At 37.6% G+C, this 288,358-nt stretch overlaps 13 protein-coding genes and 2 long non-coding RNA genes across 37 annotated transcripts in view; 8 read left to right on the plus strand and 7 right to left on the minus strand.

Moving 5' to 3' along the window:
* The first annotated feature begins 53,954 nt into the window (after positions 1 to 53,954).
* On the plus strand, positions 53,955 to 64,765 carry LOC311093492 (uncharacterized protein). Of its 2 annotated transcripts, XM_084130941.1 has the most exons (14): positions 53,955 to 54,156; positions 54,309 to 54,377; positions 54,516 to 54,584; positions 57,069 to 57,093; positions 59,702 to 59,788; positions 60,210 to 60,358; positions 60,445 to 60,561; positions 60,661 to 60,694; positions 60,793 to 61,573; positions 61,736 to 61,805; positions 63,142 to 63,219; positions 63,309 to 63,410; positions 63,493 to 64,090; positions 64,287 to 64,765. In XM_084130941.1, exons 2-14 carry the CDS (start codon positions 54,318 to 54,320, stop codon positions 64,511 to 64,513), a joined length of 2,397 nt encoding a protein of 798 aa, XP_083987067.1. In that variant the 5' UTR covers positions 53,955 to 54,156; positions 54,309 to 54,317; the 3' UTR covers positions 64,514 to 64,765. The 2 variants fall into 2 exon arrangements, with proteins under 2 accessions (XP_083987067.1, XP_083987068.1); XM_084130942.1 differs by lacking the exon at positions 57,069 to 57,093.
* A 576-nt stretch (positions 64,766 to 65,341) lies between these two features.
* On the plus strand, positions 65,342 to 90,005 carry nfyc (nuclear transcription factor Y, gamma). Of its 14 annotated transcripts, none has more exons than XM_084130949.1 (12): positions 67,637 to 67,873; positions 68,219 to 68,569; positions 73,711 to 73,820; positions 74,038 to 74,109; positions 76,453 to 76,566; positions 78,743 to 78,838; positions 80,334 to 80,510; positions 82,913 to 82,984; positions 85,487 to 85,648; positions 85,793 to 85,900; positions 86,106 to 86,165; positions 88,815 to 90,005. In XM_084130949.1, the coding sequence occupies exons 3-12, from the start codon at positions 73,722 to 73,724 to the stop codon at positions 88,935 to 88,937; spliced, it is 1,083 nt and encodes a 360-aa protein (XP_083987075.1). In that variant the 5' UTR covers positions 67,637 to 67,873; positions 68,219 to 68,569; positions 73,711 to 73,721; the 3' UTR covers positions 88,938 to 90,005. The 14 variants fall into 14 exon arrangements, with proteins under 14 accessions (XP_083987069.1, XP_083987079.1, XP_083987070.1 ...); XM_084130950.1 differs by having other exon boundaries at positions 68,497 to 68,569; XM_084130954.1 differs by having other exon boundaries at positions 68,497 to 68,569; positions 74,041 to 74,109.
* A 9,946-nt stretch (positions 90,006 to 99,951) lies between these two features.
* kcnq4 (potassium voltage-gated channel subfamily Q member 4) lies at positions 99,952 to 155,052 on the plus strand. Of its 4 annotated transcripts, XM_084131285.1 has the most exons (15): positions 100,125 to 100,740; positions 101,190 to 101,480; positions 130,216 to 130,306; positions 133,865 to 133,991; positions 134,907 to 135,082; positions 135,624 to 135,749; positions 136,800 to 136,910; positions 136,998 to 137,093; positions 137,219 to 137,307; positions 139,226 to 139,351; positions 145,045 to 145,271; positions 146,521 to 146,620; positions 150,692 to 150,823; positions 150,910 to 151,048; positions 152,151 to 155,052. In XM_084131285.1, exons 2-15 carry the CDS (start codon positions 101,215 to 101,217, stop codon positions 152,352 to 152,354), a joined length of 2,010 nt encoding a protein of 669 aa, XP_083987411.1. In that variant the 5' UTR covers positions 100,125 to 100,740; positions 101,190 to 101,214; the 3' UTR covers positions 152,355 to 155,052. The 4 variants fall into 4 exon arrangements, with proteins under 4 accessions (XP_083987410.1, XP_083987411.1, XP_083987412.1 ...); XM_084131284.1 differs by having other exon boundaries at positions 99,952 to 101,480; XM_084131287.1 differs by lacking the exons at positions 100,125 to 100,740; positions 101,190 to 101,480 and adding an exon at positions 129,400 to 129,609.
* Positions 155,053 to 157,260: 2,208 nt separating this feature from the next.
* On the plus strand, positions 157,261 to 162,980 carry jtb (jumping translocation breakpoint). Of its 3 annotated transcripts, none has more exons than XM_084131565.1 (6): positions 157,261 to 157,463; positions 158,374 to 158,564; positions 158,649 to 158,689; positions 158,794 to 158,885; positions 160,543 to 160,622; positions 161,572 to 162,980. In XM_084131565.1, the coding sequence occupies exons 2-6, from the start codon at positions 158,461 to 158,463 to the stop codon at positions 161,726 to 161,728; spliced, it is 474 nt and encodes a 157-aa protein (XP_083987691.1). In that variant the 5' UTR covers positions 157,261 to 157,463; positions 158,374 to 158,460; the 3' UTR covers positions 161,729 to 162,980. The 3 variants fall into 3 exon arrangements, with proteins under 3 accessions (XP_083987691.1, XP_083987692.1, XP_083987693.1); XM_084131566.1 differs by having other exon boundaries at positions 160,546 to 160,622; XM_084131567.1 differs by lacking the exon at positions 157,261 to 157,463 and adding an exon at positions 157,466 to 157,728.
* Positions 162,981 to 163,614: 634 nt separating this feature from the next.
* Positions 163,615 to 166,110, minus strand: LOC311093914. The gene is made up of 3 exons (XR_014608501.1): positions 165,846 to 166,110; positions 163,753 to 163,819; positions 163,615 to 163,678 (listed from the first exon to the last, which is right to left on the minus strand). It is a non-coding gene; the product is annotated as an uncharacterized lncRNA (long non-coding RNA).
* On the plus strand, positions 163,738 to 172,994 carry LOC311093915. Of its 2 annotated transcripts, XR_014608502.1 has the most exons (4): positions 163,738 to 163,871; positions 167,857 to 167,952; positions 171,280 to 171,813; positions 172,759 to 172,994. It is a non-coding gene; the product is annotated as an uncharacterized lncRNA (long non-coding RNA). The 2 variants fall into 2 exon arrangements; XR_014608503.1 differs by lacking the exons at positions 171,280 to 171,813; positions 172,759 to 172,994 and adding an exon at positions 170,715 to 170,845.
* On the minus strand, positions 166,801 to 168,116 carry cart4 (cocaine- and amphetamine-regulated transcript 4). Its single transcript, XM_084131569.1, has 3 exons — positions 167,854 to 168,116; positions 167,325 to 167,405; positions 166,801 to 167,205 (listed from the first exon to the last, which is right to left on the minus strand). The coding sequence occupies exons 1-3, from the start codon at positions 167,965 to 167,967 to the stop codon at positions 167,098 to 167,100; spliced, it is 303 nt and encodes a 100-aa protein (XP_083987695.1). The 5' UTR covers positions 167,968 to 168,116; the 3' UTR covers positions 166,801 to 167,097.
* A 6,931-nt stretch (positions 172,995 to 179,925) lies between the features above and the next one.
* Positions 179,926 to 192,438, minus strand: LOC311093916 (uncharacterized protein). The gene is made up of 5 exons (XM_084131570.1): positions 192,286 to 192,438; positions 186,307 to 186,396; positions 184,420 to 184,580; positions 182,695 to 182,796; positions 179,926 to 180,828 (listed from the first exon to the last, which is right to left on the minus strand). Exons 1-4 carry the CDS (start codon positions 192,362 to 192,364, stop codon positions 182,725 to 182,727), a joined length of 402 nt encoding a protein of 133 aa, XP_083987696.1. The 5' UTR covers positions 192,365 to 192,438; the 3' UTR covers positions 179,926 to 180,828; positions 182,695 to 182,724.
* A 13,914-nt stretch (positions 192,439 to 206,352) lies between these two features.
* On the plus strand, positions 206,353 to 211,584 carry anp32e (acidic (leucine-rich) nuclear phosphoprotein 32 family, member E). The gene is made up of 7 exons (XM_084130520.1): positions 206,353 to 206,527; positions 209,288 to 209,437; positions 209,846 to 209,968; positions 210,132 to 210,294; positions 210,427 to 210,557; positions 210,645 to 210,693; positions 210,783 to 211,584. The coding sequence occupies exons 1-7, from the start codon at positions 206,474 to 206,476 to the stop codon at positions 210,863 to 210,865; spliced, it is 753 nt and encodes a 250-aa protein (XP_083986646.1). The 5' UTR covers positions 206,353 to 206,473; the 3' UTR covers positions 210,866 to 211,584.
* A 21,492-nt stretch (positions 211,585 to 233,076) lies between these two features.
* plekho1a (pleckstrin homology domain containing, family O member 1a) lies at positions 233,077 to 246,317 on the minus strand. The gene is made up of 6 exons (XM_084131160.1): positions 246,030 to 246,317; positions 244,450 to 244,596; positions 237,844 to 237,984; positions 237,033 to 237,137; positions 235,634 to 235,735; positions 233,077 to 234,450 (listed from the first exon to the last, which is right to left on the minus strand). Exons 1-6 carry the CDS (start codon positions 246,054 to 246,056, stop codon positions 233,341 to 233,343), a joined length of 1,632 nt encoding a protein of 543 aa, XP_083987286.1. The 5' UTR covers positions 246,057 to 246,317; the 3' UTR covers positions 233,077 to 233,340.
* Positions 246,318 to 248,206: 1,889 nt separating this feature from the next.
* Positions 248,207 to 256,655, minus strand: vps45 (vacuolar protein sorting 45 homolog). The gene is made up of 15 exons (XM_084130792.1): positions 256,361 to 256,655; positions 255,754 to 255,888; positions 255,610 to 255,670; positions 255,411 to 255,490; positions 255,230 to 255,298; positions 254,372 to 254,509; positions 254,131 to 254,241; positions 253,681 to 253,815; positions 253,214 to 253,327; positions 252,916 to 253,083; positions 252,505 to 252,663; positions 252,275 to 252,382; positions 251,554 to 251,675; positions 250,524 to 250,655; positions 248,207 to 249,463 (listed from the first exon to the last, which is right to left on the minus strand). The coding sequence occupies exons 1-15, from the start codon at positions 256,451 to 256,453 to the stop codon at positions 249,382 to 249,384; spliced, it is 1,707 nt and encodes a 568-aa protein (XP_083986918.1). The 5' UTR covers positions 256,454 to 256,655; the 3' UTR covers positions 248,207 to 249,381.
* A 933-nt stretch (positions 256,656 to 257,588) lies between these two features.
* Positions 257,589 to 262,001, minus strand: LOC311093174 (retinol dehydrogenase 12). The gene is made up of 7 exons (XM_084130353.1): positions 261,770 to 262,001; positions 260,960 to 261,094; positions 260,494 to 260,685; positions 260,238 to 260,399; positions 259,775 to 259,894; positions 259,439 to 259,643; positions 257,589 to 258,238 (listed from the first exon to the last, which is right to left on the minus strand). Exons 1-7 carry the CDS (start codon positions 261,858 to 261,860, stop codon positions 258,133 to 258,135), a joined length of 1,011 nt encoding a protein of 336 aa, XP_083986479.1. The 5' UTR covers positions 261,861 to 262,001; the 3' UTR covers positions 257,589 to 258,132.
* Positions 262,002 to 263,995: 1,994 nt separating this feature from the next.
* On the plus strand, positions 263,996 to 280,164 carry pogza (pogo transposable element derived with ZNF domain a). Of its 2 annotated transcripts, none has more exons than XM_084131305.1 (19): positions 263,996 to 264,136; positions 265,177 to 265,274; positions 265,417 to 265,482; positions 265,636 to 265,718; positions 265,817 to 265,919; positions 266,592 to 266,798; positions 266,893 to 267,096; positions 268,347 to 268,435; positions 268,576 to 268,922; positions 269,004 to 269,158; positions 270,521 to 270,621; positions 270,715 to 270,861; positions 271,359 to 271,493; positions 271,570 to 271,757; positions 273,130 to 273,270; positions 275,605 to 275,664; positions 275,752 to 275,864; positions 275,974 to 275,995; positions 278,129 to 280,164. In XM_084131305.1, the coding sequence occupies exons 1-19, from the start codon at positions 264,132 to 264,134 to the stop codon at positions 279,753 to 279,755; spliced, it is 3,891 nt and encodes a 1,296-aa protein (XP_083987431.1). In that variant the 5' UTR covers positions 263,996 to 264,131; the 3' UTR covers positions 279,756 to 280,164. The 2 variants fall into 2 exon arrangements, with proteins under 2 accessions (XP_083987431.1, XP_083987430.1); XM_084131304.1 differs by having other exon boundaries at positions 263,997 to 264,136; positions 275,971 to 275,995.
* A 1,384-nt stretch (positions 280,165 to 281,548) lies between these two features.
* Positions 281,549 to 285,624, minus strand: psmb4 (proteasome 20S subunit beta 4). The gene is made up of 7 exons (XM_084131306.1): positions 285,468 to 285,624; positions 284,254 to 284,460; positions 284,010 to 284,156; positions 282,660 to 282,741; positions 282,452 to 282,568; positions 282,241 to 282,329; positions 281,549 to 281,701 (listed from the first exon to the last, which is right to left on the minus strand). The coding sequence occupies exons 1-7, from the start codon at positions 285,584 to 285,586 to the stop codon at positions 281,689 to 281,691; spliced, it is 774 nt and encodes a 257-aa protein (XP_083987432.1). The 5' UTR covers positions 285,587 to 285,624; the 3' UTR covers positions 281,549 to 281,688.
* A 2,308-nt stretch (positions 285,625 to 287,932) lies between these two features.
* The window catches only part of LOC311093422 (solute carrier family 22 member 13), a 12,938-nt gene continuing 12,512 nt past the window's right edge, over positions 287,933 to 288,358 (plus strand). For both annotated transcript variants that reach the window (XM_084130794.1, XM_084130795.1), the window contains exon 1: positions 287,933 to 288,358. This exon is cut by the window's right edge and continues 270 nt beyond it. In XM_084130794.1, coding sequence (XP_083986920.1) covers positions 288,287 to 288,358 — 72 coding nt within the window. In that variant the 5' untranslated portion in view covers positions 287,933 to 288,286.

Here is a 288,358-nt window from a genome sequence, read left to right on the forward strand (position 1 = left end):
TTTTTTTTAGATTATGTCTCTCACAGTGGACATGCACCTACGATGACAATTTCAGACCCCTCCATGATTTCCAAGTGGGAGAACTTGCAAAATAGCAGGGTGTTCAAATACTTATTTTCCTCACTGTATATATATATATTTTAGTGCTGTCAAACGATTCAAATATTTAATCGCGATTAATCGCATTAATGTCATAGTTAACTTGCAATTAATCGCACATTTTTATCTATTCTAAATGTCCCTTGATTTCTTTTTGTCCCATTATTTTTTTCTCATTTTAATGCTCTTATCAACATGGAAAAGTGGATCGGCTTGCTTTGTGCAAATGATTTTTTTACTGAAAACAACATTGGCATATACTGTAGTGTACAATTTCACACTAACATTCACACTTGGAGCAAATAATCGCATCAGAGAATTCGCATCAGCTGTGTGTTTGGCCGTCAAGTGGTATTTCAGACTGGACGTGCTGCGATGATAGCTCAGTTCACAACGACAAAACACACAGATCACTTTAGTCTTGTCAATGGAACAATTTGGCAACTTTTTAAAAGTAAACTTTCCATTCAGAATCTTATTGGCATCCATTTCGGCGTCTCGCGCTCGCCATCCAAAACGTAACGTTAGCCTTCTACTCTTTGGCCGGCTAGCAAGCCCAAACAAGTGTGTGCGGCGTGCCTGTTATTTTGTTTCCAGTCTAGCTAGATCCGATGTGGTGTTGTAGTTTTTCTAACATTACTAGTTGTTGCAAAAGCATGTGAAAAAAACTACAAAGTTTGCTAGGCCAAAAAGAACGTTAATCTCGCGATAAAAAAATTGACACCGTTAAAATGGGTTTGCGTTAACGGCGTTAATAACACGTTTAAGTGACAGCACTAATATATATATATTATATATATATATATATATATATATATATATATATATATATATATATATATATATATATATATATATATATATATATATAAAAATAAATAAAAGCTAATTAAAAAAAAAATACTATAAAAGTATATGCAGCCGATTGGAGTCAGATCCAGTTCAGAACATTTCCCGATTCTATGGAAGCCTGTTTTTGTCTCAGAAAATAAATAAAAAATTAGTGAATAAATAAGATGACAGTTACACCTTTATATCTCAAATTGCAATTTTATCTTCTTTATTTTTTACACAGATGAAAACAGGCTTCCAGATTCTCCTGTTAGAATATATGTAATGAGTATTTGTTTAGATTTAACTAGGATGTATGATTTTTCTTGCTTATCCTCCACTAGAAGTATTGAAGATGCACGCTCTTGTTGATCGTATGTGCAGAACATCTTTCTGAAAAAGTGTGTTATAACCACTAAACGATATAAAAAGACATTTCTGAATGAAAACACATAGTTATAGCAATATAACAGCACTCAAATCATCAACACACCTGACAAGAAGGCCACTTTTTCTTTTAGGATGGGCAACACTTCCATCGCCTTCATCTCTTCATTCCTGCGAAATCCTGAAAAACAAAACAACAGATCTCAGTTTAGAGTCCCTGCAAGAATATCATCATCAGAACTGTGGCCTGACAGTTTTAATACTGTCCTGCTCTGATACGTCGAGTTATAGTGCTCAAAAGGGAATTAAGAGTTCGAGTCTGGTCCATTAAAGTGTCTTGAATATATATTTTACATTCTGAATGTAAAGACAGTCCATACAGATATCTGTTGCTCTCCTGTTCTAGGCTTAAGCAGAAACCGCCTAGAGCGCTGGACATCATTCAAGCGCTTTGCATGAGATCAGCAGCAACCTGGATAAAGCATCACTTCTGTTCGCTTGTTTTTATGATTCACAGGTTTGAGTTGACTAGGTTTGCTGAAGCTTTGCCAAAGTGGAGTTAGTCATGCATAGCCAGCAGACTGACTTGAGTCTTTCAGAGTGCCTAGCCTCACAATCACGAAAACGTATTAAACGAAAACGTAAAATCGGATATATACTATCGGTCAAAAGTTTGGAAACATTAAGGTTTTTTAATGTTTTTAAAAGTAGTCTCTTAATGTCGCCAAGGCTGCATTTATTTGATCAAAAATACAGTAAAAACAGTAATACTGTGAAAAATTACAATTTCAATTCTGTTGTAATATATTTGAAATATCTTATTGTAATATATTTTTAATTATTGAAAATAAATATTGTTGAAATAAAATAGGAAGTAAAATTACTAAACCGAAAAAAAAAGGTAAATTATACCTTTAAATTATATATATATATATATATATATATATAAAAACGTATTCAAAAAATACGAACTAAAACTGAAATAAATATAAATTTAGGCTAAATAAATGGTTAAATAATGTCGAAGTACTAAATTTGAAGTACTAAAATGACAAACTAAAATAAATAAAAAGGTAAATAGAAATATTAAAAAAAAACAAAAGCACAAAAAATTAGAAACTAAAATTTAAATGAAAACTGAAAATATAAAAAAATAACGAATTAAAAAATTGTACAAATACTAAAACAGTATACTATAACAGTATAAAATAAGTACTAAAATGACTAAAACTGGAAAAAAAATCACAGTAAATAAAAAAAACAAAAAAAAAACATGGTAAATAACTTAAGAAATACTGGCTAGGTTGCTAACTGAAATAAGATTAATTAAAGCGAAATAGAAAAAACATGACAAAAAAAAAAAATCACATAACAAACTGACTAAAACTTAAGCAAAAATTAAAACAAAAACTGTATATGATGTCAATACAAAATATGGTATTAGTTCATGATCTTCTAGGATGCATTTCAGAGCAGGACGGATGCGAGACCCGAGTACGGCACAATACTCGCGAGTAAAGCATCATGGATACGGATGGTTGAGTTGAGACACGCTGTCTTTAATTCCACTCCTACTATCCCTCCATCCCAGGGCTGCTAATTGAGCATGAAATGTGGTTGAAGGAGCCGATCCCTCCTACACACACACACACACACAGAGCTGAGATAGAGGGATGATGTCATTTATCCATTTTCCTGCGATGTTTCCCTGTGGTGTCTCAGCGCCACTCTCTGCACAAAAGAACACCTTTCTCTCTGTCACTCTGCCTCATTCCCTCCCTCTCTCTTTTCTTCTATACATCCCACTGAAGGTTTGTTTTTCCACCACTGCTACTGAGACCATGTGATCTAAAGAAAACATGGAACGTTCCGCACACTACTTACTGTACAGTTGTGAAGTATTTCTTTAAATCGCTGTGTGTTATCAATTATTCATACGGTAGGAGTTATTTATAGCAGAATTTCCGAGCTGCTCACAGTTGTGAATGTACAACCATCTTTTGTAAAGTCTGGTCATAACACAAAACTATCATATGGTTTCAGAAGTATTGCAATATAAAGCATGAGTTGCAATGCAATGCACAGTTAAGGAGTGTTTTGTCCTGTGAATCTCACTGTATGGAAGAAAGCAGCTCCGACTCCGACATTCCTCTTCTGTTCCAAAGCCATATTATATATTACAGTTACTCTTTATATTATTCATGATATTACAAATTATATATATGAAATGGTATGTAATTTCTTATAATTAGATATAGAATGTAACCGATGATATCCTGAGTAATAAATACAACATAAAATACATCTAATATAATTGTGTATTTATGTAATAATACAAATATATTAATATATTTTTATTAAAAAAGAATAAAGATTATTAGACTTTTAATGTTTTATTCATATTATTCATGATAATACAAATTATTTATAGAAAATCTGTAATTGATTAATATTTATATTATTCATGATATTACAAATTATGTATGTATGTATGTATGTATGTATATATATATATATGTGTATATATATATATATATATATGTGTATATATATATATATATATATATATATATATAAAATGTTATATAATTTGTTGTAATTAGATATCTAATTTAACAAATGGTATCTTGAGTAATAAATACAACATGATAATTAAAAAAATAATAATAATATAAATATGTATTTGTAATAATAATAAAATTTATTTTAATACATTTTTATTGAAAAAATTATAAAGAATATTAAACAATGTTGTATTTATATAATTCATGATAATAAAAAGTTTTTATATATGAAATGTTAAAAAACGAAATTATAATATTAATATGTAATAATTATATTAAAATAATAATAATTTTAATATATGTTCTATTTAAAAAAATATATAATAGACTTTTAATTATAATTTTTAAATGCTCCAAGACTGGAATTGGAAAAATTGCGATATATTTGAGGGAAACACAAGGCGATTCTGATGTGTGTTTTCCAGTTCTGAACAGCATGTGTGTGTAATGGTTAAATGTGGAGGCTGGGACAGTTTCCAGACAGTGCTGCTGGTCAGACGGGCTCAGATTCAGCAACAGCTCGACTTTAGAGAAAGAGACGAGGGTTTCGGTTCTCCGTATCCCTGTGTGTGTTTATATGCATGAGTGTGTGAGGAAGAGATCCCACACTCTTCCCTCAGGCTCTGAGAGAGACGGGCCGCGGTGTGCTGGGGCATATGAGGTTCTCACTTCTGCAGCTGGATGATGTGCGTGTGTGTGTGTGTGTGTGTGTGTGTGTGTGTCTGCAGTCGAACAGGAGAGGGTGAAGCACATTTAATAACGGCTCACAATATGAATCCAATGACTCTCTGAAGTGAGAGTCAACTCGAAAACACAGATGCGCTTCCGTAATAGAAAGACATAAACGCACATGTACTTAGTTTGATAAATGAAAACACATCAAATTTGTCATATGTTCATACTATAATCCAAGTCAAAAACCCTGGCCTATATCTTTTGTATTTTTAGAATAAAGATATGATTTCATTTAATGATAACGCTAAGGATTTTTTCTGGATTTTTTACTTATTTATTTATAAATAAATTAAAGAAAATAAAAAAGTTATTGTTTTAGTTGTTTTTGATCCATGTAACCTTAATAAGGTTATGACACAAAAAACAACTAGCCTAACTTATTACAAATAGTACATTGTGCAAAAATGGGTTAAAAATCACATTACATTCTAACATTGTAACATTATAATCTAAAAACAAAAATAATGATTTTATTTTTAAATTCACTAAACTAAAAATTCAAATAAATGAATGAAAAAATTGAAAACAAAAGTCCCATTACAATAGTCACTTTACAGTTACTGCTATCATAAAAATACACTTACGTGTAGGTTTAAAATTCTACATATGGCACATTTATTGTTCAACAAAAAAATATTTTAGCAATATGTATATTTTAGTCCGAATTATTGCACTCCTTTTCTATTGCGCTCCTCCTGTTTTTCGCACGTGCGAAAGATTGACACCATTTTATATCACTTTACAGATGATATACAATATAATAATATAATAATAGTTATTACGCAAATTCTAAAACCCTATAGATTTTGATTTTAAAATATAAAATAATTAATTTAACAGTAAAAATATTAATAACATTGGCAATAATACATATTTTAACCTTAACCTACATTATAAAAACATACCTTTTTTATTTTTGAATAAAAATAGTTAATAACATTTTTGACTATAACAAATTCAAAACCCTATACCATTTGTATTGTTACAGTAAAAATATTTAATCTAGCTCTAATATTAATAACAATAATAATCATAACATCAAAAATTAATCAGAACCCAAATTCTAAAACCCTAAACATTTTGTTTTGTTTTTAATACAAATATTATTTTATTCAATAATAATAATATTAATAGTAATACAAACTTACTTTTTTTTATTTAAAATTATTCATTACTTTATTATCTGTTTTCTCAACTGAGGCCTCTCCTGGATGTCCGTCAGGTTTAGCTTCTAGCTGACACACTCAAGGTTACAACCCGTAATCTAATCATTCTGGCTTTAAATGGGAGTTTCTGCAGGCTAATAATTTCCTTTATCACATATAGATTTTACATTCATCTACTCGTTTCCTCACCAGTGACAGAAGACAAAGAAATGACCTCCATCTCACATCTGAAGGGGCTCGTAAGGAGATTCCCAACATATTCTCTCACCCGTTTCACAGCCGTGCCGCTGTCCTTCAAGCTTTTGCATGCTGGGTAACGGGATATTTCACTGACATCCAAAATACATCATTTCAGCATCCAGACCACAGAAATACAACAAACCACTTCAACAAATAGAGACATTACGCTTGGAGAAAATCAGACGGCTATTCTTTTCCCAGAGCTGGAAGAGCTCTGAATGTGGTTGGGAATTCACGGTCCGTGGAAAAAGAACTGAGGAAACTAGGGGGGGAAAAAGTGAACATGAGCAGATTTAGAAGGGAAACTTTGAAAGTGCACCGTTGTACCGAGAGACTGTTCTTTAGTGACATGAAGGTGAAACGTGGGTGAGTTTTAAACCAAACAATTAAAAAAGGAGGAAGAATGTGCCGTGAAATCAATCTGTATCAGTGCATCAGTCGGCTCCTCCGAGCCCAGCCTTAACGATTATTGTTCACGGCTTATCAGTGTATCAGAAAGAGAACAGACAGCAGAGAGTAGCCAATCTGTTTCCAGGTAATAGGTTGCTGATCTTCCCGATACTGAAGAAGTAATGGCTCGAGATAACAACAATAACTACAGACTTCAGACACTGGCATTGCTTCACATAAACCAGCAACTGTTTTCTCCACATCCAAACCGTAGAGCTCCAGATTTCTGGTAGATGGCAGCAGAGCGGACACACGGATCAACACTACTGTGATGAGAGGATGGAGAGAGAAGAAGGGAACAACAGAGACGATGTAATGGATGTAGAGCACACAGAGACAGAGTTATGAAATGAAAGCAAGAAGAAAGTATGAAAAAAGCAAGAAAGAGGATCATATATGATCACGTATTATTTATTGTACTGCTTTTTCTTTTTTATATATAAGGCTTGGGGTCAGCAAGATATATTTTTAATTATTAGTACTTTCATTTAGCATGGATGCATTAAACTGATCAAAAGTGACAAAGACGTTAAAAAAATCTATTTCAAATAAATGCTGCTCTTTTGAACTTTCTATTCATCAAAGAATCTTGAAAAAATTATCAGTTTCCATATTAGGGAAATATTAAGAAGTACAACTGTTTTCAACATTGATAATAATCAGAAATATTTCTTGAGCAGCAAATCATCATATTAAAATGATTTCTGAAGGATCATGTGACACTGAAGACTGGAGTTATGATGCTGAAAATAAAGCTTTGATCATAAGAATAAATTACATTTTAAAATATATTAAAATAGAAGACAATTGTTTTCAATTGTAATAATATTTTGCAATATTACTGGTTTTTTTACTGTATTTTGATTAAATAAATGCAGTCTTTGTGAGCATATAAGGCTTCTTTCAAAAAGATCACAATCTTACCAACCTCAAACTTTTCAATGGTAGCTGCAAAGTTTTAAAGATCAAAGTGAACGACAAATAAAGTTAGTGTCTCCTAAGTAAAGAATTGATTCCGAACAGCCGAAACATGTCGTAAGCAATTCCAGCCTGTTACAAACCTGCGTAAACAACGCAACAAATTTGCATAATTGCATGTAAACCTATTGTAGGAGACTCCAAAACAAAATAAGAAATAATAGGGGAACTTTATATGGCGACCAATACAACCGCATTCGCCACGACTTCTTTAAATGACACGACCCTGTTCAGAAAGTCAGTGCACAAAGATGGAGTTTCCCAGTGAACGTTTTAACATTGTGGTGTTCATGTGTCCTCATCTCATAAATACAATCAAACAAGACTGTGGACACAGACTGGTCTCAGCTTTCTCTTCCCTTCACACTTCCTTACTGTGGGTCAGACTGAAACACACGAGGGTCACGGGTTCAACGAGTGTGTGTGTGTGCGAAGTGTGTGTGGAAGCCGCTAATGACATGACCCATACTGCCGGCCACGTTACTGAGCACACTAATGAACCCGCCGTCCCACACCAGCCTCACACGACTAATGACTCCACTCATTCGTTCATTTCCAACTGGTCCTGATTCCTGATGAATGAACAGAAGACAAATGAATCGTAATGGACTGAGCTGATGTGAAACGGTCGGCCACAGATTCAATTCCAATTTTGATTCGATTCACTCAGGATACATTTGGGCCTGCTATAGTACATCACTGAACAAATTTTAAAGGGGACCTATAATTTCTTTTTACAAAGTCTATTCAAATGTTTTCATGACTGAATGTAAAAAAAAAAAAATAAAAAAAAAATTACATTTGACATTGTTGCAGCTCCTCTCTTCCCAGTCTGTCAGTAACGCTCTGTTTAGTTCCTGTTTCTATGAAGCCCCTCCTTCTGAAAAGCACAATGTGCTCTGATTGGTCGGCTGGACCAGTGAGTTGTGATTGGTCGAGCACTTTGAGTGTGTTTGAGGAATGTCCTGCCCCCTTACCATAACTGAGTTTCAATCATAGACTGTAAAAAAATATGGACGTAGTGTCCGTGACGTCACCTGTAGGTTTCTGAAGACCGTTTTTGAAGCCTAAAGTGGGCGTGGCCGACCGTCGCCATCTTGGTAGCGCGTCACTCCCGAATTTATTTATTTTTACAGTCAGACAATGAACTGAGGTAATGTGACGGCTACAAACAGCAGACAAACGGCCAATGATGACTAATGACCACAGCAGCGGGAATCCACCTGTCACTCAAAAGTGGACACCCTTAATTATGCAGAAATTTAAGGCTTAATATAATTTAAATGGATGAGTTATAAAAAAATTCACCCCCCTCACAGTTGTCATGAAGGGAAAAATTTGCTGTATAGACCAAAGCCACTTTTTGCTCCAGGCTGTAAACATGTTTTTTCTGCTGTAAAGTTGGGCATTTTAACATGGCGGAGATGCAGATTTGACTCACTTCTGCACCCAGCCTCAAGCGGCCAGTTGATGAATTGCCGTTGAATTCACTTCCGTGTTGGTTTCAAGAGAGAGACAGGGAGGTTGCCGCTTGGTTTCAACACACTCCTAACTAACTCAACCAGGCCTCGCCCGTTTATTTTGCATATTCATTGGGCGGGAATTATTTAAATGAGAAATATTGTGACATGCCCCTTCCCAGAAGAAAACTCCAGACTACAATAGAGGCATTTCAATACTGGACTGAAATGAAGATTGCTATTAATCAGCAATGCTTTTATAAAACTGCAACTAGAAGAACTGCGTGACTGTAGTCCTGTTTAAAGCCATTTAAACATGGATATAATGGCATCTGTGTAGGTTTTACATTTCCACCCTGTGTAACCTCACATCAGTCAGGTCAGATTAAATCACTTCAGCGCCGCTGACCTGGCTTCTTACCGGCGTGTAGCTTGCGTCTGAATCTCAGCAATTAGCCTATTAACCTGAGGAGCTCCAGAGGATTGAGATATCAAGAAAACAACCCATATGACCTGACCCGTCACCCTGCGAACAGCTGAAGAACTGGGTTAACACTTGAGATGGTGAATATAACCTACAGCCCACCGGAGGAGCAATGGGAATGTTAGGGATTCAAGACACAGATGACCAGGAGACACTAGGGGTGACCACTGTGGAGCTTTACACCAAGTCCTTACTAGTTGAAACACAAAGCGTCAAACAGACAAAAAGAAGAAAAAACAATACAAATGGGGGAAAAAAAGCGTTAAATAAATGAACGAGTAAAATTGGACACAATGGGTCAAATGGGACAAATTGAAAAAGCTCATCTCTAGAAAAAAAAACTAAAAAATAACAATAAAATAAAATAAATGAATTAAATAAAAAATATACAAATTGTAGTCTTCTGCTTAATCGGGAGACATATTTTTAAGGTTTAGTTTCAGTCAGAAACCGTCATTTGCTACTTGTTATTGTAAGTCAGAAGTAGGCAGTATCATGGAAGGAGACACTTTTATTAGACCAATATTTTTGGTGCATTTTACTAGAAGGCCTGTATATTTTAAACATAATCCTGCTAAACAATTGTGTCAACTTCCAGGAGCACAATAGCATGTCTTCAAAGCGAAAAAAAAAAAAAAAAAGAACTAAAAAGAAACAAAACTCCGATTTTGATTTAATTATATGTATACATGTACACGCATTTAACTTTCATCCACAGCAGACCTCACAGTGCCCAAGGTCTTCTCATGTTGACACAGTTAACGTCATAAAGCACGTTACCAAACAGGGTAACATGAACTCTGCAGGACTGAAGTGTACTTACAGTTGACAAACTGAATGAAAAGGTCAACTCAGCTGGCTGCATTACAGACTATGATGTGCGTGAAGCGTGAAGGGAGAGTCTTTTAGCGTGAACACAAAGCCTGTTTTTCCTACTGTAATGTGATCAAGGGTGAGGAGCACTTTCAGCCTCTGTTCTCCAGGACAGTGAAGCACATCAGACTGGTAAGAGGGAAAAATGCCACGTTGCAGTATTTGGAGCGCAGGACTAGCTCAAAGTTCACAATACTGGCCGAAACACACTCAGATTGAACAGCAAATAATAACATAAAACGGCCCTTGAGAATGAAAAAGCAAACAAAACTCTCAGTATCTACACACAATCCTCTAAACGGGTTTGTTTTGACTGTTCCATGCCAATCATTGTCACAAAGAGGCAGATTTTTGACTATAGATTACCATAAATATAAGCAGAGCCTAAAATTAACACCCACCAAGCGCCAAATGAAAGTAAAAATTGGCACTGGAGAGTACAGTTGTAGTCGAAATTATTCAACCCCCATTGCAAATCAGATTTATTGGCAAAATTTACAGACTTTCAGCTGTTTGCAATAAACAAATAAAAACAAAAGTAATTGAATTAGCTCAACATAACAAACGTTTCAAGTGGTTTCCACTCACATCTGCAAAACAAGTGGTTCATTAGCTGCACCAGGTGTGCTTGAGCTTGAACACATGACATTTCTGAACTAGCTAGGTTTGTTGAGTGTCACGTTTGACTGCATGTTAGAAATAATCAAAAGAATGGTCCAAAAAGTTAAGAGAAGATATCATCGCCCTTCACATACAAGGAACAGGATACAAAAAGATAGCGAAGGCACTTAATGTTCCTAGAGACGCCGTTGGAAGCATAGTTTGCAAGTTCAAAGTGAAGTTCTATGCAATTGTGTTTATAGAATTTTTTAGTTTTAACTTAATTTGTTGTTCAGATATTCGTCTTTAAAAGAAAAAAGTATCAGCTGCATGCAAAGTGACCCACATTTGGTTTTCGACCACTGAAAATGTGTCCAATTTACCAGTGTTCTCATGGAGCCACATTGAGATCCCCACATCTGTGGGATTGAACCATATCGGGCCTTTAAAATTAATATACCAAAAGAAAAGTTAAGAACCAGAGTCTAAAAAGATATTAAGATATATTTAATACTTCTTGAGTTACATGCATGCAAACTTAAGGGGAAAAAACACAAGAAGTGCATTTTCCCATATTTGAACTTTCACTGTTGGCAAACAATGCAACAAAGATTGCTAAAGTCAACAGATTTGACTAATAGACCTACAAATCTCTGTGTGAAATTAAAATAATGATGCTTTCTTAAGTCATTTTTACTCCCCTGTAATTTGGCTCAAAATCTAATAGTATTACTCATAGTATAGTAGTATAGTAGTATTAAAAATAGTGCATTACTCAGTATATACATCCGTGACATTTAATATTCTGGCTTTCTTATTCATTTATGTATTTCTTTCACCAGAAAAAAATGATCAAAATTAAAAAAAATTAGCCGGGGACCTCTGGTTGAGTTGACACGGATATGACCCTGTTTTCATGGCTGGTAAAAAATATTTATGGCCGGTAATTTACTTAAGTCACAGCCGGCCATTAGCAGGTGTGGCAAAAAGTAAGTTTTAGGCCCTGGATATTTATAGAGAATGAGAAGAGTGAGTGAGAGAGGAGGCGGGTGTGTGTCAAACTGTCAATTCGCCATCTGAGAAAAGAAAGGGCAAGAACATGCAAGCTGGTATCGATTCTGCAGAAAATGAGTATTGGAGCATTTCAACACAGAAACAGAAACAGAGGGGCGTCGCACTCACAAGACGCAGACTATTTCTGTCCTCCCTCTCCATCAGTCTGTCCTTTTTTCTGTCACCCCCTCCTTTCCTATAGACTTGTCTGCACATCTTACACCTTTTTTATCTCGGCCTCTTTCACTCGTGATGTCTGAACTTTCTATTCTCTATCTATACAGTAATAATAAATGGCTGAGGCAAGCACCGGCTTTGTCCTGCACAGTCCTGTTGAGCTACAAACATAAAAAATACCTTAAAGCAACTTTTAGTTTTGCGATCCGATCACTGAAACCTCATTCAGAGGTCATCGGAAATGCATGTATAAGAACATCCAAACCCACTTCCTCCTGTCAGAAGCACAGCCACAAACACTGACACAATATATGCATATTTAAGAAGAAAACATCAGACAAAACTTCACTGATCCAGTAAAGACTGTTTGATTGGGGAGACATCCAAAATGTGGCCCGGAAAAAGGCTGGGAACCACTGGACTGGTTGGTTGTTTGATGACTAGTTGAAAAAGGAGATGACAACTTCTCTCCCACCATACTGAGACTAGAACAGTGAAAGGGGATATTTAGACAAGAGAGAGAAAGATGAGGATAAAAATAAAGCGAGAAGCAGCTAAAATCACAGTGGGAATACAGACAATTAACCTGCACAGACACATCAGGAGAGCAACCTCAATGTGGAGGAGTGAAGATGCAATTATTCTTCATCAATCAGTCATCTGTCCCTAAACGGTCCCTATACGCTTCATATATAATCACGACAGAAGCAGCATCTTCTCATAACTATTTATGGTGCAAAGCAGAAGTCCCTAAGAAAATATTGTTACTGACCAGCTCTGCATTGATGTCATCGTCCAGCCCAGTTCAGGTCTCATCCAATAGTGTCAGTGCATTTAAGTCAATAATATTGTTAACTTAACTAAGCAAGCCAGAGGCGACAGTGGCAAGGAACCCAAACTCCATCAGGTGACAGAAACAGAGAAAGAGAACAACCTTGGGAGAAACCAGGCTCAGTTGGGGGACCAGTCCTTCTTTGGCCAAACGAACCAACGTGATGTGGTTATGATTCAAGTTCCTTCTGCCTGAAGATTGGTATACATCATACCGGCATATTATATTATAATAGTCTGATTAAACCCACAAGCCTTCATTTTGTATTAAAGAAGACTTTTGACTATCTTTATTTACTTAACAAAATGTACAAAATGTGATTGAAATTTAAACTGCAAAATTATTGCAGCTATCTCCAATAATTGCAATAAGATCAAATATTGGTGATTAGACGATTAATAAAATCGCAACAGGCCTACTGATTTTACATTTTTCGTAACGTATACCTTGCAAACCAAGTTACAACCAATCCAGAACCCAAATAAATCTGCTAGTCATTCTGCTTGGCTAGTAGCATGAACGGTTTGAACTAAGACGCACCCCCTTATCGTTTCACCGATGAAGAGTGTTATCCACAGATGGTGATTGGTATCAAATGTGCCCATGCCCAGCGTCAAAGCTTTACCTGGCAGCTGAATCAGTGTGTTGCCCGTCTGTGCGTACTGCCACCTGTGGTTGTCCAAAAGTGACGCCACATTCCCGTTCCACCAGCTGGACAGTGAATCGGTGTCTTCAACAACACCACAGTGCAGGTACATGACTACAACTTCTGCCACTCCACTGAGAGGGAACGTCAAAGACTCGCTGGGATTCCTGAACGGCTCATGTGAACCATGACAAGTACCTTGAAAGTTTCGCCTCAACGTTCCTCAAGCTGTGGGAAGCGATAGTTTGGCTCTGCGTGAAGACTGTGCTCCTGCTATGCTAAACCCTGGCATATGTAAGCCCCTGCTAACAGTCGTCTCTGCTGGATTTAGAGGAGAGCAGGCTTTGTCCGGGACTGTTGCTAATCTTAATACTCCACAGAGTGAGTTTGACCTGAGAAGGGTGGGCCAACACATCCCGACAAGTTAATTTACCATTTCCCAACCACAGTAGGGTTTCCTGAAATCACATCAATATGCGCTCAAGTCACTCCAATGGTTTGAAGCATCGCTTTAAAGGCACACTATGCAGTTTCCGTTTTTCTCAAACAGCGACCCCTAGAGTCACTGTGGAGTACTTGTGTTTAATTTTACTGTCGTAAATACCACTCACGCAGAGCCGTCTCTGCACTCTTCCGACCGTGCTTTCTTCGTCGACTCTGCCATGATTCACGTCTGAAATGCGTGATAGTGTCTTCCATAGAGGCTGCTTCATATGTTGTTGATGTATGTGACGTCGTGCCGTAAAGCAAGTCGTGATTCTCACGAGACTTGGCAGGGCGCAACCTCTCAAACTTGCATTGCTGGGATGATTCGCCCTACTACGAGTTCGTTTACCATCGAAATGATTTCGAAGCTGTTATATTAAGGTACAAATCTTGCATAGTGTGCCTTTAAAAGACACATGCTCTCTTTCTGATTTACAAACTACCAAATGGTTTAGAGGGAAAACAAAAAGGAGAAACTTAAGTATGTTCAAGATAAATCCTACATTTATCAGGAAACGACTTCTCAACTCAAACTAGTGGATTACACAGAAGCTGCTTAGAAAGTGATTAGCTCAGGCGTCCTCTCTCAAGCCTGCCCACAACAGACAACAGAAGGCCTTTAGAAATGAAGAGACCTACACTACTGGACAGTGAAAACAGTCTTCATGTGTGACATTCAGCTAATAAAACTGAGCTAAAGTATAACAAGCCATTTGTTGCACAAACAAAAAGGTACAGGATTCAAATAGTAACACACAAATTAATCTGGCCAATACACCTGATAACTTTTTTTGTTGTTGTTATTAATCAGGCAATATTAAAGTTCTATTTTTGTCTAAATAAATTAAAATACAAAAACATTAATAAACATAAAACAGAAAAATATGAAGTCAAGTACTTTTAAAAGAGGTTTTTAAAGTTTATCTTTGATCAAAATTCTATAACTAAATCTGATCTCACTTCATTAAAAATAAGGGTGCTATGATTAATCGTTATTGGCTGATAATAACTTTATAAAGTTTGATCAGTGGTCTCTATAAAGGTCAGAAGCCTGGCAAACACAGCAACCCTACAGCAATGACAGCAAGAAACTAGAACTGTGCGATTTTAGTGCATTTCTTTCCTTCACAGCCCAAACTTAACATCCAAATCAGCTAAATCAGTGATTTATCATAAAATACAGTCTACGGTCGCTAAACTGCAGGACGTGCTTGATAATAAAAAAAGTTAAAAATTAAAAATGCATTAAGCCGAGAAAGTGATCCTGTTCCCTCTGTGCGCACGTTCTGTGAACAACGGACAAGCAAACAGTTAAAAGCAAGCACCTTGTTGTTAGGAATAGTTGGCTTATTATTTATTTCGGTGATCGGTATCAGTGATCGTATCGAGTCCTCAAGACATCACAGTCCATCAGAAAACGCTAAAATAGCGATAAAGGGCAAGACGGGCATAGAGGAGGATCTTCACCTATCAACAAAAACTTATGGGTTAGTCTTGAGTGGCCTATTTCAATCAATTGTTTTAAATGTTAGACATCACAACACTATAATATACAGTAATGCATGTGTGATGAATGAATCATTGGTGTTGATTCCACATTGTGATGGGTGTTGTCTAGCCCTGAAATTAAATAGAGGAAATGGAGAAAGCAAGTCTGCAAATCAAGAACAGAATCTTCCTCTTTCGATATAAATGCAAAAACACGCACACATACTTGAACAACCCTGCTAAACAAAAGACTCAAGGTGTCTATTACAAAAAAAGAGTTCCAATTGTTTAAAGCCATTTCTATTTAATTTAAAGAAATGAAGTAGGTCCGTTTGCATGGCGTGTTGTACGGCTTGTATAAGGAAGCTCATTGTGTTCATCTTTTGTGGATTGTAAAGGGAAACCTGAACAGGTTACTGGAATAATCCAATTTGAAGAAACAAAACAGAGGAACAAAATGGCTTTTATTACATGCATGTAATAACTTGCATTTTTCTTCCGTGTTAAAAAACACATGTTTTTCCATGTCTACTTGTACTTAATTAACACAGCCAACAAGCTCTTGCAACACAATCAAATCTCCGAGACCTTTTTCTACTAAAAAGAGTCGGTGTTGAGTTAGACCTCCAGAGGGGTGTGCGTGTGTGTGTGTGTGTGTATGTGTGTCAGGGAGTAGCATGACTCATGGCACCCTGGTCTCCAGTCATGCTTTATCCAGACATTAACTTTGAATTTGAGAGCAAACTGGTGACTTTTAACCACAGTCCTCTTCTGCTCCAACAGATGGTCTGGAGCGGTTCAGAGCTCGCACACGTGCATTAAGAGGTCAAACGTCACCTGGTGTGTGGCTGCGTTTTATCTCAGTGAAATCACTCATCCAGACCTAACACTGGCTGAAAGTTTCAGAGTCAAACAAACATGAGCCGCTTATATCTGCCAAATGCATCATGTTTGCACAGTGACCTATATCTCTGTCCTGCCTGAGAGGAAAAAATTAAAATGAGGGAATGCATTTGGAAAAGAATGTATGTCAAAGCACTAATCGGACAGGATTAGTTTTCAAAAATAACATTTAAGTTATTAATATTAAATGAATTGTTAAAGCCCTGATACACTAAAGGCAAAGTTAATTTGCGTTCTTTGCTTAGGGGTAAAAATAAGTTGGAAATGCGTGTATATTGTAAGTGAACATCTCCACTCCGCCCACACTGCTGAGAGCCACATTTATATGAATATGTGAATATGATGCAGTGGTGAGAAAACAGCAGTTAAGAAAGCAGTTAGTATGATCAACATGCTAGTTGTAGTATGTAGCAACATGGATATGTTTGCACAAGCTCTGCAAGCTTCAGCACTCGAGTCAAGTCACATCACGTTTATTTACATACCACTTTATGCAATGTAATGCTTTAAAGCAAGCAGCTTTGATGTTTGTGTCAATGTTTCTTTCAATTAGAATTACAGCTTCATTTTCTACTGTAAAGCAGCTCTCCAGTGAGGTCATGTTTTTTACTTGTGGACGTTTGACCTCGAGAGACTGAACAGAAGAAATGAACCAGAGAAGATTTACACGTCAAAGAAGGCGGAGCCTCAAAGCCACGCCTACCTATTACATCATCGTACATTGATGATGTATCATCAATTAACCTGTTTTGAACACCCAGAACTAAACTTTGTTTTGGCCTGATTTTGTTGGATGTCACATCAGTTCAAATTCGCTTTAAGTATATCGGGGCCTTTACATATAGTTACGGTATTCAAGAAAGGTCAAAATAAATGAAAAATACAGTGAAAAAAATATTATATATTATTTATATTCAAATATACCGCAATTACAACATTCCTATCCAAATGGGTTTACATTTCTCAGAGGACACCTGATTAAGCCTGTTAAAAGTTCATTTCAACGAAGATTAAATCTCAAAATACGTCTTCCTCATCCGTAAAGACGTTCCCTCAGGTGAGATGAATGTTGTAATTTTGATAAAACTTTCCCCTCTTCCATCTCCTTTGTTTACATTCTGTTAACCACCACAAAACCACACGCAAAGAGCGGATAATATACAAAGAAAGGGGTCGTATTTGTTGGGACATGTCACTTCTTCTTGTAAACCGCATCTGTAAACATGTATCATCACCTCGTAAAACGACTTCAGCTGTATTCTGTCCCTGTGTTTAACCCTAGAGAATAAAATCACGACTCCCCCAAACGCTCATATGCTGTATTACCGTCCATCCTGACCACACACACACACACTCAGACTCCAATCGCTTCTGTTGCCATGGAGACAGGCCTGTACTGTACATTCCTGGGATATTTCAGGAAAAGGAAGTGTGAGAATTCTTCAGATTTTCTATGATGAATCACTTGCTCTAGGAAGCAGAGGTGAACACAGGCGTTCATCCATTCACTTGCCCTACAAAACAGCCCCAAGCTTCAGTTAAGCGTTATGAAATACAGCAACACCACCATCAAATAATATGGGATCTCCTATAAACAGTGCAATAAGAATATTTCTACCATTTTGATTCCTTTTATTTATTTATTTGCCCGATTTACTATCTCAACACAAGTTGGTAAGATTTTTTTAAATGTTTTTAATGTCTCTATTGCTCACCAAAGCTGCATTTATTACATCAAAAATAGAGTAAAGACAGAGTGAAATATTACAATTTACTACTGAACAAAATATTCCAAATGTAATTTATTCCTGTGATGCAAAGCTGAATTTTCAGCATCATCACTCTAGTCTTCAGTGTCACATGACCCTTCAGAAAGATCATCCATTGAAGTTTGAGTTCTTAGTGACTCTAATCTTTTGAATGTTAGTGTAATAACCTTCTCCGCCTTTGTTTTCGGTCACCAATCCATTATCTTTCAAGTGCTCCCCTTCAATCATCTGCCGTCATTCTTGTATATAACGACCACTTTTCATGAGCCAGTCAATCTTTTATTGACAAAATCATGTCCAATCCTTCCAAAATGTCCAAAATGTTTCACTCAGAAATACATCAGATAACGGAAGAAAAATGGCTTGCGATTCTTGCAAAACTATGAGAAGACCTTGTTTCAGAAGAAAATTAGAGGTAAGAGAGAAAATGAAGGAAACCAGACGTTGTAGAAAGACACAGTAATGGACAGGAAGAGCAAGAAAGAGAGTAGATGCGGTGACAGTGAGCTGACGGTGATGAATGCAGTTGTCACTGCTGCCCGTCACATTCGTGACACTGACAGACCTTCAGGCCTCAGTAAACTACCTGCAATCCTTCACTCTCACTCAGTGTGTCTGTTTCTTCCCACGCTTCAGTGTTCAGTTCTCAGGTTTACTTGTCATACCTGCTTCTCCTTACTGAGGAGCACTACCCCACACATCTTGTATATCTTGCTTCTCTCAAATTCCCTCATTTGATATGTTTGTTGTTCCACTCTCACATGCAAACTAACTTAAAACCACCATTTATCCATCAATCATCCATCCATCATTTATCAAATTTGAGAATAAACATTAACAGATCATTCAAAATGTGTTTTGTTTTTTTGACATTGTGATGGTAAAAAAACATGGTATCTGGTCTATTTCTTTACCTACTTCAGAAACATTTCTACATTTAAGTAAGGAATCACTGATGACGAATTATTAGAAAATAATGCTGGATAGTCAAAATAGTGCTAGAAAATGCTAATGCTCTTAATAAGAGTGAATTATTCCACTAATACTATGGTTATCACCTCAAAATATTGTTCAGATGTTGTATTTCAAGACATTTGTCAGGTTTTTGTCCTTAAAACTTGTGTATAGGTGTGAGAGAGAGAGAGAGAGAGAGAGAGAGAGAGAGAGAGAGAGAGAGAGAGAGAGAGAGAGAGAGAGAGAGAGAGAGAGAGAGAGAGAGAGAGAGAGAGAGAGAGAGAGAGTGAGTGAGTGAGTGAGTGAGTGAGTGAGTGAGTGAGAGAGAGAGAGAGAGAGAGAGAGAGAGAGAGAGAGAGAATGTGTGAATTACCTGAGTCTTCACTAATAGCGAAACTGTAAGTTTATCTGCTTCAAGAACAGAGCCGTTATTACATCACTAATGAGAAATGTCATGTAGCTTTTAATTTTTTCAACTATTTTACTGATAAAATCATCAGATCAGCGTGTTTCTGTGCGAGTGTGTGAGTGTGCGAGAGCAGGAGAAAGAGACTATGTGCTTTCCGTAGAGAAAACCTAATTTTGTGACAAAAAACAAGGAAATAATTTCGCATTTTTATCCTATTGTTTACAATATTTATTTGATTGGTCAGTGCCATTGTGGGTTGTGGGATGTTAATTGGGATTAAAAGTCGAGAAAAGATGAGATGATGACATTTTAAATTGCCACCAAAAAAAAACAGACCGAGAGAGACATGTCTTGGGGAGAGTAGCGAGAGATCCGTTACTTCAGTCAGTCCTGTGGAATAATTAATGTAATAATGTTCATTAAATTGAGTCATCAGATCACTAAACGAGTCTGTTGCCTTTTCCCCATTTCGAGAACAGAATAAAAGATGAAAATAAATTCCACTGACGGATAAAATTAGAGCATGACGGAACACAAAGCGAAGGATAATGGGTATTTGTAGCGCAAACTCTGCTTGAGACATATAACTGCAAAGATGTGCATATTAATATCTGTGGATTTCAGAGGGCAAACATCTTTACATTTCATATCCATCTGTTTTTCCATGTGCTTTCACACTGCCAACGAGCATTTGATGTTGCTCTCTCATCTGGCTGCTCCCTGCCAGCTTTTCTGAGGTCAGGCCCCCTAATAACAGGGTAGAGAAAACCAGAAGCTCACGCAACACACAGAGAACCTTCTCTGAGAGAGACTGAGAGAAAGCGAATAAAACAGACTAGAAATATAGTCATAATTCAAAACAAACGTCTCTAATAATGACACTCTGCATGCGAGTGTGGGGAAATAATACTAGACATCCCTTCCTCGACATTTCGTGAGCGTCGACAGACGTCCCCCAATTGACTAGATATTTTCTGACAGGTATCTGGAAGTTAAGTAATGGACGACTACTAGACTATGTTGGATGTGTAAAATGGATTAGATTGATGAGATTGATAAATATACAAATGACATTCCTGCAGTAGGGATTGAAATTTTGACACCATAACAAAAAACTGTGTGTGTGTGTGTGTGTGTGTGTGTGTGTGTGTGTGTGTGTGTGTGTGTGTGTGTGTGTGTGTGAGAGAGTGATATATATATATATATATATATATATATATATATATATATATATATATATATATATATATATATATATATATATATATATATATATATATATATATATATATATATATATATATATCTCACAGTATATTTAAGTTCGATAATTTCACTTAAATGACAATTAATAGGTAATCTTCATTGCCATTTAAGTGAAATTACTGAACTTAAATATACAAGCTTGATAAAAATTATCATTGTAGAAGAAAATTTCAGATGGCACTTAGAGGCTTTTGCATCTGAACTCTTCACACATATACACACACACACACACATATATATACATACATACATACATACATACATACATATATATATATATACACACACATATACATATCTATATATATATATACACAGGCAATATTCAGGCAATCCACAGGTTGATTTAACTAGACCGGTTGATTGGTTTTGCACATCTCTAACCACTGGAAAAGAAAAAAAGCTTAATATAATTCAAAGTAATGAAAGAGGAAAACGTCATCCTTTTCATATTCTTCACCCACCACTTCACTAGCAACAAGGTTTGTCTTTTTTCTGGCCCTCAGAGCAGCACTTTTTATTTCAGAAGCTCATCAGTCTCAATCACCGTTTCCCCGGCTGAGCAGTTTGAGTTTCTGACCTACAGCACAAGCTGATCGGGGTCTTCTCTCTCACTGCTCTACCACAGTCTTCTGAGTCATGTATTCCTCAAATTCTCTTCTTCTCATCCCCATACTCTACATAATAAATGCCTATCCCTCGCCCGCTCCTCCTCCCACCCAAATTCTGTCCATGTCCTCCTATAATCACATCCATGTGCTGTCCGACACCGAAACAACTGGAAATCCTTAAGTCTTACAGCTCATCTTGTCTCAGTGATGATTTGATGTCCATATAAGGCGATGGGAAGGAAACAAACCTTTTAAACATCTTTAGTTTGAAATAATAATGATAATGTAGCTAATGAGCTAAAATTATTACAGCTCGCCAAACCTTTTCCAAACCAATCATGAGGAGAACAAGCAGAGTGACTTAGCATCAGACTCTGATTGACTGAGTTTTCCGTTACTGAAATTCCTGAGCCTCCGTTATGACCGTTACGACTCATAAAAAAAAAAAGGAAGAGACTAAACACAGTTTAAAAAGTGCAACACGAGTGCCTACACTAAGCCCTAATCCACAGCGGCATATACTGTAATCCAGTGAGCCAAAACACTTAAGTACCTTATGTCGCACTATCCCACTCCTTTCCTTTAGTTTAAAAGAAGACAGATGACACACAACAACTATAAATCTGGTAATCGTAACAAAATACTCAATTAAACCATCTCAAAGCAGTTCCACTGCACATTTCACCTCAAGTGTGCTTTATTGTCCAATTTGTTTATTTATTTATTTATTTGGACAAGCTGGGTTTGTGCAAATGGTATAAAACTTAAATTATGTTTAGGACATGGACATCAATGTTACAAGGCACGCAGCTTAAGACAGGTGAACTATTACTTTTCTAAGCATTTAGACTAGTTTTCCACCCGGTGGATAATAAAAGAACTGTAAAATTAAGATAAAATTAAATTAAATATAAAATTAAATAAAAAAATAAATTAAATTAAAAATTAAATTAAATTAAAAAAATAAATTAAATAAATTAAATTAAAAATTAAATTAAATAATACAAATAAAATGAATAAATTAGAAACTAAAAAGTTTACATCTAGCCAAAATCCGAGACCAACAATAATGTCAATTATTTTTTAATCAATTGATTAATCAAAATGATTTAATAACTCAATACTCAAATAAAAACATAGTTTTATACAACCATTTAAATGAGACAGACACTGACACCATTTTTTTGGCAATTAAAAATGCACAATACAAATAAATTGCAAATATTTTACTATATTACTGTAGATATTTTACCAGTGCCCAGTTTGTTTCGGAAAGGACTCTTAAAAGTGTGAAATTTACCTCTATTTTGCCCTGTCTGCTGCTGCTCATGCCACAGCTCTTGGGACGGTGCAAAAATGTAAAAAAAAAAAAAGTCTGGTATTTTGGTGAAAGTTGTGGAGATTCAGGTCTGTGTTCAGACTCATCAGAGCACTTTAACACTCAGATCCAGGCCTATCTTGTTTGGACAGTGATCTCCTGTGACTGTGATGTCAGAACAGCCTCTGAGCACATGTTTGTGTATCTGTTGGTCATGTGCTTTGTGGGTACAGAGAGGGGCAAAAGAGTCTTTGATGGGGTGGGTCATGATGTCTATTGATAGAAAGCACAGCTGCACGACCCAAGCAACTTTTCAGTGTCAGGATGTTTGTGAGAGAATGTGTAGCCTGTATTGTACCATAAATACTCCATTTATAACCTGAACTGATATGGTCTTGTCTGAAAAATGTACTCTGTACTGCAGTAAAACAAGAGATGCAAGTGGCTCAGTCTCTTAATGGAAGCCATTTTGGATTGAATATTCAGAGACAGCAGTTATTCTTTGGCACAGAGTCATGAATGCTTCCTGCTGGGGGCTCATGTTCGGAAACTGGTTGACACAGAGAGGTGAGAATGTGAAAAATTACAGCAGCTGAGTCGTGCTGCTTCAGCCAATAATCAGACAGACAGGTGCTCCATCAGCCAATCAGCAGCAAGCACAGCTCAGCAGCAGCCAATCATCAAACATGGAACCTTCATTATTCAAAACAAGGGTGTCCAGTGTGTAAACAATTAGGCGATTCTCCATTCCATCAAAACAGCAGATATATTTGCCCACAAATCACTAAAACACAATGTTTATGTTCATATTACCATATGTAGTATGTATACTGTGTGCAAGTATGCCAATTTTCTGTATAAATGAAATACCGGTCATATTTTCAGTACAATGATTAAACATCTTTTTCTTAATTCAGTATTTGATTAAACATTTTTACACTCAATTAAAGAGCAAATTACCATATTTATCAGAGACAACGACTGGAAACCACTTCCAGAATGAAAGCAAGGTCATGTGACAATGAAGCTGACATATTTGTCCTGACATATTTGCAGCAATGAAGCTGACATATTTGTACTGACATTGCATACTGCTTCACATAACTTGGTGTTCAATTCCGAACACAGCCAAAGGCACAAACACAGGTGTTTTTTAGGTGCTATTTGCATGTTTGAGCTGAGAAACTATTCACGCATTACCCCCCAAAAGAGCACTTTATTATGAATGCAACAAAAAAAGAAATAAGCTGCTCAAAAATGTCTGCAGGAAATAATGCAACAGATGGTGGGTGAATTATGCATCACTTCACATTATATATTAAAGCTGCAATATGTAATTTTTTTCGCTGCTAGGGGTCGCTAACCTCTTACAATAACAAAGGCATATTGATGACGCGTAAGCATTAAGCGGAATTATGGATCTTGTCGTCAGGCTGATGGATCTAATAATGTTTATGGATGAGTGAATACATTGATGTTTTTAACATGACTGTGGTATGAAGCAGGACGCGATTGCTAATGAGAGACAGATATCAGCGCCACACGCGAGTCCCGCGGATATAAAGGAATAAGGACAATTAATCCTACCGAACTATACCCACAAGTGCTGAATAATACTCACACAGGTCAGTTTATTAGACGAATGAAACTTGTGAGGTAACGCAGCGCTGTTTCACTTGCTCTACACTATCACACTAAACTGCATTTGAGTGTGTTGAAAGTTATTCTGTGTGTTAGTTTGTCTGTATGAGACTAGCAGTAAGCTAGATCAACATTAGAATAACATACTTCTAACATTTCATCATGTTGAGCTTTATAACATTGATTAGTTTTATGTACATTTACTCACCGGTCTTATAAAGTACATGCAACACTCTTGACAGAGACGCCAAGACTCAGTCAAGTCGAAGTTTGTCACGGACGCTAGCTCTCGGCATCTCGAAAACACCACGCTGATATTGATCCTCGTTTTAGTTTGTCCTTTTGTCCCTAAGTCTGCTTGCTATGGTCCATAATGTTTGAACGAAACAACAACAGCGTGAGCGTGCCGCTAGACGTAACGCAGTTGTCCACGTCTGTCGCCATGGTTACTACGGCAGTACGAGCAGAAACCGAGGGTAATTGGCGCCATTGACTGGTTTGATTTGAAATGTGCTGCGGACAGAGATGCATTTGGAAGTGCATTTTCAGAAGTGCTGGGTACAATGAAGCATTCTTTTTTTTTTCTCTTTCGCGCAGGTCATGTTTTGAAAGACGATGTCCTGTAGCTTATTAATGTAAATAAATAAAAATGTATACAAAAATGTGATGATGTCCAACTCGTTTTATGAAGAAAGCCTTAAGTTTTCAAAAAGCATTAGACATATGACCCACTATTCTGCTTCATAAGTACCATGTTGACAATATGACATGACGTGGTTTAATGTACCTAAACAATGATCCCCAAATTTCTCTCTCATATTGCTCCTCATAACCACTGAAAACTGTCAAAAAATCTAACCCAAAGTCCAATTATTATGGACGTTAAGTTAAAAGTGGTGGGTACAAAATGACTGAAATCGAAACCGACGCATATGGGCGACTCCCTCACACCTGCTCACACGTCCCAGTTCAATGGTTAAAATCGCAATTTTCTAACAATTTACAAATAGTTGGAAACATTTGGGATATTGTAAGTAATCAACTAAACAAAATATAACACTGGCCTAGTGGTTTTTGGATATTTTACTGCAAAAATCTTACATAGTTCACCTTTAACGTTCACATCAAACTCTCAGCTGTGTTGTCACCAAAAGACACCGTCTAAAAAATATCCTGTTTTTATGATATCAATGGTTTCTTTAAAGCAACAGGTTCTTCAGTATTTTCCTAGCATTTTTCATAAATGCTCTTCAAAATAAATGCAACTCTTCCAGTAACAAGCTACTTGTGTTGTAGCGTGACAAAAACCCTAAATTGCGGATTTGTCATATTGCATTGTTCACGCAGAGTTAGAGATGCTCTGAGGCAGAGATAAAACATGCTCTCCTAAACTCTCCTTTATCTATTTCAACAGTCAATTTAAAAAGAACCGGTTCAAAAACAATTCACCACTTTATCTGAGCCCTTGTTATAGAGAAATATTTAGATAACCGCTGCTGTTCATCACAAAAAAAATAGGGTGTTTCTCATAGGCAGAGTGTGTGTAAGGCTAGACGCGGACTTGAGACTAGTGTGGACATTTCTCACTCAAACCACTGACTGATGCTGCTTCTGATTGCTTTTTTAAGAGGGAAAAACTGCCCTAACTGCTGGTCTAGGATCAGTTTTCTCCATAATAAAAGCACATTGGCGGAACAGATTTGTTGTTTGGGCTCTTGAGAGTGTCAAAGGTTTAGATTTACAACGTGTTTTGTAGTGTTTAGCAATGTAGCCAATCAAAAACATATCTGTTGATTTCTTGAACTCAATGGCCAATCAGATGTGTTTAAGGCCCTGATTACACCTGGTGTAAACAATCAACACTAATCTTAATACCAGGATCCACTTTTCTGGCATTTCTGACCTGTGCTGAGTTCTGCACGCTCACAAATCCTCTCGTTATAAGTTAACTTTATGACATTATGCAGGCTAAATAAGAGATTCACTGTACAGTCAGCTTCATTGATTATAGCAGAACTTTACAAGATGAACTGAGATGAGTGACCGCTTTTTAGTGATTATAAAGGGAGCTCTCTTTGTGCTCTTTTTAGGCGTTATATAATCAATTCAGAATTTAAATAAAACTTTTGTTTAACTGCATTAGGTGAGGCAATGGTTAGTCATTATTAAATCATGCATACAGTATGCTTGCTTTTCTGTACAAATTCTAGTGGTTTGAGAACGTAGATGCTTTAATAACACAGTTTATCAGGAGCGTTTATGCTGGGATGTGTAGATTGAAGCACATCTTGCCTTACCCTGGAGTCAGTTCACCCTCCGCCTTTGATGTTTCTGGTTTTATTAGCTGAATTTAGTGTAAAATAACATTTTAAAAGATTCAAGTTACTGGGATGAATCATTGTTTATGGTAATTATAGATCAGAAACACTGCTTTGATTGTAATAATACATTATTTCATCTGATAGTCATGCATTTAAAAAGATAAATAACATTCTATACGCCATTTACTAAAATCAACCAACTACTTCAAGAGTAACTTGACCAGCAGAGCTACTTCAAATTACGAGCAGCTTGCCAAGCTAGTGTTTCACTTCCCCAACGCTGGATACTATTACTTTTATAGTAGTATGGACTGGTTATTTGGAGAAGCATAGTTTAGGGTAGTAAAACCTCTCGTACAGCAAGCACAGGCCATAAAAGTGTTCATGACAGAACTGCTGGATGTCTCGCTCTGAAAACACTGGCAAATTCCTCCCTATTGCGCACATGTGGTTCATTTTAACCCCGCAAGTGTGAACTGTCAACATTTCTGTGGCTCTGGGAGCAGAGATTTCCTGACTCCATGTCACGTCAGAGATGTAAGGAATGTGTATCATACACAACACATGCTCCCGATCACGGCCGGAGAGCCGTTCTCACCGCACTGCACTACGGACAAGGACAAAAGTTTATACAAATGGACAAAATGCTGATCAGAGTCAGGGTTCAAGTCGAGGATATAACAACTGTTCTCCGTCCTCACACCATTCCACTCATCGGTAGTCTGTGTATACACAACGTCACACACTTTCTTTCTTTCTGTCTGTTTGATGTTTATCCAGCAGACATGATGTTTGCAGTGCTTCCTTTGCAGAAAGAGGCATCCAGTTAAAACAGCAAACAGAAACCAGTAACCTCAAACATGACAATGTACAGACAAAAAAAAAAAAAATATGCCAAAACGTGTCGAGCGGAAAAACACAGGTGAAAGTAAATGGCACAATGAGATGTTTCTTTAGGTTGTGAAACTTGAGGCCAATCAGATGTACATAAACTATCAACCACTTTTGAAGTTATGTACCTGTTTTCTGATTGGAGACGTCGCCTTTGGGCTCACATTTCGAAAGCGCACAATCTATGGAGGAAAAAACAGAAATAGATGAGTTAGTAAAATAGCAGCTTGACAGATCTCATAGTTATGATTTATTTGTATGTGTGTATCAATGTAATTGTATAAAACAATATAATAAAACAACATTATTAAATACAATTTCAAACAAGGTTTAGAAATCTAATTAAAATTTGAAAAATGATGGTCCTTGCAGCATCAGTGCTCTGGCTCTAATGAAACATACTTACAAAATGATTGCTTTACCCAATATTTGAGAGTGCTGTGCATTTGTTTGCTCATTATGTGATCGTTAGCTTAGCAACATGCTAAAAACAAACTCACTTCCACTTCCATGCAAAAATGATGCCTTAGCTGCCAATTCAATAACAGATACTTTGCTTTAAATTAAATACGATGTATATGCTGACATTGTCTTGCTGATAGATGTTCACGACTTTTAAGGGGATTACATTCCCAGCCCCCACAACCAGACATTAGAGAAGAAGAACATTTGACTGACTTCACTTCTGCTTTACTTGAAGATTTGACGCAGATTAAAAACCACACTCAAGCTCTGGAAACATGAAAAGTCTCTTAGCATCATGCTGACCTGCTCCAGTGACCCTAAAGCATGCTGATGTTGGCATGGAGGTTAAGCTTTGAGTCTGGGCAGCAGAGACACTGACCTCTATATCATCATGCAGAAACCGCCCGACAGAAGGGAATCATGGGAGCTTCTGTTTTATAAGGATTAATAAAGCAAAGCAGCACATATAGCATGTAGTCACATGCTTATGGGCCAAATACGGAGCATGTGAGGGCAGGATGAAAGAGGAGCGTGTGCAGAAAGTCTCACGAGCGAAGTGTGTACTTCCCTTCATGCCAGGCTTAGTTTTCATAGCAGTACCAGCTTGAAAGTGACGTCGCAATCTGAAATGTTCTGCTGGTGTTTCGTTTTCTTCTGCGAGTTATTTTAAGTCGTGATGTGACGCAAGTTGTGACAGATCATTTCTTCCCAATTGTGATATACATCTGAGTACGGGATTATTGGGGGGGAAATCATAGTGTGGGGACTCTGTTTTATCCATCAGTTGTAGGCAGATCCGAGCTTGACGTCAAATTTAAAGTCACCATGACCAATTCTTGTTTTATAATGGAATGTAACAACATTTATTATTAAGGATGCACCGATATGAAAATTTTGGCCGATACCGATAAACGATAATTCTTTATATTTGAAAGCCGGTAACCAATATATTGGCTGATACATCTAAATAATCTAAGTTTATATAATTTTTGAGAGCCTGATTTAAAAAAAAGTCTCAATTAAAAATCCATGTCCCAATTACACAATTATAATGATGTTCTCATTATAATTTTATGTAGCTGATATGACAGACTTGCACTTTACTCTATTTTCCTTTTTTGAAGTGATTCCAATCATATTTCAAGCAATTCAAAATCATCATGTGCATCTGAAGAGTCTCAGCTGAAGGAAATAATACATTATTTATCGGCTTTAATATATCAGCCAAATTATTTTTATTGGGCCGATAACGATAACATTAAAAATTAGCATATATCGGCCGATACCAATATGGTGGCCGATACATCGTGCCTCCCTATTTATTATAAATAATTTATAAAGAAAGAAACCTGCATGGATAAATCGTTTACAATAAGATCATTAAGATGCTTTTATAAAAACAGATTGAATGGATCTCCATTCTCCACTTCATTCCAACCTTAATGTAAAATATTAAAATTAGAGATGTCAAAAGTACTGGTGTCTTGCACGATCTCAGATCCCAAAGGATCCCGATTCTATTGACTAAAAGAACTTTAAAGAGCAAAAACCCTTGATGCACACATTTATGATATATCTCAACTATGTAAATTTGATAATTAAGGTCTTTTAAATTATACGCCGCATTTCATATTCTATAATCAGAAGCTATAACTGGTCCTATTAAATGCTTTTTTAGTTAGTTCACTTCACAAGCTAACCGGTTCGCCGAAAGGACATGCAAACCACAAGCTGATTTGCCTGCTAGCTTAACTACCACTGCTACGAAATGATAACTAAATGCTATTTTGATTATCTAGAAGATGATATACAGTATAATTATAACGTGATGCGTTTTGGAACAGTCATTACAAATGGCTACGTGACAAGTGCCTGCTTTTGAATGGTCACATTTATCATGTAATTAATGAATGTAAACGTCCCAAACACTAGATTTTTTATATAATATTATAGCATTAATATTTTGAATTAGCTTTCATTATACATGTTTAGGTCACATTTAAAATTGTCATTTTGTTATGTGCTTTTATTTTTTGAATCTTTTATATATTTTTTTACACTTCTATACAGCTATAAATTAATTTTTATTTCAGTTTTTGTAATTTTTGTACTTGTTGCTAAGGCAACATTTCTAATTTTCATTTTAAGTTTTTCATCAGTATTATTTACTAACTTTTTTAGTTTTATTTTAGTTGACAGCAACACAGGTTTCAAAATTTTTGGTTTGTGCATTAGACCTTTTATTTTACACAGATTTTTGTTTATTATTTTTATTTTTATTTCTGGATAAATTAAATACTTGATATAGCTGTAAGATACCCGATTTTCTTTTTTCTTCTTCAACACCACACCGAGAAAAGCTTAATCACACTGCAGTCAGGCCATGTCACGTGACGAACAACGTACCATAAAATAACACTGGCTGGCAATTACATGCAACGTTAGACAAAGGACACATGACTTTCCCAGTACATTTCTCAACAGGTATGTTAACAATGCTCTTCCTGGAAGAGTCTGTGTTTGTGTGAAGGTCTTCGGTGTAGGTGTGTGTGTTGGGCTGTCAGGTGGGGGAGGGAAACAGGAGACTTGCTGACAGAAAAGGGTCTCTCTTTAATCACACACTCGATCTGAGGCGCAATACGCCCCTCTCAGACACACAACACACACTTCTCCAACACACACACACACCAGAACATCTCATCTGCATCTCTCTGATGCCACAGACAGCGGCGCTGCGTGACAATGAGGTAAACTGGACATAAATGTGATGATATATTATATATATGTGCTTAGTCATGGTACCATATAATGGTACTAATATAATATACCATGAAATTACTGAACAATTAACACATTGGCATCTCCATGGAACACCATGGTATTGATAAACCAATTTTTGCTGCATCACTGTTGTATATTCAATGGCACAGAAAAATAAATTATGTGAGATTATATATAATAGAGATAAAGATAATAGTCTGTAATATGAAAAAATGAATATAAACACAACATATAATTAAAATAATATTCAGACCATAATTAGTTCATAAATTAAACACTCAAAAACATACAGCCCAGCCAGTGTAGTCTGATTCATGAACAAATGATTCTTATGAATCAGTTCTTTTACAGAATTAGTCAAAGACTTCATAGTTTGAAGAAAAAAAGAGGACTGTCTATTACTGGTTTGAATCAGTCTAATGAATTACTCACTGAATCAGAGCATCTGACTCACTCGCTGGATGTTTATATATGAGGACCTTTAGTTAAAGACAGACATTTACAAAAACATTTTAATAAAAAAATAAAAAAATTGAACATGTAACAAAAAGTAGTATATTGTTATTTGACTAAAATACCATAAAAACAGGAATATTGTGAAATATTATTACATTTTAAAATAACTTTCTACTATCTTAATATATCTTAAAATTTTATTTCAGTGAATTTTCAGCATCATTACTCCAGTCTTCAGTGTCACAAGATACTTGAGAAATCATTCTAATATGCTGATTTGGCACTCAATAATTATTTCTTATTACTACTATCCATGTTGGAAATGACATTTATTTGAAATAGAAATATTTTGTAATATTATAAATGTCTTTACTGTCACTTTTGATCAATTTAATGCATCCTCGAATAAAATAATGAATATTTCACACACAAAAAAATCGAATAAAATAAAACCACCACCATCAACAAGCTTCTGAACGGTAGAGTAGGTGCAAAAACAGACTTCTGTAGAAAACACTGATCAACTTTCCAGTACTTTTGTTAGCAAAAGACGGTAGAACTCATAACATTTTCAACAAATTCCATCTGCTGCATTTTCCCTCTGTAGGGTGAAACATCAAAGTGAGGTTGAATAGAGACCGGAGTCCAAATATAAACACATGGGACATAGCTGCAATGCCTGACACGGTTACTCACAACTGCAACACTTAATGTGTCCCGCGCTAACACAAGTACCCAGACCACACAACAGCCTTCAGTAAATCAAAACCGCTCTTCAATGGTACAGACGAGTCTGTTTACGCACAAGACGTCAAACGTAAAGCGGATTCGCTGAATGGGTGATTTATCACGAGGTGGCAAAAATGAATCGTCAGTTTCATTAATTCACTCGCATTCGAAAACACGGAAACTTGCCAAAAAACACACTAACATCCATAGCGCTGCGCCCAAAACTAAACCGTTGAAGGCAACCGATTACAAGATCAAGTGTACTATTCCAGTCCAAATAAGGAAACATAAGCTAAGCGGACAGTGGAAAAGGCCTGGTTCAAATCCACTCCCGGGGAGAAAAATCATTTTTGCGCTTTCGTTCCAAATCCCCAGCAAAGAACCGTTTACTCGCAGGAAGCAACCACAAACTATTCAGTAGCTCACAGAAAACAAAAGAGTGATTTTTAAGACTTAAGACTTTCACACAACCGCAAAACATACGCCAGGAATAAAACAATACACACAACCGGGTTGTTGTGAGGTCACTTCTTTCCTTTTGGTGTGGACCAGGCAGGAAATGAGCTAGTGACGTAAAGAGACTCACACAATACAAAAACACACACACACACATATACACAAGGTCAGATGTGTGTTTCTGAGCATGTCTATCACTTTAGTCAGACCCAAAAGCCCCTCGACTCACAGCCAAACACGAACAAAAGCAGCGGGCCGCAGTGATTCAAGCCCACGTGTCGACGGCCCTGCAACTTTACCACACAAGCCCACTCATTGTGATCGGACCCTCCTCTTGTAGAGCAGCGGGTGGAGAGTCATCGATCAGACTCATCCGTGAATCATGTGCTTGAGGAAAAGGGTCCGTTCATCAGTGCATGCTTGCAAACTGCCTCATCCCTGAAATTAACAAAACAACAAACTACCCTGAGCGGTCCGGGAAGCAGTTCAGAGCCAATGCCAACACAAGAGAGAACGTTCTGATCCCTATCACACAACAAAAGATGGATTTCCCCATGGTGCAATTAGATTAAACTCAACCGCCAAATCTGAGGTGCTTTCATGTGTTGATGTCTGATATTCTGCTAGGCCTGAACTCTTTGCTGGTGTTCGTCTTCAGCGGTTGCTTTATTCACGTTATTGTTACATTACATTACATACAAACGTGTCACTTTACAGGAACACTCCACTTTTTTTGGAAATAAAAATATCAAAACTCTTTTTTTTTTGAGACAGATGCTAACGGTCTAATCAGATTCAATGACCTATGCTAAGCTATGCTAAAAGTGCTATCGCCAGACCCAGAGATCGGCCGAATGGATTCGAAAACGAGAGCCTATTTCCAAAAAAAGTGGAGTGTTCCTTTAACAGGGTAATTCACCACTGGCAAAATGGGCTTTCAATAAAACAACAACTGTTCAATGTGACAACAATAGTTAAAATCATAACTTCTACTCAGCAATAATTTACAAAAATGGATTCATCATTCAACGAAACAAGTTAATAAGCAAACAAGAAGGAACTTGAACTTTCTCTAGAGTTTAACTCAGAGTTACACAGAGCAGTTTGCTTAATTTGGTTTTAAGTATGGTTCATTGAATAAACTGCTTCGGTTCACTCAGGTTAGTATAGCAAACAAAATCATACATGCAACAGCTGATGAAAGTGACATTTTATGAATGCATCTGCTGATGAGATGTTACATGAAAAACATGTGAAATGTAACGGACCATCTAAAGGAAAACTTGAAGCTACCAAACTAAAAAAAGTTCACAAAAAAAACACTCAAATGAGACAAACAATCAACAATCTGTACAAATAAAACCGGTCGGCTCCCCTTGAATAAGCTGTTCGTCACAGGCCTAATTCTGGAGGTCTCTGAGACACCCTGAAGTCTAGAGAGATGCAGTAAATATTCCCTGCTGGGAGACAGACGGCATGACGCATGCTGACGCTCATCATCACGAGCACGTTTACAGGCATGTTCTTACCCCGATTGTGCTTAAGTCAACAATGCATATGGTCATACTAATGCGTTAACCCGTTTTCCTTTATTGGAGTGAAGTCATAAATGTCTTAAAGGGTTAGTTCACCCAAAAATGAAAATTCTGTCAGTAATTACTGACCCTCATGTTGTTCCAACCCCGTAAAGCCTGGAACACACCAAGCCGACGCCGACGAACTAGAGAACTATAGCCGACTGTCAGCTAGCATGCGCGTTCTGCGCCTGCGTGTAAATGAGACAACTGTCTATTTCTGCAGATATATTCGTCTATATTCGTCATTCAAAAAGGGAAACCGACGCTGCAGGCTGCAAAACGAACATTTTTGGTCACTCCTTTGTTTACACAAACCGTAAACAAAGCAGTGCGTGCTTACCATTTTTAATATCAATCCTGCTAAACACTTTCTTTATTCCACTCCGCTCGTGTTAATATTGAAATATTCGCCAAGGAGCACTCAGGTAAGATGACGTAACATAAGAACAGCCTTCTATCTGTACCGTTTTGACTTCTTTGCTCGCTGTTTTGCTATTATTCTCGTGCACTGACTCGTTCACTAAGCTGAACAGCCAATCAGAGTTCCATCTTTCACGAACGGCCAGACGCCGATTCAACATGTTGAATTGGCCGACGGTGCGGAACACACTGAGAAAACTTAGTTGGCCGACGCACAAAAACTGGCCGACCGTCGCCATGGTGTGTTCCAGGCTTTAGACTTTCGTTCATCTTCGGAACACAAATTAACATATTTTTGATGAAATCTGAGAGCTGTCTCAATCCTTCATAGGCTTCTATGTAATCAATATCTGCCATCCCAGAAAAGTTAGTAAAGACATTGTTAAAATAGTCCAAGTGACTACAGTAGCTCAACCTTAAGTTTATCAAGCGACAAGAATACTTCAAAAATAATGACGTTATTCAACTATTCATTTTCTTTTCTTTATTCATTTCTCTAGGCTCACTATTGGCCAGCATCACACGCATCACACACATGACCAGCGTCGGCCAATAGTGAGCCTACGTTCTGACGTACAACCCAGAAGCGCTGCACTGTTACACTACGTAAACTCACTCAGAGGCCCACACAGAAGAAAATGAATAGTTGAATTTTTTGCGCACAGAAAGTATTCTCGTCGCTTGATAAACTTAAGTTTGAGCCACTGTAGTCACTTGGACTATTTTAAACATTGTCTTTACTAACTTTCAATTACAGAGAAGCCTATGGAGGAGTGAGACAGCTCTCAGATTTAATAAAAAATATCTTAATTTGAGTTCCGAAGATGAACGAAAGTCTTACGGGGTTGGAACAACATGAGGGTGAGTAATTACTGACAGAATTTTCATTTTTGGGTGAACTAACCCTTAAGCATTAACTTGATCGACACAGCTTGATTGTTGCCTCTTACCCCAATTTCTCCTGGCATGTAAACCCATTAACCTGCATTCGGTCGGCTTATTGAAGCGCGCATTTGTAATATGTGACAGGAACGCGTCCTTACTGTGGATTTAAACTGGTTATTGGTTTGCATGTAAACAGGGGCAATGGGTTATTTCAATAAGCTGATTTTTGTGAGTTATCAGCGTATTGGTGTGCAGTAAACATGCTCATTGTGTTGTAGTGAAAAGGCATGAAGGGTTAAAGTGCGTAATTTCTGCACCACTTTTGGCAACAAACAAAACTGCAAAAATATTGATAACATAATTTGGAAACAGGTTTCCCCACCCATTTCTCACAGTTCAGCCAAACAGATATTCCCACCCCACACTCACACCCATTGGTTGAGGCAATGTTGCTGTGCGGATCTGTTCAGACAAACAGAGCTTTCATGTAATTAAAGTGTTTACACTTCTCAGGAAATCAAATGACTTACACGTAGCCTAGGTGTCTCTGCAAAACTGAGAAATTTAAAGAATAGATAACACAGTTAAGCAATAATAAATTAATAATTAATTCTCAAGCATGAAACAGAAGTTGCGTTTGTCTTGTCTTCCCTATTGTCACGTAAAACTGAAAACAAGGCTGGGGAATTGATTGTGATTGTGGATGGTTGTGGTTTGCTATTGGTCGATCTCATGTGAGTGACAGGTTGCCCCGCCCTCACGCCAGTAAAAACATCATCAGAGAAGAGATGATGCAACAGGGAGGGGGAAGTTATCTTAATAAAAGATTATGAGGGCACATGAATAAAAATATGTATATATATGTGCACAGATAAATTATTTATAATAAATATTGCAACATTCCAATGTTCCAATTGATTTCATGGTGACTAAGTAAAAAAAGTTTTCTTACTTTCTTAAAATAATTATCCATGTTTTTTTTAAAACGGCAGTCCATATTTTATTACCATATGTGAATATTGCTGTATAGAATAACAAGTCGAGAAAGATTAAATCCAGAGGTGTGAATGAGAGAAAAGTAGATTAAAATAAGTTTGTAGAAAAATACAATGTATCATTCTGGACAAAGTTACACCTGTGACCATCAGCTCAATAGCTGGACAACTACTAACAGCAGCTACAAGTAAACCAGCATCTGCAAATCAGTTAAAGAACACAGAGGCATTATTCTAATAATCCATATCCATATTACACAAGTGTGAGTTGATATAGTGAAGCGTGATTGTGTCACAGGAGCAAAAAATAAATAAATAAAAAAAATAAGTGAGAAAGGCCAAGCTGTTTAAAGACTAAAACACGTAGGAATCAATCAAACAAAACCAGGACACAGACAGAGAGAGAGCAAGAAAGAAAGAGAGAGAGCGCGAAAGAAAGATCTCCCCATCCCCCTGCTCTCATTCCCTGATCTATTTTGACAGTCTCCATTACAGCCTTTCTCTCTCACTATTCTTCATCTTCTGTCTTATACCTGTTCCTTGACCTTAACAGCCATGAGGAAGGTGATGCTTCATGACATCTGAAAATCAAACCCCTACATAGATGAGCTTTAAATTCTAAAAGGATTGTTTTTCGGATGTCATGAAGCATCATCTTCCTCATCGCTGATCAAAAACCCAGATCAGAAATAATCAGGATTTATGATAACACAAATACTGCGGTCACTTCAGCTGACTTGTCTCTGGATTGTTCTTAAGTGATCTCTGCTACTGGGAGTATTGGTGAGCGACTGGTCGATCATCCTGACTAGTTCTTAAGGTGCGGCCATTGTTGTTTGGCGAATTCCTGTTGTTTCGCAATGGGTTCGTAGCTTTGCACATCCCTACTTTAAACACGAGTATATCTGAACATAGGAAATCACACTGCATTTAATGGCATTAGACGTCATGCTCTCAAAGACAGGAACCCACCTCATGTTTAAATGATGAGCACATACTCAAGTCTATGGATTTTATGAAGGCCTTCCACATGATTCATTCATGCCTCCAATCAGGCACTCACAAACATCCCCCAAATGAGGGTTGAGCTTTGAGATCAAGTGTCTGCTGTGACATTAGAGCTCATAATAGCATTGTTTTAAAACAAGCCCCAGGAGAACAGCACTGGAAGAAGAGGAAAGACTCACCGGTATTATTATTATGCAGGTCCACAAATAGTCAGTCCCCTAGTCTAAACAATCGTTCCTTTTTTAGATTACAAATTAATAACATGTTCAGCTGAACGGAGAAAGGTTTAACTTCATTATTTTAGTTTTCAGTTCATCTATAAATAACCCACAGCTTCTAATGTTGCCCATCATGATTATTTGCTCAGAAATGTCCTCACCTTGTAGCAACTTACACTTCTTAGGCCCTGTTACCACCTGGTATTAAGGTATTGATTGATTGGATCACAAATGGACGATGCTAAATACAGGTGTAAACGGGTCTAAAACGTTTTGAGCTTGCCCACTTTGGACCACTTCAAGATGTAGTCAGACTGGATTGCTTTCGTAGTGTAAACGCTCTGGTCAAATGTGTTCAAACAGCCACAAAAGACCGTCTTCTCTCCGTCTACTGACCTAATGCTTAAACATTATGGGAAGAGCTCTAGCCAGACGGGATTTTAAGTTTTTTGACTGGAGAACCAAGTTTGGTTTGAAGACGAATAACGTACCAAGCACAATATTCTCACCATTCCTGATTTCTAACACTCAGGGGCTGTTTACACCTGGTCACTTAGCTATCCGATCATAGCTATCCGATCGTGAAAAGACCAGGTGTAAAAGCCCTCCGAAACGCATTCGAGACGGATTTGAATCCGATCGCTCAAACCACTTCAGGAGGTGGTCTGGGCCGCATTAATCCAGAAGAAACTGGACAAGTGTAAATACATCTGGTGGTTGAAACCACATATCGTCGCTGTCTGGCGGAATCCTCGTATCTCCAAAACCATTATTTTTCAGGAAATTAAAAAAACTGCATTTTTTTAAATTATTAAACATTGTATCGTTAAAGTTGGTATTATAACTTATATTGCTATCATATACTGTTGTATACCAACATTAACACAACATTTCCGCAAAATCATGTTTAATCGGAGATACGAGATTTATGACTTGGGAGCAGGGAGATACGAGGTTACGCTGTCATTGATTAGAATGGTACGGACACAGACGTCGCTGCTGCCAGCAGTGTTCATCAAAGTCTGCGGTCACGATGAGCCTTTTGACAAGAGATAAGGCTTTAAGAGCTATTCATATCTAATGATTGTGGTTACATACATCTTCCTAAACTCTATTTTAAAGGTTTAAGAGCTATACGTGAAGCAGAACAAAAAACGATGAGGTAACTAGGCTGTCTAATAGGCGGAAATTTGCCTAATCTGCACGCAAATTTACCATGGCTCACAGGCTTCCTTCTGCACCAAAGCATTACAGCAATCGATTTTTAACAAAACAAGCCTACTCAAATGTATCTAACCTAACTATTTTCACTCGTTATTGTCTAAAAAAAAAGACAAAAAAAAAAGAGTTATGCAATGATAGGCTTACTGGCGCCAGTAACGTTAGACAGACCCTTTTTCTCCCATAAATAAAACCTGCTACTTGGGGTATTTTACATGCACAGTGCCAACTTCGAGTCAGTAAAATAATAATAAAAACAATAATTTAATGCTGGTATCCAAAACATTTATTTCAATTCAAGTATTATATTAGATACATTTTAAAACAATGCACACGTATAATAAGCCTAGTAATATTAAGCCTATAATACGTAGACATTTAAAATACATCAATAACTGATATCATAGTTTAACACAGATAAAATCAGAGTTAAGGCTTGCTTTACGTGTTGCTCGACGAGGATTTCTTATCGTTGCGACGTTCAATCCTGAGGAGACAAAATGCCGGATTATGCCGCGTAAGCTGAGTTACGAGGATTCTCAGACAGTTGAAGTGTCCAATGGAGTTACGAGATTTGCTCTCAAGCTATTTTCAACACTTTAGATTGGTTAAAAATTTGTACAAATAACAGAACCACGTGGGGACTGACCAATAGCATCGATTTGTGAAAAAATATGAAATTGACCAAATTTGGACATACAAGGTTTCCACCCGACAGCGACGATATGTAAATTTTACTCCTCCCAAAAATAATAAAAAATAAACGTGTGAGAGCTTGTTATAGGCTATATGTCATGTAGGGATGGGACGGTATGAAAATTTCATATCACGATTATAGTGACCAAAATTACCGTGATTATCAATATTATCACGGTTTTGTTAAAACGAGATGAAAGTGTTCAAAAAGAGTTGATGCTCACACTAAAAACAGTTTAATATTTGAAAATCAACAAACAACAAATAAAACAGCAGCTCTATGCACTTTTTTAAGCAAGATTATATTATTATATTATATTATATTCTGTGGCATTTCCTTTCTTATAATGACCGTCGTCAATAGCAACGCATTATAACGGCGCACATCCATGTATCGCAACGGACGCGCTCTCTTCGTTTCATTCAAATACAACTTGCCGTCTTGCGTCTCCGTTTTTGGACGATTGTTTTGTACGCTGTAAAAAATGGATTTATAAACAGGTAAGATTTAAAACATTAATCTCATTTCAATATGTCCCCGTAATTGTGTGATAAAAAAAATAAAATAAAAAAAATCGGTGTAATAAGTGTAGATAGTCTTGTTTGAACTTGAAAGTTTCCTCTTTGGCTCAAAGCCACTTGCTGCGAACTTTTCTTCGCGGACGCTTCACGTTTATTTCAAGTGATTGAGATAAAATATTTCAACTCAAAACAACATTTTGTGCCCAATTATTTCCCAGACGTAGTTTTGGTATTGAAGTCAAAGTTAACTTGCCTTGCGTTCGCTATAAATAGTGGGTGACGGTCACACAAGACGACTCGGCAGATTTGAAGTGTTTCTCCCTAGTGAGCATCCTCGATTAAGTTTCACTCAGGACTTTTGTAAATGCCAAAATATGACCACACCTCAGATTTGGTCCTCTTAAAAGGGAAAAATCTCCCGAGCACGGTCACTGCCTTCCGCCATTCCTTCTCGAATAAAAAAAAAAAACATTGCGCGCTGCGTCAGCCTGTTGCTGGCTGGACAGGATTTACAGTGAGTTATTAAAATCGCGATAATCAAACACGGTTTTAATGATAATTAAAATTTGAACGATAATACTAACCGTCAGTACATTTTATCGTGGTTTATAGTGAAACCGGTAATCGTCCCATCCCTAATGTCATGTTATAGCCAGATATGATGACGCTACTGGAACACGCATCGCCGCAGATGAGCAGCTGAGCATCTATTCATCAAGCCAACGTGCAAACTATCGCAAATCAAAGTGAAAGTAATTCGCAGACGCTTAACACACAATCATCATCTTTAAAAGTAAAGAAACGAAATGATCTTACCAGGGCTGTTGCCGCTCTCTCTTATTGTGGGCTTTGATTTTGAAATTTTAGCTGATGATCAATAAAATGCAGCTCAGATCTGTTGCTTTCGGTGACGTGCACTCCATTAAATCTGCATATAGCGCGGGAACTGAAGATCGGATTTAAATCCGTATTCTTTATTCACACATTATGTGACCAGGTGTAAATGGAATCGTTTTGATAAATCAGATAGCTATATGATCTGAGAAAACGCATGAAGTGGCCAGGTGTAAACAGCCCCTCAGTGTTCGGCTGGTCTTGCGGCTGTCAGAGCAGAAACGAAAGCTGCTGCTCTCTATATGTTTCTCTGTCGTCTTCAGGCACATTCATACGTAAATTGCGTGAACTTATTTTGACAATTGTATCGAAAGATCTGAAAAAAACAAACAAACATACATTTACCCAGCCATAGACCCTCCCCTCGAAGAAATCAGGACAGAAGTGTTTGAAAGTGGCCAAAAGAGACACCAGGTGTAAGCAGGAAAGTGTCTCCCTCCTCTACTTGTGATCCGATCGACCAAAACGCATCTTAATACCAGGTGTAAACAGGGCCTTAGAGCAATGCATCAACAAGTTTCCATGATTCACCACTTATAGCCCTTTTCCACCAAGGCAGTGCTGGTGCCGGTTCGGAGCCGGTGCCTACTCGTGAACCAGTTCTTTGTGTTTGGACGGCCAAAGAACCGGTTCTCGGCCAGGAAAATTGGTTCCAAAGCGGCACCAACTCTTTGCTGGACTAGAACCGTTCTTTTACCACGTCATGCTTACGTCGGGGGCTGGGGGCGGGGTTATTGTGACCAACAACTCGACGGGAAAGGTTGTGACCGCCATTGCTAAAAACACAGCGCTAGCTAGTACAAAGAATGATTGAAGAAAGATGGATTCTAAACGTCTTCTTCTGACCCCAATATAGGATCGCAAAGCCAGGAGAAACATTTGCAGAAAGACGATGTAGTCCGCCATTGTAATTGTTATGCTTGAAGTTGGCGCAAGCGTTTCTGGGAAAGCTAAGACGTATGGCAACGTACACAGTGACGTAACGACGTCGTTCGCTGGGCTCTCTAGTCAATGGAAAAACAAACAGGTTCTGAGAAGGTTCGCAAGTTGAACCAACTTTGAACCAGCACCAGTTTCGAACCAGTTCTTTTTTGGTGGAAAAGGGGTGTTAGTGACTGAATCGGTCTATCACTAGTATTATGTGGCGAATCATGAATATATATATGCATGGTCGATTAATCGATTAATGGGCCAGTTAGCTCTAGTTGGAAAAACAGATTTTTCAACCACATACTCAATGGGGGGGTGGGTCATGCATGCAAGCTTAGCAATCGGTATTGGGATTCATAGGAATGCTAAAGAATAGCTTTCTTCAGGTATTTCAAACCTCCTTGGAGAGAAGAGAACACACCTTAAAGGCCCTTGCACACTGAGTCCAAAAATCGCATCCGAAATTTTTGCACGTTAAAAAATAAATACGACCTCACGTTATGTCAATCGCGTTTGCACACTGCCTCCGAAACTTTCGTCCATCATAAAAAAAATTCGGATCAGGTTCGATTTTCTGCGTTTTTCGCATCCGTAGCAAGCATTTTGAATGGTGTTTTGACAATTCAGAGCCACCGAATCACGAATACGAAAAAAAAGAATGCAAAAATTTCGGACTCAGTGTGCAAGGACCTTAAATGGCAGACTGAGAGCAAGAGCAATGGATGGAGCACAATGTTCCATGACCCCCATCTCTAAGGAGCTGTGAGGAGATTAATGGAGTACACAATCTTCTCAAATTAAGTATCATGTCAGAGGGAAGAGCATCTCAACAAAACGAGAAGGAGAGAGGTGCAGATCGTTCCGTGATATGATACGCCAACCTAGCTGCAACAAGGGAATGTGTAGGCTTTATGGAGTAAAGAGAATGGGATGAGAGAAAACCTGAGCCCAGACACTGGGATGAATCCTCTGGGTCTTGACGCTGACTGACTGAGGAACTAGGACAACGTGACGAAAGCAAAAAAGCCCTTACAGAGGACCCAAAGTGATGCAGATGTGCTATCCCGAGTTCTCCGAGCACTGATGAACCACCAAATTCACAACAAACCTACAACCATTGACCATGACTCTATGATGTTTCTCCATCAAATAAAAAGACTTTACAAATGAAGCGTGTGGGTTTGGATGGTTTTTAACACTGAAGCAGTGTCACATAAAACTCCATGTAATCACCTAAATTGCATCTAAAGTCAGAAAAATTGAGCAGGGTATTTAGATTATGTCTTCTGTAAATTTATATCTATAGTTAAACATTAAATGCATTGCAAATCCAAGATACTTCTGCATCTGTTGACTTTATCTGAAACTCTGGTGTGAATCTCCAGTTTCAACTAGCCTGGTAATTAGGGGTGGGGAAAAAAATCGATTCTTAGATGAATCGCGATTCGGGACGTGGACAATTCTGAATCGATTCACAAATGTCAAAAATCGATTTTCAAAAAAAAAAAAAAAAAATCTAATAACGTAACATTGAAGGAACGCAAAAGGCGGAACTCTGAAGCGGACGTGCAGTGCGCGGACAGTCTGGGACGCGCACATAACAGACACGCATGATGGCTGAGCGCCAAATTCGAACGGCACCAGAGAATGTCTTCGTTAAAAGCTAACGAATGGAACATTGGCAATTTCATTGTGATCTATTTAGTATTTTTTTGTATGAGAGCTAATTTCTGTATTGTTTAGTTTTCACATCAATATGCTGTGTAAACCGATCTGATCTGTATGCAATATGTGCAATGCCAGTCACAAAAAGTTACATTTTGACTAAGTTACTCTCTGCAGAATGTTCATTCACTTTCTTTGCTATTTTTGATTGTGGTATACAGCAAACATTTCAAGTCATAACTCTTTATTATTTAGTTGTGTATAAGTCAAGAGCGACTTTGTATGTTACTAATTATTCAGAATATGCATAAGTCCACAAGCATTATACGTTATGATAGCTTCTGGTACATAATTCTATATTTTTGAACGAAAACTGTTTGTGATTTTGCTACAGCAAAATGTTTTTTTTTGTCTGAAGGATTATATTGCTCATTGGAAATAACAAGAGGATGTTGGTTAGAAGTCTATTATTAAATGCTAGAGATTCAGAATATGCTGAAGTTTGTATTAATTTACTACAAGTATGCTGCTAGTACAGGCACACATTTATTTTCCTGTTGGTTCTCAGCAATGTTGGGACATATGCTGGCAAATGTAACCTTACAGTTGACTTGCCAAATCACTTCCATTTGTTTTATTAATACAATTAATATAGGAAGCATTGGAAGTAAGTTCGTTATGGGTCATCATAAATACTTTGCTTTAAAAGTACCAAGTAAAAATATTTTTTCAATGTTTTTGATAAAAGGCACTTCCCTGAGAATTGAACTTAATAAATGTGAAAAAGACACTTTAATGTCTCCGTTTGTCATTCTGTATTGCAAAGCAGATGAGAGTAGATTATGATCAGAAACCTGATTAGAAATCATTATGAATAAAATCGAATTGTTTTGAATCGAAAATCTTTTTGAATCGAAAATCGATTTTGAATCGAATCGTGGCCTCAAGAATCGGAATCGAATCGAATCGTGAGATGGTAAAAGATTCCCACCCCTACTGGTAATACCAAACTCTGCTACTTCGCTTTGCTTCGTAGACAGAGTCTGGCATGGCATAATTGAAAAGCGTTTTCTTTCTCGCGGGGGGGGGCGCTTGTCTGAAGTTTAAAATCATTGGTTACCCGTAAGCCAATCACATAACGTTTGGTTATGGCGTGTGTTATGCGCATGCTCAGCCGCATCTAACTTCCACTGTAAACACATGTATGATGCGAAAACAAAACCATCGAGCGAAATACCGGAGTGAACATGGCTGTGAATGACTTTTGCAGATTATGTGAAGTAAATCTACGCATCCACAGTACAATCAGCGTCTACGTCACGGCTCTCAGCCCGCCCTCTGTTCGTTGATTGGCCGGCTGTTTTCAGGCCGGAGGAAAACGGAAAGCTATGACGCTGTCTCAGACTGAGTACAGAAGCGAACTGAAATTGAGCGTAAGTACGAAGTCTGACATAGTCAGGCTAAGTTTCAACAGCTCTAATAAGTAATAATTAATGTGGGTAACACTTTAGTTTAGGATACAATTCTCACTTTTAAATAGTTGCTTATTAGCACACATATTACTAGGATATTGGATGTTTATTAGTACTTATGGAGCACATATCAATGCCTTATTCTGCATGACCATATTCTACATTCCTCAATCCTTCACAATACCTAAACTTAACAACCTTACTAACTATTAATAAGCAGTAATTAGGAGTTTATTGAGGCAAAAGTCATAGTTAATAGATAGTTAATAGTGAGAATTGGACCCTAATCTGCATCTGCATCTGCAAAGGGTCAATTACACATTTTTTCTCTGTGTTTATGTCAATGTTCAAGACATGTCAACTGTCCGACTTCTTGACACTTGGGTACATTTCCCTTAGCATTTCACTACATATGTAGAATTTTCTCTCGTCATCTACCGTTATATTTAGTGTTTCGACATAGCCAGATAAAAAAAAGGTTGTGCTTTATGATTTTTTGCAATGATAAACTGCATTTGAAGTAATTTACTCTAAAATCATCAGGTACATCATTCGCTTTGCTTCGTAGACAGAGTCTGGCATGGCATAATTGAAAAGCGTTTTCTTTCTCGCGGGGGGGCGCTTGTCTGAAGTCGATTCTCGCCGAAGAACATTTGAGTGCCCACCACTGAAAAGTGGAGGGTGTGGTTAAGTAATCACTGTCATAAGGTCAAATAATATTCAAAACAAGGAAAGGATATGGATCATTCTGAGGATGAATGGCATCGACTCAGGCCTCCAAGCGTTTAATGTCTAAGATGGTTCAGGCAATGCCCATACGTATTGTAATGAAAGAACTGGGCCGTGTGTCAGGGGGCTTTTTGAACAGAAATAGGATTCAGGTGTGCTTTTTTAGGGACCGGTTAATACACAAACATGTCTTCGCCACAGTTGTTTTCAAAAAGGGAAGTTGGACTTCTATACTATTGTATTCAAACAACAATGCTTTCCTTTTGTACATGATTCCTGACGCTTACAGGGAATGGTGGTCGCAGCAGCCATGTGCTCTCATATCAATGGCCAAACAGCTGTAATGAAACCCATGGCATGATATAACTACTTATTGCACTGCTCTGTGGAATACTTGATTCTGATTGGTCAATCGGTAGGCTATGTTATTCCCCGGTAAAAACTGATAACACAGGCTCATCCGAGTAACTGAAGTCAGCGATATATGCTTGGAAAGTTTTTTCTTCGTGGAGGTTTTGCGTTTGGTGAGCTAATAAAATATTAAAACTCAAATCAAAATTGTGTACAATTATTTAATTATGTCATTCGGTATCGCGGATTCGCTCTTTCTTTTTCACACAAATGCAGCTGCTGCCATTTTTCGATGATTGTTTTGTACACTGTAATGAATTTTAAGATAACAAATAGGTACGATTTTAAAACCGTTTCATCTCAAATCAATTTCTTTATCCCCATAATTATTTATGTGTCAAAATCAAGTCAATATTTCGTCTAATTATTTACTTATGTGGCAAGTAGCTGTGTAATAAGCGGGATAAGATACATCCGGCCGGGATAATGTACATCACCCTTCAGGGTGATAGAAAGACTTGGAGCTATCGATGCACAACCATTAGAAAATTAATAACAAATATATTGGTTGTATTGACACCGCTCTAGACATTAAAATATGCACATGATTTAAATTAAACTATGTGGGAAATTAATTTCCTGGGACAACTAAATATTAAACAGTTTAGCAATCATTAAAAAAAAAATGATGACAGAATGCAGTAACTGACCAATCAGAATGGCTGATTACTCCATTACTCCAGTCTTCAGTGTCACATGATCCTTCAGAAATCAATCTAATATGCTGATTTGCTGCTCAAGAAATTATTATTATCAATGTTGAAAACAGTTGTCCATTTTTGTGGGAACCAACCATGATACATTTTTGAGACTCTCTGATGAATAGAAACTATTCAAATCTTTTATAACATTAAATATAAAACTCATTCTATTCATAAAGAACAGTGTCCATGTTTTATTAACAGTTCAAGTTAGTATTGTGTAAATACCATGGTAACTGTAGTTTCTGTAACCTTAGCCTAAAATACCACCAATTCTATATTTCTTATGACTGTGGTGGCTCATACCAATTAGTTTGGGACTGCTATTTAAAAGCCTTGCCTTATAATACTGTTTATTCATCGTGTTACAATTCGTATGCAATTTATGTGTATGTTAAGTTAAGTGGGACGATACTTGTGTGCAAGTTAAACATTTGAGAAATAAATTAGCTTGTTTCAAATTCCTAAAAATGTGGGTCACAGCTTAATGACCATGGGAAAATGTGGGTCCCATCATGGCCAAACCAGAACTACTGCATTAACCAATGGTAACTAATCGAACCTCATTATAAAGTGTTACCAACAGAACTAATGTCAAAAGTCGACACACCGACATATTTTACCCCTCACCCTCATTTTGGCCCTTATTCTGTCTTTTTTGCTTCTCGTCTGCCCTCTCTTCCACTAACTATGTCCCTCATTTTCTGTCAGGATGATCCAGCATCGGCTTGGGTGATTTACTGCCGGAAGCTGTCTTGGCGTCTCTCTCTCTCTCTCTCTCTCTCCAGTTGAATAAGTAGGATCTTCTTGCGCTGTACCAGGAGACAGAGGGGGCAGCGAGTGCGCCATTCCTAACCCAGCTAATGTAGGTCAATACGACCTTTCCCTACCACACATGGAGACAGAGAGAAGAGCCGAACAAGAAACTGAAAAAAAGATGACGGAGAGGGAATAGATGGCCGTGACACAACAGAGACATAGAAGGAGAAAAGGAGAAAGAGAAAGAAAGAGAGAGAGAGAGCCTAGGGTGAACGGGCTGAACGCAGGGACGATCCAGCTGGGGTGGTAACAGTCAACGACAGAAAATGTAACTCCTCAATGCTAAACCACATGACGTCTGGGTGTCAGAAAAATTCATCTAACGCTAGAGAGAGAGAAAAAAAGAGCCACTGCCAGGACTCCAAAAACTACCAGGGGGCCTATTAGCCAAGGACAAAGGCACCATCAAAATCAACAGAAGAACAATTTAGCACACAATGCAAAGTTCAAAAAAAGTTAATCAGGAAAGAGAAAGAACATAAAACTATGACTTTAACAATAAGAGGGAATATTCTATGAACAAAAGACAGGGATTTTAAAAGGGTTTTCACAGTGATGCCGTAGCATAACCATTTTTGGTTCGCCAAATAACCTTTAAGTAAACAGTTCTGACCCTTTTATTTTCTTAGAGTGAACATTTCAAAATAATCTAAAGAACTTTTCTTCCTCTATAAAGAACCTTTTGTGCAATGGAAAGATTCCATGAATGTTAAAGGTACTTCGTGGAACCAGATGCCAATAAAGAACCTTTATTTTTAAGAGTGAAGGGACATTAAAGGTGACAACATCTGACGTGTCTTTTTTTTCTTCTTTACATTAAAATGTCTTATTTAAAGTACCCAGTTTAATATAGGGCAACTTTGATTTCCTCAATGCAGAAAACAAAGACGGAATCACAGAATACAGTTATAAAAATGGAATTTACAGTATAACGTGGAATGTCACAGAAATAGGCAAATTTTGGATGAATAAATCAAAAGAATTGGGGGGGGGATAATAAATATATATTTCCTTTTAGATTTAGAAACAACTGAAAACCAAAAATGCGCAAAAAATCTGTGTGCCCTTGTTGATGAAATTTTATACAGATATATTACATCTTAAAGACGCAGAGGTTTATACAGATATTAAAGGTGTTTATTAGGTTTGAACTGGTTATGAAGATGGTACACTTAGCTTTGATTGCTTGCTTGCTTGCAAAAATTACACACTTCACCTTTAGAGGCAGCTGTCAAAAACGTGCATTGGTCTAATGTATATTTCTTCATGACTTTCAAATAAATATGAGTCTAGAATGTTCTTTTTGTACTTGATGAGCAACACTCGCATATTAGACGACAAACCTTAAAGGTCCCGTTCTTCGTGATCCCATGTTTCAAACTTTAGTTAGTGTGTAATGTTGCTGTTAGAGCATAAATAATATCTGTAAAATGATAAAGCTCAAAGTTCAATGCCAAGCGAGATATTTTATTTAACAGAAGTCGCCTACATCGAACGGCCCGTTTGGACTACATCCCTCTACTTCCTTCTTTAATGACGTCACTAGAACCGTTTTTTGACTAACCTCCGCCCACAGGAATGCTCCCTCAACTCTACCGAAATAACTTACTGTGTTTACTCAGCTCTTATGGTGATTTTCTGAAGTAAAACTGACGCTTCATCTTTTGTGTGATGTACAATAAACTTTATTAAACTCATCAGTATATGTTTGATCATCATTCAGACAGCAGACTTGTAGGCTATTAATAAATAATGGATACATACAAGCAGATGACAAATACGTTATATTAACCGTAATTAAACTACTAAACTATACCTGTTTCATCTCTATACAGCACTCTGACTCTGTAGGCATTATTGTCCGACTCGAAATGAACACCGTTACTGAGAGTTTCTGATATTATCATCATTCCGTGAGGTGATATTGTCCTGAGAGACTGAGCGCGAGCTCATGAAGCTCCGCCCCCTGGGTCATCCAGCAGCAGCTTATTTGCATTTAAAGGGCACACACTAAAACAGCGCGTTTTTCTGTGACCCAAAAAATGACAATTTAAACATGCTGTAAAAAATGATCTGTAAGGTATTTTGAGCTGAAACTTCACATACACACTCTGGGGACATCAGAGACTTATTTTACATCTTGTGAAAAGGGGCATAATACGGGACCTTTAAGAACAACAAAAAGCCACTGATGAAGTCAATAGAATGTGTGGCACAACTTTTCCGAATCGTTAAATCTGCTCACAGAAAGAAAATAATTTCCAGCAGCCATTACTCCAGTCTTCAGTGTCACATGATCCTTCAGAAATCATTCTAACATGCTGATTTGGTGCTTATGACATTTCTTATTACTATCAATGACGAAAACATCATTATTGCTGTATCAGACAGCAGACAAGAAGATTAATTTATATGGCATGTAGACGGATGATGAACACCGGGTCAAGATGTTTAGTGTGTACAGGGGTGAGGAGGTGGAGTTAGAGTCTATGAGCTGATGCATGTTCAAACATGATGGAACACAGATATGTGCAAAAACTAAATAATACAGGACTAACTTACATAGGCAAACACAACAGAAATATCAAGAGGCTGTAAAGTGGGTATTAATATTTAACAGTAACTTAGTGGCCATGCTAAAAACAAGCAAAATGTTTAAAACCAAAAGCCTCTTGAGAGGTTACTGAAACAACCAAAGATTTCCGTTGTGAAATCTGCAAGATACAGTACTTCCCATTGTGGTTTCACTACCAAACCCAGAACAAAACCACTACACTCGTATCTCAAGTGGGTAATGTCATTTGTGTTGAAACTGGTGTAACTTATCATAATACTTTAAAAACAACTTCATAAATCATTTTAGACCCTTGTCTAGTGTCTTGAAGACTTAAGGTTACCCAACATGAAAAACTGTTATAACCAGTATAATAAGCTGGTCTCTCAGCCTGGCCAAGCTGGTGTTCATTTGGTTTAACCAGCAAATGAACTGGTCAAGCAGAACGACCAGCAAAAATGTGTCCAAAAACAGCTTGAAACCAGCTTAGGCTGGTTTGAGATGGTTGTTTTCAGTAGGACAGGACTTCGTGACCTAGTCTTGGACTGAATATTTCCTGAATACATTATGCAGAGGCATTAAAATGAGTCTTGTGAATGATTAACTGGGCTTGCAGATGAAAGTCCTGCTATCAGAATGAACAACAAGATGTGTCATATATCTGATATACAAGCCTGAATACATCATCATCAGATTATATGCAGATATATAGCTATCAATTAAATCCCTGTATAAAACACATTACATCATCATTAACATAAAAGCAATCTAATATTTGATTAAAATAAATATGATATTTCATAAGCTGGTCCAAGACAGAAGGTAATTGTGTCATCAATCTTTTTAGAATAGCTTTGCTAATTTAGCAACCAAATGCTACACGAGTCAATCAGGTTACAGATTAATCCCGTTTTCAAACTAAATCTGGCCCGAAATAACCGCTATCGCGTCTGTCATTATCTTTTACGTGAATAACGACATCATATCTCTAAGTGCTGAGGTATTAGTTATTTTTAACCTCTTTCACCGCCTCAATCTATCACACCATGCTAGCGAGTTAGCAGGGAGTTGGAGTGCCACGCCAGGTCATTGTTTACATTGCTGACTACCTTCGATTCTCAGATTCGTCGGATTGCTCATAAACTACTGATTGTCTGACTAACTGATAGTCTTGTGTTTATAAATAACGGTATTTTATGTATCCGTTCAGAAATGGGTCATTAAAAAGTAGCATAAAGGGACTGACACTTTGAATTTACTTAATTTCCTATGGCTGCCTCCAAATCAACATAAAAGAGTATGGAGATGATAATAGACTATAAGGGTTTTTGTGGGTAAAATCTGTGTATTTGGGAGTATAACTGAAATTATTTATTCATGTGGCCTGCACAACACTCCAGCTAACCTTAATATTTCCACCCACAAGCCCATATGTTGCACGACTGACCCACATAAATTGAACATAATGATCTTTTACTGACAAAGCAGTTAAAATCCATAGGATGTGATAGTGATTTCTGTAATTATTCTGCTAAAATCTTTAACCAACGGGCATAAATGACTCGAGCTAACGACACAACCAACTGATATTTCTCCAGCTAGGTTGTCATAAACCACATTTTCAACCTAACGCTGGTTGTCAAAACCAATATTATAGAGATGTTTGCACTTAATGCATTATATATGGTAGAAAAACGACTGCAAATGGCCAGTGCGACCCAACCTCCCCATCCGAACAATGTCCCGCAGCCTCGCGAGTTTCGGGCTTACCAGATTTGAAGAACGTCGCTATATCGGCCGCGTCCTTAGCCGCCTCCTCGGCCCCTTCCCCCGAGCTCATGGCTGTGGCGAAAAACACAAAAAACTAATATCCAAATCTAAAGTTGCTCTTTATTTTCCCCACAGGCAGAGGGATTTAGAAAAGATGTCCGCCCCTGTGTCTGAGGAATGATCTGACACGGACGGGAAAGGATCACTTCTGAGTGGGGAACATCACAAAACCTCCTCCATCTTGGATAACACAAATTACTAATAGCGCCGGCCGGCGGCTCTCCCGAGTGTAGCTGAGAGAGACTGGAGTCAGGGAAGACTGCCGGGGGCGGGAGTTTGCTTCAGAAAAAGCAGCCGTTTCCCTTTCCAGTGACCTTAACTGGGTCCTCAGGGGCCCCATAATGATTTTTTTGGTAGAATATGATGGAATTCGAAACATCCAATTTTCCTTGGCACTTCAAAGACTCTTCATGATAGATCATATACCGGTATTCATTAGAAATGTGTTTTGATGTGCAAAAATGTCTTCTTGGAATTGATTCTCTCAAACCTGAAATGAAAGTTGTTACTGTAACATTGAATGAACACCCAAAAATGAATGAACACCCAAATTTTACACTATAATATTTTACACTATATTGTATCTTTTGTGTGTGTGTGTGTGTGTGTGTGTGTGAGAGAGAGAGAGAGAGAGAGAGAGAGAGAGAGAGAGAGAGAGAGAGAGAGAGAGAGAGAGAGTGTGTGTGTGTTGTTGTATTTTGTTTATTTTATTTATTGTCTGTTTTTACATTTGGACCCTGTGTCTGTAATAAAGTTTGATGATGATGATTTTCCCTCATATTGTCTTCAGGTCATTTCTGGCTCATTTTCAATAAAGGCACATTTTAGGCCTATGTAATTTTCTCCTATAAGACCACATGGCAACAAAAACCACTATAGTACTTTCCTAAACACCTATAAACACCTAAATGGATTATTGAAACAGATGTGAAACGTCACAATGTAAATTTATGTTGAAATACACAATTTCTTTATTTATGAACTGAAACAATAACTTGTAATGAAATGTGACAGTGAAATGCCAAAAGTGACCGAAATCTGCTAACAATTTTTTACTGTAATTATCCCATCAACATTCAATTAATATATTTTTTTTTTTATCATGATACACATTGGGACCTGGATTTAGTAATAGGGGAGGTCTCTTAGAGGTTTTAGACCTTAAATCATTTTTTATGTGTTTTTATTGCAGGTCAAATCTAACTCAAAGATCACAGGTGGGTGGGCACAGTTTCCTGGATCATAGGAAGGTTACAAGGTTTCCCGAAATGCATATACATAAGTAGCCTAATTTTCAAGTTCCTCTGTTTTTCATAATTCTCCCAATCTTTTGGCTTTATTTTACATTAAATTGTAAAAGAGAGGGATATATTTCAGTTTGTCAGTGGATTTAATGTACTGTATTTTCACTATAGCCTCTGGCGAATGTCATAAAACCCAAACTTATTGAATCACACCGACCTCTGCTGGGTAAAACTCTACGTGCATTGGGTAGTATTCTTCAGCTAACCTGTTTTTTTGAGTTTCATCATAATACTGTTCCAAGCTCGGTTTTGTCCCAAACCTGTATGACTTTTGTTCTGTGGAACACACTAGAATATATAAGACAGAAGAGTCTCAGTCACCATTCACTTTCATTGTTTGCTTTTTACCAGAGAATGTCTAATTCTTTTTACTGTGAATGGTGACTGAGGCTGTCAGTTCCTAACTTACACTATACACAACTTAGTGTTAGTTAGACATAACATAATTTTATGTTCTACGGGAGAAGAAAAAAGGTCATACAGGTTGGGAACAACAAAATTATCTTAGTTTATTTTATTATTATTATTATTTATTTATTTTACGAACTATTCGCACCCATCCACTAGGTGGTACAAACGTTTTCGCAGAAAATATAATTTCACCACAGAAGAAGCAAAGGATGAAAGAAGTGGCCTAACGTAAAAATTGAATTTCACAAAATTTTGTTTGTAACATCACTTTAATATCACTGTTCAAGGAAATAGTTTTGTGTTGGGGGATTTAAAAGCGCAGATCGCTAATTCGCTAATCTATCGCTAATTCTTGCGGGCGAGGCGTTACAGTAGGTGCGTCGCAATTTTGATTACGTAAACGTGTATGAAATGTGTGATGCATCTAAATTGATTAATGTTTTCTGCACTGTATTAATCTCGCACGACTGTCTAAGAACATATTATGTGCATAGCTTCCTATAAAACAACATTGTGTCTTGTTTTAGTTTGCAGAAATGTCTGATTTGCTGACAGTGTACGACGATGACCAGGCCAACACCTTCATCGATTGCATGGTAAATTAAATCCGTCTTATTTTGACCGTAGTGCACAAAAACAGATAGTAATGTTCATCCTGTTTATTATAACTCTATGTAAATGCATTGATGTGACTTGATTATAGACAAGTAATATTGATAACTTTCTTTCCTCAGATCTGCGATAAAAGAATAAGGGGCGAAACACATTACAAAATCCACGTGACTACACTGCAACATTTGAAGGTAAGGAGAGAAAATATATTGTAGTGTCTGAAGTAATATCAATAATTGACCACCAAATTTAGAAAATTTAAAATGATTTCCGGAGGATCATGTGACACTGAAGAATGGAGTAATGGCTGCGTTTTTTTCTGTATTTTTGAATGTAAAATTTTGTGCTTAGGCTACATAGCACTAGTATTTCTGTTTTTATGTAAGTATTATTAATAATGTTTTTTAGTAGTTTTAGACAATAATACTTGATTGTTTTTTTGTTTTATTCACTTTTCTGCTTCATTCAACTTTAGGACTTCTAAGGATTAGAGATCAACCAGCGAACAACATTTTGCCTGTTCATTTCCTTTGTCTCGGACACTGTTTACTAGTCTGACAAGCCAGACCCACATCAAGATGTTGGGTCTGGGAACACACCATTGGCAGGGCTCAATCCAAGGGGCAGGATAAACGGATGTCTTTCAAATTCCCTTCACGCAATAGGATAGCGCTACAACCAACCAGAGAGTTTTCCCACCAGCGGAGCTAGTTGATAGATTAAACTTTTGCCGTATCCGGTCGGCAAAACTCCGACACATCTTCCTTTTTTAAGAATGACTTCAGTGCCGTTCTTTGTTCTTTTCTCAAAGAAATGCTTAACTCCAAGTCTTCCAGAGTCGCGGCCGAAGCCGATTCGAAAGACCACTGTTCGCCAGCAGCGGCAGCCATCTTCTTTGTTTTCAAGTAGCAGGGAATTCACGCGGAACCGTCACATCTCTGCCGTCGTTATGTTAAGCCCGCCCACCGACTCTATACACGATGTGATTGGCCTGACTAGAGTTTGGTTTTTCCAGCTCGCAAGCCAACGGAGAGATGCTAGACGACACTGGCTGCAAAATAAAATTTGCTGCCGCTAGGGTGCGTCTAGATTTCTAGGCTAAATGTTTACAGGTTATGACCTTGTATATGGGTTATTCTGCATTGCTTTACCAGTCCCAAAAACTACTCATTCTTCTTTAAAGCAGATTAGGATGAGTTGTGTGGACACTGGACTATTTTGGAGTCTGTTCGATGACATTTCTTTATCTTTACTATAAGCAACAGTATGACCACGAAGACGTCAGAGACCCCAGCGTCCTCTTTCAGGGACACTTTTCTTGGTCCACTTCAGGTTCTTTTAAAAAGGATTCAAGTGTGAAAACATCCTGAGACACTGAGATGCCAGTTACATGACATTTTGAAGACCAAATACACTCTACCATTTTATATGTTTATCTTTCTGCTTTATCACGTGGATCTTCAGTCTCCTGAATGGATGGTGCTGCTTGAAACAATATATTCTTGTACACTTCTGTATGTTTGAGAAGATTCAGGAGCACTATAACATTTGTTTATTCTTGTAGTCTGAGGGCATCCTCAAACTACTTCAAATAGTTGTCATCGGCACAAAATTGTGCTGTAGTTTGTCAGACGACAGCCAGTGCGGTTGTTGGTGATGATGTGCTTCTTTTCAAGACTGCTTAATGACCATTAGATGCATGTTGTATACTAAAATGGCAGGAGTTGTGAAAATCTGAGTTCCAGTCTGTTTGACTGGCCGCGATGCGAGAGTCAGACTGCACAGGTTGCAGCAAAGAATGTTCACAAGGAAGAACTTGTTGCTTTATTTTTCCAAAGTTTGTGACATTCATGACAAATTTTAAATCTTTGAAAGTTACTCAAAGGTTTTGTTTGAGGCAATTTGTAGCAACAAGCAATCTTCGAGCACAAATATATTTTATTTATGCCTGGGAGGTAGTTAGTACTTACTACTTTTGGTCAAATGGAAATTCTGACCATAATTTCTTTTCTGTATGTTATAACTTCCACATGCTTTCACTGTCGGTTCATTGGGTTCTGAACAGAAAGGATTTTACCTACTGGATTGTAGGTAATCCAAAAATGTACTGTTTTTTATAAAATAACACAGGTTCTACCTGAATAAATATGGCACTGAATCCTGCATAAATCGAAGGACACATTTTCATGTTTTTTTCTAGTCTTTGAATGACTTGTATTAAGTACATTCTCACTGGACTGTTCAGAACTCTTATGCTTTTACACTTTTGTGGCACATTACTCTTCAACTTTGTGAAATTCCTCATTATTTCATCTCATGAACAAGTGAAACCCAACCTTGTGGATTGCTTCTGGAAAATTTGGATTCCTTATTCCACACACATTATGATGTCCATACTTTTGGTTCTTCAACCTTTACCTTTTCTTCAGAGTGATGCACAATACTGGTCCCATAGATCTCCTGAGGTTAAGTGCCTTAATCGAGCCCAATGATGAAAGAAGGTCTCCCCCTTTTGGGGTTTGGACCATCAACTATCTCAACACTCTTTGTTGCTTTGTCATTATTAACTTTTGTTTACTTTATTTCAGTATTGCAAGTAACTCCTATGAAGTGATCATAAGTAAAACGTATAATCATCTGTCCCTGTTTTTCCTCCACTGTTTATCTCTTCAAAGAAAGAGGAGTCCTATGCTTCACAGGGTAAGTAGTAAAAATCACAACTTTGTGATACAATCTTTTTTTTCTTATAGTTTCCCTATTGTGTTCAGTAAAAAAAATCACGTTTTGTTCAAACAGAGTTGGAGTCAGTGTAATAAGATTATACTAAGGGTGTTTTCACACTTGGCAGGTTTGGTTTGATTACAACTAACTCTGTTAGTGCGGTTCATTTAAATAAATGTGAACGCTGCCATCTGAAACCTGGTGCCACCAAACAGGTGGACCTTGAACCACATTTTCAGGTGCAGTTCAACTGAAATATGAACACAACATGGACCAAACACATCTAAAAGATCCAAAAACTGGGTGTAATTTCACAAGATGCGACCCTAAAAAGGACAGAATGCTCAAGCATACCTGGTTCTTCTCGTTACAGTCGCGATGTTGTCCATTACAGTTCAGTACAGGCATTGGAACCGCGTCTTCTTGTCATAAAAGCTGTCCAATCCAATCAGACCTTATCCTTATGCCTTTTGTTTTATAGCTTTAGGTCTAGTGTTAAAAATGACAGTGTGAACGCTAATCGAACCAGGACTAAATATATAATTTTCTTTTTTGGAGGCAGCAGAAACTGAACTACAAGTGTGAGCACACCCAAAGTGTCGCAGAATTTAATTATTTAATTATTAGTTATTTTGACATTTTAATGTGCTTAGAAGCACAATTCTGTATCCTATCAGGAAATTCAACAGAAATCTCAAGGAATTTTGTAAGTATTCAAATTGTCACGTATCATTCCATAGGTCAGGTAGGGTTTCCATTGAGGAAGATGTCCTTCTGCCATCAAAACATATGGTCGTCAAACTCACAGGATTCACCACTGATGATAGGAATCATCACAAGAACTGTTTTTTCTTTTGTTTTGTTTTTTCTGAAATAATATGAAGACCTAGCTGATAGATTTGTTGGCAGTCAGCTGTGGATTTGAAGATTAAGAAGAAACAGAATCCTGTTGGAATCACACAGAACTGAGATGAGAAATGCATACGTGGATTTTTATGGATGTAGTGAAACCATGGGATTTTCAAGAAACAGGAATAGAATAAGATGTGACTCTATTTCAGGAATTTAGGGGGGACGCGGGTGACTTTATTTGGCTTTAGGTGTAAGGCATGAAACGGAATTTGCGATGTATATCCTAGTGAAACGGCTTCTCGAATGAGGAAAACAATGTAGGGCGGGACTTGAGTTTGTCTATCAGGAATTGATTGGACCGTTGTCGTTTGCTAATTGCAAACGTTTCATGCGAGTGACATGTTGCTGGAGGGGAAGGATTGAGACTCGTCTGGCTGTTGGACAGCCTTATTGGCCAGCCTTCTCTTCTCTGATGACAAGTACATCAGTGCAGTGTCACTGTGAGGGGGCCGGTTTTCTATTTAAAGATTACAAATGCACATTTAAAAAACAATTATGTGCACAGATACATCATTTTCAATAAACACTGCAACAATGCAATGGTGACATAAGAACTACATCTGAACAATGAATTCATCGGTTTGCCTCATTGTTCATGCCATCCAGTAATTTTTTTTCCACCATATTTATTTAAATGTGCAATGTGAGATGAATTTGTACGTTTCTCCACACCCCAAAATACAGTATACATGCTGTAAATAGCACAATGCTTCCAGTGTGCTCAGCAGATTTTATTACTTTTTTTATTTCACTTTCATAGTGTCCCCTTTATATCTGTGATTACCAAAGGAGGCATTGAGGACTAGAGAAGCAAGTATGCCATACATATTATGTGTATGGACAGATTCCCAGGTGCATAAGTTTGGATTTCTACAGCATCTTTCAGACTGATCTCAATCCTGGGATACTGTTTTACCATAGCGATGTGAGAAAGCTAGTGCAACGGTTGTACCAGCTCATCACCTGTGCAAAACCACCTGTTTCTTGCACTGCGCAAAGATGCATGACTTCTCTGTGAAGTTACTGGACTTTGGTGTTGAAGGATGTTGCCCAAAGCTTCTTAGATTCTAGAGATCTGAGATACCATATGAATCCTTGAGTGGATGGCACAATTTAGTAATGCTTCAGCATTACTTAACAATTTGAGACCAGTTTGTCTTTCACCAAATGATGTCTTTTTTGATTGCTGAACATTAGACGGCCTCCCCTGGATTTTCATGAAATGTGACGTTTCAGCAGAAATATATGGGAATGTCCTTTAAATATTGGTAAGAAGGATAACAAGAATTATTTTATTTGTTTACCTGAAAAGAGGCCTCGAGTCTAAATCAGCTTCTACTTAACCAGAAATGGTGTTCATGAAAATGAACTTTATCTTTTACTGTTTGATGATAGGTCAAATGGAAACAATTTTGAAGCAAACATCAACATTTCGGAGGGATCTTCATCAAATTTCATTCAAATTTGTGTTCCTCTGGTACAAACTGCTTATAAAAAAGCATAATGCTTGAAAATGCACCATTTTTGAACGGTGTGGGCATATTTCAGACATTTTGTGTTACTTAGAAGATTCTGTATATTTACAGATTATAAGATTTATAAGACTTATAAGATTTTTGTATATTTGTAACCTTTTGAAATGAACATGTTTTATGAGCTTATTCTGTCCTTATAGGAAAGATTCCGAGACAACCTCCACTGCCGGAATGGACAGATATCATAGAATATTTGAAATACCTGAAACTTGATGAGCCCATTATTGGTAAGATGACTTTAATGGTTAGGATACCATTGAAATCATGATGAGTGAAACGGTCTTAAAGGGATAGTTCACCCTATAATGAAAGTTTAGTCATCATTTACTCACCTCATGTCTTTACAAATCTTTTCTTTTGTAAAACACGAAAGAAGATATTTTGGAAAATGTTTTGGAACTGTTTTCGTCCATACAATGGAAGTGAATGGGGTCCAAAATAACACTGGAATTTGGTCCCCATTGACTTTCATTATATGGCCAAAAACAAATACTGAGACATTTTTCAAAATATCTTCTTTTATGTTCCGCAGAAGAAAACCAATCATATGAAATGGCATGAGGTGAGAGAAATGTTTATTATTAGGTGAACTATTCAGTATTTTACAATTTAATTAAACTGCTTACTCTTCCTTTTTTCTTTGTTCAGGTCTCGGCTCCCTGAGACAGATCCCAGATCATATCACTGATGATGGCAAAGCCGTGTTAAAATACAAGTGCCGATTGTGTAATGTTGATATGGACCTTTTTAGTATGGTGGCCCATGTCGTTGGACGCAAGCACCGGCAAAAATACTTGGTATGGTGGCATTTTTCCTCATTTTACTTTTACCCTTATTCTGTTCAGAGTAAAATAAAGTGGTTACATTAGATCTGTCTTATCAGGAACTGAAAAGGCCAGATTTGGTGACATGGCATGACAGCGCACAGAAACAACCAGGTCTCGTTGCCAGAGCAAAAGCTGCAGTAGTCGAAAAGCAGGAGGGATGGGGAACGCCAGTGGTATTAACATCTTTGTTGCTTATAAAATGAATTATTTTTAATAGTTTACATTAAACATCTAGAAATATGAATTACTATTCAGCTGTAATTTCATTTCAGGCACTCAGAAGAGACCATTTTCCAAATTTCCAAGGTGAAATTTTGACTTTTTAAACCACAGCTGCTTTTTAAAAAAATTTATACAGAATTCCAGTTTGTGTAAAATTGTAAACAAAATTTTGTACCTTACAGGAAGAGATTTACAGTCCAGTGTTCATGAACAACCCTACTATGGACGAGACTCTAGTAGGGAGCCACCTTTGGCAGAAGATAATATTCATAAACAGACGTACTTAGAAGAACAGGGAGGACCATATTATACTGGTGAAAAGTATGACCATTATGATAGACCTAATCCAGATGATGCAGTCCACCAGCAATCCTATCCAGAAGGAAACCGACATCAACAACCATATGAAGAAGCCGACATTCGAGGAAGAGGCTTACGAGGGGATAATTATCCTGAAAGAGCTGAAAGAGAAATGCATACTAGGCCCTATGCAGAACAGGGTCCAAGGAGACTTCGAGAAGACTATGAAGAAGTTCTTGGCCAAGGACAGTTCTCAAGAGGTGATAGACTTGTGTCTATAGATGTCCAAGAGAAAGTTTATAATGAAGGCATGCCAAGAAACCGATTTAATGACAAAGACCTCCGAATCCAGCGCCCTGGAGAATCTGAATATCAGGCTGAGCCAGTTGAATATAGGCGATACGCAACTTATGAAGAGGAAAAACTTGCCACGAATCCCATGCCAATGCATGGAAAAGGTTTTCATGACGAGGAGAGAAGAGGGACTGTCAGAGAATTGCACAGAGGGACTTGGGACAAAGCTAATGAGATGCAAGGTTACCCCCACATGCTTGAGCCCAGAGATCCAAGAGCATATTCACAGGAAGCTGTTCCAGCTAAAAAGAAAAAGAAGAGCAGATTCTCTGATGCAACCACAGAGGAAATAGCACTCGCACATATGAGGTAGCTTGTTGGATCATTTCATAGTCACATTCAGAAAATCATATCACTTTGTTGCACAATGTTATGAAATTTGATGCAATTATTAGTATTTTTACACCCATTTGCATTAGTCTGTTGTCTTTAATTGTATGTTGTTTTGTTTTTTTACAATTCTTATTTTAGACATTCCAAAAAAAACATCCAAAAAGAGAAGTCAAGAGGAGCACAGTTCAGAGCAAAACATCCACCTCCGGTAAAACTGCAAAGCCACTAAACCCTTGGGTTTACACACAAAAACAAGTATATTGAGAATTTAAGATAACTTGTTTTAAAGGGTAACTCTCGCCAAAATGCAACCTAGGGTCTTTTTTGTTAATCTACCCGAGGCAAACTTTCGTTTAAAAGCATAATTAGAATGGAAACGCCACTTTTAAGTTTGAGCGTATTTTCATTTTCGGTCAAATTGCCTTTTGAATGGGAGTGCTTGAGGCACTTCTATGATAGCATTAAAAATCACTATTTTTAAAACACTAAGAAGGCTCGACACAACATGAAACTTTGCTCAAAGTATCACCAGAGACTCTACACATGAACTCGAGCATTGAGAACATTATGTACACAGAGTTTACTAAAAAGAAAGATTTTGAACAACTCACTGTGTTTCCGTCCGCCGGCATTTTGACAGTCAAAAATAGTCTGAATGCGAATGAACTGACTCTGAATTTTAGTATTGCTTCTTATATGAGGATCCTTTTTCAAATACAAGGTCAATATTGATTTTACTCTCCTCCCTGTTACGGAGATCGACTATTTTTGACTGACAAAATGCCGGCGGACGGAAACACAGTGAGTTGTTCAAAATCTTTCTTTTTAGTAAACTCTGTGTACACAATGTTCTCAATGCTCGAGTTCATGTGTAGAGCCTCTGGTGATACTTCAAGCAAAGTTTCAAAGTGCATTTACATGCAGTTTAAGTTTGATTTCAGTTAGACTAAAGCAATAACTTAACTTAAAATATGTATACAAAGGTCTGTTTTTGTGAAGTCCGACTAATGGTGTGGTAATATTTACTGTTATTCAGTGAATTTTCACGGTCGAATTTCAGTCGTTTCAATAGGATCCATGTGATTGGGAATTTCGCCTAAGTGTGAAAAAATAATAATAATTCCCCACACAGGGTTCACGTAAATTTGTCAAGTTGACCAACAAAAAGATGCTCTGTTTGAAAGGGACTTCTGTGTGAACAGTGCTTCATACACCACTACACTATTGATAGCCAATGGATCTTTTTTGTTAGTGAAATTTCACTTTTTTTGCACCTTGACATAAATAGTGATTTGTAGCTTGTGTTTGTCCTTGTCCAGCATGTACTGTATACATATTAATCAGACTACAATTGGCTTCTACTGTCTTTGTACATGCAAACGTATTTAATATTTCAAATATTCAACCAAACATTGTCACACTGTATATCCTTTGACAGACTGTAGCTTGACTACGCAAAAAACTCGCTATAACTGTGTATGTAATTGTACTTGGTGCTCGTTGGCATGCTCATCTTGTTGTTTTTTGTGTTCCTCTCTATACAGTCATTCAATAACCAATTTGTGGACCCTGGAAGTGTATCCCATCTTGATCCAAAACATGAAAACGTTCTGGACATACTTGTGAGTGCAGAATATTTGACCAACATGAAAACAATTATTTACTTGATAGACTGGAGTTTTCATTTGAACATATTCTTTTCAAATTACAGAGTGACATCCAGATTGAAAATATGGATGACGCCAGATTTCTTAAAGAAAAGTTGTGCACAGTTTTGAAAGAGTTCCAAGCAAAAAAATCCGCAACAGCTGGGGTAAGCACAGTGTTATCTTTTAAGAATCATTCTCATTTAATTTGGTCTAAATAATTATCTTTTTGTTGTCTTTCATCTAAAGGGCCCATCTTCACAATCTGTCAGTGATCACAGAGGGGTAAAGCAGACGGAGCAACGCAGAGATGCATATAAAGACCCAAGGGATGATCCAGATGGCATGTATTCAGAAAACAGGGGTTTCCAAGAGATCAGACAATATGAAAACGATCCCAGAAGTTTCCAAGAATCCAGACAATATGGAGATGACCCTAGAGATTTTCGAGAGGTCCGACAAAGTGAGGATGACCCCAGAGGTCATAGAGAGACCAGATATTATGAAGATGATTACAAGGAGCCAAACCGATTTGACGGTTATCCCAGTGGTCTTCAAGAAGCAAGGCCGTACGCTGATGATCCCAGAGAATTTAAAAAGTCAAGGTTACAAGAGAATCCTAAAGGTCTTCCAGAGAGGAGACCATATGATGATGATCATAGGGAAAAGGAACAACATTACGAAGAATATTCAAGAACTTCCAGAGAAGAAGCTCCAAGAAGAACTCAAGAGACAAGATATTATGATGACGATTACAGAGGCTTTGGAAATTTGGATTCTGAAAGAAGCCGTTCATTTGAGCATTTTGAGGGCAGAGGCCCTGCAGGTGTTGAGAGAGGTTTTCAAGGTAAACTAACACCCAGCTGTCATAGGGCAAACTAGTCTTCCTGAGGAGCAGATGATATTATTTACAGTGTTTCTAAGAATATGTAAAAATATTCAAAAAAATCCCCCCACTTTTTGAGCTAGTATAATTTTTTTCCTGTATAGTGCCCTCATTCGTCATGATCTCCAGATTGATTCTTCCTGATTATTGTTTTCAGAGAGCTTTGGCAAGCCTCCTGGTAACTTCCCACCAACTTCTCTTCAAGAAGAAGCAAGGATGCATTTTGGGAGAGGACAGCACAGGTCCCATCAGAATGACAGTCAAGCAGGCGATGAACCGTACGACCCATTCCAGCCATCAGCCTCACCACCTCCAGAAGCGAGCACCTCCACCAGTCTTGACAAGATCGCCTCAACTCTTCTGGAGCTTGTGGCTCGTAGATAAATTGATGAGTCGGATACTTCATGATGTGATACGGTTTTAGCTTAACAATAGCCTACAGTGATTGATGTTCCAGTAAATTGAATACTGTTTTCTGCTATTTTTCAACTACTTTTCAGTTTGTCATGTAAAGATTTGTAGCCTAGTTTCTATTGTCTTTTCAATTTGGTTTGTCTATTGTGAAATTGTAATGAGTTTAGATCAAATGATTTGATAAGAAATATGTTGATTTAAAAAAATAAACCGTTCAACCCACTCTTTTTGAATTTTTTTAATCAATATTTTATTTTTTATTAAATAAACATTGGTTGTAAGATATAACAATGGTTTTAGTGTCCTGATTTCAAACAGTGCTGAAGTGCTAAAACTTTGTAAATTAAGGTAATTTTTGTGAATTATTTCTTCAGACATCACATAAGTCTTTGTGTGTGTGTGTGTGTGTGTGTGTGAACAGCTAAATACAAAACTGGATTCAGTTATAATATTGATTTATAATGAAGATCGTTTTTTAATTGTAAACTTTGTTCTTAGTACAAGGGTATTTTTACCCATAAATAGGGTTAGGGTGTGATCTTATATGCACTACACAAATTACATACACACATATATACACATTCTTTTCTGTTTCAAAATAATGAAATAGAGAAGAAGCTATTTTTTTTATTCCACGGAGACAATCGGGAGAAATGCTTACAATTAAATGGACAGTAGCTATAAAAGTTATATCCGAAGCAAACACATACATGGGATGTGCAGGTCAGATCAACCTCTCGCTGACGCTGAACTGAGGAACATTCACATTTAATGGCGCCAACGGCGAGTACGTCACAGCAAACGTAGCACTTCTTCCGGTTTTAAAAAAAAGTTGTCAAATCGTCGGCCATCTTGGTTGCTGTAAGAGCCTGAAATAAATTAAATATTACGACGAACCGGACTACACTACGATTTCATCGCCTAAAGTGAGTATAAAAATTAAACACTTTGCTGCGTTACTGTTCGCTTGCTATCTACCGCTCAGTTTCGATAAAGCGGGTGTCGTTTTGAGCTCGTGGTCCAATAAAAGTTTTCATCCAATGGACGATTGTTTTGGAGGATGAACATAGGCGCCATTTCCCTCCTCGCTCTCTGAAGCGCTTATTGGTGGCTAGTGGAAGGGAATGGAGGCGGTCAGGAAACTGTTGGACATTAGTCGCCATTTTGGCTCTCTAGTGTAAGTGACTTCTATTGGCTCACTGGTTCATTTTGAGCCTAAATGGTGGCAGTTTCTTAACTACCAGAACCCCTAGAAACCTTGATTGGTGGAATCTAGTCCGAGGTTTGATTGGTCTGAAGGACAGATCCAAACGTAGTCTTTATTGGTTAGACTGTCTTTACACCGCTTTACAAATATTTTAGGAAAACTCGCTCAAAGCCTTCGAAAACCATCATTATTTCACTTCTCCTAATTTGTCGAGAGTCACAGTCGATGCGGCCTGCTAACGTAGCGAGCAATGTCTCCTACATTTATGCCGCTCTTTTAATAATCATTAACTGTCCGTACAATCTTGTCGACTGTAACGTAGATATTTGGAGATGTAAATTATCCTCACAATAAAATGTAAATCGGTCACTATGTGTTTAATCCAGAACAATGTTATACACGCATATATACTGATTGTGTGTATGGTTTCGTTTAGCATGTCTCCCGGTAACGTTAGCCTGCAAATGCTTTGTCGACTTCGTTAACGGAATTTACAACTGTTATTATGGCCATGTACTGCATATTTCTATTTATCAGATGTGAAGGAAATGTAATTTTTTGTGTAACTTATATGATTTATTCGGGATGGAATTTATTCCGTTTATTTTCATTTTGTAGAATGTGCCTCTGGTGTCATCGTATAGTGCAGATATTAATACGCTTCTAATTGTTTTTCTACTGAATGAGAATAGAAAAATAAAGTAAAATACGAACTCACTAATTATGATATTTAGCAATGGCTGTAATTTAAGACGTAATTGACATGTTTTTAATGTACCAGGTTAAATGGAGGTCAATTTCTGACTGGCACATGAACTCACTATTTACATATCAAGTGATTCATCAGTGAGCCTTTCAAGGCATCTTTACAAGCAAATTTATTCCTCATTGACCTTGATTTTACAAGAATCATAATGGCATTCATGGCAACTGTTGCCATAATCTTTCAACACTGTTGCTGTAAATAATTGACCTGCCTTCTAGATGTAATTCAACAACAACAATGTAGAGGAAGGATTGTGCTGCTCCAGTTTGAGTTGTTGCATTGGTTTTCATCTATACAGTGTGAAGTTTTTCCCACATTCTGATTTTCATGTCTCACATAATTAAAAGAGGCGAGACTATGGTGAATTGGAGGTTGTGTAGGCCGATTTGCATGTGGGGGCATGAAGCTTCTGGAAATAAAGAGACCAGTCAGAATCAAGTGATGCTGTACAATGCAAAAGAACAGCAAGTTAAGGTGCGGTCACATTAGTAAAATTATTAAAAGTGTAGCGATGTGTGACGCACAGCCTACAAAACTTTCAAACCAAGCAGCTTTCAGTCGGTCAAAGTGGTGAATCATATATCATATTTGAAGCACAGAGATCTTTTGCTCTCATGTGACATTCAATATTATGTGGATTCATATTGAAATGACTGTTTCACATGCTAAAAAAACACCATAAATGTGAGCATTGTCTTGTTGTTCTTTACCATTAGTTATTATTCTTTACCATTGAAGGAATAACCAAAAGAAAAATGAACAAATAAGTTATTGTAATAGCATGATAGTTGCATAGCTTGCATTATTTTTGGTCACATGATGAGATTGTGCTGTATGGTTACACATAACCATTTAACATGACCCTTCAGGTCAACTTTATATTTCTTTATGACGCGACTAACGTCGAGTTTAGGTTGAATGTGCTGCACTGCATGCATGTCCCTGCACTCAAATGAGACTGCAAGTCTGACCTGAGTGACTTTCCACTTTAAATCATGCGGCTATAGCATGCGGCATCCTCTTTGAGCTCGCATTGGGCCAATCACTGTCCGTGGGCTCATTTGCATCATCGCACACCCAGCCACTGCTCTCCTCCGAGGGGCGGGCGTTAGAGACATTTAGTTTGACATTGTAAATAAGCAAGGGACAGTTGTTTGAGAAGTCAGTTGTTCAGTCCGGCTCCGTCCAGCCACAGTAGAGAAGACGATCTGCAGGGGACAGATTTTCCAAGGCTCACAAACCGAGGCGATCATCCGCTCTCCCCGCGTCCTTTATTCAACTTTCTGCTGCTTTTGTCTGGTGTTTTTTTTTTCTCTCTCGTTCTTTTCGTTGCCTGACCCCTATCCTGCTGCTCAAGGTAACTTAAAACAGGAAGTTGAGTGTCTGTGAAAGGGGGTGGAGTTGAGAGGGTCAGCAGGGAGGAGGGGAGTGACGGATGTGTCGGCCAATAGCGGCAGAGACCGACTCGGGCTCATTTGAAGAATCCACAGAGGGGGTGGGATCGTAGAGATAGGCAGGCTTAGAGTATCGTTTAGCAAGCTAGATTGATTACACTCGAGTGTTAAAGGGAAAGCAGTCAGGAGATTTTTGTTCCGACTTGTTCTACAGCTCTGCATTGCTCTCACACTTTTGTTTCTTTTCATCCTTCCCTTTTTCTCCACCTCTCCCTCACTTTCTCGCCTGTTTTTCCGGTCACTCGCAGAGCCAGGGGTCAGCTGAAAGACAAACAGTAGGGTTGCCAGGCAGAGGCCAACTCCAGGCTCCAGGCGGCTTCACGGGACTCGGACAGGGGAGGAATGGGAGGGGGTTGTGTGTTTAGGAAAGGGGGGAGGGGGGTGGCTGAAGAAGATGGGCTAGTTGAAGGGGGAGGGTTCGGAGGGGGGGGGGGGCAGTAGGTGATCGCGCTCCCCTCAGCTCGGGGCTTTGAACACAGCGGCGGATCGCCAATCCCACACAGCCTTTTGTCTCCTCTTGGGACAGAGCCTGTGGAATAAAGACACTTATGGAGACTTTCGAGATGTCCTTCTCCGGCACAGCATATGAAGGGCATGGGGTAAGTATGACTTGCGACTGCAATCAGACAGTAAAGCTCTCTCCCTCTCTCTCTCTCTCTCTCTCTCTCTCTCGCTGCAGTAATGGGATGCTTCCTCTGTCCTCCGCTGCGCTTTTCTCCTCCTCCTTTCGTCCTCTACTTTTCCCCTTGCTTGAAATCTGAGTGTACTTCTTTGTGTTTTCTCTCCTGTTCATTTTTAACTCCTTAACCTGACTACTAATGTCTGACATGATGTAAACAATAACTAGCTGGTAATTTCACTGGTTTTGCATATGTCATTTTAACTTTCCAGCGTTGAACTGCACGCCATACTTTTTGATCGCAGTTGACCTTTAAGTTCATCTTGTTCAGGTTTACTTCGGACTTTTTGAAGGTCCAGTGCTGTCGAGTATCTCCGCTATATTTGTGATGCTTAGAGATACAGATAGAGATGATGGCCATGGCTGTATAGGACCGCTAGTCCCAGTTTCACCTTTCAAGGCCCAGTTTCGCGGCTTGTTTACACTCCCATGACAGTGAGAAAGAGCAGAAGGCAGTATTGGATGTGGTCTCTACGTGATCAGCATGGATTGGGGTTTATGTGGGGACTCTTTGCCCCCTTAGTTCATAATGTACAGATGGTTGTCCTCACATGATTCCTTGTCACAGAATTCAGTCGGATTAAAGTCTCTTTCCCGCTTGTGCACTAGAAAGTTTCCATTAGTGATGGTATTATGCTCCTTTTGGGGAAAGGAGTTACTAAAAATAACTCTAGGTAGAGCCTTGACTGCTGTGTCTCAGCATGATGTGTTCGGTTAAGATTTGATCATTTTAGCTCCTTATCGCACCAGATTGCACAAATGTTCAAGGGTAAAATGTCACACCTGACTAACGTTTTTGCACATTCCCTCTCGTTCCCGGAGCTTTGCACTTTAGGTTGTTTTGAAATGTCAGTGCAGAACCTTTAAAGTTTACAGTTGGGTTTCTGGTGCTGGCGTCGGCACGTCGACGCACCTTGCCGTTGCGGGCCCATCGGTGGATGAAGGTCACAGGAATGTGAGAGCAGCTCCTGCATTCGATCTGTCAGCAGAGAGAGAGTGTGAGACCAAGAGGACAGTGCATCCCTCAGGGGCGCACAGACAAGAGGGGGCCATTCACCATCACGCTTCTCTAGGGACGCCATCATTGCACACACTAGGGTCGCCAAGTTGCTGCAGTGAAAGTTGAAAAACCAGTCTCCATTCTCTTTCTCTCTGTGCTATAGAATATCCCTCACTTTTTCTCTCTCCCTCCCCATTTTTGCTTACTGCCAAATGACCTTGAGAGTTCAGGGACGGCTTCCTGGAGTCGACGCGAGGCCGAACCAAGGGCAACTTTGGAATGATTGATCCGTGAGATCAGAGTGGCGTTATTGTCCAGCCCCTATGTTTTTTGCTCCGAACAAGAACAGCTATTTGTCGGTTAATTTGTAATTCATTGCCGGGTGCCTGGGTGCATTTTGTTGTGTCCGAGTCGATGATTAACCAGTAACCGAAGCAGGCTTTGTGTTTTTTTTTATATATATATATATATATATATTTATATATATACCAGCTGGCCTTTCTGAGTGAATGTTTGTGTAGTTAATAAATCCTTTAGAAATGTGACCTTTCTGTATAACAGAATGATCATAGAAAACATCTTGTCTGTGTGCTGTAATTTTAGTTAATGAGGCTGGTTTAGGTTCAGGGACTTAACAAGTAATACATAGTAAAAAGAGTTGTCAGTAAGTACGTTTACATGTTATATGCAGGGATTTTTTTTGGTGCATAGTTGAGCAAAGCCTATCCAAGTAAACATGGCACAAGGCGTAATGCATTTAAAAAGATGCTGTCAATAAGTTATACATGTGCAGTTATAATCAGGTTTTTTTACGTAGCTTGGCTTCTACATGACACAATATGTGATTGATAATTTTTAATAAGGATTAAATCCACATCACAGTAGTCCGAATAACACATGCTGGGAAATGCCACTAGGCAATGTTTTTACTTAGAAAGTTCTCTAATGGATTTTTTCAAAAACGTTTCACCAGGAATTATCTGAAATTTTTGATCAAATATTGAAATGAAAAACCTCATATAATGTTTGTTATAATGTGAGTTGGTTGTCAGTTGTTGTTTTTCATTACTACTGTGTTACTACTATTTATATTATTTTAAAAGATATTGATCTTGCCATGAAATTGCCATAGATGCTGGTATGGCATAAAAAACAAACAAATACATGCTGGGCGAAACGCAGACATTGTTGCATTATCAGTCGGAAATCTGACTGAAATTAGAGTTTAAAGTTCATTTAAATGTATTTAAAAGCTCTGAACTGTCATTCTAACACACAACTTTCTCTCTCTCTACATTATTTTCTTCACATGTTCATGTTATTTTTTGCCCTCTGGAATCCTCCGAAATCAGATAAGATTGTTCTGTGTGCATGCATTGTTTGGTATGCATTTAGTTTTGGTTTTCTTAACCCGTCTAGGGGAGGCATGCTTGAGATGAGGAATGTGAGCAAAAAATGAGATGAAAAATTATTCTCGGTTCACGGGTTAAGTTTGATTTGGGCTTGTCAAACAAAAAAGCAGACTCTGAAATAAGGTCTATTGTTTTGTAGCTTTTGAAGTCCTGGCTGTTAAAATTAGGCTCACTCTAGAGGTGAGCTTCAATGTCTGAAGGTAGCTTAGATCTCAAGTCAACACAACGACTGGCATCCGCAACCCTGGTATTGTCTTCTCCGCATAGCTGATCTGAATCTCTCCAGAACGAGGAAGAGATTATTCTACATTTTTATCTGCTTAAGATACAGCCCAAACTATAGTATAAAAGGTAATTGTCCTCACAGTGGTAACTGTATATGAAGTTATTCTGTTGTGTTTGTCACTACACTTTCTCCACTTATGACTCTCCTTCTTGGAGGTCTTAGGCCTCACTTTCTCCAACCTTTAAATATCTGCCACACAACCAGCTTAACTCATCCTCTCATCAAGGGGGTTATTTGTGAAATCGTCAACCGCTCATCCTTGATCACGTTGAAATGTTTGAGCGTTCCTTTGCTGCAGTCCTTCTGCACGACGAAAGCCAGGCTGGCAGTGATGCTCTTGCTGATTCAGCCTCTGTTAGCGGCATTGACTTTCTGAGACACAAAGCACCAGCGGTCATTGCCGTCGAGGCAACCGAACAGATCAGGAGAAATCCAACACCACCGTTGCGTTCTGACTTGAAGGACGATCGTGACTAAGAGTTGCACGTGCACTGCGCTTAACCTGGCTTTTTGTTTCCGCCTACAAGTCTGAAGTTTGAATGAATTATATTGTGATGTAGTTCCATTACGGTTGCAGTTGGGTCAATGACATGACACTTATTTATTTATTTTATTTGTATCTTTAATATATTTAAAAATACATTAAAAAAACAATTCATACATACAATTATTTGAATAGACATCTATGATTAGCATTTTTTTTTTTTTATTTCTGAATGAAAATTGTCAAAAATGTCAAAGTGATGCAAGTAATTGAAAAAAAACTCTAGAAATTAAAACCTTACTAAGGGCTTACTAAGTTTAACAATTGCTTCACTGTATCCAGCTTGTTAATATTTTAAAACCTGAAAGGTCCTAACACTTTAAAAAAATCTATTTCTTTTTTATGGACAGTTATTTGTCACCCAAGTCAATGGTAGTAGCCCCTTTTTTACTATTATTTTGCTGTAACGCATTACAAAACATTCTAACCTCAAAAGAACAAGCTTTCTACCCATGCTAAGTCAGAGGTTTCGCTCTTCCCATCTCAGGTTGTGTGTCTCAATCTGGTTAAAAGAGTCAAAAATAGCTCCCACTCAAGCAGCTGGTCGAGGCGAGCTTTGATTTAACCTATTTATGTCTCCTTTAATGGAGTGTTATCTCATTTAATTTGCCTCACAATTTCCCTGGTCCGTGACAGTAATTGCTGCTGTTATCGCCTGCTAATTAGCCAGCTAGTTTTCTTAATGGTCTTACTTGAGAAGTTAAATTATCATTTGTTATCAGTCCGCCGCTGGAACATCAACACTCACAGATGTACAGCAGAAGACCATCAAAAGATCGACACCTGATGCAGTTGCTTCCCAGCAGCAGAGCTGCCGCTGGTGGTTTCTCTTGTTAAATGTATGCTTAATAAATTTGATTGACAGTTGATGGCTTCAGTCAAGCCTGAAATGAGTCTGGAGCTTATTGACAGTGGAGTCACATGACTCATTGATTTGTATTATGCTTGTCTAATGCCACTGATTGTTTTGAAGGCAAATAAAGACACTAAACATGATTTTTGGCGATCTTAACAATCCTAATGCTTCGATATACGTAAGAGGAATAAGAGATAAAAGCAGGTCGCCGCTTATCGCCAGTGATCACGCACGTTTCACTGTGTTGCTCCTCCGTTTGACCTACATAGTGAGGCTGCTCAGCAGTCCGACTGCTCCCCCCTCCATTAAGCCCTTGGCAGTTTGTCTTGTTATTGGATTATGGCTGAACTGCACGAGTCCGAGTACTTTTTTACTGCCTCGCTCCTGCTTCTGTGGCACCCCACCCAGCTATTTCAGTCCCTGTGTTTTCTTCCAGAGAAAGAGAGAGATCCTTTGTAGCGTCCGTGGCAGCGCAAGCTCAGGCAGGCTGCCTGCAGAATTCCTCACATGCCATAGTAACCTGCCAGCTTTGCTCCTCTTGCATTTTTGGTTTGTGTTAGTTTGTGTTTGGATTGTCTCCGTTGCGTCAGTGCCGAGCAGTACTGTTAGATCGACACATTTGGTCCGGCTCCAAAGCTATTTGGGTATCCAGATGTGCACTACAGGCATCAGGTCACTGGCATGGAGGAGGACTTTGTTCTCCAGGTTTTTCACATATGGATTCCTGGCTTAGTTTACACACGCCTGAGTTGACCAATTGCCCCATCGTCAATTGCACCAGGCATTTTACTGTAGTGACGCACGGGCTATCACACAAAATTATTCTGACTTCTTCAACTCCAACTAAACAGTGTCTAATGTGGTTTATTATCTCAAAGCTCAAAATGATTACATCAGTTACGAGGCTTATATGTGAACATTAACCCTGACTTGTCTTGTTTTCTCTCTCTCTTTATCTCCTAGAAGATCTGGAGATGTCGGCAGACTCATTTGGAGCAGGCGGCAGCGATGCCCAGCAGAGCCTACAGACCTTTTGGCCCAGAGTGATGGAAGAGATCAGGAATCTTACCGTGGTATGGGTTTCTCCTAGCTTTTTTTATCTGCTTTATTCTCACTCAGATACAGTATAAACACTGCCTTTTCCAACAACAACAAAAAAGTCTTTATTGGAAAATTACAGGCAAGTTAGCCAACTATGTAGTACCTCAACAAGAGTCTGCCTCTGTTTATTAATAGGAATTATTAATGTTAATGCGAGTTCTCCTCTAACGCACTCTCGCACTGTTTCAGAAGGATTTCCGTGTGCAAGAGCTTCCTCTTGCTCGCATCAAGAAAATTATGAAACTGGATGAGGATGTGAAGGTAAGAGCAGGCGAGCTGAATCAACACTAAGCTAAGTCTAAGCTGATGTCAGCACACTTCCTGTCTTTCATTCTTGAGAAAGCAGCAGCCCAGCGTTTGTGGACTGTACATCAAGTGGCCAGTCGGGTCAGTAATTAGTGGAGTTTGCTATGGCAAGCTTTACTATTACTATTACTCCGGATTAGAGTTTTTCGGAGGTTTGTTCAAATTCTTGGCCGTAAGTATTGATGTTCTGCATGTTTGGCACTCTTTGTTTTACAGACATGAATGATACATCAAATCATGTAGCTTGAGGAGAGGTTTATTGTGTCTTAAGTAGGGGTTGCATTAGTTGACTAGTCGACTCTAATGCTTTAAGCTTGATGTTGACTAGTCGCTGGTCATGGCCTATAGAGGGCGCAACAGAATAAGAAATCTTTTACGCTCCGTTTCCAAACAGTTAAAGTGACAAATAAATGCATACTCCGAGAGTGCTCCACATGAAATGTTTAATTATACCATCTGAATGCTCAAAATTGGGTGAAGCTTATTGTACACATAAGTTAATCGCCGTTCTAAACTAATGCGTGCTGCATTGTAATCGCGTGCAGTAAAATATCAGTAAAATAGCTCAGAAACTGAAAGGTTCTAGCATATATTTCTTAGTAACTAAAACCCTCAGCTTCACTGTTAGTAGAGAGACGCTGCCAGGAAGAATTAATTCACATGCAATCGCTCTCTCACTAATGCATTCCTATAAATGTAATCCTTACGGTGCTACTTTATCTCTATCCGATTTAGAACGAGCAGAAATCTGTGAGAAATATAACGACCTAAAGACAAAAGAACTGATCAAAATAAGCAGTTATGTAGGATCAATAGCCTTGTGTGCAGCCATATTCCATATGTGAACAAGAAAACCTGCGGTCGCGTCTCAGCTCAAGGACGATTCAGGCTTATTTGTTCATCATCATCATTACATCATCAGCAACTAGTCGACGTCAACTCGACTTTCATCACATAAATGTTGACTTTAAAGTTTCTGAAGTCGTTCAACCCCTAGTCTTAAGCGATCTGACTTGCCTGCCAAAATGAGACAGCCAAAAAAATAATTCCCAGAGACTTTGATGGAGAGCTCCATTTCTAGGAACCCTTTGGGGTAGTTATAGAAATAAATATGAAATAGTTTTGGAGGGTCGTATTCATTGACAGAAACGGTTATCTTTTTGGTGCATCACTACTTTAGGGCTTTTTTTCCACCTAGAATGACCCAGCAGTCACCTAGAAACCATCAGAAGACACTAGCAACCATATATCAATATTCTAGCGACTTCTTAACAATGCTCTGGCAACTCCCACATCACCCTAGCAAAGATGGGTTACAAGTTTGGGTTTATTATTTGATTTTTGAGGCTTCAAATCATGAATGAATGTTTTTGTGGTCTTCTCCAAAAGCAAAGTTAATATTTTCAGTGGCTTCGGCTGCAGTGAGGCCCAATTTGAACTACTACAAAAACAATAATCTCTTATTTTCAGAGCACTTCATTGTGAGAAGAGAAATTATTTGATCCAACTGAGTCATTTGGCCATTTACTGTGAAACAGCCTGATATTGGGTATCATGTAAATACTGAATAGGAGTTTTCCAAGAACTAAAAAGAAAGAACTCCTCTCATAACAAGCTCAGTTCCATGTATCAGCAATATTTACTTTTCTTGCCAGATGCTTTAACAAAGCAACATGCAAATAAACTAATTTTCAAGTACAAATAATAATTGCATGGCATCAGTACCGTTGAAAGAGCCAGGTCATGTGGTGATGTGAGCCAAGTATTAAGTGGCTGTAAGACACACTCACTGATGCCCTTTTAGTTCAGTTTCATAGAACGAGAGACATAAGAACGATTAGACATAAAGGTTGGTGTACTTGCTAAATAGATTAACCCTCAGTGTTTGTAATTAGCTTGTTTAACCCTAAAGAAAACAAACATCTCTGTTTCTTTCTCAGTTGTTCAGTACAAAGATATTGTGAGTGATGTTGGTGAGGCCACAGGACATGATCTTCCCACATAGCCTTAGCCGCGTGGGAAGCAGGCATCAGGTCAGGGTGATGTCCAGATGCTTAAAATAACCTGCAGCTTAGACTGGGAAGAAAGAAAAGCCAAGGCAATTAAGAGCTCAGGAGCAGTGACATGGACAAGACCCTGGGTCAAGTCTTGACGTAGCCTCTTTGGACACTGTGTGTCCACCTGTCTTAGGCCAGGGCGAAACATGGAGGGCACGGGCGTAGTGAGTGTCTGGATAGGATTGTATGTGTCGTTCTTGTAATCTCCCCTCTGTTGATTTGCTTTGGTAACCTTCCGTAGATGATCAGTGCTGAGGCACCAGTGCTGTTTGCCAAAGCGGCACAGATCTTCATCACAGAGCTCACTCTCAGAGCCTGGATCCACACTGAGGACAACAAACGGCGTACACTACAGGTCAGTCATGTCAGATGAGATAAAGCAGTCTCCTCTAAGACAAAAATTACCTTTTTGTTTGTCTGTTTGTTCCTGTTTTGTTTTGTTTTTTGGAAACAATAGAGATCATGAAATGACCTTGAGCTTGCTTTGAACGGGTCACCTCTGCAAAAGTGCCACTCTGTATTTCAGAGCATAACCCATGTTTCCAATGACCGTAATCTATAGTAGTTAAATTTCAATTTAAAGAGGACCTATAATGCTTTTTTACATTTTTAAACTTCCTTTAGTGTGTAATTTTGCTGTTTTCTGCAAAGTTACAAAGCACAAAGTCACTCCAAAGGGAGTTATTCTTTATAGCAGTGCGCACCGTTTCTGAACTCCCTGAAACTCACAAACAAGGCCTGATTGAGTTGCATTAGTAACTAAACTAAAAACTAATTTTCTCCACCCTGTATCTAAGTGGGTTATGGTAAGGGGCGTGACATTTACGAAACACGCTCAAAGAGGTTGACCAATCACAACACGCATTGATTCAGCCAACCAGAGCATGTTGGCTTTTCAGAAGGAGGGGCTTCATAGAGACAGGAACTAAACAGAGCGTTACTGACAGACTGGGAAGAGAGGAGCTGCAACAATGTCAAATATGTGAAAAAAAATAATTTTTTGAGCAATCAAGCATGAAAACCTATTCTAGTAGAGCCCAAAAACAAAATTAAGAATTTGTAAAAGGGATAATAGGTCCTCTTTAAGACTAGCTCTGGTTATTTCCTGATCCCACCCGCCATTTCCCCCTATTGTTTCCTGTCTCCTTCACCATCTCTGTCCAAAAAAAAAAAAAATCTTATTTTCAGTGAATCTGATGTTAAAGAGTCAGTGACATTTGTCAATCACTTTTCTGATGTTTTCTTTCAAATGGAGTTAAATGTCAGTACTTGCAGTCATTAGAATGCATAAATAAATATATGAAGTGTAATGTTAGGGTGTGCTCACATTTACTGTTGTTCATTCAATTTTCAATGTCATTTCAATAGTGATCTGTTCCATCATGTGAGGGCAAAACATTTCCCCACTCAGATTTCGCTTGTTCAAGTTGGTCACGCAAATTCTCTGAAAGCTGCTTGGTGTGGAAGTGAGTTCTGTTTGAGCTGTGCTTTATACATCGCTACACTATTGACAATCGACCGTTTATTTATTTTTTTTGACCTGTGAAATCTCACTGAAATTTTGCTAATGCGATCGCACCTATAGCCAGCTCCTAGTATTTTCTTCACGTAAATAAGTCCAAACCATTACGGCAAAGAAAGAAAAAAAGTTCCTCCTAATGCTGCATGTGCTGGAGTCGTGACACAGCTTGTCCGTTTATGGGAAGAGCCCCCCACACAAGCACCCCAGGGCTTATCTCTGTTCCACTGTAGCGTAGAGTCTAAAAGTACATCTCCCATGACCCACTTACTTTTTATTAACTCATTTTGCCTTCCTTGGCTTTTAAATGGTGTCCTGTTGAACCCTTGGTTGGATTATTAATAATAATAATAATAACATCTATAAACCCAAATAAGTTCAAATGTGAAATCAACAGATTCAAATTAGCTATTAAACAGAATATGTTACACAGGAAATAAATGTGAATGGAATAATTTCCATTGAATAAAGTTAATAGTCTGCAATATAGCAACCTGTGTCAACATGGCCTTTTTCCGATGTGGTGTTCGGCAACACTTTTGTCACCGAACAAAGCTGTAATGAGTGTTAGAGCGTGTCTTTAATATGCAGATTGTATTAGCGCTCCGCCTGCGAGCTTGCAGCTGGCCCACAGTTCCATTGTGAAGGCATCACGCCAATCTGTGTCGCCACGACAACATTCGTCAATGGAACAACTGCATGGATGTGACCCTTCACCACCAGATATTAATCATGGGGCTAAAAATAGCTGCTGATCTGGGGGGTGACAATGGGTGGTCTTTGCAGCCAATATCCTGTGGAAAATACCACTAGTAGGCAGTCTGTGGGGTGAGATGGTGTCACTGTTCACATGAAGCCAGTCTGTTATACATTATGTTATATTCAAATCACGGATTTGAATATAAGGCCATCGCGTCATCCTTTTTGAGAATGCCTCCATTCCTGTGAGCATTTGTTACATGTGGTTTTAGTCTTTCGTTTTGACTCTCTGGTCTTATTTTCTGTTTTCCAGAGGAATGACATCGCCATGGCCATCACTAAGTTTGACCAGTTTGACTTCCTCATTGATATCGTACCCCGGGATGACCTCAAGCCTCCAAAACGACAGGTGCGGAAAAGAGAAGGAGCTTCAAGCTGTCAAAATTGACCGGCGTCTACAATTTTTTTTTATATTCTTCAGCGTCTATGAAGAGAAGAGTGTGCTGTGTTGTGTTTGGCAGCCTGGGGGCGCTGTAAACATCCTTGACTGGAAGCTGGGTGTAGGGTTTGTGAAGGCTTTCAGTCGGATGTTTGCAGCGCTCTGCTTCCCCTATCTCTGCACAACCAGATGTCTAAGTTATTCATTTCTTCTGTTTATTTTATGAATGTGGCCGTAGCACCATGTGCCTGATTCATAAAACACCATGTGTGGTTATGTGCCACAGCACTGGCAGTAAAACAACGATTGGCAGGGCGAGAAATTCATCTTTTTGCCCACCAGTCACTCAGAAGCTTTACCAACTATTCTTGTTAGTTGAAATAACTCACTACATAAAATTTAGGAAAAGTACATTAGTATTCTCTTTAAAGGAAATTGTACTTTTTATTGACAATGTAGATTATCTGCCAGTCACACCCTAAGCACTTCCCCAAATGCTTCTATTGACCGCATTAGCGACATAATGCCACTGAACTTCTGAAATGACTTTCAAGGTTTAGATATAAAATATAAATAAATGTATTTCTTCTAGTTAAAGCTAGTTTATAAATATAAAATAATACATTGTTTGTATGCATGTATATATTTGTATTTATTTATATTTATAATGTGTGTAACTCCTGAACATCATGGAAGTACACTGGTCAAAATGTGTTGGATTCCTGGATTCTCAAATAATTAGAGTGTCTTATCATCAAACAAAAGTTTTATTTATAAAGTCAACAAAACATTTTCAGAATCACGTACAAGTAACTCTAAATACCACAGTGAGAAGAAACGACTGACATTCAGCACACACAGAAGGAAGGAATTTAACCAATATATCCACGATCCAAGCCCTCCTAGCTCAGCTAAACCAGTCTTTGTTCGACCTGAGGGCCATAAAGGTCCTGCTGTGTTTGCGTGTGTGTGACCAGGTGTGTAAACATCCTACACTCTCAGCTGTGACATCACCAAGCTGGGAGAGGGATGTTTACTCTCTTTGTCACAAATAGATCTTCAGGAACGCATGGGGAGAAAATATAAAGATACTTAGTGCAAACGTTTGAGTATTTCTACTGTTTGTGTGTCAGAATAGCACAGCTGATAGCCTGCCATTACGCTGCGGTTGAGTGTGGGAGTTCATGCCTCAGACTGCAGCTAAAGGTCTCATTTCTGTCCAGCTAGAAGATTGCATTACTCGCTCTTGCTTTGCCTATAAGTTATTTATCCTTCTCCTGCCTCTAGTGTTACCGAGTTAAAATAATTTATGGAGATGTAACCGGCAGATAGACCTTATGAACTCTTGATTTCATGTGTGTGTGTTTATGGGATTGTGAATGTTCTCTTGCATTTATGTCGCTCTTGCTGAAGTGTTCTGCAATATGAGGTGTGTATTTCTCTATAAACGTGCCTGTGTGTGTAGGAGGAAGTGCGTCAGTCTGTCGCCCCGACTGAGCCGGTCCAGTATTACTTCACTCTGGCGCAGCAGCCCAGCGCAGTGCAGGTCCAAGGTCAGCAGCAAGGCCAGCAGGTGTCCGCTTCCACCGCCACCACACTACAGCCCGGGCAGATTATCATCGCTCAACCCCAGCAGGGCCAGGTAATCCCCGCTCGCTTTCCACAAACCCAAGGACGTAGTGCGTGTATGGATTCTAGCATCAGACAATGAGCTTTGAGACCCGTTCACACCAAGAAAGATAGCTATCAAGATAAATATAACAATAACTTTAATAGTGTCCACACCAATAGACGAAAACGTTCTGTTTATTATAAATATGTAGTTTAAGTATGACATGCCAAGTCCAAAAAAACAGAGCCAGTTATTCTACTTGAAATATGTATTCCGGGTTGGAAAGTTTTGTTTATGTTTTGGTCGATGTGATCCTGCCCACTGCCAATTTACCCAATAGTATTTCGACACCCCGGGTTGGCAGTTTGGCAGAAAACCTAGCTTATTTTAGTCATGGAAGCCAACAAATGAACTGGGTCAGAGATCACAGATTCTACCTGAAAAAAAAAAAAGCCTAAGCAATAAAAACATTGCAAATGGATTCATTAGCTGATCAACTTTAAGTGTAAGTCGCTTTTAAGGCGTCTGCTAAACGACTAAATGTAAATGAAATGTAAATGTAAGGCTCATCGCTTTGCATTGTCAATTGTGCTATTTTTGACTATTAAAAAAAAAAACAGACTATTCTCTCGCTATGTCCCACCCAAACTTCCTGTTTCAGAAGGAAATATTTCAACGGAGGAAAGAGAACTGGTATCTAGAGGCTTGGAGAACTTTGTTTGCCCTTGTAATTACCCTAGTGTAGATTATACTATGGTCTGGTGGACAAAAGCCTGAAACTTTATCGTACCTACACTCTCGCACTACACTTGAGCCTCGATTACTCTGATCGGCCCATTACAGGATCATTTGAAACATGATTGGTGAAGGTTGAAAGCCCAGAAGTGTCATTCACACGTTGCTATCAGGTGAACGCTAGAGAGTCCAGTCAGTCTCTCATTTATGTTAACTTTTACTAGTTTAATTTCAACGGTATGAAAGTGCTCTTTCTCACTTTCTTGCTCTTTTTTTTGTCTGGTGCACGGATCAGTGCTGCTTCAGCAAGCTGCGGTTTGCTGACCTGTCAGATTTGGCCAAAGTTGTGCTGCAGTCACCTTAGAGAGCGCTCCGGACAAATATATACAGTGGGGTTCAAAATGTCAGACCACACTGAAAATGAGATTCAAAATATAACCTGGAAATTTAGATTTTGAAAAAATTAAAACAGAAATGTCAAAATCAAGAAAAATACTTGCGTTTGTGGACAATTTGTAGGTCAGTGATCAAATAAGGACATTTGTGACATTGTTCATGTGAACTGCTTTGTACAGAATACATTAATACATTAAACTTTATAGTCATCAAATAATCCTGAAAAATGTATCACGGATTTTTGAAGGATGAGGATTCTGAAAATTCAGCTTTACATCACAGGAATAAATTACATTTTAAACTATATTCAAATAGAAAGCCGTTATTAAATGTATAATATTATATGTATATAAATATTAAATGTAATAATATTTCACAATATTAGTGTTCTAACTGTATTTTTGATCAAATAAATGCAGTCTTGGTGAGCAGAAGAAATTTCTTTGAAAAACATTCTATATCTTCATATACAGGTATATCTACATAGGAAAGAAAGAAAGATGTTGTAAATACAGTGGTGTAGAGAATTTATGCACATGAAAAAAGGCAACCACATGTTTATTGAAAAACTGACAAAACATTTGTCAGACTGTGACCTCTTGCACTCTGTTCAAGCTCACTTGTTTACCCTTAAAGTAAAACTGGTTGTCACTGGGGTTTTATCTTCATACCTGAGGACAGAGTCAGTTCAGCTTCATCTCACTGTCTGCTCCCTGCTTTGTGCTGCTATATGCTTCCATTTCCCCAAATGCAAAACTTCCATAAACTGAATTTTACCGCAGAGCTGTCACTCATCTGCTGTAACAGACGGCTTCATCTTCACTCTGCTTTAGTCAATGCCTGTTCACACAATTTTTCACACTTAAATTATTCACACTAAAACCAATGCATAATTTGTAAATAATAAATAGTTATTACAAAATTATAAATGGTAAATAATGCATATTATATTATTATTATTATTATTTTACTTTTTTTTTAAACTTTTTTTTTCTTTTTCTTTTTTTTTTAAAGTTGCCGTGTGACATTTCAGGGTTAGTGTGTTACCGGTAATTTTATTTTATTTAAAAAAGCCTTATGCATGTTTTTTTGTCATCCCAAAAATGTGGATATGCTGTGAACATGCCTTTTTAAAGTCTGTTCATACTACATGTCGCGCTTTCATTTCTCTACACTACTTGTGGCTTCTCAGTGCACTGCCTTTTTTGTTGCTTTTTTATGTGATGTTTGAGTATGCGCTTTGCATGTGCTTGCTTGTTGTTCACTCTCTCTTTCTGGCATTATTTCCTCCTCTTCCTCAGGTATTGCAGGGAACCACCATGCAGCAGCTACAGCAGGTGCAAGTTGCTCAATCACAGGCGACCCCTATCACGGTAAACACCTCCAACCCTTAAAAATGGCTCCTATTCTTCCCCCAAAAGTATTCACAAAGCACAAAGGAGCTTTTCTGGGCCTTTTTGTCATGACGATTGAATAAGAACTGCATTTTAAAGCACAATTCAATGGTAAAAATTGCCCAGTTGTGTACTATATCACGTACTATACATTAAACAATGCAGTAAATGGAAGCAGATGTATGGTAATACAGTGCTACTGCCTGACGGTTAGTTTATAGTTTATATCATCTGATAGAGTGGTGACGTCAAAACCCAGAAGACTAATTCTCCACTGGTTTCCTCAAGATTTTCCAATGGGGTTTTATAATGGGGGATTTTCAGTTTATGAGTAAAATAAGATCTGTGATAAACATAAATTGACATTACTTTAATGTTTTTTTTTTCTATAACGTAAAATGCACATACACCCCAAACGTAAAAAAAAATAAAATAATGAAAATAACTTCAAAATTTGCGTTTTCGATATGGGTGTAATTTATGTTCACTTAAATTAATTTATGTTCACAAGCTTCACTCTTGTGGTTACTGAAAGTGAAATTTCAAAAGGGGCCTTGTACCATTTTGCAATGAAAAAAAACGGTCCCACTTTATATTAAAGGGGTGATGAACTGAGAAATCAAATTTTCCTTCAGCTTTTGACATATAAGAGGTCATCATACTATAAGAATATCCTGTAAGTTTCAGAACTGAAAACGTCCTTGTTAGTCCAATAAGAGCTTTTATTGACACCAGGCACAGCGAACGACAGGTTTTTCAAAGTGGGGATCTATGACGTCAAAGGGTATCAAACACCGCCTCCGCAGAAGATCAACGCCTACTTCAACACTGCCTGTTTAGCCCCGCCCACCGATTCGCGCATTACATGAAACTCATTATAATATGCAAAACTGTTATCCAATCATAGCAGTGGGTGTTTACTTCCAAAGTCTTCAATGCGGCACGCCCATAAAAACCGAGCGTTTCAGGAGCTAGGCTCAAAACCAGGGTAGAAAATAGCCTATTACTTTTTCATTTTGATGTTTTTGAATGTAAAAACCAAGCGAACGTCATAAGTTGACCTCAGACATCAATATAAAAAAATTAAAAAAGCCAGTTCATGACCCCTTTAAGTGGCGTTAAGTACTATGTACTTACATCAAAAAAATAAGTACAATGTACTTATTATGTTCATGTTGCATTGTAAAACACTTTTGCTGCTATTGAGGTGTGATACGGGTAAGGTTAGGGACAGGTGAGGTGGATTGGGTAGGTTTAAGGTGTAAGGGAAGGGTCAACTGTGTAATTACAAATGTAATTACATAAATTAATTACAGCTGTAATTATATGCAGGAATTTTTAAAATGTAAGTACAATGTAAAAACATGTAGTTACACAATAAGTACATTGTATCAAATTATTAATTTCAATGTAAGTACATAGTACTTAAAGCCACTTAATATAAAGTGGGACCATATATAAAAACATTACGGACATTAATGTTCAATCTGTCAAATACAAATGCAGTGCAACAATGTCATCAAATGTTTTTTTTACACTCTGGCTTTGAAGCCAGTAAAACAACATTTTTAAAGCAATTAATACTTTTATTCAGCAAGGATGCGTTAAATTGATCAAAACTGTCAGAAAATACATTTAGAATGTTACAAAAGATTTCTGTTTAAAATAAATGCCGAAAAAAAAATTCTTTAAAAAAAGTGTTTCCACAAAAATATTAAGCAGCAAAAATAATAATATCTTGATAATAATCAGAAATGTTTCTTGAGCAGCAAATCATCATATTAGAATGATTTCTGAAGGATCATGTGACTGGAGTAATGGTGCTGAAAATTCACCTTTGCATCACAAGAATAAATTACATTTGATAATATATTAAAATGGAAATTAAATTGTATTAATACTTCACAGTATTAATGTTAATTCTGTTTTTGATCAAATAAGTGCCGCTTTGGTTTATTTCAAAACAAAAATGTAAACTCGAACTGTTGAACGGTAGTGTTTCTGATATAATAGATCTGCTAAGTGGATAATTAAAGGTAAAGTCGCCATGTTCTTCTAAAACAAAAAGAGAAGCAGATGTTATTCACACGGCCAAATCTGCAATTCATATGCCCTCTATTTGATGCTACATGAGTTCACTGCACGTCTCAGGCCAGATGAAGTTGTGCTGCTTAGTAAATTGCTCTGGCCTATCGGGTGTCAGTTCCTGAAGAGGATAGATCATCTGTCACACCTCAGCAGTCAGCGCACAGGTTTCTCCACTCGACGGTCACAGTCTTGCATCTCTCCCCTATCCTCAACACCTCTTCAATTTCACTTTCTTTTGGAGGCCTTCCAAGCCCACAGGGCAGTGTTAGGTGTGAGCTGTAATGCTAATGCTAGCTTACATGCTGAAAGAGACTTGTGCAGGATGAAACGCAGCTTGTATGTGAGTTTAAAGCCGCAGTCCCACCCTCATGGCTTTCCTCCTTCATCTTTCAGAGTGCTCCTGTGACCATGCAGGTGGGCGAGGGCCAGCAGGTGCAGATCGTGCAGGCGACCTCGCAGGGGCAGGCGCAGGCGCAGGCGGCGCAGTCGGCTGGGCAGACCATGCAGGTCATGCAGCAGATCATCACCAACACGGGAGAGATCCAGCAGATTCCAGTGAGAAATGACACCAACCTTTTTAGTTTGTGATTTAGAGTTTCTTTTAATGAGGATTATAGATTGGTAATGGGGAATGTAGCATAACCATTAGTTGGAGGAAATGACGTGTGCTCATCAGTGCCCCCTTGTGGTGTCCTGCAGGTGCAGCTCAACACCGGCCAGCTGCAGTATATTCGCTTGGCTCAGCCCGTCTCAGGAACACAGGTTGTTCAAGGACAAATACAGACACTTGCAACAAACGCTCAGCAGGTAAAGCATGCAACCTTTAAATAATCACATGCATACCTTAAAAATGGTTTACAATATCAACTGGAGTGTTCATAAAAGCTTCTTTTTTTTTTTTTTACTAGTGGCACAGAAGTTACACACTTCACCAGTTGTGTATTTCACATAAAACATATTTCCTTCATTTGATGAATGCAATGAAAATGATGACTGTGATCTTGTTCTTTAGATTACACAGACGGAAGTACAACAGGGTCAGCAACAGTTCAACCAGTTTACTGATGGGCAGGTAACGACTTTTTTGACGTTTTAAGGCTTTATATAATGCATTTATTTGATCGAAATACAGTAAAAACAGTAATAATGTGAAATATTATTACAATTTAAAATAACTTTTTTATTTTGAATATTAAAAAAAATGCAATTTATTCCTGTGATCAAAGCTGCACAAGAAACATTTCTGATTATTATCAATGTTGAAAGCTTTTTTTTTTGTGCAGGATTCTTTGATGAATAGAAAGTTGAATTGTAAACTGAATTAATTTTGAAATAGGAATATTTTGTAACATTATAAATGTCTTTACTCTCACTTTGATCAATTTAATGCATTTAATGCATAGAAGGAATTAATTTCTTTCAAAGGAAAAAAATATATATAATCTTAGCTATACCTATATATTATAAGAAATACATTTAGAATATTATTGTAATATAGGATGATTGATTATTTTTTTCAGAGCTTGACATTAATTCAGAGTTACTAGCCACTCAGCATTTTCACTGGCCACAATTTTGACATCGACACATGGATCCATTATACTGTTACACATGCGTTTTCTTTCTCAACTGTTTACGTTCACTTAAAACATAACTGACTGTGTTTACGTGAATACTAGCTAAGACTAGCCATTTTGACATTATTTTGAGTGTATTTGACTGTTTGAATGCGCAATAAGCAGCAAAAATGAACTTAAGGTGGCTTTATGTGTGAGCACTTTAGGTGTGAGTTTATTATTTCAGAAGCCTTTTTAAAAGACAACAAATGAAAAATGTATATATTATATATAATTTCAACCTGCCAAAATGGCTAGTAGGAATTGACTGCGTTACACGCCACTGCTGAAATACACACGCATTTGGTGGGTATTAATGTCAAGCCCTGTATATAATAAAAAAATACAATATTCTATTATTATAATATATTATTCTGTGATGTGTATATATATATTATATATATATTAGGGCTGGGAGAAAAAATCGATTAGATTTTTTTTTTTTTTTTTTTTTTTTGTATGATTCTAAAATCGATTTTTTTTTTTTTTTTATTCCATAATCAATATTAATTCAAATTCAATTGCTTTATTTTTGTCCTTGCTTGTAGATGAGGTTGACAGAAGTTAGCCACTTTCGTTCCAACAGAGGATGAAATGTGTTGTTATCTATGAGTGTTGAGTGAAGTAATATCCCAAGTGGACGCGTGAAAGAGACGTGAGACTGAACGCACTGAAAAGCCCTCGCGCTACTCAGATACTGAGAGAGAGAGAAGACAATAGAGCTGCACGATTCATCTTTAAAAGACTGTGATCTCCATTCAAACACCCATGCGATCTTTCAATTCGTCTGTCTATTAAACTTTGACAAAATCATATCGCAACATTCAAAGCTGTGTTGGCGCTGCCGCTGACCCGGAGAGATTGTCATGAAACTGCTTCACAAACAGTCTTTTCAACCTCATAGTTTCATTATTTCTGTGATGCAATACCGTATTTTCCGCACTATAAGGCGCACCGGATTATAAGGCGCACCTTCAATGAATGGCCTATTTTAGAACTGTTTTCATATATAGGGCGCACCGGATTATAAGGCGCATATAGAATAGAAGATACTGCAGTCAAATGTTTGACTGGGTTTGCGTTATGCAGTGGTCACCAACCTTTTCAAGCCTAAGATCACATCCAAAGTCCAAATGTAAACCAAGATACCTTGTTTATACTCGACGCGTCCGCATGAGCGCGAAGTTAATAAAAAAAATAATATCCGTCTGCTCAGGCAGATTCGGCTTAACAGCGCGCGCGCCTCTGAATCCGAAGATGCATGACTTTGAGCCGAATCTGCCCGAGCAGACGGATATTAGTAGTACATCTCATCACACCGGCACCCAGTTTGCGCGTCTAAATCAGTTGTATGGTCTGGTGTTCAGTCTAAAACAAAACAGTTGCGTCAAGTATAAATGCCTCGTCTGTTTGGGGAGTTGCGCGCGCAGTCAGCGGAGGCTCGCGCTCCGGTGTCAGGCGAAAGTATAAACAAGGTTTAAGTCAGCGGTTGTTTAACAGACGTTAACATAAGGCGCCAGATCCATATATAAGGCGCTCCGGATTATAAGGCGCACTGTCGTTTTTTGAAAAAAATAAAGGCTTTTAAGTGCGCCTTATAGTGCGGAAAATACGGTAGTTAAAATTATCATAGAAGAACTTGGATAAAAGTTTAAAGTTCAAATATGAACACTGATGTCTAAGATAGCGATCAAAATAAGCTTTTGATAGAAACTCGGTGCTTATAAAAACGCATTTATCGATTACATTGTTTCGCCACTAGGTGGCAACAAGTGACTGTTAAAAAAATTATTTATTGAATCGTTTATTCAAGAGAATGTAGTACTGTATGATGCTTCTGAAATAAAAGTCAGAAAGATGTGATGATTTGTTTTTGTAAATATGATCAGTCTGTATAAGTGTATGATTTAACTTGTCCCGATGGTCTAGTGTTAAAAATCGCAATACATATCGCATCGGCACCCAAGTATCGTGATAGAATTGCATCGGGAGATCGGTGTATCGTCCCAGCCCGAATATATATATATCCTTTATTTTGAGTTACCGCAGTTGTCAGAGTTCAGTAACATCGATCCCTCTGTGTGTGTGTGTGTGTGGCTCTACAGCAGCTGTATCAGATCCAGCAGGTGACGATGCCGGCGGGACAGGAGTTGACCCAGCCCATGTTCATTCAGTCCACCAGCCAGACGACCGACGGGCAGGTCAACACACAGGTCAGCGCAGACTGAGGCCGTTCTTCCCGACACCCCCGACCGGAGCATCCTTCCACTTCCCTTCATCTCATGCCATATTCTGATCAACTTCTCCGTTTAATTCAGCAGTCGAATAATAAACTTTAGATTTAAGCGTCATAACTTACCGTCCAAATGACATGTTTTGCTGTTTTGTCGAAGTGTGGGTCTCTTTAATACAGTACTGAGTAATGAAAGGATCAATGTGTAGTGGCAGAGATTTGCTTTCTGCCATATGAATTTCAACTATGTCTTCTGCAATATGGCGAAAGAATGAACCCACTGTCTTCCTTTCAGTATAGGTAGAATATGTCCTTGTTTCATAGTTCATGTGGATGTGGGTAGAGATTATGCTTTCAGATGTGTTCAGTGATAGTGACATTAGAGTGAAGCTCGTGAAACGGGAGCAGGAGGGCTCTTCTCAGCATGTACAGTGGAAAATATCAACCTTTTTTTGTTTGTGTTTTTAAGCCCTCATTCATTTTGACAGATCATGCCATCTCATGATGTGTAGAGTTTGAAACTTGATGATAAAAAGCCATAATCTACACATTCTGTATCTCTGTAGTTTAACTATAGTAATTGTATTAGTTCAGTTGTAGTATCTTGTATAGTTTTGAAATTTGATAACATTGTATTTGTTAAAGGGCTTCTTATTGTTGGGTTTTCTACATGCGAATGGTCCTCTTCGTGTGAGTGTGTGTGAATGTGTGCAGGTAATTGATGTGCTTTCCTTGCGTTTCTTTCCGAAACCGATTTAAAGAGATTTCTTCTGCCCCTTGCAATTGAACTGCTCCACTGTTACCTACTTGATAAAACAACAGCTTAAGGAAATAAACCTTTTATATAAACCGTTTTAATACCAACTCTTCTCTTTTTGTTTTTATTGCCCTCTTGTTTTTTCATATTATTATTGTTGGTCATGTTGTTTTGCATGCAGTTAGGACTCCCAGCATGATATGCAATACCTACAGTAGGTACAAATTTTATTTTTGTTGTTTTGTTTTTGTTTGTTTTGTACAGACCTTGGTTTGTGAGAAAATAAAAACTCCCAAAAAAATATTGCATTTTTGTGTGTTTTTTCCCCCCCCACAATATATCATAGTTTTATTACATTATAAATATAGTCTAAGTGCACTTGCTTCCTACACATGGTGTAGTTGTATGAGATGCAGGTTTGACTCTTGCCTGTCATGTCCGAGTTGCTAACCAAATAAAGGCCTTAACTATTTAAAAAAAAAAACACACATTTTATGACGTTGTTGACTTTTTGAGTACATTTATTTTTAACCGAGAACATTACAGTCACAGTTGAACGTTCTGTTCCTGAGCTCTGTGATGGAGAGTGGTAGTGTTTATTTTCACCACACGGTGGCGCCATTCCAACCTGACGAGCTCAATCAGTAAAGGAGTCATTTCCGTGATTCGAATCTTTCAAACGGTTCGTTTCAAAGAACAACTTCTAAACAGGTAAAGCCGATCTGGACACCCCAGCGTGGCATATTACATGCGCTAAAACGCTCCAACAAAGCCTTATATAGGCAATTTTCTTTGTTTATGTTTTAATAATAAAGGTTGTTATTGTCATTTGTCTCAGTTTGTTAATTGCAGCCATAAAAACAAGCAAATTACAGTTTAATTATACTTTGCAGGTGCATCAAACAATACATATTTCATGTGTGTTTTATTTGTAACAGTTCTGCGAGTCGGATACGAAAAGTTCTTATTTATATTATCAGATGCGACTATCAGCTCATTCTTCGGGTTTCGGCTCATTGGGAATCGGCTCATGTTCTGGAAAAGAATCAGTTAGCAGTAGAATCACTTCGAATTAAATTCGAATCATTCAGATCGGATTTGCTGATCAGCATTAAACGATTCGCTGATGAATCTTACATTGTTATATATATATCACGTGGATCTGTCATTAACGTGAGTGCTTGCATATGGCACAGCATGTCCTGCAAAATCAAATAAACAGACTTTATATTTTCCATATTTTTCGTTTATGGAAAAATGTAACGGTTGAGTCACGGGTTTGTCAATGAGCTCTAAGCTTTGTGAGGTCAGGCTCCATCCCTTATCCGGCCTGAATCTTGAAAGAAAGGCGTGATTAGGACGGAACAGGAAAAAAAAAAGGTAAAATGTTTTGAATGTTCAGTCCTCACATACTTTGAGCAATACCTAGAAACTCATCCTAAACGTTCAGCTCTTGGGAATGTGTTGTTTTCCCTGAGATATAACTGTTCTAAGGTAGGCCTTAATATTTGTATGAACACCCAGAACATTCAGATGGAAAAGGCTGGTGGTGGTTTTGTAATTCTTTAAGTTTATATTCTTTAAATTTATATCACACAAACAAGCCTACACTTCCTGTTAGATCTGTCAGGCCAGGGTTTCACTTCTGGACATGCCTAATCGGCTTATGCGGTGAACAATTACTGCATTAATGAGTGAGGATTGGTTCTTAATATTTGAGATATGGGGCCCGGTGAATATCTGTACCTAATCCTGGTATGACTTGGATTTATTAACTCTGTTTGTCTTGGCTGTTGAGTTTCTTCAGGTCAAGGAATCATCCAAAAGATTAGCAGAGACAGGTCATGAGAGACCATGAGAGATTTGTTAATCTAACACCACCACCAAAATCATGTACAATAACTCATCTGATGTAAGACATTGCAATGAGTATAACATGTTTTTTTTATTTTTTATTGTAGCCTGTGACCTTATGCCAGCCTATTGTTGTCATCAGGAAAGCACTTCCAGCTGTTTGCTTGGCACAGCCTTAGTGTTGAGTTTAGACACCTCATCATTTCAAAGGGGAAACCCCGCGGATCAGGCTTCAACTTTGGATGTGGTTCTAAATTCCATCACATGACCCTCGCTTACTGATCTCTTACACTGATTTATTACTGCTGGACCTTATGTAAAACATAAACTTTATTACATTTTTTTTTTTGTTCACTTATGTGTAACACTTTTCACAAAACAGCTTTACAACAAGAAAAACATTTTTTTTAAAGGCATATTTAAATGCATACATACGCAAAAGTTATGTGAACCATCCATGTGGTATTTCATATAATCTAGACTATATGTAACCAATAAATTATTGATTTAAAAATTCTATACAGTTTTGTTTATTAAATTCATCAAAAGTGACAGTGAAGACTTTTGCATCGTTACAAAACAAATAATTTAAAAATTAAAAGAACTAAAAGAATTTGTTTGAAGTGCTACAAATACATTTAGGCATTAAAACATATTTTACAGGGGACATTTTTAGATTGTCTAAAGATTACATTTAAAGGCACAGTATGGCATTTTTCGCCACTAGGGGTCGCTAACCTATTTACAATAACAAAGGCGTAGTTTGATGATGCAACATTTGCTAAGAATTATGGATCTTGTCGTCAACGTCAAGCCGACCGATCTAATAATGTTTATGGATGACTGAATACATCGATGTTTTTATCATGACTGTGATATGAAGCAGTTCGGGATTGCTAAGAGACAGCTATCAGCTCCACACGCGACGCGAGTCCCGCGGATATAAAAGGAATATGGACATTTCATTCTACCGAACTACACGCAGAATTACTACTCACAGGTCAGTTTATTAGACAAATTAAACTTGTGAGGTAACGCAGCGCTGTTTCACTTGGTCTAACATTACACTAGCACACTAAACTGCATTTAAATGTGTTGAAATGTATGTGTTAGTCTGTCTGTATGAGACTAGCAGTAAACTAGATCAACATTAGAATAACATACAGATCATATTCTGACATTTTATCATTGTTGAACTATAAAACATTGATTAGTTTTATGTAAATGTGCTCACCTGTTTAATAAAGTACATGTAGGAGCGGTCGAAGTCTCGGACGTGGAGCTCTCGTTTATATACTGTCTATGGGAGCTCTTGGCATCTCAAAAACACCGCGCTGATATTGATTCTCGTTTTAGTTCTCCTTTTTTTATCCAAAGTCTGCTTGCCATGGTCCATAATGTTTGAACGAAACAACAACAGCGTGCAAATAGACATTGCGAACTACAAAGTTGTCCGCGTCAGTTGCTTTGGTTACTATCAGACGGTTACTCTGGTTCATAGCTCTGGTTGCCATGGCAGCACGAGCGGAAACCAGGGACAACGCGGATATGACGACATTGACGGCGACAAAACGGAAATAAAGAAACGGGACGTTTCTCAAATTAAATTACAAATTTCTCCTGGTTTGAAAGTTGTTGGAAACAGTCGGGATAATGTAAGTACACAACTATAAAAAATATATAACGTAGATATAGTGATTTTTGCTATTTTTAAAGCAAAAAAGTTACATATTGTGCTTTTTTAATTATTGGCGTTTTTAAAAATTAACTCGAAGTGAGCGTTATGATGGCAAATGTAAAAATAAGGACATGAGCATGCATAATTAAATATCTAATATCAACCATACTGATAAAATCTTGAAAATCAGCTGATAACCAATATAATACTGATATATAAAATTGGTAAATAGTGGTTTTAGTGGTTGGTCGTCTGGATTAGTGTGTTGTGATTGGTCGACCGCTTTGATCGTGTTTGGGAAATGCCCCGCCCCTTACCATAGCCAGTTTCAACAAACTACTAACTAACTCAACCAGGCCCCGCCCCTTTATTCTGTATATGCCTTGGGCGGGATTTATTTAAATGAGGAATATTGTGTTTGTTCCCGGAAGAAAACTCAAGACTACAATGGAGGCGTTTCAGGGAGTTCAGAAACACTGACACTGGTATAGAGAAGAACTCCCACTCAGGCACGTGCACACATAGACATCAAAGGGGGCTTGAGCACCTGCCCTTTTTATTCCTGGAGAGAAAGTGCCCTTTTTTCTGGGGTGCTTTTTTTTATTTTTGAAAAATAATATATATTCCTGTTAATAATATATATCCCAAATAAATCTACCAAATAAATAATTAATTTGACACAAAAAAATAATTTAAAAGGGAGTTTATTGATTTAAACCCGATTGTATTGCTTCCGCTAAAGAAAATAGTACGCTCCGTCCAAAGAGTATAGAAGTACTTCTATACTCTTTGCTCCGTCTCTACGGTTAGAATCCTGTGAGTCCATAGCAACGCTCTGTTTTTCATGGCAACGGTCTGTTATACTCCGCACAGCGTTCTGTTATCAAGAAATAACCTTTACAGTCTATGGAAATAACAGACCGCATTCTACATTGGAATTCAACCAAGCCAAGTAATAAAATAAGCATATATCACCACCAGGTGACATGCTTTAGTTATTTTGTTTATCCTATTTACCTGCATTACCCTGTCAATTAGATGCAAATGTGCTCATTTTAACTAGTTGACGCCTAATTTGCATACAGAACGTCCACAGTAATGACTTACATCAAAAGTCTTTCCCCCTGAAATTTAGAAATCTAAATTGGTGAATTTAGAAGAAATCTACAGATGCAAACAGATGGAGGATACACTCTAAAAAATGTAGTAAATCTGAGTAACTGCATCTGGTACATTAATAAATAAAACTGAGTAGAAATAAGTTAACATTAAACATTAAAATAACAATATTTATAAATTAACTTTTTATTTATGAGTAATTAATAAATTAGCAGATTTTGCTATCTGTAACAAAATAGCAGCAACAGCCCTCTTCAGTTTAGAGTGAATATTTGTGTTGATTTTAAAGTGTTATGTATTCTGATAACACCAAAATAATTCAAATGATGTAGTGCCTTGTGCAAAAATAAACAAATTATTAGTAAAACACGCCCCTCTGCTTGATGCAGTTATGTAGGTTATTCTAAATATATACTTGAAACTAGTAGCATAGAAAATGTTTTCAAAACATGCACATTGTGGAATGGTTTCCTTTGCTGCTCTATAAACCTAGTGAATACTAAGTAGACCATGGTTTCTGTGTGAACTGATTAACTTTTTTAATAATTTTTTTTAAAAGGAAGTCAGAGTTGCGTTAATATATATACTTTTTTGTTTAAAAAAAAAAAAACGTAATTATGAGAAGTGCCCTTTATTTCACTTGAGCCCCTGCCCCTCAAAATTTCTGTGCACGTCCCTGCTCCCACTGGAGGGACTTTGTAACTTTGCAGATCTTTTTCATGCTCAAACAGCAACATTACACACTAAAGAAAGTTGAACATGTAAACAAGCATAATAGGTCCTCTTTAAAGTAGAAAGCTGTTGGATTAAGCGGTTGGACTCTGAACCGGAATCTCAGTAGTGCTGATTTATCTGGAGGATAATCCTGTGTTTTCCCTCCGTTCAGTTCTGGAATCTGTGAATGACTGACCTATTTGTTTTGAGACAAAGCTTTAGCAATCTGGCTCTTTACAGGTTGTACACATGTCTGGAGAGGCATAACCGGCCAGAGCAAAAGCTGGTGTCAGAGTCTGTACCTGCAGAATCTTGTGGACAGGCATTGAGGTTGAGATTGAGTGGCACAAAGTTACACAGGAGTTGCACATACGATCAATGTTTTAAACATGAGGATGGCACAAGGGTGTTTTATACTTTGGTAGGTTAAGGAGTTACAAAAGGCCTTGTATATGACTGAGGAAAAGGTGTCTCAGCCCTCACAGGTCTTTTAAAAGGTCTCTTTCATTCAAGGTCCTGGAAACACACCAGCAGAAGATACAACCCTGCTACTGTTCCAGCCTCTGGCCTGCGCTACAGTCATGACATCATTTTGGAAAAGTAATGGATTTGAAAGTTCGTTCAGGAGAGGCAGATTTACGTCTACTGCGTATGTGCTTGTCTGACCCATAGAGTATAATTCATATATAAACTAGTCACAGTCCAAATGATCTCAAGTTACACATACTTAATGGTTTTAGGTCTTTGTTACATTATATTGTATCCTTTTTCACGTCGTTAGCTGAATTAAGTATAGCATACTTCTCTTAATTTGAGTATGCTATTCCGAATTGTTGACGTCTCCTCTTTTCATTATTAGTCCTGTTGTGTCGTTGGTTGTTGTTCATTGTTCTTGTTTAGTCGGTGGTTGTGGTAGATCTGTCTTTTGAGCTTGTTTACCATGCGTTTGCATAAATTCTTCTCATGGATTACTCTTATCTTTTGTCTTCCTGTTTTAAAGTAGCATAGTTATTTTGTTTGTGAGTTGAACTTGTTTTTGTCTGGTCTTGGTTCATCTCTCTTTTTTTTTTACTTAGCCTAACTATCAATGGATTCAAGGTCTTGTCTTGAACTTCATGTGATTATTTTGGATTTGCATTGGGGTTCACTAGCTTGAAACGGATTTGATTTCATGTGATTTGTTTATTTATTTGCTAAATATAATTGGATCCCATTCAGACATGCACAAAATTCAGATTTGGACTGATATTCTGAACAAGGCTCTTCAACATATTCACAACTCACCTTAGAATTAACATTAACATGTTGACTGAGCTCCACTGTAAAAAAAAGCAAAAAAACATTGTAAAAACAAATCAAAAATGAAGTATTGGTGAACAAATATAAAAGAAAGAAGCAATTTAATAAGCCAAACTATATTTTTGGTGTGGGAAACATTGCTGAGCGTTGTGTTCTCCAGAGCGGAGCGGAAGTGAGGGCCTGAGGTCTTACCAGTCCTGCTGATGTGTGTGTATTTTTAAATTCTCCTAATGTCCCTCAGTGGGCGTTCAGTCTTGGATAACACAGAGCTTTTTGGGTCGTGAGTGAATGTGTCCTGTGAGTGTGTGTATTTATGTGTAAAGAGTTTTCCCATCTCGCCTCACCACATTTGTTGTCTATTTGCACCCATGCGCCAAAGCAAGGCGAGAAGGTGTTTATGTCTTTCAGAAGATTCGCCCCAGCAGTGACATTTGGCCCTCAAAGAAGCGTGTGTGTTTCTCCTGTGACCTTGCCCAGCTGCCGTGTGTCATCAGAATCCAGGGCTGGTGATTTGAGATGCTTATGTATCATCAGTCTGTTTTCGTGTTAATTGCTGGTGTTAGGAGGGGACTCTGTTTGTTCCCCTGAACGATAGATTCTCTCCTGTGAAACGTTTGAAGTTAATCCTGTGAGTTTGCTGTGAGTCACCTGCACTTACACAAGGACTAAACGGATTATAATTTAAGAAATTATATGTGATTAAGTAAAACCAAGCTTGGTCTTGTCATGTCACATGCAGGTGTCCATACTGGTTTCTTTCGGTGTGTTCACACTTGTAGTTCAGTTCGCTTGGTAAAAAAATAATAATTTAGTCCTGGTCCACTTACTGTATACATTGGCATTTTAACACAAAACCTTAAGGCATAGGGATATATTCACAACCTGATTGGTCGGCTTTTATTACGTATATTTCGCGACAGAACTTACCGAACATCCAGAGCAATGCTGTGTTCTGGGATAAATGCTCTCGTTGTATATGCGTAGCCTACGTATGATGGTATTTTGACCAGCTGAGAACTCGTGAAGAGCTTATAATATGTGTTAAGGAGTCAAAACAGCAGCAGGAATCCCTCCGTCACACACACAAACCAAGATCTGCTGCGAGGAGACGCGGTTCTGACGTCTGTACTGAACTGTGAAAAACAGATGTGCTTGAGCCTTCTGTGCTTTTTAGGGTCACATCTTGTGACATCATGTCCTGTTTTTGGTTAGTTTACATGTCTTTGGCCTGTTTTGCGTTCATATTTCAGTTGAGCCGCACCAGAGTTTGTTTGGAAACGGATAGAGACTCATCTTTTCAGTGTCTCGGTCCACTTGTTTGGTGTCACCAGGGTTCAGATGACAGCGTTCACACTTATTCAAATGAACTGCACTAACAGAGCAATCGCACCAGGGTTTGTTTTAATCGAACCAAACCTGCCAAATGTGAACACACCCTTTAAGAACCTGCCTCATATAATTAAGGGTGCATGTAGTTCAGTAGTCAGGGCACTGATCAGGGAGTCTGCGTTTTAAGAGCCCTCTCAATCGCAAAATCCTTCCAGGGCACTGAAACGTTTGCTCCCTAAAAAGTCCCACAATGCACCGTGAAAACCAAGGAGCATCGTAGTGAGCCAGCGTCCTTACCAGTGCCTGAATTCATGTACACGATATACTGATTCACAACATAGGAAGCTAGGGAGTTGACTGAGATGCACCCTAACTCTCCGCCAGCATCTTATTTTTATTATAGTTTTATTTTAGTTGCCAGTCAGCGCCAGTTTCTTATCATATTCACAAAACCTTCATGCCCCCTAGAATATTTTGTTCTATGAATATGTAAAGAGTCAGTATATCAAAAGAAAGAATGGAGCGTTTGCTTTTAAACATCAACAACAAAAACACGTTAGCTTAACTTGAGCGTAATATCCACTCCTTCTGCGCTGCATCTGAACCCAAATACTTCCCTACTATATAGTATGAGAAAAACAGTATGCCAACAGAGTAGTGTGTCTGAACACAGGATTCGAAAAACAGTAGGTGAAAAATACCCGGATGACCTACTACTTCTGGTGAGATTCTGAAGTGAACCTTTGATGGACACTTTACTATCCCATGAGGCCTCGGGAGAGGATTTGTGATTGACAGTGAAGCGACGCAACTGACGCTGGTAGATCACATGATAATAACAACATGGTGGATGTAGTACGTCCGGATTACTTTCATTCTGCACACATTCATACTAGAACATACTTTTTTAACGGTCACAAAGTAATTCAAATGTATCCTACTCATTTCGAACTCATAGTTGACTCAGATCTTCTTCTTTGGTTGTTTTTGGAGACTGAGATGTTGTACTATTTCGACAGATCCATAACATTGCCACCTACTGTATAACAATGAAAACACGAATTACCGGGGTAAACTTGTCCCTGGCGGGGAAAGAGTTAATCAGTATGGGCTTTAAAATGATCAAGGATTGCTTCTATTATAATTAATTTATTTAGGGTAATATGATTGCATTTGCATTAATGCATTTTGGCAGATGTGTAAATGTTGTCAGATCATGCATTTTCTGGAATCGAACCCTAGCGCCACTGTTTGAGCTACAGGAATGCTGTAAGTGTGTAGACTATCTGAGATTCTGAGAAATGTCTGAAGCCTAACTATCAGAGTAGACTTTTACTCAGCTTCTTTCCAGACAAAATGGATGGATAAGTTATTAATGACTTTAATTAATTTGTTTATATTCATGTTTTGGTTTGTTATCCTCGCTCATTTGCACACAACATTTTTGCTGTTCACCCCACAGCTTAGGAATGTGCATTGAAATGTCATTAAGTTTAAGATCAAAACATGCAAAAGAAATGTTGCACAGGAGTGCTTGCAGGGAATAAAGCCGGGCTTAAGAGGACTAATGCATTCCACGGTTGCTCTAAAGCATTGCATATAGCAGAAGCCGAAGCCATTAGGGCGGTCTGCAAAAAAATCACATAAACTAAATGCAAGGTATTGATTGTTGATGTCCCTCTTCTCTGCTCCATCATCAACCATCAACACCGCATAACTTAAGCATTAATTCTCAAACTTGTAAGCATAGTTTAGCGTTTAGTGATTCGAGACCACTATTCTTATTTTACCATTGTCCTTATGGGTAGGTGACACATGCAGACAATACTGGCATTTAGTGAGGCACATGTGCAGAGCTTATAATACTGTACAGCACATCCCCAGCACCTGTTCAAGAGGGTTAATCTTGGCCTTGACATCAACAAGATGGCCTTTTGATTGATTCTCTTGATATGACTGAGTGCATGTTTACACAGAAGTACATTGATCCAGTATGAAGTTGTATATAAATGTTTGATGATTCCACACAGTGCATGTGCGAATTATGCTAAAACTTCGGGTGGGTCCTATTTTTTTGTTTTAGGGGTGCAATAAAATTTGTTTAGGTTTGTTGAGGGAAAACAGAAAACTGAATCCGTTCAGCTAAATTTGGTGGCAGTGCCATCCATCCATCCCTCCCTCTCCTCGCGTGTGTCCTGCTCTCACTTTCTCATCCTCGCGCTCCGCGCAGCACGTGCAGGTTACGCACTCTCTCAGTCCACATCGATGAACGTCTTGGACTCTATAATATGTCACGGACTTTTGGGACAATCTTGAAATGACCGAACTACAGGCACGACTTTGAATTCATCTCACACGGACCCGCTCCGCTCCTCCCCAAAGAACCGAAATGAGCGTCGCGCGCCGGAGGGGGAAAACCGGGCATGTCGTTTACTTCTAAACATTTCTGCTTTGTGCTTAGACAGTATTTGTCAGGAAAACTTTGAGTTATGGAATGCGTTCGGATTTTTTGTGCTGCAGGGTGTGTTCCGAAACTTTTGAGTAGCCTAACTAATTAATGCGCACGTTAGTGTCTCACCATGAAGTGCTCATGTTACGATTTAAGATGATAATATGAAAATTCAATATTCTAAAATTCTGAAATATTCATATCAATGTGAAGTCATGGCTGTATGGACGTATCTTTGATTAGTAATAGCAACTTAAATTACCTAATAACATGCAGACGCGCTCTATGAGGCTTTTCAACTGTATCACCTGAACAAGCCACTTTTGTTCACTTGCCGGTTATTAGAACGAGCTTGCTGTCTTTTAAAGGGATACGATGTTTTTACGTTTAATTAGTAATAGTGTTACATGCCCTGATGCTAATTTTGTATTATTTTTCTGATTACAACAATCACTTTTGTTTAGAAAAATATTTGATAGAGTAAGTTTTGCTGTCTGCTTAATCAATTATCGGTTGTTTAACATCTGGTTTAGCGATAAATTTTAAAAATAGCGTCCAACAACGACATTACCGGGAACAGGAAACAAAAGTGTCTACAGGTAAATTAATATTTTTTTTATTGTTGTTTTCATAAATTATAAAAATTGTATGTAATAGACATTAATTCTTAAGTGCGATGTGTTGATTAATGTCAAGATTAGTAAAGAATTTAGAATTTAAAGAAGAATTAGAGAGAATGACGAGTTAACGATATTCTTTGCAACTAAACAGGCTATTTAAGAAACAACATTATTTATAAATTCACAGTATAGTATATTATTAATAATGCATTAATTTGGATTATATTCCCAATAATAAGCAAGTGTTTTTATTATTGTAGTATGATAATAATTTAGCTATTATTGTGTAAAACATCAAAATTGGTTCTGAATATCAGCTGTAGGACACTTAATACAAATAATCATTATCGGTTGTTAAACTGTATCGGTCGATCTCTGCTGTATATGGTGCACTAGTTTGCTTGTGTAAACACAATAATGTTGGGTAGTCCTTCCAATAACGGAGGCATTAGGATGCTGGCCCCCCCTTCACCCAACGATGACAGGCGGGTTGAGTTTGTGGCTCTCACGGCTGTTCATACGGAAAGAAGCGAGCCGTCCAGCCCAGAGCGAGGACACCCGTCTCACCGCATCGGCTTACTGGGCACGCCACTGCCAGCGCCACCGGGCCCGAGGGCGACCTCTTCTGCCTCCAGCAAACGCTACAGAAAGTTACAGAACTGCCTGTACAACGTGCTCGAGAGACCCAGAGGATGGGCGTTCATCTATCACGCCTTCATGTAAGTCACCCACAATCAAACTGTTGGTTTTGAGATGCACGTTTTTGTTTTACAAAGTCTTAAAGGGAGATTCTGTCTTTAATTACTCAACCTCATGTCGTTCCAAACCTGTAAGACTTCCGTTCATCAACAAAATTAAGATCTTTTTGATAAAATCGGAGAGCTTTCTGTCCCTCCATTGACAGCTACGCAACTACCACTTTGATGCTTCAAAAAGAGATTGTAAAACTAATCTATATGAATTGAGTGGTTTAGTCCAAATTTTCTGAAGAGACACGATCGCTTTTTATGATGAACAGATTTAATTTAGGCTTTTATTCACATATAAACATTCATCAACTCGCACATCAGTTGTGGAAAATGGAAGATCAAACATATTCGCTTTGACGTGCGAGAACCAATGAGGTTCATTCTAGTGTTACGCATCACATTTGAGCTTCGGCAAGAACCAATGATGTTCATTCTTGTGTTACGCATCACGTTTGAGCTTCGGCAAGAACCAATGAGGTTCATTCTTGTGTTACGCATCACGTTTGAGCTTCGGCAAGAACCAATGAGGTTTGTTCTCATGCATCAAGCAGGTTCGGTTGAGCATTTGTGTTGCGAAGATGAACGAAAGTCTTACGGGTTTGGAACGACATGAGAGTGAGTAATTAATGACAGCATTTTCATTTTTGTGTGAACTATCCCTTTAAGCTAAGCAAGAAGTATGTTGATAAATGACCTCAGAGAAACTGTTAATGACTGTAAAGTAATTTGCGCACACAAACGGCCCACCTGCCATGAGCTCACCTGGAGTCAGTGACGGTCTCTGATTCTGAACAAGCTGAGTCGGGATATTTTCCTATTAGGTGACCCTTCCAATAGACCATATCATTTCAACATCAGCCAAGATTGATTTTCATCTCTCACAATTGGATTAAATTCCCATGCTGCATTCTTTCAACAAATCAAGTTTGCTTCGTTTGACATTTACAGATGCGTTGTATCCTTGGTTGAAACCATAAAATGCCTTGGGATGCTCCAATACAGCACATTATTATTAAATGTTTTATTCATTGTTGCTGATTGTGTTGCCAACTGAAAGGGCCGAGTATATAGAGCAAGTGCTCAGCCATAACTGTGACATTTGTGTATTCAGAGTTAGTTATTAGCCCACTTCTCTTTGGTTGAGGGTCCCAGCTGGACCTATTCTGAAATAATCCACTATATCATTGTGTTTGACTGGTCAGAAGCTGTTTCCCGCGGGTAGGCACATCAGATAGGTTGTTAATGGATGTCTGTGACTATGACACTAATTTTAGGATGCCACAAAAACAAAGGTGCGTGATTTCTTTTAAATTAGTGTTGACCAGTGTGACATTCAGATGTATTTCTTTCCTGTAGTGTGCTTTCTTTTTAAGAAGGCGTTTTTGACCACTATAGTACATTGTTTTCATCCTCTCAATAAGTAATAAATCCATAGTGAGAGCCATTAAAGTGGAGAGATAGACATCAGCTCCACTGCCTTACAGTTTGAGAGCATAAGAGAGCTTATCAGAGTCTCTCATATCTCTGCCTGTCACTCATCTCCCTCACTCCAAAGCACAACACAGGCCAAATCACAGTTATTTCACTGATCTCCTAATGAGTGCTTTTTTTTATTCAAGCCCAATCCAATTACAAATTCCAAAATAACTCATAATCGCACAGTTTCAGGGAAAACAACTCAAGCTTGATTACATTTTTTTTTTAAAGGGATAGTTCACCCAAAAATGAAAATTCTGTCATCATTTACACACATAAGTTGATATTTTGAAGAATGTGGGTAACAAAACAGTTGACGGTAGCCATTGACTTCCATAGTATGGAAGAAAATACAATGGAAGTCAATGTTGGTAAATATTCTGTTACCCATATTCTTTAAAATATCGTCTTTTGTGAGTAAATGATGACAGAATATTTATTTTTGGGTGAACTATCCCTTTAAAGTAAACCTGATTTGCAAAAAAAAAAAAAAAAAAAAATCACATTTACTATTGAAACATGACGTATTTCCAGGTGAAACAGGATATTCAGTGAGGAAAAACTGTTGAGTGGGAGTTGATTTTGTCCACCGTGATTAGCATGTGTAAAGCGGGCGTTGAATATCAGAACCAGACAGAATGTGATTTTCCTAAAGCAATGCTTAAATGAGTAAAGTGTGGCCTAAGTGAGTTCAGGAGAAACATTTTAAAAGAACAAGTTATTACAGTACAGTTTAAGAGTAAAACATTTTTTGCAATGTCATACACTGTAAGACCAAAAAAAAAAAAAAAAAAGTAAAGTAAAGTGTGGTCTAAGTGAGTTCAGGAGAAAAGGAAACATTTTAAAAGAAGAAGTTATTACAGTACAGTTTAAGAGTAAACATTTTTTTGCAATGTCATACACTGTAAGACCACGAAAATCTTTTTAGAAAAAAGTGTAAAAGATAAATTGTGAGAAATCCGTAATAGTATTCCTAGGTGCAGTTCTTTAAAAAAAGTTCTTGAATATGTTCTCAAGAATTTTTTTTTCTTCGTAAATAAAATGAAAGGCTTCAAGATTTTGTGTGATTGTATATTATCCTACTCTAATAAAACAAAACTTTACACTGGTAAATCTCAACATAATTTTCACCCCCTTTTTTTCTTTTTTTTTTCTTTTTTGGAAGTAAGAAGAACCAGACAGTCATTTTTAAAAGTATGTATATGTATATAAGTATGTGATGTGTGATAGTGAAATTACATTAACTTTCATAGGAGAATATGCGTGCTAGGTGATAAAAGGAAAATCTTGTAGTAGTAATATGTCTTATGTAACTGACTACTATTCTTTTGTAAATCTTATAGGGTTTTAAGACTGGTCTTAAAGTCCTCCTGTGGTGAAGATTAAGTTTTTAATGTTGTTTATATGTCTATGTGGTGTTTTTAATATGCTTTAAGACAAACTTAAGACAAAATTCATAAGTCAACACCATTGCTGAGTATTTTCTCCTTAAAACTGCAGTGAACCAAAGACAGTCTCAAAAACACGCTTTGAAATCGCTGGTGTTTCTGACGTCACAAACTACCTTGCAGCCAATCAGGTCAATGTGTTATGGTCAACGAGTGGATCTCTGAGCTGAGTGAGTGGAGGCGGGGCTAATTTGCATATTCATAGAACTGGTATACTAAATGAGGCAAGGTTGTAGAGTTACATTCAAGATATTCTAAGGCATGAAGAATTTTTTTTTATTTTTTTCAGGGAAAAAACGTTTAAATGTGTCATTTTGATGATCAAAGAAGAGTTTTAAGGAAATTGTTGACAAGCTTTTTAAGATTTTTAATAAAATTTTTGCTGCTTTGTCTTAAGTATTTTTGTAAACACAAAATATGCTTAACTTTTTATTGAAGTTATCAATGTTATTTTTCTTCTGAATTATTTATTTATTAGCCGCTATAGGGAAATAAGAAGAATATATCAAAGTGCAGTAAACTGTAAAACTGTTTGCTACAAACCAGCGTTTTTATAATTAAGACATTATATTAAAATAATATGGTATAAGAAATACCAGTTTGCAATATCAAGCAGCATAACGAGCTGTTTTGTACAGCTAAAAATAACTGGAAGTGAATGATACCGGAAACCAGACACATATGTCTTTTACCTGAAAAATAAGGCAGATAAAATAAGAAGAAATAGCAGTTAATTATTTTATTCTTAAGAATGCTTTGTGAATCCGAACCCAGAAATGTTTTGAGTACATAAATATGGTCAATTCTGATTTAAAGATGAGTTTAATTGATTTTTTTGGTTTGAAAGTTTGAAGGTCACTAAAGTTCCCTTAGACTATTCTCAACAACTGCTTCTGTAAGAGTTACGTCAAGTACCATTATGCCTATTCATATCATAGCCTCTAAATGTGTTGAGTCTCAGCTTTGGTCAACCTGATAGAAGACCCTTTCTCCATGAAGAGAAGCTGTCTGGTCTGGCGTGTTTCACCCCAGTGTAATTTAAACAAGTATAGCCGTCTCTAAGCCACTGCCACCATTTGTTTACACCATCTATGCTGAGCACTCTCTCCCTCTTCCTCTCTCTCTTTCTCTCTCACACTCACACAGAGGACAAATACATAAGGTCATTTTTAAAGGGGTCCTATTATGCTTTTTCAAATATTCACCTTCCCTTAGTGTGTAATGTTGCAGTTTGAGCATGAAAAAGGTCTGCAATGTTGCACAGCACAGATGCCCTCCAAAGGGAGTTATTCTCTATATCAGTGTCACTGTTTCTGAACTCCCTGAAACGCCTCCATTGTAGTCTTGAGTTTCTTCCAGGAACAAACACGTCACAATATTCCTCATTTAAATAATTCCCGTCCAAGGCATATGCAAAATAAAGGGGCGGGGTCTGTTAGTTAGTAGTGTGTTGAAACTGGCGGTTATAAGCAGTTGACCAATCACAACACACTGGTCCAGGCGACCAATCAGAGCAGATTGTGCTTTTCATAGAGACAGGAACTAAACAGAGCGTTACTGACAGACTGGGAAGAGAGGAGCTGCAACAATGGAGAAAATGGGAAAAATAAAGTGTTTTTTAACCATTCAAGCATGAAAACCTATTCTAGTACAGCTTAAAGGTCCCATATTGTACACCTTTCTGAAGTTTTATTTTAGGTTTTGATGTCCTTAAGAATATATATTTGCGGTATAAGTACCAAAAACCATCTCAATATATATTTTTACAGCTCCTTTCTCAGGAGCTCTGCCAAGAACAGGTCGATTTTGGCCTGTCTACTTAATATTCATGAGCCTCTCTTCTGATTGGCCTGTTGTTTTCTGAGTGACCCACCATTGGTGGGGGTGATGACTGAAGGCAGTGACTGAGTAGTTGTGACATCGCATTTATACGGAAGTCACAACGGCTCGTGAAAAGGCACAGCTACTTTATGCAGGCTGTGTGCATTTGTCTGTGGATTGACTGTTTTGAAACTTATATAGTTTCACAGCCCCTAGACCTCTGTTATCATGAAAAAAGCCATGAAAATTCAGTTTTGACAATATGGGACCTTTAAAAACTAAATCAAGACTCTAATAGGTCTCCTTTAATATACAGTATAGGTAAATTTATCAAATTGGACATTTTTACCAGTTCATAATACCATCTCAATGGCCATATTTTTAGCTTTTCTTCTGGTTTATACATCAAATAGTACTCTTAATGGTGGGTATGTACTTTCTAGGTGTCAACCTAATGGAAAGTGAATATTTTCCAAAATTATATTTTACATTTACAATATTTTTCACTGTATAAATGGGCCTTTATACATGAAAATATATAGCAGCCTTTACATTTCAGGGAGACAGTTGGTGGTCCAAGGCATCAAAAAAAGATTGCAAAAAAACGTTCTTATACAATATCTATCCTGTGACACACAGGTTTGGCTCAACTACTTAAAGTCAGAGAAAATGGTGTGTGAAAATTTATAAATTCATACTTTTTTATCTAATTTTCGGTTTTGCCATAGTTACTGCATTTGTTTTTATGGGATTACCTAACAAACAAATGATTATTGTGTGATTTTATAGGTTTAGGAAAAGATTGTATTGCTCAGAGGTCATCAGCATATAAGATATCTTGGAAGCGGATGCTTTGGAGTGACACAGTAAAAACTTAGATAAGCATTCTTACAATAATTACATTGGCTCTCTTTCCAATGAGTGAAATACAGTGAGGAGTTATTAACAGTACCTGGCGTGTCAAGGTTACGACTCTCATGTTTCAGACACCCAGTGTCTGATTCTCTGAGCAGTTTCTATTAGAGCCTGGGCATGTGGGTGATGGAAATTCTGCCAATGTATAGCATTATTTTCTCGATTTAATCATCCGAGAACAGACATGCCATGGGCATCAATTTAACTAGATGTTGTCAGACCAGATGTGTGATCAACTAAATATTAAATGTCCTTCGATGCCTTTTAGACAAATCCGTCTATACAGTCTCATGACAAATTCAAGTAAATTGTTGGTAGTGGTTCTTTCAGCCGGAGTCTCTTAAATGTCTGAATTGTCCTGTGAATGTGTGTTAATGTGAAACTTGTACTGTAGATTAGGGAAATGAAGTGGCACATTGATCATTAAATTGAGACTGCAATTAAGCAAGGGGTGTAATGTCTTGATGGTTTAATTAGCTCTGCTCTGTGAGGCTGCTGGAGGAAATGTGTTTCTCTCATGGTACCTTGTTTTTGGCACAACTGTTGTGAAGAGTTCAACACTTTTTCTCTCTCTAAAGCACAGCAGTTCGATTTTTAAACACACCCTCTAAATGAAATACTAGGGAATGACGTGAGATGGTCAAGATTTCAACTAAAGCCTCAGCTGTGGAAAAGTTGTGTGTCTAAAGGATAATTGAGATGGGATGATTGGATTCGCTTTCTAACTGACGTTTGACACTTGGGAGTGTCTTTTATCTTAAAGTTGCCATTATGGAAAGTCGTACTCTTAACATGTGAAGAAAAATAGACAAGATATTATGTTAAAGTATATTATATTAAATTGTCACTGTGTTTTTTTTCTCGAATCATTACTATTGGTCACTCTTTAAGGCTGTATGTGGGTTTATCAAATATTTAGCCAATGGAAAGTAAGTTAGAGCTTGTGACTAAACCTCGTAACTCCATTGGATCCTCAAACTGTCTGTCAAACCTCATAACTCCACCCACCTCTATCATGAATGAAGTGCCAAACACATTTGGAGCGTCTCTGCTTGTTTGCAATGCAAGGATAAAAAAAATTATAAAACTTAAAACACTATATATACTGTATATATATATATATATATATATATATATATATATATATATATATATATATATATATATATATATATAGGCTTTATATATATAAAGGCTAATGCTTTATGTATTTGAGGAGCAAAGAAGAGTGTCTTAGTCTAGCACGAGTCATATTTCATATTTCATAAAAAACTGAGCGTCCACATAGCTACAATAAACCTTATAACCTGTAAGATGATAAATGTAATGCGATGCACTTACCGCCTCAGATGCGGGAGTTAATGACGGATAAAACACATGTCTGACATTCACTGGTCAAAAACATCATAACTCCATTTGAGCTTGATTTTGGTGAATGTTAATATTATAATGACACATGCAAGCGTCTGACCATATATAAAGCCACAAAAAAGCATTTTTTGGACAGTTTTCTGCCCGAGAGAGACTGTTATATTATATAATATTATTTTATTATATTATATTATTATTCAGAAATAATATAACATTATGAATATAACAACTACGACAGCATCTGTGAATTTATTTTTATTTTTTTGCTTGAACCACAAACTCTTTATTTTACACGGAAAGTTGAAGGTTCGCCAAGCGGCACAAGAAGAAGCATAGCTTCAAATACAGTAATTGACTTTACTGTATATGAAGCTCAAAATATTTAAGTTTTCTAACTATGGCCTGGTTTCACAGACAGGGCTTAGGCTTTAGTGAAATTAGGATATTTAAGTTTCTTTTTTACCTAGAAACCTAGAAAGTACCTAGAAAAAACATTACTGATGTGCATCAAACATGTATTTTAGTCTGGGACTAGACTTAAGCCTTGCCTGTGAAACCAGGCATAAATGTGCTATAATCACAAACATTTCTATCAAAAATGGGATTAGATTAGTTCGAAAAAAATATATGTAATTTGCTCTGTAACATTTACTGAGGTTGCCAGAGAAAAACAAAGATTCGGTCAAGACTAAAATCACACGTTACATCTGTGGAGAACAAGCTAACTTTCCTCAGGGAATACCGAGGGATAAAATGCATTGTTCTGTCCACTCAGTTTGGTGAAAATGGAGCCGTTACAAGCGAGTCAGACAGAGAGGACACCTGCTGCTGTTGCTGAAATTCCTCTGATGTGACAATGAGCCATTGCTTGGACACGAGAGGAACCTTTCACACTGTTAGCTCTACACAAATGTAAATGTAGCCTGTAAAACGTTTATGCATGGGACAGGCTTCTTTTTTTATCACTCTTGCACTCGCCCCCAAATTAAGATGTCTTGTCAGAGGGTAAACGTACAAGCTATCAGAGTGTTAGAGATGGGGGTCAGAGGTGAGCGTGTGTAATGCACATGGGCGGATGCCTAGGACGCAGCTGGAGTTTTAGCAGGCCGAAGCTGACCTTTGGTTGCATCCGTTTTCCATAGCACCACATATAGAACATCACATGCTGTTTTCAACAGGCCCCGAGCAAACACAAGGACAAAGGTTCTTGGACTGTAAATTGAGTTGTTAAACAGTCTTGAACTGAAGAGGTGAACAGCAGCGGTTAAGGACCTCTAACAGCCCCCGAGTCACACTTCAACTTCACCCTAGAAATGAGGAAATAATCCAGCTCTCGTTTTGACTTCCGTTTTATATCAATGGCTTTCTGTCTGAATTTGATTTTGTTTTGTATTTTTCATGTGGATTAATGCAAACAGCTTTGCAGCGTAATATAACAAAGATGCAATGGTGCAAAAAATGCACATAGCCAAAAGAGAAGGAAAACTCGATGCTGAGAGAACCACAGTCCAGAGGGAAAAGTGAACAGGCCTGCATTTTTATCTCCATTAGGATTCAGTTTTGCAGTTTTACCTATTCTTTAACTTCAAGTAGTCAGCCAGAAATAACAGCTTGTCCAGAATTGGTGTCCGGTCCCTCAAAGTGCTGTACGCTTGAGTTTGAATAAGTAAATATATAATAAAAAATTGCGCTCCCTCGGCACAAACGCAGAGCCTCGCACGGTAGAATTGCGTGTGTAAGAAATGCTTTTGTGCTCGTAGTGCTGTTACGCTGTTCAATAATGCATTTTTGTGCTTTTAAAGAAATTACGCAGCAATAATAAATCCAATGGGGATCAGACCCTCCTCTCCCGGGAAGGTCGTTGATTTTTTTTCTTTTCATGGTGGCCGTGACCTTGTCAAGTCTTGCTGCAGTCCAAAGGGGCCACCAAGAGTTTTGGGATACGCAGCTTTAAGGATGCCAGATTTGTAGTAAAGGGCCTCAGACAAACATATAGTTTGAGAAAGAAAGTTTGAGAAAGAAAGAAAGAAAGAAAGAAAGAAAGAAAGAAAAAGTTTGTTCCGTCCACCTCTGCATGACAAGGCAGAGATTTAATGCACTGGCTTTCAAACATGGCGTCAGACACTTTCCCAGTGAGCAGGGTGGTTATGATAAAGTGTGTAGACTTGAGTGATACCTTGAATTGTATTTTTAGTTTCTAAAAATAGAGTTTTTATTGTTTTCTTAGTGAGATGTTTTGTTTTTGATTTATTTTGTTTTGTTTTGGAAAATAAGATATGATCCGACTCAGTAGTCATGTCTACAGGACCTCAGTATTGACCTGTCAGACCCAACTTTGATCTTTTAATAGTTTTGTATTTTCCTCATCATGCATTTTTACAGTTTCTTTGTGTCCGGATTCCAGTAAATAAATACCAGACTTTTACAACATGAGCTTATGAGAGTATGCGTTCAAATCCTCATTATTTATAGATGAGGGATTGAGATGGATGCAACTTTCACACAGTTCCTTTGCACGAATCAGATGAACTACAATCTGGCTAAGATGGATGTTATCCAGACTGGAAGTTATGCTATTGGATTGAATGCTAGTATTGCTTCAGGACCAATATTTTATATTGTTAAATCATGTGGTGATCCATCACAGTGCCAGAATTGTTTATTGAATATAACTTTTTGCTCAGCATATTCATTTAACCTGCTGGTGACTGCAGTGTTGCTTGTTTCCCATTAGCCAGCTTTATTGGTTAGTGTCAGTGAAGTGTAAATTCTGCCCCATTAAAAACACCTAGTATTTATTTATCACTATCCGTTCCATAATATGCTCCAGCAGTGTATTATCTCTTTTTCTCACACCACCTTTAATTTACGCTCAAGCCCTCTCATGCTCATACTTCTCCATCGCAGTGCTTATATCCACTTATTTGACTAATAAGGTGAATTAGGTGGAAGAAGAGGAAATGACTTTTGAGTCTTTCTGCCGAGTGCTATTGTTGAAGGCACATTTATGATTGATTATTAAGTACTTGTGAGTGGACTATGGCCTTCAGGCCTTTGGCCTCAGTCTCAATACTTAGGATAGTCCAATCCTTCCAGGATGCATTTTAAAATTCCCAGTTTTGTGTTGCAATTTGTTCTGTGTGTTTAGTTGGGTGTATCACAGTGCCTGTTTGTTTGTTTGTTTGTTTGTTTGTTTGTTTGTTTTTGCTTTGTCATGCTTTGTCATGCTTTGTTGAATTGTTTTGATTTTGTTTTTGATTAGTTTCATTTTGTGTTTTGTTGTGTTTTGTTGAATTGTTTTGGTTTTGATTCATTTCATTTTGTGTTTTGTTTCATTTAATTTAATATTTGTTTTTAATTTGCTTCATTTAATTGCTTGTTTTGGTTTCTTTCACTTAGTTTTGTTTTATTTATTTGTTTTGACATGTTTCATCTAGCTTAAGTTTTTGTTTTGGTTTATTTCAATTAAGAGCATTTCATTTTTGTGTTTTGTTGAATCGTTTGTTTTGATTTGATTTCAGTTAGTTTAATTTTTGTCATGTTTCATCTAGTTAAATGTGTTTCAATGAGTTGCAAACATTTTTTGTCATGTTTTTTTTTCAATTGTTTCTTAAGTTTTATTTATTTTTATTTTTGTTTCATTTCATCCTCTTACGAAACATTTGACTCCAAGCAAGGCTCTTTACGATGGTGTCGTTATTTCCTCAGTCAAGGAGTGTAGGCTGTTGCTCAGCAGATTGAGTTAAATGAGGTGTGTGCTGGGAATGCTCTCTTTATCTGCATTAGTTCACACTGTTTATTAAGGCTTTGAGTGACTTCATTATGTCTCATGCTCAGAGGAACTAAGATTACTGCTCCAATGAAAGATGTGCTTATTTCTCAGTTTAATTTTTTTCCATGAAAAAATGAGATTATCATCACACTAATTAGATTTTATTAGAACAGAGGAGGTGATTATGCAGGAATCACTCTCACAGCCTTTAGATATCTGAGTGGTGTGCCACTGTAGTCCAGTACACACTCAGGAAATGTGAGAGGAAGTTTGCCATTTCCACTCAAAAACAAACGTGAATCCTCACAGTCACTCCTCACATCTTTGGGAGTGTTTGAATGATGAAGCGGGTGCTAAACGGATGTCTCATTCAGTACGCTGCCACATTCTGTACATGGCACTACCGGCTTTACTCGGGTTCCTGATAAATTTAAACCAGGCGAAGGTTCATTGCTAATGTTATGTATATGTGTGGAGAGAGAGATAGAGAATGTTTATTTTTATTTTGTGTATCCATGCTGTGGCAGCTGATAACACCCAGTTTTTAATGATTGACAAACAGACCAAAATAATTTGATCTCATAATCTTACAATTGCTAAGTTTGTATATGGTAACATGAAATAACAATGAACAATTACTTGTTTTCATAATAAAATATAATTATGTTAATTTATACAAATTTATACATTTTGAAAGTAGTCTCTTATACACACCAAGTCTGCATTTATTTTTATTTTAATAACTATAAGTAACTTTAAATGTCCACTAGCAGTCATTAGAGTATTAGTAGACTGTCTGCTTAATATCTGCTAACTCTTTATTTTGATGCTCCTCAAGACATTATACTGACTAGAAGTAACTTTGTTACATCTCAACCTATTCTACTATCCCAAACGGTCTACTAATACTCTAATGAGAGTTAGTGGACATGTAGTTGTAAATTTACATATAGTTAGTATGTCTGAAGTGGACTATCGAAATAAAGCATAACCAAATATGTAAAATAAATAATAGCAAAACAATATTATTAGAAATTAAAACAACTGTTTTCTATTTTAACATATTTTAAAATGTAATTTATTCCTGTGATGCAAAGCTGAATTTTCAGGATAATTGCTCCAGTTTTCAGTGTCAATTTTCTTTCTTCCATCAAACACAAGAGTGCACATCGCTTTTCACCTTTCAATGAAAAATAGCTCATGCACTACAACTCTCAAATCACATTAATGTTAATGCCTGTTCAAATACATGATGTCATGCCAGGTTTAACATCAGTGCTGGGAAACGTCATTGGTTTTCATGTCTTTCATGTATTGTGATTTAAAATTTAATGTGCATTTTAGTTGAATAGGCCGTTGCAGTAAAAGGTAGTGTGATGCGGTGGTTCGTCCTTGTGACAGAGCGCTGGAAAAGAAGTTCTGATGCGGTGTATTCATTTCTCCTTTCGGGGCAGAAATGTTTCCCATGGGACGACCTGTCTCTCCCAGGATGAGGCGCAGCGGGTTTTAAGTTTCCAGGATAATGACGAACAGGAGCTTGGACTGTTCTCCAGCTGATAGTCTAGTGTTCTCACTGTAAATTACAAACGCTTACTCAGAGTTAAGATAGTGTGCATTCTGCAATTTGTTAGTGTTCATTTTCCCAATGAATCATAGTGATTAATTGCCATGTTAATCCAGCAAGTGAATAAATGCCAGTCAAATCACTGCTTGCGCAAAGTCGGCCTTGCTTAACACAGATTTCCTGGAGCGAGTAAATAGTAAAGCAACCATGCGTGACCTCAAAACTCTTTATTTGTGCAACCTTCGTCATGTTTACCAAGTGAGGAATGCAATAACACTCGAGATTTATTGACGATATTCAGTATCCATTTGAATCTGTGATTCACAACATCCGTAGAGATCAGACGGTGATCAAAAAGTGCCCAAAAGTGCACAGCCGCCATAGCGTGTAACGTGATCCACACCAGTGTTGGTTCCACCCCCACCACAATCTGCTGTAATCTCTGTTTATGTAATGTTATTTTTGCCAGGCTAGACTCGGAGTCTGACGTTTCTGGTGCAGGCCTTTGACTGAGGATTATTTTAAGTGGACGTAACCATCTTGCTGCTGTTTTTACATCCACAGACATGAAAGTGTGAAGTGGCAACATATTCAGAGCTGTAGTTCATCACCAGAGATTGAGGCATGATAGGGATGCTTCAAAAACTTCAGCCTTTTGTTAAGTATAGCCGAGAAACATCTCAAGCATTTGATCCTGCTTTCATAACACCTAAACAGAGAGTGTCTGTCAGTCGCTTGAAGTTTTCATTGTTGAGAGGTTTATGTTGCGGTCCTAGATTTACAGCGGGGGTTAAAATAAGTTTAGCCATTCCTCTTTTGCACTGGCATCATCAATTATTCATGTTATTTTCTGCCATCCAAACCAAGGGTTTAAGGTTTAACACCTAGTGGTAGATATTGTAACTACACCATTAGGTTATAAAAGCATCTTTTTCAAGTGACCATTCACAAGTAGCTGAAATAAAATTGTAATATTTATTGCTAATATAAATATTAAAATGTTAATAAATAGTTATATTAAATAAAAATACAAGCGAGGCTGTGAGGGATAGAAGTACAGTGCGTTCAATGGATTGTAGGCTACTGTTGTTTAATTAACATACATTGTTGAGTAGACAAAAACTGATTTGAAAGTTGTCAGTTCGATCCAGAACCTTTATAAAGTGCGTGCCATTGTAAAGACTGTAAGTCTATCCCTCAGTCTTGCTTAGATCTGCATTAAACTCAGTATGGCATCTAACGTGACAAAGGTATTGTCTGAGAAAAAGATATAGTGCATTGATCACACTTTTACCTTTTGTGACAACATGCCCCAGTTGCGGTGAACTTTGGAGGAATTCAGTGTTCAAAATCAACATAGGCTATTTGTTTTTTCCAGCACTGATTTTATGTTTAATTGTTTAGATATTGGCCAAGTGAAAACTTCCCTTTGTGACAATCTCCCAAATATGTTCTTAGTGTCATGTCTGCTGTTATAATTCCTAATTATTTTATTTATCTAAATTCTTTGGTGTTGTTACATCATGGACTATTATGATGTGAAATATAATGGTTAGAAATTGAGATTGGAGTAAACAGGGAACCCCTGTGAACCTCCTCCTCGCTCCTCCTCCTCCTCCTCCTCCTCCTCCTCCTCCTCCTCCTCCTCCTCCTCGCTGCTGGTTGCCGGTCGGCAGCTGATGTCTCTTGCAAGTCCACTTAAGTGTTGTTAAGGCTCTTTAATTTATAATGGCAGGTTCTATAAACATGTCGGGAAACCTCACCATAGCAACAGGACTAAAACAAATTCATAATATAGAGAGGTATTTATAAGGGCTAGCGTCCCGGCGACTCTCACAAAGTGGCTTTGGGTTCATGTAACTGTTGTGAATGAACATATTAGTGAACTAATAACCACAAACTGTTTTGCTAGTACCAACATCCATTAAAAAAAAAAAAAAATACAAAAAATGCTTTTAGTGAAAAAAATCTGTGATGTTTTTATTGAATTTCTGAATACCCATTAACCTTTTTGGTCATATTGACTGTATCTTTGCACTCATGCACATTATCTATGAGTTGCAGATAAAGACGCTCACAGTAGTCAACATTTATCATCTCTCCTAATTCAAGTAAATTACAAAATAATGTTAAGATTAACATTATGTTACTAATATGAGGGACTGAGTGTGTTTATATTTATGGGTTTATTCACAAGCAGTTATATAATAAATCAGTGGATTCAATGCAATGCAATATTATTATGATTATTAGTGTTATTTATTTCTATAAAATAATGAATCAGTTTTTGTTTTGGAATATTGCTCATGTACTTTCCCTGTGTTGTTAGTTATGGATACTGCTGCACTCAGTGTACTGTATACTTGGATACGTAACAATGAGGTAACATTTTTACAAGTTATTTATAAGGCCTGACATATCCAAGTAGGTGTGTGTACAGTATGTGTGTGTATGTTTATCCGTGTATGTGTGATGCTGTGCACATGTGCATGAATCTACAAAAGCTTCTTAGCGCTCTGCTGGCCTGGATGGTCTTATCTTGACTCTGTTTCCTACAAGATGTCATATGATGAATGAGAAGAATTCACAGATGATCTTAGTGTGTGTTCTTGTGTTTCTCTCAGACAGTCAGAAGTACAGATCATTCAGAGCAGCATTATATGTGTTCAGCCTCACTTTTTCTCCATAACCCTGCTTCCTCGTTACAGGTATTTTATAAAACTTTTAATTGATAATACTTTTACAAAACAGGAAGTTAAAATGTGTGTTTTTTTCTTAACTGATTGAGAAGTTCTGAACCTTCAGAAACATCCTGCACTATATAAAAAAAGAAAAATTGGATTTTTGAGTTTTTTCAGCATTGTCTTTAGTAAAACTAATATGTAGTGGCCAAAAAAGTGACGTCTGGGTGGCATGTTTGTTTTTAATGACCCTACAAGTTTGATTAAACCATCAAAATTTGAGCAAATATTTTATATATTTTTTAATATTTTAAATATGAAGTTTGGTTAAGGTATTTATCTAACAAAATTATTTGGCAAAAAAAAGAAGCAAACTGCAGCTGCAGGTTTTATTTTATATGCATAAACAAAAAGCTCACAGGAAAAAGCATGCATTGACTAAAACATAATCAGTTATTAAAATTTCCCTGGTTCTCTCTTGTTTTCGCATGCCTTCATGATTTCTTTGTTTGACAGCCTGGCCAAAAAATATGTCCCACGATTTGGCCTGTTTCATTGCATTTTCACAAATAAAACAAATTACCAGTTAGCAATGCAATCGTTTATTAATTTGTTTTATTACATATGGTTTTAAATGGCCCTTTAAACTTTTCAATGTTTGCAAACAGCAAAATAATCATACTGTGACACCAATGCATCATTTATTCATACTGCAATGCATACTGGGAGTTTGAAAACCCTTAACAAATTAGCAACATTCTCCAATATAAATATCGTTCACAAGGTCGGTAAGATTTTACAATGTTTTTGAAAAGTCTCATGCTCACAAAGGCTTTCTATTTTAATTTATTACAAAATGTCATTTATTCCTGTGATGCAAAGCTGAATTTTCAGCATCATTACTTCAGTTTTTAGCGTCACATGATCTTTCAGAAATCATTCCAATATGCTGATTTGCTGCTCAAGAATCATTTCTGATTATTATCAATGTTGAAATCAGTTGTGCTGCTTAATATTATTGTAGAAACCATTATATTTCTTTTTCATGAAATAGAAAGTTCACATTTTAACAACATTTAGAAATAGAAATCATAGAAATCTTTTGTAAGTACCTCTTTAAAAGTATTTATTGTCAATTTAATGCATCCTTTGTGAATAAAACTTGTTTGTTCAGACATCTGTTCGGTTAGATGGGGGAATATTTTTGGCCTAACATGTTTGCCGTCCAAACTGTAACTGTATGAGAGGCAGGTTAAAGCTCAACGGTGATGAGACTTCAGTGCTGGAGTCTCTGTACTGTGTTTTTGTCAGTTTCAGCAGCGTTGACAAGGTGCTGCACTCTTGATTACTCTCTCGCGTGCCACAGCGGGCTTTAGATGAACCAGAAGCTCCATGTTTGAAGTCTTGGTCAAAGATGGTAGCTCGCTGATCTTGTAAATAGTACTGCGGATGATAAGCATAATGGTGAGATAGCATTTGGCGTGCTCTATAAACGTCTCTTGTTGCTGGCAGATGCTCCATCACTTGTCTGTTAATAAGGCTGTCTTCAAAAGGAGCGTTGCACCAGAGGGTCAGAGATCTGGCATTTCAGCTGAACAGAGACAAGGACTCTCCTCTTATGATCAAGCTTGTGCAACTTTGATCAGATAAATCATTTTATATGATCAGGGGGTGCTTATTTCTAGAATTTTATTTTAGGTTTTGGACATTTTACTAACTATAAGTCATTTTGCGACTACATGTCAACTAAGCCTCAGGCCTGTTGGTGGATCTGGCTCAGGAATCGGCAGCCTGACTGTTTGAGTTGATTACATTTACATTTTACATTTATTCATTTAGCAGATGCTTTTATCCAAAGCGACTTACAAATGAGAACAATAGAAGCAGTTAAACTAACAGTAACAGTAGGACAACGATATGCAAGTGCTATGGCCCTTCTCAGTTTAATCTAACGCAGTAATTTTTTTATTTTTTATTATAGAACAGAATAGAATAGAATAGTAGAGAAAGTGTTAGTATTACTGGATCAAGTGCTGTCGAAAAAGAAGCGTCTTCAGCCGTTTCTTGAAAGTGGCTATGGACTCAGCAGCTCAGGTTGAGTTAGGCAGATCATTCCCCCAGCAGGGAACAGTCATGGTAAAGGTCCGAGAAAGAGATTTTGTGCCTCTTTGAGATGGCACCACAAGACGTCGTTGGCTTGCAGAGCGCAAGTTCCTGGATGGCACGTAAGTCCGAAGTAAAGAGTTAAAGTAAAAGGGAGCAGAACCAGTGGTTGTTCTGTAGGCAAATGTCAGTGACTTGAATTTGATGCGAGCGGCAACTGGCAACCAGTGCAATTTTGTGAGGAGAGGAGTGACGTGCTCTCTTCGGCTCGTTAAAGATCACTCAAGCTGCGGCGTTCTGGATCAGTTGCAGAGGTTTGACCGTGCAAGCTGGAAGACCAGCCAGGAGAGCGTTACAATAGTCCAGTCTGGATAAAACTAGCCATTTAAACCAGCCTGGATAAAACCATTTATTACTGATTAATAAAGCATAGTTGATTTGAATTCATCGCTTCTGGGTCCTCTTTGTTGCAAAACCTTACAGTGCTTCAGTAAAGTCATGGGAGTTTATAGTGCCGAGCAGGGACCGGTCCGTCAATTTTTCTCTCTCGAATTAAGCCGATTAAAAAACATGGGGTGATGCGAATTATTCCGGCCCACCCACACTTTTAGAGGCACATCCATCATCCAGTTTTTGCATTCGCCACTGAATAAAAGTAGTATTCGTTTCTCCAAACAAACAAACAAAAAGAAACCACAAACCTTTGGATGGTAGTGTACTTTCATCAGCCACTTTGAAAGTTCTACACCAAGTATGTCTGGAATATTTACTATTGTTAGTCCATAAATAGGGAGCTGCATGACTATAGGCTCAGGACGCCTTAGAAGTTGTGTGAGTTCGAGGGAGAACAAGAGTGAGTGCTGAAGACGATCTTAAGGTACGATTAGGGGTGTAGATGTGAAGAAGGTCAGATAAGTAGATTATTGAGTGCCTTGTAAGATTTTAAAATCAATACAGTATTTAACCTGGGAGCCAATGCAAGTGTTGTAGTATAGGAGCAATATGTTCAGTTACAGGAGTTCTGCCAAAAAATTGTGCAGCTAAAGTTTGTAGAGAAGCTTCAAAGGATTTGCCGCAGAAAAAAGCGTGACAATAATCAATGTGCGATGTCACTAAAGCATGAACAAGAATAGCAGTGCTCTTCACTGAGAGAGCAGGACGAAGTTGATTAATATCACAGACGTGAAAATATGCAGATCGAGTGACACTGTTTATATGAGCTTCATGTGATAAAGTACTGTCAAAGATGACACTCAAACTTTTAACCTGTTTAGGCACAGACACTGGAAAATTATCAACGTTTAGATTTAGCCAGTTTGTTTTTTGAACCTACAAGAACAATTTCAGTTTTACTGTGTTGTTAAGTTTGAGAAGGTTTGATGTAAAGCTTTAATCTCCACTAAGCAGTCTGAGAGGATAGATAGAGGAAAAGTAGAAATTGGTTTGGAGGACAGGTAAAGTTGGGTGTCATCGGCATAGCAATGAGATTGAATCCAAATTTCCTAAAAATATTACAGAGAGGCAGAAGTTAAATAATAAATAAGAGAGGGCCCAAGACGGAGCCCTGCTGAACGCCAGTGTTCAGACGTATAACCCTCTCATATTGCATCATTTTGAGCCATATTCTTGTTTTGAATTGAAGAGAAATATTTCAAACATTTTAATTTAATGAACTCATGCATCAAAGGGTGAAAGTTATTACCCGCCAGCCACATAAAGGCTTTGCCACTGACCACCAAAGATGTGTAACCTTTTTCTTTTTCTCACACCCTGGAATTCCTAAACATCTTAATCCAGTCAGTCACAGGTTAAATGTTAAAGCCACTTCTTTCTTTTGTTGTTGTTCCCGTTAATCCCATAATCCACTAAAGGAAATTCCCACTAAATGAACAGAAGTTCTGTCACTTTCAGAAAATTTTGTTGCGGTTTAACTTCTCTAACCGAACAAAGACCTCAACCTGACCGCGCACGTATTAAACAATCATCCGTGCTCGGTGCCAAACATGTTTCTCTTAATCAAACGAAATTTGGTGGTTATTATCCATTCAAAGTAGATTAGAGTATTGAATAAATGCTCAGAAATAAGTGGAAATATTTAGTTCTCTCACAGAGCATAGTGTTCATAATCAAATAATATTTTTAAATAATGCATAATGCAATCCATTTTTTGACATTATTGACCTTTATATTCAGTCTTTTAGAGGTAAAGTATGATTTGTATGTTTTAATTGAATCCAACCACATCTCATGACTGTAAAAGAGAGTGGTTTGAATCCTTTTTTAACATTTTCCAAAGAACATCACTGATAAGACACGTCATTATCTGACTCTGCTTTCTTAAAGAGGACCTATTATACTTTTTTACATTTTCAGCTTTCTTGTAATGTTGAGCATGAAAAAGGTCTGCAAAGTTACAAAGAACAAAGTCACTCCAAAGTGAGTTATTCTCTATATCAGTGTCACTGTTTCTGAACTCCCTGAAACGCCTCCATTGTAGTCTTGAGTTTTCTTCCGGGAACAAACACGTCACAATATTCCTCATTTAAATAATTCACGCACAAGACATATGCAGAATAAAGGGGCGGGGTCTGGTTGAGTTAGTTAGTAGTGTGTTGAAACTCTCGGTTATGGTAAGGGGCGGGGCATTTCCCAAATATGCTGGAAGTGATTAACCAATCATAACACTCTGATCCAGCTGACCAATCAGAGCACATTGTGCTTTTCAGAAGGAGGGGCTTCATAGAGACAGGAACTAAACAGAGCGTTACTGACAGACTGGGAAGAGAGGAGCTGCAACAATTCGAATATGTGAAAAATAATGTGTTTTTTGAACATTCAAGCATGAAAACCTTTTCTAGTCGAGCCCGGAAACAAAATCAAGACTTTGTAAAAGGGCATAATAGGTTTAAGTCTTCATAGTATTTCTGCAAAGACTCTTTCTTGTGTGTGATCATGGATATTTGTGAGTGGTATATCTAATATGATCAATTAATAATAACATTAAGGAGTAGATTCATCAGTCATTTCTTGAATCAGAAAGTACCCAGTTTGGAGTGTAATAGATATATGAAGGAAATATTCTGTGTGAGGGCTATTTATTTTGATCATTGGGGCGGTTTTAGATTCATTCACTGAACATGAAAGTGTGCAGGTAAGTGGATGTTGCTGAAATATTGCCATTTGGCCGTCCCAGTGCTGCAATAATGACTAGGAGAAAAAAGAGGACGCATTTATAAACAAGTCTGATTTAAATCAAAGCTTATTTTACAGAGCTGTCGGCCACATGCACCGGCTTCTCTTCACCTCATGTGTAAATAAAGGTATTATATTTAGCAAGGGTTTGGGCTTTTAGGAGTGACGTAAGCAGTGCATTGAGCAGTGAAATGTCAGCACATAAATACTGTAAATCTGGCAATGAACTGTGTGCCTGAAAGAGTGCAAGTGGGCAAGGCGTGTGTGTGTGTTTGCGTGTGTTCGTTTGTGTTTGTGTTTTGAAAGCACTGCTTCAAATCTTTTGTGACTGTGCAATTGTGTATATTTGTGTCTAGTTGTGTAAAATTGAATTTGGTGTGTTTCGGCAGTTTTTATAACAATTTCAGTAAAAATTTGATATTTTCACAAATAAATATTAAAATAGTTTGCTTTTTATCAAGGTTGATTTTAAATGATTATTAACAATGTTATCATTAATATTTTTTATAATTAATTAATTTATGTATTATAATGCTATATGAATTTTAATATTTTGCTGTTATTTATTTTTACTGTTAGATCACCTAGTATCTACACTACAGTTCAAAATTTTGTCAGTAAGATTAAAATGTAATGCTTTTATTCACAAGCATGCATTCAATTGATTGAAAATTAACAGTAAAGACTTACATTGTTAGAACATTTTTTTATTGTATTTCAAATAAATTCAGTTCTTTTAAATCCTGAATATATATATATATATATATATATATATATATATATATATATATATATATATATATATATATATATACTTGTTCCAATGTAAAATTGCAAATGTGGTAACATGGATGGATAGAAGTTTATGTGTGTGACATCCCGGATATGGAGAGGAATCTCTAATTGTCTGCTCATGGTAACAGTATTGTCTGTAAATGTCAAGCCTCTCATCATCCTTCAGCCGTCCAATTAACATCTCTCACTGCTCTTCTGCTTTTCCACTCAGCAAGCTCAGCAAACTGTATATCCCACTCACAATACTGCGACTCAGTGGCCTGTGATTGTGCCCTTTCAAACCACAGCGTGAATGACAGTCTCCAGATAGCCGAGTGTGTTCAGAAGGCCACAGGGTGACTGTGTGTGTGTGTGTGTGTGTGTGTTTGACATGAATGAATAGTGGAAACACACTGATAGATGTAATTTATCCACAACAGTATATCAGTGATCTGATTAAAATGAAGTAATTTATTACCTATCAGTTACACAAAGACCACAGAAAAGATGATATTCTCACTGCTGAATTTGCACTTAAAACACTACAACAGCATAAAAAAATGATATAATAGCAGTCTGTATGGCATGTTTCTAGATGTGAGCGTCAGCAGAGGTAAAGAACAACCTTTTTTCTGTCTTGTTCCTTAAAGCTGTCTTGTGGGCTTTTTATTGTTCTTTTAGTGTTCTTCTTCCTTTTTGTACATTGACATCCTTTGTTCACTGTGAACTGTCAATGTGTGGCAATAGCTACATAAAGGATTTGACTTCTGTGTTACTCTAATAAAATAATAGCATACAGTTTTAGAACGATATGAGGATGAATAGTGGCTCTTCATATATGTACATTTTTGGGTGAATTATTGCTTTAAGCTAACAAAACATAAAATCAAACCAAACAACTTTGAGAAGTTGAGCAATAACTAGCATTTCCTTTCCAGATCTGAAGTGTCCTTTTAAAAATATTTAAATGACCTTATAATAACCTCATTCCACATGCAGGGCAGATTTTTGCATGATTCAGTTGCTGGAGTCTGTGCTTTCTTCTGGGAAGTGTCTGTGCTCGTTTTCACTTGTATTTCTATTTGTGTGAAAGGTATCAGTGTTAACCCTGTTTCGCTGACATTAAGTATTTGTGCTTTCCAGACTGGTTACTGCAATGGAAGCGTTTTACTTCCCGCTCTGCTCCTGCTTCTTCTTTTTGACATCTTTCACAACTGTGTACGGTTTATTAAACATTGACTTCCAATTACACTTTACAATTACATAAATACTGAACTGACATGGCAGCTCTGTCGACTGTGGATAACAGATGTGTAATGGATGTATTGTTTGGTTTTGCTTTGTATTTCCCAAGCAGAGCTTGTATTGCCAAACCAGTGTCTCTTCTTGTTATGCTTAAGCAAGATGTTTTCCCTCATTAGACAATTTGTATTTCCAATTTTCAATACTTGGACTGTGAATACAGCCCAATAACCCTCCATATTTGTGCAGTAATACCATCAACTTGTAATATTTCTTTGATTTTATTTTCAGCAAAAGTGTCTGTATTTAAAAAATGAAGGCAACTGTTTGCAATTCATTGACTTTAACCATGAAATCAAAATGGATCAGTTCTTGTTTTTTTATGGAATATTGCAGTATTTACTATAAATAAATGATTTATCCATGCGCATAATTTTTTTTTTTTTTATGCACTGTAAAAAAAATAAAAATCTGTTAAATTTACGGTAAAATACCGGCAGCTGTGGTTGCCAGAAATTTACCATAAAAAATACAGTAGCAACATTTTAGATTTTACAGACTTTACTTAAATTTACAGTAATAAACCGTATTTAATTATCTGATATAATGTTAATTTACTAACCTACTGAAGTATTTATATCTGTTTTGTACCATAGCAATACACTGACAACCACCAATCACAGTGGAGATGAAATCACATGATGATTTAAAGATCATCACAAGCAGTTCTTTCATAAAAAACTTAATACTAATATATAGAAGCTGCACAGTGTCATTCACACACATTAAACACCATCATGGTAACACACGTGAAATTTTAAAAACACAATAAACATTCATTTAACAACATTAAATGTAACATAAAACCCTAATGTCATAACTGATTAGAAAAACTAAGAAAACTATGAAGAAACATAGTTATTTCAACAAAAATACATCAAATGTGAAGTGTCACGCAGGGAATTGTGGGAATGTCAATTTACGTTTTTTCACTGTAAATTATACAATGACAATGAAAAAATTTTCTTTTTCACTTCCAAAAACTGTAAATTGAATGGTATTTTACAGTAGAATTACATTAAATGTACCGTTAGATCTATCACAGTTGTTTACCGTATATAGTAAGGAAACTTTCTGAAATTAACATTTTTTCACTGTAGCATTTTTACAGTCTTTGACCGTTAAAATCACGATAATTTTTTAACAAAATAACTTCCCCATCCTCTTGCAGTGACATCTCTTCTGTTTACTGTATTTAATGGCACGAGGGCGGCGCTACCTGTCACTCACATGAGATCGACCAATAGAAAACCACAACCATCCAATCAATTCCCTATGAACAAAATCAAGTCCCGCCCTACATTTGTTCTTGAGAAGCCGTTTCACTCGGATACACATTTCATGTCGACTTTAAATGACTGAACTTATTGTTAAATGACATGTCATGAATTTGCCGTCATTATAACAGCTTAGATCAAATCATTTTAATTTAACATCATTACATCAAGTTTAATAATGTTAAATACATTAATTAAATTGATATTCCATGCAAAGTGTTATTTACAGACAAACACATTATAAAATAACCAATAAATATACAATGTAAATAATAAAATCCATTTTCCAAACCATTTCTCCTATGGTAAATGTTCAAACAGTGCAACTGTATTAATTATTCACACCCCAGTGCATGCTGGGAAGGAGTGAATGGGACTGAAAAATCCATTTAAAATCACAGTTTATCGTAATAGAAAAGCATCTACAATAATCAAGGAAATTGTTGGTATTTTATCAGTATTATTTGCTGGATGTAAGAATCCATTTAAACAGTGTATTGTGACTTGGGCAGATGTTTAGATGTTCTCTCTTTTGTTCAGGTTACCATACACACCTAATTGCACTATATAAAGCCCTGTGCAGTATCAAGGCATTCATCTTTTTTGCGTCTTCAGCCTTCCTTTCCTTTTCTTATATTCCCCACAGACACCACGCAGCATTAACAATGTGGTTGTGTGTACTGGACAAATTTGCAGGCTGTCACAATTCAAGGCACGTGGATATTTATAGAGCTTTCCACTGCTGCCACCTTTGTCCTCTGCTTAGAGGTGCAATCTTGTTCTCTTCTTTCTCTGATTTGCTGTACTGTTTGTTTTCTAGATTTTTAAACCATCTACATACTAATTTGTGTGTGTATTGTCATGAAGTCTTAGGTGAGTCATTCCCGGAAAACGCACGCTGTTGAAGTTTACACAGTGCGAGAGAGACACACTGGGTTACAATAATTCAAATGATCACAGAAGTACTGGCATAAAAGTTCGGATATAAACACTGATGTCTACTATATAGATCAAAATAAAGTAAATCCCATTTTGAATTAGTAACTTGATGCTTCAAATAAAGATTGTGTTATTACAAGTGACTGTTAGAAAAATGTGTCATTGAATCATTCATTCAAGAGATTTGTTCAAAACACTGATTCATCCAGTAATAAAACACTGAGTCTTGATTCATTGATTCGAGTGATTCATTGACTCATTCATTCAAACTGATTTTTAAAAAAGAATATTTAGGCTCTTTAAATGAATTAAATATATATATTTTTTAAATAGACTGCAGCAATTAACAGTCAAAACCTCTAGTAAATTACATATTTCCTATAAAAATAAATAAATAATTGATTTAGTTGTCTATTCAGAATCGTGGGAGAATCACAATCTCTATTTTAAACAAAAAAATTATCATGATTCTCAATTTATCCAGAATCATGCAGCTCTAGTGAGTCACATGACACCTTCCACCTTTTCCAATTCCCAACATTTATCCTTCTTTCACCCTTAGCGTAGCTTAATGTTTAACTGATACCTGGTCCATCAGCTTGCTGTGATTGAATTAGGGTCAGAGACTCTGGCATTATGTGCAGATGTTTTGTGGCGTACAGTCTACAGAGTCCAGCTCAGCAATGTGTGAATCCCTCACTATTCATCATCCCCTTCTGTTTACCCACATGGCCCATATCTATGTCCTCATGCTTTCATCTCGCTGGGGCTTTTATGGCATATTAACAGTCCAAGTGATGCATAAGTGAAGATTTAGTCTAATGAGGACCACAGCAGGTTCCTGTACAGCATACTTTATCTTCATGTATTGCAGAGAATGAGAAGAACGAATCAGATAATGCTTCATTATTGCAAGGTTCATTTCATAACCCACATTCAATTTTGTGAAACTATAAAAGATGTTACTTTAAAGACATAAAGCCTTCTAAGATTTACCTGTGACTTATATTTCCTTGTGCCAAACCTGGATGGATACATTGTTTGGATCCTGTATGAAATGTCTGTTGCTGGGTGAATTGTTGGTTATAGTGGGAAGCTCTGGAATTTAAAAGAAAAAAATTAAAATTATGTATGATCTTTTTTGACAAGCAGATCTAGTCGGACAAGACCATTTACATTAACATTGCCATGTTCAATAACATTAAAACTATCACTGTCATGATTGAACTGACATTTATCAACATATTAATAGCAATAAGTACTTGCTATAAAAAGAGAGTACAAGTATTTGGCTAGTATTGAGCTGTGTGCAGAGTTTTATTTTCTTTGGTTTGAACTGAAAATAAAGAGTGTCCGTTGTTTTCTAACTTCTTTTTGTGTGTGTGTGTTTACAAGGTCCATTTCTTGTCTGTGCATTTGTTGGTTTCACGAGGTTATATATGATAAGCTTTTCTCCCCAAAATTCAACCTGGATCAATTGTCAACGCAGGCTGTTACATCAGAGAATGGTATCGACATGATTTACAGCCAAATCATGTGCTTACCAGGAAATACACTCATGGCACCGCATTGTTTTCTCCTCGTGAGACTGTCATTTTTGCTGATTTGAGGATTTGATTTCTGCTTTTGGCAGATTGACTTTGTGCTTGGAGGTTGGGTTCAGAACTTGCTTCTCAGCTGAAATGCTAGCCGCACATGGTCTTTGCATGCACTAATGTATCTTTTTTTACTGCGTTCATCGTTTTTTTTTTATGGAAACCTATTGGGGGACGCGAAGCGGTGTCTGGGTTTCAGTGTGTTTTTTTTTTTTATGTTTGTTTAATGAGGGATCATTTTACCTACAGTACATTAGTTTGGCTCTAATCCGTCATACTCAGCAGAAACGGTGCAGGGATGAAATTACCTTTTAGTCGTCTGAGGTTTTCCAAAATATTATTTATGCATAAAGAATGTTAGAAGAGCACGTTTAAAACTAATTGACTAACATCTTCAGATCAATGCCTTAATAGATCCCATAATCTGTGATTATATTTTTTATAAAGCCTGCCAATCTATTCAAAATTTAATTCAAATTAGTTACATGAGTTAATTACATCTATCTATCTATCTATCTATCTATCTATCTATCTATCTATCTATCTATCTATCTATCTATCTATCTATCTATCTATCTATCTATCTATCTATCTATCATATATATATATAATTTGATCTTGTTTGCTTAAGGTCATACTTTTTTTCTAGCACTTTGGACTTAAATTCTTGTGTACCAGAGACTGCAGACTTTCAGAAACTGTTTAAACGTAAAACTTTGGAAAATGCCTCCAGAAACCAAGTCCATTAAATGCGTTCGAAAAGTGTTTGTGCATGTTAAATTAGCACTAAAATCCATGTATTATTAATCCTGTTTGTTACTTTAAACCACAGGTGTTTCCACTCACCCATGATTTGTAAAATAGATTTGTTTTCCCCCATCCTACACACGAAGGCATGGATTACCCGTGGCATCTTTGCTGATGTTTTATTTCTTGACACATTCTTTGGGATGGTAAACACAGTAAACTTTGGGAAGTGTATTATTATCCTTGGCCTTTTCTAGGTGTTTCCAGCCTCTTCTGATGTCAGGTGCTAACCCTCTAATGTATTTTGAGGAAGACGTTAACTGGTTGTCACCTATCTTTATCTCCTTCCTCTTTCCTGAGTGAATCAGTGTACATCCGCTCATTACGATCTGTCAGATTCATAACACTTTTCACTCCTTAGAGTGTGTGCTATTAGCATCTACCCCGTTTATATCAATAACTGACTGTGAGAAAGCCTCAGGAGTTGTATTTCAAACGTCCTTAAGGGCCTCATTAAGCAACAAGGTTCTGTTGTTGTGACTTTTTGGATCATCTCACATTTCCTCACAACCCTGAAGAAGGACACTGTTGCTCTTAACCGTCTCATTATGGCCAAGAGCACAGCTGAACAATTTCACACTGTCCTCCTGCAGTTAGATTGCAAAACCGCGACGTAATGCGAGGGAGGGACGGTCCGAGCCAGCGGGCCAGATGTGTCGGGTTTGGGTCCTTGTGGGATTTGGCATCTTCCCCAGCAGCAGCTGCTCGCACGGAGCCGATCGGACTCCAGCAACTTCCCTGAGAACCGCAGGGCGAATCCAGCTTTTGTTTTGCGGCGCTTCAGCTGGGAGAACCTGGAACGATCCTGATGCCCCAGTTCTTACAAAAGGGCCCCTTTTCCCAAAGACTCTTGAGTACTCCCGAGAAATGGCAGGAAGTCGGGATGTAATCTCTGCTTTTATACACTCCATTTTGAGCGGGCGTGCTGGGCTTTCCGAGCGGGGTCTGTGACAGCAGTGATTAAGTGCATCTGTGTGTATAAGATACGTGCCAACTTGGATTATGGGGTGTCACTGTCATGGCGCCCAAGTTTCTCGGTCCACCAGAGGCCCATATCCATCAGTACGTGTTGATCACATGTTTGTGTTTGCGTTTTTGGACAGTCTTTGCTGTGTCATTGTGATGCTGTTCAAAAGTTTGGGGTCAGCAAGATTTTTTTTTAATGTTTTTGAAAGAAGTCTATTATGCTCACCAAGGCTGCATTTATTTGATCTAAAATACCGTGTAAATGTAATTTATTCCATGTGATCAAAGCTGAATTTTCAGCATCATTCCTCCAGTCTTCAGTGTCACGTGATCCTTCACTTTTTTTCAGGATTCCTTGATGAATATAAAACATCATTTATTTTAAACAAATCTTTTGTAACATTTTCAATACCTTTCAAGTCACTTTTGATCAATTTAATGCTTCCTTGCTGAATACATTTTCTTTCAAAAAGATTGACCGCAAACTTTTGAAATGTAGTGTATGTTTTTGTTGTTTCTGATTTTTTTATTGTTTCCTGAGGTATCATGGTATAGATTAAAAAATAAATAAAATGAAATAAAATAACAATTATAAAATCTGTGTTTTACATGATGACATGTGACCTGATAAAGACTAGAACTCACCCCAGATGTGTTTTGTATTTTGATCTATTAGTTTGTGTGTGTTTGTTTGTGTTTCAGTTTTCTCCTAGTGTTCAGCTGTCTGGTGCTTTCTGTTTTCTCCACCATTCCAGACCATCCTAAATTTGCCAACGAAGCGCTCTTCATCCTGGTAAGGGGTTAAAATCACACAAACTATACCTTAAACAGGCTAACAATACTAATCCCTCTGGAAGAGAATGACGTCATAATAATGCTGACACCACAAGAACATGCAGCGTCCCAAATCATTCACTAGCGACTATCCTTAGCGGTGATGCTTCTAAGACTCTCCCAAAAAACACCAGACACTGGTTAAACATGCGTGACTCCGCATCACAAAACTGGTTTTAACAAACCATACATCAATGGAAAGCTTATTTATTCAGCTTTCAGATGATGTATAAATCTCAATTTCAAAAAATGTACCCATGTTTTGTGGTCCATGGGTCACATACACCCAGCTAACAAAAATATGTTCTTGGAACGATTTGCTAACGTTCCCATTATGTTATGAAAATGTTCCGATATTTTTTTTTTTTGAACGTTCAAAACATTTTTTTCTTGGTTATGCAAGAAGGGAACATTCCATTTGATCGTTTTGCAAACATTATGGGAATGTTACTTTTGAATGTTTACTGAACATTCTGGCACACGTAGTAAAATGTCAGACAAATGCCCAGCTAAAACATTTCTGAAAACACATTCCATGAACAATGTATAAATAATGGTTAACATTATTTGAGAACATCATTAAAGACTAGATAACTTGAACAAACGCTCTATTAACGTTACTGGAAGAACCTTGCCAAAGTTATGAGAATGTTCCCTGTTAGCTGGATAGAAATATTAGCAATTTATATGTTTCTTGTAAACGAATATTTTGTTCAGAATATAATTGAATGGCTGTCAATAGAGTTTTTTTTTTATGTCTAGATGGTGTAATTACAACATCTTCCAGCAGGGACAAAAACCTCCACATTAATTTTTTTTTAAAGTACAGGTGCAGCTGCTCGTTTATTTATTTAATATTTTGAATAATTTGAACTTGCGTTCAGCTACCAATAAAAGTGTAGTATTCTCAGCTCCATTCAAGACATTTTACCATATTTTCAATAAATGCTCTGAAAATGCAAAAAAAAAAAAAAAAAGTCAGCAGGGCCTACTCATAAATGCATGCATCCCACAAATATTTGTAAGATAAACAGAGAAATCACAAAAGTAGAAATGGAGAATAGTTCTTAATTAATGACCAAATCCTAGCCTCGTCTCCAAACGGCTTTAAATCTGACACAGTATGCAGTTTTTTTATATCTATTAAACTGCATTTAAATGAATCCATTCACTCTCTCTTACCTGTAGAGCAAATGGTTTGACTTCCTTCCTGTGATTTATATCCCAAAAATGTAGTTTAAAGAAAATTAAAAGTTGGCAGCCACAGACGGCCTGATCTAAGTACCTTCACAGCACATCCACATTGTCTGTGCCATCTCTAATACATTCATAATAGCCCATCATCTGAATAATTAATCGCACAGTGCTTTCTCCGTGGCTGTTAGCCTGTCCAATCACAGCCTATATATCTTTTTTGAGGTGTTTTTGGAGGAGTGTCTTCAAAAAAGGTGATATTTTTTTCTGTTTGCCAGCATTATGGATCAAATGTGCCGTGTATGCAAGCCTGTTTTGCTGTCCATTGTGTTACTAAGCGGTTTATCTTATTAGCCCAGCCGGCATTATTCTGAAATCCTTTGTAAGCATAAACGTACATTTATGCTGTAGAAAGTTTTATAAGGATTGTAACTATAAATTCATTATAAGGCATTTTGCTAAAGAGTCTTTATGCGTCCCGTTCATTTTAAGGGATTACAAACTTTATTAAGTATGATAAGCTGTTGTCAGTGTTCAGTATAAGGCTTCACAATAGGGGGCGTTTGCTCTCTTCATAACTGCAATGAAACTCATATTAGGCCTTATTTTCATTAGCGTTTTAGCAGCGTCTCAGGTTCATTTCTCATCTGATTGGCACACTGTAAGCATTCTTGTACTGTCTCATGTCTCCCTGTGGCTGCATTAAGCGTGCATTTTGTTTTCCACTGGGATCTTTGCTCTGGGAAATGGCAGTGTAAGCACACGGCAGGATTCAGGTGTTGTTGAGTATGCAGAAGTAGCCGACTTCATCCAATAATCTTAGCTGAAATTCTGTAATCACTCATTCAGTATGAAGTGCTTTCCCCCTCACGCTGACTTTCTCTCCCGCTTTTCTTGCATTTAATGGTCTCCTTCAGGAAAGGACCATGTTGTCTATCATGCAAGTTCTGGTAATGCCTGGACACTCAGTCTGTAATGTGTTCACATTGAGAACGCGGGTGCCACTACACGAGCTGCAATCAATACAAGCATTTAGCACAGGCCTCTGTGAATCCAGACCGTCTGTGGCATCTTACGCAGTCACATGACTGAGCGTAAATCGGGACTTAAAAAAAAAACAACCAATAGGATTTTTCCATTGCGGAAAATAAGGTCTGACTAAGGCTAACAAAAATGTATGATTCTTACACGTTTTGTTCAAGGTAATCTTCACGACTTTTATGATTTTTGAAGCCTCGTCGGAAGTCAAAAGCTAAACGTAGGCATAAACGAATTACACCACGGTCACATGACTTCAACATCACCATCTGACGACTTTCAGTCCTTGTGTAAAAACATTTTCCCTGAAAGTTTGAGTTAGAATAGTTTGCAAGAGCGTGATTATAGACACAGCGAGGCTGTGAAAGTGGACAAGTGAGTAGATGAGTTAACCTGTTCGATGTGATGATGTTTAATGTCCCTCTGTAGTCACATTTAGGGCTAGATTTACTAAGCGGGGCAAATTAGCGTGGAATTAGCGTTCCATAAACGCATCGATGGGAGTGGAAAGTTCTGCAAGTTATCTACTGACATGCAAATTAGAGAACACAGATCCAGCTGAATCATTTCCATAATGACCAACACAATCTATTAAGAGTCTCAAATAATGCCGCAAATACCAGTAAATTGACTAGCGCAAACCTTCAAACCTTGTGTAAATCAATTAAATATTCTCCTCTCATAAATTTTGCATCTGATAGGGAAACTCCAACAAATGCATATGCAATAAGGTCAGCCGCAAAAAATGTTCACTGCGTGAAGTAAATTTTTTAACACCAAAAGAGGGTTTGTTCTGGCGCACGCTGTTAGTAAATCTGGCCCTTGGTCACTTGTTAGCAACCTCTTTTTTTCAAGACAAGTAAAAGCTTTCAAAAAAAATCACATGAGGGTATTATACTGTTGTAGGCTATTTTATGTCGTAGAATAAAACGTGCAAAGATCTTGATCTTGTGTTCACCACAGACCCCATTTCAGGTATTTAAATAAAAACACATTATAAAAACTCGTTGGGCTAAAATACAACTCGTTTCCATTTTTTGCCTACAAAAATATGTCCTCCCTACACTACTCTATTGTGTAAGCAAAGCAGTCTTCATTTTTTATGAATTAGATGTAAATGGATTTTCTAGTACTTTAATCTTTACTGCCAGGTAGTGTATATTTTCATTCATAGATTACTGGCAGAGCATCAGTCATCAGTTATTATTTTAATTTTGATATATTTAAGGCAGGCATTATTAAGAGGGTTGATTCTGAAAATGATTTGATGTGGTTTCACTTGCAGGAGTTTGTGATGATCGTGGTTTTTGGGCTGGAGTATTTTGTGAGGGTCTGGGCCGCCGGATGCTGCTGCCGGTACAGAGGATGGCAGGGCCGGCTACGGTTTGCCAGAAAACCCTTCTGTGTCATAGGTAAAGTGTAAAGACCTGGAGTCTGAGATCAGAAACATCACGAGGGGCTGTCACAAAGCTGTCTGTGTAAAGATCTGTGGCAGAAAACACCATTCAGTCAATTCCAGTTTCTCCTCATGTTACTCGAAACTCATATTACTTTCTTTTTTTTTTACCGTGTAACATAAAAATAATTATTATTGAAATGTCAAAGCTGTACACTATTCAAAAGTTGGGGTTGGTAAGATTTTTAATGTTTTGATAGAAGGCACCAATACTGCATTTATTTGATTAAAAATACAGTTAAAACTGGAATATTGTGAAATATTATTACAATTACAAAAATAACTGATTTCTATTTTAATATATTGTAAAATATAATTTATTCCTGTGATCAAAGTTGAATTTTCAGCATCATTACTCCAGTCTTCAGTGTCACATGATCCATCAGAAATCATTATAATATGATGATTTGATGCTCAAGAAACATTTCTGATTATTATTATCAATGTTGAAAACAGTTGTGCTGCTAAATATTTTTGTGGAAACCATCTTCTTTTTTTTCAGATTCTTTGATTATTAGAATGTTCGAAAGAACATTCATTTAATTGAAATACAAATCTTTTTTAACATTTTAAATGTCTTTATATTGGTCAATTTAATGCATCTTTGCTGAACTATTCATTTCTTTCAATAAAAAAAATGCATCACTGACCCTAAACTTTTGAACGGTAGTGTACATGGTTATCAATGTACGATTAATTGAGATTTCAATCCACTGGACAGTAAACTATAGACGTCTTACAAAAAAAGAAAAGAAAATGTGCCCCCTCAAAAAAACAATGAAGGTATGTCCCACCCCACGGTGAAATGAATGCATTTAAAAAGATTGTTTCTCTTTTCTGTTCTTGTCATCATGTTTGTCTCGTTATGCAGACTTCATTGTGTTCGTGGCGTCGCTGGCAGTGATAGCAGCAGGCACACAGGGAAACATCTTCGCCACATCTGCTCTACGCAGCATGAGGTTTCTGCAGATATTGCGCATGGTGCGCATGGACCGCCGGGGAGGAACCTGGAAGCTGCTGGGCTCTGTGGTCTACGCTCACAGCAAGGTGACAGCACACACACACACACACTCATCCATCAGAGGACGTTCGCTTCAGTGTCACTGTATGTGTATGTTTTATGAAAACCTAAAATACACATAATGCAAACTTTTGTTTTGTGCATATCCACACCTTAAAATCTAAAGAACTGTGTAATTAACAATTATTTTCAAATGTGCTTCCAAACACTATCTCCATCTGCCATTGGTCGAGCAAACAAATAGCCCTGCCCCAAACAAGCATAAAACGGAGTATTTTCTTCATTAATGTGATGTATATCCGAGTGAAACAGCTTCTCGAACAAGATTTTTTTTTTGATTTTGTCTATTGGGAGTTGATTGGATTGTTGTGGTTTGCTATTGGTCGATCTGATGTGAGTGACAGGTTGCCCCGCCCTCATGCCAGTAAACACATCATCAGAGAAGAGAAGACGCTGCAAGAGGGAGGGGAAGATATTTGGTTTAAAGATTTCCAGAGCACTTGATATAAAAAAGACGGATAAATAATTTGTAATAAATACTGCAATTTTTTTTCCCTTGTGTTTCAGGAGCTGATCACAGCCTGGTACATTGGCTTCCTGGTACTGATCTTTGCCTCCTTCTTGGTCTATTTGGCTGAGAAGGACGATAACCAAGAGTTTTCAACCTATGCCGACTCCCTCTGGTGGGGAACAGTGAGTACTGCCCTCGGCTCATCTAACAACCTGTGTAATAACGCTGTCAGTTCCCGGGCTCAGAATATTTTTTGTGGGAATTGATGTTGCAGCAATTTTGTTTCATTTCTACTGGGATTATAATTCTGCCTCTAATAGACTGATTGTTGAATAATATCCTGAATCCGCAGAGTTAGAATCAGTAAGGTCGATTTCAGAAGTGTCATGTCCAAGGGGTCTCAAACCAGGTTATTATTTGATATATATATAATTTTAATAAAAAAATTATTTTCAGTTTTAGTTTTTATTTTAGTATTTTAAGTTAATGCGCTGGTTTAAAAAGGTTTACCAGCGTTGATGTTCTCAGTCTACTGTTATTGCTATCTAGTAGCATTTTTATGTTTAGTTCAGGTGGGTTGTAAAGAAGGTTACAATCTACTATGTATAAAAAGTGAAAACTAAAATTAATTTGTAAATTTTGTTGTATTTTAGTTAGTTTGGAGTCGTTTCTGTTTTCCCTTTTTTAGTTTTTCCTTATTTTGTTTTATTTCAGTCGTTGAAAATATTTTCATGTAGTTTTTTGTAAATTGTTTGGAAACTGCCACTGGAATTCCCACTTTTTCTGTTGTTGTTTCTCCCGACCTTGCAATGCATTTCACTGGCCAAACTAACCATAGACTTTAGTCGGCTTAGACGCCATATTGAAGTTAACACGGATGAAAATGAGGCTGTGAGGGATAGACGTACAGTCTTTGCCTTGTATAAAGATCCTAGATCACATCATTTTCACAACCACAACTTTTTATGGTGTTTTTGTCAACTGAAAGTTTTTTTTTTTTCAGAAAGACTGAACAATCAGTATGTTGTTACGTAAACAACATTATAATCCATTGAATGCTTCACTTCTATCCCTCACAGACTCGTTTTCATTCCTGTCAAAAATTAAATGGGCACTGTCCCTGACTATAAGGTCTATAAATAAGTTATTTTCGATATAGAAGGTTTTGACTGTAGCTGATGCATGACTCCCCTGGCCGTTTAGTTATTCTTACCTCCACTGTTTTCACCCAGATCACCCTCACTACGATCGGCTACGGTGACAAGACGCCGCGCACCTGGCAAGGTCGGCTTTTAGCGGCTTGCTCCGCTCTGCTGGGAGTGTCCTTCTTTGCCCTGCCCGCTGTAAGTAATGCTGTCGATTTTAAGGCCGTTGGCATTTCTTTTTCCACCGATCCCAAACCAGCTAATGGCCCTCTGTCTTTCTGTAAGGGCATCCTGGGTTCGGGTTTTGCTCTGAAAGTGCAGGAGCAGCACCGGCAGAAACACTTCGAGAAGAGAAGGACTCCCGCTGCAAACCTCATACAGGTGAGCGCTCAGTCAGCAACACACCTGCCGCAAATACAGTCACGATTTCTATTTCCACGCCCAAAATATGTGTGTGTTGTGTGCATGGTCATCTTGTGCCGTGCTGTGTCGTGTTGTCTCCCCAGGCTGCATGGCGTCTCTACTCTACAGATGCTCAGCACTCATATCTCACGGCCACCTGGTATTTCTATGACAGTATGCTGCCGTCCTTCAGGTAAGTATGCAACGAAGCCCTCAGTGGAGATGCCTATCTGTGCCGTGCGCGTTCAATTGGCCTTGTGTGTAACTGATATGACTGACAGGTGGCTTTGCCTTTTTGAGGTCATGATTTCAAAAAGAAGGGGTTCAAAATATCCCAAATACTTCAGCATTAGTCAGACCGATTTATAATCATGTTTCTGAGAAAACAACATTTAATTTTATTATCCTCCATGCACAGACACACAAAATGTATTTCACTTTAATTAAAAATGGTACTTTGACCCAGAAATCATGATTTAATTGATAGTTTTGCCGTTCCTTTTGTTTTGTTTTATTCATCTGCAACCTTAATTTTTGCATGTACTGAAAGCAAAGATTATGACAGTTTTCATGAGTTACATAAGATTTCATTTTAGTTCCAGGTAATGTGGGATGAAAAATGTGGAGAAATAGAAATTGTAAAAAAAAAAACTAATGTGACTAATTTTTTAAGTTAGATAACGTATTTAAAAATTGAATTATTAAATTCTTGAAACAAGAATTAAGTAAAACTTATATCTTATACAGTCTGCTTCTTAAAGGACAACTCCGGTGAAAAATGAACCTAGGGGTAATTAACACATGCTTACCGAGTCGATCATTCCCTGCGATGCGTTTTCATGAAAATCGGATGCAAAGAGTTTTATCTTTAAAAACAGATGATCTTATAACGCTAGTATATGGGGCACAGAGTAAGTAAAAGTAAATCGCTAGTTAATACCACTAACAAGGCTCAAAATAGCCTCACACTAACACGGTAGCATAATGAGGGTCCCTACATGCAAACCGAAGCATTGAGAACTTTGTAAGTGTACAGACAGTTTAATAAGAAGATACTTTATAAAGACAGTACATTACGCGTTTACATGCAGGAGCCATCTTGGAAAACAGTCTCGACTAATCGAGTCACGAACGCCGTGCTAAGTGAGCTGGTCGATAGGAATTACGTTTGTGAAATCTAACGTAGCACGGCGTTCGTGGCTCGACTAGTCGATTAGTCGATCTAATCGATTAGATTTTCCAAGATGGCTCCTGTCTGTAAACACGTAATGTACTGTCTTTATAAAGTATCTTCTTATTAAACTGTCTGTACACTAACAAAGTTCTCAATGCTTCGGTTTGCATGTAGGGACCTTCATTATGCTACCGTGTTAGTGTGAGGCTATTTTGAGCCTTGTTAGTGGTATTAACTAGCGATTTACTTTTACTTACTCTGTGCCCCATATACTAGCGTTATAAGATCATCTGTTTTTAAAGATAAAACTCTTTACATTCTATAATCATGAAAACGCATTCCAGGGAACAATCGACTCAGTAAGCATGTGTTAATTAACCCCAGGTTCATTTTTCACCGGAGTTGTCCTTTAAGCAAATTTAATGTTTGAAGGATTTTTTTCTACATATTTGTAGATATAACACTAATTAATTAATTTAACAGATCCTATAAATATTCTTGAAACCAACAAATTTCACAAATTTTGAAGGGTCAATAACTGGTTGACTGTTTAATTCAAAATACGATTTAATTCCTTTCATGAAGTATCTCAGTGTTTCCATATAGTATATTATGCCACATTTTTTATTCTTAATTATATATTTCTATTTTTACCTTTAATATTATTTATCCCACATGCATTCATCTTTGTGTGAATTAATTTGACTAATTATCATTCATTTAAAATGACAGGGAAGTGTGTATTTCAGTACACAAATAACATATTTAAACAGTAGATGTTTTATAAATGGAATTATCCCTGTCTTTTTAAAGTATTATGATGGTTAATTTACCATTTTGTTTTTAGCTTTGTGTTTGTTTGTTGGCTTCTTTTTTCCTTTTTTGTTTTGTTACATTTATCATGTTTGATTATTTTCATTTTTTGCTTGTGGGTCAGAGAACTGACATTACTGTTCAGTCACCTCCAACGGCAGCGTAGCACCAAGAAGGTTCTCCACAACTCCTACCACACCCTGCTGTCGGGGCTCCGGCCGTACAGCTCCCCCTACCTGTCGGGGGACAGGTACGCCACTGTCCAGTTTAATCTTCCTAGAGGACACTAACTCTTCCCTGCAATTTCAGTAATACAATTAAATTCACATACTAGCATACTGTAGTGTAGTAAAGTTTCAGGTCATTACTTAAAGTGCCCCTATTATGCTATTTTAAAAGCTTAATTTAGTTTTAGAGGTCTCCTACAATAGGTTTACATGCTTCCAAGGTCAAAAAACACTTTAATTTTCTCATAATATACATTGCAGCGTCAGCTCTTTTCTCACCGTGTCTGAAATGGTTCGATAAAGGATTCAGTCTCTCTAAACCCCTCCTTTCCGAGAGCCTGCTCTGCTCTGATTGGTCAGATGGCCCAGTCTGTTGTGATTGGTCGACTGCTTACAGCGTGTGTCGGAGATGAAAGGAACATTACAAATCTGAATTTCAGCACTTCTTCAACACTTGATACACAGTAATACGAACTAGTGGTTCAATGGATCTCAAATCTCACGGCCCGGATCATATTACGGTTTTTGAGTCAGAGATCGTATAATTTTCGGATTCAGCAAGAAAAAAAATAATTGGGCGGTGGGGTGTAACTTTGCTTTCCATTTATTACTTAAAGCACACTTTAAGTACTCCGACACCACATCAAAAACTACTAGCCTAAGTGAACAGTCAGTAAAAAATAAGAACAAATACCCAAATCACAAGCATAGATAAATACAATATAATAAAGTTAAAACACTTTAATTTTCTCATAATATACATTTTGCAGCGTCAGCTCTTTTCTCACAGTGTCTGAAATGGTTCGATAAAGGATTCAGTCTCTCTAAACCCCTCCTTTCCGAGAGCCTGCTCTGCTCTGATTGGTCAGATGGCCCAGTCTGTTGTGATTGGTCGACTGCTTACAGCGTGTGTCGGAGATGAAAGGCCTATTACATATCTGAATTTCAGCACTTCTTCAACACTTGATACACAGTAATACGAACTAGTGGTGCAATGGATATCAAATCTCACAGTCCAGATCACATTACGTTTTTTGAGTCAGAGATCGTATAATTTTCGGATTCAGCAAGAATCTTAATCTTACATTCTTTTGCTTACTTGCAAGAATTTATTACTTAAAGCACACTTTAAGTACTCCGACACCACATCAAAAACTACTAGCCTAAGTGAACAGTCAGTAAAAAATAAGAACAAATACCCAAATCACAAGCATAGATAAATACAATATAACAAAGTTACGAATAAAGTATGGTCTAACTGTAGTATTCATTTCTGGTACATGTAAAATAACACCATGTTCACTGTATAAATTTAACATAGATTCATATTTGTTAAAGCTATGTTTTGTAGTTTGATTAACATTAATGACATACTGCATAGACAACAGCAAGTATTTATAGGCTGCTGTCACTTTAAGACAGAATACATGGATCCATTATAATGATGCACATCTTTCTCTTGTTCTCTTTCTCTTGAGATAGAACCGGCTGTGTTTACGAGAATACTTGCCGAGACTGGTATTTTGACCTAATTTTGTGTGTATGTGTCCAACCAAGTGCAAGGAGACGCGAAAGAGGAATCAATTCTGAGCTTGCGCATTATCTGAAACGCGCGTCTCTCGATAACAGCGTGCGAGTACCGAATTAAATTCTCTTTTGCCTCTTCTAGCACTGGAATGGTTTAAAATCTACTGAATGTGTAATCTAACAAGACAAAACTCTTGCAAATTATAAACTTTTAGTCTATGGTTGTTAAACGTGTACAGATCACGGATCAGCAACGATCCGTTAAACCCCTAATACGAACAGTAACGATGGTATCGGTTTTACCACGTCTTCTCGACACGGCGACAACACGAACCAAACCCTTCCAGTCTCAGCTACAACTACAGTGTTTGAGGGCGGGGCAAAGTAGGCGTTGTTCACAGGCAGCCAATGACAACCATTATGCAAATTTGTTATAAACCTACTAGAAGTAAGACTGGAATTACTGATGACTCTTTTCAGGCAGTTCAGAATCGGGGAGACAATAACTCAACTTTTACATTGACAAACACACACTACATGAAAGGTAATATTAAAAAAAAAGCATAATAGGGGCACCTTAAATCGTCATATAAAGTGTTCACAGGAAGTTCATCACCTGACACTCAAATAAGCTGCAGTTAAATCAGTTGCAGTAGTTTTACTTGTTTGTGTTTTTGCATGCTTTTCTGTCTGCTTGTGTCTTGTTTTTTGTGCTGATACTAATACTACACATCTATACTAGGACATTGAGAGATGTATCAGATATGTGATGTTCTACTCTTTAATTTGTGGTAGATAAATTGAAATTTTGATATAGAAAATATAGCCTTTTAGTAGTTCATACTAGTTGTGATATAATTGAAAATCTCCTTAACTGATCACGTATCCAATGCCGTTCAATGTCCTTTGTGTGTGTTAATGCCTGCGCACATTTGTGTGCGAGCATTATCTCTTTACCCTTTGACATTACAGTGTGTCTCAAACCCCATCTTCACAGCCCTTCATTCAACTTCTCCATTCTCCTCCTCTCCTTTTCATCTCTCTGCCATCACTCCATCCATTCACGTTTTCAGGAGGACTGACGTTTCATGCAGGTTTGTGGTAGGCTTTTGAGACGACTATTTCGCCCAGTGGGAAGTGGCATTGGCCATGCTGTGTTTACAGTTTGAGGTGCTCTTTGTTTCGAGTGACGATGTTAAAATGAGCGTGATGATGGTTGGCTGCATTCAGATGCATTGACCTCTAGTGACCTCCTCACATGCCAGTGTCTGCATGCCACCCCCCCTGCCTGCCTCACTCAACTTTCTCTAAATGACCTTTCACCCCTATAAGTTGCACATGTTGTATCCCTTAAAATTGATCCTGGGGCAGTTTTTCATTTCAGTGCCAAAAAAAAAATAATAATAATAATAAAAAGCAGAGATGTTCTGAAAGGCTGATCCTGAATGTGTGTGTGTGTGTGAGCTCATCAACCCTTTCTCCAAAACACTTATTTCTCCACTTAGTAGTAAGTTACACTTTGTTTTGAAGTGCACGTTATTGCCCCAAAGGAATAGCGTGCCTGATGTCACTCTAAACCTGTATTATTTTCATTCATCTGTGGAACACAGAAAGAGATATTTAGCAATATTAACAATTCAAGTAAAATGGAGCTGTTAAGAATGACCAAAAAATTACAAAAAAAAGGCACTATAACATTGGTTCACTTGTGCGCTGGAGCCATACAATAGATTTATTTTAGAAATAGACTGAAATATAAGTCAATATGAGATTTGAAGGCAACGGCTGAGGGATTTCAAGGTGCGTTCACGCCATGTCGGAAGTGCCGTAATTATGAGATTCCAACTTGTAAAAAGCGTTCATGTCTTCATAGAACTCATAATTATAACTTGTAAGCTTAAAATTTGTACCGCCTGACCACTACAGATTCAGTTTTCTATTTTTGTTGTCATCTCGTAATCACGGTAGTTACAACATACCGACAAGCAGCTTCAATTTTGGCCCGTTCCTCACAGATGTCTGCATGAAAAACTTTTATTTTTACTACTGTCATTTTTAGAGGTTGATCGCCCCAGTCCCCATTGACTTTCATTGTATGGAAAAAAGCATCAAAACATCTCCTTTTGTGTTCCACAGAAGAAAGAAAGTCAGCTTGATAATCAAATTTGCATTTTTGGATGAACTATTCCTTTAAAAATAAAAACTTGCATTTAAGTTATTACATTAATGGTACACTATGTAACTTTTTTTTGGTTTTTTTTATGTAAATGTATAACATTTACATAATGACTGATTACATTATGAATCCATCTTCCAAACCATGTTTATCCTGAATCACTACGGTACGTCTATAATAAGTGGGTAACACTTTAGTTTAGGGTCCAATTCTCACTATTAACTAGTTGCTTATTAGCATACATATTACTAGGATATTGGCTGTTTATTAGTACTTATAAATCACATATTAATGCCTTATTCTGCATGATCATATTCTACATCCCTTAACCCTAGCCAATACCTAAACTTAACTACCTTACTAACTATTAATAAGCAGTAATTAGGAGTTTATTGAGGCAAAAGTTGTAGTTAATAGTTAGTTAATTGGGAGAATTGGACCCTAATCTAAAGTGTGACCAATAATGGTTTGGTCATTATTTGGTCATTATAACCACTGTGTAGTGTAGTATAGTTACAAGTTACATAGTGTACCTTTAAGTTACACAAACTGAGTTGGATCCAAATCCTCTAACAAGAACAACATCCATGTGGATCATGTCTTATACTACTTGCATATGAAATTTTAATGTTTGCCCGAAAATGCACACTGAAAACAAGTGTAACACGTGTGTCCTGGCACAGCCGACTAACCCTCACAACCCCTCACGGATCCCTCCCTCTCCCTTGTGTGTCTCTTCAGTCAGCTCGTATCTAAAAAGAGGGGTTTCTTCCGGATTCATACTGGCAGTAAGCAGAGGTATCCATGTGTGATGTGCCTGTGCATACTGGGCTCGATCCGTCCCGTCCCTGATGCCTGAATCTCTCTGAGCCTTACTGACCCAGTGCAGCTCGACTCATTCATAGATGCCTTCTCTGACGAGGCATTCATCAGGATATTCCTAACGTGAAGGCTGCACTAGCTCAATAATCTCAGTGATCCACTGCCCTTATCTGTGAGAGGCTGATCAGAGAACAGAGGACTGTGTATCTGTGCCGAATGCACACAGATGAGGCCTGCATGTGCTCACAGGGCAAAGATAAACCATGCGGTCGGGTGTTACTGAAACCATCATGGTTTATTCTGATATGCATGTCAGTTATACTTTACGGAGGCTAAATAACTTATGGCATGTTGTAACATTTGAATGCAGGGATATCAAGAATTCTTAAGGTCAGACATTTTGTAGGGGAGGTTTGCATGTACGAGTCGTGTTTAGACTGAGATCTTCAGATCCTTTAATGTGTTTAAGCATGTGTTAGCATGCTAAAAGTAATCGGATGTAGATTGAGTTTCAAAATTATGCTCTTTGACAAAGGGTGCATGAGGTTTGTGACCTCTATGTGCATGATTGAAACAGTATTTCAATGATGACTGCTAATAGGACTGTAGAACATCTTACTTTGTGGCATGTTGTAATCAATTATTTGAAATGTCATCATTTTAAATAAAGTTAAGCGGATTTTGTTTGATTACGCGTAATGTTTCGGCTAAAAAAAATACATTCCTTAGCATGTTTGTGCGTGGTACCATGGATTCAAAGAGTGCTCTTGCATTTCTCCAGTTGCTCCTTTTGATGGCACGATTTATACACTGTCACGCCCCATTCAGCTCAAGAAATTGCGCTCAATATGCTTTCTTAACTATTTAAATATGAATCCAAATGTCTTTGAAATTATGTGATGCTCACACAGGGCAACATATGTCTTTGACTAACCATTTTCCTTTGTTGTGTCAGCGTTATCATGTAAATTAAACTAACCACCTGTAGATAGATCGATGTGTGTTTCCTAACCCTTCTGTCTGTTTGTCTATGTTGATATGTCCTCTTACATAAGCAAACATAGTCTCTTTCACATTATGGAACAAGTAGGAAAAAGTCTTATACAGAAAAGCAAGGCAGTGCTAATGAGAAGATTGATTAATTTCCTTGTTTGTCACCAACTCAGATCATTCCTCTAATTCTCTCGCCAGTGGGAAGATGGGCTTCCGTGACCGCATTAGGATGAACAATTCCCGCTCCTCTCAGGCTATCCGGAGCAAGGCTTCTCCTTTGCCCCCAGGTAATGTACGGCGCTCGCCCAGCACGGAGAACATTCCTGAAGCCACCAGCCCCGGCAAGGTCCAGAAAAGCTGGAGCTTCAATGATCGGACTCGATTCCGAACCTCTCTCCGCCTAAAACCACGGCCCGCTGCAGATGGTAGATACCACTGTTGACATGTTCACCTTCATACAGACACATACGCATATACATACATAAGCTACTGTTCAAAAGTTTGGGGTCGATACGAGTTTTTACATTTTTCGAAAGTCTCACCGAGACTGCATTTATGGACCCTTTTCAGTTCACAGACTGTCGTTTCCACAGTTATCAGCATCGTAAATCTAGTAAAGCTTTTCATATTTTCATTTTCCAAAAAAATAATATACACTGCCCAGCCAAAAAAAAGTTGATGTTTGGAATTATATAAGCAAATGCTTAAGAGTCTATGATTGGATCCTTATTGCAGTGATTATTATCATGTTATATGTTTGGCAACAGTTCTTCTAACCCTAGTTGATGGAGAAGTGTGTAGCTTTTCATTTCTTAAACAACCTTGTAGGAAAACCATGAAAAGAATGTTTGGGAGGAGCTTGAAGACTAATTTACACTCATGAATTGGCTCCTCTGAGTCCTTAAATTCATTGAACGTCTTTAGGATGTGCTGGAGGAGACTTTACAGAGTGCTGGACTCTTACATTGTCAATACAAGATCTTGACCAAAAATTCTTGATCGAAATCACGTCACAACATTTATTTCCATCTACAGGTGCATACATTATTGGTCAATATGGCCATGATGTGTCTTCCTACATGGTTGTTTAAGAAATGAAAAGCTACACACTCTAAAGCACTTCGAGCAAATGGAAATGCAAAAAATATATTTACTTTAGTCTTGCATTCACCACTGTAACTGTGATGACTTCCACTTCTGAGAGCCCTAGAAGTGTGAAAAGTGTCCATTTGACCAAAAATGAAAAACAGAAAAACAGTAATATTTGGAATATTTTTACAATTTAAAATAATTGTTCTATTTTCATATATTATAAAGTGTCATTTATTCCTGTGATCAAAGCTGAATTTTCAGCGTCATTACTCCAGTCTTCAGTGTCACATGATCCTAATCTAATATGCTGATTTGCTGCTCAAGAAATATTCTTATTATCAGTGTTGAAAACAGTCGTGCTGGAAACGGTGATGCTTTTTTCAAGATTCTTTAATAAATAGAAAGTTCAAAAGAACAGCTTTTATTTGAAAATGCTGCACTTCAGTGACACTTTTGATCAATCCGTTCTGAATAAAATATATAATTTATTAAAAAAACAAAACAAAACAAAAAACGTTGCCCCCAAACCATTGACCGGTAGTGTACGTTTTCCTCCTCCCATTACGGATTGATCTCTCGTAGTGGAGGGAGTAGGAGAAGAGCACACAGAGGACAAGTCTTACTGTGATGTTGCCATGGAGGATGTGATTCCAGCAGTGAAGACCCTGATTCGAGCCGTTAGGTGAGTCCACCACCACACGGCTCTACAGACTCCTATAGTTCACTTAAAGACCAAGTACTCTCAGATAATGTCACCATGCATGCCGTTCAGTTTAAATGAACAGTTGGTCTTTTGCTAAAGGGACCTCAGTATAGAATCTGCTCTGTCAGCCATGACCTTTTCACTGTGCAATTACATCAGTTGACCGTTATGGAGACAAAGCGGGGTTAGACTCAAAGAGGGCATGGCAACCTTCAGTTGTGGTTCCTACTTCTTGCTTAAACAAGCAGAAAGTAATACAAGATGTTCTAAAAATATTATCAAGTTCTTACTGAGAAGCGAGTGGCCTCTCTCTGATTGGTCAGTGCAGCAAACCTGTTCAGTCAGTAAAGGATTTTCATTGGGTGATTCTTCAAATAGGGGACATTTGTTGTTCACTAGGAAGATTTTAAATAAAAATAACTTAAAAAATAAGTTATTTTCTTTCAAATTTTAAGAGTATTACTATTATTATTATATATAACGTATGTTATATTTCCCTATTAAAATATCTTTTAGAATTGTTTAAAGTCTACATGAAATGAAAGTTGCGATTCTCTTTCCTCCCCTATTGTGAGCTTGATTGGATGGTTTGTAAATTCCTGTGATGTCATGTGAGTGACAGGTTGCTGGAGAGGAGGGATTATTGTCCCGCCCTCACACCAATGCAAAAATCACATGAATTCAAAAAAATAATGATGTGCATGGATAAATCATTTATAATAAACACTACAATATTACATTTAAAAAAATACGAATTTTCCATTTTGATTTCACAACGGCAAATTCCCTTCTGGAATGCATTTTAAATGAGATATTTTCTACTGTGCACTCTTGCCTAATATTATTATTATTAAAAATATTTTCGCATACAATTTGTCCTGCAGATTCCTGTAGCTCAGATAGTACAGCATGGCACTAGAAACAGCAATTGCATTGTATTCAATCCAAGTCACTTTGGATAAAAACACCAAATGCATAATTGCACATGCACAAAATTAAAATGTCATTACATCTCTTCACGTCACAAACATAGTCACGCATTAAAGTCTGATTGAGGTCATGATCAGGACATGAGATAAATGTTTTAACATAATACAAACACAACTTGAAGAGGTTTAATTTTTTTAGGATTTTAGAGGAAAAGTGCATCTATTTGAAGAATCACCCATATGAATATTTTGATGCACCGTGCACATATTGCACCTGTGAATGTCACCCGTACTGAGAACACTCTGATCTTCAAGCCTTTCCTCCTGACCAGTACACAATGGGTGATTGGGTCACATTGGCCCAACACATCCTCAAGGCAGAGCTCCAGGTGTGTGTACATGTTCACAGGTGCATCATTTCCTGTTATCTGGGCGAGAAGCTTCTGCCTTTTACATAAGAGCCCTCTATAAGATTGATGTCCTAAATGAACAGGCAAATTTAGCTTCACCACAACGCTGAGGTTTCACTTTTGTGGAAGACCCACAGTTCATCAGTGTTCTGCTGTGAAGTGTGCGCTATTCAGGCTTAGGACAGAACAATCTGCAATGCTCTAAAAAACAGATTTCGCTCAAATAAATCTTGAATTACCTTCTGCACAGTTTAACGTTTTATTTTGTTTTATTTTATTTTATATTTAATTTATTTTCTCCTGATTTTGGGAGATCACACCTGGCAAAGCTTTTAAAGGACTGCCCTGAATTAGGTCTGCTTGATCACTAAAACGATTTTAAAACCAGATTTCCCTTAAGTAAACTTTGAATTATCTTCTGCAAAGTTCAAAATGTAATAATAAATATATATATATTTATATATTTTTTTATCCTGGTTAATGAGAGCACACCTTGCAAAATGTTTAAAGCACTGCCCTGAACTAGGTCAGCTTGATCACTAAAAAGATTTTCAATTCTCAAAATAATTAATTTGAGGATTTCTGCATGTTTGGATGTTCTTTTGCATTTATCCCTGCCTCAGATAAAGTGAATGCGGATATCTGTTCATGCAGCTATTCTTAGAGATCCCATCTCAAATGCATCTGTGGACCGGGGTATTCTAAAGCTGACCATGTAATGATACAGCCATACAGTGCATTGCCGTCGAGTGAGCGAGTCAGCATTTTAAGGAAACCCTTGGAGGATGGAAATAAATGGGATTTCTTTTTTTCCTTTCCCTCTCTCCTTCTCTTTTTCCTTTTACCCCCTCTTTTATCCACACCTGAGACCCGCCCTGACAAAATATGCAGCTACCTGCAAAATTAAAAGACGAGGGGGGGGCTGGCAAATATATACAGACAGCAAAAAGCCCGAACTCTAGAGTCATCAAGAAACGTGTTTGTTCTGTGTGGGAGGTTTGTGTGTGCTGTGGACCAGCTGTGGACTTCTTCTTTTGAGCTGCGACTGAAACTGCACCATCACCCGGGCAGAGATGCACACCTCAACATTTGCTGTTGCACACGCAAGCTGTTCCTGCAAAACAATGGCTCTTTCTGAAAAAAATCAAGTCCTCCACAGTGTGTAGAATTTACCAGCGCAAGTTCAAGACTTTTGTCCGAGCTCGGTTCTCCCCCTGCTGGTTGCTAATGAATCTAAAGGATAAGGAAGGGCAATTGTCCTAGTTGTATTCTGAGAACGGAAACTCTCCATAACGGAAGCTTATTAAACATAAAACGCCTGTATACTAAAGACAGGATATCCTCTGCGCTGTGATAAATAATCAGTGGAGTTTGAGTGGACATGTTTTCTGTTGAGTCAGCAGGGCTTGATAGAGCACTGAGATGATAACAGGGATCAATGCCAATTTAGAGAGAGTTAACATGTCTCTGACTAACAACTGGGGGAAAAAACACTTTAGGTGAAAACTGAAGCACTGGTGCTCAAGGGCATCTCCGCTCCGCTCATACACTGATGTCTAGTGTGTTTTCAGCTGCTATCCTGCTTATCTGAATAGGACCCTAAATAATGTGTTTAATCCAGAAATGTTTTGCTGCTTTAATCTAATTAAAGAGATGCGCTGACCTGCTGAATTTTAACGAAAATAACGGGGTCAAGACAACTTCCTCTCCTGACGTCACAATAAAAAAGAATATGGAACATTAGATCTATTATTTTGGAATTTTTTGGAATTTGTGCTTGATTGGTTTTTAAATTATTGATTGTGTTTTGGGAAAATTCAGTGAAGTTTAACTGTGCAACTGAGTGTAAATAGATGTTTACTTTTATTTTTATACAATTTACATTTAATAGCTTTTAAATGAAAAGTAAAAAATATATGTATCTGTTTATATAAGTTGCTTCAAAAACACAATTGGGCAGAATGTATCAGATTGGGAACACCCATTTAAAATTGTGTAATAAAACAGTACATTTAATTATTTAAAAACATTTAATAATTCCATCATATCAAAATGCAAAGTTGGGTTCATATATTTATGGTGATAAAGGTGATATTTCTATGCCTGAAAAATTTAAAACATTAATTTAAATAAATCACTACTAAATGCAATCGCTCCTAATGCATATGAAAATTAGTGTGCATACAAAGCTGATTATTTATAATTTTATTTTAAACCTGACATTTTAATGAGTTTCAGAGGAGATGATAAAAAAAGGAGGGACATTTGGAAAGAAGGACATTCCAAATGTCTTTTTTCTTCGTTTTCTAAATAAGTTTCTTCCACAGCGTATTCACATTAAGGCATAAATCAACAATGTCATTTGTCTTCTGCTTCAAACACTGGGGGAAAAAAATCCCTTTTCTCCTGGTTCCTTGGAGGTTACATTACATCACACAACAGATATAGTACACACACTTTCCCTCTGAGTAAAGAAGGAGTCATCTTCAGAATAATGACCAGGCGTGAGGTGGGGGAAGAGCCACTCGTGTAATTGATAACGCCCCTTTCTGTAATTAATCTTGTTACACTCATTAATCTTGTGACTCGTTTCACAGCTCTTTGCTTTTGTTTGCAGTATTCCTGTTTTATCTTTTCCTGTAATGCCATGGAGGCGTTCTGCCTATGTTCTGGGTCATTCTAACGTGCTTCTGTGTCTCATGTGAATGTAGGATTCTGAAATTCCTGGTGGCCAAGAGGAAGTTTAAGGAAACCCTGCGGCCGTACGATGTGAAGGATGTGATCGAGCAGTATTCAGCGGGACACCTCGACATGCTGGGCCGAATCAAGAGCCTGCAGACGAGGTTTGATCATCGTTCCCACTATCAGCTTCTCATCTCAACACCAAAGCATTTCCTAATGAGTCACGTTGATTTCTTTTTCTTTAAAGGGTGGATCAGATCGTGGGTCGTGGTGCCATTTCGTCAGATAAAAAGATGAGGCCTGAAAAAGGAGAGAAAACTCCTCCTGAACTGGAACAGATGGATGAATTAAGCATGATGGGACGAGTGATGAAAGTGGAGAAGCAGGTGAGCTTTGATCTATCTATCTATCTATCTATCTATCTATCTATCTATCTATCTATCTATCTGTCTGTCTGTCTAACCATCTATTGTCTATCTATCTATCTATCTATCTATCTATCTATCTATCTATCTATCTATCTATCTATCTATCTGTCTGTCTGTCTGTCTGTCTGTCTGTCTAACCATCTATTGTCTATCTATCTATCTATCTATCTATCTGTCTCTCTGTCTGTCTGTCTGTCTAACCATCTATCTGTCTATCTATCTATCTATCTATCTATCTATCTATCTATCTATCTATCTATCTATCTATCTATCTGTCTGTCTGTCTGTCTGTCTGTCTGTCTGTCTGTCTGTCTGTCTGTCTGTCTGTCTAACCATCTATTGTCGAATCTATCTATCTGTTTTTTTAATAAAATTACTTTTTTATATAATTCAAAATAACTGTTTTCTAATTTAATAGATTTAGAATATTATTTATTTCCTGTCATGCCAAAACAGTGTTCAGTGTCACATTAAATCATTCTAATATGCTGAAGAAACATTTCTTAATATTATCAATGTTGTCAAAGTATTATCAATACTTTCAATAAAACATTTGCGCTGTGTTTGTAAAGCTGCTTTTATGTGTGTGTTTGGTGCATTTGCACAGTTTCCACCAGCAGGCGTCACCATCACTAGCTTGCGCACAAACCTGCTGCTCATTAAATTACTAAAATATTATATATTATTATAACTAATGCATTAAATGCTGATTTCATGTTTGCGTCTGTATGACAGCTCGCTGCTTGCCGTCTTGTTATTGTTCTTATGCGCATGCGGGTCAGTTCAAGACCGTGATCAGTTCACACTCAAATCTGATATTGGCCACATTTTAAAAAATAGTGTGTATAGCCAAACAAAAAAATCAAATCTAAGCAATAAATCAGAATTGAGCACTAAGGCTTGCAGTGTGAACGTACCCAGTGTTTTTCTTCCTTGTCTGTAGCCCATTGCGTTTCACATAATAGATAATCATTATATTCACAATAATATTTCTGAACATTATTAAATCATCATAAAATAGCACTGTATTTTGACTACAATCTCTTTTTTCCCTCCTCAGGTGCAGTCCATCGAAAATAAGATGGACCTGCTACTAAACTTCTACTCCCAGTGCCTGAAAAAGGGCTCGTCCCACTTCACCCTGTCGTCCCTGCTGGAACCAGACCTGACCTCTGACTACCACAGTCCGACTGATCAGCACGACCTGTTCCCCTCAGCCAACACCCTTAATATCTCACAGTCGGACAGTGGCAACATGGAATGACCCCCGGAGAGCAGACCAATCATCCAGCGTCTGCACGCCAGCTCCCTACACTAACCTTGCACAGTTGCTGTATCTTGCATGGGTTCTTCCTTTGCACAGTGGATTGTGGCTTCTGGCCTACTTTTCTAGACTATGCCTCGCAAACTAAGCTCTTATATTTCACAATGCCCGCGGCGTTTTAATTTTAACGTGCCTGTAGTAACAGTCTCTCTTCTTTTTATTTTATTCCACCTGATTCAGGAAAGTTTCCTCACAAGACATTATTGAGGTTGTGTGTTGAACATGTGGACTTGATGGCAGAGTTTTAGCCAAGACCATCTCTTTTTATCAGTCTTCCAAAATAGGAGGGGACGAATAACTTGACTGCGACTGTCCCCTCAAGCTACTTTTACCTTTTATTGATGGTATTTGTTTTTTGGAAGTCTCTGTGCCAATATTGTTTCTTGGTTTTGTTGAGGTTTTGATAATCAATAGACCCCACAGAGCAGTTCTATTTTTCTCTCTGTCTTTTTTTCTAAGAAATCAGGGCATTGTGAACTGAATTTGATTTTCGGACTCTCCTTCTCAGCCTTAAACTTTGGCCCGATGCAATAGACTCCTTGTGCCACAAGAAGTCGCTGAGCTTCTAATGAATGTACTGCATCCAGTACTCTTCCTTTATTCATCACATCGACATGTCCTTCGAGAAAACGGCATCACAGATTGCTGTAAAGAACAGCATGATGGACGGTATTTCCACCAAAGCATCATCTCCTGTCATTTTTATCCTGGACGGTTCCTCTTGGCATTTCAGGAAGGAAGGAACTTGAAAACGTGAGGCGCTCAGGTTTCCTTCCCACATGACTTCGGCTTGTTGGGCTCCTCTCTTCTGACAGCACCCTGCCACTGCGTCATCTCTCAGAAGCCCACCGTGCAAAAAAAAACAAAACAAGAACATCAAATAAATAAGAATATTCTTTGATTAAATAGCCAGCGTTAAAGTGCATGTTAATAGTTTGAGTAGTTCAGGCAAGTTTGTTTAATTTAGTGGGGTTAGTTCTCTCCTCATTCTGCATGTGCATCAGATCAAGAAGCGGGTCAAAAGAAGTCCGTCTTCTCCCCCAATATGACTCGCGATTAGTTGAGATTTAAAGGGATAATTCACTCAAACATTTATGAGGACCTATTATGCTTATACTTAAATTAACTTTCTTTAGTGTGTGATGTTACTGTTTGAGCATGAAAAAGGTCTGCAAAGTTACAAAGCACAAAGTCACTCCAAAGTGAGTTATTCTCTATATCAGTGTCACTGTTTCTGAACTCCCTGAAACACCTCCATTGTAGTCTTGAGTTTTCTTCCGGGAACGAACACGTCACAATATTCCTCATTTAAATAATTCCCATCTATACGCAGAATAAAGGGGCGGGGCCTGGTTGAGTTAGTTAGTGGTGTGTTGAAACTGCATGGCGGTTATGGTAAGGGGAGTGAGATTTCTCCAAACGCACAAAGCGGTTGACCAATCACAACACACTGATCCAGCCGACCAATCAGAGCACATTGTGCTTTTCAGAAGGAGGGGCTTCATAGAGACAGGAACTGAACAGGGTATTACTGACAGACTGGGAAGAGAGGAGCTGCAACAATGGAGAATATGTGAAAAATAAGGAAAATTCAAGCATGGAAATCTATTCTAGTTGAGCCCGAGAACAAAATCAAGACTCTGTAAAAAAAAAGGCATAAAATTCTGTAATTTTGGTCTCTCTTAATCTGCATGACTTTCTTCTGTGGAACACACACATTTCTCATGCTATTCAAAATAGCAACATGGACCCTATTAAAGCCATGCACGTTTGAAACAACATGAGGGTGAGTAAATGATGTCAGAATTGTCATTTTTGGGTGAACTATCCCTTTAAGACTATGATCTTTCACCAGGTTATGACCTTAAAATGAATGCCTTTCATCACCCCTATAGAGATCAATAGATCATTATTGATCCCGTCTGATCATTCGATCGGTGTTGTCTCACACGTGACCTTAACCTCAGCCATGTACAGACTTGCCACTATTTTGAAGAATTGAGAAAACTAGGAGAAGTCATTGAGACGAGCATTGATGCATGATCTTTACGTTAGTATCTATGCATGCAGTTTATGGGACAGGATCTAGCTTTATATGACATGCAGTTCAGGTAACAGACAGCATGGAGGGGGTTGTAGGGAATACAGCACTCCTCTGCCTTACTGACATAGCTAGAGCACACTGACCATGTGTTTACGGTACAACGGTGGACCTAAGAGATTGTTTAGGCCACTTGTCATAGCATTGATTCATCATTCTAATGGACAGAACTGGAGTTCACAATTTAAGCAGAATTTTCTACATTTACTTTTCCCTTGCATCTTCACAGGTTATATGCTGTTTGAAAATCTCATTCTCCTTTCTCCACATTTGTTTCTACTGGACTGTATTTGAAAAAAAGAAAAAGAAAACACTTTTCTTGTTTCCTACACACACACACACACACTCTCTCTCTCTCTAACGTTTCTGTCCCTTTAAACAGAACACTGAACCTTTCAGGCATTAAGTAATTCTTGTTTTCTTCATTGATATGATTGGTCAACTGCTAATGTGAGAGGTAACTTGATCTATAATATGTATGTTTTACTCTGACGTGATTGTAAAAAATTAATAAATCCAGATTTTGTTTATGAAAAACAGGTGTAACAGATCTCTATAAATAATTTACAGTAATTTAATGCTCTTCTGTATACATTTTGATAATGTTTTTGAGTTTGCGAGAGTGAAATCTGTATCTGAAACGTACTGTCAAACTGGACATCTGATGATAGGTTGATGAGATAAACTGGATTTATTAAAATTATCCATGTGACTGTGGCTGTTACCAGCGGAACTATAATTAAAACTATATAAATACTATAAACTTAACTATATAAATAACTGTAAGCTGTAAATACACTACCAAAATTTTGGGACCCATGTTTTGAAATAAGTCTCTTATGCTCATTTAGCATCTGTTTTAATATATTTTAAAATGTCATTTATTCCTGTGATCAAAGCTGAATTTTCAGCATCATTACTCCAGTCTTCAGTGTCACATGATCCTTCAGAAATCATTATGATATGCTGATTTGCTGCTCAAGAAACATTTATTATTATTATCAATATTAAAAACAGTTTTAGAAGATATTTGTGCTGCTTAATATTTTGTGGAAGCCGTGATACATTTTTTACGGGATTGTTTGATTAATACAAAGTTCAAAACAACTGCATTTATTAGAAATATAAATTTTCTGCAACAATATAAAAGTCTTTGCATTAATCGAATTAAGACTACACTTATATATGGTAAGATAAAATATATCATAACTATTATTAAAACAATGAATGGGGTCTAATGATTACCCATACACAAATCTGCAAGGGTCTGAATGTGTCAGTCAAAACTGAAGTGTCCACCAAACACGTATTTGGGCTCAGACAACATATACTTAAATGTTTATCACTTTTAGCACTGTTTTATGAAAATGCAAAGGGTTTCCTGTAAAATGACACCAAAATTGTCTATTCTGAAAAAAAAAAACGTGGAAATGTGAGGCTTTTTCAGTCTGGGTAGGAAAATCCAGGCAGAAATCCCCAAAAATGGACGAGGAGCTTAAGAGGTTAAAAAGTACAACTGTCATTTTATTAGGAAACTAAATATCAAACTAGCTTCTAATAGCAGTGTTCACGAATTAGACAAAAAAAATATGCCATAAATATGTATTTATTTATTTATTTGTGGAAATTACAGTTTTTCGCAGTCGCTTTGGTGCATTTCTCACATCACTATTTACATTTGCACAACAGTTAATGCAGTTCTCAAAACAATTAGTACAAACTGCAAAACCTAGTTGATAACCTGCAAAAGCGTGTCACTTGCTCAAAATGGATAGCTCATTCCTCAAAAGCATGTCAATGAAAGTGTCAGTGTCATCAAGATGAAAAGTCCTGACACCATTGTTTATGAACAAGATAGTCAAATGGCTTTGTCATGTTTTCATTATGACAGTTTACTCTGTAAATGTTTTCCAATGCAAAAAAGTCAGATCTTGGTGACACTACCTGAAAATGCTCAAGACAGCACTATATACTACAGTATTTGCACAGCCATTTGAAAAATACAGTAAAGTTATACATTACTGTATTTATTGAGGTAACTGAGTACAATACACTGAATATGTATGTTTCACATTTTTACTGCATATGCTCTTTGCAATTCTAATTTGTTCACAGCATTGTGCAAAAGAAAAAATACACCCTTATTTACAACAAACATAAACTCCCTTTGGGTAGAGCTGTGCACAACTGTAAACAATATTGCAGTACATATTGGAACTGAACATACAACATACATAGTACTGTAATCATTCATGCACATCCAGACATTCCTCATCAGTGAAAGCTGAGATTCACCTGAGAGAAATTGGTCAATTTAGGAGACATTTTAAGGAAAAAAAAAGATTTTAAAAAATGTGTAAAATTTGCTTGACAGATTTTGACAACTAGTTCAACATTTTTGTATGTAATGACTCAAGCAATGAAATGAGGACTATTAGTTTTATATGGAATGACTATTCAGCATTCACAAGTATAGTTAATTTTGACTGACATGACATAAGCAAATGATAATGTTATAAAACAGCAGAGAGTTGTATGAAAGCAATTGATGGATGTCCAAAAGCATTTGCAATTTGTTGGAAGGAATGAGAAACTGCTACTATGATGTGCACAAATGACTAAATTTTGTGGAGGTTGAACTAACTGTTGTGCAAATGTAAATAGTGATGTGAGAAATGCACCAAAGCGACTGAGAAAAACTGTAAAATTGAGAGCCGCTCCACTAGAGGGCGATACACTTTAATCGGATTTGAAACCCACAGTCTCGTGTGACGTAATCCTCTCCGTTTCACTATGGCAGGCAGGCCCTCATCTAGAGGTCTCTGTAAATAAAGCTATTAATACGACGTATTCAGATCTAACAGTCGTGTGTGTGTGTATATAGTGATCGATGAGTGTTCAGTGTTTCAGAGATCCCCTCACGGACGCCCGGGTAATGGTGATGTCGGGTGAGTAACTGCGCGTGCCCTGATGATGATGATGATGTGGACTGTGTTTGGTTGGAGCTTTAACACACTTTCTGTGTTTACGAAACTCGTGAGCTCATCAGCGCTACTTCTGTTTGTGTGTGTTTATCGGTTTATCCCCGATGAGAGTTGGCGAAGTCGAGGCATTTGTTAAGCGGCGGAAGCTGTTCTCTCTCCGTTTTCAGATCAAACGCTGAGTTTATGTTTGTTTAACGCTTGGAATTTTTCAGCGATAAGACAAAACCCGGTAAGGTGATGTAAATAATGCTTTGATTAATAAACATTGTGTACGTTAATCATTTTTAAAAAGACATTTAAGTAGCTTAGTAGTTTGCTACTTTTTGTTAGCTAAGTTAACGTTAAGTTACCTGTAGTGAACTAGCTAACAACTGTGTATAACTTACTGAAGTTTAACGGGTGTACATCGTGTAAGTTCGCTTGGCAAACACCAAAGTAACCTCTTAGAGGTTTTTAGTTGTTGTTCTAACACTGTAGTAGTGATGTACTTGTTTATATTACTGTTTTTTTGTTTTTGAACACGTAACTTAAACTGGTATTGATTCATCACGTGATAGCCCAGGTCATAATACTGTCAATCTTCAAAATGCCTGTCAGTGTGTCTTCATCACAGTCTATGGCAGGGTTCCTCGGTCCTGGAAGGCCACTGTCCTGCACATTTTAGCTCCAACCCTGATCAAACACACCTGAGCAAGCTAATCAATGTCTTCAGGATCATTAGAAACTCACAGCTAGGTGTGTTTGATCAGGGTTGGAGCTAAACTGTGCAGGACAGTGGCCCTCCAGGACCGAGTTTGAGGAACCCTGGTCTATGGTATTGATCAGTGTTTACATGACGTTCAGTCTCATCGTTTCTTCACGTGTGTCTCTGTAGATACTTAGGATGTTTCGCTGCTCTGAGGAAAAGCATCTTTGAGTTATGAACCGCCAGTGATCGTCAGTTGTGCTGCTTTATAAACGCATGTGCATCAGAGTGATGGAGAGTGACTGTAGGATCCCCATGTCCTGTCTGAGACCCCGGATCCTGGCTCTCCATGCGCTATTCTGGGGCTTAGTGTCTCTCAGGTAAGAGAAAAAAAAATAATTTATTCTCTCCTAATGCAAAACAAAAGCTTTGATTACGTTTCATTTACACCTTTTTTATTCCAGAGTGTTTGGAGCAGCTCTTCTTAGCGATGAGAAGCCGGCAGGTACTTACTGTACAAACATCAGGATTTCATCAAAGACTGTTCTGCTAGAGCGTACCAAGTTCATCTAGTAATAATCCTCCTTGTGTTTTCTTTTTCTAATGCAGTTGCAGTGACAAAGGCAATGACAGCCCCATGCTGGCAGATGGAGGAGTTTGTGGTGGCTAAAGAGTGCAGTGCATGCGAGGGTTTCCATTCGGTGAGTGTCTGGGATGTGCGCGCACACACACAGAAGTTTAGGGTCAGTAAGATTTATTTAATGTTTTTGAAAGAAGTCTCTTATGCTCACCAAGGCTGCATTTAATTGATCAATAAAACAGTGACACTGTGAAATATTATTACAATATATTTTGTATAGGGATGCACCGATATGAACATTTTGGCCGATACCGATAACCGATAATTCTTTATATTTGAAAGCCGATAACCGATATATTGGCTGATAAATCGAAATCCAAATTTGTATATACTTTTTGAGAGCCTGATTATAAAAACAAAAGTTTCACCATTAAAAGCCATGTCCCAAAACACAATTTTATGAAGCCGATATCACAGCACAAAACTAAATTTTTCTTATTTGAAGTGATTCCAATCATATTTCAAGCAATTTAAAGCCATCATGGTGAACAGTGCGCATCTGAAGTGTCTCAGCTGAAGGAAAAATACATTATTTATCGGCTTTAATATATCAGACAAATTTTCTTATCAGGCCGATAACGATAACCTAAAAAATGAGCATATATCGGCCGATACCGATATGGTGGCCGATATATCGTGCATCTCTAATTTTGTATTTAGTGATGCAAAGCTGAACTGATCCTTCCGAGATCATATTAATATGCTGAGAGTTGTGCTGACTAAGAACAGCTTTTATATGAAATAGAAATATTTTATAACATTATAAATGCCTTTACTGTCGTTGTAGATCAATTTAATGCTTCCTTGCTGAATTAAAGTATTATTTCTGTTTATATATGTATGTATGTGTAGATAGATTGTGAATTGTAGGGCTGGGAATCACTGGGTACTTCACGATACGATACGATACATTGTTCACGATACCGATAATATCACGATATGGCGATAATCGATATATTATCAGTAATAACTCACAATATATCATGTTTTAAGAAATAAAAAGTTTTTTTTTTAATTAGGAAAATGAATCTCCATTTCGTTTTTGGATGAAACACAATAACAAAAACAACTTGTGTCTTATCAGTTGCAACAAAACAGTCACAGACACTATTTTTGTTTTGCTGCAGATGATTTTTTTCACTCGGGAGAAATCGAGTGGAATCGGTGATGCTCGCGAGCACGTTACGAGCACCTCCCGACCTCCCAATAATTTTTAAACATGTTTTTTCACCAGCTGTCCCCTATTGCCAAATCATACACAACCACGTCGATGGGGCTATACCTCAGTGGCAGCAACCATACAGCGTGCGCAGTCACTGTCACACACACACACACTTTTCTCTCTCTCTCTCTCCCATTCGCAACATGACGGTTTAGCGCGAAAGCCCACGTGATTGCTGCCGGCTCGGGATAAAATTCATGCAGGACAGTCGTGCCGTGTACCAGCTGCTTTGACGCGATTATCAGTTAAACTGATCTCACGACCTCCCGAGTGTCCGAACTCGCACCGTGTACGCCCGCCCTAACGGCTTTTAATATCGATACTTGGCAAGAGCGCATCGAGAATCGATCGCGGGAGAAAATATCGCGAGATATCGCCATATCGATATTTTGGCGCACCCCTAGTGAATTGTGATCGTTCCAGAAGAAGCGCATTTTTCATTTGTGAGGATTAATTGAAAAGTTTCCTTTGTTTGCTTTGCAAACCCTCTTTTCAGAAGTCAATACCAGCCTGCAGCCAAACAGGATTTGTAGAAACGATCAACTGCACGAAGTCTAACAGAGAAGAGTTCAAGAGGTGAGTAACATAGATCCTGTTCTGGGGTGCGTTTCCCAAAGACAACTATAGTCGCAAGTTCTGTTGTTACCAACACACTTCAATGGAACATAGTTGGCTAACAATAATATAATAAAAATAGTCTCTGTCCATATATGTTATGCAAATTCTAAACCACAAGTAATTTATTACATTTAATAAGTCACAGTAGCTTCCCCCAATAGCTACAAGTTAAATATGTTTTAATTTGATTTTGTAACTCTGCTTTATTTGCAAATGATATTATGTTGATATTGTGGCTTTAATATTAACATTCACCAAAATCAAGCTCAAATGGAGTTCTGAGGTTTTTGACCAGTGAATGTCAGATATACGTGTTTTCTATCAGGTTCTCTCAGGTTCGCACAGGCTATATGTGAATAAAAGCCTAAATTCAATCTTCAGACTCAAATAAAGTGATCGTGTCTCTTCAGAAAATTTAGACTAAACGCTAAATTCATATGGATTCGTTTTACAATCTCTTTAAGAACTTTTTGAAGCGTCAGTGGTAGTTGCGTAGCTGTCAATGGAGGGACAGAAAGCTCTCAGATTGCATTCAAAAGATCCGAACGACATGAGGTTGAGTAATTAATGACAGAAATTGAATTTTTGGGTGAACTATCGCTATTCAATGACAAATGCTAGACTAAGACGCTCTTCTTTGCTCCTCAAATACATAAAGCATTATCCTTATGTAAATATATAGTGTTTCTTGAGTAAAGAAAACGCTGTACTTATTCAAACAACCAGTTTATTTACCCTTGCATTTAGTCACAAGTTCTTTTCAATGCTTGTCATTTGCTAAATATTTGCTAAACCCACAGACAAACATAAAGGGCGACCAATTATTTCTGGCTTAATAATTCATTCTTTGGTGTTCCAGAAAAATCATACTAATTGAATTCACCTTTTCTCATTGTTTTCCATTCAGCTGTCGCTCAGCCAAAATGGAGGAGCATCTCTTTTGGAAGTTTGAGGGCTCAATGCTGGCTCTCACTGTTGTGTTTGCAATAGTGGTGGTCGTAAGGCAGCGCTCACTTGACCGCCAAGCCTCAGACAAGGTTCGGAGACAGATAGAATGTATTTAGTTGACCGGACCGTACTAAAAGTTAAGGGTGTTATAAACTCTCAGAAACCCAACAGTTCATGGAGACTTCCAGACTTTAGCACTGGTTTATTCTTACTGGACGCACAAAGACAAAGCTCTGAACGGACACGGTGTGCTCTTACTCCCCCAACTGACATTACTGGTGGATGATGCTTCTCTGCAGGATTTAACTTTAGTGGACTAGATGTGAACATCCATTCAAATCAACAAACAGTATGCAAGACAGGAGTAAGACAGTCCCTATTTTGTACAAGATGTACAGCTCTGCAAATACCTGTTCTTTCAAATGCTGTGAAGGTGTGTAGATTGAATATGGGTGTGTGTGTGTTGCATGTTTTAAATAATCCTGAAGCACATCAAGTATTTTGTTAAACTGAGAATGAACTGTATGGTGAAAGCGGAGGGATAATTTTCCTCACTATGTGTTTGTTAGACAGAGTTTCAATGAATATCAAAGTTTTGTTTTTTGTTCATTTTGGAAAGTGCTACACTTCCTTCTTTCTCCAAACTGACACTCAATCCATTTATTAACATTGACATGTTTCTTCCAGGAACATCAAGTAGCTTAATTAATCTTATATGTGCAGTTGTCATTTGTTAAATCCTTGTTTTCAGTATAAACATTTATAGAGACTTGTAGGTGCCCTTTATTAAAGTTTTCTCTTTTTTTTTTCCCCGGTCATTGTGTTTTACTTCCAGTCTTTGTCCTCATGAGTTAAGAGATATTTTATATACGATAATGTGAACAAATGTCTTGGTTCTCAAAAATACCAGCTCTGTATTCAGATTTGATTGATATATGCAAGGCTGCATTAGAGTGTATTTTGAAGCTGCTTGACTTGATGGGATGAAAAGGATCAGATTTATTCAAATTCTTTATTTGTAAAGATCTTCATAGCAAAATATCAGCATTGTGTCAGCTTCTTGTTTATTGAAGGTGATATTGCAATGAACTTGAGAGTTTTCTTCCATCACTTTGCGCTCCTGGTTTTGGGTATAGAACTTTTCCCCATTTGTTTATTTATTATGATTGGTTTAACAGAGTAATGCCTTTTTGCTAAGGCTGATTGGTGGTTTTTAATCTCCACAATTTAAAAAGGAAGCCATGTGAATTTCATCAGGCTTTGTTCCGTAGTCAATTCTAATGATGTTAAAATGTAAAAGGTATTTTCATGAAAGATGTGTGATGCTTTCTGTCCTTGGTGGACAGAGGAATAAATGGGAATAAGGAATTGTTTGTCTGGTGTCACATGATTCTGTCATGGTGCAATGTGTTATTTTGATGAAAGTAAAAAAAAAAAGAGATCACAAACTCCATAAAAAGAAATGAGAGCACTTTGATCCTTTTGGGCAGGAGCAGATGTGGCCATGCTGAGAATATGCCATGGCAGAACAGAACTTTGCTGTGTTACACTGTGGAAGGAAGAAAAGGACATAATGGTAAGAGGTGTGTTCCTCTCAACTGCACACATTGTTTGTCTGCACATTGATTTGAAGCCAGAGTTTCTCAACTTGGGATTAGCAAACCCTGGGACCTGGGATGGAATTGTTTAGATTTGATTAAAAGAAAACAAGAATAAAAAATGGCCATTAAATCCTCACAATTAACCGAATATATTACTGTAAATTTCAAGAAAATAATTTCGGGGAAGATTTTCAGTCGACCTAAAAAATAAAATAAAGTAAGTTGGGAAGGTCTGTCTTCTTAAATGCTCAATTTTGCATGCTACTTTACTGCAAAATATACACGACAATCGTCTTTGTCACAATATTCAGACTTATAATAAGCAAGAGACAAATTAAATACCAGAATTGTTATCCTCCTCCTCTTCAGACGTCTACATACGCCTGGAAGACGGTTGAACTTTTTCTTCAAAATTGGCACGACCTGTCTTTGAAGATATTCTGTATGTTCTGTGATATCTCTTGTCTGAAACGAATGACACGGTTTCTGATTATCTAATGAGCTGAAGTCAAAAACGCACGCGCAATTTTTCGACTCACCTCTTCAATCGCGTCAACAATGCCCGGTCCAGTCGGCTCGTAGTCTGGCGGTCTTGAGTCCACGCCACTGATTTTAGAATAAATGTATATAACACAATGAATTGCTACGAGAAGTACAGGTAAATTTGTCATTGTATTTTTTGTTGCTTGCTGTTTTGTTATTTGCTGTTGTTGCGAGGGCTCTGGGACGAGTTTTCACGCCGTGGGATTTAAAGGTTCTAACCTGTTCCTTGATCATATAGGTTATATACATAGATGCCTCGTTAGCGGCTGTTTGTATGGGCTGCGATAAGTAAGCTATCCGCCATATTGGAACGGTCAAAGCAAAATCGGGTCCTCCCTCGCAATCAGTTAATGATTATGCTAGTACATACGAACGATATTTATTTAATATATGTATAGCTTGTAGTACATAAAACAAATTGAAAATACTTACACTTGTTAAACCAGGGCTGCCAACTTTTGAGTTTAGCTTGGAGTGAGATTTTTTTTTTTTGACGGGGGGGGGTATGTAAAAACAAATATTGCATCACAATAAGTGTAATTGTGATTGTCAAAACATTTGGTAACTAAATCGAATTTTATGAAGTTTAGTGACAACATGTTACAATGTTTACATTGTACAATGACTGGTATAGGATACAGTTTTTATTATTGCTTGACAAAAATTTCAAGATTTCAATTCCATTCTTGTGATTTGATTCCGATTTTGATTCAATATTGACTATTTTGAATACATGTTTATTTTAAATTTTATTTAAAAAAATAATCTCACCTAATGCTGTAAACATAGAGGGCCCAATCTGCTGGTATTATTAAAGGTTAAAAATAATATTAAATTAAATATAATGAAGTTTTTGTTATAATAACAATTATTTAATGACATAAGTAAAAATATAATAAATATGTAATATAGTGCTCAGCAAAATCTCCTCTCTAGCTATTTTTTCTATTTAATTAACATGCTATGGTCGTTAAATGGCTTTCCTGAGGTAAATGTAACGTTATGTGACATAATTGTTCTCCTGCTGTTATATTGACCTCTTTCCGTGGTTGAAAAACACTAATTGGTCGATATTATGTATACTTTCGGTAAGTTGTACTGCGTCTTTAAATAAAAAAGTAACAGGTGATCGGTTCACGTGCACTTGAACTGAGGCGCTCAGCGATCTGTCACGTCACATTTACAAGCGCCAAACGTATTTTTGTCTGATTTTCGTAATAAAATTGACGGAATCTAAGAGCTGAGAATTAGTTTAGTATTAAAAGTACCTCTTTGCTCCACAATTTTTCTGTGCGTGAGAAAATGGATGTGTGGCGTGAGAGCGTGTGAAAAGTGTCAATTGCGTGAGTCTCACGCTCAATGCGTGAGAGTTGGCAGCCCTGGTTAAACTGTTAATTAATAAATAATAATAGCCTATTAAGTGAATTATTGAACATCTTTACATTCTTTTTATAACAAATATTTGGACATTTAACTTAATTTAACAAGTAATTGCATTAAAGATGAGTGTGAATACAAATAGCCTATGGTAAGTGCAAATGCATGTATAAACTAGATTATCAGGCTAATCGAGTATTTGTATGCTATGCTAGTCCATAAGCTTACTAATACAGACATTAATGGTCATTGAAGTTCAAACAGCATTTATCTCATTTTGTAGGAAATTTAATCAGGTGCTAAAGAGAGTGCCTATGCCTATTAAAAGTAATTTTACCCAATGGAATCACTTGGGGTCCTAACTGAGGGTATGTTCATGCCATGTTGTAATTACTGCAATTACATGATTTCAATCATCATAATTGAATCATAAGATCATAATTACAGCTTGTAAGATGGGAATTGTTTGAGAGCTCCTACTTGTACCACGTGACTGCTGTACCACCTGACCGCAGCAGATTCATTTAGGCGTTGATAGTGGTGCCAATGCATAATTCCCAGTCCGAGGACATGAACAGCTCTAATCATCTCGGTTATTATATGACATGGCTTGAATGCATCAAGAGACACGATTTTGAGGAGGACCTTATTTAAAAATTAAAATCGTATATTGAGTTAATACATATAAAAACACAAACCAACACATTCTCACCTGTGAAAGCTAATCCCATTGCTTCTGGAATTTAAATCTCTAAAATCTCCGCTGACCGTTCCAAGATGGCCGGAGCGCCGACGTGTCTGGAGCGGTCGAATGAGGCATCTACATATATATATATATATATATATGGTTAATCCCCCTTATGGGCTGATAGAACAGAGTAGTTTGAAGAGATTTTCTAGTGTTTATCGCGGCCAGTAGACTACATGTTGACAGATTTCACTTTACGCAAGCAACTCATCCATCGCGTTTGCGACATTTCCTTGCTTTCATAATGACGACAAACTCGTGGACAGATCTCACAGTAATCCTCTTTGTTTCAAAGAGGATTTAATAAAACAGAGCGTGTTGTTTTTGTCTGAATCCAGGACTAAGCTCTTCGACCGCAGATCTTTTAATATAAAAAATCTTTACATATGTTGCATACAAAACATCGTTTTCAACCGTTTCAGTAACCACAGAAGTTATTCAGCCAACAAGTTTGTCTGTAGCTATCGGAATGTAGGCTAAATGCTGGGTTGTTTCAAATATGGTCAAGTTTGGTTTAAATTGAATTAAAAATTAAAAATTAAATTAGAAAAAATTAAAACATTGTTTGGGTTTGTCCATATTTGACCCAAAAATGGATTGAAACAACCCAGCATTTTTATAGAGTGTATAATGCCATTGTCATTTGTATTTCCATATCACAAATATAATCACAAAACGCTGTCGCTTTTCTAAGTTAAGAAGAAAGCTGTGCTAAACACGTCAGAAGACATTGTTGCGTGAGAAAAACCTCAGATTACTGACATTAATTCTATCATGAACCTCTGAAACCCTAATCCAATGATTCATGGTGATTCAAATAAATGTTCAGGAGTATTTCAGCTGTTGATACTGGCACTTGTTGATCATTAAATACCGCAGCCCTGTAATAATCTTCACCAGATATTTTTCTAACTGTGTTTTACGTTTTTATTAAACATATTTAAATTATAAATACACAGAGAATGTAGACATACCTTTCATTTAGACAATATACAGAATGAGTGCGACTTAAAGATATTTTATTAACAAAAAATAAATAAACACGTTTAAACATAGGCTACACATCTAGTTTATAGTCAAGAGTACGAACAATACAGCTTCAATACATCACCCATGCCAATTAAACTAAAATAGACGAGGTTTCCCACGCGTCGCTGTCACGAGCTTCCTCGCACAAAGCCTGAGAGAGAAGAGAGTTGCTCGAGGCTCGAGAGCATCAGTAGCAGCGCAAGAAGAAAGTGTTGCAGGCTGTTCCTCGGAGACAGTCGCAGAGTCTCCCGATGCGCGGTCCGTGCTTCATCGCGCAGCGCTCGCCAACATCACACTAACACATCAGAGCACATGGGACATTTTTATAGGCAACATCTTGCTTGTACTTGGCGATGAACACTATTTGTAAGATAATCGGAAGAAGTAGAAGAAAAAGTGGAGTAATGTGTTTACCCGTGGAATGACGCTAGCTTTTTTCTCCACATATATCCGATTGTCCTGATCTCCGTCCAAAAGTTCATCGAGCGCCTCAGTCTAAACGCAAACGGCGAGAAAGCATTCATTCGGAAGACAGATTAGAAACTAAACAGAATTTAAAGATGAATTTCTGAGGTAGTCTGATATAGGCTAGCTTATATAAAATAAAAAAAAGTTAGGATACTGTGATAATCATTGCAGTTACAGCAAATTACGCGGTCTCCATAATGAGGAGCAGTTAGTTTCAAACACTCTACAAAATGCTGGGTTGTTTCAATCCATGTTTGGGTCAACTATGGACACACCCAACAATTGGGTTAAAAATGTAAACCAACAGTTTAGAGTGAAGCTTTTCAATTTAATATAGATAAGTTTTTAAAAAAAAATTTGTACTGCTCGCAATGTTTTTCAGATTATGCCGAAACTTTTTTTTTTTTACATCAACAGGTTAAAACTGTATTTGCTGAGTTCTGCTATAATATGCCACTGTGGTTTATTCTCTCACCAGGTCTCGTTTGATGAACTGCTCCTCTTGTGTGGTCAGTCGGTTGTCCAGTGAGAGCTGAGCCCTGCAGACGCACAGCAGCGCGAGGAGAACGCCCAGGTAAACGCTGTCCATGGTGCTGAATGCGCGAGTCAAAGCGGAGGATTCAAAGTTAACAAAAATCCTCTTTATCACTACTTTCTGCTTCAGCTAAACCAGTGTTGAAAGTTTTCCTCGGCTCTTTTGCTTGCTATTGCTTCAGGTTGCTGGGAAACTTTCTCTATTTATACGATGTTCCTTCTGCCTGATGTATTCACGCAACAACGTCACCACATACGTTTTTTTTTTTTTTTTTTTTTTTTTAAGAAGAAGAACCAGCGGTGAGTCAGTCTGAATGAAACACGACATCGCTTTAATTAATTGAACACAAAGAATGTTTCATTTATGCACTCTTAATAAAGGCTCTGAAAGTTGTTGTTTTTTTTACAATCATGACATAGAAGATCCATTTTAGGGTCCCCAAAGAACCTTTCAGTTCTTAAAAGAACCATTTTTCTTCTTGTTAATCATAAATAAAACTGTTTGTGCATTTGAAAGTTTAAATGGAACTAAAGATGCCAATAAAGACCCTTAATTTTTAAGAGTATAGAGTGAATGTTGGTGAACATTGTGACATGAAGATTGTCATCAGAAAGTATGCCCTTATAATCCTTCCTCTCTCTCTCATAAGAGAATTACTTGAGAAATCATAAAATTACTCATAAGCATTTATTTAATTCACATGTAAAAGTCGGCCTCAGCATTTCATCTGTTCATTGTTGTATCAAAGATTGTGTGAAATGTTGGCAACAGTGATTACAATAGTTAAAAAGTCTACGACAGTAAATTCATGCGATTAAATTGAGCAAAAACGAGAGAATTAATGACAGGTCTTTTAATGAAGGGTTTTCTGAATCTCCTGTTTGAGTGGGCAGTTAATACCACTGATGTCTGGAGGGTTACACACCGCCAACTGGCAACAGCTGTTAAACAATATGTAATTATCTATAAAGATAAATATATCAAGTCATTGCCCATCTATATTCACACATATCTGTGTCTGGTTTGTGATCTACACTCCTGGACAAAAATAAATAAATAAATGTAACTGTCTTAACCACAACTTACTGGTCAGGAAATTAGCTAAACGTGAGCAACTACACTACTTAAAGCCATTGCTGTCTCAGAAAAACTTCAAAGATAGAATGAAGTTTTTGGCAGAATATGGGAAGTTGTGTGTGAGTGATGAATCACAATGAAACACGACTTGCATGGTGATGCTCCAGAGCGGCGTCTTCGAAAATCTGCTGGGAAAATAATAAAAGCATCTCTACCACGGTGAAGCATGGAGGAAGAGCGTGAGCATCACTGTAAAACGTCATTTAATGCTTTGGAGTACAGGAGAATATTGCAGAATGGCTTGCTTCCCACAAATGAAACCCTATCTAAAGAGGAATGATGAGATCATGCTCCTGCACACACTGCAAAGACAACCGAGAAGTGTCTTGAGAAATCCGTCAGGCTCATGTTTTGGCTGGTCAGAGTCCAGATTTGAACCCTATAGTGAATATTTGGTCTCACATTAAATTCCAATAAACTGGGAGATGTTTCTCAACTACTCTTGAACTGCACATTTACATTGAGTGGAACAACACTGTTAGGGGGAACAGTTTAGGACCCAAGGACCAGATGTTTGAAAAGAAGACCCGGAGTCAGAATTATAAAAAATTGAAGAAAAGTTTTACTGAAGATAGTTTGCAGTTTCATCAGCAGAAGTCAGCTTCAAGACTCACACAGGAGTTCGTAGGCCGCCCCGCTTACAGTTACAAAGATCACAGCAGTTATACCATTTCCAAGGTCTAAGCTACGTCATTACTTACAGGCTGAATGATTCTGATTGGCCAAGAAATTGATAAACATAGTAATTTTCCACACATATACAGATAGACAGAAGCATATCTCCATAGATTATGCCGCTGACACTCGGACCCTGAAGTTAGGCACGTCGTGACCTTCCAGGTCGCAAATTTGGGTTGCTGGGTGTCAGCATGTCCCGAACAACAACTCAGTCAATCTCCAACAATGCCAGTGGTTCCTTAACCTGTAAGCAAGAAGACTAACACACACACCGACACACATCTTTTCCAAGGTTGGATTTGGCCAGGCTCTATCTATAAACAGGAGTCTCGTCTCAAAACATCAAGATAACAAGTTCTTTCTCTCAGGATAGGACACTTTAGTCTAAATGGAAACTATAGGATTTAACTGACAAATGGTCCCTTAAACTATAGACTTCAATGACCCCTATGTGTTTTAACATGTTGAAGACCTTTCTCAAACACAAAACCAGTCCCTATTTCATTTCTGGAAGCAATGGACAAGTAATGTAAATAGTAAATAGGCAAGCAATGTTAATACATTCAAATATCAAATACTGACATTAAAGAATGCATGAAAATAACATTTCATTAATCACACTGGTAACTTCTATAACAAAGTAAAATCTCCAGAGAAGTCATCCAACTCATGTGATATTTAGAAGGAAAAATATTGATTAATACCTTGATTATAATCACTTCTTACAAATACATTGAAGCAGCAGTGGATTCCAATCCACCCTCTTCAACACTGATTCTTCTTCCTGTAAAATCTGTCTGTAAGTTGGGAAAGGCTATTCCATGCTAATTTACTTCATCTACAGTATTTGTGCAATTCTTGCTAATTTCCTGACACATGATTTGTGATTAAATTGGTTAAAAACATAAAAGAAGGAACTTAATACTACCACTAAGTATTAAATATTTAGGCCACTAAATACTTTTTTCTTTTCTTTTTTTGCCCAGGAGTGTATATTTTCACAAGTGCTGATGAAGGAAGATATCGTCAGATATTGTTCTTCATGGAATATCCATGATGTCTATGACCTATATCCCATCTGTCAATGCTCTTCAGAATAAAAAAGGATCAATTTTCATCCTTGTTCTGACCTTTGTATGCCAAGTTTTACTCGAAACGTGTGTGAAATGTTCTGTGTTAGACAACACTGTGCAGGGATGCAGTATTGACATCTTAAATTAATAGACAGAAAAATCTATGAAAAAGCTACAGAAAGGAAGGAAAGCAGAGTTAATATGCAACATCGCAAGCTTAAATAATTATGTGTCATGTCAAAAGAAGCACAATTTACACAATATATCTTATATTTATTCATTTTTTAAGTTGACTTTTATTTTATTGGTTTTGCCTTTTGTCAGTTTATTATTTTAAAATAATTACCTGACAAAGATGAACTAAAGAATCAAGCAATAATTACATTGGAACAGAAATATGGTGCAGAAATTTCAGGTCATTTTTAATCCCACAGTTCATTTCTAAGAATTGTAAATTACTCTTTATTTGACTCCTGAGATTTCCCCCATGATGTCTTGAGCGGACCATGACATGACGAAGAGCTTCTCGACGATGTCTTGGATTCGGATCAGGTGCGGTCAGATCTCTGACATTTTCTCCACCTCAGCGTGTCTCATTCCTCTCCTCTCATCTTCTCAACAGCTCGTAATTAAAGCTCCTCTTTTCCAATGACAAAGCTCACACTATTGTGAAAACCTGTGAACATATAAGTGACTCATATCATCCATACCAGATCATCAAGACATCTACCACTCGTCCTCAGAGAATTCATCTTCACTTAGTCATGAGTTATGACTATCATTTCTGTCATCTTAACAGAGCTAAGACTGCTTTTATGCTTCATGTCTGTACAGAAATGATGGCATTTGTATTTATATAATATGTAATACACTGAAATCCAATCACTTGCTATCTAGCTGTTTATAAAAGTGACTTTTAACTTTAACAGTAAAATCAGTTTAAAAGTCTTACTGAAAATAAAACAGTCCAATAACATCATGTTAAAACTGATATTTCACTTTAAATATACAGGTGCTGGTCATAAAATTAGAATATCATCAAAAAGTTGATTTATTTCAGTAATTCCGTTAAAAAAGTGAAACTTGTATATTATATAGACTCATTACATGCAAAGTGAGATATCTCAAGCCTTTATTTGTTATAATTTTGATGATTATGGCTTACAGCTTATGAAAACCACAAAATCAAAATCTCCGAAAATTAGAATATTACATGAAATCACACAGTAATTACACAGTAATCCCATGGTCATTGAACCAGGTTTTGGTTCTTTTGGCAGTGTGGGCAGGTGCAGATCCTGCTGGAAAATAAAGGAAGCATGAAGTGCTCTGAAAATGTCCTGGTAGACGGCTGCGTTGACTCTGGATTTAATAAAGCACAGTGGACCAAAGTCCTCTTTTCTGATGAGCAAATTTTGCATCTCATTTGGAAACCAAGGTCCCAGAGTCTGGAGGAAGAATGGAGAGGCACACAATCCAAGATGCTGGAAGTCCAGTGTGAAGTTTCCACAGTCTGTGTTGGTTTGGGGAGCCGTGTCATCGGCTGGTGTTGGTCCACTGTGCTGTCCACTCAACGCAGCCGTCTACCAGGACATTTCCAGAGCACTTCATGCTTCCTTCAGCAGACAAGCTTTATGGAGATGCTGACTTCATTTTCCAGTAGGATTTGCACCTGCCCACACTGCCAAAATAACCAAAACCTGGTTCAATGACCATGGGATTACTGTGTAATTACTGTGTGATTTCATGTAATATTCTAATTTTCTGAGATTTTGATTTTGTGGTTTTCATAAGCTGTAAGCCATAATCATCAAAATTATAGCAAATAAAGGCTTGAGATATCTCACTTTGCATGTAATGAGTCTATATAATATACAAGTTTAACTTTTTTAACGGAATTACTGAAATAAATCAACTTTTTGATGATATTATAATTTTATGACCAGCACCTGTACAGTTGATATTTTAAACATCTGATATCCTTATTGATAACCCACTTTAGACATTCTGCTAACTATAAGTAACTTTGCAAGTACATGTCAGCTGGCTCTCATTAGAGTATTAGTAGACTGTTAGATTAGAGTTAGTAGATTAAGTTGAGATGTAACAATTCTAGTCAGTATAATGTCTGTTGGGGAGCATCAAAATAAAGAGTTAGCAGATATTAAGCAGACAGTCTACTAATACTCTAATGACTGCTAGTGGACATGTAGTTGCAAAGTTACTTATAGTTAGTAGAATGTCTAAAGTGGACTATCGAAATAAAGTGTTAGGCCTGTCACTATTGGAAAAAAGGTTCAGTGAGGTTCTGTATAAAGAGAAATGCCTTAAATGATTGCTTGATACTTTTAATGTCAAGCAGGTTATTTCATGTTTTTCTAGTGAAAGTGTTTACGAGCTGTTTAATTTGTAAATTTAATTTAAATAAAAAATGCATTAAAACAGAATTACAGATAAATTGGCATATCATATGTAGTTCTCTAACAGAGTTAAGATCACAATCATCTATTGTGAAGGCTGATTTCATTATGGTTGTTGTAGCGCTGTGCTGGAATTTATTTTCGAGAAAGTATCACGTCTAATAATGGGTAAAGCTACAGTAACGTCTTCAGCTAGTCAGCTTGAGATCCTTCCCATCTAAACTGGTTATATCTCTTAAGTCTAGTAGTGAATGTTTTATGAACAGTCAAGTCAAGTCAGCTTCATTTATATAGCACAATATGGACTGTTTCAAAGCAGCTTTACAGTGATAATAATTAAAGTAACAGAGATTCTTCTGGCTTTACAGCAGCTCTAGGATAAAGTTATTGTCCAGCTAAAGTTAGTTTTGATCGATTCACTTCCATTGCAAAGATCATTAGTTATTAACTTAGGGGCTGCTAACATGACACCGTTCTAACAGAAAACCTTTAACGCGCTCCGGCCCGCTCATTCGCACAACAACAGTGCCTGGTGGCTCGAGAACGCAAACCTTCAAGGTGCAAGAAAATAAAAATAAAAATGGTATAGGATATGGTATAGGATAACCATATTCATCCACACAGTCACAAAGAGCCGAAGCACAACCAAAACAATGTTCTTCTGCAAAGTGCATGCAGTTTTGATTTATAACCACTAGAGGGCCAATTAAAGCTAAATTCATAAAATGATCCCATGATGGGAACCCGTAAAAGGTTATATAAATGAAGCACCTGGCAGAACCCTTTAATTAAAGCCAATTCACACCGCACACACAAACACCAACAAACATGTTTGTTGAGTTTTGTTGGACCTGAGTGTAACCCCTGTAGGTTTTCAGTTTGTTTTCACCCTTCTGAACATGTTCAATCAGTGTTTGCTGGTGTCTGTTGGCGTTTGTCCATGCGGTGTGAACTGGCCTTTAAAGTTCCATATAGAAGCTTTTCTTCTAAGAGTGCAGGGTGGTCCTTCTGCGAGATTTACACGTGTGTGTGGATGCGTGCATGTGCTGATGTGTGTGTGCTGATGGTTTGCTTCCTGCATTATTCAGCAGCGCCGGATCTGCCACAGATCCACATCTCTGGAGTGTCAGACCATTATTCAACCCTTCAGCTGGTTAGCACAGTAACCTTGTGCGGCACACGGAGGAGCCAGCTTTACACAAAATATATGACCTGATGCATCTGGAATCAAATGAGAGACCTTACAAAGGAGACGCATATGTGCTTCAACATCACAAAGCTCTCCGTGAATGTGAATGCCACTATTGCGCGTGCACACATGTGCATGTGTGTGTAACCCGTATTTGCCATCCAGATACAAGCATAGTAGTGTCAAGGGTCCTAAATGTTCATCCTTGGGTTTGTGTGTGGATTTGGGCTCATCAGGAGCTATTTTTATCTTCCTCCTCTCACAAAGCTATTTAAAGACTATAATTATTGTGGTAATCAAACTAAACATGAAATCGCTTCGATTCCTTTTCATTGACAAAACAATACAGCCATTTTTCAAGGTCAGTAAGTTAAATATAGTATAAATTAACTGATAGCCTTTACTGTATGAAAACAAATGTGCAAAAATTACTTTCTTTACTCACTGAGGGACAACTTTGTTTCTAATAAAGGTCTAAAAGCTGCATTTTAGTAGTTTAGAGTAATCCTTTTAGGGGTAAATAATGTACAAAGATGTCCCTTTAAAGCAACAGTCCAACCAAAAATTATTGACTTGAATGATTGACTGTATTGATTTTCTTTCTTCTGTGGAACATTAACCAAACAGTTTCCGTTCAAATTGACTTCCATTGTATTTACAATGTAATTAATTGTTAAAGGGATCCGAAACACTTTGGTTACCAACATTCTTCAAAATATATCATTTTATGTTCTACTGAAGAAAAAAAAAGTCTTTTGGGTTTTGGGATGACATGTGGAGCAAACATTTCTGACACTGATAGAGGAACCCCAATATAATGAATTTGGCATCAAATAATACAATCACAATTCAAACACCACTGAAACAAATTGTAGCTTTTAATGGCGTCATCACTGTGGCCAGTCCTTGCCAGCGTTTGCTCGAATTGATCAATTTCAGTGGCAAAGCATGTTTCTGAATCTGTCAGGTCCTAATGGCTTTGGTCTGTTAGAACAAGACTGAAAGTGGTCTGACCGTGCGCTGTGAGAGTTGAAGTAAAAAACACGGCCCATTTCTCCGTCTCCGCTCAATCCTCAGCTGTTCCTTACATTATGATTGTCAAAACTGATATGAAAGTGTATTGAACACAATGGGGCAGGAAAACAGAGAACATGACTGAAATAAATCATTACTGAAGCATGACCATGAGTGTGAAACATCAGTTAAATGCTGGATGAAACGCCACACTGGCTGTATAAACCCACTGATTTACAAATTGAATTTAAAAAAGTGACATGACAGAGAAAGAAGCATGATTTTATTAGATCTTTTTAGGTAACTTCATTTAAATCGGCCAACAGGTTCTATTAAATGTAAGTGAAGTTAAAGTCAGCATGAAACAGAAGTTGTGATAGTCTTTTCTTCCCTATTGTGACGTTTATCCGAGTGAAACGGCTATTTGAACAATAAAAATGTAGGGCGGGGCTTGATTTTGTCCATGGGGAGTTGATTGGATGGTTGTGGTTTGCTATTGGTGGATCTCATGTGAGTAACAGGTTGCCCCGCCCTCACGCCAGTAAACACGGCATTAGGTTACACCAACAAAAGTCATTCTCAGTCACATGAGGCATAAACAATATAGTATTAAATAAACTTAAACTTCCCTACTATATAGACCTTATGTAGCCCCGCCCCTGTCAGCACTGCCCTCGTTGTCTTTTGACTTCCGGTCTGTATTTTCACAGCGATCTTGCGTATTTATGAATGAACGGCTTGTTTTAAAATCTTCTCGGTCTACTGACATTTGTTAAGACATCTGCTTTAAACACTACAATCCTCATGATAACTTTTGTTAACTTTACATTAAGTAAATCCACTTCAACGAGGCGTTCATTCATAAATACGCAAGATCGCTGTGAAAATACAGACCGGAAGTCAAAAGACAACGAGCCAGCGCTGAAAAGGGGCGGAGCTACATAATGTCTATAGTATGGGAAAAACAGTATGTGACAAAAGAAGGATGTCCGAATTCACAGTACTCATAAAAGAGTCGGTAAAAGTACCTGGATGATCTACTACTTCTGGTGAGATTCTGAAGTGTGCATATGATGGACACTTTACTATCCCATGAGGCTGCCACGCAGCTGGTAGATCACATGATAATGACACATCATGGTGGATGCAGTACGATGTCCAGATTGCATTCATATACACACATTCATACTAGAACGTACTTTTTTTTAGCGGTCGTGAAGTAATTACTTATTCAAAATATGTACCTACTCAACGTATCTTTTGTTTATCTGGTTCTTATTCATCCCAACAGCACCAGTGTTGTTGTTTTTTAACTCTTTACTGACACCAACTGGTCTGGATGCATGAAACTGGTTTACTGACTGACACTGCTTCAAATCAAGGTGAAGTCATTTGGTTTGACTTTTTTAGTTTGTTTAGATGCTCCTTTATGTTTATTCTGTGTAAAGCACTTATATATTAACTAACTATATTAAGTTTTTCTTGTTGCTATTATCATCAAGAGTTAAGGCCCGTTCTAATCAAGGTTCACACGGATCTGCGAAAACTATTAAAAACTGCAGTGTTATGCATGCCAGACCAATAGTTGGCAATGTTACTTTGTAAAGAAATATAACGCGCCTATAGACTGAACATGCAACACACATGCGCATGACGTCAGCGTTTCACAAATTCACGTTTTTGTATAGTTTACACAGAGACTTGCATTCGAAACCCGATTTCAAAAGCTTGCATTTTCAGGCCGCCAAAACGCTGTTGTCGTGTAAGCGGCCAAATTGCATAAAAAGTTTCCCGTTTTTAGTTGAAAACGGTGTCGTGTGAACGGCCCCTAACTCAGTCAATAGCAAGACACAACTGATCATGTGATTTCAACATGGTGGCATCCTCTGTTTCTAGAAGACCGACTGGTCTGGACTGGTTTTTGTAATTATAATTGTGAGCACATGTCCTGAAAAGTAATGTTTGGTGAGCAAGTCAGGGAAAAGAACAATTGTAGTCTGGAAGCCTGTCTAAAAGTAAGACTGTTCAATTCCTCATTCCTTATCCCTAAAGAGCCAGTCTGACTGCAACGTCAGATTTCACCCGTGAGATTTTCCGGAGCAGAGCTGGCTCCCTTTATCAGAAGCACATCTCATTTCAAATGAGCAGTACAGAACATAAACTGTCTGAAGAGCTCTGATAGGGATCCGGTTTAGATATCGCGTGTCGTCATCAGCGCTGAGCCGCGTTATAATGTTTCTGACCTTACTCTGTTTGTTTATGAACCCCCTCAGACGCACGCCTCTGTCTGTGTTTCTCCCACTGACCTATTGACTAAGTCTTTTATGGCAGAGTAACGCTTAAAAATCATGAATATTTTACTGATTGTTGCAAGCTGCATGATATTTTTCCTCCAGTGTTAGTGATCTGATTGGCACCCACTGACAGCAGTTAAATGAATAAGTGCAGAGGCCGTTGATACGGAAAGGCTATTCCTGACACAATCGCTGCATGTTTCCGAGTGAATTTAATTGGCTAAAGGCGAGCATACACTGTGCGATGTCTGTGCGATTTCAGCAAGGAACCTACTCACACTGAACGAGTAGATCGCATGCGATGTAAAGCCAAAGCTCAGGATTTATGTGCTCACACTGTACGGTCCGAACGTCGAGCTGCGACTTGACTGCTCACACTATACGTGTGAAATATGCGCGAATCAGCGCGATAAATCCTCGTGCCAGGTTGCGCCTATGGACGATATCATGTAGCCTATCCAGAGATATTGTCAAAACAAGCATCAGCTATCAATATCAAGAAGATTTAGCATTTCCAATTTATATATTAAATTATTAGTAGGCTAGTATTATTGTATTATTATTATTATTATTATTAGGGAAGGCTACTTTTATTATTAAACTGATAGGCTATTATAATTAAATAGCCACGCAACAAATTTCATAGCGCATCACCGCATAACCAACGCGCTGTGAGGATAATAAAATATTAGCCTACATAGAAGCTTTACTTCTCCTCATTAAAAATTGTCTAAAACTTTAGGTCGATTACAATGAATTATATACATATAATTAATTATTAACAGTCTATAATATGTCCGAACACTAATTCATCAATGAAAATTAAAAACAGCTTTATTTAAATTATTTTTTTTTATATAATAAAAGAGGCAAAGTGTACATCGCAGGTGGCTTGGAAGAAGTGGGTAATGCTTAATCCATTTTGCAACACGAACTGGAGGTAAACAACAGTAATAGCTTTGAACTACAGAACTTAAAGATCTCCCTTTTTTCGTTTTTTTTTTTTTTTTTTTTTTTTTTTGCAGATGAAACTGTTTTCGCGCAGGCGCAGTGAGGGAAAAAACACTGAGTTTAGGGCAATCGGTTCGTAGCTCTGCTTCAACTGTGCGATATAGTCACGAGGAGCGACCAAAATTTCTAACATGCCAGAAATTCATCCGACCATCCGATTGCCGGTCGTGAGAGGTTAATCGCCTCTCGTTTCCCCCTGTACACTGCACGAACACGGCACGACAAACTACGCACGACAAAGCTAAAAATCGGCCCGACCCGAAAAAGAGTCGCACGAGTCAGAATTCGGCTCAAAATCGGACGAAAATCGCACAGTGTATGCCCGCCTTAATGCTGACTAAAAACTGGCTATTTCTAAGGACGTGACCCAGAATTGTGTCAGTCTCCGTGTTGATGAAGACGTGAAACGTAAGGCTTTGAATACAGATTAACCTGAGTGCTTTTTAAAACCGATTAGTTTAAAGGGGTGGTTGATTTTGATTTCACTTTTCTAACTTTAGTTAGTGTGTAATGTTGCTGTTTGAGCATAAACAACATCTGCAAAGTTACAATGCTCAAAGTTCAAAGCAAATGAAAGATATTCGCTTTTAAAGCAATTGCTTTTTAAGGACTACAACAAACGGCTGGTAGGAACTACACAAGGTTCCTCCAGGGTTAGTGACATCACCAACCCTAGAATTTACATAAACCCCGCCCCCAGAACACGATTTATAGATTATCAAGACAGAATATGCTAATTAATGACTAGAAGATAACTATACATAAACTACATAAATTCATCAACTAACCATACAGAAACGTCCTGTTGCATTCTACATGTTGTCACTTCTTCTTGAGTCTCTCCATCATTGTCTGACTCCGGTTTGAACATAAAAGGCTAAACTTTTTGAAATTTTCAGTGCATGTCGGTGTGAGGTAAAAGGACACGAGCTCTTGAAGCTCCGCCCTCTGTGCTGGGAGCAGCAGCTCATTTGCATTTAAAGGAACAGACACAAAAACGGTGCGTTTTTGCTCACCCTCAAAAAGTGCCAATTTTAACATGCTGTATAAAAATATCTGTGGAGTATCAAATACTTATTTTACATCTTGTGAAAAGGGCATTATACCACCCCTTTAACAGATGTCTGAATAATAACTTGTGATCGTGATAACTTCTTTGATGGTTGAGATCACACAGATGATAAGACCGCAGGGAATTACTTGAAAAAATATTTATTCAGAATTTTGATACAACACATAAAAAATGCTCAATTGGCTCACATATTCATGTGCATTTTGGTGTAAATCACCATCTCTATTTGTAAAAAAAAAAAAAAAAAAAAATTACAAAATAGAAATGTGCTTGTATCTAAGGATTACTGAGGAAATAGTGAGGCTTAGAAGAAGTGCAGTGGCGAAGAAAAGTGCCTACATGTAATATCTGCAAGAGGTCATGACCTTCGAATGACTAGAAAAGCTTGATCTAATTGTAGAAATTCCGTGTGTTTCTACAGTTTCCCCAAACATAACATGATTCCCGGTTAGTTTATATAAAGCTTTGCTTATGGATGAAACTGGCATAATAAATTGTGTATTATGTACCACTGATTTGCTTGTTTCTCAACTTACATTTCTGACACATATTCTCACCATGCAATCAAATAGATGCTTTTAAACTGACTAAGTCTCATAAAAGAGACAAAAATGGCAAAAAACAGCAGTCAGTGGGAAGAGAAACTTGTTTATCTCAATTTCTTTGTTATTCAGGCTCCTCAAATCACCTGCTCCGAGTCACATCCTGAAAGAATATCCACAAAAGAACCTGTTATTAAGTTTAGCCTCATTTCACATTCATTTTCCATTCCATTGATCCAGCCTTTGAGACCTTTGACCTCTGTGCTCTTGTTTTGCGGTGACAAAGAATAACGAACAATGTGTCTTTTTGTTTACAGCTTGCAAGCCGTGTGTTGTCATGGTTTGTCATTTATCCACTGTGGTGTTTGTTTGAGTGTGTGTGCATGAGCGCGCGCGCGCGCGTGTGTGTGTGTGTGTCTGTACTGGATTTCCAAATGTCTTCAGTTCAGGTCATCTGTCCATCTGCTCTTCCTCCTCCTGGACTTCTAGAATAATTGGAGAAACGGAAAGCCATTGAGTCTAAAGTATTAAAAGATGTTATCACTTGTTTATTGGCTAGATGTATATCTCATGAAAGGTGCAGTTGTATTTGGTGGAGAGCAGGAGCACATGTACTGCAATGTAATGAGTGTCGAGAAGTTTGAACACTTTAATTCTGAGGCTTCCGGACAATCATTTCAAATCACAGTAAATCACAGTAAATTCATGTGTCCTGTTACACCAACACACCCCAAAACCTCCTGAACACCATCAATGTTTGAGTGCCCTCTGCAGACTCCAAAGAGTATCACAGATCTCTGTTCACATGGATCAGCAGCAGCACATTCAGCATTGCATTTATATAAGATATGCTGTTTTAGTGCCAAGTAACAGTGTGCACAATCAAAAGAAAACTTTAATGATATAAATATATATCACCGATATGTTTCCATATATAACACATTCATTTTTATATCAATTTAGGGATGCACTATATATCTTTGTTTTTTTATTTAATCTCTGTTTATGTAGGATATTTAAAAAAAAAAATAGATTAAGATTGTACTAATTTAAATGGATAATAGATTATGGCAAATTAAATAAAAATGGACAGATCTTATTTTTATGAAATATTGGAGTATTTATTGTAAATGATTTATCTGTGCACATCATTATTTTTATTTATTAATGTGCCTCGTAATCTTTAATTAAAATATCTTCCCCCTTCCTCTTGCAGCATCTCTTCTCTTCTCTGATGATGAGGGCGGGGCAACCTGTCACTCACATGAGATCGACCAATAGCAAACCACAAACCATCCAATCAATGAATTCCTCGTGGACAAAATCAAGTCCCGCCCTACATTTGTTTTTCTTATTCAAGAAGTAATTTCACTCAGATTTAAGGCACAATAGGGAAGAAAAGACTTTGGTTTCATGCTGACTTTAAGAGTTGTATCAGAGTGATGATAGCAAAACCTTTTGTGTGCATAACAATGAGAAAAAGAACAACCATCTTTATTAATGTTACTTTGAAATGCGCAGCTAACACTGTTTCAGGCCACACACATAACCTCTTTGTTTTTTTGTACACAGGTGAAACTTGAATATCGTGCAAAAGTTCATTTATTTCAGTAATTCAACTTAAAAGGTGAAACTAATATATTATATAGACTCATTACATGCAAAGTGAGATATTTCAAGCCTTTATTTGTTATAATTGTTATGATTATGGCTTACAGCAATATTATAATTTTGAATTTGAAAGCTGTAAGCCATAATCATCAAAATTATAACAAATAAAGGCTTAAAATATCTCACTTTGCATGTAATGAATCTATATAATATATTAGTTTCACCTTTTAAGTTGAATTACTGAAATAAATGAACTTTTGCACGATATTCTAATTTTTCGAGTTTCACCTGTAATACCCAAATACTCATTAAAATAATCTGATTATAACTCTGAGCTATGGACTACTGTGGGCTCGCAAAACTTCCTCGTTCAACTTTCAGATGAATCGATATGTACATACACACAAATCTTGGTGTGTTCTCTCTCTCTCTTTTCTTTTCTTTTCTTTCAAACACTGCAGATAGCAATATGTATTTCAAATAGGAATATGTATTTATCTTACAGCCTATAATGTTGTGGTACATTGTTTTAGCATACACACCATTTTAGCTTGTAATGTGTTTTAACTAGCCTATCGTTTTTTTAGTGTAGCTATATAACATCAGCCATTCATCTGGGCCAGAATTTCAATATCAGTGCATCCCTAATTAATGTATCCATAAATGAATTCCCTGAATTTCCCACATGGATATGAACGCTGCATGGTGACTTTAATGTTAGACGCAGCTGTTTTACTCACCTGTTCAGAGTGTGTAACAGGGTCCTGCTGCTATAGTAGTCTGAGCAGCTGATGAACCAGAACCAAAGTAAGAGAGAAACATACAGGCGTTGACCGAGATGCCTAAAATAAAATAAATAAAAAGGTATTGTGTCAGTAAACTGCTGCCAAACAGGCTTGGGATTTAGTAGATGCTCATGGTTGATTCTGTTTCATGTATTAATGCACTGTAAAAAGTGATCAGTTGACTTAACTTTAAAAAATGTAGCATGTAAAATTATTAAGTTAATAAACTTCATGCTTAATCGAAAAAATTAAGTAATGTGGAATTGTCAAGTTCACATAACTTATTTTTTTCAATTAAGCATTAAGTTTATTTACTTCATTTTAATGCATAAGGAAACTGAACACTTTTTACAGTGTGGACAATATTTAGAGATCTCTATGCCTGGTTGCATAAAGCACTTTAAGTTTTCCCTTAAGTATGAGATTTAAAGCGTGGTTTCCCTTTACCTACGGGAATGATTTAAAGGTGCAGTGAGCGATTTCTGAGAAACACTGTTGATATCAACCCACACAAGCACACCCCTCCCTTCGTTGCATTCAACACGCAATGGATATCTCTTTATCATAGCTGAAGCGAAGCAAAATAATGCTTCAATGACTCTCAAAACTGTCTCGTTCTATAGCTAACATTCATCAGTTCAAAATGCATCATGTGCTCTTGTGTTTTACAGTTCTCTCCACAATGTGGAGCAGCGTGACAGTGTTTTATTGTCTGAGATTTTTCCATTGTGTGTTTAAAGCAGATGTTGCAAATGTAATGCATTTGCTTTCTCGCATGAATTCAAATGGCTTTGTATAATTAGGAGCTTGCTTTGATTAAATGTGCATTCCTAAATAAGTTGATTGGCGCACACTGTTGAGACCACGACCCCCTCCGCATTTCCTCTGTTTACAGATGCCTTCCTTTAATGCAGAGCAGTGCCATTGTTTAACTTTACAACACACGAGGATAAGAAGCAGATGGAGCTTTCAAATAGATCCATGTTCTTAAAATAACAGGGACACCTGTTTACATTCATGTTCACTCCCAGTTTTACAGGTCCATAGTGCCTCATCAGACAATCCAATAAAACATGTCATTTCACCTCGCGGAGGTTTATTGCACTCATTAAACATGACTATTATCTCATCCACTGATGTTTTCACAGCATACAGAGATTAAATACAGGGATTAAATATAGAGATTAATTTTCTGCAATAGATCTAATAGCCACGCACATAGCATAAGTGTGTTTTATGGAAACATGTGCTGTTGAAATCATCCAGATATTTTAAGTAAGTTCTGCAGCTCTGGATTTCACAATGTTTTTTTTCCTTTTTTTCGTTTCCTGGGGTGTAAGAACAGGTCATGACATATTTCCTCATTTTTCACAGAAGATAACACTTCTGTGCTATTGAGCAGATATATCATTTGTTAATCATTTTATGTAAGATGCTGAACGTCTGACCTCCGTGTTTGGAAGTTCTGTGTGGAGGAGTTCTGTCCGCCCGCAAAAAAAATGGTAAAGTAAGCAATTCCACTTTCACAATCCCATCTCAAAGACACAAGGCTTTTGTGTCTCGGGAAGAGATGAACCACATAACTCAGGACATCATAATGTGTTGGGACATGTGAGTGTTTGGTGTATTCAGCATATTACAATGCATTAGGAGGTATAACAGAAGCGGTTGAAGAAATACCTGATTCCTAATGACTGTGGGCGTAGTGGGCTTGTGCTCATACACACTTCCATCTGTTGTAAAAGTTGTTTCACTTCCATCTGTTGTAAAAGTAGTTTCTTCTCCAGTGTCTGTCTCTCCTCCCATTAAAAACTTCTCTAGAACATCACTGCTGGCATTGCCTAATGAGACAGATACAGTGGATCATGAAAAATGAGCAATCATTACACTCTAAACAATGCTTTGTTGTCTTAACCCAATTTTGAGTCAAATATGGACAAACCCAAACGTTGGGTTAAAACGGGTGGGTTTGTCCATATTTGACCCAAAGTTGGGTTGAAACAACCCAGCATATTTGTGTGTGTATGCTTCATGCAAGTACATAAACACATACAGTACCGTTCAAAGGTTTGGGTTGGTAAGATTTTTTGGTTACACGTTACTTTGATGCTCCCCAAACGACAATCTACTGACTATAAGTAACTTTGTAGTTACAACTTAGTAACCCTAACTCTATCAGTCTACTAACACTCTAATGAGAGTTAGTTGACATGTAGGAGCAACGTTACTTATAGTCAAAAGTATGTCCAAAGGGGACTATCCAAATAAAATGTATTAATATTATTTATTAATTAATATTAAATGTATAAATATTTTCACCAATGCTTAATTTATTTGATCAATAATACAGTAAAAACAGTAATATTTTGAATTATTATTATAAATTATTATTATAAATATTATCATTATATATTTAAAATGACTGTTTTCTATTTGAATATAGAAATATATAGAATAAGGTAATTAATTCCAGTGATACAAAGCTGAATGTTCAGTAGGCCTATTCATGTTCACATGATCCTTCAGAAATGCTGATTTGGTGATCAAGAATTTCTTATTATCAATGTTGACAACAGTTGTGATGCCAATTATTTTTGTAACATGTTTTTCAGGATCTTTGATGAATAGAAAGAAAGAATCTTATTGACCCCAAACTTTTGAACGGTACATTGGGCTTTGGTTTTCATGTTGCTGTAATATAAAACTGATGATGATGATCAATGTACAGTATACTGATATGGCCTTTAATTCATTCTTATACTGTAGTTACAGTCAGCAGTGTGTCGTATATTGTGACTTTTCTATGGTTTTACCGGGATGAGAAACAATCCCATTAGAATTCCCACATGCATAATTAGTGTATGACTAAGATTTCTTCTCAGATTAATCTCAGTGTCATGAGCTGGATCTCCTGCTGTAATAATAAATGACACTCTGGGGTGCGGTCGGGTCACCCCTCGCCTAATTAGTTAATTAAAACTAAATGAAAATGACGGGAAGACTTAAAAGGTGCACTAGTGGCCAAAAGTGACGTGTGCATTGGGATATTTGTTTTTAATGACCCTACAAGTTCGATTAAACAATTAAAATATGAGGAAAATATTTTCCTATTTTTTATTTTTTTAAATATTTTAAAATATGAGGGAAGACCAAAACACTAAACTTGGTTAAGGTATTTATCTGACAATTTTTTTTTGCCAAAAAAGGCAAACTACAGCTACAGGTTTACTTTACTATGCAAAAAAAAAAAAAAAATGCTCACAGGAACAAGCATACATTGACTACAACATAATCAGTTATTAATATTTCAACTCTCTGTTGTTTTTGCATGTGTTCATAATTTCTCAACACATTACAGCCTGGCCAAAAAAATTTATGTTTCATTGCGAATAAAACTATTGACTCCAAGCACAACTAGCATTATGCTTACAAAATCTTTAACAACCTTATAATATTTGGATAAAGGGTGAAGTCTTCCTGGACCGGACGGCACTTTTGGCCACTACTGTGTATGAAGAACCTGAAAGAACCTTTTAAAGTTCTATGTAGAACCCATTGAAAACCTACTGAAGAACATGAACTCGAACGTTGAATTGTAGTCGTACTCCGGGGTATGAGTGGAATCATAGTCATAATTATATTGGTCCTCCTCAACACCTGCGAAGACAAAAGAGATTTGATTTAGCTGTTATTTGTGAAAAACATACAATTGTGGGAAACAATGTGGAAGTCAGCATCTGGACAGATCACTCAACATGCCTCAATATGCATTCACACCAGTCAGACAGGGATTATGTCAGCCATTAATTATGACTTCATTTCACAAATACAATTAATGCTTTGAACATTATCTGGCCATCTTTACTGGCCAACACAACTCACCTCACCGAACCATAGAGGACATTGTTTGCCATTGAAAAGAAGCAGTGTCAGTAATTTGAGATCTTTGTATTGCTTCTCACATACTATTGCCATTTGTCAGTTATGTGAGACCATTCAGCATGACATTCCTTCTTCCCAAGCATCCTGTCTTTTCCTGCATATGTGATACTGCGAGATTACTGAGGACTGAGATGTTAATGAATGAAGAGCCAGCAGTAACATCTGTGAAGCCAGTTCTGTCAGGCTCAAGATTGTGAAAAGACCTTTGTTTAACAGATATTTTTCTCTGCAGAGTTTACATTTGAGTTATTTAGATCTGATAACCGTTCATAAGTTTGGGGTGGTTACAATTTGTTTATGTTTTTGAAAGAAGCCTCTATGGGCTGCAAAAATACAATAAAAACAGTAATAATTGTATTATATATATATGTTAAAAAAATATTAAAAAAATAGTTATTTGGATGGATTATGAATTGTAATTTATTTCTGTGATGATAAAGCTGAATTTTCAGCATCATTCCTCCAGTCTTCAGTGTCACATGATCCTTCAGAAATCATTCTAATATGATGATCTGATGCTCAAGAAACATTTCTGATTATTATCAATGTTTTAAAAAGTTGTGCTGCTTCATATTTTTGTGGAAACTATGACACTTTTTTCAGGATTCTTTGATGAATAGAAAGTTCAAAAGAACAGAATTTATTTGAAACCGAAATCTTTTGTAAGATGTTTTACAGTATTGTGGCTATAACAGATTTTTTTTTCAAAGGTAAATTAATAAGATCCTAAATGTATTTTATTCTAGTGTAGGAATGCTTGAAAAAGACAACAAGAGACAAGGCATCATGGGATGTGTAATCAGTCAGCTTGTCATTGCATAAAACCCTGAGCTTCAGGATCATGGCTGGCACTATAAATCATCAGTCTCTTGATGATTCCTCAGAATGGAAATCTTCTAAACCTTTGGGCCACCGTGTTTTTATGGCACTGAAGTCCCTTCAGTACTGATTCTCCTCAGAGTTCAGTTTTGATGGGATCGGACCCCAGAATCTACTTCCTTAAACTGAAAAAATAATCTGTCAGGCTTTTCCTCTTACATCTTCCTCATTTATACAGCTGTTCAGCGAGACCAAGGTGATCAGTGTCAGTGCTTTTTCTTCAGGGAACGTGAATGATATCCAGACTACACCTGGGAGTTCAGCCCAGGAATCCCACCTCATGTGCCTTAGGCTTATCTGGATTTGTCTCACTCCATTTACTTTGAACTTTTTAGGGAGAAAGGCAAATATCAGATGTCAGAGCAGAAAAGGATTGTTAAAAGCTCTTTTCCATTGTAATTTACACCCAGACACATTGTAAAAATTGGTGTCAGCAATTGTTTTCTGAAGGCGCTGATCTTCTGTGTGGTTCAATAGTATTCATAACTTAGAATCCATTTTTACATGGCTATCTGAAATACTCGATTCTTATTGGTTAATCGCAACATCCATTGGTCAGATATTTCCCAATATTCTCCATCGTAAAGGCAACACTGTATATTAGTTCGCTGAAGTTGCTTTTTTCATGTTTCTCATATTACACCAATGATTCACTCGTTTCATACAAACATCTTAGTCATCAGAAGCCCATTTCCTGCACATATAAGAAAAAAAATCTAAATTATGACCAAATGTTGTAATTATGAGATAAAAAGATAATTACGACATACAGATTTTGGCTTATTTTGTCAGATTTTGTCAGATTTTTATTTTTTATGTCATAATTATGATTTACCAAAGCATTATTTTTTCTCTTATGTGGCGTAAATGGCCTTCCAGAGTAATCAGTTGCTGTGAACATCCCCTTCAGTATTAATATTACTGTAATATTGTTTGTCTTGTCACTAGGTGTGTACATTTTAATGGACAATTAGTAACTGGCATTGAGAGTTGATGAATTGTTGGTGTCAATTTATTGTCAGTCTCTTTATACCTTATTTTATTCCATTGTCGTTTGGAAAATAATTATTAGATTAAATTTTTATGAACACTTTAGTTTAGGGTCCAATTCTCACTATTAACTAGTTGCTTATTAGCACGCATATAACTAAGATATTGGCTGTTTATACTTATTAAGCTCATATTAATGCCTTATTCTGCATGACCATATTCTACATCTCTTAATCCAACCCAATACCAGTAATTAGGAGTTTATATAGAGACTAAAGTCATAGTTAATAGTGAGAATTGGACACTAATCTAAAGTGTGACCAATTTTTTTGCTTTATGTGAAGTGTAAAAACCTGTTATTTCTTTTGGAAACTATTAATTGTATTTTATTTTATTTTTATTTATTTTTTTGGATTTTGCGTTGATTTCACACAACAGAAATTCCATATAAACAGAAATTTATGACTAATATTTATTTTAAATGAATGATCTAAGTTCAACATCATGGAGATTAGATACGAAGCACATTTTAGATTCACATTATTTCTTATTGTACATGAGAGTGTTTGACTGACAGCATCATGGAACCCGAAACCCAAATGTTTTGCCATACATGACCAAGAAATGACACTTGGCTTTTGCATCATGGCTGTTTGCCAGTACCATTAGTTCTCTAAACCGTTTCCCAGACTTGCCTTGCTTTATCATTACAATCTCCGCCGAAGGAACAAGCAGTGAGAAGAACGCTCTGAGCAATCTTTCTTCATGTCCTCAATGTTCTTTTCAGACCAGTCATGATCAAACTTACATGCAGTCATACGTCTTTGGAGACTGTTGTCTGCGTGCTAATAATCATCTGCAAGCATAATCTTTTCACTTTCTCTCGAGATTCGTGGGAAACAGGGCCGAGTTAATACCTGGATCAACACCAACAAACAAGTGGTACCATAAACAGCGTGAGGCTCAGCGCTGGGATGTCTGGTGGCCAGGTCTGTGGTCAGCATGCCATGTGAAGTCATCATCCCTAGGGTATACAGCACTGTCTGACTTTATTAAGTGCCATCTGAATACTGCGAAATGAGTCCCATACAGTCCACAACTCGCGCTATGGGTTTTTATCTAAACATTATCGTGCCCCCTTAATTAGATTAGCTTTGCCAAACAAAGACACAAAAATAACAGTATTGTGTTTTGTCTGCAAGTTAACCTGGTGGATTTTAGGGTGAAGGTATTCACATGCCCCGCTGAATGAGTTTTCCTTTCAAGTTCTCCTTCGGCGAGGAAAGTTAATGAAGCTGAGCTGTGAACCTATAACTCAAACACGTGCACCACGTTAAATGGCTTTATTTATCCTCCTTGTCACATTGCCACTGAGATATGAACACAATTCCAGAGTTTAAAGGGTTCAACATACTATCTGGCTGTCGTCCAACTTCATGTTCTCAGTGTAGACTATAAAACCCAACCTGGTCACACCAAACACACAGCGAACAAGCTGGAACACGAAAGAAAAGAAAATTAATGAAAGCTAAGAACAACACCATTTAAACTAAGAATAGTGCGTTTTAAGCTGTGATTGACAATTCGTAGCAGTCACTGACTAACATAGTTTCTCGTGAGGCATTGGGAAATTTAGTCAGGCGGAACTTGACCCTTCAACTCCCACCAACCACCATCAGTCATTCAAAGCCCCCAAAACTTGTGATTTCAAGATGTTATCCTAAAGAAATGTCAAAACAAGAAAGAACTCAAAGTTATGAAAATATCCTTAAGGTAAGACTTCACTCCCATAATGATTTTTGGCCAATGTTTCTCCTTATCGCTCTACACAAACCCCAGGTGGTGGTGGGTTCAGTCCAACATAAAGCATGTTACTCATCTCATGATATCTGCTTTATTAATTCCTATCTTCTGTTTTCCGGTATAATTGATTCATAAAATCGCCAGGCTCTTGTCACATACAGTCGGGCGCATTCCCCAGCGCAGGCTCCCAAGCGCTCCGGCACATGTCAGCGTAAATTCTCGGCGTGCACTAAAAGCGAACAACAAATCACAACGTTTGAATAGTAGTAAATCTTCACTGTGAAGCTTTTATTCTTGCTAAGGATATCATTCAGTCTATCACTTATTGTAGTTCTGCACCACAATGATGTCATGGATGTTCTGTCACTTCCTCAAGACAAAAGAGCAAATTCCTTCTGGTTTCTGCTGAACAGAGCAAGAGAAGGAAGTCGGAGCTGTGAGTGTGTGTCGACAGAAAGCAGCTGTGCAGGGAACACGGTGGGATTACTTTGCCCTCGTGATTGTTGTGACCCCCTGGGGCCGTCTGTCATGCCGAAGACTTTGCGCTGGATTGCACTGTCATACAACTCCATAAGGATGCACTTTTGTGTCCTTTTCCCTGGGAATTTCCAAACCAAGTTATCTCGAGAGTGCCATGACTAATACTAATACATGTTTTAGACAATACATCCTCTTTTGTTTTCTTCAGTATCTATTATTATTTAAAATATTTATTTTTTTATTTAAGGTCGTTTTAACCATAAATAACTATTTCTACCTGATTTAACCCTTAATGTATTTATTTTTTTGGAATAACCTAATGTATTTAGGGTGTTTTTTTATATTTTTGGATTAATAACTCAATTAATTAATTCATTAATTTAGATGTTACCGCATTGCCACATTTTCAGTGTACCGGCTGCAGATCAATAACTAAGCTTGATAACTTTCTGAAAATATAGAAGTCTTCTTGTGCACTCAAAGACACAAATCAAAACCAGATTCCCACAACACACACTTTTTCCTGTCAGCGGATCTCTGCATGCTCATAAACATATTTTGTGTCAATACAGTGAGAACATTTTTTTTACCTAATTCAGGAATTTTCAAACCATTTGTGGGATGCAGAGTGGGAAAAGAAATGAGGGTTGTGCAAAAGTCACTTGGCTGCAGATAAGTTAATGTTTCAGTGAATGACACACACACACACACACACACACACAAACACAGTTTAGTCTAGGGCTGCATGACATACCAGCATTAAATAGAAATCTTACAGCTTCTGAACCCCCATCTCAAATATTCTGGTGGGTCTTGAGATAGATTGTGGGTTCTGGAATGGAAATGTTTGGGAACCCCAATCAGCCTAAATGCATTGAGTTGGACCAACACTAAACACAAAACTAACAAAATTATACCTTTCTTTCTTCTGTGGAATATAAAGGATATATTTTGAAAATGGGTTGTTTTGTCAACACAGTGAAAATCAATGTTGTTTTGGACCCCATAGACCCATGGACAAAACAGTTTAAACATCCTTTAAAATATATATGTGTGTGTGTGTGTGTGTGTGTGTGTGTGTGTGTGTGTGTGTGTGTGTGTGTGTGTGTGTGTGTGTGTGTGTGTGTGTGTGTGTGTGTGTGTGTGTGTGTGTTCCGCAGATGAAGGAAAAAGTCAGGTTTGGAACAACATGAAAGGTAAATTATAAGTTATGATTTGCATATCCCTATGAGGAAACTATTGCAAGTTACCACTTTTCTACAGGTTTCTCAGCCTCAAATACAACACATGCAAACATCTTTTCAAATGCTCAATTTTTTTAACTTTTTATCTCGCTCTAGATCTGTCTCATTCCAAACATTCACACATAGCAAGTTCCCCTATTGAAGTCAATCTCGGTCTCGCTCTCACACACACACACACACACACACACACACACACTCACTCACTCACCCCAGCAGAGCGGCAGCAGTAGGAGAGTTCCTGCCAAACACACTGATATCATCACACAGCGATGAGGTAGTCTTGCCATGTCGCTCTCAAGTGTTGGTGTGTGTGTGTGTGCAGCCTCCACGCTGTGCCTCTGAATGACTGCAGCGTGAGAGTGTGTGTGAGGAGAGGAAACCGCCTGGAGAAGGGGTGGGAGGAAGGAGTAAGAGGGGGTGGGAACTCAAAAATCTTAGATGCCTCATTCATTTGTTAACTAACACCTCCTTTAAACAATACCAGTGTCTGTCTCAACCCTGAAAGTGGATCAGGGCTATAGCTGATGTGACTCTCATTCATTTGAATGGGTTATTTTTAGTAATATGGAATTTTAAGATAGACGAGAGATGAAAAGACTGACCCGGGGTTGGGATGTGGGTCACAGAGCGCACAGAAAGCAGATGTAAATGTCATCCACGCAGCTGTGTGACTCTGCTATTTGTCAACTGATCTTGATTAGTGATAAAGTTGGATGCCTGCTGTGCCGTTAATGGTTCGGAAAAGATGTTTCAAGATCAGTTAACAAGGCATTTAATGTTGGCCAACAAGAAACTTCAGAAAGTGCTTACAAAACACTTGGACATGATTTCATGATAATACCATGTTTTTTTTTATGTACAGTATTAGTTTTCCAAGTTCCTTTAACAGCAGAGGTTTTCCAGGTTTTTAATGCCAAGGACTCCTATGTATCCCCTATCCTAAATATTGCTCCAAACCAGCATTAGTGAGCCAGTTAAAGAAAAAACAAATCTGTAGAAAGGAAAAAGAGATTTAAATAATCTTCAGTATAATATTTGTAAAATATTTAAACATTTATTTTATATATAATAGTTTTATATAATATATAATATTTAATCATTAATCACATTTTTTATAATTTTTTTAACATTTAAACATTTTTAAATGTATATTCTTTTTAAATTATAATAATTAATTCTTATTATAATATTTGTAAAATATTTAAACATTTATTTTTATATATAATAGTTTAATGTTTTAAATTATTTAATCTTTAATCACATTTTTAATTTTTTCAAATATAATTCTTTTTAATATAATAATTCTTATAATATTTGTCATTTTTATATATAATAGTTTAATGTTTTAAATATTTAATCATTAATCAAATATTTTTTTTTACATTTTAAATTATTTATTTATAATATTATTTAGTTGCAACATATGTGCATGTTTGCTTTTTATTTCTTACTGTTAAAATACATTTCATATATTTTTCTTTCAAATTTTCCCCCTAGCACCCCCTTGAAAAACAACTTGAAGTACCTGGCCTAAAGTACAGTTAAAATACTACGGTATATGAACATGCAATGAATATCATTCGGCAACAACGAGTTATAAAAACTCTCTCTTGAAATAGTAAAAACTCAAGGACGCAGAGAAGTTTAAACACACAGACAGTTGTTTTAGTTTCACGTGTCAAATCTTTAAAAAAAGGTGAATATCTTTGCATGCAGGTCTCACAGCCTGCTATGCAAGTGCCAGATGTTTGTGAGTTCTTCAGAGAGGAGGCAGGGGGTTTCGACCGGCCCATCCTTTCTACTCAGCAGGGGCTTGAGGAGAGGCTCAAGGTACATAGAGATGGACTCAGTAGCAGGAAAGAGCAGTGGGTGTTTCAGTGAAGTACGTAAATGAATGAATATTCTGGGCCTTTCAGCCTTTCTTTGCTGTCTTGCTGCACTGATATGGCCCGTTCCCCAGCCCTCGCTCTTGGCTCTCTTCAAACCCTCTCCACAACCCCCAGCTGTGTGAATTGGACCGTGGGACTGTGTGGGTGAGCTGTGCATCCGTGAGACAAGACAAGCACCTCCTACAACCAGTTAAGATCCCATTTTCCTGCTTTAAAAAGCCTAGTCCTCTTATTTCAATCCTAGTCTGTGCCCGTGGGCTGCAGACACACCCTTGGTTTATGCGGAAATCTGAGATAACATTAAAAAGAAAGCAAAACCTCAGGCTGACTGCAGGGAGACTGTCAGTGCCCACATGGGTCATGCAGTGGGAAACGGCCATGTTGCTACTGTGCAAGGTGCCAATTCAAACAAACCCCAGTGTATTATTGCTCCTCAGTGGAGTTTGAGGGAGAGGATTTATGTGTTGGGTGTGTAGTATATTAATTTTGTGTTGCTCTTTTACTTGAGTGTAATTTCTCAGGGTTTGACATGAGTAAAGATGCTGTCTGATGCTGTTTTTTGATCTGGTATTTTGCTTTAATGTTCTCATGTGAAGTCTTTTATGACAGGAAATCTGGGGAGCTGCCAATTATTGCTTGATCTCAACATATTTTGTGGGAAAAAATGAAAATATATGGTAAACAATAATACAATGTTTATGCAAAAAAAATTTCATTGTCCCTCCAACATCGTTTTTTTTTTTTTTTTTTTTGCATTAAATACTTTATGAGATGGAGAAAAAAATTGTATGGCAATGCTTTTTAGTGAGCAAACAAGTTTTGCGAGGGGATGCAAAGGTATTGTGAGTGAACGCAAAGTTTCTCTTTTTTTAATATTGCTATTTATGTTTGAAATGTAAAAAAATTTGTTCTCTGTGAGCGAACGCAAAAGCATTGAAATAGATTTTTTCCTCCCGTCTCATATTTTTTCCATCACCATGTCCCTTTAGGGGCTCCGTAGTTATGTTCTTTTGTCATTTCATTATTATTTAGTTGTTTTGCTATTTAGGTTTAATTAATTTTCATTTCAGTTTTAGATTTTATTTACTTCTAATTAATAATTTTAGAACTTCGACTTTTTTTGTTCGTTTATTGCCAAGGTAACATTTCTAACTTTCGTTTCATAAGTTTATCAACTAATATTTATATTTTATTTCAATAGTTTTAGTTAAGGATAATAACCCTGCATTCACATCCCGAGTTCAGCAAAATAGTCACTTGCAAGCAACCAAAGCATTCTTAAGTTTTTCTCTGAAACATTTTATGTTACAATAAAATATAGTTTCTTAGTAGAAATTGCTTTTTTAAAATGAATCTAAGCCACCATGGTGAGACACACCGGAAGAATAGGATAGTATTTCTCTTGTGAGGGATAAGTGGGGAAGGGATTAGAGATTGATATCTTCACTCCCTACCCCTATAAGAGACCAGGCTTCATCTAATGCTTCACTTTCTCTTGTAAACATTTTATGAACTGTATATTGCAGTCATAATTAAGTGTTTTGGGGGAAACATAAAACATCACTTTTGGATCCTGAATTGAGCTTTTACAGGGGTTGAGCCATCATAGAAGTGTTTGGAAAGACTCTGTGAACATTCTCCAGTGGGGGTGAATGGTGCATGGCTTCTCTCTTGATTTACATGTGAGCAGGATGTTAGCCACACTCCCACTGATCTCTCCGCGTGGGCACGGCTGACCAGCGCATCGGATGGGATGTGTGTACGTGAGAACAGAGAGAAGATGAGTCTCGGGGGTCGCCGGAGACCCCAGGGGGAGATGGGATGGATCTGCCGCTCTGGCTGTGAGGTCCCACAATGGACAAGACGGTGGGAGAAAACATTTGTGAGTGTTTAGCAGAGAGCATTTGCATGGAATCTGGGCTCTCATCCAGAAGCTGTTTTCCATGCACACTGTAAGAACCTGTGAGGAATTCTGCATCATGGACTGCTTACACACTAAACTCACTCTTTTTATGCGTTCATTTCTCTTTAAAGGAATATTCTGTGTTCAGTACAAGTTGAGCCCAATCAGAAAATGTAGAATTTTCTTTTGGATTACAGTGAGACACTTAATGTAAGTGAACATTAAACTAGTGTAGCCACAGGATGTAAACAATTTGCTTGTTAACTTGATTTTAATTGTGGGAAAAAATCACTTACTTAACTTTTCCGTGTAAAGTTAAACCAATTTTACAATTTAAACAACCGTGAATGATGAGAACATCTTTACAGCTTAAATAATACATAGCCTACGTTTTAATAGACGGATTAATGTAAATTGCGTTTATAAAATTGTAAGATCCACATTTCAGCTTTTAAATCCACTGAAAAGTGGCCACAATTTATTTCTAATGTACCTCATTGTAACCTCATTGTATTGTTCTTTTAAAAAAGAAAAAAGAAAAAAGAAAGAAAGGAAAAAGAGGCATTTATTCAGTTTGGCAATTAAAAATATACCTGTTTAATGAGCTTAACTTAGATTGAACCCAGAAACAATGCAGTAAGTCATGACAGGTTTGATTAACATTACTAGATGTTTTTACACTTAAAAATAATATATATATACTATATATATATATATTTGCATTGATGCCATAGAAGAAAAAAAATTGTTCCCCAAAGGAACCTTTCAGTGGACATTTCTAAAAAATAATTTTTCTTTTCTTAGGGTAAAGAACATTTTAATAATTAGAAGAACTTTTTTCACTATAAAAAAAAAACTTTTGTGGTACGGAAAGGTTCAGTGGATGTTAACGTTTTTTCATAGATAAAGGAGTGTATGTTTAAAATGCCATGCTGTAACACACAGTCCACGCGGTAGCCAACCGTACTACAGAAAAAAAAAGAAAACTGGCACTGATCTGAACTTTCCATGATGTTAAAGCTCCAACATATGAAATCAGATATAACAGAGTAAAAAACATGGCCAATATTTAGTCCAACGTCTATTATTTTGAATCACTTGCTGAAAGCCAAGAATAAAGTCTGAAAGCAACCGACTGTTAACACTTATCCCCCCATCTGCAGATCACTCGTTTAATGCTGGCACTGAGAGATGTTCTCAAGTGATAAGAATAGTATTTTTGATACACAGCATGAACCCAGATCAACCACACAACAACATTCGTTTAAATGAGAAGATGCAGTTGACACAGCTGGGAGGATCTGAACCTTCTCTCAGCCATGAAGGATGTCTTATGCACCATAAAGCGGTTATATAACATTTTGATGAATCACTGTATGTCTGGACTCAAGGTTTTCTTCAATATTATATTTACTACAGTCTCCAAAGGAAAGAATGCAATACGTGGAATAGCTTAACTTTCAGGACATTACAAATAAAGGGCAGAAAAAGGAGTTTTTTACAGCAAGATCCATTTTCCAACCTTTCAATAAACAGTTCTAAAAAATAAATAAAAAACTTTGGTATCACTTTATTTTACAGTCCTGTTCCCCATGTACATATTGTAATTACAAAAACTAGGTAAACCTAACCCTAAACCTATCCCTAAACTGGATCTTAAATCAAATGACCTTATATTACCAGTACTTTCTTAGGTAAGTACACTGTAAATACACATAAGTGTAACTTTTTTTCTTATAAGACCATTTTAATAATCTAAAGAACTCTTGTCTACTATATGAACCTTTTGTGGAGTGGAACGAACTATTGGATGTTAAAATATTTGATATGAGTCTCAATGGTGCCCTTTAGTGGAGCATTTGTTGTAATATGACCGGTGATGCATTCACATGTTTTACAGGTATAAAGCTGATTCAGATGGATTTGGTTTTGAGTATTTAGTTTTTATGTTTGTTTTTTTCTTTACAGTTTTTCTCCATTGGTTTGGCTCATTTCTTGAAACAGAAATTACATTCTCAAAACAACATGGACAAACCTCAAAACCACTTGGCAATTGTTCACAACAGAATTGAATTTCTCATTCATTTAATCAAATTGCAAATGTCTAAGTACATGTCTCAATGTCTCAGTACATCTTTGCAAATGATTAAGTACAGGTAGCCTACATTTAGCACAATTTCCAAGTGAATAGATCTTGTTGATCTAAACTGATTGTTGATTCTCAGTCTAATGGTTGTTCGCTCCAAAACGTGTCAGCGTCATTTCATTGTATAAGTCATCACATGCACAATAGTCTGTTCAATTGTCAAAATTAGTCAAGAACATAATACCATGAATACCATATATATATATATATATATACACATATTATATATACCATATCATATTATTGGCCACCGGGCCACGGTGGATGTCCCAGGCCAGCAAGGGGGCAATATAATGTGTGCTGCCATATCTGAGAATGGTGTGGCCACTCACATCCCCAGTCTTGGCCCGTACAATACACAGAAGCTCTTCATCTTCCTGGACCGCCTTCATTTTGATTTGATCGCTGAAAATGAGAGAGGCCTTGTAGGGCCTCACCTACCACAATATGTCATTGTATGGGACAATGTGAATTTCCACCGTGGCCCGCTCATCAGGGCCTTGTTCACTACTCATCCAAGGATGGTCATGGTGTTCCTACCACCTTACTCTCCTTTCCTCAATCCTATTGAGGAGTATTTCTCCGCTTGGAGGTGGAGAGTGTATGAGCATCGGGCTCAAGATCAGAGGTCCATGCTCCATGTGCGGATATTACAGGAGCTCAGTGTAGGGGATGGTTGCGACATGCACGCCGTTTCTTCCCTCGTTGCATCGCAAGGGAGAATATACGCTGTGATGTGGACGAGAATCTGTGGCCAGACAGACAGCAGCGTGTGGATGGCCAGGAGGGTGAGGACGGTGGCCAGGAGAGGGAGGGCGAGGACGGCGACCAGTGAAGAACTGTTAGTTGTGAAACTCCAGCTTTATTTACAGCACTGTAGGCTCTATATAATTTTCATTGTTTTTTGTTTGTGTGTTTATATTACAGTATATTATGCTGTATACATTTTCTTTTTACTCTGATGTATGGAAGTTACTTTATGTGTGTGAATGATAATGGTTAAAATTTCCTTGGCAGTATGAGTGCAATGATGTCAAACGTTGGAGGCTACTCTTACCCTAAAATCCTATTTCTTTTTTTCAGTTTTATACACAATTGTATTCTGTTAGCTAGACAAAAAACAGTACAGTAACCACTGTCAGTGAAGGACTGGGCTAAGACTGAAAGGTGGACATGAGGGATATTTCAATGGTCCTCTGCCATAGTGACAAAACATCTAAACATTTTGACTTGCAGTGCTTACACAATGCCAAAGGGACAAAGCATTTTGGGGGCACTGACTGTTTAGATGAGAAGGAAATTTAGTTTTGACACATGAGTGAACTGTTTTGGGAGAGGTATGAGCTTTTGCAGGTGAACCATGGTGTTGTGCCGAACCATCCACGTTATTTTGCCATACCTCTCCCAAAACAGTTCACTCATGTGTCAAAACTAAATTTCCTTCTCATCTAAACAGTGAGAACGTCCGGTCTGTTTCAAGAAATGAGCCAAAGCAATTGAGAAGGATCTTTGCCATTTTCGTGGCACTGACTCTTTATATGGGAAAGGAATTTAGTTTTGAAGCATGAATGAACAGTTTTGGGAGAGATATAAGCTTTTGCAAGTGAGCTATAGTGTTGTGCTGAACTGTAAGACTGTTTTGCCAAATGATCTTAGAGTTTTGAGAATGTAATTTCTGTTTCAAGAAATGAGCCAAACTAATGGAGAAAAACTGTAAACCCACCCACAGTGCAGATGTATAGGGAAAAAAGGCATTTGGGATAGAGGCCAAAGTTTGGGATACCTGCAAAATCTCTGGTTCCCATGGTTCCCCTTCCTGGAAGCACATGCAGGAAATGAGCTCACTAAGAAAAACGGTCTGTTACTACAGCAAAGGCAGAAATGAACGATGGTTAGCTGTTATAACCACACCGCTAAGACATCCACATGTGTCAGTTAAACTAATGATTCCCTAACATAAAAGAAAGATAGATAGATAGATAGATAGATAGATAGATAGATAGATAGATAGATAGATAGATAGATAGATAGATAGATAGATAGATAGATAGATAGATAGATAGATAGATAGATAGATCTATTTTACTCTTACTAAGGATTAAAAATGCACTGGTTCACAATGACTAATAGCTTCTCATGTATTTCAGCAATGGTTAAAAGCTTAGTCCCAAGTTAGCATTCTTCTTGTCCCCACAGGAGGATTTAAGGACCCCTGTCCTTGACCTTGACCAGTGTTCAGGTTCATGTGCTTTTTCCTTTGTAAATCAGTCGTGGATTATGGTCTGAATGGCTATCCTGAGAAGCCTAAGAAAACAGGGGCTGGGTTTCTCTGGGACTGATTTGTAAGTGACCTCCACCTCACACTCCCAGAGTAAAGGAGCTCCAGTTAGTCCAAATTAGGTCAAGTGTGTGTCCACTGACGATGTCTTCGTTTTTTGTTTTTGTTTTTTTAAATCCTTTTTCTCAGTAGGAAGTTTAAGGTGTGAGTGGATTTGGAGAGCAGTGAATTTTGGAAAGGAACAGGAACGGGGGAAGGGGAGAATGAATGGGCATAAATTGGGTTTAGTCAGTTTATCTCCTTCACACATATCTCAGTTAAAGGAACACTCCACCGTTTTTTCATATTAAACTATGTTATTCCCTTAACTAAGACGAGTTGATACATACTTCTCTCGTCTCAATCGCTCTGGCACGCGGCGACACTCTTATAGCACTTAGCTTAGCCCAGTTCATTCATTAGGATCCAAACAGAGATGAAGTTAGAAGCGACCAAACACCTCCACGTTTTCCCTATTTAAATACAGTTACACGAGTAGTTACACGATCAAGTATGGTGACACAAAATAAAACGTGGCGCTTTTCTAAGCGGGTAAAAAGGATAACTATAATGTATGGCGGAAAACGTGGAGGTGTTTGGTCGCTTCTAACTTCATCTCTGTTTGGATCCTAATGAATGAACTGGGCTAAGCTAAGTGCTATCAAAGTGTCGCCGCGTGCCAGAGCGATTGAGACGAGAGAGGTATGTATCAACTCGTCTTAGTTAAGGGAATAACATAGTTTAACATGAAAAAACGGTGGAATGTTCCTTTAATCTCTAGAGTTATTCCTTTTGAAATGGACGGTCATTGATAAGAGCCTGTATTTGTTCACTGCTGCTCTGTCTCATGGTTTCTGTGCTGGGGGTTTCATGGCAATTAGTAACTGAATGACGCCTTATTAAACAAGATTGGGAATTTCCTGGAAGATGATTACAACATCTGATTTGACTCATCCTTTTGACCACAGGGCATTCAAAGCCTTTGAATAAGACAAAGATGCAAGTGTGGACATATTTCCATCGAGACCAGTGTGAGTGAAGCCTCTTTAAAACTTTTCAAGCTATGATCTAATCCTAATTTTAACAACAGTCAAGCTAGTCTTATACTATGGTATGCCACACTACAAGGTACTGGTAGGTCAATATAACAAAAAGTATCAAACTACATTGAAGCTACTTATATGACAATATTTTTTTAAATAACTATCCAATTATATAATTAATATCAAAACCCTTTAATATTTTGGCACAAATCAATGTGGGTAGTTTTTCTTTTTTTATGTGAATGAACGATTAATGAACCATTAATGAACGAACCATCCCAAATAAACTGAACAGATTTTTCACTAAATACAACTATAGAAACGAATACAAAAAAAAAACCTAATATACTTCTTTATTTATATAACTGCATATAGGCATAGTGATGGAGTAAATATTCTGCTTTATAAATTTTACTAAAATGCCATGCTGAGACTTAAATTTGTTTATCTTTATGGAAATGTCTGAATAAACTGATTCATTAGAATGAATCTGCCTTTCCAAAACTACATATGAGAGAGCGGACCATAAGGATGAACCGATTCGTTAAAATGAATCAGACTTTTATATAAAGTATGTAAACAACAATGTTGCATTTGGTTGCTCTGTACCGCCAATTATTGGAAAAAGCATCTTGTCACCAGTGAAGCTATACTGTTTTGAAAGAATTTCAATAACTGAAAAATGTAGTTTAGTTAGTTTAACCCTAGTCTTGGGCCCACGGACCGATGGCTGAACAACTGATGCATAAGGCACACTGAACTGGAAACACTTCAGGATTTTCAGTCGTCATCTGATTGGTTGAATTCTACAGGATGTCTGGGATATGTGTGTGTGTCCCGTTCTGTAACGGTCCGCCTGGAAACAAAGATGCTATGACGTCAAACCCCCTCATGGAAAAAGAACGCTGTTGTATTTACAACAGTGACAATGAGCACTTATCAGGATCAAATAAATGCTGGATTTGCAAAAGTATGTGAAGTGTGTAAAGTTTGCGGCATAGACGGAATATTTCACCGATTAGCATTAAGCTTTGTATCAGTAGAAACCCGGTAGTATTTTCGAATGACCGTGCTTCCCTCCCTCATGTCCCCCTGAGACGAGAGATTTCTGTATTGTGCGTCTGGAAAAAAGCCTCCGATGACGCAAAAATCGTCATTTAGCTCATCAGAGGCTTTTTTGTCCAGAGGCGAGAGACTACAGCCAGTAGGAGGAGCTCGTTCCGCATGTGTTCAACCCGTCCATAGGGGGATCTCACGATAAAACACCGTCTTTTCAGTTTCGAGTCGACTAGTAGCCTAGTTGTATCATTTCTTCCGATACTGCCCTCTGTAACCGGTAGGCGTGGCTTGGGAGTGTCCTCATAGGGCAGCGAAGCAAGTGCATTCTGGGAGTTGTTGTCTTTCATCCACATGAGCCAAAAATACATTTTAAGGCTTTTCTCAGTCTAGAAGGCACCAACTTCTAGAATAATTCACATTTCTACTACATAAATGACCCAATTTAAATACACATTCATCTTTCCAGCGGTGAAATATCCCTTTCAAATACGTCCAAGAGTTTCACACACCGGTCTGTTATTGTAGGGACATCGACGTTACATTTTCACGCCCCTAAACATGACGCAGAACAAAACTAACTGTGATTGGTTTAGTTTACAAAATACAGACTATGTGTCAGGCATTGCCATTGTCCTGTCCTTTCAAGTTATATTCATAAACTCCCTTGACACAGTGAACAAAGAGAGTGTGTCACTCCCTGACACACTCACAAACACACCCTCACGAGCCTTTACATGTTATACACTGTAACACTGCAGGGTGTGATATACTGAGATATGCACAAATAAACCCTTTGTTAATGCAGTGTTTTAGAACGGCTCCAGTGCAGATTTGTGTGATCAATATGTTCATTCACAAAGCTTCAAAGTCTTGCAGAACCACATGAAATAAGTCTTCCTCTTTGGCTGTAGCATATGATGAATGAACAGTGTTGGATCCAACAACTCACAAAAATATCGCTGGCTTGCTTTCATGTCTGAAAATAACTTGATAATGTGTCATCTTGTTTACGAATATAAAACAGTCATGCTAACAGCAGTTTTGAATCAGTTTTCATTATATAAAGTGCCCTTTTTGTCACTTTTTTAATTTCTGCTTGTGATTTACACAGCCTTGTCCTAAAAAGACAGCATTTTCCCAGGATTTGGTATCCATATCCCAAACTGCTGTATAGCCTTAATCCTACAAACCCACGCACACTTGACCTTGTTCATGTGGGCTGGCAGCTACACCTGGATCCAATTAAATGTCTCTCACTTTCCTCTTGTTATTCCTAACCAAGGCCAGAACTTCATACTATTGTGTTTTGCTCGCTTTATTAGGGAAACTCTGTTCAAGTGCCGTAATGGAGTTCAAGTAATCAGGACTAATTCTACAGCTTACTAAACCGTTTACAAACTCTAATATTTAAATTCATAAGAGTGGACAAAACAACATTTAGAGCAGAATGTTTTGTGGAAATGTATTTTTACACAAAAATACAACATAGAAATCTGAGAAATATCTCAAATCACAAAATACTTATTTGAATGATCTCCATACAAGCAACCAACTCACCTATATAGAGGTGAAATTTATCACTATAAATACAAACTTATAAAAAGGCTTTAAAATTACTAGTACTACTATGTATATCGTGTGAGTTCTCCATTTGAATGACTGACTAATTGCTCTAAATAGTCCTCACACTTATAGCCTAAAACGTCTGTCTTGAGCCTCTTGGGTCTGTCTTTTGTGCTTGGTGGTGTATTTGTCTCAATCACTCCTGTATTAAACACTTGTTTTGGATTCCCAAGGCAGTCTCTCTGCCGTTGGCCCATTGTGTTTTTTTTTTGCATGAGAATATACTAGTGTGTGTCTCCCATTATTCTTGCCTGAACATGAAACCCTGTCCCCCATCTGTCGACCCCCCCAGCGGGCCACCATGTTGCCGGAGGACAAAAGGCTGCAGGAAACATTGAGAAGACGTGACAATGGCCCTCAATCAAGGTCATGCAAGAGAAGTCCCAGGGTTCAAGCATAATGAATATTACCAGTCATTAGTTAACTCGGCCCGATACAAGTCAGTCTTACACCTGCTCAATTTCTTACAAAAGTTGAAGTGCTTGTGTAAAAACGGTCTGTTTACATGTTAAAATGGGATGAATGGTTTTAAGTGTGCATTCCAAATATATATATATATGTTAGCCTAATAGTTTGTGTATGAGTAAAATGTCTGTGTGAAGCTCTAGTGCTCCATCTAGCGACAGCTTCCTATAAGGCCACAAGGTGCACAAGCAGTCTTAACCAGTCCGAACTGGTTTCAACCATGTCCTTTCACTGTCTGCCATCTAGTGGGTTTTTATGGCATGGTAGTTGAACATTTACTTGTCAAGTTGTGTCCAAAATAATGTAAATGATCAAGACCTTAAATACACATCTTATACCCCTTCTCCACTTTGCTAGAGCATTTCCTGTTTCCTGCCTGTTGTCAACATCTAAACAATGGGCTTCCCATGCGTTATCTATATGTTTGCAAACAAAAAACAACAACAAAGGGATATTGTAATTAAAAGATATTATAGCATGGATGTAATCCCAGGGATTTGTTGGTGAGGGTCTGGATTGTTGAATCTGATTTGTATTGAAAAGCAAATATAAAATTATTTTATATATAGTTTATCTACTGTGTAAAAAAAAATAATTCTGGGAAAGAAATCCTGCAAAAATTATAAAAATGCCCATGGTATTCAATATTCAGTAAAAAATAATTTATATATTATAAAAATGCAGTGTTTATATAGTATACAGTTATGAAAATATACCCTTGTATAGGTAAAAAGTGTCCCCTTTTTACCTATACAAGGGTATATTTTTTATAACTATGATAATGCAATTATCTTATAAATTAATTAATAAAATTAAAAGCTAATTTCTCATACTGTTTGAGATGTGCTCGTAGCTCTTTTGACAGACAAACAAACAAATAGGTTGTGTGTTCAAATTTTTTTTGTTGTTTTTTTTGTTTTGTTTTTACAAAAGATTATTCAGTTCTTCTCTGGCAGCCTAGATAAATCAGCTTAGGAGATCAGTTGTGGTGTCCATTCCACTTCAGGGTCAGTGTGCCATGTACTGCCCAACGCCCTAGTGGTCACCTTGGGGTATTGCACTAATACACATTGCTGAAAGCGTTTATTTTACATCAGGGCTTATTTCCGTCTAATAGGTGGGGACAATTGTTTTTCGGCTATTTTAAAATAAAGACATTTTTGAAGCAGCTCTGGAATTCTTTATGAACTTATAACAAGAATCTAACAGTCAGCTTGTACTCTACGACCTAATGGCCCTTTATGGCTTGCCGGCTTCTGTGGTGAAGCGATCAGCACCACGTTACATGGGACAGATGGCGTGGCGTGCGTGCAGCCTTCAAGCCACCATGACTGTCTGGGTTTATGGTCAGCCATTTTGTTAGAATTATTGTATGGAAGACGCTCAAAGTATTATGAGTGCATTTGTGCTAAAAGGAAAAACACTTTTTGTTTGTATGAGAAGGGGAAAATATCACTTATTTTCTTTAATGTGTTAGTGTTCACTTCAGGCTCTTTAAAATACACAATTTTAACCTGGTCTCCAAAATTGATTTCGAATTACTGGAGTATTAAAGGACACGGACATCGCTTCCAGGCGCCAATGAGAACAAAGAATGGGCGGATTAACAGTTTGAAAGCTTCATACTGACGTTCTGACCGTCCCGTCTAAAATGTACTGCGCGCGTATTTCCAACCAATCAGGTCAGTCTACAAAGACCGATTATGTTGATAAGCATGATCCGTTTGAGCGACAGGCTGGTCCACCACTCACGGGTTTGAAAATAACAACGAACCAATCAGGGCGCAGTGAGGGCGGGGTCTCAGAAAGGGGGTTGGGTGCGAGGTATCATGGAGGATCAGTTAGAGAACGGCAGCCATTGAAGATAGCCGAGCCGTAGGTCCGCGCTCAGGAGTTTCTGACAATTTTTTTTCTTTAAACGGTCTAACCCAGTACAGCAATCACCAACAAAATGGAGATGAAGAAGAGGATCAGTTTAGAGCTGAGGAACAGAACTCCAGCGGAGGTGAGCGCTTTAGTTATTTATTTTTCCACGGAAACAAGAAATGATGTTAGTTCGCAACCTGTCCATCCTGCACTTACGGAATAGTCAGTAGACTCCGCTGAATGGCAGCACGGCTGTTATACCACATGGGCAATTACAAGGATGCGATTTAGATATTTAGGCATGGATGAACGCATCACAGAATGCACATTTTAGACCTATAACAAGATTATTTTAGACAAGTAGTCAAATATAATCGTTATTTGAGCGCGTAAAACTCAGTGAACTCGTTCTCCTTCGCCATTGCATTAGACTTGTCGATGTTGGCGTCCCAAATAGTACCTTAAAATAATATGCTTACATTTTTAAGACCATTTTTTATTTAATGATTCAGAAACGATGTTTATTACTCAACAAGTTAAGTCCAATTCGGTTACGACGTTATTATAACGTTAGTCCTCGATACGATAATGTTATCGCTTCCAGCGGGAAACAGTAGATATTGAAACAAAACGTCAGTGTTGTTATAGGAATCAATAGCCCAACCGGCCATTAATGCAAAATACTAACCAAAACATCACGCGAATGAATCTGCTCGCATAAAAAGTTTATTGTAGGCAAGCTTCACGGATGCCTACCTCACTATGGCTTCTCTAACCTAGGAAAACAGTTTCGTCTTCCAAAGACGGACATCTTACTCTCCAACTCTTCGATATTTGACATTCAGAGGCATTTGCCTTCGGTCTTCCTCCTAAGACCCTCAAAGCCATTATGTTCAGAGTTTGAGAGCACAAGCACATATCGGAGCGAATGTCAGGTCAAACTGCATAATTAAGCGTATATGGCTTCTGCAGCGCCTCGCTGTGTGTGTGGCGAGGATGGTGTGTGTGAAATGCTGCTCAAGTCTCCGTGTTGACGGGCGGGGAGTGGAAGTCATTTTGTTGCATCAATAGTTGAGACGGTGTTTTGTGGCTTTGACTCCGTTTTTATTAATCGGAGTTGAGCGATTTCTGATTCACACAACGCCTACGTGTAGTTTAGAACGGAATAATTGGCGCGTAAACCAGAAATATTCGCTCAACCGTTACGAACCGTTTAAAAAAACAAGTTGCCATTTTCCTCAATGGTTACGTTAATGGCGTATTTATGTAACCTCCGGTAACATTATTTAATATCTAAGTTAAGCAACACGAATTCGGCTTTACGAAGCCGTTTGGGTTATCCGTCACCGTTTTATTAATTGAAGGAATGTGGCAGATGGTGAAGGGGCGAGCCCCCCTTCCTCTCCTCCGATTTTAGTAGATTATTGTAGTAGGCTTGCCTGAACCGAAGTAGAGGAGCACGCTCCTTTTAAATGAGGGATCCTTTACACGAGCTTGAGTTAATGCTTTGACGTGTATAAATCATACACGGCTTTTAACTCGGGTGTATCTTGCGTCACCAGCAAAATATTACCACCTCGCGCATAATCGCGACCATTCTGAAAATCTACTTGTGAGAGACTGGCAGTAATTCAGCTCAAATCCTGAGCGATGAATGGGTAAACAACATTATCAAGGCTACATTAAGCACACATCACGTGGTGAAAAATGTAGTATTTTTCCATAAGGACAAGTTATTGAATATTTAAATAGGGTTGCAGCCTGGAGTGCGTGCGTGCGTTCACATTTCAATGTGTTATAAGAACACGGGCATGTGACTCAAAAAGACCATAAACTGTTTTATTTAAAATATTTATAATTAAAACAATAACAAAAAAAGTTTAACAACTTGTTTATTTGTCTCTTTGGTTTACTTTTTGGGGTTTGTGCGGCAACTATTCAGTTGGTACCAATTAAAGCTACACTGTGTAATTTAAGTTGATTTTTAGCCAAAAACACTTTGTTCTTTCAAAATTATACGTTCTCATTAATGTGTAATCACTTCAACCAACTAATTAAGTATTCTCGTAAGTGTATAATCTGCCATTTAGAATACATACGAGCAAGTCGCTCGAATGGCGGCAGCCATGTTGCGCCTCCATCTTGAAAGTACATTAGCCAAAGAGGGACATACCTGGAAATTCGCGTTTTTACACTCAGTGGCACCATGACGAATGCGAGGGGGAGATTACTCGCGACTGCCGGCAGATTTGAAATAATACGGCCACTGTAGAAGTTAAAACGCCCTCGGAATGGGAGGGGCTAGAAAGTAATATTCAGTTGGTAGTCATAAACAATTTCACCGTTAGATGGGAGAAAATCCTACACAGTGTAGCTTTAAGTTTCACTCTTGTTTAGGCAGATAAACATACATTCTCACGATACCCTTAAAGATGATGTACTAAAATACTTTAGTCATGAAATTAAGACATTTATTTTGAATTCCCCAAAAAGTGTCAATACAGTGGAGCTATTGGGGTATTGTTTGTTTCTGAAATCCGAACTAGCAACACTGGTTCAACAAATGGCGTGAGTTTGGGGGCGGGACTTTCTGTTTGTTCAACCAATAGCAAGGGGGTAGTGTTTAAAAACCTGTTAGAAAACACTCATTGTTTTTGCAGTTCCGTTTGGTGACACTAGTGGTGTAGTAGACTTCCCCTTTTAATCTTTATATTTAATCTTAATATTTAGAGTTAAACCAACATTAGAAAAGTCTAAAATATGCTATTACATATTCATAAGCATTAGTTGTAATATAAGCAGTTATTGAATGTTGCATTGTGGTAATTCGTGGCAATAGTATGAAATAAACAATTTCTTTGCTCACCAAGGGCCTTTATTATGTTCATCCCTCCTGCAGGTAGCAGAGCTGGTGGTGGATAACTGCCGCACGAGTGACGGTGAGATTGAAGGCCTGACAGATGAGTTTAAGGAGCTGGAGTTCCTCAGCATGGTCAACGTGGGTCTCACCTCCCTGGCCAAACTACCCTCACTGCCAAAACTGAGGAAGGTCAGTCAAGAGATCAAGCTTTAATTTCTCTTAACAAGAAGATCTGTTGTGTTTCAAGTTCTAACCATGCAGAAAACCGATACCGTAACACAGTTTACATATTAATGTAGACACGCTGTATTATTAAAGTGTGCAAAAAATGGATGGAGAATGCCTAATGGAAACTTAAGTAGTGTGATGTGGCAAAATATTAATGTTTAACATATTGCATGATTACAATGGTAAATCGGTCTTATAAGCACATAATTGGGTCTATACATTACTCAGTACTTGTGTAATTACACTAACAAACAGCGGCTTCTCAGTACATTGTGTTTTTTTTTTGCTTTTTGTGAATTTGTTTCAAGATGTTTATTTATTTCTTAATTTTCCAGTTAAGTTCATTTTAAGGGCAATTCTCTTTTACAGTTGGAGCTGAGTGATAATAATATCACAGGTGCACTGGAGACGCTTGCAGAGAAATGCGCCAACCTGACTTACTTAAACTTGAGTGGCAACAAGATCAAAGAGCTCAGCACACTGGAGGCCCTGGTAAAAACACTGATGCATTTACACCACATTTCTCAATTAATATTATATAAATATATTTTGGAGATGGTATCATCAGCCCTTCAGTTAATGTACAGTCAATTTTAAACGCAAGTTAAAGGCCATTCAACCTTGTTTGATGTATGACATGCTCTTCAACCCTCAGCAAAACCTAAAGAACCTGAAGAGTTTGGACCTGTTCAACTGTGAGATCACCACGTTGGAGGACTACAGGGAAAGCATCTTTGAGCTTCTGCCTCAGGTCACATACCTGGACGGCTTTGACGCAGAAGACAATGAAGCTCCAGACTCTGAGGCTGACGATGATGGTGAGAACCAAGAGTTTGAATCTCTTTTAATTGCAGATTATTATGCTCATCCTCCAATGGACACATACAATTGTAAAAGCCATACATAAAAGTATGCAACATCAAGTCATTACTACTTGTTCTGTTATGCAGATGATGATGAGGATGGCGAGGAAGGAGCAGGGCATCTTGGGGAGTACGAGGAAGAGGAGGAGGAGGAAGAGGAGGAAGGCTCCGAGGGTGGAGAAGTTGGGCTGTCCTATCTAATGAAAGAGGACATCCAGGTGATGTAGCTTCTACCTGTTTTTAATATTCACAACCAGTTTGGGAAAACTCGACCTCTTAATAACAATGGATTCCTTCTGTAACAGGATGAGGAAGATGATGATGATTACGTAGAAGAGGAAGAGGAAGGAGAGGGTAAGCATTAATTATGCCACCAAACATCTTAAAAATGTCGCTTTTGTGTTGAACTGTTCTCTAACGACTGACGTGTGTATTCTGTGCAGAAGAGGAGGCCGGAGTTCGAGGAGAGAAACGAAAGAGGGCTGCAGAAGATGAGGGCGAAGATGACGATGAAGACGACGACTAACCCTTTGTTTGACTTCTTGGAAACAATATCCAAGCTGTAGATCAACCCTGAAAAAGACCGTGATCTTGCAGATTGTTTTTTTCTTTGTAAACCATAGATAAATCACTGTAGAGGCTAAGTGTTTTCTTTTATAAATGCATTATATATTACACTATATAAAAGGGGTTTATTGACAATTCATTTATAGCCATTCCAAGTTAATTCCCAACACGTAAATCGGGGTGTTGGCAAGGGTGTGAGGTTTGCGATTTTCCCGAGGTTTCCCGATTGCAAATATGTTGTTGGACGGCCCGTTCGAGACAGCTAGGCTTTCATCACTGAGAGGTGACGGCAAATCCGCAAACTCCAGCTCCCCAAGACCTCTGTGAGGAGGCAGAGTGTTTTCTGCTCCTCATCTACCTCTCCAGGTCTCATTCTCAGCCCACCACAGAGCAGCAAGCCAATCATCTCCAACCTTCAACCCCTTTGTTCTTGGATCAACCAATCGCTGCCAAGGATCTTGTCACACTCTTTATATGGGATGGTCTCCACTTTATTAAGCTTTTCTGGTAGATCAGGCTCATTTAGGCAGACCAGATATGTGATCTGATGAATTTTAAAGTGTGATGTATGTAAATGTGATGTAAATTGAGCAAAGATCGGGAGTCGAGCTGTAGATTGGCAAATTGAATTTGTTTTAATCTCCAAGTAGTTTTTTAATAAAGAGTTCAATTATGTGAGCAGTTTGCCCTTTCTCACGTTTTATGCAGAAGTCGCCTATTTTTGACATCTTAGACGTTAAAATAAAGATTTGTTCGTTTTTTAAGAGAAACGCCATTGCTGGAAATTTCTCATGTTCAGGTTTAACAGCTTTGTTGGATTAAACAGTACCCTTGAGTACCTTTCTACCTTTGTCTTGCTGTGGAAACAGGTTAGTTTCTACCTTTTGTTGAGGTATTTTACAGAGTAATACCTTTAATCTAATGTTCGTATGGCAATATGTATATAGTATCTGTTTCAACAGGTTTTATTTTCCTTTTCTTTTTTAATTACTCTGTTTGGTCAGTTGTTTTAATACAAATCACGTCAAAGGACTTACATACACACAGGTAACCTGTCTAAATTTCAAGTACTTGGTTGTTGTGAGAGTGTTGTATTTGGAGTTATATGTGCTATAAACCTCTCTAAAAGGATTTTAGTTGTTGGATTTTGACGTTTTGTTTTAATGGGTTTAGGTTTTTTCTGTCTTTTTTTTTTTTTTTTTTTTAGTTTTTAAGTTTGCAAGCTCCTTTGTCCAATTATGAGCTCCTCTTGAGTTAGTTGTAATGAATGAGTGACTTGTCCTTTTTATTATTAAAATGGCATAACTCCATGGGATGTTATGTTCAAAAATAGACCCTTTGTCTGCTAGATTTCTGTAATTTGACTACAAAATTTTGGATTTTCTCAAACTGAGAGCCATCTGGAAGCCTCATGCACAGGTGAGGAACCACTGTTTTTAGTGATAAAAATGGTAGTGATGTTTCAATCAAAATTTATAAAAACCCTTTCAATGAATGCAACCTGGTGTAAGTTTGATGTGGGAAAATAAAGGAAAAACCTTTTACCATAATGTTCTTGTGGTTTAGAAAATGTTTTAATTTTGTGGTCTTCAAAGAGGAAAAAAAAAAAAATACCAGCAATGTAGACCGTCAAATAAATAGAAGGACTTTTAATATAATTACACAAATCCCAGCTCAAGTGTAACTTGTTGACTTCATTTAGCTTGAGGCATGTGAGCTCCACAAGCCTGGAAACAGCCTGCAAACTTTAATTTTATACTACACTGCCATCTGCAAAGCCTTGTACTTAGACCATTTATCATTTATGAGTTACACAAACTTTAAGCAGCAGAGCATAGAGGAAAGGGGTGTGTCATGTGATCAACAGACAGAGTTACCAAGAGCATCATCAATTAATCAGGAGTGAAGCATTCACCGTCCAGCCAATAGAAATACACCTGTATCACTGGAAGGGTGGAGTCACTGTGATCCTCATTAATTATTCATATATATTTGATAAGTGAGTGTTTCACTATTGGTGATTATTAGAAATACGAAGAAATATTAAAATGAAACTGAACAATACTACAGGAACATCAAAGCATATTTATATGACATGCAACTTACAATTAATTTATGTTAATTTAAATCCATATAATCAATAGCAGTAAATGCAATGATCTTCTATTTTACTGGCTACTGAGAAAAAATAAACATTACCATTTAATTTGAGATCAGAATGTAACATGAACTTTCATACCTATCAGCATGGATAATATCACATATCAAACTTCTACAACATTATTTCATAAAAAAGAAAGATGTTAAGTTCAAAACACCCCAAAACTCTATTAAATATTTGTTTTTCCACAGAAATGTGTTCTCAGGACAAGAGTATTTTTAATAAATGTGTGCAAGTTGACACACACTTATTTGTATTTTTTGTTGGTTTTGGTTTCATTAATTGTATTATTATGTTTCATAATTGTGAATAGCCAATAATAGCCTGTTGACAACTTGCTCAACATAATATGATAAAATGCCACATAAAGTGTCATAATTTTCAATGAACCGTCTGACATCCAAACTTGTTTCTTATCCTCTCACTGTAACATGGCCTTTAGACCACTTGAGGGAGCTAATTTACTAGTAATGTGTGTTTTATTTTAGGCACAAAATCATCCACACTTTACGATCACAATCCCAATAGCTCAGGAGAAGCTTCAACCATGTTAATATATTCCTGTGAATATGGAATGAACAGTTCAAGACAATAGAAAAAGCAAAGGAAAGGTCAGTTCACAACATCTTTGTATTTTAGTAATTTCATGTGCAACCCATGTTCATGTTTCATGACTGTATGCAGAGTCTGTTTGTGATGCAGTCTATTTATAGATGAAAAGAGTATTTCAACACACAGAATGCTTCAGCTGTGCCCATGTACATTACAGCTTAGATGAAACTACACACACACACACACACACACACTAAAGCTCATCCATGTACAGACTGCCTCAACCCCCACAGCATCTGATGAGCCGCAGCCGTCCAATCAGAGATCCCGAGCCTCTATAAGCCTTATATGAAGTCAATGCCGTGAATGACCAAGATTGGATGAGCAGTTATGATGAGTAGCCTTTTAGCTTTTGTTATGACACATCTTCACTTCCCCCAGGGGGAGCTTATATTATATTATATTACATTAACAATGCTTTATATATGCCTTACATCAGATTCAGATAAATAATAAAACCACAAAATCCCTAAGAGGCCCGAGGTAAGTGAATGAAAAGACGAATGACGTGTAAACACACTACATGCTCAAACCAGGGTTCGAAATGAGGGGGGTCTGGGGGGGTCCCGGACCCTCCATAAGTCATTAGGGACCCCCCATAAGAATTTATTTTTGGATTTTGGGGGGTCCCCGACAAATATATTTTAACATTAAAAATGATTGTGAAAATTATAGGTCTTTAGTGACGTTTTATATTTATAACAGTAATTATTTTATTTCCTAGCGCGAGGCAGCAATCAGGGCAGCTATTAGCCGAGTGAGTTCTAGCGTCACAGATTGTTGTTGTGGTGCTCCCGCAGACACGCACTGTAGCTGAACGCGGCAAAACGAAACCTCACAAAGAGTGAAATCCTGAATGAAAATCCTGTAAGTGCTTCGATTATGTTTATCTCCATAATTGCTTATAGTAAAATATTAGGAGTTCGAGTTCCTATATCAAAAGTTGCATTAACTAGATATCCAGTGTAATGATTAGAAGAGTACGTTTGTCAACGTTTCTTGTTAGCTGTAACGTTATCTGCCAGCTAACAGCAGACTATGGAAGCTTGTTTCCGCCACAATGTGAAAAATAAACAAGGTAACGTTAATTGCGACTTTTTAATCTCACAATTCTGACTTTTTATCTCAGAATTACGTGATATAAAGTCGCAATTGCAGGTTATAAAGTCAGAATTGCGTGATATAAAGTCGCAGTTGTGTGTTATTAAGTCAAAATTCCGTGTTATAACGTCAAAATTATGAGATATAAACTCGCAATTGCGAGGAATATAACTTACTTGAAATTCTGACTTTTTTTTCTCAGAGTTGCATGTTTATATCTCGCAATTGCGACTTTATATCACGTAATTCTGAGATAAAAAGTCATAATTGCATGATATAAAGTCGCAATTGCGTGTTATAAAGTCAGAATTGCGAGATATAAACTATTCTGAGGTTAAACCAAAAAAAAAAAAAAAAGTCTTTTTAATTAGATTTTAAAGAATTTTTAATAATTTAATAATTAAATTTTAGGGGACCCCCCAAGAGTCCTAAGTCATTTCGAACCCTGCAGACATTTGAATCGCTCTAATCTGTACTTTGAGAAGTATAGCCTACATTTATGGGAAAACCGCTGTAATCTGAGGCAGAGTTTTAATTTGTAAAATTTGCTTTTGCATACAGAGAAAAAAATCTGTCATTATCACAGTTAAAGGGATAGTTCACCCGAAAATGATTTTACTCACCCTCATGTTGTTCCAAACCTGAATGAGTTTCTTTCTTCTGTTGAACACAAAAGGAGATATTTTAAAGAATGTTGGTAACCAGATTATAGAAATGGTGAACTTTTCATTTCATGATGCCGATTTTAAAGCTGACGTAATAATCAAACTCGCTCACCAAAAGCGAGTTGATCAGGGTTGATCTACAGCTTGGATATTGTTTCCAAGAAGTCAAACAAAGGGTTAGTCGTCGTCTTCATCATCTTTTTTAGATTTTAGTGTTTTAATGTAAACACACGCTAGACGGACGTCTTTAACCGTTGCGCTCGCAAAGACACGGCACTTTAAAAACGCGGAGCTCAAGTTAAAAATTAAAAACTGACCTGCTTCTGTGTGAATGGCCCCTTATAAAGTTTCTTTTGTGACTTTAATGGGTCGGTTCAGTCTAAACGGTACTCGCTAGTGTTATAAAATCTGATTCATGCTAGTCAATCGGTTCATGCTAAAAGGTCCTTTCTTTTACATTTAAAATACGATTTATTAAAGTGAATCGTGTGAATGAAGAGATTAAAGAAAATCATTTGTTTTTTGATGGTATATCGACATTTTGCATACAGAAATTTCTGGGTGAGAAGTACATGTATGAGTGTAATTTGAGGCAGACTTTGCGATGAACAACCAGGAAGCATATTCATTAACATATGATCACTAATTTAGGGTCTTTACAAAGCTATAATCATCAGTACAGAGCACTTGATGAATTAAACATGAGAGGGCACACAGCACCAGCTGCTTTGAACCCAGGATTCAAGTGATCGGGACAGAAGCACAACCTGCAATTATGGCTGAATCTCCTTTTCTTTTATCTGGTAAAGGTTGAGAGAAGTGTTTAAAGAGAAAGTGAATTATTAAAGAGGATGTACAGCACAAATGTACGGTTCATTAGCGCAAAATAAGATAAAAGAAACTGAAATTTGAAACAAACTATTGTATGTCAAGGTATATATAGAGACCAGTATCCAGAGTTGATTGTCCGACATGTGGCGTGGCTCATCCTTTAAATATGCAAAGCCCAGCATCTCTCTAAAAGCTCTCTGTTGTCATGTTATTTTTATAAGTGTCCATGTGCACTGTGCACTGGTCTGAAAGAAACGACACATTAGGTTTGGGCCTTTGCTCTCCCAGAGCGCTATATAGAGTGTTTGTGTTTTATCATGTGGTATTAGTAAAACTGCATGTATTTTTAGCTCGGTTGCTAGCATCCGCACAATACTCGCACTGGGGAAAATCCTCTCTCAAAAGGAGGAAGCAATGTTATTGTTGAAAGGTGGAAACAGATATGCAATTTGGAACTGGAAATAAAACCGGTGTCCAAGACGTATATATTTATAGCAGACTGATGATCTGCTAGGCGTTATTAGCGCATGCCTGTGCTGGAGAATGTATTCATGTGACATTAGTCATAGTTTTTAAATCACTTTGTGAACAGCAGTGTTGGGGAGTAACTAACTAAAGATTGCCATGCTTTTAGTAGCGTGACATTAGTTCAGTTATATTTAAAAAAAGTCGGAGTAACACGACCAAACTCAGTCATTGTTTTTTAAAATTACAATGAAAAGGAAGTAGCAACAGATCTTTTCTTCTGTATTGTGAAACGGATTATCAACAAACAAAGAAATGTAGGTCAAGGACTTGGTTCTATAATCTGCTGTTGATTGGATTTTGAGAAGAAAACACCTTTTTACCGTCTTCACCAACATTCAACAAATGCTTTGTTTAACAAAGGGGTGGGGTTTCAGCAGACGTGATGATTGGAGAAGTCCTGCATACAGTTCTCACCTAAACTGTGCTCTTTTTCTCACATTTGTATCGCTGAAAAGCCTGATTCATTCTAGTGACTCGGTTCATCCTAAACGGGCCTCGCTCTCATGTGTAGTGTTACAAAATCTGATTCATTCTAGTGAATTGGTTCATGCAAAAAGGTCCTCTCTTTCAATTTAACGTCAGAAAGTCTTATTTATTATAGTGAATTGGTTCATTCGGACAGTTCATGTCCCTGTCCCTGTGCAATACTTTCAATGCAGATGTCAGTCGAGGTACGGAGGTCCTAAAGGGACATGGGTGAAGCAAAAAAAAAATAAAAAATTGGTGATTTTTGAGATTTCGAATTTTTGCAATGCTTTTACGTTCTCTCACAAAAGTTTTGCGTTCCCCTGAGAAACTTTGCGTTCGCTTGCAAAATGTTGGGATTCCCTTGGGAAACTTTGCGTTATTCTACTTATCCGACTAACCCTAACTCTATCAGTCTACTAATACTCTAATGAGAGGTAACATGTAGTTGCAAATTAATGAGAGTTAGTTGGCATGTAGTTGCAAAGTTACTTATAAGGTCTAAAGTGGACTATCAAAATAATGATATAAATTATTCTTGTTTTTGCTATAAAAAATACGACTATAATACAATGTCAAATATTTATTTGTTTATAAAACATACTGCCACTTAATGATTGTAGTTTAACTAAGTATCCATCTTATTTTTAATCAACAATTTGTAACTTGCTTCCAGTGTCATCAGTTATTTTTAGCTGTATAAACCAGTGCGTTATGCTGCTTGATATTGTAAACTGGTATTTCATATCATATTATTTTTATGCATTGTTGTGATCAAAAACACTGGCTGGAGCGCAAACCGTTTTTCCATTTACTGCACTGTTATTCTTCAAGTTACTTATCTGTAGCAGCTAATGAATCAGAAGTAAATAACTTCCACTTTGGAAAATAAGGTGGATACTAGGAATGCACCGAAATTTCGGCTACTGAAAATTTTCGGTCGATAATCAAGCGTAGCGTCAGTTTTGGTAGGTCACGTTAGTCAAGCTCGCATCAGCTGACTCTCAGCGGATCCACATCTACCTATAGGAATACGACGCCTATCACTGTATACATATATAAGCTCGTTCAGTATTATCAGGAGCTATCGCGTTTCTCAGGAGCGAATTACCCTCCTCCCTCCCCAGCTCCTCCTCTCGCCAGTCAGGATTTGGCATTCTGATTCCCCCTGAATCAGACTAAATTCTCAAATCATGTTGTACTTTAAAAATCTTGAATTAATGATTTCTGCAATACATTCATATTGGTTCTGTTCTGTTTACGGGACCATGCCTACTGTATGTTCCCACAGCCCTATGTTCCCACAGCCCAATGTATCCCCATTTCTCCCAGTTTGGTAGTCACTTACATTAACCCTAACCCTAACATACCTAAACCTACCCCTCACAGGAGAAAAAAAAAATTCTTAGCAATGTGGGAACATAGGGCCGTGGGAACATAGGGCTGACCCCCTGTTGACCCTAAGGGGGGTCATCGCTGCTCTCCCTGATCTTATCCATGCTAGGCTTCGCGGATGCGCTGGAAGTTCTTGCCCAGAACAGAACCATACCGCCAATCCAAACTGTATGCTAATTGTCAATCGTATTCGACGATAGTGGTCCTGACAGAACAGCTATTTTCGGTTTCTGTGGGCCGAAATCAGTGACCGAAACAGACGTTTGATTAATGCTAGTGGATTCCAAGCACTTCCCCTAATAAAACATTATTTTGAGAATGACAATGTAGCCTCCAACATTTGAGTTTGTCCTTTAGTGCACTGTTATATTGATACCTAAATATGTAAATTAACCTAAATTCATCAGTGCCACATTAATGATTTGATTAGAGCAAACATCATACCTATTAAACAACTGCACAAGGTACATACAGTGCATACACACCATATAACTCCCCACGCCGTGATGTGTTGTGTCTGATCTATTCGTGAATATAGGTCACATTTAATAGCCATTCTTTCTAAGCCTTTCTCCAATGCAGAAATACAATTTTAGGGAGAGCACGGCTATACCGTTTAGCTTCAGGCTTCAAACCCAAGAATGACTTCTCTGGGATGTCTCTATTAATCTATTTGAATCAGTAGAAGCACAGCAAAAACAGATGCTGCCAGGCTAATGAGTCACACAGCAACAGTCCTACGCTCTCATTGGCCCAGATGAATCGGTTGCCTCAGTGTGAATCAGGTGTTGCCGATCATCCGCTCGAGTTCAAGCCCTGCATACAGAATAACCCTTCAGGACACTTCCGCGAGAATGTTAGCATTAGCCCAATAAAAAATAAATGTGAAAGCAAAGTGGTCCTTCAAATGTATACCCGTCCTACATGTCATGTCGGATGCTTTTTCTTTTTTATGAGGAAATGTAGTGCTGATCCTCACAGGCCCTAGAGCTTATTAAGGATGGTGAGAAGTGAGAAACAGGGGGGAGTGGGATATAAATCATTTATTCTAGTCATGCAGCAGAATCAGTTCAGCACATTTGTTTCTTAAGTAGTTATCCTCAATTAGATTTGCCAGTTCATTGTTGTGAGGCAAAAATTTGCATTGCTTTATATGATAAAATTCATATTGTGTAATAAAAACACAGAAGTGTGCAAAAGAAATATATTGCAATATTAAGCTAAGAAAACAACATGTCAGGGTTATTTCAAACATTAGCTTCCCTGTATAATACAAATAAATTTGCATTCGCCATGCGATCTTGATGATAACATTTTGAAGCTCCACACAAAGAACTGGATTCATCATGGATTGGAACTGGGCCAAGAGGATGACTCAGTTTTGTATCATACCCTAAAGTGTGTCAGTAATGTTTCACATGAGTACACTAGGAATACTAACACTAATAATACTAGCATGAACCGAGTGTAAACAGGCAGTTACTTAGACTGGATGCATCTGAATGCATTAGATGCATCACTGAACAGATGTGCCACCCTATTGTAAAGTATGTGCTGCATGCATGTGCTGTATACAATATAATAATTATTATGCTTATTAATTATAATTATCAACAAATTATTAAAAGGATTTCTGAAGGATCATGTGACACTAATGGCTGTTGAAAATTCAGCTTTGCCATCACAGGAATAAATTATTGTTATTTGAAAACAGTTTGAATTTTAGTTTTGTCACATGATCAGAATAAACAGCTGCTACTGTTATATTAATCTTGTTATACTGGATCAGTAAAAGTCTTTAATGTCAAAGAATATGTGATATGGGCGGGTGGTAGAGCAAATGAGGTTAAAAGCTGTACGCTACGATTTCTGCTAGACCTCACTTGGCCTTAAACCAAATTTAATTAGCCGTACGTTTAGCAATGTGAATAGGCTTTACATGTTAAGCCTGGCATGCTGAACTCAAGCCTGCTTTGGATAGCTGTGGCCTAGATTGCAGTCATAATTAATTTAGTGGTCTATGATTTACGCTCATTTTGTCATCTAATATGGCTAAAACTCTGGGCTTTTAGAACAGTCATAATCTAATGGGTACTTGGTGTTTCCTAATAAAAAACTATAATCATGTAGAGCAATTTCTGCTTCAATAATAAACTATGCCATTGCTGTAGGGCACAAAACAGTGCACTGACTGAGTACAGGGGCATTTGTTGACTTTACCCACCCACCTGATTTGAGCTCATATCAGTAACTGATGACCAGGCCTGCAATTATGACCACATAATTGCTATTCTTCCAGAAAGCCAAACGATTTTAATAAGTAGCCTAGCTTCTTCAAATCACAATGTATCCCATTCATAGGTAGTCTTTTGTAACCCAGGTCACTAGAGAGATTCTGTTGATGTAAGGAGAGAGAAAAAAAAAAGACTAACACTTGTGAATATATAAAACAATTATTTTATTAATATCTGTGGGGAAAGAAAAAAAAAATAGAAAGTTTAAGATTCTAAGAGAAAATAAGAAAATGCGTAAAATAAAATAATAAAACTAATTTAGAAAATTTATCCAATTTAGCAAGACAAAGATTGGTTCAATTCAACGAGTGGGAGTTAGCCCCGCCTTAATAGGTGGACTCAGGGCAAGGGTGATGCAACACTTTTTGCGAGACACTGAAGCGGCTAGTTCAAGTTAGAGAAACTGCTGGTGCGATCCTAAAGAAAGAACCAAGAGAGAGAATTAGAACGAACAAACCAAGAGTGAAATCAGAGAAACACTAGAGAGACTTTTAGATTAAAGTGCGGATTGAGTTTCATCGGTCAAACGTTACAAGTGAACGTGTTATTGACTGCTACGAAGAGAGTACATATCCAAAGTTGGGAGTTTTGCCCTTCATAGCCGAGAATTGAGTTCTCTTGGTGAGTGTTGTAATTAAATAATTCTTTTTGTGTGTAAAATGCTTGATAAATGGTATTAAATTACTAAATTCTGATGTTATATGCAGTTGTATGTAAAAGAGTTGACCCTTTTTGTTTATAATGGGAAGAGTATTGCATGTATGTGTTGAATAATTAATGTTCCAGAGTTAAAAGTCACCTTGAGTGGTTAATAGAGGTTATTTTAACGAATTTCGTCGTGTATTTGAGCTATGAGTTAATGCGCGGCCATGACTCACATGTAATACGGGCAGATGAGGCCTAAGTGCGTCATCGGAAAAATAGCTCTTCGCACATACATAAACTTTATGTGCTAAAGTAAGACGGAATTTCAGTAAAAGGAAAAAAATGTTGAATGTTGTTTATATGCAGACTAACTGCTCTAATGATGTATATTTTTGAAAGGAATGTCTAATTATATTTTTGGCCTTGTCTTTGCAAGGTTGGGTCTTTTCTTTCTTTCCTTTTTCCCTTTTTTTTTTCTTGTTATTTTCTTCTTCTTTTCTACTCTTTGTTATTTCTGAGTCGGATGCTGCACATTTCCTGGACACCGGACGATTTTGAAGGAGAATTGTATGTGAATTGTCCCTGCTTGCTTCACATCGGAAAAAAACCGTTGCGAGCGGGAACTGGCGAGCCATTTGCCCATATAAGGAAGGACCGAGCTTGTGAATCAAAGAACGAAAGGAGTGGTATGATTGTGCACACATCTGAATTGAACTGTTGATCCGAGATACATTGCGGAAGAAGGATCTCGTGAGAGCGGCATTCGAACTGGAACTGAGAATTAGTGTGTATATAAATTATATACACATATATATGAAAAGAGGAATCTGAATTGTATTGAATTTGAGACTGCTAATTAAGCAGTACATTTGACCTGTGATTTTATTTTCTCTACTGTTATATATATTTTTTTTCTTTCTCTATCAAATTCCATTGTATTTCATTTCAATTCATTTTGATTTTATATTTTATTTTTATTTATTTTTTCTTGGAGAACGAGAGTAAAAGGTATTCTTAAAGGGTCATCAATTGGAAAGATTGTATTTGAATTTAAAACGTTTACTTAACCTTAAATAAGCCAATTAGAAACAAATTGAATAAGTAAACAAATAAATCATATACATATATTAATAGAATAAGGGTCAATTAAATTTATTAGCTTGAAACTAAATAGGTAATAAAAAAGAGAGAAACAATAATAATTATAAACTAAATAGGAAATATAAATTAGGGTTAATATATTAAGTTTACATTTATTTGTTCCACGGCAAATCTTTGCTGTTCTCCTGGTCATTATATATATATTTTTTTTCTTTCCCTCCTGTGTGATGTGATGTTTTAAATTTCACTGCTTTATCATTTAATTCCTTAATACATCATTCCAAATTTTCTAATGCAACGAGTGTTTGTCACAAATTCTTTCTTCCCTTGCTGTTGACGCAGTCTCTTGAGCGATTCTGGTCTTCTGGTCACTGGTCCAAATTTTGAAGCGGTGCACTTCATGCTCATTTGCATATTTCGCTGTTTGTAAGTGAGGGTTGCACTGTCGCCGCGACGCAGGTTACAGAAAGTTGGCGAGCCAGCCAGGAGACTGTTGCTTAGCAACAAGGACAGTAATAGGAAAGGTAGGAAGCGAGCAAATTTGTGAGAAAAAAAAAAAATCCCCAGAGTGTTGACCCTACATTGTGATAATGGAAATCATAGAGAGAGAAAGTGTGAACATTGAAAATGCGCTTATAGTCAAAGGCCTCACGTTGACTGAGGCGGATGATGAGCTAGTAACTTTCTTGCAAAAGTTTGGCTCAGTTAAACGTAACTTGATAATTGATGATCAAATTTCTGAGTTCCATCAGCATGCTATTGTGGAATATGTTCACAGCTCTGCGATGCTGAATTTAACGCCAATGTTACCCTTAACCCTGGGAAGCCTCTTGAACCCAAGTGTCACATTCCAAGTACGAGCTCTGGCTAGCGTCTGTAACCGGACAGCTAGTGATGAAGTCACTGAGGGGTATATTGAAAAATTGAAGGCCCTTGCTAAAGAGAGTGAGAGGCCCCTCTCAGATGTGCTTCAGGAGGAGTTGGAAAAACTCCAAGCTCACTCTGCTAACTGTACTCCAGAAAGAGCACAAAAAGCTTGCGTTGATGATTCCCTTAGTTCAGAGGCGTCTTGTTCTCCGATACTCTTATCGACCAATGCAGAAACTGTAGGAATGCGAATCCCAAAATCCAAAGACCCAACCAAGAGACGGATGGCCCCAATGGCCTTCCCAAATCCAGAAACCACTGTTGATGGTGTCACAGTGACTACCAGCCCTGGTTTCCCTGTGAACATTGCAGACCCACCGGGTATTCAAAGAATGGTAGTAGAGCACATAGTAAAGACAGCTGATGCTGCAATGGTGCAACAAACCTCAGTTCGCCTTAGGATTTTCTCAGGGAGGTGCCCACGCCCTCCAAATGAACCTGATTTTGATACTTGGCGAGCAAGTGTAGACCTTCTGCTAAGTGACCCGTCTGTTTCAGATTTACATAGAGCACGTAGGATCTTAGACAGCTTGCTGCCTCCCGCTACAGACGTAGTGAAGCATGTGCGACCTCCAGCCTTGCCTGTGGTATACCTAGAGTTACTAGAGTCAGTGTACGGTTCTGTAGAGGATGGTGATGAACTGTTGGCCAAATTCATGGGCACCTTACAGAACCAGGGTGAAAGGTCATCTGATTTCTTGCATCGGTTGCAAGTTCTTCTGAGTTCAACGATCAGGAGGGGAGGTATTGCGGAGAAAGATCATGATCGTTGCCTCTTGAAACAGTTTATGAGAGGGTGTTGGAACAATGGTCTCATTGACAGCCTTCAGTTAGGAAAGAGCGAGTCTCACCCACCCACTTTTGCTGAATTGGTTGTGTTAATTCGAACAGAGGAGGGTAAGCGTGCCTCCAAAGAGGAGCGAATGAAAATACACCTTGGGTTGTCAAAAACTCCTGTTGCTTCCCCGAGGCCACGGTCTGCCACTCAGCAAGTGTCTGTCTATTCACATGAGACATCAAATTCTAGCAATTCGGAAACTGACTTCCTAAAGAGACAACTTGCAGAAGTACAGGCCCAAGTTGCTACTCTAGGTCAAACTCCAAGCCAGAAGCGCCTGAGTGGGTGTTCTGAGAAGGCAGAGTTGAACACTTTGAGGAAAGTAGTGGAAGAGTTGCGCACTCAGGTAGCCTCTATGAAAGCATCCATGGCTCAAGAAGTGAAGTGTGGAAATTCCGATGACTCAGAAGTCGCTAACCTGCGACGACAAGTTGCTGAACTGCAAGCTCAGAGTGCTGCTCAAAAGAGTTATAGAGACTACTCCCGAGAGACTGCTAGTCCCCGAGTTTTTCTGCCACAGAATTCGTTTGAGACCGACACAGTTAGAGGTGCTAGAAGGGCCCAACCAATGGCCAATCGGCCTCGCCCTGGGTATTGTTTCCGTTGCGGAGAGGATGGCCATTTGGCTGTTGCTTGCGATAATCCTGCAAATCCCCCGAAAGTTGAGGAAAAGCGGCGTAAGTTGAGGGAACAACAGGCCCAGTGGGACTCTCTGCATGGGAATTCCTCTTTGCCTTTAAACTAAGGGAAGTCTCTGTAGCGGGGCATACAGAGACAAGGTGTAAAAGTAACCGCCCTAAATGTTATAGGCAAGTGCCTGTCGCTAGCAATCATGAGTCACCCTTAAAGAATCTACCGAAGGGGTTAGTAGGAGTAAAGTGCACTGCGCAGATCAGTATTGGTGGTAAAGAGGTAGGCTGTCTCCTAGACACGGGCTCTCAGGTTACTACGGTTCCCCAGTCATTCTACGAGGCACATCTGTCTAATCACCCGCTGAAGTCGTTAGAAAATTTGTTAGAGGTGGAGGGAGCTAATGGGCAAGCCGTGCCATATTTGGGTTACATCGAGTTGGCCTTGAGGTTTCCGAAAGAGTTTGTAGGTGTTGAAGTCGAAGTCCCCACTTTAGCTTTAGTAGTTCCGGATCTAAAGAGTATGTCACAAGTTCTTGTCGGTACAAATTCCCTGGATGTACTTTATGGCCACTGCATTAGGGAGAATCAGAGTAACCCTTGTTCGAGCCTCCAAGGATACCAGGCAGTGCTTAAAGTCCTGGAGGCAAGATGGAAGCAAACTAGCAGTGAAGCATTGGGGCACGTGAAGCTGATAGGGAATTTACCTGAAGTCATACCTGCCGGGAACACGGTGGTCCTGAATGGTTCTGTTCAGCTTAGGGAACCTTGTATGGAGAAATGGGTGACTCTTGAGCAACCATCGGCCCCATTCCCAAGCGGTCTCTTAGTTGCAAGCTGTGTGCACACATTGCCTTCTAGACGACCTTCTCAGCTTTCCGTCTTACTTAAAAATGGTACTCAAACAGATATAACGATCCCCCCTAAAGCTGTTCTTGCTGAGATCCATGCTATACAGAGGGTTATAGAGAAAACTTCCCAGAATTCAAGCGAAGTTGAATCATCAGCACCTACCCATGCCAACCTTACCTTTGATTTTGGAGACTCTCCTTTGTCTTCAGACTGGAGGGAGCGGATATCAAACCGGTTAAATTCTATGCCTGAGGTTTTCTCTTTACATGATCTTGATTATGGCTGTACAGGTCAAGTAAAACATCAAATCAGATTAACTGACGAGACACCCTTTAAGCATAGGGCACGCCCGATCCACCCCCAAGACATTGATGCTGTTCGAAAGCATCTTCAGGAACTAATGACTGCTGGAGTGATTCGTGAGTCTGAGTCCCCCTTTTCTTCACCCATAGTGGTAGTCCGAAAGAAAGATGGCTCGGTGCGGCTCTGTATAGACTTTCGGAAGTTGAATTCCCAGACGATCAAAGACGCATATGCTCTGCCCAACCTAGAAGAGGTTTTTTCTGTACTTACCGGCTCAAAGTGGTTTTCGGTGCTTGATTTAAAGTCTGGGTTCTATCAGATTGAGATGGATGAGGCAGATAAGTGTAAGACTGCTTTCGTATGCCCTCTTGGATTCTGGGAATTCAATAGAATGCCCCAGGGAATCACAAATGCGCCAAGTACATTCCAAAGGTTAATGGAGCGGTGTATGGGTGACCTCCACAGGAAACAAGTACTAGTCTTCATTGATGATTTGATAGTCTTTTCAAAGACCTTGGAAGAGCATGAATCGCGGTTAGTACAAGTCCTCGATCGACTTAAAGAGTACGGATTGAAGTTGGCGCCTGAAAAATGCCGTTTCTTCCAGACATCAGTCAAATATTTGGGGCATGTCGTCTCGAGGGACGGGGTAAAGACTGACCCGGCTAAGATTGAAGCTCTAAAAACTTGGCCAAGGCCCACAAATTTGAAAGAGCTGAGAGCTTTCTTAGGTTTCGCGGGGTACTATAGAAGGTTCGTGTGTGACTACTCGAAGATAGTTAAACCTCTCACAGGACTCACTGAAGGGTACCCTCCACTTCGTAGGGGCCGCAGCGGGAAACGAGAGGGGGGGGAGTACTTCAACACCAAAGAGCAGTTCGGTGATCGGTGGACTATTTCGTGTCAGAATGCTTTTGACGTCATCATTTCTAAGTTGACCTCTGCTCCTGTTCTGGGCTTTGCTGACCCCAAGCTCCCATATACACTTCACACCGATGCCAGTACTACGGGGCTTGGTGCGGCATTGTACCAGGAGCAGGATGGGCAGATGCGGGTAATAGCGTTCGCCAGCAGGGGACTGACAAAGAGTGAGGCAAAATATCCTGCACATAAGCTTGAATTCTTGGCGTTAAAGTGGGCTGTTACGGCCAAGTTCAGCGATTATTTGTATGGCACAGACTTCACTGTTGTAACAGACAGTAATCCTCTGACATATGTTTTGACTTCTGCGAAGCTTGATGCTACCAGCTACCGCTGGTTGTCTAGCTTGTCGACCTACACCTTTAAGCTCCAATATAGGGCTGGGAGTCAGAATCAGGACGCAGATGGTCTCTCCCGGCGTCCGCATGGTGAGCCCTTGGATGATCTGATCTCTCAGAAGGAAAGAGAAAGGATCAAGCAGTTTACACTTCACCACCTTGCGGAGCCTGGGAACGGGTCTGATTTTCTCATGGCAGATGTAGTGAAAGCCATTTGTGAGAGACATGAGGTGATTGGTTTGCCCGAAGGGCCTGGTTTGGCACACTTTTCAATTACATTAGTCGAGTCCCTCACTCATTGTGTTGATGCCTTGCCGAATGAGTTGCAGCACGAAGCTGAGCATGGTCTGCCTGATCTCCCTAATCTCTCAGAGGCAGCATTAGCAGAATGGCAAGGGAAAGATCCAGAGCTTGAGATAATAATTGAGTGGATGAGGAGTGGGACTAGGCCAGGTACTCTGAGGGGCCAGCCACCTGAAATAGTATTGTGGTTGAGGGAGTGGAGTCGACTTGAGCTGAAGAATGGGCTGTTGTATAGGAGGAGGCAGGAGCATGGGGTCTCTCGCTATCAGCTTGTATTACCAGCAGGGCTAAGGGAAATGGTATTGCGCAGTCTACACGATGACATGGGGCACTTGGGTATTGAAAGAACCCTGGACTTGGTAAGGTCCAGGTTCTTCTGGCCCAGGATGTCTCAGGCAGTGGAGGAGAAGATCAAGACATGTGAGCGTTGCGTGCGCAGAAAGAGGGTTCCAGACAGAGCAGCTCCACTGGTCAACATTCAGACCAGTAGACCTTTGGAGTTGGTCTGTATGGACTTTTTGTCGTTAGAGCCAGACCACAGCAATACCAAAAACATATTGGTCATAACAGACCATTTCACGAAATACGCCGTGGCGATACCGACCCAGAACCAAACAGCTCGTACAGTCGCGAAATGTCTGTGGGAAAATTTCTTGGTTCACTATGGCTTTCCAGAGAAGCTGCATAGTGACCAAGGGCCCGATTTTGAATCCCACACCATCAAGGAGTTGTGTCATATTGCGGGTATTCATAAGATTCGTACCACGCCATATCACCCCAGAGGTAACCCGGTAGAACGTTTCAACCGGACACTTCTCCAAATGCTGGGAACATTAGATAATGAGAAAAAGTCCAGGTGGAAGGAGTTTGTGAAGCCCTTAGTGCACGCATACAATTGTACGCGCAACGATACAACCGGGTATGCTCCTTATGAGCTCATGTTTGGGCGGTTGCCTCGCTTGCCAGTTGATTTAGCTTTCGGGTTGCCAACAGAAGCTCCGGCCAAGTCTCATTCCCAATACGTGAAGGATTTGAAAGATCGGTTGCGAGAGAGCTACGAGATAGCTAAGAAGAACTCTGTTAAATTAGCAGAGCGTAACAAAGGAAGGTTTGATAAACGCGTGGTTGTTTCTACCTTGGAGGAGGGTGACAGAGTCCTTGTGCGCAATGTTAGATTGCGAGGGAAGCATAAGCTCGCTGACAGGTGGGAGCAAGGTGTCCAAGTAGTAGTTAAGAGAGCGGGAGACTTACCGGTGTACACTGTCCGACCAGTTGGGCAGAGTGGTCCTTTCAGGACGTTACATCGAGACTTGTTGTTGCCCTGTGGGTTTTTGCAGTCGGATCGAGATGAGCAGCAGTCTAAACAAAGAGTTTGCAGGCCCAGAACTAGAGCCTGTGCTAATAAGGATGATTCACAAGAGTCAGAGTGTGAGTACGAGTCTGAGACCGATCAGTTCTTTAGTCCTGTACTTGGGGACATGTTGGACTTTGAAACTCGGGTTCTGGTGAGCCCTGAGCAATTACCCTGCTCAAACCCTCAGAAAGTCCCAATTGACTTACCTGCTGTTGAACCTGCAAGAGAGAGTATACCTACCTGTGAGTTATTAGAGGAGAATTCAGAGGAACCTGTAAGGGAAAGCTTACCTGAGTCTGGAGAAGTAGAAACGCCTTATGTTGAGCTGGAATCTGGTCATAGTGATCCAGGGGTTTCGGTAAGGGAAGAGCCAGGATTGGATCTCTGTCCTGAGTCTGTAGGTGAATTTCCTTCTCAGGAGGTTGAAACAGACGTTGATAGTGAGGTTGAGAACATAACTATGAATGCTGGAGTTGATGAAAGTGAACGAGAGAATGACCCGGAGTCCGAGGAAGGAGTTATCCCCAGGCGCTCGCAAAGAGAGCGACGACCTGCAAAAAGGCTTGAGTATCCCCAGTTAGGGAATCCACTTACCGTAGTGATTCAATCTCTGTTGCAAGGTCTAAGTATGGCATTCAGTACTTCTTTGGAGGAGGTGAATGCTTCTACTATTGATGATGTGCCTGTGGTTGTGGCTCAACCCAAAAAATATGCAGATGCAGCGAGGACGTGCATGTATTCAGGAGGGGAGGGTGTAACCCAGGTCACTAGAGAGATTCTGTTGATGTAAGGAGAGAGAAAAAAAAAAGACTAACACTTGTGAATATATAAAACAATTATTTTATTAATATCTGTGGGGAAAGAAAAAAAAAATAGAAAGTTTAAGATTCTAAGAGAAAATAAGAAAATGCGTAAAATAAAATAATAAAACTAATTTAGAAAATTTATCCAATTTAGCAAGACAAAGATTGGTTCAATTCAACGAGTGGGAGTTAGCCCCGCCTTAATAGGTGGACTCAGGGCAAGGGTGATGCAACACTTTTTGCGAGACACTGAAGCGGCTAGTTCAAGTTAGAGAAACTGCTGGTGCGATCCTAAAGAAAGAACCAAGAGAGAGAATTAGAACGAACAAACCAAGAGTGAAATCAGAGAAACACTAGAGAGACTTTTAGATTAAAGTGCGGATTGAGTTTCATCGGTCAAACGTTACAAGTGAACGTGTTATTGACTGCTACGAAGAGAGTACATATCCAAAGTTGGGAGTTTTGCCCTTCATAGCCGAGAATTGAGTTCTCTTGGTGAGTGTTGTAATTAAATAATTCTTTTTGTGTGTAAAATGCTTGATAAATGGTATTAAATTACTAAATTCTGATGTTATATGCAGTTGTATGTAAAAGAGTTGACCCTTTTTGTTTATAATGGGAAGAGTATTGCATGTATGTGTTGAATAATTAATGTTCCAGAGTTAAAAGTCACCTTGAGTGGTTAATAGAGGTTATTTTAACGAATTTCGTCGTGTATTTGAGCTATGAGTTAATGCGCGGCCATGACTCACATGTAATACGGGCAGATGAGGCCTAAGTGCGTCATCGGAAAAATAGCTCTTCGCACATACATAAACTTTATGTGCTAAAGTAAGACGGAATTTCAGTAAAAGGAAAAAAATGTTGAATGTTGTTTATATGCAGACTAACTGCTCTAATGATGTATATTTTTGAAAGGAATGTCTAATTATATTTTTGGCCTTGTCTTTGCAAGGTTGGGTCTTTTCTTTCTTTCCTTTTTCCCTTTTTTTTTTCTTGTTATTTTCTTCTTCTTTTCTACTCTTTGTTATTTCTGAGTCGGATGCTGCACATTTCCTGGACACCGGACGATTTTGAAGGAGAATTGTATGTGAATTGTCCCTGCTTGCTTCACATCGGAAAAAAACCGTTGCGAGCGGGAACTGGCGAGCCATTTGCCCATATAAGGAAGGACCGAGCTTGTGAATCAAAGAACGAAAGGAGTGGTATGATTGTGCACACATCTGAATTGAACTGTTGATCCGAGATACATTGCGGAAGAAGGATCTCGTGAGAGCGGCATTCGAACTGGAACTGAGAATTAGTGTGTATATAAATTATATACACATATATATGAAAAGAGGAATCTGAATTGTATTGAATTTGAGACTGCTAATTAAGCAGTACATTTGACCTGTGATTTTATTTTCTCTACTGTTATATATATTTTTTTTCTTTCTCTATCAAATTCCATTGTATTTCATTTCAATTCATTTTGATTTTATATTTTATTTTTATTTATTTTTTCTTGGAGAACGAGAGTAAAAGGTATTCTTAAAGGGTCATCAATTGGAAAGATTGTATTTGAATTTAAAACGTTTACTTAACCTTAAATAAGCCAATTAGAAACAAATTGAATAAGTAAACAAATAAATCATATACATATATTAATAGAATAAGGGTCAATTAAATTTATTAGCTTGAAACTAAATAGGTAATAAAAAAGAGAGAAACAATAATAATTATAAACTAAATAGGAAATATAAATTAGGGTTAATATATTAAGTTTACATTTATTTGTTCCACGGCAAATCTTTGCTGTTCTCCTGGTCATTATATATATATTTTTTTTCTTTCCCTCCTGTGTGATGTGATGTTTTAAATTTCACTGCTTTATCATTTAATTCCTTAATACATCATTCCAAATTTTCTAATGCAACGAGTGTTTGTCACAAATTCTTTCTTCCCTTGCTGTTGACGCAGTCTCTTGAGCGATTCTGGTCTTCTGGTCACTGGTCCAAATTTTGAAGCGGTGCACTTCATGCTCATTTGCATATTTCGCTGTTTGTAAGTGAGGGTTGCACTGTCGCCGCGACGCAGGTTACACTTTCATTAAATTCAGTACAGTAATTATTCAAAACAACACCAGGCCTCTAAAATGAGGGGGTCAACCTGCTTTATGAAAAATTAATCTTAGAGTGATGCAATTCAAGTGTAAGAGCAGTGCTGCTAGATTTTCTGAACAGAGTCTATTTCTGAGGCATGTGGATACATTTGTGTGAGAAATAGTGTTTGTTTTTTGTGTGCTGCCTTTTGACTAATTCTGTATAATTAATTCTGTCATATTATCATTGTTAAATCAAAACATATAGTAAACATTTACTGTGTTCAAACAGTACTGATGTTTTGTATCACTCCAATTCCTTGTGTTCATTACAAAAATATATAGTATTTTACCTGAGTTGTGACTTGTAAAGTAGAAGACCGTTAAATAGTGGCGGGAAACCTTTCTATTGAGTTCTCCTCACGGACTGCACGCGATAATTAATATGTAACTTAACGCGAGTACGCGACTGGACTGATTCACAAACAAATGAGCCGTTCACACCAAGAATGATAGCTATAAATATATCTACAAAGATAAGCGTTGACACCAGCGGACGGACGATATAATAGTTTGTTTATTCAAATCGTGTGCTTGTCTGTCACTTTAAATGCTCGAGCGCGTTACAGCAGGATGGATTCTGATTGGCTGTCGATGTTTTTATCGTTCATCAACTGGATAATCGTTATTCTTTCTCTGTGCCTTTATCGTTACAGCTGTGGTGTAGAATTATCTTTATCGTTATCTTTGTAGTTATCGTCCTTGGTGTTAACGGGCCTTTATGAGCTAGCTCTTTTGGCAATCAGAAAAAAAATGACCAGTGTAGGGTATTCTACAAATATCTTTTGAAATGCAAATTTGGATTGACCCACTTGACATTGGGGAGTAGGAAAGACTTGCCAAAAAAACGACCACTGCTAACTTTTACCTGAACTCTTTTCCACACAAAGCTCAACATTCCCATCATGTTCACCTCAAAACAGTTTTTTTTTTTACCTGAGCTGTTTTTGCAAAAAGTGAGTGAATCGTAAACCACTTTAATCATGAGTAATACACATTATCAATGCCAACAGAAGTACTACAGCCTTGAAAGTGGAGTCACAAGTAAAAATACAGAAGTTCAAAATGCAAAGACAAAGGGTTGAGGTGTTAGAGGAACAACAGTTAATATATAAACAATAGACCGTGAGATAAAACAGAACACTGAAAGTTCCACCTATTGTTCTCCTTCCTTGCATTCATTGTAAAGGCTCACATGAAGCATTTTGACTGACTAAAGATTTGGTCAGGGGCTTTTCTTTTTGCGGTTCTGTGAGGGTGTTGTAGGTGTTCTAGTTTTACTGTGCTCTGCCCGCTGCTGTCTGGCTTGCAGCTCCTTTACCTCAGCCAAAACCTCTCTAGCTTCTCGCCAGGAAGAAATGGCCTCTTGTAAGAGTCGTTCAGCTGCCGCCCTCCTGCTATCCCAGTCCAGTCCCTCTTTGAGAGGAGAATCAGTACCCCTAATGCTTTTGAAATGGGGCGAATAAGAGATTTGGAAAAGAGCATGGTCTGTTGATTTCACATGGGGGGAATTTGATCCAGTGGACAGAGGCGAGTCTGAACCTTTGATGTGGGTCAGATCGATGCATTTCAATTGGGGTGAACTTGATTCTTTTGAATCAGGTAAATCGCAGCTCTTCGAGCGAAGTGCGTTTTTGGAATGAGGGGATTTGGACTTGAAACGGGGCGAGTCTTTTGATTTCACATGTGGCGATTCTTTCCCTTTGGAACCGGGCGAATCTTTCACCCTCACTGAGGGGGAGTTTGTGCCTTTGCTGTAAGGTGAACTATGTGAGCTTGAGCCCTTGGAGTGTGGCGAGTCAGAGCCCTTGAGATGCCGGAGACGAGGGGAGTCAATGCCTCTCAGGTAGGGGTAAGATCCCATTCTGTCCCGATGGGGTTCCTGTTCCTGAATCTCAGCGAGCAGCTCTTGAGTCCTCTCCAGCCGCTGGTTGATCAGATCCTGCAGGTGTCCCGTGGGACTCTGGGCCTGCGTCGCCTGGGATCCATTCTTCCTATTTGGTTTTCGCTCTCCTCGGGACAGAGCGTCATCCATGGAAGCACATCGGTTACGGCCCTGAGATAACTTCTTCTCACTCTGAGGTGTGTGAGACTGGTTTTCATTGTTCAAGGAGAACTCGGTCTTGCGTGGCAAGCTGCTGGTTTTCACCTTGGCCTCTGTAGAGGAGGACGGCGGCCTGGATGCATCGGTACCAGCGCGTCGACGGCCAGGAGCCAGTTTATCCAGGCTGACCCGATGGTCCTTCGACCACTCATCCTGATCGTCATCAAGCATACCAGCATCTTCTTCATTCACCAAGTCCAGCATCAGCATCCCATCAGAGGAGGCAGAGGCCTACAACAAGACAACATTAAATACCACTTTATGTTTATCTGGTGGATATGCCAGTATCTTGACACCTAGCAGCATGAATGCAGCATCATGAATTAGTTTCGGTTACCAATCCCCTCAAAGAAATGCACCAATGTTAAGTGAGCAGTTTTCAGGTGGTCATGTGATCGTAATATGTAAAATGCATCTATCATTTTAATTATTTATTTAAAAAGGTTTGAAAATATTGAACCAAATTTAACTAAATATACACTACCTTTGTAAAGTTTTGGATCGGTATGACTTTTAATGACTGAAAGAAATCTCTTATGCTCATAAAGGCTGCATTTATTTGATCAAAAATACTGTGAATGTTTTTCTATTTTAATACATTTTAATGTAATTTATTTCAGTGATGCAAAGCTGAATTTTCCGCATCATTACTTCAGTGCCACATGATCCTTCAGAAATCAATCTAATTTGCTGATTTGCTGCTCAAGAAACATTTCAAATTATTATCAATGTTAAAAACAGTTGTGCTGCTTAAAATTTTTGTGGAAACTGTGATATATTTTTTAGGATTCTTTGATGAATAGAAAGAAACAGCATTTATATAAAAATAGAATTCTTTGTGACAATTTTAAAGTTTTTATCAGTTTAATGCATTCTTGCCGGGGGGAATCTTACTTACTTAATCTTACTGACCCCAAACTTTTGAGTTGCAAATAACAGATAAATCTACTAACCCTAACTCAAAAATGAAATAAATTCAAAGATTGCTGTCCAATGATAACCTAAAAACTGTTAAGAATAAATAATTCTCACAATTGTTGAAACTCAAATAAAAAGTGAAAATTTCTAAAAGCATAACCATTCAATAATTAGGTTGAAACGAGATTTAGAAAGGGAAAATTAAAAGGTGGGGTGGACATTTAACTCCAGGGGGACATCTAACCCTCATCTTAATCTACTATTTATATGTAAAACCTTTTACTTTTTAATTGAAGAAAAAAATACTGAGTGCACCTTTTAAACCGCAAAGTTTTCTGGACTGCACTACCTCTCTGTTTTACAGTCAGGTTATAAATAGCTGCATATAAGTTTCATCATTATTGCACCAAACAACCACCGAGTGCCATGATGTCTGTATGAGCAGACAAACAACAACAGTCTTTGAAATCAAAGTCAAAGCAAGAATGCCACCCACCACAGCCATGAGATGACCCCGCGTAGGCAAACGCCGCCCAAGTGGGATCTTGGCCCGATCGCGTGTAGGATGAGCCAGAAGACTCTCCTCCTCAATCGTCACCTGCGAAGGGAAATGAATCAAACCTGGATCTGAGCTCATTTTACCATATTAACACAGTCATTTTCAGCAACCTTATATGGGTTCTAATTTACACAACACAAAAGGCCTATATGACATGAAGCGTTAATTAGTCTTGCGTTCATCTCAGTTTAATCCAGTAGTTGTTAGTGTGAAAATGAATTTGCAGATTTATAAATAGAAGGTGCCTAATACAGATGATGTGAAATTCACACAAGTGGGTTTCTGGTATGAAATGCAGTGATTTTACAAGTGGAAACAAGACTGTGTGAAATCTTTTGCAACCCATTAAAATGGGTTTTAATGTGCACTTTTTTAAATCTTAAGAGGACCTATTATGTACTTTTACAAAGTCTTGATTTTTTTTTGGGGGGGGGGGGAGCTAGAATAGCTTTTCCTGCTTTAATGTTCAGAAAAAAACACGTTATTTTTCCCATAGTCTCCATTGTTGCAGCTCCTCTCTTCCCAGTCTGTCAGTAACGCTCTGTTTAGTTCCTGTCTCTATGAAGCCCCTCCTTCTGAAAAGCACAATGACCTCTGATTGGTCGGCTGGATAATTATGTTGTGATTGGTCAACAGCTTCCAGTTTGTTTAGGAAATGTCCCGCTCCTTATCATAACCGCCAGTTTCAACACACTACTAACTCAACCAGGCCTCGTCCCTTTATTTTGCGTATGCCTTGGGCGGGAATTATTTAAATGAGGAATATTGTGTTTGTTCCCGGAAGAAAACTCAAGACTACAATGGAGGCGTTTCAGGGAGTTCAGAAACAGTGAAACTGATATAGAGAATAACTCCCTTTGGAGTGAATTTGTGCTTGGTAACTTTGCAGAGCTTTTTCATGCTCAAACAGCAACATTACACACTGAAGAAAGGTGCAAATTTAAACAAGCATAATAGGTCCTCTTTAAACCCCCTTTTAAATTATTATGGCCACAGTAATAAAGCATGATGTTGACTGGTTTAACAGTTCTTAGCCGAAATGTTTTCCATAGGTATGTCAACCAAAAAAAGTTGTATTTTCTATATTCATTGAGTGCTTTTGTGAAATAATTGCACAAAGAATTTCCAGTATCCTAAAAGTGCAAAAACAAATAATGACAAGAAGATAGAAAGTGAATCTAAAAGTGAAATAGAAGAGGGTTAGCACTAGAAAATGAAAGAGAAATATAGACAGAAAGAGACTGACTAATGCAATGAAAGAGTGTTGGAGTGGAAAGCTAAAAGATGATTAAAAAACAAGGAATAAATAAAGAGTATCTGAAATGTCTGTGCTCACCTCATCCAGCACACGATTCTTAGCTCTGATAATAGCTGTGTTTAAAACGTTGATCCAAGATTCCTTCTCCTCTGGACTCACAGCCAGAAATACAAGATTGGGGCTCTAATGGAAAAAAGCACTTATTAAAATATCAACAATTACAATTATTGAAATGAATAATTATGGTATTTTGAATTTTCAAACATGCATTTTAAGGGTCCTTGAAACAAAAAAACTAAATTTTCAAGGAATCAATTTCGTATTGCCAAACCTAAATGTCTGCAATGCTTCATTCAACCAGGTATGTTTGAGCATTCTGTCCTTTTTAGGGTTGCATCTTGTGAAATTACATCATGTTTTTGGTTTATTTAGATGTCTTTGGTCTGGTTACCAATTTGATTATTTATGTATGGTCCTGTTAATGTCACTGTATGTCTGAGCCTTGTCACAAGCATTTCAGTGCCCTCTATTCCCCAGAGTTAATTGTGCAAATGACAAATAAATGCCTTTTGACTCTTGACTCCCTTGACTCTGGTCTGTGTTGCGTTCATATTTCAGTTTAACAGCACCAGAGTTTGTTTGGAAGCAGACTGAGACCCTGAAAATGTGGTTCTCGGTCCGCTTGTTAGGTGCACCAGCGTTCACACTTACTCAAATGAACCGCACTAACAGAGCAATCGCACCAGAGTTTGTTTTAATCGAACCAAACCTGCCAAGTGTGAACACAACTCTAAAAAACTGATTAAAATCTAAACACCTTGTAGTCAAACAGGCACAATATGAATTGAACCCTTTTTTTATCCATAATGTCATAATATTTAGTTCTTACCTTGTTTCCAGGGTGTTGGCGGCGGAGCAGGGTAAATTTACTGTGGTTCTTCTTGCTGTGGCTCTTGGCTTTTCGCAGTTCCTCCGAGCGCTCATACTGTGCCAGGTCAAACACTTCATGAGTCTTCCCATTATTCTTCATCTGAACACAAGAGCAGCAGCATCAGCACACATGCCTGAAGCTAGTTACAATTGCTACCATTAATTGAAAATATCAGCAGCGCTTTCCCAGGCCAACTGTGCCGACACATTGGGACACATGGGACACATTGATTTTAGCTCGAAGGACAGCAATAATTAATGTTCAACAGAACACTGCTGTGACATCAGTCCATGGAAACTGACAGAACACTAAACAAAATCACCAACATTTAATTTACAAATAGTTACAAAAACATCCTGTACCCTTATTTAAGGATATATGAACAACACAAAGTATTAAGAGTAACTTGTACTCTATGGAAGCCAGTTTACACCTCAAAGTAAAAAATGGTACTTGTGTCTTTTATTCCTCATATTGCTCATTTATTTGCAACTATATATGCAACCAGACCTATATCTGACAACTGCTGCTAATAACTGCTCATTTATGTCATATAATTGTGGTTTGACATTTTATAATGTGACTTTATACTTACAAGTTCTGAGCGCTAGCTAGTGGATATCTCACAGTGTTATACCGTACCTCAAAATTGCCATTGCAAATGTGACTATGGGCCCTATTTTAACGATCTGAAATGCAAGTAACTTTGTGGGCGGATCTTGGGCACTGTTGCTATTATACCAGCGGAATAAATGACTCTTGCGCCCGACGCAAATCTAAAATGGGTTGGTCTGAAGTAGCTTCATTATTCATAGGTGTGGTTTGGGCGTAACGTGAAATAAACCAATCAGAGCGTCATCTCACATTCCCTTTAAGAGCAGGCGCGCTTGTTCCATGGCGGATTGCTATTATAACGGTGGATTTGCCAGACGCACGCCAGGAGCGGATCACAGCCGAGGAGACCGACGTTCTCGTCAGGGCCGTAAAACACAGAGAAGTGACATTGGGGATGGGAGAAACCCACCCAAATTAGCTTCGGTTAAACAGGCGTATGATAATTTGGGTAAATGTGTAAGCTAGATTTATGCCTATTTTTTCACATCTTCATGGACACCACGATGATTTCGTGTGTTAATATTTTTCCTTGTAATAATGTAGCCTATGGTTTGCAAAAATGAAAACTGCTGCTTCTGTGTAGATGAGAGAATCAAAGTGTATTCGCGTTGTGCACACGCTACATTGATTATGGCCAAGCATGCGCCCTCAAAATAGCATATGAATAACATGCACAACGCGCCACTGACTTTAGACTAGGTTTTTCCAGGTCTGTGGCGGAATTGTTTTCTAAACCTGCAAAATAGCATCAGGGAACGTTTGCGCCGGAACACGCCTCCTCTTTTTGCCTAACCGCCCCCGGGAGCGCAAGTTCATTCCCTAATTTACCGGCGTGCGTCTGTGGAGGGAAAAGTCAGCTGTGCGCGGGTGCAAAATAGGAATGATACATGCGTCGGTGTACAAAGTCAATTGTGCTGGGTGCAAGATAGGGCTCTATATCTCACAATGTGAATTATGATTCTTTTTTTGGTAATGCTTCACTTTTCACAATGAACAGCGCAAACCTCACACATATAACCAAGCCTGGTTCAGAACATATTCTCAATTAATACCAAATTGCATAAAAGGAAACAAACTGTGTTCTTTTCCATCAGAAATCAAGACAGATGTTCCAAACGGTTTTCAGTTAGTAGTACAGCCCCTCCCCTAATCATTCAGCCAGTGACCCATCTGTGAAAAGTAAACGCCTCATTTTAAGACAGGTCAATCTTCATTATGGCTGACTATGGTGGAAAAGAGGTAAATTTCACTGAACCTGAGGGGAGGGCGACCCACAGTGGGACCCACAGTGGGACCCACAGTGGGACATTAAATCCCAGAGAGCCACAATGAGGGTCACAAGGGTTTCTGCTGATATGAACACAAAAACTCAACACTAGAGATATTAGCATGCATGTAATGTCTCGCATACCAAAAAAGAGAAACGTAGACATTTTGGGTCAGAGTTCTGCATGGTTACCATGCATTCACCATAGCAACGGAAATACGCAACAAAGAAATCTGATGTCAGTCAGCTTGAGATTAAAGTACAAAGATCAAAGTGATCCATGATCACAGACCAAACAGCAAGCACAAGCAAACCAACATCTATTACTCTATTCCGCTTTGAGATAGGTCACGTTTATCTAAGAGAGTTCACAAAACAGCCAGTTTTACGATAAAGAGCAGCATTTAGGTAAACCCCCCTCTATGCCACATATGGCTAAAGGTAATCTGTGTAACTGTATGCCTCCAGATGGCCTCCTGGGGTCACACATTTAAATGTGAGTGAGCACACACTCTGAGAAAGAGCGTACTAGTGATGCTAATATGGGGCAAAAGACCCCTGGAGGAAAAAAGCCCAGCCTCTCTTCACCACATCAATATTTCACTCCCACGGTTGGCACAGCACGTTCCCGGCAGGGGGCCATCCTGATCTCTGGATTAACCACCTCCCAAAATAACCCACTAACCCACCATCTTCACTCTCATGAAGGTAACTCCATCATCCACAACAAGATGTAAGGAATAAAACGCAGCCTTCGTAAAGAGTACTCCTATGAATATTACATTTCAGAACAGAGATGGTTTTCAAGGCATTGTGAATTAGTAGTTTATAAAGCTGGCTCTGGCTGCTTCACTTTGCTTGGAGCCATACAACCTTAAAATCAGTCTCAAGATGTAAGGACTGTGAACATGAAGTGAATACTGCTATTACATGCCTAGTTTTACCTCTACGAACAAGCTGGAATTAAATAGATTTGCAGAATCCCCTTGAATCACGTGTTCAGTGTGTTCTGTAATCTGGTTGACTGCATTATTTAGAGGTCAACCAATTTTCCTAAAATAGACATAATTGAAATAAACTAAAGTAAACCTCACAGCCCTTTGTCCTGCCAAATGGATGTTATGCAAAGTTAAATATAATTCAAGGGATGATGGGACTGACGGATGATTATCAGACACTGTGAATCTGTGAATCCACACTGTTTATGAGTAAATCCTCAGTACATGTTTGATATGATCCATTTGCACACATGATGAATAAACTCTCAACCAAGAATGATCAGCCTGGATACAGTGAATCCTAGAGTAGAGCATCAATTATTCACACCAGATGTATAGAGGGAGCTTGAAAAGAAGCACTTTCAACCCAGTTATAGATGCTCAACTGTCTACATGTATAAACTTAAAATAATTCACATGGGAATCAGAAAGGATCATAGCCTTTACGAGTAGAGTTGCGTGAAGTGTCTCACTATGCTACATGAGTGAGATCAATTGAGTAGTTATGTCAAGTGACATCATTCTGGCAAGAACAGGGCTACCTTGAGCGGTGAAGCAAAGTCAAGTGCAGCGGTGCATAACGCTATCAGTCCTAAGACAAACAATACACAGAGCCTGAAGGCATGCAGCGATCACCGGAGGACAGACCTGTAGCACACACTCAGACTGATGCAACCTGCTGACATTGTATTCTGATACTATAAAAATAACCTTGCTTGCCTGACTGGTGGGACGATGCACAGGGCTAGAAGATGAGCATACAGAATGTTAATCTTGCAGCTGTATTTGACAACATTAATTTCTCTGAACACCTGGGGAATCTTGTGAAAATATGATATCATGTATGCCAAACTAAAATATTTTGGGAATTCAAGCAGTGTTGACACTCACAGTGGAGAATGAAAGATTGAAGATTCAACTACTTTGAGCATGGACTTCACTGTATATTAACAAGGACCTTTTATGCCCTTTGACAAAGTCTTGATTTTGTTTATAGGCTCTACTAGAATAGGTTTTCATGCTTAAATGCTCAAAAAATTTGTATTTTCCCCATATTCTCCATTGTTGCAGCTCCTCTCTTCCCAGTCTGTCAGTAACGCTCTGTTTAGTTCCTGTCTCTATGAAGCCCCTCCTTCTGAAAAGCACAATGTGCTCTGATTGGTCGGCTGGACCAGTGAGTTGTGATTGGTCGAGCACTTCAAGTGTGTTTGAGGAATGTCCCGCCCCCTTACCATAACTGAGTTTCAACACGCTACTAACTAACTCAACCAGGCCTCGCCCGTTTATTTTGGATATTCATTGGGTGGGAATTATTTAAATGAGAAATATTGTGGCATTGGGAAGTGGTGGAAACTCACGGTGGAGTTGAACTTCCCTGACGTCGTGCATTGAGGCACGCAGCAGAAATCACTGTTGGGATCATCCCGCTTCTGGTACTTTACTGGCTTTGACATTTTCTTCTTGTCACTAACATTCAGATGTTAAAATCAAATAAAACGCCAACAGTAAAAAGGGCTAACTAGGTTAGCTAGGCCAAGTCAATAGCTGTCGCCGACTCGCCGTCAGTACCAAACAGAAGCAAACCGGAAGTCAGGAGACCTGTTTTCCGGTTTGGTCACGTGACGCTCAGCATAAAGCCTATTGAAGCCCCTCCTTCTGAAAAGCACACTATGCTCTGATTGGTCGGCTGGATCAGTGTGTTGTTATTGGTCAACCGCTTTGAGAATGTTTAGAAAATGCCCCATCCCTTACTATAACTGCCAGTTTCAACACACTACTAACTAACTCAACCAGGCCCCGCCCCTTTATTCTGCGTATGCCATGGGCGGGAATTATTTAAATGAGGAATATTGTGACGTGTTTGTTCCCGGAAGAAAACTCAAGACTACAATGGAGGCGTTTCAGGGAGTTCAGAAAGAGTGAAACTGATAAAGAGAATAATGGTACATTCAAGTCATGTCGAAAATATAATATTTATGAGTTGAACACACATGAACACCACCACAAAATCATAAATGTGAGTGGGAAGCTTGGGATTTTCTTTAAGCCCCGATGTCTTTAAGCTCCGACCAAAGTGACTTGAATGCACCTGACATTGTAAACAAGACTTAAATACGAATTTCCCTGGAGGACTTGAACGCACCATAACTCCTTTGGAGTGACTTTGTGCTTTGTAACTTTGAAGACCTTTTTCATGTTCAAACAGCGAGATTACACTCTAAAGAGAGTTGAAAATGCTCCTCTTTAAAATAAAAGTAATAATTTATAAAATTAATTAGTAATATATTAAAATACATAAAAATATATTATTTGAATTTTTATGTTTTTCATGTTCCTTTAATACTTTTAAAATTGAAGTTTCTATTTTTTTTTACAAAATCATAACACTCAAGGTGCCAACTGCATCGGTGTCAGCAGGCTCAGTTTTGGTGGCCTGTCCTTGTAAAGTTCATGTTTGAATAATTCACCACATGAATAGGAAACATCCATACTCATTCTACTTCACTGCAACACGCAATACTTGGTCTCTACATGTAAATCAATGTCTTTTTGAAGCATAGACTTCAAAAAAAAAAAAAGAAGCATAGTAGCCTATTAATAATAATTTGTAAAAGATATGCAACTAGTCAGTTTTGGATTACTTACCAACAAACAAACTAGCAAACAAACATAACGGAAAAGACTTTCAATTAAATCTGATATTGATTTAAATCTTTAAAAAACTGTCAACAAACAGTAAAGACTATCTTAAGAGGAGTCCCATTGTTCATGGTGAACTTGAAAAGCTTATCTGGTTCTTATTTGTGTCACTGACAGATCAAAACACATGGATGCAAATTGCTGCGATACTTCATTTAGATGCGGTATGTGTGGTTTGTTCACATGGGTTTCTTTTCATGATGGCGTGACACTGGATTCAGAGTCCTGAACGTCTCCAGGGAGCAGATGTGCAGCTGGGCTTTGAATCTTTTAATGTAAATAACAATGTCGCTCATCCAAAAGACAGCAGATGTGTGAATGCGACTGCTTTCTCAACTCTTAAAATCATTTACGTTGCTTTAATGAGAAAAACCAGGGCACTCCGTACAGTTTTCCATGATATGCTGTTATCTGACGGCTCTGTGAAAGTGATGAAAGCCTACAGGCAATGACAGAAACAAGCTGCTACACTCCCATGAAAATGACAACCATGCCTCCACACAAGCTTCAAGTGAGCAAATGATTCAATTGTGAAGATTGGTTGCTCCTACATCGAACCGGAAATTGAATTCAACTGAATATTTGAAAGCAACTTCAGGGATCGTTGGTAGTGCTCCTGACACAAAATCCATGACACAGGGAAATATTGATTGTAGCCACTAACCAGGTTCACTGCTGCTTGTCGTTTGGGGACACAATTGGGTTTCAATTTTCAGTGTTTATATAATACCCTTTAGAAAATTATAGCTTGTCAAAAGGATTAGTTTGATGTTGCAAGAGAATGTCCTTAATATCAAGGGCAGGAGGTTTTTTGGCAAACATTCATTACTCCTATCATATAATCTCTGTAGTTAATGTCAAAATCTGAATGGGTTACATACACGAGTAGTTGACATGATATACCTTTGGGAAGTTTACATGCCCTGCCTTTGATTGAGCATGAAATCATTATGAAAATGTATTATAATTGTCTTTATAACTCACCTCTTTTTCAAAGATGTACAGATGATCTCCTTTAAGCATCACAAAGCGGTTTCGCCATATTTCCCTGAATATTCCTTTTCCGCTGAACCTGCGGATCCAGCCTACTTTGTCTGGTTGGGGTGAGGGCTGGTTGGCATCCTGAAGACCCTGCAACAGTGACCCGGTTAGTGTGTCGCCCGTCTTACATAATAGTATCCAAGTTCAAACAGATCTCTGTCACATGCCATCATTACGTTTATTCCACATCTGTTACTAGTACTTATATTATAACTATTAGTAAGTTGTCCAATAGTGACTATATATTTTTTTTACTGGTATTGATGTGTCTATTTGAAGTATTCAAACAGTGTGCTAGTTACAAGTTTTGTTAGCTATTTATTAGATACTAGTGCATATAAACATTTTAGTAACTTTACAATAAGGTCTCAATTAATGCATTAGTTAATGCATTTACTAAAATGAGCTGAACATGGGCAATATATTTTACAGCATTTATTAACCTTTGTTCATGTTAGTTAATAAATATATTCATGTTAGTTCACAGTGCATTAACTAATGTTAACAACTTTTGAGCTTAAACAATGTAGTAGTAAATGATGAGACTGACACTTTACCTAAAATCAATAAATACTATAGAAGTATTTTTCATTATTTCATGTTAACTAATGTTAACTACTGAAAAATGTTACTAGTACAACTGGAATGCATACTAGTGTCATATAAACAGGTAGATATTAATAAATAAGTACAAGTAAAGATGGAATAGGCTACTAGTAACTATTGAGTCCATAATTGTATCCATAATCTCTAATAAAATAAGACACTACTGGAATAAGAAGTAATTTGTAAAAGATAGGCTAGATTACTTACTAGTGCCGTAATAAAAAAAATAACGTTAACACTTTAAGGTCTCATTTATTAACATTAGTTAATGCATTAATTAACACAAACTAACAATGAGCAATACATTTGTTACAGTATTAATTAATCTTTGTTAATGTTAGTTGATAAAAAAAATCCAGGTTGAATATTGTTTGTTCATGTTAATGCACAGTGCATTAACTAATGTTAAATACAACATTTTATTTTAAAAATGTATTAGTAAATGTTGACATTATCATTAACTAAGATTAATAAATGCTGTAGAAGCTTTTTAGTTCATGTAGTTATAACTAATGTTAATAATGAAACCTTATTGTAAAGTGTTACCAAAATAACAGTATAGCCTAACAAAATAACTAGGCTACTAGTTAACGTTAATTACAGGCTACTAATGCACCTTCAAATTATATCCAAAAAATGTTTTACTGTCAGTTGGTCAATTAAGGGTGTGGTCAATTAAAATGTCTGTTAAATAGAATAAAAGATGTCCAAAAATACGAGAGACAACAGCATAATGAAGAATACGCGTAACGAAGATATGCGCTCTCACATTCGGCGCTTCATAACAAAGGAGTCATTGTTAAATTAATTTAGCCTACACTTAATAAAGAAAAAGCAGAATACAAATACTTGCGCTGTATTACATTCAATAAACCTATTAAATTATGAGCCTTTACACATCTGCATGAAATTCTCACCCTTTTGACCAAATGGCTTTTCTTCATGCTGTTCGCAAAATATATGTGTCCCGCTCTCTGGAAGAAACTGAGGAGTTGGTCTGTATCCTTTGAGGTGAATGTGGCGCGCGCAGGTGTTGTGTGTGGCACGAGCTGTTTCTCTCAGGACTGATGGATTGCCAGTCTCTACATTGACGATTTGCAAACCGCGGGCAGAGGCTCTCCATTGGCTTGGGTGAGTCCCCGAGCTGCTGCTGTGCTTCTCAGTTCTCACCGACACGGATTTCCCCGTTTATAGAGCTCGACTGCTCCATCTATTGAACGACGAGCACAGCTGTCGGCGGGATGATGATGGTGATGACACGCTGCATATTGAGCTTCCCTCATGAACACACTGCAAATCAGCGCACAGCAACGGATATAGTTATTTTAAATGATAATCAATATTGCAGGGTGTATGTTTATGTAGAATTCAAGAATATATGGTCATGTTTTTAATGTAATACATCCAGAACCACTGTGTTGGGTGTAATTTAATTACTATTATGGAGTTAATATTGTGCCATAATTAAACAAACAAATCCAGCATTTTGCAAACAAACTCGATCTTGAAAAAGTAAAATAAGGGATTACTTTCTGTAATTTAATTACAGTTACTTCTGATGTAGCCTAAATACTGCATAGAACTATTCTATATTGGATTTAACATCAGTATTTAATGTTAAAATGTATGTTTTTAATGTAACCTTCTCCCTTTAATCAGTTTAAGAATAATTTATGCAATTGTATATTGTTTATTTGAAAGAATCAAAAGTGCAATTTCGTGTGTCTCCTTGTATTGTTCACCTGGTCAAGGTTGATATGGGATTTAGAAAGTAATTAATAAGTAATCCAATATTTCTTAGAGTGTAATTAGTACAGTAAACTATTTACACTGTTAAAATGTAATTAGTAGCTAGTAATTAATTTTACTTTTTTAGAGCAACTTACCCAACACTGTCCAGAACTGATCAACTGAGACCGGGGCTAGTTGTCACACGGGAAAGTTTAGAAATTTTGATTCATTCATATTTTAGAATATTTTTTGTGTATGTTGTCTTGCAAACTAAAACAACAATATCACATTTTTAGCTGCTGGGGAACAAGAGAACAGAATAAAACCGCTACATATTCAGGCAAGGATATTTTTCATGAATACAGGCCGGGCAACTTGTCACATTTCTGATGATTCAAGCACTTTTCTTCATAATTGATTGTTAACTGTTTAAATTTTGCTGAAATGTTTATCTTAAAGGCAGGTTCCATTGTGACAACTTGTAAATGTTCGTTATCTTTAGTCTATACAGAACTTAACATATAAAAATAAACCTATCTTTATAGATATCGTCTGGAATAAAAGTGACTATAGCCGTTCGACTAGCTTTGTTTCAGTAAATCTAAAAAGAAATGTGGCAAAAGTTTAAAAAGACACAAATGAGAGCATGGATCTGAATATTACACATATAATTATTATAACCACAATAAAACAAAATGCATGAACTTATATTTAAAAATAGAAAATGTTATTATGTAACTCAAGTATAGGGGGATTTCCAAGGATTTTCCCTCCTACAAGCTCTGAGAAAACCACACACACACACACATTCAGAAGGACAAACTACATCACTATAATTACACCGCTCTAAGCTTCTTTTCCGTCCACATAAATTGACCACATTATTCTAGAACGAAGCAAGAAATGTTTCCCTTGGGTTAATTGGGACAGATTTCTGGAAATAACAAACGGACACATCATGGACCTGATTTTTGATCCGCTGTATGTATGTGTATTTTGGGACAACACATCAAGTGTGACATAATCTGGCTAGCAAATCTACCAGGCCCTTTACTGACTCATCATAAGCAACCATTAATGTATTTTTTTTTCCTGTGCTGTAAAGTCATTAAGTGGTTCAGGTCTGCCGTCGTCTGGATGATAGTGGGGATTAATGGATGTGATTAGTGAGGGAGGAAGGGGAGTTATAGTGGAGCAACCTGAACTTGTCTATGGGGGTTTAAGCTCTGGAGGTTAAAGTGATGACCTAAAAGGTCAGGGCTAAACTCCGTCTACTGGATTCAATTTAATCAGTAAATCATTTGGGATGTGTTATACAGCCTGTTGACTGAGGCTTTAATGGTAATAAAAACATGAAAAAAATGTGTTGGTCTGAAATTTTCTTTTTTTACTTTTCATTTATTGAAGAGCATCATAAAATATCGTCACTTACTTATCATGTTGTCCAGTTTATCAAGCTACAGTATGTACAAAGGCAAAGCTTAGTCCAAAAAACAAAAAAACAAAAAAAACATGCATGTACTGACACACTGAGATGCAAATACGTCGATGCGAAAGTTAGCCGATTTAAAGTCTTTGTCCACAAAGAACTGTCATATTAATTGATAAAAGCCTTTGACATTAATATTATAGTAACAGGCTGAACTGATGAGCTCTTTTTCATGAGCAGACGACACGCTGCAAATAAATATCCATATTCTATTTTTAAAAACATGTATTAATGTCTGGATATTTGCAGCATGCCATTTAATTCAGCTGGATAGGGATGTTAAAAATAATAATAAAAAATAATAAAAAAATATGGTGAAACAATTTTTTTTTAAACCCAATTGTTGGAATGATTTTTCCAGATTTCTTGGGCACTTTTGATGCAAAATTTCACATTATTGTGACCCAAGTTATATACACAGAGCAGCCTGTTCACTTTTTTGTTTATAGTATATTTAAAAGTTATATACTTATATACTTTTTTACTGAACATACAGTAGTCATCTATCCAAAAATGATCAAATGTAGCATCACCAATCCAATAAATAAAAATGCTGTCATTGTGAAGACTTTTGGGGCATTATTTACACGTGATCATAAAAGTTCACATTTACAGTGTTTCACATACCATTATCAACATATATATATGATAACACTTTACAAAACATTTCAATTCATTCACATTAGTTAGCGCATAGTCTCATGAACTAACAATGAACAAGAATTTATTTATTAATCTAGGCTAATGTTTACAACATATTTCTGCACATATACTAACACATTTTTAACAATTCAAGTTGTTGCTTGTTCTTATGAACACGCATGAATTAAAAATGAACAATAGTATATTTATTATTGTCTTATTTAAGCTGTGCAAATTGTTGTTCATTAATGTTAAAGAATTGAACCTTATTGTGCAGTGTGATCATTTTCCTCCCTAAAACTGAAACATTTGAAAGGAATGTTAGGAGAGAGAAAAAGAGGGCGAATGTGCTCAGCTCAGGGTTCAGCGGACAGACAGCACACATTAATATGAGTGATGATAACAGCTCAACGTCGGCTCTGTTGACGGCCTCGTCCTTGTGTCCGGTCTCCACCCGAACCCACTGCGAGCGTCACTTCCTCCAGGAAGCTGGGACAGAGAAGGGGAACGTATTTGCGTTATAATGCACGAGTACAGTCAGCACTGGATTTGACTGTTTAAACAATCCTCAGTGGGTAACAAAATAGGTCAAACAATGAGAAATTACAAACAAACAGAAAGCAAAATGATCATGCAAATATATTTAAATGACATATTTTGTTTCAGGAAGTTTATAGAGTCAAGTAGGTAAACTAGTATCTACTGTAACGGCTATAGTGTACAAACGCCACAGATCTGGTTAAATTAGGTGGATTTTATGAAGTTTAGCTAAACAAAACAACATTAAGATTCATTTAGAGTTTACATGGCAGACAACATATGTAAATACAGAAAAAAATTAAGTAAAAAGTAAAACAATAATATCTGTAAATTATTATTACAATTTGAAATACAATTGTATTACTAATACCATTTTTCTATTGTAATATATTTTAAAATGTAATTTATTCCTGTGATCAAAGCTTAATTTTCAGCATCATTACTCCAGTCTTCAGGGTCACATGATCCTTCAGAAATCATTCTAATAGGTTGATTTGCTGCTCAAGAAAAATCAATGTTGAAAACAGTAGTGTAATTTTTTTTTTTTCAGGATTCTTTGATGAATAGAAAGAAGAATTGAAAAGAATAGAATTGAAATAGATATAAATAGATATAAATGTCTTTACTGTCAATTATAATCAATTTAATGCATCCTTGCTAAATAAAAGTCTTTTTTTTTATTTTTTATAAAATCTTGTTGACCCCCTAAACTTTTAAGGGGTAGTGTATATAGTACATATATAATTAATATCTTAAATAAGCAATGCAATATCTTGGAGAACTCTAAATCATCTTAGACTGCCAAGAAACAAAAATCCATATAGTCTAGAGTAAAACCTCTTTCAGAATGAGAACCTGAATGATTCAATGAAGTCATACGGAACAACAACTGTATGTTCACAGGTCACTCTGTAACCTGGATCCTATTTGAATAAGGCATTAGGGCTTGTGGATAGAAGTGAGATGGAGAAAAGAGACAACAGCGTTGAGAGCATTTAAAAACACTGACCTCTTAGTGTTGTGAATGGCCGTGCCGCCGAGTATGATGCGCACCCCTGGCATTGTGCGGTTCAGGTTGTAAACAGTTAACGCCTCCTCGTAAGTGGCCCCGCCAATTATGAAGACGATAATGTCTTGAGGTCTAAAGAGTGGAGACAGAGTATGAAGGAGCACATTTATTTAACTGCAGTCCATGTTACAGCTGCACAATTGATTCAAACACCCACATGATCTTATTCCTTAATGACAACCATTCGATATGTCTAGTAAACCGTTGACATGCATGTATGATCACAGTGGACATTCAAACCTGCATTGGTGCTGCCGCTGATCCAGAGAGAGAAAGTGTCATATAAAAGTATGAAACAGCTTCACAAACACTCTTTTCAACCACACAGTGTCATTATTTCTGTCACAGTAATTCAAATAATCACAGAAGCACAGGGATAAACATTTATAGTTCAGATATAAACGCTGATGACTACGAAAGAGATCAAAATAGAGTGAATCACCTTTTGATAGTAACTTGGCACTTCAAATGAAGATTGAATCGATTACATCATCAAGTGACTGTTATAAATTTACTCGTCTTTGAATCATTCATTCAAGAGATTGTTCAAAAAAAGCTGTTTCATCCAGGAATGAAACAAGTGAAGTCTTTATGAGTGAGTCATTGAATTAAATCTAAATAGACTGCAGCAATTAACATTTTGTCAGAACCTCTAGTAAATTACATGTTATTTTGTTTAGTTGTCTATTCAGAATCGTGATCTCTATTTTAAACAAAAAAAATCGTGATTCTCAATTTATCAGTGATCGTGCAGCTCTAGTCCATGTTTTCCATCCAAGCACACAAATTATGAATTGTACATGAAAAAGGCCATTTAAAATGTATTTAATGGCTAGGATGTGTGAAAACAGCATTCCATAGTGACACAGAAATTACACACATTCAAAGCTCACATTAAATGTCTATAAGTGTGCCTGTATATTATTAATGCATGAGTGTGAATGACAGTCTATTTATGTATCTGTATCACCTGTCTCTCAGAGAACTTGGCCCGAGGTAGGGGAACTGGCTGTCCTTCAAACGACCCTTGATCAGCTGATCCAGCGTGTCATGTAGAAGCGGCTGATGCTGTGTGTACACATTTTCAACTCCCTATCCAAACACACAAACAAGTTTTAAACAGAATGTGGCTTTGGCAATATGACATATTAAAGGTGACCTATAATGCCCTTTTACAAAGTCTTGACTTGTTTTTGGGGTTTTCTAGAATAGGTTTTCATGCTTGAATGAATGTCTTAAACATTATTTTTCACATATTTTACATTGAGTATGTTTCCATACACCTATTTTTATGCGCATTTTGTTATATTTATTTATAAATAAAAATTATAAATAAATCACTGGATAGAAACACCAAAATGCGCATACATTTAATTGTATGTACTCCCAATTGAGACATTTTTTATCCGATAAGAAGACATGCGCATAAACTACGATGCAAAACATATTTGCCGAATAAATCCCTCAATGTGCAACAAAAACCTCACATGACTTTTGCCTCAACAGAGGCTGTGATTGGATAACTAGATCAGTTTTCTTGCACAGCATCTCTAATTCTTGTTTGATCATTCTGAAATGCCAATGGAGGCGTTTCAGGGAGTTCAGAAACAGAGAATAACACCCTTTGAAGTGACTTTGTGCTTTGAAAATGTAAGGAATAATGCAGTCAGAGGGCCATAAACATGATCTACCTTAAGTCCTTTGAAAAACTGCTTGGTAATGGCCACAGCATCTGTAGGAGCAATGAGGTCACTTCCTCTGACTCGTTTCCCGCCATATTCCACCATGGCCTGCACCATCTGCAGTACAGGAAAGTTGCTTTCCTTTTTAATAATCGTACTAGTAATAGTAGGACTTTATCAAATTAATCTGAATCATCCATCAATAGCAATACACTGTGCGACAGGACACAGTCCCTCACCTTGCGGTGTCTCTCTGACACCCCTTTGCGATTGAGCTCTTCCATCAGGCTGGGCAGAATACTGTTGCTGTGTTTCTCGTAGCGAAGCGCGTACAGCATCACCAGCCGCACAGCGTCGATCTCAGAAAGACGAGGGTTCTGCAGGAGCCGCCTCAGGCTCTGCAGGGAGAGGAACAAGGTCATCTTTAGATTTACAGCACTTAACATACTGTAGGCGATCACAAAAAACGTTGTGGATTGACATTCACTTGGTTCAAAAGTTTGGGGTCGGTAAGATTTGTTAATGTATTTGAAAGAAGTCTCTTATGCTTACCAAAACTGCATTTATTTGATTTAAAAAAACAGTAAAAATAGTGATATTGCAAAATAATAATCAGCACTTTGTGATTAGACTGCGTGTCAAACTCTGACCTGTTGTGCATTGGAGTGGTCACTCTGGCAGGCCAACTCCTGCTCCACCTCTGACACCTCCATCAGCTGCCTTTCACTGACCAGCCGGGACAGCTCCCCAACCACGGTCACGTGCTTTGAGACCGTGCCCGACATTTTCTTAAACTGGGGGTAGTTGTCCACAAATGCCTACAAAGGGGGGCAGAACATGCTCATAATACTGTAACACAATAATAAAAGTTCTGGATCAGGGGTCTTCACGGTTCACTCCTCATATCAGATGATGTGCTACAGTGAACAGTATTATTGGTCTGCTCACCTTCATGTCAGATATTGACTCTAATTTCTGTTGGTCCTTGGGCTTTTTCTTCTGAAAATCCTCCATCAGGTTCTTGATGTTTGTTCCAATCTCACCAAAATTCAGGTACAAGTTCTTATTAAGAGAAAGAGAGAGAAAACAACATATAGTGTGGGGTCCAAAAGTCTCACATCACTAATAAAAGGCTCTTCCTTTTACTTTAATTAAGGTTTCTAAGGAGTTACACATGGACAAGTCACAAATTTGCTTATTTAACTAGTCACCTAGACATATTGTATGTCATAATGTTTCTTTGTTTTAAATTTTTCACAAAAAAAAGTGTTACAAGACTTGTTGTGTGCACTACATCAGTTTCTTTGAAACAAAAATCTACTTTGGTAAATAATTTCATGATGTATTACACTCTTTAATGGAATCTGTTTATGTACTTCAAACAAAAAGACAATATTTTCAACAATGTTACTCACATTTGCGTAAAACTCATCATTTTCTGCAGACAAGACCACCTCCCGTAGGTCCTTACTGATTCCAGGCACTCTGGACAGGTCTATGCGGTTGTTATTGAGGCCCAGTAGCTCATGAACCATGGCCTGATACGTCCACTAGAGGAAGCAAACGCATGCACATGTAGAATTTGCTGCAATATCAGCACACTAAATCATTATGTAATATTAATTTTGTTGCAGTAACATTTTTTTTTCAGTAAATGCAAGCAGGACGCACTGACTCCTGTAAATCTCACAGCAAATAAAAATAATAAAAAGCATCATATTTAATGTCTAACACGGTTTTAGCAGTTTTCTAACATAATCCAGAATAAAACCATGGGCTCTATCTCCCTCTGGTGGTCAGGACTGGGATTTTGCATACAGATCTTGTTCTGTAATATGAGATTATTAAGAGACACTGTTTCTTGCCTGGTTGAGAAGGGGAGTAATGGCATCATCACTTCTGTCTAAAATCAGGAGAAGAGGAGGTACTTCTGTTTTTCTGAAGTCAAACAGTTCATACTCCTTAGTAATGATTTGCTGTGGGAAACACAAACAGATCATTAGTCAATACATTTTTCTCCATGAAGAAAATAATTACCTGTTCACCAAAAGGGTCAAAGATATGCCTACTACAGATCTATGATACAATTACAAAATGAAGTCTTACTTTGACGCTCTCTGCCAGCCTTTTGGACATGTCAGAAGAGAGCTGGTAGCGGATCATGGGGCATTTCTTCAGGGCCAGCAGCACTGATGTCAAACCCTGAGTGACACGAGGCAGTACACTGGGTTCCCAACTGCGACCCTACACACACGCACAGAAATATTCATAGAGAGCCTAAAACAGAGGGATTCGTGCTCACAAGAGAGCCGACGATAGTTGTGAGATAATGATTAACTTAAAGGGATATTTCGCTGCTGGAAAGATGAATGTATTTAAATTGGGTCATTTATGTAGTAGAAATGTGAAATTATTTTAGAAGTTGGTGCCTTCTAGACTGAGAAAAGCCAGAAAATTTATTTTTTGCTCATGTGGATGAAAGACAACAACTCCCAGAATGCACTTGCTTCGCTGCCCTATGAGGACACTCCCAAACTACGCCTACCAGTTACAGAGGGCAGTGTCAGAAGAAATGATACAACTAGGCTACTAGTCGACTCGAAACTGAAAAGACGCCGGTTTATGGTGAGATCCCCCTATGGGCGGATCACATGCGGGACGAGCTCCTCCTACTGGCTGGAGTCTCTCGCCTCTGGACAAAAAAGCCTCTGATGACGAAAAATTATGATTTTTTGTGTCATCTGAGGTTTTTTTCCAGACACACAATACAGAAATCTCTCGTCTCAGGGGGACATGAGGGAGGGAAGCACGGTCACTCGAAAATACTACCGGGTTTCTACTGATACAAAGCTTAATGCTAATCGGTGAGGTATCCCTTTAAATTAAATAAAAATATTTTTTTTACATTTTCAACTTAGTTGAAACTAGTTCCCTTCTTTTTTTCTTCTTTTTTATAAATCTTACCCTGGATACTCCTTGAAGGTTGAGGGAGAAAAGATGAGGGTTCACAGCAATGAAATCTCCATAGAACTCCTAGAGTAACAACATTTTTTAGAAAGTTTGCTAACATTTTGCAGACACTATATGGAAAGCATATTTATGAATCAATAATGAAGAAGACTTAATTAAAAAGAAGAAGGCCCACCTGCACTTCTGCAACTACTTCCTGTTCATCTGCCTCAGCCAAAACCTTTATCTCACTCTTACTGATCACGTTACTGAAATCTGCACAGAATAAGTCCTAAAGTCAGTGAAAGTTCATCTTCTGACCACACTTATTCTGCAAACTCATATACATAAGAGGTAAATTGATGCAACACTCTTGATATATTTCTGGTACTCACAGATGAAATAGACACTATACTTGGGCCGACGAAGCTCTTGAATCAGGTGCTCTACGTTCTCCTGAAAGCAGAGACATTCAAGTATGAAATAACCTGGAAATACAGTCTAAATCTATATATTGTATAAGAGACCATGATGAAAACCTTGGTTGGCCGGAGAAAGCAGATCGCTTTAAGGTGCTTCATGTTGTCTCGGTTTTGTGAGTCAATGCGCTCAAAAAGGTAGACCTCCTTCTGCAGGATCTCAGACTGAGTGTAGACCACACTCACTATACTGGTCTGTAAAGAAACAGAGGAGGAGTAAAGAGAACAAGCAAGCAATGTTTTGACCACTGTTAGTCACTGTCTATGTAGACTGCTGACTACTTTTGCAACACAGCCCTCAACTTTAAAAAGAAATTAAAGTTACATTTGGTTAAAGGGATTGCTCACCCAAAAATTTAAGTATTGTCATCATTTACTCACCCTCATTTTGTTCCAAACTTGTATGAGTTTCTGTCTAGTTACCAACATTCTTTACATCTTCTTTTATGTTCAACAGAAGAAATAAACTCAGAATGGTTTGGAACAACTTGAGGGTGAGTAAATTATGACAAAACTTTCATTTTTGGATGAACTATCCCTTTAAGACACATGACAGGTGACAAGACAGCAAAACCAACTTACACTGCACACAGTACTAGATTATCAGTGGCTTAAGCACATCTGCGCTTTTATACTTGAACTGTTAAAGCTGTTTAAATTCACTCACCGTCTCCTTGTCCATCAGCAGCACCTTCATCCCGGGTCCGCTGCTCTCTATCATTTTGGAGATGTACTGCTTGACAGCCAGAGTCACGTTCATTTTTTCGTTTTATACGTGTTCTAATTGTCAGTGAAAATGGTTCAAATTATCGAATCGTTTCAAAGTTGTTTAACTAATGATAAACGGCTCTTTTCATCAGTAAACTCCCGCATACAAAATACTGTTGACAATGGGAGACAGACAACACACTGGGCTTCCTACTACTTCCGGTGTACACGAGTATTCGGTCCGCCTCTGATCTGGGATCTGTTGTAGTTCAATCGATTTGCCAGTCTTGCGGGTTCAATTTACTAGGTCAACTGATCTGGTAACAGTTCGTAAAGCATGAACAATATCCCATAATTCAAGGCTGCTACGTAAAACGGAGTAAATAAAACGCCATAATGGTAAGGGCTCGTTCTTGAGCGTAATTTCACTGAACTCTGTGTGTGTTTTTTTACTAACTTCTGTGCCAACGTCTTTTATGTGTTTTATAGCATGATTACGTAAATAATAATCTCAGTAAACTTTTATTAATCACCAAAATAAATACAAAAAAAAAATATATTAGCTTTAAAACGTTGGTTCAGTGAGTCAGTGTCGGATTCGCGAAAGAATTCATTTGAAAGAATCGACTCAAAAGAACGATTCGGTCACGAATCGGACATCTCAACCAGACCATCTCAACCAGTATTTTACCAGCTTCTAATGCATTATTTATTCGTTTATGTGATTTATAGCATGATTACATAGTTGTGATCTCTTTAAACTTTTATCAATCATAAAAATAAATGCTAAAAACAATTTCGTTACCAGCTTTAATATGTTGGTTCAGTGAGTCAGTGCTCGGATCAATTTAGTCGGTTTCGTTAAAGAATTAATTTAAAAGATTCGACTCATAATTCATCATAAAAGAATGATTCGTAATTGGACATCGCTACCACAAACCATTATGTTTCCACAGCGTACACAACATGGGGACAGGAGAGGTGTCATTCAGTAAATGGGAAAACCTGCGTTATTTATTTGAAAATTTAACTCAAATATTTTGTTGTAAATTTAAAAGTAATACGTTACTTTACTAGTTACTTGAAAGTAATTTGATTTCGTACTTGCTTTACTTAATGCTTAACCGCTAACTGAAAATTTATTTATGGCTGTTGTTTTTCCCCCAAATATCGTTACAATAATATGATTTCATTTAAAATTTTATTATCATCAAAAGAAAAATACAGGTTCAGTGCAGTGTTCGGTCCAATTCAGTCGGATTCATAAACAAATTCATTTTAAAGATTTGAATTCATTGTAAACGATTTGGACATGAATCGAACATCAGGACTACAGGCACTTAACTCTCACTGTATTTTACCAGCGCCTAATCCTAAAAATGATGTATGTTATTTTATTTTATTTAGGTTACAATAAAGATATGATTCTATAAAACCTTTATTAATCATTAATGAGATACTTCAAAACAGCTTTAAAATGACAAATGATGAGACAAATATCAATTATCTTACATTTATACTGCCATGTGCAAGACATAGGGATTACTAGGCTACATACAGTACTGATCCAGACAAAAACAACATTCAGACTCTGGCTTTTTCTTTTATAGTTGATTAAACCACTAATAGTTCAATTAAATACAGCTTTCATTATCAAAAAAAAAAAAAAAAAACTTCAAAGATAGAAAATATGATCTGAGTGTTGTATTAATAGAGCTTGGTGGAGTGTTGTCAGTTCTCTTCATGGTATCCCACAAGCTTTGCACTTATTTCCCATAATCGCAGAGCAGCAAGATCATCTTTACCTTCAGGAGCTGGTTCCTTCAGCTTACAATCACTGTAAAAAGATCTCATAATCATCCAGTGTCAAGCATAAATGTTAGAAATAGAAAAGGAAAAATCTTTAGAGAAATTACAATACAAACCTGTTACACTAATGATGTAAAGGCTTAGGTCATGTGAATAATAATATTAAAGGTGTCGATTTTAGAACGATTTTATCCAGCTGATGAACGATAAAAACATTGACAGCCAATCAGAATCCATCCTGCTGCAAGGAGCTCAAGCATTTAAAGCATTTAAAGCGGCAGACAAGTACACACTTAGAATAAACAGAACGATATCGTCCGCTGGTCTGGATGCTATAGTTATCTTTATGGTTATCATTCTTGGTGTGAACGGGCCTTTACTCCCTTTAGAGTGACTTTGTGCTTTGTAACTTTGCAGACCTTTTTCATGCTCAAACAGCAACATCACACTCTAAAGAGAGTAAAGGCCCGTTCACACCAAGAATGATAACCATAGATAACTATATTAGCATCCACACCAGCGGACAATATCGTTCTGTTCTGTTTTTTCTAAGCGTGTGCTTGTCTGCCGCTTTAAATGCTTGAGCTCGTTGCAACAGGATGGATTCTGATTGGCTGTCGATGTTTTTATCATTCATCAGCTGGATAAAATCATTCTGAAGGTGATTCTTTCTCTGTGCCGTTATCGTTATAGTTGTGGTGTAACCTCTGCTATTCTTTAACATTGAGAACGATTTTTAGAACTATGTTTTTATCGTTATCTTTATAGTTATCGTCCTTGGTGTGAACGTGCATTTATTCTCTATATTAGTGCGCACTGTATTTGAACTCCCTGAAACGCCTCCATTGTAGTCTTTAAGATTAAGACATCTTTAAGACATCACAATGTTCCTTATTGAAATATTTACCGCTATTTCCTGGTTGAGTTATTAAGTAGTCTGTTAAAACTTGCAGTTATGTTAAGACACGTTACATTCCCCCAAACATGCTCGAAGCGGTTGACCAATCACAACACACTAATCCAGCCGACCAATCAGAGCTCATTGTGCTTTTCAGAAGGAGGGGCTTCATAGAGACAGGAACTAAACAGAGCTTTACTGACAGACTGGGAAGAGAGGAGCCGCAACAATGGAGAATATGTGAAAAATAAGGTGTTTTTTGAACATTCAAGCATGAAAACATATTCTAGTAGAGCCCGAAAACATAATAGGCCCTCTTTAACAGCTCACCTGAAATAGCAGCCACTGTGAGACTCCAACCCCTCAGCAACCGCACAGTAGATGGACGTCTGAGCTCCTTGTTTGGGGGTTTTCATCAGTAAAAGAGCAGGAAAAGACAACAGGGCACTGAGCAGAGGGTAGCGGGTCTGCACATAACGTCCCAGTTCAGTGCGGATTACTCCAGGGTGAAGGGAGTACACAGTTACACAAGACCCTAATAAAAAACAGAGCAGGATTAAACAAGGATAATGTAGGGAAAATGCAATATGCATTTTTAAAACAGCTTTTTTGCAGCATTTTTTTATGTTTGAACGTGACTGATGTACTGGGGATGAGCGCACAAACCTTTAATCCTCCGTGCTAACTCGCGAGTAAACAGCAGGTTGGCAAGTTTGCTCTGCCTGTAGCTGACCAGGGAATCGTACAGTGTCTTGTTGAAGTTAAGGTCATCAAAGTTGATCTTACCTATAGAGAAAGGTCATCGGACTGAAATATGTTGTATGGATAAAAGTCTCATGCCTCTCTGCAATAATGTTTACAAATGACACAGAAGAGATGTATATATCGTAACCATATCAGTTATTGGTCAATGCAAGAACAAGTTTAGATATTAAATTGTGAAAAAACATTAATAATTTAATAACACTCTTTCCATTGCACAAAAGTTTCTTTAGATTTTTAAGAACTGATCACTGACAGATTCTTTATGGAACCCAAAAATGGTTCATCTATGATATCGCTGTGAAAAACTTTCTTTGGAACCTTCTTTTAGAATATCTATAAGGCATGATGTTAATAGGGGGTTTACCTCCTTTGTGAGCAATACTGGATACATTGATAACTCGACTTGGACTAGACTTCTTCAGCATGTCCAGGAGCAGAACAGTCAGGAGGAAATGGCCCAAATGATTGACAGCAAACTGGGTTTCATAGCCATCCTCAGTGAGGCTTTTAGGGCACATCATCACTCCTAGTATAGGTTTGTCAATACAAAATGTATAATATTTAACAATACAGCTAAAAGCACAGTGTGATTTGCTGATTAATGAAGTCAAATGTCTCACCAGCATTGTTAATAAGTATATCCAGTCGATCCTCAGTGGCAGTGTATTCATGCACAAACTGCCGTACGGAGAACAGAGATGCCAGGTTCAAGTGCCGAACTACTATGTTGCCATTTCCTGTAGATCTGCGAATCTCTGCTGCAGCCTTTTCTGCTTTTGAAAGATCTCGACAAGCCATCACAACCCGAGCCCCTGAAAAAAAACCCAGAAAATATTCAGTCTGAGCTAAAATCCTCCAAAATCTAGACTATCTTCACTCTTAAAGATAAAGGTTCTTTATTGGCATTGATGGTTCCATGAAGAACCTTTAATATCCATGGAACCTTTTCATTGCTCAAAAGGTTCTTTATAGTGGAAAAAGGATTTTAGATTATTAAAATGTTATTCACAAAAAAGGGTTCTTTTAAGAACTGTTCGCTGAACTGTTCTTTGGGGAACCAAAAAGGGTGTGAAATGCAGCGTTTACCTCTCATGGCCAAGTCACGTGCCGTCTCTTTTCCAATCCCAGTGTTGGCGCCAGTAATGACGACTGTCTTTCTATCTAGTCGCACGCGACAGCGGCACACTCCACCTGCAACCCATTTTCTCAGCAGAACCAAACCTATTTTTGAAGAAAATCCATTTGTGATAGAGCACATTCTTCCAGTCGAAACCAGGAAAATTCTACATGCAGAAAATACAGACTTTTAAAGATCTAAACAGATCTGGTTGGAAGCACTGTTGGAGAGCTGCTGTTGCCTATATATATATAGGAATGTATACAATCGCTGTGAAAACAAATGACCAACCAAATCCAATTCTAATTAGAATAAGTGTTATTTTAGTATTACATACTATTATAGTATTTATAAACCTAAAAATAGCTATTATTTTTATATTTTCAGTTTTCATTTTAGTTTTAGTCATTTAGTTATGTGCTTTTCTAAATATATCTATTTTATTTTTATTTAAATTTTAGTTTAAGTAATTTTAGTACTTCAACTTATTTTATTTCCAATTGTGTGTATTTATATAATACATTTGGTATTACAATCATGTTTTTTGTAGTAAAAAAAAAACACAGCCTCTGAATTCTAATCTGTAATTCTGTTATCCCTTAAGCTACATCAAGTACCTCTTGAGCCACAACATTGTACCTTCTGAACAGTGCTGAAACTGTGCTGTTTATAATATTCTACAATACATATGGAAGAAATTGCATTAGTTCATAACTGACTGAAATGTTGTTTCAGCCCACCATAGTTAGAATGAGAGGAAATTACATTATGTAACTTACTAATAGCTGTGACCGCAGTTACTGTGCTGTACTGGGCGAGACGATTTGCCTTCAGTTCCTCCCACAATTGTGTGGCTACAGAGAGATGCATGTCATCCACTGTGATGCGCTGTCAGCTCTGCTTTCATTTTATTTTCTGTCATACAGTACTAAACTCTTTTCTTTGTTTATAAAAAAAGCTGTGGTTTCTAGTGCACGCCCACCATCAAGCTCAGTGCCGGCTAACACGTCTAATCACCCCGCGTTCAGGGCTGGGTTAAGGGTTAAGGTTTTATAAGAAGATTAAGCCAAGATCATGTTAGATTCCATGGCTTACAGTCAGACAGAAACGCGAAAAACAAAACCAATGACCAAAACAATTTCCACTACTATAGCAGATAATGGTAGCGCAAGGTTTTTCATTAGAAGTTAAAGTCTAGTCTAAATTTAAGATGTGACTTAATGTGAGGCATTTAAAAACAGCTTTCTGATATTTTAAGCTATAAAATCTTTTTGGGGATGTTGTATGGGTCATGTGCCCTCCCCTCCCTCTTATGGCCTCAGTTGTTTGACACTATTGTGGTGATTTTATTGTATAACCTGATCAGAAGTATGGGAATGTTTGGCAAGTCAGACAAGAGGGGATATATTGGATTTGTCAGGGACAGTGTTGATCAAATTAGTTTAAATGTCATGTGTTTTAAATTGTGCTTTCTTATTCATAACCTATTGTTACAGCCATGTAAACAAGACACACTGTAGGCTACATGCATATAACCTACTTTTTTTATATTTCTGAAGTCCCAGGCTAAAAAAGGTTCCAATTTATTTACTTGACTACTAGTGCAAGCAAGTGTGTGCAGCAGTGAATTTTTTTATAAATATGGTCTGTGTTAAAATTAGCCTATGTTTTGTGTAGCCTACCTACAACAATACACACAGTTTGATGACCTTAACGATGTGAATTTTGAAACTGCCTTGTTTTAAAACATAAAGTGCTAACAAATTGCTATAGCCTACGTTTAAAAAACAACACCAAAAGATTAAATTTTAACTTCTAAGATAAGATACTTTATTATATTATTGAACAAAACAGATCTTATTTAGACTGTTTTAAAATCAAAACTGCCATTCTTAAAACCCCAATAGAAAAGGAATTCTCAAGGGGAAGCCATATTGTCTAAAATGCTAATTCTGTTCTTGGTTGTGGCAACTGCGAGTTAAAGTCGTAATTCTGAGATTTAAACTCGCAATTGCTATTTAGTTATAAAGTCATAATTGCGAGAAATAGTCATAATTGCGACATATAAACTCGCACTACGAGAAATAAAGTCAGAATTGTGAGATATAAACTCGCATTTCCAAGTTATAAAGTCAGAATTTGTGAGATATTTAAGCTATTTGTGAGATAAAAAGTTACACAACCTTTTTTATTTTTTATTCTGTGGCGGAAACAAGCAAGAGACTGATGCTATAAAAACAGTTCACTGCTAATAACGTTATAACAACAAAACACCAACTCTTGTTTTATAAAAATCACAGAACTGTGTTGTTGTTGGAGAAACATGCTCGTTTTAATATTAAAGAGTTGATGTTTCATGCGAGGAACATTTGGATAGAAACATTTCAATCGACGTCAATAATAATGCATTCCTGCCTTCTAAACACCAGCCGCCATCTTGGAATTAATGAAAGCAGAGTGAAACGTAATGCGAAAAGAAAACGATTATGCGGGGAAAAAACTATTAGTTATGGCTCGAGACTAACATGCATTGACTAAAAAGCCAATGTTTTTCTCCCAGTGATCGAGTTTATGTTTGTGTCGTCAACTCTGAGGCGGTGATGTTAGATCACTAACGTTACTGTACTATTTAGCCGGCTAAGCAAGTGCAAACTGTTTAGCGTAGATCAATATCGCCGTTATAAAACAAGCAAATCTGTGCAGCAGGTAGGATGACAATGGTCTCAAAATGTCCAAACATAATCCATAATCTAAATAATTTAATGTAGACGGTAATTAGCTTTAAAACGTTTATTATTGGAAATTATACTCCAGGAAACTTTCCATATCGTAATATGCGTGTAATATAACATTGAACCTTCGCGTGCACTGGCATTACGTATTTTATTTGCTTATGTTGTTTATTACATATTGAATAATCACGGTCATCCCGCGTTTCTCACAAAATATCGCAACCAATCAGAGTGCAGGGAAACACGCGTGGAAGTGACGTTTTTAAATGTTTCGCCTACCACCGCGCGAGCAAAGAGGGAAAACGTCTGCAGAACAGGGATCATTGTTTTTCCATCATGGCAAACCCCGCGAAGAATTAAGGGAAATAACGCACTATAATTGTTTGATTCCACATATGCAAATCTGTGCATGAGGTAAGACTTCCCTTTCTTCTCCCTAGAAACAGCGCGTCGGTGTTTAAGTAGTTGTTAAAAGTTGTGCAGTCAGATAAAGGCTAGCCTGTAGCGTTGAGTGCACAGATGCATTGGCTTTGGCAGGATAAACATGCGTGCAGGAACAGTTAGCAGGGCGGGCTAATGTTAGCCTCTGTTATGGCGTTAAAGGGGCTCAAGTTTATTATTATGACAGCTTGTAGATAATGAGGCAATAACTCGGTTTAGCGACCTATGCTTTTCCCTTTTTGCAAAGTATGACAAAGTAAATTAATAAATGAACAGTGTTGGGTAAGTTACTCTAAAAAAGTAATTATTAGTTACTAATTACATCTTTGACAGTGTAGTTACATTACTGTACTAATTACTCTCTCTAAAAAATATTGCATTACTTATTAATAATCCCATATCAACTTCGACCAGTTAGTTGAACAATACAAGGACAGACATGAAACTGCTCTTTTAATTCTTTCAAATAAATAATATAAAATTGCATGCATTATTCTTGAACTGATTAAAGCATTTAAAGGTAGATGGTTACAGTAAAAACTTACATTTTAACATTAAATGTTGATGTTAAATCCACTATTGTTTTATATAGAATTGTTCTATACCTTATTTAATGCAATTACATCAGAAGTAACTGTACAACTGTACACGACACTGACAACTGTACACTGACAACTACAATAATATATATATATATATATATATATATATATATATATATATATATATATATTTATATTTATATTTATATATTTATATATCATACATATCATACTTTTTTGGGAAAAATAAGATCTTGTAACACATTGTCCAGACTTTAAATGTTATTGTTGATTCAAAGCTTTATTGCATATAACAAAATGATCACATTGTCCAGTTAGATTATCTATTTATTAATAATAATAATTTAATGTCAAATAGATAGTGTATGCTCAGCTACCCACTGACCATAGCCAACATAGTCTTGTTGACAGGAGTGATGACACTGTATAAGCAACACTTTTGGTTTACAGAAACATGGCAGATTCTGACCTTTACATGCAATGTGATGAAGATGATCTAGAGCCATGCCAGAGTATTACAGAAAACAGGGACCAGCGATATAACAAAGGTAAATAATGTTTTTGTGGTAAAACCACTCATTATTATGTCTTGATAGAAGAGCTTTTGTGAAGAGCATTTAGTCATGTATTAGGAGCATAAGTGTGAATACAAATAAGTTTAATGTCTTTTGTTTTTATTCATTAATTTAGTTACTGTAGTCCCAAGTGGCAATAGTGCACCTGCACAATCCGATGGCACCTCTAAACCGACATCAGGTACTACTGACCTCGTAAATCAAGCTGTGTCCCATGTACCTAGTGGTCATTAGTGACCACACACATGCCACACTGCAAAAACACTGTTAAAAGAATAGCTGTGGGACGTCAGTGTGGAAAGAAACAAGTGTTTTGGTTTGTTTTTACCTTTAGCTCCTGCTGTTACGTTACTGCCTAATGCTGTCCAGACGGGTGGAGCTCCAGGAGGCACACAGACTATCTACATCAGTGCACAGGTTTCACTCTGCTCTTTTACTATCAATAAGGCTTTTAACCTTCTGTTTACATGGACATACCAAAGATGTTGTATTTAAGTGATAATCATCTGTTGTAGCCCAATCCAGGTCAGCCTCTGGCGGGCTCAATGGGATTGGGAAGTTTGGGAACATCACTTGGTTACATCTTGAATGGACAGCCTATTAGTTTTCTGACTGCTGGTAAGTCGTTACTCCAACCAGTGATTTAATTACACGGTTGCTCCTTCCCAGATATATTTTGCAGGATGCATTCCTGAATTTTAAACCGGCGTGAAAGAAAATTCACCCTATGTATTTTCTAAATGCATGTTATATACTGTATCTCATTGTGAACCATTCATCAATGCAGATGTTTCATTTTTACATTTTTTGACCACAAGATGTTTAATCATAACTCGATCTTCCTGTGAAAACGACAGACATCTCTCTGATGACTAATGCCAGACTTCAGACTATCATTTAGTCTGCTTAAGCTCCGCCCCTTTCTTATAGTCGACTGCAAGCTCTCATTCATTTGAGTGCAATGCCAACATCTCAATCCAATCTACAACCAATGTAAAGAAACAAGTCCCCGCCTTAGTTTTTTGTCTGTTTTTACACTCGCCACAATACAAAAGAAAAGATTGGTTGCTACTTTCATTTCTTCATGACCTCAACATTTATATGCACATGCAAATGATGAATGTTTGTTTATCAGACATAAATACCAGCTCAAGAGTCTCCAGTGTTCCAGACGTCTATTGCCATGCATTTAGTTTTCTTTATTTACACCTATGCTGCTCAAAAACAAATGTTTGTATTTTTATTGTAGCATTACTCACTTTGCTTAAATACTTTCTCTGACCTCTTCAGGTCAGACACCCCAGTTAATTTCTCCACGGATGGTCACCCCAGGGAGTGCAGGACAGCAAACAACGCCTGGAAAACTGCCTACATTGCAGATCCCAGTCACCTTGACCATCAATAACCCCTCAAACTTACAAAGCATCACCTCATCGGCCCCAGGAGTGTCCACCCTTAATGTGACGCCCTCCAACGTCCAACCAGCCACAGCTCCAGGTGACAATTCATCCAGTTTTTACTTTTTACATTGTACATCCGTTTTTAGGTCATTTACATGTCTGTTTTATTTCCATTTTGTTTACCTTGATAGGTGCAACAATTAAAGTTATAAAGTTTACGAAGCTAGCTGGAGCGCCTGCAGCTGGTGGTCAAGTAATGAGTTCACTAGTGCAGCCCACCAAAACCTTCACCATCCAAAACAATATAACAAACAGAGCTCCAGCCCCGTTCCTGTCTCAGACTGTGAGACCTCAAGCACAGATCTTCGCCCCTCCTCTTGCCACAACAACTACCGGTCAGGACCAGGACTTGTTTTTACCCTCCTATTTTTCAGTTTTTAATTGCTGTATTGAAGTGTTGTTGTTTTAGATGCTGTTGATATCAGCTTATTGATTAAACATCATTGATTGACATCATTTATGTGTTGTAGAGCTGCACGATTAATTGTTAAAAGATCGCAGTCTTGATTCAAACACTCACGCGACCTTATTTCTTAATGACAATGATTCGTCTATGTTTATTTAACCTTTGACGAGTATGATCACAGTGAACATTCAGATCTGCGTTCTTACACAAAGAGAGCTGTTGTCATATACAAGTATGCTCCTTTCAACCACACAGTATCATTATTTCTGTAATAGTAATTCAAATGATCACAAGTACTGGGGTAAAAGTTTATAGTTTTGATATAAACACTTATGTTCACGGTAGCGATCAAAAATAGAGAAAATGCTTTTTGAAAGTAACTTGACGCTTCAAATAATGATTGTATCAATTAAATCGCTACACCAATAGGGCTGTGAATGTTTTGTCATTGAATCATTCACTCAAGAGATTAATTCAAAAACTCTCATGCATCCATTAATGAAAGAAATTATGTCTTGATGAGTGATTCATTGAATTGTACATTCAATCCAGTTTTTAATAAAAAATGTATAGACTGCAGCAATTAATATTTTGTCAGAACCTCTAGTAAATGACATGCTACTTTTAGTTGTCTATTCAGAATTGTGGAAAAATCAAAACAAAACAAAAACAAATTGTGATTCTCAATCTCAATTTATCCAGAATCGTGCAGCTCTAATGTGTTTAAAGTAACAGTTCACTCAAAAATGAAAATCCTGTCATCATTTACTTGTTCCAAACCCTTAAGATTTTTCTTCATCTTCATAATACAAACTGACATTTTTAATGAAAATTGTCATTCAACCAAAACTTTGGCACATCAAATAGTTCATAAAGGAATCCATATGAATTGAGTGGTTTACTCCAAGCTTTTGGCTGTACTTGCTTGACGTGCAAGAAAAACGTCATTGATTCCTGTGAACTTTTTGAAGCATCAAAGTTTTGGTGGAATGGACTTTTCAATGGAGGGACAGAAATATCTCAGGTTTTGTTAAAAGTATTTTCATGTGTTTCAAAGATGAAGGGTAATTGTGGCAACACTGTGTAAAAGTAATTGGTGACAGAATTTTAATTTTTGGGTGAACTATCCCTTTATGAGGTCTTTGAGAAGGGATTGAGTGGAGTGTCTTTATTCTACAGCATTGAAAAGGGCCTCCAGTTCTTCGAATTTCTGTGTTCGCTGTAAAGCCGTTTACCAAAAGAGTCAGTCCCTCCGTGGATACTTCTGTGTAAGTTTTAACTCATACACTTTTTAGATTAAATACCTACAAACAACGATGTACAGTACCTTTCTTGGTTAAGAACCTTTTGCTTTGGTGGTATTTAAATCTTTCGCCAAGGTCTTACTCATCTTCTTCCCCATTTTCAGCAATGCAATCAAGATCTTATCAAGAGCGTCAAGGACCTGAAGGCCCAAACTAGAAAAAGGATCAAGCGGCCGAGTGACAAAACCCAGTCAAAACCCGCCACATCTGAGACCGTTTCCTTCTCCTCGTCCTCAGAAACGTCTCTCAAACACGTCACCACTTCTGAGATACCTCAGGGAGTGCCTAGTCCTCGCTCTGGAGATTTTGACGACCAGGGCAGAATGATCATGCTAGTTGAAGACTTCTTCTATGGTCAGCACCCTGGCCAGCCTGCATCAAGAAGAATCAATTCAGAAATCATCTCAATGAAATGCCAACTTTGTGAAAAGAAGGTGAAGGGCAACATCAAGTAAGTTGGTTTTCAGATTGGTTTTTGAGGTGTGTCGTTGGTATCGATAGATTTGTTCATTCTTCAACCCTCATTTTAAAGGATGATGAACCACATGAAACACCACATGGAGTTGGATCACCAAACAGGGGAATTTGACTATCATATTATGTGCCAGCATTGCTACAGAACCTTTTCAACACCCTTCCAACTGCAGTGCCACGTTGAGGCAGTTCATAACCAAGCAGAGTCCTCAAGTGAGTCTATACTTCTAGAATGATATATCATCAACCTAGTTCTTGACAAACATATGAAATGGTTTTAATCCATTGATGATGCATGAGTTGATAATATTTGACTGGCGGTATTTCTTTCCATCTTAAAGAGGGCCTATTATGCCCTTTTATAAAGTTTTGTTTTTGTTTTGGGGCTCTACTAGAATTGGTTTACATACTTGAGTGTAAAAAAAACACACAAAAAAACGTATTTTTCACATATTTGACACTGCACCACTCTTCCTCAGTCTGTCAGTAGGGCTGTCACTTTACGTCCAAAAATAGATTGCACAATCGATCGGACCAACCAACACAAGTTTCAAAAACGAAAATAAGGAATCGATTTTAATGGTCTTTTCTCTGAGCTCGTCCAGCTCGTCACGATACGCCCACATCAAACGCTCTGACAAACACACATAACAGCATATTATACTTCTGCATAATGTGTCTCTTTTTACTACAAAAATGTGAATTCTGCTGGTATTCAGACAGTCTCATGCATACAGATACAGATTTGGGCTACGGTCTACAATCGCCTACATAGGTGAAGTAAGTTTGTTTGACATTTCTAATCATAAACACAGCCATGTTGAAGCCAGTAGTAATGTTTTTCACTGATGTTATGGCAGTCCACTCTGCTTATTGTTTTTCGAGAATGTTGCACTCCTGTTTGTCATTGTGCACAAAACTTCACGCCAATAAATCATCAGGAATATTTGCTTACTTCTGTGCATCTCAAGCACCCTCTTTACGTTCGTCCTAATGCATGTTAGTTGTCCGTGGATTTGCCTATATTTGGCGTTTAAAATGGAAACGTCTTTAGACATGGAAAATAGATTTTACAATCGATTAAATGAACACTTATGTCTCAAAAATCGAACAGGATTTTTTCACAAAAGTGACAGCCCTATCTGTCAGTAACGCTCTGTTTAGTTCCTGTGTCTATGAATCCCCTCCTTCTGAAGTGCTCTGATTGGTCAGCTGGACCAGTGTGTTGTGATTGGTCAACCGCTTCGAGCGTGATTCGAAAATGTCACGCCCCTTTTGTTGACCACAAGTTTCAACTCACTACTAACTAACTCAACCAGGCCCCGCCCGGGAATTAATAAAGGGGTGGGAATTATTTAAATGAGGAATATTGTGAGGTGTTTGTTGTTGTACATTGGAGGCGTTCTGAAACAGTGACACTGATATAGAGAATAACTCCTCCTTGAGGAACTTTGTGCTTTGAAACTTTGCAGACCTTTTCATGCCCAAACAGCAACATTATACAATAAAAAAGGCTGAAATGTAATAAAAAGCATCATAGGCATCCTATTTAAAACATATCATTATGCTTTACAGAAGTGTGCAAGATCTGTGAGTGGTCCTTTGAGAATGAACCCCTCTTTCTGAACCACATGAAACAGGCACACAAGCCTGGTGAGATGCCCTACATGTGTCAGGTAACTGTGTGTATAAGGGTTTCATGTCATTCAAGTTTTGTCTTGAAAACATTTGTGTAAATCAATTACACTTGTGTACTTTTTGCTCCTCAGGTGTGCGAGTTCAGATCCTCTTTCTACCAAGATGTTATAAGCCACTTCACAGAGCAGCACAAGGACACCTGTATCTTAATGTGTCCCTACTGCTTAAAAGTATTTAGGTCTTATATCGGCTTCCAGTTGCACTGCACTAGACACCAGGTAAAGTATATCCTTAGCACTAAAAAGTCGCAGCTCAGAGAGGTTTTAATGTTAAATAATAACGATTTAATATCTCAACACTTATTAATAAGGAAAGACTTTGTTTCACTTTTTACCTTTCCAGCTCATAAACTAATGCTTTACTGCGATTTGCCCTTAGGGATGGACAAGATATCATTTGTGTAGAGCTCATTTAATCGATTAATCAATTGATTATTCATCAAAATTTAAAAAATATTGATTAATATTTAACTGTGCATGGTCATGTCCTCTATTTTTACATTTAGATTGCGTTCATCTAATGGTTAACGCTTGAACACTGAAAATTTAATATCACAGTCTCATAATGAATAACCCTGTACGTAATAAAGTTTTGATGTCTACATAGTTTAGTGTTTTCTTTAAATAACACAAAACGGTATGAAAGGTCTTTTATCTGTCAATGTGTCAGAAGGCTTCTTTATCAGTCCTATTAAAGTTTGTGTTTATTCGTCCAGAAAAGAACAGCGCATCATTGTGGCCGATGCCGACTTCAATTCATTCATGACAAGGACAAGTGGAAACACAGACACAGGTTTCACAGGACATGTGTCAAACCCAAGCAATTGGAGGGCCTCACGCCTGGTACTAAGGTAAGAGACTCCCAGTCATATATATGGCTTATTTATTGCTTATTTGATGGCCTTACCATTTACCACTCTGTTTCAGGTAATCATCCGAGCTTATGCTAACAGTACTGACAACAGAGATCATTTAGGAGAACCTTCATTGAAGACTTGCTCAAACGCCACATCAACAACTGCAGCATCTCAAAATGACACCAATAAAGTCATTCCTGTCAAGAAAAAGCCAGTGGAAAGCATGATGGAGCTAATGGTCAAGTTTGAGAGTCAATGGTGAGTATGATTTATATTTTTATATATATACACTCACCTAAAGGATTATTAGGAACACCATACTTAATACTTTGTTTGACCCCCTTTCGCCTTCAGAACTGCCTTAATTCTACGTGGCATTGATTCAACAAGGTTCTGAAAGCATTCTTTAGAAATGTTGGCCCATATTGATAGGATAGCATCTTGCAGTTGATGGAGATTTGTGGGATGCACATCCAGGGCACGAAGCTCCCGTTCCACCACATCCCAAAGATGCTCTATTGGGTTGAGATCTGGTGACAGTGGGGGCCATTTTAGTACAGTGAACTCATTGTCATGTTCAAGAAACCAATTTGAAATGATTCGAGCTTTGTGACATGGTGCATTAGCCTGCTGGAAGTAGCCATCAGAGGTGGTCATAAAGGGATGGACATGGTCAGAAACAATGCTCAGGTAGGCCGTGGCATTTAAACGATGCCCAATTGGCACTAAGGGGCCTATAGTGTGCCAAGAAAACATCCCCCACACCATTACACCACCACCACCAGCCTGCACAGTGGTAACAAGGCATGATGGATCCATGTTCTCATTCTGTTTACGCCAAATTCTGACTCTACCATCTGAATGTCTCAACAGAAATCGAGACTAATCAGACCAGGCAACATTTTTCCAGTCTTCAACTGTCCAATTTTGGTGAGCTCGTGCAAATTGTAGCCTCTTTTTCCTATTTGTAGTGGAGATGTGTGGTACCCGGTGGGGTCTTCTGCTGTTGTAGCCTGTTGCACAACCTCCGCCTCAAGGTTGTGCGTGTTGTGGCTTCACAAATGCTTTGCTGCATACCGCGGTTGTAACGAGTGGTTATTTCAGTCAAAGTTGCTCTTCTATCAGCTTGAATCAGTCGGCCCATTCTCCTCTGACCTCTAGCATCAACAAGGCATTTTCGCCCACAGGACTGCCGCATACTGGATGTTTTTCCCTTTTCACACCATTCTTTGTAAACCCTAGAAATGCTTGTGCGTGAAAATCCCAGTAACTGAGCAGATTGTGAAATACTGACCGGCCCGTCTGGCACCAACAACCATGCCACGCTCAAAATTGCTTAAATCACCTTTCTTTCCCATTCTGACATTCAGTTTGGAGTTCAGGAGATTGTCTTGACCAGGACCACACCCCTAAATGCATTGAAGCAACTGCCATGTGATTGATTGATTAGATAATTGCATTAATGAGAAATTGAACAGGTGTTCCTAATAATCCTTTAGGTGAGTGTATATATACATGTATGCGTGTATGTAGACATTTTCTCTTTGCTGTTTTTTGTTTTTTGCTTTTTGCATTTATTTAATTTTTTTTTAAGAAACAATATCTTCTGACCACCATATTGTTCTTCCAGCAAGCCAGCAGAAAAACACTACTGCATGGAATGCACATATGACATTCCGTATTTTCCCAACCATTTCCCCACCTATGTGAGCTGTTCCCTCTGCCGATACTGTACTTGCTGTTCCAGAGCTTATGCCAATCACATGATCAGGTGAAAATCTTCAGATTTTTACAGTTTGTGTGATAGTGTCATTTAAAAAACAAAAAGAAGGAATGGACAATATGTCATATAGTGATTATCTTCTGATGGATTGATTATTTATATAAGATTTGTTTTATTGCTATTAGTTGATATTATTTAATATTTAATTGTGCGTGGTCATTTCCCTTATTTTTACATTTTACATGCCTACCTGTAAAAAAAAAGAGCTTGAGTAACACTAGTTTAGGGTCCAATTCTCACTATTAACTTGTTGCTTATTAGCATGCATATCACTAGGATATTGGATGTTTATTAGTACTTCTAAAGCACATATTAATGCATGATCATATTCTACATCCCTTTATCCTACCCAATACCCAAACTGCCTACTAAATATTAATAAGCAGTAATTAGGAGTTTGAGGCTAAAGTCATAGTTAATATTTAGTTAGTTAGAATTGGTCACTAATAATGGGCCCTACCTTGCACCCAGCACAATTGACTTTGTACACCGACGCATGTATCATTCCTATTTTGCACCCACGCACAGCGGACTTTTCCCTCCACAGACGCACGTAGGTTAACTAAGAAATACACTTGCGTTCCCCGGGGTGGTTCAGCGAAAAGAGGAGGCGTGTTCCGGCACAAACGTTCCCTCATGCTATTTTGCAGGTTTAGAAAACAATTCTACCACTGGCCGAAAAAAAACAGTTTACAGTCAGCCGCGTTGCGCATGTTATTCATATGCTATTTTAAGGGCCATAATCAATGTAGCGTGTGCTCAACGCGCATACACTTTGATTCTCTCATCTACACACAGTTTTCATTTTTGCAAATCATACATTATTACGATAGATAGATAGATAGATCAGAACAAGCGCTTGCTCTTAAAGGGAATGTGAGATGACGCTCTGATTGGTTTATTTCACGTTACGCCTAAACCACACCTATGAGTAATGAAGCTACTTCTACGGTGGCCGAGAGAGCTCAACGCGCTGCAACTGAAGAAAACACATGCAAATAGAAAAAACACCCGCAAATTAAGAAAACATCTTCATCAGTTTCACAACACATGTGTGCTCCAAATACTCACAACACAACCAAATACAGAAACGCACTGCAAAAGTTCACAACACAAACAAATACAGAAACGCGCTGCAAATAGGACAGAACACAACGGAAATGTTTCCGGGGAACCCAATAAGTGACGGACGGAGGGCTGGGACGTGCTTATTGCTCGTGAGCTTTACCTATGCCCTACTCTCTTAAAAGGGCAGACGGCAGAGCCCTTGAATTGGGCACTTTGGAGGGAGCGGGGCACTTGTGTGCCATTATGTTGATGAAGGGAGCAACAAAAGACAACGTAATTTCCTCATTATTTTCACCTGGGATGTTCCCATGACAACGCAGCGCGTGTCCATCAGCTGAATAGCTGTTCTTACCAGAAATATAGTATTATTGCTGTTAACATAACTGTTGCAAATAAATATACATTTTATACAACAAAGTTTTTAAAATATGCGTTATATCTGTGTGTGAGTGTCTCAACTTTAAAACTTGCCGTCTCATATTTGGACCCTAGCTGCATTCTAACATTTCTTATGAAACTTATTTTAACATAACATGACAAAATGTGTACAATGTAACTGATGTATAGATTGATGTCTTTCCCTCATGTTCTTTTTCTCTATCTTTTTTTATTTATTTATTTATTTTAGTCTTCAGCTCATTGTTCTTTTTAGTATTCTTATGACATTGAACATATTGTAAATACATTTTGTATATTGTATACAAAGTTGTATGTCATAAACATGTCATCTCTGTATGTTTTGCAAAAAAAATTTAATAATAATAAAAGTAGACAGCTGTAAGCACGTCCTAGCCGGGTCCGTCACTTATTGGGTTCCCCGGAAACATTTCCGTTGTGTTCTGTCCTATTTGCAGCGCGTTTCTGTATTTGGTTGTGTTGTGAGTATTTGGAGCACACATGTGTTGTGAAACTGATGAAGATGTTTTCTTAATTTGCAGGTGTTTTTCTATTTGCATGTGTTTTCTTCAGTTGCAGCGCGTTGAGCTCTCTCGGCCACCGTATACTTCAGACCAACCCATTTTAGATTTGCGTCGGGCACAAGAGTCATTTATCCCGCCGGTATAATAGCAACAGCGCCCAAGACCCGCCCACAAAGTTACTTGCGTTTTGTGCTTGATACTTTCATTTCAGATTGTTAAAATAGGGCCGTTAAAGTGTGACAAAATTAATATAACATGATCAGGTGAAAAACTTTAAATTTCAGTTTGTGATGTGTTGAGTGTTTTCTCAATTCTCCCTCATCTTTATTTGCAGTGTACATGTTCCTCGGAAAAGCACCAGAAAATATATAACCCTGTACAAACCTTGCCCAAAGTAAGACCTGAGTTTTGTTTCCCTCCTCTTGCTCTGCATGTAATTTTCACTTTAATTGTCAATCATGGTAATGAAAAATGTTTGCAGGAAGGGGAGGCTAAACTGTAGCACATGTAGATACAAAACTCGGGTTGGAGATTCGATGGCCAAACATCTTGCTGACAATCCTGAACATAAGGCAAGCCGGTGCACCATGCGGGGTAAGTTGTTTATTTATGTCTAAAAGTCTTTTTGACGATGAAAAGTCAAGCACTTAATAATGATCCTATCACAACCATATTATTAATAATATTCCTCATGTTTCAGAAGGATTTTCACGTGGCTATAAAAGGTAAGTTGATTTTCGCTTATTTTTCACTTAAAAATCTAAAATCACTTACTCCCTCATGGTGATTTAAACCTGTGAGTCTGTCTGTCTTCTGTGGAAGATAAAAGAAGATATTTTAAAATGGCTTTAGGTTGTTTTTTTCCCATATCATGGGGAAAAAGATCAGTGTTTTTGGACCCCATTGACTTTCATTGTATGGACAAAAACATTCTTCAGAATATATCGGTAACACAATAAGGTTAATTGGTTAACATCAGTTAACTACCTTAGTTAACATGAACTAAAAATGAACAATACTTCTTCAGAATTTATTAATCTCAGTTAATATTAGGGGTTTCACAACTACTGATTTTTGCTAGTCGACTAGTTTTGCATAACAGTCGACAACTAGTCGACTAGTCGTTAAATTATTTATTCATTAAATTGACGCATTAACGCATTGAGCATTGTTAAGGAAGACACAGAGGAAGGAGTTCTGGTGAATCATTGGAAATGTATGTTTGAAATTCAGAAATAACATAAATAAATTCATATTCTTTTCATCAACATGTGTTAATACAAAAACAGCAGCATTCATTTAAAACATTCTTGTAATTAAAACATTCTTGTTATGAACCGCGCCACACCACGCGCATCAGCGAACGTTGCAGATAAACATTGCCACATGGCTAGCCTCAGACAATAACATTGTCAACATCACGACTCTGAGTTTTGCATATAGTTTTAACTGTGCATTTTTCATTGCATCTTTAAGCAAATATCATTTAAGCATGTATAGGCCAATACAAGTTTGATGTAGGTTATACTGAACCACTATATTTTTGTATAGCCGGCGACACACTGGCTGCGTGGCGTGAGCGTCTCAGCTTAACAGGTTGGAGTTTGCACACTGCCTGCGTGAGACATGCGTCAGGCGCGGCTCGAACCACGCAAAAAACGCGCGCATGCTAGAAATAGAACCGACGCCTAAGTGTTCCAGCAACGGGAGTGTTCTCTGGCTAGAGCGCAGAACAGCGGAGTTTGTATGGACCGAAGTGCATGCCTGAGCTTGTGTTTTGGGTTAAGCTGCGTTGCTTTGACATTATGGAAAATAGAATAATAGAAACAAAATGTATTAGTCTTTTTACCCGTTATTATCAATCTAATTTAATCTCGTTTTTAACTTAATTTCGTTTTTCTTTATTTAAATTTTGTTTTTCTTTATTTAAATTTCTTTTTTCTTTTTTTCTTTTTCTTTTTTTCTTTATTTAAATTTCGTTTTTTCTTTATTTAAATTTCATTTTTTCTTTAGGCCTATTTAAATTTCGTTTTTCTTTATTTAAATTTCGTTTTTCTTTATTTAAACCTACCCTTACTGTGTCAGTAATTTGTGAGTCAGAAAAATATTAGACAACCTTAAAAGTATTGCTTAAGTTAACAGACCTGTGTGTGTGCGTTTTACATCACCAGTGCAGTGTCCGTTCTCGTAGCCCTGCCCGCGTGAGGTGCGCCATTTCCCACTCGCGCTGTTCTGTAGTTTACTAAATGTTTATTAATTCTGAATGTGTCCCGTTTTGCGTGTCCATCTATATTGCACCAAATGCGACACTGCACTCCATGACCTTGACCGTTTTGGACGCATAGGTACCTCAGCGCCTGACGCCATTTTGTTTCCGACTAGTCGATTAGGGCCGACAGTGCGGACTTGTGGTTGTGACAGTCGGCTAGTCGACTAGTTGATGAAACCCCTAGTTAATATTAATTTCAACATTTACTAATATGTTATTAAAATCAAAGGTTGTATTTGTTAACATTAGTTAATGCACTGTGAACTAACATGAACAAACAATGAACAATGTATTTTTATTAAATAACATTTACTAAGATTAATAAATACTAATAACAAATGTTTTGCTCAGTGTTAGTTAATAGAATGAATAACTAATGTTAACTAATGAACCTTATTGTAAAGTTTTACCAGAATATCTTCATTTACAGAAAGTCATACAGGTTTGGAACAATTTAGTTTATTTTAACTCTTTAGGAAAAGGCTGTAGGAGCTTAATTTGTGTAGAGCTCATAAAAGCAATTGCAAATGCTAGAGATTTAACCTCTTGTTTAGCAGAAGAGGTAACTTACAAATTATTGTCATTGTAGATTCGTCTTCATCCCAACGGACCTACTCCGAGGAGGCCAGATCCTCAACAACGCGTTTTTCTTGCCTTTGCAAGTCAAGCAAGTGGACAGGAGTTCATTTCCTCTGTCCTCTAAACCCATTCCTCGACCCACCTACAAGATAACACTGCCTGCTAGTCCCGCTCGCATAGCGACCTTTCCCATTCAGGTTCAGCCTATTGAACAAAGTGCCGTTCCAGTCAAAAAATGTGCGGTCAAACCAGATGCTTCGAAGCAAACTCCGAATGGAGGGCGTTCTAAAGTCGACACGGGACGTACAGTGGAGAACAGGCTCACCGTAGCTCAGCTGAAAGTTGTACTGTACGCCCTCTGCTGTGGAGTCCCACAGGCCGCCATTAACTTCGAAACTCCACCGGAAGATGTCCAGTCGTTGCTCTTGAAGCGTCAGCGTCAGATTGAGCCCTCGAGAAGCAGAGAAGGCTTGATGCCACAGGCAGCCGATAGGCTAGTGGAATGGGTGCTTTGCCAACGTGAGCAACAGCTACCAATCGATGAAGCTAATCTGTTCGACTTCATGAGCAGTCATGGTGCGCAGGATATCTCTTACGACTCGGCGGTTGATTTCTTGCTACGCCACGATCTGGGCTTGCAGGCGTTCGCCACATCCAGCAAGTTGCTGCCGGATAAATCCCAGGAGCTGGAGCGTTCCTTCAGCAGCTTTCTGAAAAAGCAAGTCATTTCGCAAACATTTCGACTATCTTCGATGGGCGCCATGGATGAGCTTTCCATTTTTGTAGATATGGAGCAGCTGGATGAAGCCTCTGCGGATTCGTCGTCCATGTTATCTGCTTTTAAGTTGATGGGCACCACAGATCCACTCATAGAGGTTGTGTTCACAGCCCTGGCTGATGGGACCACGTTATCCACCATGCTTTTCCTCAGAGGCGAACCTCTCAAGCCAGATGCACATTCCTTGCCAGACTTCATCATCCTGGAGGCGAGACCAGAAGGGTTCACGGATGAAGAAAGACTACAGCTTTGGTTGGACAAGGTGTGGTGTCGGCATGTCAAACCTAGATCTGGAGGCAAAGGGTTGCTGATAATTGACACGTACAAAGGCCACACGTCTAATGAATTCTTGGCGGCGCTCAACAGCACGAACACTCTTCCAGGTCCGATCCCTCGCAGTTGCTCTCGTCGTCTGCAGCCCCTGGAAGCCTGCATGGGGCCTGTGTTACGCGAGTTTCTGCAGGCTCGATGGAGCGAGCATGTGACGACGGCGCCACAGGAACTGGTTGGAGCCAAACCAGCTGACCTTGCCCATCTTCTCTCTCGCTGGCTTGTCGAGCTACTGGATGTCCTCAAATCAGAGCCCAAGCTTCTGTTCCGCTCTTTCGATCGGGTTTTGAGCTCAAACCCAGAGGTGACGTCCGATGAGCCTTCAGAGCTCGTGCGGAGTCTCACCGAAGCTCTCCTGGTCAGTAAAATGCAAGGAGAGAAAGTTGAGCAGAAAGCTGAGATCTCCGGTGTTGTTTCTGCAGAATCCTCTCCGCAGTCCAGCATGATTTTTTTGAGAAAGATGTTTGAGAAAGACAGCGATTTGGAGTCGTTCCATGGTTTTGAGGATTCAGAAATAATAGAACATTAAGTTATCATATTTTTTTTTAATTTGCAAGCGTTTTGTGTGCCTTCTGCTGCTGATTTTATTTTTGGAGAATAAATTGAACTGCTCTTTGAAAAAGTAAATGTAGGTCATTGCTTGCATATGTCTGTATGGTTGCATATGTAAATATTTTTTGCATTAATGGGTACTAAAGATCCCTAGTTTGAAGTCCTCTAGTTAAGGCTTCTATTGATCTTTGAAATACTAATGTGCAACTTGTTACACCTTGTGGTTTAGTTTATCACTGTTTTCCTTCGCATCAGGTTTGATCTCTGTTATAATGTGCATAAATGTAAATAGAAATGATTTTAAATCATTACCTACTATATTTGGGATTATACTGTAACATACTTGATTCATGTTAATTGAATAAACACTTTTATAGGCCATGTCATTTAAGCAGTTTTTTTTCTCCTTAAGAAGCATGGGTCGTCTTTTAAGAAGGTATTTTAGTTGTCTCACAAAATCTGACCAATACAGTCAGTTTATACACGCATTGTATGCTATACTGATATACATTTTTGTATAAAATATTTTTTTTTAGCATAAACTGCCTAAAACCTTTTTCACATGCACCTCTTAATCACAGGTAGCTGTATATTATGATCCTATTTGTGTATATGGTCACATGACAAAAATTATGTATCATGTGCTTAAGGTGGTGTTTTTAAAAATGTAATAAAATGTGAATGTTTTATTCCACTGCTGGCTCTGTTAGGCTAGTGTTTCTGGCCATTATTGCTTGTTCTGACCACAAGAAATTTTATTAGTGATGTATTTTTATATTTGCTAGAAATATTTATATTTTTTCATTAAATTATTCAGCATTTTAAAATGCTGCAAATTATTTCATCATATTTCCTTTACGTATCTTTTTGGAAAAAAAGTTGGAAATTAAAAAGCTAGAATGTAACAAATTCATAAACACTTTTTATGGAAAAATATAGCATTATCGTTTGTAGTCATTTTTGCAAATTTGATACAATTCTGATAAAAACACATTCTGTTGGTGCCAACTCGGCAGAATTTGAAACCACAATGTAAAATAAATGACAAACTCAAATGTTTATGTTTACAAGGCATAAATTAATTTCCATTGAACATCTATATAAATATATATATATATATATATATATATATATATATATAGTAGGGATGAGCGAGTACAGCATTATCTGTATCTGTTAACCATATGAATTATCTGTATATGAATTATCTTGGGCGGGGCCTAACCCGGAAGTGGATGGGATTTAACCCGGAAGTGGGTCGGGTTGTCTTGAAATGGGCGGGGCTTTAACCGGTATGTTATTTTAAGCATGCAATTGATATGGGTTGATCAGAAATTGTTATATTTATTGCTGATTAGAAAACTATTTACATGACAGCATCAGCATTGAGCTTCAGATCAATGGTTTTGATCACGATAACAAACATACAGAACAAGTTTTGCAACAATGAATACAACACATGCGGTTGCAATTATGAAGTAAAATATAATGAACAAGAGTTTTCATCTCAACATAACTTTTAATTTTTTTATGATCAGTGTGATTTTTTATTTTGGTCCGAGCACAGATATTGACTCGTATTACTCGAATAATACTCGTACTCGGCAAAAGTGCTTTATCCGTACCGGATACTCGTTTCAGCCGAGTATCCGGCTCAACTCTAATATATAGCACTGACCCAAAAGAGCAAGTGACTTCTCCATTAAGCACTGGATTTGATCAATCGACTAATTAATTATACACGAAGAAGGAAAACGAAGACACGGAAGACAACTTTTATTAAGTTTATTTATGAATAACAAAAGAGCGAGAAACACGTCCAACTAATCTTGACAATATAATAGTGATCTGGTGGTGCTAAGAGCATGTCCAAAGATGATGTGACAAAAACGGGCTCAGCAGAACAGGATTCATTCAAAACCACTGCAATAAAAACAAACAGCAGTTAGCAAACCCATAAAATGATTTAGCAATCATGAAGTATATAAACTGATGTTAAATATGTACATTAAGGTATGCATCAAACATATTTAACAATCTTGCATAGCACTTAAATACACTACTATTCAAAGTTGAGGTCAGTAAGACTTTTTGCTTTTATTCATCAATGCATCACAGTTGGTTTCCACAAAAATATGAAGCAGCTCAACTGATGAAACATTGATAAAGAGAAATGCATTTTGAGGAATATTAGAATGATTTCTGAAGGATCACGTGACACTAAAGACTGGAGTAATGATGCTGAGAAGTCTGTTTAAATAATATTTCACAATATTACTGTATTTTAAATCAAGACTTTTTCTAAAAATCTTACCGACCCCAAACTTTAGAATAAAAGTGTATATTATGCTAATTTGAATGTTTGTAGAAATACAGTTTTACTGATCTGTCATATGAAAATGTCTATAAAACCCTAAATGGTAAGCAAATATTTAGACGCATCATGAGTGATTTCAGCCCACCTGACCAGATGAGCAATGTCCCAGTTTGTTTCAGAAGACAGTGGTCCAATAATCTCCACACCATCAGCTGTTACAATGGCAATTTCATGCTAGAGCAAGTCCAAAGAAGGAGTGTTATTTTCTGTTTCTTGAGTCGCATAAAATGAAATGTACCCAAAATAAGGATCTTTTCATGAAGGACAATAAGCTGAAAGAACAAAGCATGTCTCACCCTGTTGTACGAGCGGGCGTCACGGTAGTACAGCACTTTAAGGCATCGCTCTATCAGTTCTCGTGCCTCGTCCTTTGAGATTTCTACCTTGTTCTCCAGCGCCTCCCTCATCAAGGGCTGCAAAAACACACGAGTCCATATGAATAAGGGTTTTAGCTTAATTTAACAAGAAAGATAATCTGATGGAAAAAAAGATAAGAAAACTTACCTGAGCCAAATAAGCACCAAATCCTGTTGCTACTGTCGGGGCTTCATATGCAACTCCTAACTTGTCCACATAACCAAGAAAGCTTAAGAGAACCACATAAAAATTGTGTTTAGTGAAAGTCAAATAACAGACAACTTAATTAAAGGCATTATGAAATTGAAATTGTCTCTCTTTACTATAAAACTACAAACCTAATTACCATTTATAGTACTATACTTGTCACTACACCAAATTGTTGTAAATTGAAAAAACTCACAGGTTTCATAATTCTCAATTTCACCAGATACTGAATTAATAACTCAAATTAATAACAAATTACACAACAATTATAGGTATATCCAACCATAACCAGATACATAAAGTACAATCACATTATTTGGTATGGATTATATAGGAAATCTCTACTGACTGATTGTTATATCATCAAAAAAATGTACATTATATTATCGCCCAGTGATATATTAAAAGTTTGATAGATAGCACATCCTTTACCTGCATACATACAATACACTATTGTAAAGCAATATATCATATAGAGCAAGAATCGTCTGCGCTCTGCATAACTGATTATAGCATCACATAAGAATGTATGAGCTGTAATTATCACAGCTCTATATATAAATTTGGATAATTATATCTTACTTTATCTGCATACACACAGCACACTCATGTAAAGCTATATATAGCATCTCTCAACTGCTTGATTGTCTGAATCGTCACAAAATGTAGACTATTATCCCTCAGCTCTAATCTACTAAACGCAGCCATGTAAAGGCATAAAGAAGATGTTATAAACATTAACATCATGACTTTCTGTAAAGCTGCTTTGAAACAATGTATATTGTTGAAAAGCGCTATACAAATACATTTGACTTGACAACACACATTAATCTTATTGTGCATGTTATTTAAAAAAAAAAAGTTTTATCAAATGTAATCATTTATAATAATGTAAACTTCACGTTACTAATCCCTCTTATTTTTTTTAACCCATTAGAAACCAATTCCCAAAAGATAAAAATCAAGTCCCTCCCTATTTCTTTATGTTTTACTCTTAAAGGGATAGTTCACCCAAAAAATAACATTTTATCATAATTTACTCCCCCTCAAAGATATTTTGAAGGATGTCAGTAGTCAATAGTATACTATGTATGTCAGTGGCTACCGTCAACTGTCTGGTTACTGATATCCTCCAACAGAAGAAAGAAACTCATACAGGTTTGGAACAACTTGAGGGGGAGTAAATGATGACAGTACTTTCATTTTTAGGTGAACTATCCCTTTAAATAAGTCTGATGGGTCGTGATTCTTGTTACATGCGGACTTTCAGTTGTCTGGAAACTGTCCCACCTCTCTCCATTGTAAAATCCACCAATGACCACGGTGTTCCACAAGGGGTTCATCTTGCTGCGGCGGTTGTACATGACCCGTGTGAGCCAGGAGTGGATGGCTTTAGGGGTGTAGCTGTGTCCATCTCCAAGAAGCTCCTCATCAATCCTAAAACAAACACACATCGAGTTATTGCCTATTCACGTACACTGATATAAGCCCTTAAAACTGACAAAGTATCATAAACAAATGTGTGTATACTTACACCATCTGCTCAATGATATGTTTGAGGTACTGGTAGTCAGCATAGTCTCCTGAGGCTCCCAGCATGGTGGTGTTGTTGACCTTCATGAGTCGGGAGATGTTGCGGAAGCGCGCCAGGGACCCGTAGGAGCCGAGCATGTCAGCAGCAATGATCACACCACCAGTGAACTTCACACCCAGAACTGACGTGCCCGTTACCATGGGGTTGCTGAAAAACATTAAACATTATCAATTAAGACAAGACAAATTGAACGGACATACACGTACACTACTTTGGGATTTTTAATGTTTTAGAAAGACTCTTATGCTCACCAAGACTGCATTTATTTGATTTAAAAAAAAATTCGCCATCATAACTCTAGTCTTCCGTGTCACATGATCCTTCAGAAATCATTCTAATATGCTGATTTGCTGCTCAATAAACATTTCTGATTATTATTAATGTTCAAAACAGTTGTACTGCTTCATATTTTGGGGGAAACCATAATAATAATAATAAAAAAATTGTATTCTTTGATGAATAGAAAGTTCACAAGAACACCATTTTTTTTAAACAGAAATCTTTTGAAACATTATAAATGTCTTTATGTCCTTGCTGAATAAAATTATTAAATAGTAAATCCAACTTGTATCGACATCATTAATATTTTAACCTAAACATACCAACCTATTAGTACTTTAAATCCAACTGACAGCGTTTCAAGTTCACAACTTTCACATTTGCACATAATTGTAATATCTAATGTGTTCTTGCATATTGTGCATTTCTATGCATTAACTGTCTGATTTTTAAATTGGGTATTTTTAGTTCAATTATTGTTTTTATTAGTTTATTACTTTTACTTGTCTCGTTTATGTCCACAACTACGCCAAGACATTCATTATATAATATTGCACTATTATACTAAGTCTATTGTATAAGACACCGGTTTTGATATTTGCCTAATCATTAGCATTGTTGCTAACAAGCTAACTGATCACTGAACTATTCAATTACTTTTTCACTAGATCAAGCGTGGAAAAAGAGACAGATATAAATTATATTCAGAGTATATTAAAATGTATCGAAGATATTTTAAAATATATATATTTGAGACAATGTTCCAGGGTAAACAGCAACTTTCGTCCATGATGATGCAGCAGAGAAAAGGCAAATCGAAACCACAAACTGACCGACCGATAAGCGCCAAAACTGAGCCGTCGTGATGAACTTACAGTGTGTGTTTGATGGGTCCACATCCTGGAGTCGCACTGCTGTTACCCGGGAACGAATAAAACTGACCGGGTTTCGGTCCGTTCTCCCAGAAATTCAGCCTCAGTCCATTCGACTCCATGTTCAAGATTGACGGAAATGACGTTACTCACGCCTCTATGCGCTCCATGCAACGCGCGCTAGGCATTATGGGATGCTGGGTTGTGTTCATGTCTTTGGTTTGTGTCATTTCTTTAGATGGGTCGTGCTGAGAAATCAGATCCCATAATTGATATGTTTGTAGTTCATATTCAAAGCTAAATAATAATCAATATATGAATCAATAAAAAATATTTTGCTTATTAGACTACTTGGATGAGCAAAAGTAAGCAGAGTATTAAAATTATATTAAAATGTATAAAACCTGAAGCATTTCAAGCTATGGGTCCCTCTGGAATTTCATCTGAGTATTTAAAATAGTATATATTTTTTAAATCCATGAGTAATAGTCATCATGAAATCAAAATGAACAATTCTTTTTTCGTTTCACTCGGATAAACGTCACAATAAAGTAAATAATACATTTCAAAGATATATTTTAATTTTTTTTTTTTTACTTGTGGGGGGAAGTAGGCTAGTTAAATACATGCTGCCCATGTGTCAACTCAAAAGAGACTTATTTAAATCTAATAAAAAGCATTGAATGGTCATGTTAACTGAAGTCATTTCTGTTCATGGGGCGCCTCATGAACCCTTCAGCCTCACAGCGTGTAGACAGTGACATTCTGCTCAAAAACAAGCCCACCAGGACAGCTTAAATTCCATTCAAATCAGGAAATGAAGGCCTTATGTTTTATCAGCTGAGTAAACGCTGTATGATCAAACATTGTGGCAGCAGGTCATCTTTGCAAGACTAACAAATAGGATGCAGATGCTTTTCATTTTGTTAATTTAATTTAGTTAATAATGATGATAATATTATACATCTTGGGCTTGAAATTTTGACATAGGTACATGTGATAATTAATTACATTTAGATCTATTACTGATAATATTAAAAGTGTGTTTAACATTTTTATATTTTAATGTGTTTAATAGCAATTTGAATGTGTTGAATGTGTGAATATAGGAAACAACAAATGTAGTCAGTAGGTCATCTGCCTCACATTTGCTGAATGTTGCTTAACATTATTGCTATATACTCTTGCATCCACATTGTCACATGGTTGCATGAACGGAAAAAACACACAAACCATTGCAATAATAAAAACAGAATGTAGCAGCAACATTGCCACAACGTAAATGTGTTTGTTGGGTTCGGCTCAGTGCTTTAACACCCTGTGTCATGGTGAATATTTGTGTTAAAATTATCATCTTTGAAGTAAATCTGTTTTATTATTAATAATGACCACTATCTTTCTTTGATGATTAGTTCTTTGTAAGCAGCTGCTTTTTATTACTTTTTTTTTTTTTACTTCTTACAAATTTTTACTATACTCATTTTTTTAAATTAATTTAATTTCTAATTTAGTTTTTCCAGAATGCAAAAAGCTGGTATTCAGGTGCCTTTTAGCCATCAACAAACGTAGAAAATCAAACTCTTTAAAATAAATAATAAAAAGATTAAATAATTGAAAAGAATAAATAGTGAATCTTTACTGATGCGCAACAATGTAAAATAAATATGGGGGGGGGGGATCACCTATAGTAAGTGTTGTATATTTATCATGAAATTGGGATACACATGCCTTGAGACAGGAAAAATTGTGATATGTGATGGTCCAAAATGCTTTTTTTAAAATCAACTTCAATATGCTATAGAATTTAATTGGTGTTATATTTATTACTAAGATAGGTTTCAAATTGAAATTGTTCAACATTTTAAGGCAGTAAGATCATGATCTTTACTGTGGGGACACAAAATGACACAAAAAGACACCAGTGTTTTGTTTAAAAAAAATTCTGTAAGCAACATGTCCATTATAAAGTCTGCTATTATTACATTTTCTGTTGTTGTTCTGTTGCTTGTTTATGTTTTTACGTTTAATATAAAGGTTGTAATTCAAAATACGGCATCTGGAATGTAAAGCAGCATTCTTCCTGAAGGCACGCTTTTGTTTCTCCAAGTCCCCGTCTCTGACTCTTGTTTTGAGCCGGAGGTTGTTGTTCCCAGTATAAGGTACAGAGGGTCGCGAGGGACTCATTTACACAGAGCTTTGATCTACAGTCTCATTATGCGCGTGTCCCAATTAGACCAAGACGCCACCATCCACCACTTGCACAAAATGCTCGAAAGGGATTTTTCAAACTAATCAGACAATTCACTTCAGACAATAGTGTACAGGCTATTCTTCAAGGTTTCTGGTCAAATTAGTAAAAGTAACAGCAGCAGCTGCTCTCGATCCATTCCAGACGATACTGTTCTGCTCCAGCCTTTCTAGTTGCTTCACGATTTTGTAACAAGCTGAGTGAGCGCGCGGGGTGTGTGGTGTTTTACACACAGATCTGTCGCGAGCCATGGAAAAAGGCGTCTGGAAAGTGGACATCAACTCACTTTGACATGCCTGGCTTTTAATGATCTGTTTGGTCTTGAACAGGACTTGCTTGTGCGACAAAATATAATTTTGTTGTCCCTAAGATGATGTTGTAGATTAACAACAACAATGGCACGTGCTGCGTAAACATATCCTATTGATTTCTGCGCGCGTTCCTCAGGATAGAAAATAATGCTTTTTCATTTTGCTGTTTTTATAGACGTGCTTCACTGTACTCTTGATCACTGTGTTTTGATGGAGGTGTGAAGGCGCGTTTCCCCTCAAGACTTATTTTTCCAAGCTCGAGAATGAATTTCGACCAGTTGCTAGTCACAGTCGGTGGCTTTGGGAGATACCAGAAGCTTTTGTATGTGTGGATA

This window comes from Abramis brama (assembly GCF_963993115.1).
Source record: "Abramis brama genome assembly, chromosome: 12".
Taxonomy (NCBI): Eukaryota; Metazoa; Chordata; class Actinopteri; order Cypriniformes; family Leuciscidae; genus Abramis; species Abramis brama.

What these genes read in the sequence shown, in the direction of transcription:
- LOC311093492 (XM_084130941.1), top strand. Translation starts at nt 54,318, where the DNA reads ATGTCTGATTTGCTGACAGTGTACGACGATGACCAGGCCAACACCTTC. An exon ending in ACTTGATGAGCCCATTATTG is followed by an intron (nt 59,789 to 60,209) that starts GTAAGATGACTT and finishes TTCTTTGTTCAG; the next exon opens with GTCTCGGCTCCCTGAGACAG. An exon ending in AGCACCGGCAAAAATACTTG is followed by an intron (nt 60,359 to 60,444) that starts GTATGGTGGCAT and finishes CTGTCTTATCAG; the next exon opens with GAACTGAAAAGGCCAGATTT.
- nfyc (XM_084130943.1), top strand. Translation starts at nt 73,722, where the DNA reads ATGTCGGCAGACTCATTTGGAGCAGGCGGCAGCGATGCCCAGCAGAGC. An exon ending in AACTGGATGAGGATGTGAAG is followed by an intron (nt 74,110 to 76,452) that starts GTAAGAGCAGGC and finishes AACCTTCCGTAG; the next exon opens with ATGATCAGTGCTGAGGCACC. An exon ending in CACAGGCGACCCCTATCACG is followed by an intron (nt 82,985 to 85,486) that starts GTAAACACCTCC and finishes TTCATCTTTCAG; the next exon opens with AGTGCTCCTGTGACCATGCA.
- kcnq4 (XM_084131284.1), top strand. Translation starts at nt 101,179, where the DNA reads ATGTTGGGTAGTCCTTCCAATAACGGAGGCATTAGGATGCTGGCCCCC. An exon ending in AAAACCCTTCTGTGTCATAG is followed by an intron (nt 133,992 to 134,906) that starts GTAAAGTGTAAA and finishes CTCGTTATGCAG; the next exon opens with ACTTCATTGTGTTCGTGGCG. An exon ending in CCCTACCTGTCGGGGGACAG is followed by an intron (nt 139,352 to 145,044) that starts GTACGCCACTGT and finishes TTCTCTCGCCAG; the next exon opens with TGGGAAGATGGGCTTCCGTG.
- jtb (XM_084131565.1), top strand. Translation starts at nt 158,461, where the DNA reads ATGTGCATCAGAGTGATGGAGAGTGACTGTAGGATCCCCATGTCCTGT. An exon ending in TGGGGCTTAGTGTCTCTCAG is followed by an intron (nt 158,565 to 158,648) that starts GTAAGAGAAAAA and finishes TTTTTATTCCAG; the next exon opens with AGTGTTTGGAGCAGCTCTTC. An exon ending in TAGCGATGAGAAGCCGGCAG is followed by an intron (nt 158,690 to 158,793) that starts GTACTTACTGTA and finishes TTTCTAATGCAG; the next exon opens with TTGCAGTGACAAAGGCAATG.
- cart4 (XM_084131569.1), bottom strand. Translation starts at nt 167,967, where the DNA reads ATGGACAGCGTTTACCTGGGCGTTCTCCTCGCGCTGCTGTGCGTCTGC. An exon ending in AGTTCATCAAACGAGACCTG is followed by an intron (nt 167,406 to 167,853) that starts GTGAGAGAATAA and finishes GTTTGCGTTTAG; the next exon opens with ACTGAGGCGCTCGATGAACT. An exon ending in AAGCTAGCGTCATTCCACGG is followed by an intron (nt 167,206 to 167,324) that starts GTAAACACATTA and finishes CTGATGTGTTAG; the next exon opens with TGTGATGTTGGCGAGCGCTG.
- LOC311093916 (XM_084131570.1), bottom strand. Translation starts at nt 192,364, where the DNA reads ATGGCAAGACTACCTCATCGCTGTGTGATGATATCAGTGTGTTTGGCA. An exon ending in ACTGCTGCCGCTCTGCTGGG is followed by an intron (nt 186,397 to 192,285) that starts GTGAGTGAGTGA and finishes TTGTCTTCGCAG; the next exon opens with GTGTTGAGGAGGACCAATAT. An exon ending in CCACAGTCATTAGGAATCAG is followed by an intron (nt 182,797 to 184,419) that starts GTATTTCTTCAA and finishes ATTTTATTTTAG; the next exon opens with GCATCTCGGTCAACGCCTGT.
- anp32e (XM_084130520.1), top strand. Translation starts at nt 206,474, where the DNA reads ATGGAGATGAAGAAGAGGATCAGTTTAGAGCTGAGGAACAGAACTCCA. An exon ending in CACTGCCAAAACTGAGGAAG is followed by an intron (nt 209,438 to 209,845) that starts GTCAGTCAAGAG and finishes TCTCTTTTACAG; the next exon opens with TTGGAGCTGAGTGATAATAA. An exon ending in TAATGAAAGAGGACATCCAG is followed by an intron (nt 210,558 to 210,644) that starts GTGATGTAGCTT and finishes CTTCTGTAACAG; the next exon opens with GATGAGGAAGATGATGATGA.
- plekho1a (XM_084131160.1), bottom strand. Translation starts at nt 246,056, where the DNA reads ATGAAGAAAAGCCATTTGGTCAAAAGG. An exon ending in AAAGCCATTTGGTCAAAAGG is followed by an intron (nt 244,597 to 246,029) that starts GTGAGAATTTCA and finishes TCACTGTTGCAG; the next exon opens with GGTCTTCAGGATGCCAACCA. An exon ending in TGTACATCTTTGAAAAAGAG is followed by an intron (nt 237,985 to 244,449) that starts GTGAGTTATAAA and finishes TCTTGTGTTCAG; the next exon opens with ATGAAGAATAATGGGAAGAC.
- vps45 (XM_084130792.1), bottom strand. Translation starts at nt 256,453, where the DNA reads ATGAACGTGACTCTGGCTGTCAAGCAGTACATCTCCAAAATGATAGAG. An exon ending in ACCTTCAAGGAGTATCCAGG is followed by an intron (nt 254,510 to 255,229) that starts GTAAGATTTATA and finishes GCGTGTGTGTAG; the next exon opens with GGTCGCAGTTGGGAACCCAG. An exon ending in ATGATGAGTTTTACGCAAAT is followed by an intron (nt 253,328 to 253,680) that starts GTGAGTAACATT and finishes TCTCTTAATAAG; the next exon opens with AACTTGTACCTGAATTTTGG.
- LOC311093174 (XM_084130353.1), bottom strand. Translation starts at nt 261,860, where the DNA reads ATGCATCTCTCTGTAGCCACACAATTGTGGGAGGAACTGAAGGCAAAT. An exon ending in ACGTGACTTGGCCATGAGAG is followed by an intron (nt 260,686 to 260,959) that starts GTAAACGCTGCA and finishes GTTTTTTTTCAG; the next exon opens with GGGCTCGGGTTGTGATGGCT. An exon ending in CACAGTGGCTGCTATTTCAG is followed by an intron (nt 258,239 to 259,438) that starts GTGAGCTGTTAA and finishes ATCTTTTTACAG; the next exon opens with TGATTGTAAGCTGAAGGAAC.
- pogza (XM_084131304.1), top strand. An exon ending in CACCTCTAAACCGACATCAG is followed by an intron (nt 265,483 to 265,635) that starts GTACTACTGACC and finishes TTTTACCTTTAG; the next exon opens with CTCCTGCTGTTACGTTACTG. An exon ending in TTTTCACGTGGCTATAAAAG is followed by an intron (nt 275,996 to 278,128) that starts GTAAGTTGATTT and finishes TTGTCATTGTAG; the next exon opens with ATTCGTCTTCATCCCAACGG.
- psmb4 (XM_084131306.1), bottom strand. Translation starts at nt 285,586, where the DNA reads ATGGAGTCGAATGGACTGAGGCTGAATTTCTGGGAGAACGGACCGAAA. An exon ending in CATATCATTGAGCAGATGGT is followed by an intron (nt 284,157 to 284,253) that starts GTAAGTATACAC and finishes TGTTTGTTTTAG; the next exon opens with GATTGATGAGGAGCTTCTTG. An exon ending in TTGGTGCTTATTTGGCTCAG is followed by an intron (nt 282,569 to 282,659) that starts GTAAGTTTTCTT and finishes GTGTTTTTGCAG; the next exon opens with CCCTTGATGAGGGAGGCGCT.